We start from the raw sequence: 210185 nt of genomic DNA, 5'->3' as shown, positions 1-210185 counted from the left end.
AAGCCTCAATAATTTATTTGCTTTTACATAAGTTTGTTTTTATATATGTTTAAGCACTTATTTAAAGAAAATAGACATATTCTGGGCTTACATATTTTTATGTTGTATTTGTTTTAAATTTCACCCTTCTACAATTGTATAAATGAAAAGTCTTTCTCTTTTATTATGAACTAAATTTCGGACTTTTGCTCTCCGATTATTTTCAGATTCAGATGTTCAGATTCTTGTTAGTTGCTCTAGGGAAAATGTGGAGAGTGGCAGCTGCAAAAAGTGACAATTTGCATCAGACATTCATGGGCGCTTCATGGAAAGGAGGATTGTTATTCACTCCGTTACAGGAATGATGTAACAATAATTTTCTGTTGCTGCTGCTGCTGCTTCTACTCCGGTTATTGTTCTTGCAGGCAGGAAACTCAATTATACCGGAGCATGAGTCTGAAAAAGATGAGAAAAGAGCTGGCAGTTTATTTTGAGCTTCAGACTGTTGGCCAGCCGGATAAAATCTAGCTCTCGGTTTGTTGTGGATCCTTCCTGGCTGTCCTGTCCCCTCGTCGACCTGCTCCCAGCTCCTTCCAGCTGCTTGCTGCCTGTTGTCAATTAAAGTTTTAGCAGTTGCATGTCACAGCAAATTATCCTGCACACGCATACAGAGCCGTTGAGGCCATTGGAAACAGTGACAAGAAGCAAATGACAAAGTGTGTCGAAGGTCCTGGCCAAATCATAAAGCCAAGTACGCTCTCATCTGCAAGTGGAGAAGCAGCCAGGCAGGCACAGGAGACGGGCTCCCCTCTTAGGACTCTTTTTCCACACAAACATTGGCTGACTGTCATAACATGGCCAACACATTTAAGTGTGTGATTCACATGTGGATTGCTGCTTGGCAGACAGGACGACGGTCCTTGAAAGCCCCCGACTCACCTCAACCGCACACTTACCGATGTCTGTCTGTGTATTTGGGTCGGTCACATTTGCATACCATTCTCCCACATCAAAGTAATTGCCGCTCAAAGGAAAAATAAGGAAGAAAACATTCATTTCGAGGGACCTACTTTGTTACACTCTTCGATGGCACTAATACATGTTTAAATTAATTTGGGGATTTTGTTTGAAATTTATTATATATAAGTAGCGGCTTAAGAGCCTTAATACAGCACTCAAATTAATTATTAAAATTTGTTTAAAGACATTAGAGTTGACTACAAAGCTGGTGTTTCTTCCTTTGAAATCTTAAAGAAATCAATATAAATATAAATACATAATGTATGTGTTACTTACATTTGCTTTGTGAATAAATACAAATTGTATACATGTTTCTTAATTCTTTAGAAATCTAAAACATCTTGAAAGGAAGACAAATTTTAAAGAGATTTCTTATGCATTTTATTTAGTTTCCAATAAATCCCCTTCAAAACAGTTCGATGGCCAGCAATGGGTCTCTTGTTCAATACCCGGAAACAATTTCCTTAATTTGATCCAAACGGAATATCTAGAAATTATTTCACATTTTGCTGCTGCGACTGTCAACCCCACACAAATAATAATTTATCATCGGTCTGAGGCTGAGAAAAATGCGAGTGGAAAATGAAAAGTTGCAAATTACAATGGCTCGGATCGATAGTTGGCCAATATATATACATATATAGCGTGTGCATATGCATATTTGCATTCTATATTCCCGCATGGATATGTTCAGTATCTTGTGTGCCGCCTGCCTGCCTGGTTTATTGTTTGTTGCCATCCGATTGTGTTTGTAGTTGTTTATGGCACAAATGAATTGGCATCTTTCGAATACTTTCGGCTTGCCTGCCCTGCGGAGGATTTCCACGAGCCCTCGTTACTCGCTCCTTGTCCCTTTTCGAGCTTGTCGTCCTTTTGCCAAGCTGGGATTCCCCCGTGCCGCTGCTCTTTTTCACTGCATAATCGCCAGAGATGTTTGCCTGCTTGTTTGCCATTCTGTGTTTCGTTCTGGCAATGCATTGAACCAGAAATATGTAGATATGCCAATGAGTTTCTTTCATTTTTGGCCCTCTTTGTGTGCCATTTTGTGTGTCGATCTGTGTGTCGTTTTGTGTGTGTGTGTTGCGTCTAAAAGTGGGCCATGGCGTCCTGTCTACAGCTTTAAGTCCGTAACTTTCCCTGTTGTTAACCCGAAATTTCGCCGTATTTAATTATTCAATTTCCCCGAATCCCCGAGCTGGGGAAACCGCTTGGCTTTTATTGATTTTCTTGGGGTGATTTGGCCACTAACCTTTCCCAACATTTTGGGGGCTCCCCGATGGCGTGAATAACTGCTTAAATAGCTTGTAATAATGTTACCGAAGGTCAACTGCCTGCCTATTAAAAGGCTGCTTGTCAACTGCCAACCTGCGGGGTCGGAATTTTAAATTTCCCCCGAAAATTAATTATTTTAACAGTGGCAGAAGGGCAAACCACTAATGGGCTTCTGGGAAATGAATTTGGGAAATATATTTCCCCTAATATTATACCTCTATACATTTTTAAATAGTCAACCGTTTCGTTCCGTTTCGTGAGGCAATTACTTTAAAGGATGCCTGAAATCGATCCTTAAGTGGTGGGTAATAAGGCAAGGGAGGACCTCACCCCTGGAGGTGACAAACAAATACAAAGAAATCCAGAATCCTGATTCATTTGATGAATGCAAAGCGAAGGAATCCGCTTTCGTGGTTGCGGAATCTCATAAAAGATTAGCCACAAAAATGTGGAGGCCACAGTTGCGGCTTCTTTTAATTATGCGAACAGGGATTTCTTTATTTTCGCTTCTTTTGTGCGCCTCGTTTGCGCCGGAGATGCTGAAGTTGATGGCAGTTGGCCAAAAGGAATTCCATTTGGCCCGAATGCAATAAAACAATTTAATTAAATTTTATGTGGGCCAAGCGAAAGTAAATGAAAGCGAATAAACCACAATAAACTCGCAGCAGATGGCACATATTCCGGGTGCTCAGCCTGACCAAGGATTCGGACACATCTCCATGTGGCAATTATGAGCTTAATGGCGTGTCTGAGTCCAAGTCCAAGTTCAAGTCTCCTCTGCTTTTCTGTTCTTTTCAATTTGCCACAAAGTGTCACACATCATCGGGACAGAAAGAGAAAGGACTTCCCGGCCTGACCTGTTCATTTGGCCATTTAAAAACTTTGGCTTTAAGCAACTGTTTGCCAAATATTTCATCCAGCTTCCTTGGTCTCGGTGTGTTTGTGATTTATGCTTGTGTTTAAAATGTTTAGCCCGGGCATAAATCGTTGCCAGAGTTCCGGAGAGTGCTGCCGGCTGGCCCTCATTTTCCCTGTTCTGTTCTGTCCTGTCCTGGCCACTTTGCCTAGGTCATCCATCCGGCACTCTACCCAGATTCGGGCTCATTGACCACTCTTGTGTTTGTGTTTATGTTCTGGCCCAGAAATTTCCTTTGTTTGCTGATTGAAATTGACTTTCAAGAGGCGCCAGTTGGCCTACTATTAGGATCCGCAAAGAAATGTAGGAAATGCCGGGTCACTGGGAAGGTCAAGATATGAGGGATGTTTCGTATCCAAAATGATACATCTGATTTGAATTTGAGCATAATCCAGGCCTAAGCACACATTAAAATAAAGTGAAGAAGCTAAAAAAATGAGCTTACTTTACGCAGCATTTAATGCATTATTTTGTATAATATTAGGTCGATTTAACATTTATCCAAATGAAATTAAGCCCCAGTAAATTCAGCCAATATATGTTTATTATTAAACATATTCTTCCTTGGTAATCGCTGAAACCCAACTAATATCTAGAATAATTTGGCATTTAATTCTAATTGAATCATTTCAGTTAGAGCACCTCAAAATCATAATATTTCAGAAGGAGTGCTTTCAATAAGCACATTCTTAACTCGATTTAGCCTACGATTATGGCCCTCGCACTTGGCCAATTAATCTTTATGTCGGAAGCACTTGGGCTTGAAATCAATCCACTAGATGGAAATATATGCCCATTGGTCTGGGGAAAGCTTATGCAAATGTAAGACTTCGACCTCAATTAGTTATAAATACAAGCTCACTTGACCAATGCTTGACCATGATTATGGGAGAATAACAAGCATACGCCAGGTGGGCCAGGTGGGTCCGGGAGCAGCATTTTGTAGACGTTTTTGCCGAGGGATTGCGCATATCACAAGGGTACTCGGGGTTTTGTTCGCAAACAAAGCCAATTAACAACGGCAACAACAAGTAATCGAAGCTCAAGATGTCCAATACAAGGGGCTTAGCACCCATCTCCCAGCAACTAATCTCCGCCAGACTCTTCTCCATATTGATTGTATGGAGTTTGACAGGCACGTACGCCGAGTCTGTGAGATGAACTCTCTCCTAGGAGAAAGGAGGAATGGAATCCAAGGGTAACGGCGGCTCCACTGAATTACTCCTGATTTCGAGTCTTGTGTGGCACGTTCTACTCTCGTTCTTTTTTGTGTCTTATAGTATTTGCTTAGTTTTTCCTCTTTATTTAGTTAGACAAAGCGACGAGGCCTAAGCACATAAGCCTTGCCGTAATTGGTAGTTAGTCCCTTTTTTTCACCTTAGAGATCTAATGTAAAGCCGACAAATATGTCTTGGTAATAGGAAATGGAGAACACATCCTAACACCGTTCCCCTTAGTGGAATAGTTCATGGTTTTAATTTAATTTAAAGATCCAAGAAGATTTACCTAACTATCATTTGCATAAAGATGTAGTAAATTCAATGGTTCCAAAGAAAAAAAGGGAGAGGCATCTAAAGCTGTGTTAAGATGAAGTGTTTACAGGGCCCAATTTCTTGAAGATCCAGCATCATATGCATCCCATTGCCTATGTCCAATAAACTGAATGTAGGGAAGCTGAGAAAGTGGCTTCCACTTTCAAACTTAGCTCCGGACTTTGCTAAGGCAAGAAATTCCTACGTTCGACTGGACGATTCTCGGCGTAGCAAATTGAATAAACCCGGCCATTGGAGCTTCAAAGATGCCTTTTTCTTGATATTGCGCCATAGGAGCAATCACCGTCGTCATGTGTGGCACGCAGTGAAATAGGAATGCCAATGCAGTCGGGACTGCAATCCGTGGCTCCTTAGTTCTCCAGCTGCTTAGCTTTCTTTTGCTCCTGGCTTGGGGCATTTGTAATGATTGAATTTGAATTGCCTGCAGGGCTGGGGCAGACTCAACTGAAAATCTCTCATGTGTTTATGTGGAACTTGAGGCTTGCTCCCCGTTCGGCAAACCAATCCTGCCCGGCTTCTCCAAACTGTTTGTCTGGCTATGGCTTCCCTTTCACCGCCGGTCGAGCAGCTCAAATCCCTTTGGCTGGTTTTGGGTTTAAGGTCGAAAGGGCATTGAAGTTAAGAAAAAGAGTTTCATTGAGTTTAGAATTTAAAGCTTTATTTAGGAATTTTCTTATCAAGAAAAATATTTATTTAAACTGGCTTTTGCTTAGTCCCTCTATCCTGGCCATAGCTCTCACTGAGCTATTCAAAATTTCTGTCAAAATTTCTGTCAAAATTTCTATAACTTTATGGTTCTTTTTCTAAATTAATTTATTAATAAAATTCCCTGAAATGCATCCCATGGATCCTCACAACGAGGCGGCCTACTCGTTGGTGATCCTTGGGGCTTCGGGTGCTGTGGCCCGGCAGAAGCTATTTCCGGCGCTATGGACTCTCTTTCGGGATAATCGTTTGCCGCAAAACCTCCGGATATTCACCTTTTGCCGCTCTCCGCTGCAGACAAAGGTCTTCCGGCTGCAGGTGCTGCCCTACATGAGCCTGGACAGGTCCAAGGACCCTGATAAGTACAATCGTTTCTGGAAGACTGTGGTGTGCGTGCAGGGCGAGTATGATAAGCCGGATCACTTTGTGTCTCTGGCGGCAAAGATCCTGGAATTTGAGGCGCAACATTCTCAATCACCGGCAAATCGGATCTTCTACTTCGCTCTGCCGCTGGTGGTTTTCGATATAGTGGCCCTGAATATCAGCCGCAAGTGCGGCTCCCCAAAAGGCTGGACTCGGATAGTTTTGGAGAAGCCTTTCGCCCGCGACGATCTCACATACAAGAGCTTCCAGAATACGCTATGCACCTGCTTTAAGGAGTCGCAAATCTACCTCATGGACCACATGTTGAGCAAGAGGGTGCTTCAGAACTTTATGGCTTTGCGTTATGCCAATTACCTGTGGGCTGCCACCCTGAACAACCAACACGTGGCCGCCGTGATGATCTCGGTGAAGTGCGAGCATCCTGTGCGTGCCTCACGAGCGGAATACTTCAACCAGTTCGGCATCATCCGGGACCTGATGACCAACCACATGATCCAGATGCTGGCCATGCTCGTCATGGACCAGCCATATGGAGACACAATAGAGGATCTGCGTTCAGAGCGATTGACGGCGCTCCGTCAGGTGCTGACCCTCAGTATGAGTGATATTATTATCGGCCAGTATCGCAATAACCGACGGGAGGAGGATCCGGCCAAGTGTGGTTACACAGAGCACAGCTACATACCCAAGGACTCTTTTCAGCCCACCTTCGCCCTGGCAGTGCTCAACATCAACAACAGGCGATGGACCGGTGTGCCTTTTATCCTGCGGGCGGGAAAGGCTCTCAACGATAGTAAGTCCGAAGTGAGGATCCAATACAAACCAGTGGCGAATTGCGATATACACGATGACAGTGCAGAAGCAAGAAATGAACTGGTTATCCGCTGGCATCCCACAGAGGAGGTCTTCATGCGTGTCCGCCTCAAGCGGCCGGGCGAGGAAATGTCCCTGAGGGAAACGGAACTCAATTTGCGAGTGGACGACCGCGGCCCTGGTTCAAGAGGATTAGACCGGTACGCCAGCTCTATAATGGATGTCTTTAATGGGGATCAGACCTACTTCATGCGCACTGATGAACAATGCGAAATCTGGCGAATCTTCTCTCCGATCCTCACCACGATCGAGGAAGATCGTCCTCGGCCCCTGTCCTATGACTTTGGTTCAAGAGGTCCTCCGCAGGCTTATCAGTTTGCTACGCAGGCCGGCTTCGCCTTCTTCGCCTCCGATGAGTGGCACGAGAGCGAGGAAACGCTGGCGTATACGCTGAAGAAGAGCCGGATCCTCATCGGGCCCCACACAGCCCTAAAGCCGGAGCGGGTGAACAAAGCCAAGAAATCTCTGCCGAAGGTCTAATAAAATCAACAGCGAAAGTTTTTTAATTAAACAAGTGCTGAGGCTGGTGTGCTACTGCTGCACCAGATGGCCAGTATCCACCGCCTTCGCCTCCACCTCCAGGCTCTCCATCTTGACCGCTCCACTGGCCCTGACTTAGGCAGAGCCATCAACACTATCCATCCCGGTCAGTTTGGCTTCGTTCTGGTGTAGTTGTTGGCCATGTTGCCCTGGAAGGGAATAAATAACACGCATGATTTGGCCATTGTCCCTTGGCTGGTCTGGTGGTCGCAAGGAGCTCGTAAATAACAGGGAAGAGTTCTTCTGATGAGCAAATGAGAACTTCGAAATGCTCTAGGAAACTTCTTGTGAAATCGTATGTACAATTTTATTAGTTTGGCTAATTAAAATGTAATAATTTTGTTGTATTTCGTTTCTGTATTTGATGTTTAGGGTTTATCTTATTTTAACTTTTATATATAACTATATATGCACAGAATAATGATTTAAAATATTTTAAAACCTGTCTTAAAATCTTAAAGAAAAAAACCTCTCAAGATCTACTTAAGATCCTTTTAAGGTCGAAATAAATCTATGTATATTACCTCTTTAAAGGCTCCTTTAAATATCCTTAACGCCTCTTTGAAGCACCTTGCCATCTTCTGTACACTTATTTTGAAGATTTATTTAAAATCTTATCTCAAATAAATATATTTTACGGGTTTTTTTTATTCCTGCAGTAACTCAACTCCAACTACTTTTATTTTGAAGATATATTATCATAATAGCTTCTTAGAATATTTATGATATATGTGATAAAGTATATATTTTATGATATTTTCCAGTATGGCAATCCCAAAAACCCTTTTTAAACTTGCTAGTGTATTAACTGGTTCTGGTCGCAAGCAGTTGGCCATTTGTTGTTACTCTTTGTTGTGCTGGCAACTTGCCTGCTCCTCCGGGCTCTTGGTTTGGTAAAAGTTTCCAATAACTGTATAGCAGTTGATGAAAAAAGTACACATATACATATACTATATATATGTATAACCCAGATCACAGGAGCAGTGGATTGGAGTTTGCAATAGTGAGGAAAGTTACTTTGATTTCTTAAGCGCAACTTTGGCTAAGAAACTTTGAACTGCTCAATCACCAGTCTTTGACTTCTTGTTTACCCCGTAAACTTTGCTGTGGTCACTCCCTGCTCCTGCGTCTGCTCCATTTCCTTCTGCCGATGATGATGACGACTCCGCGCTGATTCAGCAAATATTCTAATGTAGATTGGAGACGGAAATGTCTTGGCAGCACACAGTAGGCGGAGGAAAACCCCAATAAAAATCAATATTAAATAGCAAATATAATACAAATTATAAATGGGAAATTAAAGTTGACTACATTAAATTAAGCTATTCGTAGTACCTTTTAAATGTGCCTTAAAGCGTCAGAAATATAATTTAATTAGTTAATGCACCAAGTTCCTGAACTGCATTGTTATCCTTTGCATACAATTGCTTAAGAGACGCAATTGCGGGAAATATTACTGGGGTCTTCCGGCTTCGAATCTTCAATTTTCCGCTTCCTTGTTGATTTTCCATAGTCTTTGTTGCTCCGCCCACGCATATGCTTTGTGTTATTTTCTTTTCTTTGCCGCTTGTTTTTCTCGCATTTCGCCTCGCACCCTCCGGCTGCCAAAAAGCCAAATAAAAAGATTTTCCTCCCCCGGAAAAGTAAAGATTCCACCAGGACTGCGTTGCTTTTGGGCCATGAAAATCATTAAAAACAATATTGTCGCTTTCAATTGGGATTGCCTTCGAGTTTATTTATTTTATTTGCCATCCTCATGCCTCCGGCGGCGACTCGTTCATATGGGCTTTGCTTTGGGGCCGCCACTCTGGCTGGCTTTTATTTAATTTACTATAAACATAAATGGATGATATCATAAACCGATTAAATCATTTGTCTAGAAGATCTCAAGATAGGTGAGAGGTGAAGGAAGTTTTAAAGCTTTTTAAATAGAGGTTTCAGATTAATAATGCAATGCAAATATCATACGCAATATTCTAATTAACGAAAGATCGGTAATCAATATTTTAAAATAAATCCATTTTGATTACATATTTTTATTAGGCTCAAAATTCAATCGAACAATTACTTATAAATCTATTGGAAACATTTTTTATATAATTGGTTATGTAAATATTGAATAAAAATATAATTGGTATAATTTGGGAAATAGTTTTGTCATAGACCGATTAAATTATTTAGAAAATGTTCCCAAGGATAGAATGCATTCCCAAGCAGTTTCTTTTAAGATCATTGTGGACAAACCCTAATCAAAGAGGTTTCTTACCTATTTGAGCCTTACTCGGGTCGGGTCTCCTTATACTTCCCAAGGTCACACAGTAGCAAATTATTCAATGGACACTTGCCTAAATTTATATTTATTAAATTATAATTTATTATAAATAATCTTTCATTAATCTACGGGATACATTATAATTCCATTACTCTTAATTTTAAATAATCTCAGATTTAAGTAGTTAAAGGAGTTGATTTTTTCTGTGCAGTCCCATGTCCGGTATCTGTACTTTTCTTTCCTCTTCCGCACACTCACACACATATGTATGACTGGGCATCCTTGGGTGTCGGTTTGGGGTCTCGGATTCCACCATTTCACTTTTTAATACCCCACAAACAGGGGACCCAAACAAACACCCAGGAAGGCACAAGGGCGGGGCGATAAAAAACGAGTCCTGGCTGCACACACACACACCTAGTGGCAAAAAGGATTTCGTGTTTGGAAACCGTAAAGTGAAATTAAAATGGCTGGGCCAGAAGAGCTCTGAGCTCTTGCTGGGGAGCAGTCCAAGAGGATCCTTGTTTTGTGGGTGGGTGAAGCAGTAAAGCAAATGGCCAGCGCGCTTACAAAACACGGGCAATCAAAAAATTGTAGTTAGTTGGCCATCGACTCATCCTACGACACGGTTCCTGCTGCTATCTCTACGGCTATTGCCACCGCTCCTGACCAAGTTACAGCCACATACAAGGAGCGATTACAGCCCGTGACACTCTACACAAGTTGTGGCCCAACATTTTGCGGTCCGCAGTGGACGTGAAGCGAAGTAAAGGAAAGATTCTCTGGTCAACATTTCAAATTGCTTAATTTAAAAGTGACTGGCAAAAAAAGGGGCAACAACAACTGCAAGGAGGATGAGCCGGAGCGGAAGCATGAGAGTGCAATGTAGTGAGTGTGAAAAAATAGTTAGCTAAATGTTGGCCAACTCAGTTGTTGGGTCCTGTGGCTTTGGAGGTGTTTCTGGCTTCGGTTCTGGTCCTGGTTCTGGTTGGTTGTGCTCCTGCAACAAGCTCGTAATCAAAGCAAACGAATTGGGCAGATTTTCAACGCCTGCGATGGGAAACCCCGAAATATGTTGGTCTAACATGAAATGGAAATGGAGGTGAAAGATGTTCCGGTTTGTTTGAGATCGCCCTGGAAGGGTGTGAAATGATGGGACTAGTGAGGCGAGATAGTAAACCCAATGGAGGTGTGGGTATGGTTATCTGTAGAGATGAGATTGGTTATGACTAGGAGGGTATGGGTGATGGGTTTTGTTGCAAAATCCCCCGTAACAAATCCGCAGAGGGTTGTGGTTTGGTAATAAACTATTTGAAGGGAGTCCTAATTGAAACACTCGCCTTGGTTAGTTGGTTTGAAGCCCAAAGTTTAGACATTATTGGTTAAACTGTAAATCTGTATCAGCAGAAAGAAATCAGTTGAAAGCTTTTTTGTTCATTGACAAGATATATGGTAAAATAATTGCTTGTTTGTCCCGGCCACTTTGCCATTTGCAATTTCCCGAGTTGAAAGCTCTGTGTTCACCCGAAGGCAGCTTAAAGAGTTATCACTTAGATGGGCTCTTAGAGACCCGGAGATCCTCCGTTCCTGTGGCACGTAAAATGCGGTTTATAGTCGATGTGCACTCGCGGCGGCATCCCAACTTCTCTAGCCACGCTCATCAACGTCCTGTGAATTGTAAAAGAAGGAGCTGCCAATGCAGCAGGATCACGGAGAGAAAATATATTCATTTCTTTTTAAAGAGTTTTCGTTAATATGAATTTCAATATATTTTTATTTATTACAATTTAAAGACAAATGGCATTCTAAGCTGCAAGGTCAAATGCTTGAACATATTAATAATTTAACTTGTATCAGATGAATTAACTAGTCTAATTATTATAATATTACATTTACTATAATTCATTATTAAATAATAGAAATAAGTTATTGAATTCTGTCAGTGCATCGCACAATGGTCGCATGCACGTCTCCCAACTTCCGCCGTTGCATGGCGGTGGTCATGGTGTGTGCCCCTGATCTGTGTGTGTGTTTGAAAAAGTGTGGCGCCTCCGTACTTTTGTGCTGGTGTTAAAACGTGTCATTTGATGCGTAGGATGTCGTAATATGAGCTAGGTGCTTGGCTTCTCTCCCGGCTTCCAACTCACTTTTTATGTCCTCGCTTAGCCAGCTGCTTTTACTAAAGTCTGCCATTCCTTCCTTCGGCAGAAAAAGAAAAAATAGGAGAACTTCAAATACTTGCCCTTCAATGCATACATATGCAAATTGTCTTCGCTTTACGACCAGTTCCTCATTCATGAATATTTATATGCGAAATGTTTTTCGGGATGCTTTGGTAATTTAATAATCTAGCCTAGCACAGCGGTCTAAAAAATTATTCGACCCCAGGTCTAAGGGAAATATAGAATGGTTTATGTTAAATAAATGTGAAGTAATATTTGAAAAACTGAATGGACCATTAAGTTCGCATCAACCTAAAGTGTAAATGGAGGCTGTAATTTGCGAGTGTTAAATTTAAAGCTGTTGATAAGATACCAGAACAATAGAAATAATTTAAAGCAATGTTGACTTATAAAGAAAACAGGAAATTTGACTAACTTATACTCTTGCAACGAATTGAATTGGGCCTAAAGAAGACCTGAAAAATTTGAAGTGAAATCAAAGTTGAAAAACCCATAACTAAGTTTAAAATGCACTTATTTTAACCAGAATACTATGCTGTATTAGATTAGTAAAATAGCATACTGATTTTAAAACACGTAAAGATTATTCCACTGCATTGCACGCTTCTTAAATTCTTAAATTCTTAAATTCTTAATACCCTGCAAGAGTATACAAATATCTAATACATATTTTTCCAACATTATTTGCATTATTAACTTTTCTCTGTTATTTTCGTATGTTGCAAATTGAATAAACGCTTTCATCACTTCCCTCAAAGCCTACGTAAACTAATTAAATATTTTTAATGGCACTCATTAAACGGATCCACTTTATTAGACTGAATATAAGTTGTTGCCTGTCATGTTTTCTGTGCTCTGTTTGGGAAAAAAACAAAAATCAGCAATGTAATTTTAAGGAAAGGGAAACTTGTAAGACGACGAAAAAGTTTCCCATCTCGCACTTATTTTGCTGATTTCTCGCGTTTGCTTTCGTGCAGTTTATGGCGGATTTTTATCGCACATTAACGTCATCTGCCACGCTCCAAATCCAAATCCAAATCAGAGTCCCAAAACCTCTTCCCTTTCTTTTTCTCTTTGACTTTGACATATTAGGAATGACAACCCAAGTTCCGATTGTCGAGTCATCTCCATTTCATCGTGGAGTCTGAGTAAGGTTCCGGGCCCCTATTTGATTATCTCCCTTTTTGGGGGGACAAACAAATATTATGCGACAATTTGCCATTTATTTCCGGATCGTAAATACGCTTTTATGTTGCACATTGAGTAAATTTATTTGTTATGCGCTTTTGGTTTTCATAAACAAGTTATGAAGTGCTCTTCTCAGAACCAGCTGCGTGCTCCCTCCTATTTTTTATTGACTCTTCTGAGTTATTGCCGCAATGTGAGGGGTAATTCGGTCTTAAGTTTATTTCAGCTCTGATGCCTGCTCACCTCAAGAGCATATTATAATTTGAAAATAGTTCTTCTCGCCACACTTCGCTGAGCATTTTCATAATGGCAATTTGGGGGGCATGCGGCAAATCTAGCTTGGGGTGGTCCGCGCCCACTTTAGTTATGGCAGCATTATAAATTTCAAATGCAAACCCAGACACTTGGCTGCTGAACCTGTCCGGGAACCGAGCCCCATTTGTCAGGGTTATGTGCTCCGTGCATACGTTGCGGTTTATGCACATGGCAATCTCTGTGAGCTGGGAGCTGGGAAATGGTAGCTCAGAGCTGGCGGCACCCTCATTTCCGCCCGCCATCTTAGCTCCTTGGGCGACAATCGGCGGTGCTGGCTGCATTACGCTAATAACCTGAAACCGTGTGAGTTATGCGCCGCCAACTGCAAATTTTCGTTTTGTCAGGTGGATGGGGTAACGTAACACAGACACAGAGACTTAGGCGGGATTTGCCATGGGAGGCAGGAAGGAGCCGGAGGATGAGCAGCCAGGCTAAGCTGCTAATTGACTCAATGAAATCCATGGAAAGACACCCAGACACTAGGGCCTCTTCTGGTGCATAAGATAAGCAAATAACTTTCTCTGGTACCTAGCTAGGGTGGCTCGTATTTAGTGATGATAAACGGTTTGTAATCATACTTTTAAAGATTATTTTTAAATTTAGCAGTTAAAGGCTTTAAATTTTAGTGAAACTTTGTAAGGGAAACCATTTGAGAATATTATGGGAGCTTCATCAGCATAGCTGAACAGCAAGCTATAAAATTTAAGACTTTATCTATTAGGAAACTATTAAGAAACTTTTCTTACATTTAAGAAAAGAAAACAAGTCATTATTTATATATCTTTATCCTTTATTTCTTTACCACCAAGGTCTTATTAAATTTTCCATGGACTGCATGCACATAGCGATCGAGTCGCCCTGCTGCGTTTGTATTTGTCAGGCTTTTGTTGCTGGGGGTCCATCCATGTCAGTGGAATAACTTTGATCAGGTGACACAGCGGGGGGAAAACTATATCCTCTCTCTTGGCTTTTCCCCTGGCCAGCTTTTCCCCCTTAACCCAGCTTTACTTTTCCGCTCGGCTGACAGCGTTCAACGGCGACTGTTTGGCACACTTCCGTTTGCCTTGAGGCGGAAGTTGACCAAACGCTGGAAGGTCGTCCGGTGTGTGTGTGTGCGTGTGAAAGGAGCTTCCGTGGCATATCCTGGGCCAAAGGTCGTCATTGTCATGTGCCACGCTCCAACCAACCACCCCCTGCTGCTGCCGCTCCTCAATAACCCCCTTTTGGCCCTCATGGCGCCGGCATATTTGCGTTTGACAGTTTGTTAGCATATCAATGACCTCTCCGGGTTGTCTCCTCCAAATCTCAACTCATAAAGGTGCAACCGGTACATATAGCGTATACGCCGTGTATTCTATAATCAATGTACATACATGGATTTCACTTAATAGCATATTTTAAATATTAAATGTTACATTTTAGATACATTTTTCGAAATTTGAAGGACTAGGACTTTATATTTAAAATTTAAGTAGATTAATTTTAGATAGTTTCAGATCCCTTTACATATTCTCTCCATATCCGCTGCTGACCAGTGTCACCATCAAATTTTTTACCCTTAGTTGAAGAATTTCACAGCTATCCGAGCTGAAGCAAGCCGGCCATAAAAGTTGATGATGACCACATCAATTTGGTTGCCCTCTTCGCCATCCCACTTAATTAGTGGCGGATGGTGTTCATTTTTTGTGTATACTTTGGTGAAAGCTGAAAAGTGAGCGTGGTTCGCATGCCAGGAAATACTTCAGAAGCTCTGAGTTAATACCCCGGATAATTTGTTGATCATGCTGTGCATAATAAAATAATGGGTTTGGCCCAGATATTTGAGCAGCTTAGGCGGCATATTAAATTTACACTATTCGCAATCCTTTGATTCCCACGATGAAAAGAGGAACGCAAACCCTTTCGAAAAGGGATTCCGCAGCCAAGCGCGGAGATTGAATTGACTTAATGCCGAAGATAAAATGAATTGAGGTTAATATATATGGGTCCCCATCAAATTTATGAGTGAAGGATATAACTTAAGCCCCGGCTAAGCCGAATGATTGGCCTGTAAAAAACTTGGGGGAATTATTAAAACATTTCCCGAAATGTTCTCATCTCTCCGAATGGCCGCAAAACTTAATTTAATCTACGCATAAAGTTTCGAGATTTATCTGCTTGCTGGGCTCAAATAAGTTTACATAAATCACAGCCAAATGTGCTATATATGATCCGCACATATTAACATGTCTAAGCCGTAAATTCTGGGAACAAAGCGAAATGTATGAAAATCCTGTGGATGTTCGTCTGTGGCTCGAGGCCAAAAGTCGAATGGCAAAGCCCCCGAAAGAGCAGACGGTCTGGTTCTGGACACAAAAAAGGACCCAAGAAAACCTTCCAGGCAGGACGAAGGGCGCCATTTGGATTGCGGCAGAGACTGGGCGGGAAATCATTTCAAATTTGGAACTGTCTGAGCTAAGTTCTGTTTTTTTTTTTTTGTCTAAGTGAGAGAGTGGTTCCCGTGTAAAAGCTTGCCAATTTGGTGTATTGTTGTCCAGGAAAAGTTCGCTCCCCTTTAGCTCCTCATCCTTTTCCGTTGCAGATGCCTGGAATTCGCGTCGCACATCCTTTGTTGCCTTTGTCGGCTAACTCGACTGCAGGTGCGGTCTCCATTTAATTGCATTTGACGCTGTCGGCGTTGCTGCATTCGAAATTCCTTTTACGCATTATTATTTAACTAACAAGTAACTAGAAAACTTTTTAATACTTCGGCCCAACTTTTGTCTTTAAATTGTTTGCAACGCGTAACGCGCAGCAGGCAAAGGACAAAGCTGCCGCTGACAGCCTGGAGCCTTGGCAGAAGCTGGAGCTCTAGCTGGAGTGAACTGCCGGAGGAGGACAAAAAGTATGTTTTAAATTAAATAAGATAAAATCTCATAAAAATGAAAATAGTTTGCCAGCGTGCGGTTTCGCCCTTCTCCTTTTGGCCCCGGCATAGACTTAAATCAAAAATTTATCTCATTAAATCCATGTCTCTGGCACTCTGGCCTCCTTTGACATTTGCTTAATATGCACAAATATTTTCTTAACTCAATTCTCATCTCTTCTGCATCTTGTCATGTGGCCAGAATAATAAATAAACTCGTCCATATATAAATATGAATCAAATGTGCAAACATATGAATTTTCTCAAGCATTTCCATGAGTTTGTCTCTTGTGTGTCTCGAGGTTATCTGGAGATTTCTTAATTTACTTTTGACTTGTACGAAAAATAAACATTTCAATCCGGGACAGGGCTTTAAGAAGCCTCCCCACCTCAATTGTCCTTTTTTCAAAAGCTTCTCCCTCGTCGCTTGGCTGCGTTTCAATTAATGCAACATTTGCCGCGCAAATCGCATCAGCAGAAGCATTTAGAAACAATCGCAAACGTTTTCCCGCATTTTCAAATAGGCAGCCAAACGCACACTCAAATTGGCCAACATTTTTCCGAGCATTTCCCCCCCTTATTCATTTGCTCGCAGCGAGCAAGCGAGATTCGCCGGCGGGATAAGGCCGCTAACAATTTGCTGCCACTGTTACTGCCTCTGGTTGGCAACGTTCGAAGCTAAATGGAAAAGTGCAGGATATGTGACAATTTGCATTTTTATGCAAACTATTTTAGCTCAATTATGGTGTGGAACCCACACCCCAGCCCCAACCCGGAGCTCATCAGAGCCACCTTGCCCCAAGGTGAGTCGAGAGTCCTCCGCCCCCAGGGAAATGATGTCTTTGGCAGCTGCATTTGTGTTCCGATTAGAGGTGACTGCGTGAATTATAGAGGAAATTATTGCTGCACGTACTATTTTTCTTAAAATTTTCCTATAGTTCCTATGGCAGCTATATATATGTATATAAAGTCCACCGATTCGCCATGCTCCAATTTATATAATAGTAAAATAACATAAAAGAATAACTCCATAGTTTCATCAAAATAGCTTAAATTTGCTCCAAAACAAATCTCGCACATCCGTGCATATGATTCCCAACTGGTTATAACGTCCCCGGGACGAAGTGACTTCTGCCGCCCAAGTCTCAGAAATGTGTTGTGTTACAAAAGTTGCAAGTCATTGTTTATTAGTGTTCAAAGTTAGTAACTGATCATACATACTTACTCGTCATAGATACTTACTGATTATAGTTACTTACTGGTCATAGATACTTAATGTTCAGAGTTACTTATTGCTCATTGTTGCTTACTGTTCAGAGTTACTTAATGGTCATAGATACTTAATGTTCATTGATACTTACTTGTCATAGATAATCACTGTTCAGAGTTAATTACTGCCCATAGTTAATTACTGATCATAGTTCTATAAATCGTCCGATTGTTCCTATGCCAGCTATATATATGTATATACATATATAGTACACCGATTCGCCATGATCCGATTTATATACTAGTAAAATTATATAGAAGAATAACTCCATAGTTTCATTTAAATAGCTTAAATTTGTTCCAAAACAAATTTCGCACATCCGTGCATATGATTCCCAACTGGTTATAACATCCCCGGAACGAAGTGTCTTCTGCCGCCCAAGTCTCAGAAATGTGTTGTGTTACAAAAGTTGCAAGTCATTGTTTATTAGTGTTCAAAGTTAGTAACTGATCATAAATACTTACTTGTCATAGATACTTACTGATTATAGTTACTGATCATAGATACTTCATGTTCAGAGTTACTTATTGTTCATTGTTACTTACTGGTCATAGTTTATTAATGTCCATTGATACTTACTGGTCATAGATAATCACTGTTCAGAGTTAATTACTGCCCATAGTTAATTACTGATCATAGTTCTATAAATCGTCCGATTGTTCCTATGCCAGCTATATATATGTATATACATAGTACACCGATTCGCCATGCTCCGATTTATATACTAGTAAAATTATTTAGAAGAATAACTCCATAGTTTCATCCAAATAGCTTAAATATGCTCTAAAACAAATCTCGCACATCTATGCATATGATTCCCAACTGCTTCTATCATCCCCGGAACGAAGTGACTTCTGCTGGCCAAGTCTCAGAAATGTGTTGTGTTACAAAAGTTGCAAGTCATTGTTTATTAGTGTTCAAAGTTAGTAAGTGATCATACATACTTACTTATCATAGTTACTTACTGGTCATAGATACTTACTGGTCATAGATACTTACTGTTCAGAGCTACTTACTGCACATAGTTAATAACTGATCATAGCTATTTACTGATCATACTTAATGTTCATTTATACTTATTGATCAAAGGTACTTACTGGTCATAGGTACTTACTGATTGATTTATCTCTCAATAAGCTTCGAATAAAGTGGCTGAAGCACTTTATATTTAATCAAGTGGTTACTATGAGCTAAAAATTCACTCACGATGATCACGAGGGATCTGCTCACGCATCCGCACTGGCTTACCCATCCGAGGACCTTCGTTGGGCAGGCATGCGAGAAACTCATTTTGTTTTGGCATATAAAGCACGCGCGGCTGCTCATGCAATTCACGGCGGCGGAAGACCGGCAGAAGGTTGCCGGCAAAGTCAGAGCTTGGCGCATAGGCTTGCACATAACTTTGCATACTTTGTGGCGTATGCGTATGCTTGTGTGTGTTGGGGCTCTGCATAATCTATATGTTTATAGTGAATTTATGCATTAGTCGCACCTGCCACGCCCCACACACGAGTGGAAGGAGGTAGGCGTGCGCAGCTTTATGGCCATCAGACATGTAAATTAACATAATAACCGTCATGAGCCCGAGCTGAGCCTGAGCCCGACTCAAATCCAGACGCTTGCTAGTGTGTCCCGGTGCAGGGGCTTCGGGCATGTTATCCTGTGGGTCCGTGCCTGGGTCCTGGTTGGGTGCCTGCTTGAAATGCGCTTACGGTCTGATGAGGCGACGCCGCAAATTATGCAATGTTTTTACCTCTCTTCTAACTGGATTCGCTGCCAGTTTGTTTAGCATTTCGGAATAATGCAAATCAAATTATGTTAAACTATGCAAAGTCTGTGCGGCCTGCGTCAGGATGTTTGTACGAGGGATTTAATTTTCGTCGCTGTTGGGACTTAATTAAGTGAGCTTTAAGCACATAGCGTGGTGTAATTACTCACAATTTATAAATTTATTTATCGATTTACTCGGTAATCATATCATCAATCATGGTTGGCATTTCTTGACCCAGTTGAGTATAACAAACAATTTCCACAGATTATCCGCTGAGAGCCATAATCCAGTTGCAGCAACGCTTAAAGCCTGGTTCAAGGACGACTCTTCAATCACCTCGGATTCACCCTCCTGTCCCGGCTCTCACTCTTTTGTATCACTTTATTAATCTGCATGCTTGGCATGTGTAAAAAAGCAAACAATCGCTATCCCTTGTTAATTAATAGCCATTGCATTGAGTGTGCGAAAAAAAACTGCAAGAGGCGTGTATTTTAAAATCCCACTTTACGAGCGATGCGACGGCCAGCACATGAGAGTAATAAGCACCGAGTTCAGCGTGAAAAACAACAAGAAAAAAATCAACAAACATTACCCAGGATCCACTGGCCACAGAGGAATGCAGCAAAAAACGAGCCAAGATTTAAAGTCTGCCAGCCCATTTAAGCTTTAATAAACGGTTCGGCATTATTTATGTTCGGCATGGTTGCTGCTATAGCCTGCTGCATGCAGCTTAAATATTTTTAATTGCATTTCGCGTAATCACCGACACCTACACAGCACAGCACAGCACAAGCGCCATCAGCTGCAGTAGCAGGTCGCCATCGCCATCGTCATCGCCATTGCCTCCTCTTGAAAGCAGCAGGATCAGGAGTCGCAGGAGCAGGAGTCGCAGCCAAAGTCAGGCCAAGCGATGCGAACATTTTTCCAATAGTTAATGGCAATTTGCTGTTTTGCTATTTACGCCAATTATCCAGCGTTTCACAGCAACAACATGAAAGCCAAGTCAAGTTGTGGAAGCCACCCTCTCGGGGCAGGCGAGGACTTGCCATGGAAGCCATCACCTCCACTCTCCTCCAAACTCCACTGAGTCGTGGCAAAGTGCAAGTCGCGCTGCGGTTGCACCGAGAATGGGCCAGAGTGTGCGTGCCAGGGGCTCAGCTCAGAAAAGGAGGGATCTTTGATTGAAAATAACTACGATTTTCGTGGAGAATAAGATGTCTTAATAATGATTCTTGGTAGCCAGGGCAGATTTCAACTCAATTAAATAAGTATTTCGACTTCATATCCCCCTGACATAACTTCTCTGACCTCTGTCACTGTCCCTTGTGCAGCGATACACGAACTCTGTGTAAAATCATCATAATTGAAGCCTTCAACAAGTTTCACATACAATTACGGACACCTTTTGCTGCTGGTACGGCTGGCTGGCTGCCTGGTCCCGACGAGGACGAGGAGCAGGATGTCCTGACTTGCTCTTTGTTAACGCCTTTTGTTCTACAGCCTGCGACTGCGACACAGGCGGTTAGCAGAGCGGGAATTGGTCCTTTGTCATTTGAATGGAAAGCGGTCAATTGCATTAACGATTAACCGACGAAGAATAAAGAGAGATGCTGGCCAGGCCTGGCCTGGACTGGTCAAAATCCAAACCGAGCCCCGGAGAGGCTTCATAATTATGGCTGGCTGGTGGTAGGCAGCTCGAACAAAGCCAAAGTGTCGTTAATTATGTTCAACATTTAACTGCGGCTTACGCGTAATGAGTTCACCTTTAACCTTTGTAAATGCTATTTAGCATACAGACACACTGACATGTATTAAGCCGCAAGTACAGGCAGAGGGCACATTTATTTTAATCCACTCATAATCCTCTTGGAGTTTATGCTAATTGACAATTTGCGCCGCGTCGTTGGAAAATTCATGGCAGATTTCGACAAAGTGCAAGTCCTGCCCCTAGCCCTTCCCTCTTTGCGAGTAATCTAATTAAAGCATTCAAGTTTTGTCTAATTTGTTGCGCACAGTTAGTTCTTGTTGTGGGGCTTAGTGATTTTATTAGCATTCAACACAGAGCGCCAATTAATTCCATTAGTGGTGGTGACAAGGGCAAAGGCAAAGGCAAAGTCCTTACTTCTTCTAGGACCTTTTTGCGGTCCTGGAGGCAGAATGAAACCTGAATGGCGCCCATTGAGCGCATTTGGGTTGATCAAATCAGCAGAAATAAATTCGCCCCCCACAAATCATTCCAACTTTTTAATTGCTATAATTATTTGTGCACCTACCTTCCTACCTTTCTCCCTTCCCTCTCGATGTGATTAGCAGCCTTGGGCCTTAAAAGTTGGCAGTAGCAGAAGCGGCTTATAATAGCAAATAAAATTTCGCTTTATTTCTCCCCTAATTTATGCCATAAAATAAGGCAGACGGTCAAAGCTATTTATATGTATATGCCGCATGGGTGGGATAAGAACTTATCGTACTCACCGAGTTTAAAAATAACACAAGTCTTTTCTTTAATATAGTATATAAATTCACCATTTATGAATTTATGAAGAATTATTGCCACTTTTGATGTGGTTTTCACAAAATCCCGATTGTCTTTATTTATGTCTGTCTATTTTGGTGCAATTTATCCATTCAATAGCTGCAGTGTCTCAGCTTTTGTTATCATCTGCACACAGTATTCCCTGACTTCCATAGGAAATATTATATTTATGGCTTAAAATATTAGAGAGGGAAAACTACACATCCTCCCGCCGTTCGCCACACCTTACCGCCCCTTGTGTGTTTGCCACACTGGATTTATTACTATTTGATTGGTTTTATTTATTTACTCTGGCCACAAAATGACAACTGTTGGGTATAGAGGAGCGAGCCGGCGAATGCGTCACAATCACATGTGACAGTTTGTGACTAAATACTTTTGGTCGGACATTTGCATGAATAATTCAAAGCTGTAAGCCAAAATAAACAAGCTGCAATTATCCAGGGCTCTCTCTCTCTCTCCCTCGCTCGGCACTTTGTTTATGCAATTGTGAAATTAAATTTTGATGGTTTTCTAGCACAATTTAACGTGATCATCGCCGGACAGGTTCGGACTCCACATGTCCATAATACTTGATAAATGCCTGCCGTTAGCACAATCTCATTGCAAATGCTGTCTGACATCAATTTGTGAGATTAATTCATCCACATGCATTTTGCTGTGTATATAAACATAAGTACGCACACATCCCCTGTGTGCTACGAGTAAACAGACAACAATGCCTGTTGACATTCGTGGAGCAGAGTCGGAGGGAAGTGTGGCTACTTGGCCTCGCCGTTTATCGAACTGTGTAATTTATGGCATTTGTTGTTAATTTGTCTTGCCAATTGAGCCCCTATTTCCCCATTCTGATTCTCATTCCCATCTCCGTCGATCAAATACTTTTCGGGCAAACAAAGCCAGTGTTGGGGCAAACAGTGCGTATACTTGATGTATGGCATACAATGGTCATTCAGAGCTTACCCCTGCGTTTGCCCGCTGGCAAACCTTACGCCCATTTAACCAAGCTTTGAATTATGGCCATCAAGCGTTAACCACAGTATAAACGGCTTATACAGGTCAGCTTTTTGACTGCGTAAAATATTGAAAGGGTTTTTTTGTTGGGGTAAAATTACCGAAATTTTGAAGGAAAAGCCAAAAACAAAACAAAAATTATTTGAAAAGGTTAAGCCTGATCATTAGCCTAACGAAAAAATGATGATAAATATATATATGTGGCTTTGTGATTAATATCTTTAAAGGACTATTGCTATATTTTTTACTCTTTGGGAGGATTTTAATTAGAGATGAATGTATGGCAGTCTTACAGTATTCACTTTTATGGCTAATCAATTAAAGGTAATTTATACTTCGACTTGAATTTATAATATATATTTAACTTGTTTAATTTTGTATTCATTACTACTGTCAGTGCTTCAAGAAAAATTTCCTTTGTTCACCAAGCGAGAAATAGGATGCCAAGATGGATTCCATGTGAAAAACTTAACTCATTTAAGTTTTACTCCACCTTCGGTTAACTGGAACCCATCTCTTCTTTCAAGTTACCATTGAAATACCACACGTAATTGCATTTGAGCTTTGGCAATTGATTGGCCAGAGTTTTTCGGGGAGGCCAAAGAATATAGGGGAAATCGACTGGAAATTGATTTTCAGCTGCAGCAAAGGGAACACCTGCCTTCAAGGAATTCCCTGAAACTGACTGCAGATGAAATTTAATTTAAAAAGTATATTAGCTTAAACCTGAGCGTGTAATTAGCGAGCTGGCAGGAATGGAAACTAAAGGTAAAGGTGTGTCGGTGGGGCAAACATTCTTCAAACTTTCGTTGAACAAACACACACAGGAACACTCGGGCAGAGTTTTATTTTGTTCCGCACTTGTTCCCATCGGAGGAGTGCTCTTCGTGTTGTTCTTGCCGTGAGAGGCTGCAAAGTTGCGTATTTCCACAAAAAGGAGGAGCAGCAGCAGCGAGAGAAGAAGGCTTGGGGAAATGTTTCTGTTGCATGTTAGCAGCAGTCTTCAGCCCACATATGTGGGGGAAAATATTTATAAATATGTGTAAATAATAAGCATGTTAAATAAGCTTCGAATTTACGACGGAAATAGGAGGAGTTATAGTATGTATAAAGCTTATTTTTGTTTGATATTTATAAAGTTATATATACTATTGGGATCTGCATCTCTGGCCAATGCAAATAAGGAGAGTGCATGGTCAAATTCAATATTAATGAGCCTCAAAAGAGAAAAAATTCCCAGAAAATCGGAGCACCTAAGACCAACATGCTCTGCTTTGCTGAAACTCTTCTCGGAAAACTTTTATTGGACACTTTATATGGCAGGACATATACATTTCCATACGGACTGCTCTCCGCATATTTGGTTTTCCCAGGAAAAATATACACCTCTGCCGGGAGTACAGAAAAAAATACAAAGTTATGACCAACACGGGTCTCCTGTGCTCGGTCTCAGTTCCATATATCATATGCAAGTTGCAATTAAAACGTTGTCAATGCCGCATTTTATGTGACCATATCTGCATAGTGGCAAGAAATTTTTCAATATTTATATTCCTTTGTGTCGGCCCGCAAGCAACGAAATCCTTTCACGCTGCCAGGACCACAGCGAACATGTTACTTGGGAGACAGGACAGCCACAAATGCATCCCAGTCCCATTCCCATTCCCAGCTCCTCCCCCAGTTTACACAAATTCACACAGCTCAGTTTGCTGTTTGTGTTTGCGCTTGTTGTTGATCTTCAAGCTTGATTTTACTTTAGCACTTCCCCCTAAAAAATAGTAAAACGAAAACGAAAACCATCCGAAAAAACGCGCTTTTTATGCGAGAAGGAAGACAGTTTGGGGGCGGCACTTCAGCTGCACGCGCTCCTTATATTGTTGATATTAATGCCAGCGCCAGCGTTGAGGAGAGCTCCTGGTGGGGAGAATGCATTCCGTTCATAATTGGATGGGATTTACTAGGAACTGGTGCCCCAACAATGGTTTAACATTTGCACTTATCCCTTGAGCGGGATAAGGAAAATGCCAAATAATGTCCTCGAAGATTTAGTTGCTCCTGGATAATGTCAGCTTAGAACTTTAACCTTTTTCGAAAGACTATTAGGACTTTAAATTTAGCAGAAATATTCAACAACAGCGGGGTGTAATTGCACAACAGCAGGGCGCAAAACAATGCGAGTGACAATTTAATTAACACATTTCATAGACAACACAAAAAAATGGGCAAAGGGCGGGTATAAGGTAGAGGGAAGACTCCATTTTGTGGCAGCAACAATTGGTTTCCCTTTGGCATTTTAATTATGCATTTGTTGGCCTCACTCCTCCACTCCGGGGCTGCCATTTGTGAGATTGCATGTTTAGTTAAACAATTTAATGGCTCTCCTCTTCCTCCTCCGATATGTGCTGCAATTTATGGCCGGCCAACTATGAAGTCCATAAATTAACACGCAAACGAACGCTTAAATAACATTTTGCAGGAAAATGCTATTTTTGATGTTTCTACACTAAATAAATTATTTCTCCCCCAGAGCACTTTATTTGGGGCTCGAAATTAAATCTTTAATGGATAGCATTATGGGGATAGTATAAAAATAATTATATTGTTTAGCTGCTTGGCCTATTTTTCTCCTTGAACAGGTTTAATAGAGCGCTTAATCCGCTGCTATCCATGCCCCGGGCCCATTACATTTTATTGTCAAAAAAAGAAAAAAGTAATAAAGGAAACTATCTCAACTGTGCGAACATCTTGTAAAGCATTAGTTATCATGTTCTTTGTCGGACTATCCAAATGAAAATGTTTTCGCTTTTACTTTTGTTCAATTTTATACACTAACAATGGGTTGAACCTTATTGTTCTCGAATTGATTGAATCAATAAATTAATACTGGACTCAATTTAATTAACCTTTGAATAAATGTATAATGCTTCTTTCTTTATGAATATAAAAGTAAATTAAATATGTGCAAGCCAAGCCAACAAATGAAAAGTTTATGTACTATAAGTACATCTTTACAATTTAAAGACTCAGAGTTTCTTTTATTACTATCATATTCATAAGTGTATTTAAGACTCCAGTATCAAAAGTCAACCTTCGCTCCTTGCTTTTTTATTGATTTCACATTGTTGCTGCTGTCTGCTGATAGTTCCGACTTGTTTGTTTGTTGTTCGATGTTGTTATTATCCACTGCTAACAAGGATTGCACGTCATTTGCAGTTTTTTTACTGAGCACTGGAATGTAATGTTGAAGTTGTAACTGAACGACAGGGCTGAGCACGCCTCGAAGGGTGCAGTCGAGGCAAGGACAGCTGGCATGCAACGCGAGATGAGAAGCTCGAGGAGATCCAGTTCGTCCAATATGTCGTGGCATTCCCGGGTTGAGCTCGACTGGAAGAAGCAGCGGATATTAAACTTTGGCAACGACATGTAACCAAATACCTAGTGTCCCATGGCGGGTTGTGTCCCTCACTAATGGAAGCTCCTCTCATCTATGATTGATTACTAGCAGCCAAAAGTTATACACTCACGTTGATGTATGCTAATGCTGAGCTCCCAAGTGGCTCCCGAAAGTCACATCTCAGCTTCCTATTGACAGACAATTAGTGTGTGGGTCCGTGATTGATGAATTTTAGTTTCAGTTTCCAACTAATTGCATTACCCGACTACGCAAGAAACTGTTAATATACTTCGGCCAAGAAGCTGCGAAGGCGATGCGAAAACTTTGCATATCCATGGCACGTTCTACAATTTAATTGCAAAATTGCAGGGCGAATTAGTCGACGCGCAATCATAAAACAAACTGTCTGCCAGGAGGCAACGCCTCCTCTGAGTCCTTCTCTGGGTCCTACTTCGGTAGCCCGGATGCCGGAAATGGCAGCCAGTTGAGTCAACAATAAACGACGCTGGGATTCGCGTAAAGTTTCCCTGCAACTGCAGGAGCGGGCGTGCCGGAGGAGCTGCAACGACGACAAGGAGGACGACATCCGTTGGCAACATTTCATGGCATATTTAGTTGGCGGGCTCAGTGACTTTAATTTGCCTGGCCAGCCACCTGGGGAAACGCGAAACGCGACCCGTTGCCGGTCCGACTACGGATATATCCAGCCGGCATAGAAGGCGCATTGTTTGCAGCTTGATGTCGCTTGTTTTATGGTCTCGGCACCACCAACTTGGCAATTAGAGAGGCGAGTCTGACAAGCACATGGGGCGTATGCGCAACTTTGCAGTCAGCTACTTAAGGGCCAACCAGTGGCATTAAAGACGTCGGAGAATAATATAAGAGGACGTCAATTAAATGTAATTGTTTTTAGGGATCTTAACTATATACTTTCTTCACAACTGCTAACTTTAAAAGCATATAATTTATTATTTTTCATTCATTCGTTCGTTTAATATATAAACTTAATTCTTAAGTAAAAAGTAATAAGCTCAGAGTATATTCATGACTAATTTTTGAAGCGTAAACATAAATTTCAAAGTACAAGACCCTCTGCCCCATATCACTATCATATGGCTCACATTTTAAACTTTAGCAGGGTATTATAATTGTCAAATAATCTTAAATACAATACACCTTAATTATCTACGCTATCTATAAATGGTATGTCTACGTCTTTAAATATAAATTAGTGATTTCCTGCAGTGATTCATTGTAGAAATTCAAATGTGGTGTCTTACCATGACTAGAAAACCTTGCAGTAGACTTAACAAACCGGCAAAGATAATGCCACAAAACACTTTGCTATTTAACCGGCAAACATTTCGGGTAGCAGTCAGTATTCGGCTTTCTATTCAGCGGTTAGTACCACGAAATATAACATTATGGACTTTTACTATATGCCTGGCAGCAGTGGCTGCCGTACCGTCATCATGGTGGCCAAAGCCTTGGGATTGGAGCTCAACAAGAAGCTACTGAACACCATGGAGGGCGAACAGCTAAAACCGGAGTTCTTAAAGCTAAATCCCCAGCACACCATTCCCACGCTAGTGGACAACGGATTTGCCATCTGGGAGTCCCGAGTTATCGCCATTTATCTGGTGGAGAAGTACGGCAAGGACGACTCTCTGTTCCCCAAGAATCCCAAGGAGCAGGCACTGATCAACCAGCGTCTGTACTTTGACATGGGCACCCTATACGCTGCCTTTATAAAATACTATTACCCACTTTTCCAAACTGGAAAGACAGGATCTGACGAAGACTTTAAAAAAATTGAGACTGCCTTCGACCTGCTGGAAACCTTCCTGACGGCCCAGGACTACGTGGCCGGTGGTCAGCTCACCATTGCCGATATTGCCATACTCGCCACCGTGTCCACCTATGAGATTGTGGAGTTTGATATTGCCAAATACCCGAATGTGGCCAGGTGGTATGCCAATGCCAAGAAGGTGACCCCCGGTTGGGATGAGAACTGGGAGGGCCTGATGCAGATGAAGGCCTTCTTCGAGCCCCGCTTGGCTGCGGCAGAAAAGTAATTGATCCTCAGATTATTTATTCTATTTTAAATACATAAAGTGACTGAAGCATAAAATCCATAAAGCCCAATTTAAAACCATTTTATTAATTGTTTATTACTTTCAAATTGCCAAGACAATATAAAGTGAGGTCAATAGGGCAAACTCTAATCTCTTTTGTGTGTTCAACCGATTTGAAGGGCTTCCTTTGGAGAGCTGGATAATTGCGAAATCTTTTAAGTTTTATTACCAATCAATTTGTGTTTCGCCCCTCATAACTTGACTCTGGATGGAGCTGCCCAGGGAAATCATTCGGAGCGTATCCAATCAAGGCATCGCCCACGCTTGACAACAGTCCCAGTCATGTGTACACTGGCACCACCAGCAACGCCCCTATGGCGGCACACCCCACTCCCAGCAGCAGAATCCACAACTCACACCTTATGCCACACCCAGACCCACCGATCCCCTCTAGCTTTCATCACACTTTGTTTGCCATGTTGCCACACACTCATTTAGCGCTGAGTTTGTTTTGTAATTGCTTTCCATTGTTGGACTGAAAATTGCAAAATGTTTGCACTACACTCGCAGGATTCTCACCTCCTGCAGGAGTTGTGGAGGAGGAGAGCCACTCTGTGTGTGGGAGGAGGTGGCCCTGTCCCGGGAAACCCCCTCATTTGACTACCGGTGCGCATAATTGTAGACCTGGCAACGCTAAGCGGCAATTGTCAACGTCGTTGGTCCTGTAATTGGTTCTAATAATAAGCTCCACCTCCCACGCCCCCGCTTTATTAATAAACGCCGCGACAGCTGGCCAAAGGACAAAGGGCAAACCTTTCAAATTATGCACAAAAGGTGCTTTATTATTAATAAATTTACCTGACCGGCCTGCCTCGTCCGGCCTGTGTTCAAAATCCAAATCGCGACTGTCGATGACACTTGCCAATTGTTTTGTCGAGCCTGGTGACCGGGTCAGAGTCCAGGACGAGGCTCAGGTTCAATATCCAGCCAGGTCAGAGGGCAATGTCAAAGATTTTCCTGCCGCTTAATGGGGTTTCCGGCCACTTATTGAACGGGCACCTTGAGACCATTAATTAGTGGCCGATTGTGCGTCTCGTTGGATGTTCAAGCCAAAAACCGAAACAGTTAATGAAGTCACAAAAAGCCAACAATTTGAGGTTGAATTAAATAAAGTTATTGCTTAAGGAAATGAAAGATAAATGCAGTAGTTTAGATAAGTGATTAAAGTTAAGCCTAAATGGGAAAACCATATTAGATACTTGGTTGCAAGGGCTTAAAGCTTAAAATATATTGAAATGAATGCTTAAAGTTATTAAAATTTAAAGAGTCTTAAAGATTTTACTCAAATTCTAGAAATCAACTGGTTTATAAATATATTTAAAGCATACCTACTTCGTTAACTTAACTTGCAGTCTTTTTATAGCATGAAAAAAGAGCCTGAGAAAGCCAGCTTTTAACCTGAAAGAGGCAAAGAATAGGCTGATAGAACAAAAGAAAATCCCTGGGATCGTCCTTCATTCCCTTCACCTTTCCCAATGCGTTATCCCGCATTACGTATACGTCACGTAGCTCGATGGGTTCAAGTGAACAACTCAAGCAACCTCGAGGCAATCAGGTTCTCCCTGTCGAAGGTCATGAACGTCGTCTGCATAGGAATTGCTTGTGGGACCTGGGCCAAAGGCAAATCATATTTGAAATAATCAAAGCAAATAAATACGTCTCAGACAGGTTAGAGATTCACTGCCAAGGCACTTGGGGCTGTGTATTCTGGGACAGACCACATCAAACTCAAGGATTCGCATTAATTTCCATTCATATTCATATCGAAATTTGAATTCAGAGACAGATTTATGAGTAAACAAACAAACAATGTGGAAAGAGAGAAAGCGGGCGACAAAGCAATAAAAATTAACACATGCCCATTTCCCATTTTCCCGAGCTCATTTTCCAGCCAACCAGACAGCTTTCCCCTAACAAGATATGTTGACTCGTGTAAATAAACAATATGCGCATCATACATAAACAATAAAAGGCCCATAAATAATGCAGTTTGGCAATTAGAGGAACAAAAAGTGATGTTGAATTTCTAAAATATATATAAAAGTTAAATCGAATATGGTGTGAATGGAATTTCAATTGCCATATTCCGTGTTTGTGTAACAAAAATGCAGGAAAAACGCAGTAAAACAATTTTGAAAGCAAACAAACTGCTGCTATGCATTTCAAATGAATTTCGAAATTAAAAATCACGCAAATGCAATGGAGATTTCGTTCCCCAACCTTGGGGGAAGTTGCTAACTTTGTGAACTTTTGATGGGCCATCATTTGGGCAACTCGATAAATAGCTGCCACGTGGAGCACTTGATTCAGCTTCAGTCCTAGGTCCGTCTTGTCTGATGAAACTCTTCTTATTCCGCGTCCCATAACTCATATCTCGACGCAATCAATCTTGGCAGACTTGCTCTCTATTTGGCTGGTCATTCATTTGCATGCGACCGCCGTTTGTTTGCTCATTTATATTGGTCAACGGCACTGGCCTTGATGCTAGCTTTTCCTCTCAGTTGGCCCAAACAAATCCAGAGCCATTTGTAAACAGTGTATCAAATTTTAGCTGCAATGTTGCAGAATATTTATAAATATTTCGTGTGCGCTCGTCTCGCCAATACATCATCCATACAGCATTTCCCTACCTCGTTCGGCATTTTCCCTCGGATATATTTATAGACTGAATGACAGTTTTTTCCTCTCTCTCACCGTGGACACATGTACGCAGTTTGTTGACTTTTGATATGGGTCAAGGAAAAGCGGGAAAACTTTTTCTTTCCTTCAGAGACCGAAGACCCGAGACCTGGGCAACCGGAGACTGACTAATGTGGCATACACGTGCTGGCAATTAGTCTGCGATGGGCTGCCCAACGTGACTGGGAGCTGAGGGGGCAGCGATTAAATGGCAAAGGCGAATGAATTCGAACTTAGTGGATTAATTTGGCCCCTTTCGGAACATTTGCGTAATTAATTTGATTAAATGCTGCGTGCATTCCCCAACAGATTGTGACATAATACTCGCTTGCTCCATTGGCGTCGAAGATCACGCCCGTGAGCCATTAAGCTCATGGCACCTTTTCCCCGATTTGATGCCCTTTTGAGAGGGCTCTGTAAATATTTGACAAACGTAAACATTTACGCTCCATTCGGTCCACAAGCCAGTGACGTTGCGCATACGCCACGTGGGCCCGGGCTGCTGGCTGCCGCTCAGGAATAAAATTTATGAGCTGCAGCTTAACTTTCAGCCACACAAAAAATTCAGCTACTTAGGGTGGCCAAAAAAAAACAAGGAAAGACGAGCCACAAGAAAAACACTAACACAAGCGAGGGAAATGGCAAAATAAAAACTTCCACTGAACGCCGAGGGGAAGCCTAATTTTAGAAGCGGCAGCCACTTGAGAGCGGAGCACTTGGACTGCACACTTTTAATTTCCACGCTGCAGTCTCCTCCGGGTGTGCTTACCTCGGATACGGATAAGCTAACCCGGATGGAGCTGACCTGCCCCGAAGCGGCATCCACCTGCCAACACACACACAAACACACATACACACACACACACACCTTCCCTCCACCTGCTGCCTAGGCAACAGTTTAACCCTGCCGGCAGGGTGCAGCCTTTTATTTCTGGTATAAACCACTTCTTGACCCTTGACCGAGTGCCTTGGCCGAGCTTAATTAGTTGGCCAATAAGCCGAGTTGCATTGCCGAAAACTTTTCAAGCCGTTCTCACTGCCATTTCTATAGCGAATTAAAGCCACATTAATTGCCAAATTGTTGCCATATTGTTTATGCCAAGCCAAAAAGGAAGAAGAGAAATTATTTTTAGCTGTAGCCGAAAATATTTTAATTAATTAAGAGTATGCAGTGAAAAGAAACCCTTTTTTCAACCCCTTTTCATAGACAAAGATGAAAAATGGCCGCTAAGTAGCGCAAAGTATTTGCAATGAAATTGTAAAGAAAAAGAGAGCCAGCGCGGGCAGGGAGCCATAGATAACGTTTCAAGGATGTCTGCTCGGAACATTAGACTGGCTCTTTCTTGAATTTGTGGAATTTTAATTGGGTTGCCTGAACCGTGGACTGGACCTCGTTCTCCTGGCCCACAAGGTGGAAGAGCACAGACAGAAGAAACCCCTTGAGGAAAGGGCGTTCTGGGATATTTAATGGCTGGCCGCAGAATTGTGTGACTATTGAGGGCGGGCTTACCGCGTGGGAAATGAGAAACCCTGGTCATACTTTACTCTATATCCGAGTCTTAGGCCGGCGACTTATCGGCCCAGCCATCTAAGCCTGGCCCTGGGCTCAATCTCCACGCTCTCCTCCTCGGGAAGCTGGCAGCTGGAAGCTGGAAGCTGAAAGCTGGATGAACATGAAACGCATTTGGCAGGACAAATGGTTAGATGGACAGGCAAATGTTTGAACTTGTCCAGCCATAATTTGTGCTGCCAAAAACAAACAAACAAACAAACGAACGAACGAACCGAACTGGCAGCCGGAAAGAACTTTGACCGAAAGCAGTGAGAGATGTCTAATAAGGCGGCCTTGCCTGGGCTTTTGATTGATTAAGTGCCTGCATTTGACATGGCCCTTGATGAGGCCAAGAGTGAGCTAGCTGATGGCCGAGGCTGTTGCTGGAATAAAGTTGTAAAAATCTATAAAAGCGTGCCCCGTTCGGAGGCCTAAACACATTGTAAACATTCTCGCTTTACGAGCGCCTGCCGTGTGGACACTTTTATGCACATTACATTTATTACTAATACGCCACGTAAACACTTAAAGCCAGGCCCACACTGTGCGAGGACTGAAGAGAGCAGCGGAGCAAACAAGCGACTTCCGTGCCATCAAAATGAGCCACACCAACACCAACACCAACACCACCACCAACACCGGCACTAACAGACAGACAAACAAACAAGGCCGAAGGCAAATGGCGGCGAGTGGGTCAGCTTGTGTGTGTGTGTTTCTGTGTGTGTACAGGAAGTGGCACAAAGCCCGGCTCATAACACGGTAGCGACCGATGTCGGCTCTTTATTTAGATTATGCTCAGCTGCCGCACATTCCGGCGGGAGCATTCGCGAATGGAGCTAATGCTTAGAGGAGTCTGACATTAGTTAGGGTATTAATCGGGGTCTGGATAGTCCGCTATATATACTTTAAGATCGGGAAGAGTATCCGATTCTGTGCAACCCCTTATAATAGCCACCTGGATTTTATGTAATGATCCCCCTTCCTTGCTCACTTCGATGGATTCCTCTTTTCGGTATAACTTCAAGGCTTCACTTCTCGTTCCCTGGCTATATTTTATATTTATCCTAAATTTATATGCAGGCAATGCTCGACCGCAACGTGACACTGTCAAATGTGTCTGTCTCGGAGCCGTGTAATGTTTAATATGTGTATGTGTGTTGGTGACGGGAACAGGACCGGGACTAAGACCGGGAAAAAGCATTTCCGGGATCAGCGGTGTCTGTGTCACACACACGACAAGCCAAACCAAACCAAACCAAACCAAGCTGAGGCAGTCAAGCGGCGTTTCCGAAAAAAAAGGCAACCCATAAACTGCGACGGCGACCTGCTGGGCTCGTTATTATGCAGCAGAAAATAATAACAATTCTCGGCGACCTACTACTGGCGGAGGAGATGGTGAATAGTGGAGCGGAGGAGAGGAGGAGGAGGAGCGGGTGGACAGGTAAGGCGGTGGACTGACAAATAGCAGGTGTTGCCAAAACACAAGAAGAGCAGAGTCAACATGAAAGGATTTCAAGTTTTGCCTGGCTCTTGATACCCGCTACTTGAGTACCTCAAAGGTGTGTGTAATTTCTGAAAATTTAAGTATTTCTGGATAGTTTAAATAACTAGGAATAATTTAAGAACATTTTATTTATACTTGATGTTTATAATTTTAATAAGAAATAGTTTTTCAAGAGGCTTAAGCTTCTAGTTACGAGATATTCTTCAGTCGAAGCTCTGGAATGAGAAACTCGTCCTTGTTTTTCTTCGAAGAAAAGCGTAGCAGGCCGGAAAGAAAACTCCTTTGACGTGACGCCTGTCTAAGCAAAGTCAGTGCCGTGCAGTGAGTCCTAGTCCCTTCAGTTTACCAGCTCGTTTTGCATGCCACCCGTAACCGTAGAGGTATCCTTGCCGCATCCATACCCCTTCCCAGTCTGTCCATCTGTTTGTCCGTCTGTTGTTGGTGTGTTTGCTGAAGGCAGTACATCAGCCGGATGCAAGCAGAGCCAGGAGGAGGAGGCAGGAACAGGCTGTGCATTTTTGCCAGCACTCATCGCTCGAGGATTCTGGGATACGGATTCCCCGCATCGTCGGGGACGGTCTGGTAAATATTTGGGAAACCGAGGGAAAGTGGCCGAGGGAAATCGTTTGGGGGAATGCGCCTTCGTCGGATGCCGTATTTCCATTTCTCGGCCATTTGCTGCATGTCTAAGCTGTTGCCGCTGTCGCAGAGAGCTCTCCATTTCGGTTACGGGCACGGGAACTGGGATCCGGGTTCCGGGTTCCGGATAAGTGTGTGTTAATTTTACGCCTGTGCGGGGCATGTCCTCTTTAGGGGTGGTCCTTCGCACATGTTGAGGCTAAGTTTTCGCAATTTGAATTAAGTACACGCCCCCAAACCAGCCCCTGTGATGTTTTTATTGCGCCTAATTGCTCATTTACAGCCACTGTCAGCTGGATGCTGATAGCTGTGGCCTCCGGTCCTCTTCGGCTTAAAGACAAACGCCTTTTGGGATGTAATTATTGGATCCGGGAATCGGAGATTTATGCTGGTGGCCCAAGAAAGACGTCCGGCCATCCGACTATCAAATGCCCACACGTGGCCGAATCTTGATAGCGGACAACGGAACTTAATGCGTTTTTAATTTGCAGCGTTTTTATGGCCCAGACTCCCACTGGGTGTAGCCGGAAAAGCTAAATAAAATGGCAAACCGCTGACTCGGCGAGGCTGCCTGCTGTAAACACTTAATGTGCAGGTCGCGTCCAAATACTCGCTCTGGAACTCGGACCGAGTTCTGATGCTGCTCCAGGGGCTGAGCTAAGGGGGATTGCTGGATTTATGAATGGGAAATGGAATATACAATATTTTTGAAGAAGATAGAGCAGCTAAGGGGATAAACTTCTAATTACTTATAAGTAATAATTACTTATAATAATCGTAGATATATTCTTATTACTTTGTTTACATTGAATGCGAAAATTGTAAGCTAAGTTATTACCGATTTCTGATTTGATCATATAATGCAATTACAAGATGCATAGACATATAAACTTAAGCTTCTTGAAGTTAGTTTCCTTTCCTAAAATAAATATATATTTTCACCTGGTTTAAGGTGTACCCTCCATAACTCCGCTACTGTCTTTTCGCGATTGCCATCCACACCCACCTTTTGCCCGACCTCTCGTCCTGTTTACAGTTGTGTATTTTTCGGACAACGACAGCACCAACAATAACAAGGACAACAAATTTGCACACAACGTTTATGTAAAATAGGCGACATTTGTTTTATTGCCATGAGCCGCCTCATGTCATGGCATCTCTAGCATCCCAAAAACCCCATTCCCAGCCCACAGGCTCTGCTGGAGAGCAGCGAGCACGCTTTCATTTTAATTGCACACATGCTTATCATTTCAACAACAGTGCAGCCCCAACATTGGACAACGCTTACACCCGTGGCAGTACCAGTACCCACTATATATATGTACATATATACATATATATAAAGCCAACCACCGCGGCAGCTCGTTAGCTTTCAAGCGGAGTGCGAAAGCCAACCAAAAAAACAAAAAAAATTGTTGCCAGGCTATTTCTGCCATCCAATTCACTTGTGCCGCCGCTTTCTCCCCGAAATTTGCAAATGGCAACAACGCCGAGAACAAGGGCCGACAACAACTGTTGAATATATATTTATTCCCAAAAAAAGTAAGAGACTCTTTGTCAGTAGGGTCGAAGAAGAGAATACCCTAGCTATGTAACATATTCATAATTCATTGTAAATTGTCATCTTTCAAGTGTTCTTTAATTATCATTTCAAACGGAAATATTCTTCCAAGTTCTATAATATTTTATATTCCATCTTTCGACTTGAAAGATTTCTAAATTATAACAAAATATCACTAAGGAAAGCGACTTTAAGCTGGAACTTAAAGCTAAAGCTTTGGTCCCCATAACATCTCATAAGAATCTCCTGCGGAATTGCTAAATTATATGGCCCTCTGCAAGGGTATAAATATGCATATATACATGCTTTATATAGACCGGAAAAGACTGCAGGCAAAGCCATAAAAGTCAGCTACTTAAACGCAATTGAGCTTTAATATGGCGGCGAGGAGCAGGAGCGTTTCTGGTGCCCATCAGCAAATAAACACCCAGCACGGACAGATTTTTTCTGAGGGGGTGAAGTAGGAGAAGACAGTGCTCCCTCTCGCCGCTCGACTATAAAAAAGATTTACTGTCTACAAATTTATGACCCCCACCGCAAATCTCCGGCACCGAATCCGCAGCATCCGCATCACGGGCGGAGAAATAGAAACAAGGTTAAGCTCAAGCGGGTACAAATTTCGCTCTGTCCTGGCATTTTAACTCGCATTGTAAATCTCAATTAAAGTTATCCCCTTGCCCCAAGGCATTGGTTCTTGTCTCCTGTCTGATGTCTGTGGCTGTTGGGGAATGTTTGGCATGCGATGGCCACTCAATATAATTGAAATCTAAACGCCTAGCGCACAAACCAAAGCAAACAATGTATACGTACACGATGAGCAGCGTTCATCCCGAACAAAGGCGGCAGGTGACTGGCATTTTCATTAAACCTGCTGCAGAATTGGGAAGGATTTTGACAAACTATTATGAGGATAAATTTCTATCTATGATATACCTAATTTTAGTTTCTTTTATAATATTCCTTTCCTAAATATCATTTTAAATTACACGCTAGTCGCCGGAATATATACATAATTCCCAACCTGAGTTTCAGCTTAGCGTAATAGTTCCCCAGCGAAAATGTGGCCCAGCCAAGTTGAAGAATTATTTGCATGGAAGGACACTTATAAAACGCTTCTGTCCATTCCCGTCTTTGCAGCTAGGATTCCCATTGTCCGGTAATGGCAAGAGATCCACCCCAGTCTCCAGTTAAGGATTCTCTGAAAGGAGCTCAAATTGCGTATTCCATTTCCAGATTTCATCCTCCTTTCTCCCTCTCTCTGTGGCCTGTAGTCTGTCCAAGTTTACTTTTCCGCACCCCGAGATCCCATTCTTAAAACCCAACGCCGCCACTGCTTCCTGCCCAATGCCTCTTGGCGCAAATCGTTTTAATTTCTTGCACATTTTACGCGCTACTCATCTTACCCCGCTCACTCACTCACTCACTCAGTCACAGGAGTGCCGGATAGAAAGGAAATTCAGAGAAATCGAGTGTCCCGAATCTAGGATACCCATCCTTAAAACACAGTTATCTATACACAAAACAAATCTGACTTTATGCCTCGATGGTTAAATTACATGTTCTATATAACTTTTTGAATATATTATTTAAACCATAGTTCTTTATATCTGCAAGTCTACTTTACCCGGGGAGTAGAGGTATACCTTTAACACTGCATTCCTGTTTAAAGGGGATCCCCTAGGTGTCCTGCGAGAGGCAATGGGCGATGGACTGTGACTTGAGGGCAGGCCAAAAGTGTTTGGTTCTTCGGTACTTGGCGGCGTGGTGTCCGTGTCAACGTAACTTTTATTTCCCCTGGCGGCAGAACAGAAAAAGCGAGTGGGAGTGGGAGTGGGAACGGGAGAACTCAAGCACCCTCACCTGCCTCCCAACATACGCCATTCCGAAGGACCACTATTCCCCCAACGACCACCCAACACCCCTCATTGTTGTCGGTTTTTTATGACAAAGAGGCGCAGGCGTTGGCCCACCGTGAAAACTGAAACAGTCAAATGGCGTGGGCCCCTCCACACAGTGAAAAAAAGGAACAGCATTAAGCTGGACCTGACTCTTTAAAAAGAAGTGTTACTAGTGATAGTATATTTTAGCAACTTTCTGTATTAAATATGTTAATCAAATTTAAAGGGCGTGAAATCATGATTAATTCGTCCAACATTAACACAATCGATAATGTCAAACAATATATTGAAATCTTGGTCTATTTGTTATTGTTGTAATGATTGCAATACAATCACAAGCATTATCGATAATGGGGAAAGATAACCAATATGAGTATTTTAAGCAAACTTTAGTAAAATAATAATAAAATAGTGTCATCTTTGTTAGTATCAAAGTTATCTACATTTTCACAGCTCTATTTAGAAGGTTTCACGTTGCCTGTCGACAGAATATACTCTGTATCTATATACTTTACTATTATTTTAAAATAAAAAATCTGATGTAAAATAAACCGTTTTCGGTGCAAGCAAGCCAACTGAAAATGGGCGTGGAAAAAAGAACGTGTTTGCTAAAACGGAACTAGCCTCCGATGGTGGCCACTGCCTGCCCCTCCATACATATGTGGGGTAATGGTTCGGTGGGGTTCCGGATAGGCGAGAGATATGCACGGCAGGGGCTGAGCCCACGTAACCAAATTTATGATGTCGTTATTTACATGGCATAAACTTTGCTTCCTCGCTCCGCCAGCTGCAAATAGATTTCACGCTTTGTTTTATTTTCCAACTCGACACCCAGTTCCTCGACCAGAGGTCTATAAAGGTGCCAGATAGAGGGTCTCAATGGAAGACATTTCGCATATAAGTACCTCCTAGAATGGACTCAGGCAGGGCATTTGCTAGTCTGCCACTGCCACCTACCCATAGTCATCATCTTGTTCTACTATTTTTTATAAATTCCGAAAGATTTTAATTGGATTTTATCGTCCCGCTGCCATTTTCAGAGCTCCGATTCGCGGATCGCTATTCGCGCTCCCTTGACTGCTCCTGTGTGTTGTCGTTTTCATGCAACGTTGATTTAAGCTTGAGGGAAATTGGCGAATGAAATGCTTCGTGTAAATAACTGACATCGAGGGTGGTGGCAGCCACCGCCCCTCCAAATACCGAAATACTGTTTGTTGGGCGCTTTGACATGTTGCGGCGGGCCGCAGGGTTCGTGGGGTCGACCGTCGAATGGCTGCCACAGAGCCACAAACACGCACGAGTTCTCCGGATGCCATTGAAGTTTGGCCCAAATCAATTGGCCAAATATCGATGGAGCCAACTCCAACTTTCTTGGCAGCCGCCATATGTTGCGTGGAGCATACTTTTTCTGCCAAATATTTTTGCAATTTGCTTAATAAGTTTGTATATCCAAAAAAAGGGGAAAACCTGATGGATTATTGACGGATCTATGAGTATCCCTTTACACATTCAAAGGAAAGTTCCTGAGCCTTTATAAGAGTTAGCCAATACACATTAAGTTATTAAGATATGCAATATCCAACACTATATTTTCCCAATATCTTTTTACAGAAATTTTCTTCTCCATATACCTCAGAGCTACTGCTACCCCGGAATCCTGTCAAAGGTAAGCAATTAATTCATTTGGGCCACAACATACGGGTACGCGCCAATGGGAAAGCCATTTTTCATTTAAAGTGTCGCTACGAAATTCATAGTCCTGGCCAAACGACAATTCGATTGAGGCACATAATAGATGGCAGATGATAACTACAGTCATTTGCACAGAGGGATGGGCCGCCAGTCCACTTAAATTCATACAATTTGTTTTATTTCGACAACAGAGAAAAATTGTTCAAAGCAAGACAAATGTTCCCTTTGTGCGTCGAAGGCATTTCCGAAATGAAAATGAAAATGAAAACGAAAATGATAATGACAATGTCGGGCTATGACGATGACGATGACGACAAAGATGATGATGGCTGGGAGAGTAAGGGGCTGGGCGGCTTTCCCCATAAGAAGGATAAAGAAGCAGACGGAACACAGTGGGAAAATGTGTTTTGCTAACATTTCAACACGGCGTCTTAGGCTTCGGGGAGGGCTTCCTTAATGGACAAACAAGAAGAATTTAAGTGCTGGCTTCCTCGGATAGGGGGAGAGTTTAGGAATGATGTCTGTTGACCATCAGTCAAACCATGGACCAGGATGTCCAAGGTTGTGTACCCAAAGTTCTTTGCTCTTTTTTTTCGATGCTCTTTTTTATGAGAGTTGTAACGATAAAATAATTTGAGACAGAGCCAAAAAGGACATTAATAAATAAAATAAATACAAGAAAATGTATTTTAGTTGTTAAATAATTTCTGATAAATATGAAAAAGTGCTTCCATATTTTCTACCCAATTATTGATTATTATATTAAGAAATATTTTTATCGAAAGAGGAAGAGCAAAACATCAGCCTCTTGAAAATTTGCATTTCTGTAGATTGTTTTGTTTTGGCACTTTTTACGTATTATTTATTTGCCTCAAGCTGTTGCCCCTGGCAACCACAATTTAAAGTCAATTTGTTTGTCATCATTTAATTGAACCGCGCCTGACCGAGTTTTTGCTTGTGATTTGCATTTTCCCAGCTTCCCATTCGAGTGGCCCTCCTTGGCAATGCTTTTGGCCATCAATTTATTTACAAATTGTCCTCCCAGAACTGGGCTGGGCAGTTCAATTCAATTGAGTATATTTATGTGTACTGAAGTTTCCGCATTTCTTGGCCAATTCGCCTTGGACTTAAAGTCATGTCAGATGATGCTTAAGCATATTACGTATACGCAACGTTTGCATTTCATTAAGAGCGGAAAACGCTTCATACTGGTAGGAGAAAGTCAAAAGCAGTATTATATTTTCGACACTGAGACTGGAAAAGCAGACCCCGCGGCCGATACTGTTTACCTGGAAAATCCTCGGGAATTTACCCTTGCGGACTTAACGCTTCATATATCATCGGATGCCATTTGCCAACAGTCGCCGGCTCAGGCTCTAGCGGGGCTCATCGCCCGATGAGTTCTCTCAGTCATGCAACATTAAGCATTTGTCTTTACCACTGCCTCTGGCACAGACTCCTGATCCTTTTGCGGGAGTCTCCTCGTCCTCCATTATTGCAGTTTAATCTGCCCGAACCATTGCATACTTCCCGGCGAACTCGCATGAAAAACTCTCCGACATAAATTTTTACGCATTTTCGCGGTATACATACTTAATGCTACTATTAATTTATTGTTTCAACTGGCGAGGGTTGTCTGACAAGTTCTGCGGTTGCGAAATGGAGATGGGATCTGGGTAGTTTAATGGGAAATATCAATTTTCTGGACAATAAATATACCTAATGAAAACCTAATGCATTCATTACCATAAGTAAATAATTAGAATCCTTCTTTTCCTCAAATTAAGGAATATTGAATAAATATATAATGTAATATCTAGATTTTAAATGAAAGCATAAATAACTACAGAAGTTCTTTACATCTTATTTACTAACAAATATTGATTTCCCCTAAGAATACTTATATATATCTATCATTAGGCTTACATATTGACTTGAAACACCTCACGCAACTTGGGCTGGCAGTGCACATCTGTGTGTAATTCATACACACACTCGCGGGAAGGAGTGTGTGTGTGTGTGCCAGACCCTTAATTCCAACCCGCACCGTCGTCGTGCCCACGCATGTAATGCGAATGATTAAACTGTTACGGCAAACAAAGTGCGAGGCAAGACAATGACGAAATGAACAGGGCTGTAAGGGGAGTCCCCGAAACCCCTCAGGTCTTGTGTGAGTTAATGCCGAAATTTCTGGCAATCAGGGGTGCGAGTGTCATGAAATATGCAAAGCAACTTTTCACAGGCTGCATCAGCAGCTGGGACAGATCGAGACACGAGATACGGATGCAGTTGCTGCCGCAAGTGTTGTCGGAGATGGTAGCACTTCATCATCAATGCGGACAAGTTTTCTTGGTCTGTTTGTTCCGAGTGCAAGGAGACAGTAGTATTTGCCCATTCCCGGTCCGGAAGAATCAGTATAATTGCATCAAATTTGATATGTACACTTTCCACCTCGGGCTCTTAAATTTCGACTTTTTGCGTGCAGAAGGTCTGCAGCAGAAGTTATTATTTAGCGTTGCTCTCTGTTGTTTTTTTGTGTGCTTGTGCTTGTGTTAATATTTGCACTTCCTTCCCCAGGACGGCAATGTCCTTCTGTCCCAAGAACTGTAGTTTTGTCGCCTGCAGTCGTTACTACGGTCGCTGTTGTTGTCTTTCTCCATCCACTTGAATGAAATTTCCGGCGACAGCACTAAACAATCATAATAACAGATACTTTTTCCTCGGCACACAGCACAATGCCGCCTCGCTTTCTGTCAGCCTTCCTTCCGCCTTCCGTCTTCCTCTGGAACGCTGAAACTGCTGAAATGGAGGGGAAACTGAGCAGTGCCTGTCAGTCAGTGAAGCGTTCAGGGGCGGACAGGCAGCTGTCTGAGTCCGCTTTCTTCTTTAAAGAACATTCATGGAAAGCCGAAAAAACCCGGTGTGCAATTAGTATGGGAAAAACCAAAGCGGAGAAAAACTGAAAATTCGATCAGCGAACGAGTACGAGTACGAGCAAGAACGGCAATTAAGATGGATTTGCAAAAAGGGAAACTCTGAGCAGATATCTGATACCCAACCATTTGTAAATGCATGACATCCGGCTTGTTGTAATGAATAATTGAAACGAATCGAGAATGTAAATTTAAGAGCCTTTTGCATAGTAATTTCAATGTAGAGTTCTTATAAACGTTTTAAATTCAATGCAAGGCAAGTCCTATTAATCCAGAAACAGAAAATATTTATCAACTAGCTGTACCCTGCCACGTTTCTCTGTGGCATATTATGGTTAAGAGGGCACTTCTGAATACATCAAGGTTCTGGCAAAATCATCTTTCTGGCATAAGGTGAAGAAGGCAGTCAGAGTTGTCGCTGGCCGATTCAGGACTCTTTCTTGCACATTTTTTTCTGTGAAATAGACACGTTGACCATTCTCCAAATGGACTGCCACGTTTCTCTGTGGCATATTGTGGTTGAACGCATAAGAAATAAGTCAAACAAAAAATAATCATTTTCAAATTAATTTAATTCTGTAATACTTGTTGGTATACAATATTCTTTGTTTCTCCATTCTCCGCGTAAATATAAAGACTTTTTGGTTTTCCGACTCGTGAACACGCAACATATAATTGTCCGTGTGAAAAACAATCTTCATCCAAATCCAGACCACACAACTCCAGAGATTGACCTTGAGCTTTATTTATGGTCATTGCAAACGCCAAACGAATGGGAAACTGCAATCTCTTGAACTGCAACGGTGTATCTGTCGGGATCATAGGAATCCTAGGAATGAGGACATCTTCACCTTTGAAAGGACCAGTTATGATCGTTGCTTCTACTATGTTGTTCATCAATTTCTTGACTGCGAGTCGCGTACCGTTGCAGAGTTTCGGCTGATTTATATTCCGGAGCATGTAATCGGCACACCTATTTTTAATTTCAATATGTGTGGTGGCATTCCAGGCAGATCAAGTGAGTTTAGAAATTCGGTAGGGTAATTAACTGCTTCCTCTGCTTCCACAACGGTATCTATCGACTTATATGTAATTTCGTCAGTTTCTATGCTTTTTTGGATTACATGATTGAGCTGGTAGACATCTTTGTTCTTGGCAGCGAGAATCGCTCGGCCACTGAGCCAATCGTGATTCCTATAATTTATTCGGATATTGGGGAACACTTTTTGGATAAGTTCTTCCTTCGATGTAACTAAATTACAGAAATTCCCGGGCAATACTATTTTTCTCGACGTCTCATTGACTGGCAGCTTTCCGTTCCCAATGTCCAGTAGCTGTCGTGAGAATACGTCGGCTGAGTCATTGTTCTGTAACTGGACACGCATATTCGTCTTCAACTGTAATGTACGTACATGTTTCCACAATATAGCTGGTCAGCTGGTGTCGATCGGGAAATCACAGGCAACGTTTGTCTGAAATCCCCTGCGAGCAATATTAACGCGTTCCCATGCATTGCTCTCAGCCGCTCAGTCTCTCGGAAGGAGGCCCGTTCTTCGTCAGTCATATTCGTAATCTTACGTCTTTTTGCTTCTGTATTGCGAATACAACGACCCAATCTCGACTTTTTTGGTGGCATGACTTCGTTTCTTACTGAACCTGAACAAAAAATAAAATTTTTATCTCCAATTTCTTCTTTCAATATGTTTTTAATGTTTGACAGGAAATGCTTTGATTTGCCTGTAGAGCGCGCAGTAGTAGGGGCACGGGGAAACGCTAAAAAAATAGATATATTCGCAACCGCAGATAAGCTATCAACATCAAAAGTAGTCAATAACCGAGCTGGAACCTCAACGCATGTTGTGTAAAAATTTGGGCTTAAACGGTTCAGAACTTTTCGAGTCTATGAAGGATGTAGACACGAACAGAGCATTTTTATATATATAGATTAACATTTATTCTTATTTTAATCAATAGAAACTATTCTCCTTTTTAAGGAGAAAATATGAATCTATAAAATATAAGCTATACCATTTGATTTATTATACTAAATATGCTTTTTATTTATTTTAAAATCCATTTGTTTTTTATTAAATAATATCCTAAGACAGTTTTACGCATTCCTTTCCATGTAGTGTACATGATATGATAGCCAAGAAAACCCCCCATAAATATAAAAACAAATATCCTGCAAGTCAAAGCTCTGGGCCATAATGTACCCTCAGTATAACTTACCCACTGTATCTCCGGACTTGCTGGATTCCTGCCCGACTGCAGCTGGGCGATAACTTTTTGCTTAGAAAACAAATTGAGTTAGTGTCTTGACCTACTCAACGGGCCGATTTTGTTTGTGATTTGTGCCTAGAGGCGGGCAACAGCAGGCACCAAAAGCAACAGCAGCAAAAGCAAAGGAAAACTTTTGTTTTCATTTCAAAGGCGAGAGAAAATGAGAGGAAAGGCGAAAGAGAAAACTAAGAGCGGCGGCAGTGGTAGCTAAGAGAAACTACAAGTCGGTAAGGCAGTGTCTGCCTGCCGGTCAGAGAAATCTAAGAAAATTCGCTATATGTTTGCAAGAGATAAAAAATAAAGGTAATTAGCTTCAGATTTTATAAATCTTATATTTTGTATATAAAAAATAGAAAATCCTACATAAAGGGGTATTGTTTAAGTTTCAGACCGCTCTGTTTCGAGTTTATTGCACTTTGCCGTCCAACTAGGCGGATACGTAATATTGCGCATACGCCACGCCTGCCGGTGCTTCTACGCTCACTTACTTGCAACATTTTTCCCAATTTCATATAACAATTAAAAGCCATTAGGGCCTCACAATAAAGTATTCGTGGCAACAGCATCTTCAACACGTTCCCCCAGTGTTTCACTATATATTTCCCCCAAACGCATCTGATGTTGCTGATGTTGTTGTTCTGAGGTAATGGCGTGTCATTTGCATTTTGCATGATGGTAACAAAACAACAACTGCTCCGCCCGGCTGTGTGTGTGCTGTGTGTGGCAAATGATTTTTGCGTGTGTTGTTTCGCACAGCGAATGCGAATGAGAAAGCTATGTTGCACAGATCCGTATAGCACTTCGTAGGGGAAAAAGTTGGAGAGCGCCCAGCAACAACGACGACGATGATGATGATGATGCTGATGGTGATGGGGATGAGAAGTTGGTTGGCCAGCGCGGCAGATGCATTTATGAATATGATGTGCTAATGCGGTAAAGTTTTTTCGGTTGAGAAAGCCGAACAACAACTGGCTGGAAACCCTTTCAAAAACAACAACAGCACAAGTCATAACTCGAGTTCCTTTTCCCCCGCAGATGCCATTAAATCTTAATTAGTCACGCTCATTTGGCCACTCATTACGAGCAATTAAACATTTTTAATCTTCCGGGCCGTGTGTTAAGCCAAAGGTAAATCAAACATCGAGTGTCGCTGTCGGGTACAAATATTTTCCAAAAGGAACCCTTCATTAATTCCCCTGAAATGCAATTAATTTCGCAGCATACTCTAGCAATTTGATTTACAATTTTATTTACCACTGGCCATTAATAATAGTTTTTAACACAGGCATTTCCGCTGCGTTTCAGCCAATCCGCCATCCGATAGTTAAAAAGCGGATCGAAAAAAAAGTCAACCAATTCAAACTGAATTCAAATGCCATAGTATGCTACGTATTTTTTTTTCCAGAAATTTGATTGTGGTTTTACACATTTTATAGCCATGATATTCTGCGTCAATAACAAAGTGCCAGGCGATTGGCGTTATTGCGATGTTTTGCACGTATTTTGTACCCTTTGCAGAGTATTATAATTTTATAATCAATACGAACTTGAAACTAGACTAGAACTGTCTTATTTTCAATTCGAAAACCTTTTTTGTGCTAGTGTTTTCTCAGCTAATCTAGTTAGATAGATTCTCAATAATCCAATTGCAAACTCCAAGAGTATACAAACTTCAGTGTGCCGAAAACAGCTTCCTTTCTTGTTATTATAAAAACAGTGTTTTCTGGCTGCTGTCCCCAAATGGCTGTTGTTTTGACACCCGCCCCCTTTTTGCGGCCTGGATAATACAATTTTCAATTTTCGATGTCACCGCACTTCGATATTTATTTATCATTGGCAATTTCAATTGCCATCAAAGTTTCGCTATTTGCATTTAAGTGGCAAGGCGTTTTGATTGCATTGCTAAAATATTTTTTAATTAGCAATTAAGAGTTGAGTTGGTCAAACAAGTGCCAGCTGAGGGGGCTTTGAACGAATTGATTTTAAATTTCATTTCTTCACGTAAATATCTAATTAAAAAGAGCTTCATTTGTAGATGAGTATTTAGTTAAGTGTTAAAATAAAACCCAATCAAAAGAAATAATTGTAATAATTCCAAAAAGGGGCAGAGTGTAAAGAATAATAATACTTAAACTATTGTTTTATACGAGAAAGACCATGGAAATGTATGCTTTATGATAACAATACCAGAACGGATATTAATGAATTTTCCCTATAAATTTCTATTGAAACGAAAGAGCTTCCTTATATTTTCTACAATAGAGAGAGAGCATTTAATGCAATAAAAAATTTCCTTGCTGACATTTAATGTCAATTTCCATCAAGCTCAGGTTGACCATTTCAATATCCTGGCTGGCGACCACCTATGGCTTAACTGGAGTTCCATCTCCTGTCCATGTCCGTGTCTATCTGGTTTCCCTTCTGGGCCAGGACCTACACCTTTTTTCAGAGCACATAAATTATGGCCGACATTACCAACTCGTTTAGCTAAACTCGCACAATAACTGCAAAAAGCCACTGGAACAGTTGCCATATTCTGCTCGACCTTTTCACTTTTCCTTGCTCACTTTTCTTATTTTTCCACCATTTTCCCTTCTCCCAGACCCCTTTCAAACAGCCCACCCTCTACCACCTTCTGCATATTGTGTGCAATATTAAAAGAAAGCCGAGGGCAGAGCCAACAACAATGGGACTGCAAACAAACCGAGACCGCGTCTGGAATTTCAATATCCGACCGAAGGCTTTGGTAATATGAAAATATTGAATTTTAAATTTAGCCATATTATTGTTATTCTTATTATTAAAAGCAAACTCGGGCCAAGGAGAGGGGCAATGGCCCCGGCTAATGCAAATTTATTAAATTACAGCCAGCCAAATAAGGAACACGCACAAAAGAAAGGCATTAGCGAGAGATTTTCATGCTTATGGCTCAATCTCTCATCGCCTGATTGGATTTCCCGACCCAATTCGCAACTTTTCCCTTTTTTCCGACCGCAATTAAGCGATAGATGGAAAGAGTGCGATAGAGAGTGAGTTCGGTGCAATTAAAAGGCGCCAAAAGGGAAGCCCAAACTGCAATTGTTTCAACTTTGGCCCAAACCAAAATTCGCTTTTAAATAGTTTTTCGGCCCGACATTTGTTGCGATCTCTTGGAGCGGCCGCCTTTTTCAATTCAATTGGATTTGATTTGGTCAATATTCATAAAATCAAGAGCAAACTTTTCAACTTTTCTGCGGTTTTAAGCCCGAAAGTTTTTATTGGCGCTGGCACTACGCTGGTGGTCTTGGTCTCGGTGCTGGCGATGCCCTTTCAGCCCATTCAGCCCATTCACCCTTTCCCGCTCGTTTGCGGCTTTGTTCGACTGGCAAATGAAAATAGTTTGCTGCCTGCGAATGAAACCGAAGAACTGAGCAGCGTTCAGGGTCAAATATTTAGCATGTTGTTCAAGAAAATTAAGGTCAGCCCACGCCCGAGGCGCTCTGTTTCCGAACTTTTGTCCATTCTTCCGGCTCATATGACAAAACACAACAAGAAGCTCATAATGGGGAACAAATTAAATATGCCACAAGCTCTCTAAACTTTTCTTTTTTATATGGCAAGATTTTCTAGCTTTAAGAATGCCGAGCAATTTGTGAAGCATTTTCAAGGACCGAAAGTCACTCCCCCAGCTTTCAACTTTATTGAGTTTTTATCGAGACACTTTTTGTAAGGAGCTCGCTCCCGTCTGTGTCCCCACTGAATTACAATCCCATAAATAGCAGCTGCTTAGTATGAACTCCCCCTCGATATACGGGTCCATCTGTCTCACCTGCATATGGGAGCAGCATTATTGGTGGATTGGTGGATTGGAGCTTGAGCTATGGAAATGGTTCAACCCTAAGCCCCAGGTAAGCCCCAGGCGCCTGCTCCCTTATGCAAATTGTTTCGGCTCAAGACGGGGCAGATGTTGACAGCCGGAAACCAGGAGCCACACTGACTTATGTGGAAGACAAAATTTCCTTTTACGATTTTGATGCTCTAGCATAATATATAGGTAACAAGAAAGGAAACTAACTTTGGGAAGCCAAAGTTTATATACGCTTTCAGCTTGCAATTTAATTATAGAATCGAATCGGAATTAGATCATTAGTGATTATAGCTCACTAATGTTCCCAATTATTGAATAGATATTTATCGATAATTTTATATGGCAATTTTTTGTCAGATAATAAAAAACTCATAGCTCAGCCAAAAATTCACTAATTTTAATTCGGAAATCATTATTATGCTAACTTTTATTAGTTTAACAAATCCGCATACTCAATATTAGCTTATGAAAATTGAAAATTTTAATGATGACCTAAAAAGAATTGCCTGTCGATTCTGATCAAGAATCTAGAACTATAGGGTCGGAAATGCCTCCTTCACTTCGTAACAAGCTTCTGAATAAAATAAGAACACCAAGCAAGACTTTCATAATGCAAAACTCTGATAAATAAGAATATCTTTTGAAATAAAGATCTTTGTGTATTTCAGGCTAAAGTCAAGCCTATACTAAAGATATTAAATCTCAGAAAGTGGAAACCGCAAAAATCTCCATCTAAAATGCAAACTTTATGGTAATTAAAGTGAGAGTTTTGGTTGTTAAAAAAAACTACTTCCCTTGCACATTCTGTGTGTCTGTCCCTCGTTCTGTTAATTATGTGTGCTCAGGCACTTGGATTGCACTCATCACATCATCACATTCCATAGGATTGCATCGCAGAAGCTTTGGCTTCATCCCGGCGGAAACCTCGCAATCGGCATTAAGCTGATGGGCATTAAAAAAAAGTGCTCCACATACTCGCAATGGCTTTCTCCTCAGCTTTTCCTACTTCCCTTGCACTTTCTCCGTCCCTGGGCTTAAACTCGGCTGGCTGTCTGTGCATCTTGGGGGGCGGATCTATATCTCTATCCATCCAAACTGAATGGCATTCATTGTAATGCCTTCTTTTCCTCTTTTTCAATAATCACTGCACTTAATTGCGAGTAACTATTAATTGAATTAGGAGTACGTTCTCGCAACGGGGGGCAGACAGACGGAGCGATGCTGGAATGTTGTCAAGGGAAAAGGGGATTTCCACGTTGCCAGGCAAACCAAGGTGGACTAGAATGGCAGCCATCATTTGGCCCCAGAGTGATGTTTATGAAACCCTTGCCACTGTCTAATTACAGTGATGAGAAGGGTACAATATAGATGGATTTTTGGTAACTAAAAGGTATTCTCAAGAAATCATTTGAATAGAGCTACTTAATTTTATATTAATAAGCTTTTGTATTGTACAACTTTAACATTTCTGAAGAATTCGTATCTGATCCGTACAGGTACCATATCGAGTTGAGTTCCATCTCTATCAGAAACCTTTATAAAGAGCAAGAAAGAGGGGTCCCCTCTTTTGGGGTTTGTTTTGCACGATGCCAGCCTTGGCTGCCTTCCCTTGTGTTGATGCTGCCGACAAAGATGCGATAATCGCTTCATTCATGGAGCTTAAGCCCAAAAGCAGCCCACGCAGAAGGGATAAAGGGTGCAGAGTCCTGGAGGACACGTCACGGGGCGCAATGAGTGATGTGTGTATTCGCTAGACTGTGTGTGTGTGGGCGCCACGGCATGTCAATAACTTCCCTAGAATGGAAGAACTCATGCTGCCAAAGTTTACACCTGATTTGGTAGGCCCATATCGATTAAATAGCCAGGAAACATGTATAAGGATGCTACACACGTAACTAAAGGAAAACATTTGGAAAAAGCAGCTTAACTGGCGACAGGTTTAAATTTTAAGGAAATTACATTAGAAATAAAAAGCTTTCATTTAATTTTCGACATGCGCCATTTGACATTCGAGGTTACTCATTCATCTGTCAATCGTTGTGGATTCTTTTTAATAAAAAAAAGCGGCAAACATTTGTCAGTTTTTGCAGATATATGTGTTATGTACATGTAGTAATCGCGACCTTTAAAAGCAATGCATCAATGTCGATTCTTTGGCTGCCTGCAATCTTTCAACTTTGACATTTCGCCAACCATTTTCCATTAATTTCAGAGTTCCTCTCATTTCAGGGGTAAAACCACCTGCACCTGCTGTGCATTAATTGAATTTAAGTTTAAATTGCTAAGAACAAAAAGGAAGGTGAACTGAAAGAGCCGCATGTGCGTGGGCTGAAGTTGCCTCCGGTTTTTCGGGCGAAAGGCGAATGTCAGTTACAGTTGGCCATATACTCGTAAATTTAAATTTGCAGCACTTCGGGCAAATTGATGGCGATGATGGCTAAGATGCTGATAGACTCGGTCCCAATGGCCCGGCCTGCTGTGGTCAGTTGAGCCCAAGGAGGACCAGGACGTGAGGGACATCCGCCGCCGCCGCCTGGGCTGATGAAGATTGAGGGGTCTGGTATCATGGTGGAGCCCTTTTCTTTATTAATTTCCTGTCCGCATGTGGTGCACCTCCAGCTAGGGGAAAACAATTTGTTTGCTTGTCAAAACCATCGACCATCAAGTCTAAGTTTTGGCCGACCGGAAGTGAGCTCGTCCCACCATTTTCCCCTTTAACTCTACGCCTTTGCCTTCAGCCAGATAACTCGTTAACTTTGGGCTTTAATTCCCGACTTGTTTGCGTTGCGCCTGCCCAAATCTGCATAATGAATACGGCAAATACGCTGAAGTATTTGCCTTCGGAATTAACACCAAATTATAATGGTATCAATGAGGGCGTTCGGTAGGGGCGAGTGCATTAAATTAGCATAAAATAAACAAGCCGCACACAGCACTTGCAGATTGCCGTCATTGTTGTTATCGTTGCTGTTGCTGTTGCAAATTCAAAACAATTTCCGCAAACTGAAAGCGACAAACAGACAAGCAATCTGGGAGAATTGCCCGACGGAATGGTATGGACAGGGAATCGAGACTCTGACTCTGCTGGAGTACGGGCACCCTGGCCTGACTGCAATTAAATTCAATTTGATGTGCGGACAAGTGCTGCAAACATAACCGAACGATACAAGGAGTGTCTATGTGCAGGACACTCGTCTTTTGGTATACCCTGGATGGAGATTGAGACACGAGGATCTTACTTAGATAGACTTAATATTACTATACAATCTAGTATAGTTTTTAAAAGATTGTAAGAAATAGTTGATATTAACGAAAGCCGACTCAAAAAAGATATATTTGTCTAATATGTCATTGAGAAATTTATGTTTCATGATCGAGGCCATATAGTTCCAGCCACCTATAACTCTTGAAAATAACTTCCGAGGGTAAAGCTATTTATAAAATGATTCCAACCAATAAACTCCGCCAAGGCCCACTTATTTAATTATAATTTTCGTGTGTACATTTCCCTTTGAGTGTAACCCAACAGGAAATCGGCAGTCCTCGGTATCCTTCCTCGTCCATACTCGCCATTGAAAGGATGCCCCTTTATGGACTATTTCGGCTCTCCCGCTGTGTCCACTGATTGATTGAGTGGCGATTGCCACCCAACCCTTACCAATCATTTCGGTCCCGCCAAACATTTAGTTGTATACCAACTGTCGGCACTAATTTCTCCGATTCTGTTTCTGTTTTCCCGCCCAGCCTGGCTGGATAGCGCCCAATAATGAACCGCACTTGGACCTCTTGGGGCCTGATTCCCGATGACATTAGGGCGGGTACTGTACTCTAAAAGCGTAATTCCGAACATGGCAGGCATAGAATTGGTTGACATGTATATGTTGGCACTGAAATGATTCCCTCAAATTGAAATTGTCAGAAAAACAATTGGTTTCCCACTCGTAAGATCATGATTATTAGAAAGAATCATCACATCAAGTGTAGAATTAATGGGTACGAGGATCCTTTCAATTGCTAAAGTGCGGCCAACCGGTCATTAAAAGAGTTTAGAGTTTCCCTGTTGATGGCGTCTTAGCAAGCCGGATTCCAATAAACTCTCCTTTGAAGACTGCTGCAAAGTTTCGCTATAACTAATTAAGCAACAGTTTTTGGCACCTGGTTTATGCATAGTTTCCCCAAAAACCTGAAAAGTTTGCAGCCAAAAGTTGTGCCCAAACATTTATGTTGGGTGAGCAACCAGAGCTTGAGCAAACTTGCTCTGCGAGCAGGTTTCGGGTAACTTGAGACTGTCACCTCGAACATGATGTCGTTGCCTCACCCAGAAGTCATCCTTCAGCCTCTCCGATGGGCTGGAAATCCATCTCCGGCAGGCGTCACAGAATGTGACAGACGAGCCGGGTCACAGATACAGATACGGACAAGATATAGATGCGGATACCAAGATTGCCTTCCAAGCTGTCCAAGGAGAAAAGTTTCGATGCCCCAGCGATGATTGCCTGATTGACATTCGGCCAAGTCGAGGCCTAATTAGAAAAGTTTCCCCAGCACGCATTCCTCGGAGACTCGAGTTCGATTCACATGGGTTATTGGTTTTTATTGTACGCTACAGCCGATTGTTTTGGCGATTTACTCGCCGCGAGGCGAATCAAGCAATAGGAATTCCGAGTCAAATCAAATCAAAATAGTAAGGATAATAAAAAAAGAAGGCGTCGCCCGCTCGTTTCCGGTCTTTTTCTCTTGTTCTCTTTTCTTGTTCTCTCTCTCTCTCTCTATCTATCTTCATCTATGTTAAAAACTTCTTCATCAACTAAATGTAATTTTAAAGATACTTTTCACTGAACTGCGACCTCATCCTCGTCCTCGTCCTGGACGGATGTCTTTGCAAGTAGACAAACACCAGGCCCGTGCTTGAGGAGATGGTGATGGTGAGGGTGCTGACCCAGTGCTTAGAAGCACTTGCGGTGGACGATTCCGGGGCCGGACTCGTCGTACTCCTGCTTCGAGATCCACATCTGCTGGAAGGTGGACAGCGAGGCCAGGATGGAGCCACCGATCCAGACGGAGTACTTGCGCTCTGGTGGGGCAATGATCTTGATCTTGATGGTGGATGGAGCCAGGGCAGTGATCTCCTTCTGCATACGATCAGCAATACCTGGGGGAATATAAATATATTGAAAGTGTTATGTGATTCTATTTAGAAATATTTCAATTTGTTACAAGTGTGAATATCATCACGAATCTTTTCTTTTAGGTAATACAAATCACTGCTATCATTACCCACCTGGATACATGGTGGTGCCGCCGGACAGCACATTGTTGGCATACAGATCCTTGCGGATGTCGACATCGCACTTCATGATCGACTGGTAGACGGTCTCGTGGATGCCGCAGGACTCCATGCCCAGGAACGAGGGCTGGAAGAGGGCCTCCGGGGTGCGGAAACGCTCGTTGCCGATGGTGATCACCTGGCCATCGGGCAACTCATAGGACTTCTCCAGCGAGGTGGAGGCGGCAGCGGTGGCCATCTCCTGCTCGAAGTCCAGGGCGACGTAGCAGAGCTTCTCCTTGATGTCGCGCACGATCTCACGCTCGGCGGTGGTGGTGAAGGAGTAGCCGCGCTCGGTCAGGATCTTCATGAGGTAGTCGGTCAAGTCGCGACCAGCCAGATCCAGACGCAGGATGGCATGGGGCAAGGCATAACCTTCATAGATGGGCACGGTGTGCGAGACACCGTCACCGGAGTCCAGGACAATGCCGGTGGTACGGCCGGAGGCGTACAGGGAGAGCACGGCCTGGATGGCCACGTACATGGCCGGTGAGTTGAAGGTCTCGAACATGATCTGGGTCATCTTCTCGCGATTGGCCTTGGGGTTCAGGGGAGCCTCAGTCAGCAGGACGGGGTGCTCCTCGGGGGCCACACGCAGCTCATTGTAGAAGGTGTGATGCCAGACCTTCTCCATGTCGTCCCAGTTGGTGATGATGCCGTGCTCAATGGGGTACTTCAGGGAGAGGATACCGCGCTTGCTCTGCGCCTCATCACCCACATAGCAGTCCTTCTGACCCATGCCCACCATGACGCCCTGGTGACGGGGACGGCCCACGATCGAGGGGAATACGGCACGGGGCGCATCGTCTCCGGCGAATCCGGCCTTGCACATGCCGGAGCCATTGTCCACCACCAAGGCTGATGCTTCCTCGTCACACATTTTGGGTTAGTTTTTGATCGGAGCGGGCACTGCAATTAATTAAGGTAGAGGAATCCAAGTGTTATCCTTTGGTTACACGTAACATAAAACTTGAGCTGTTGTATTTATTTTTAAACGTTCTAATTTAAAATAGAATTAATAGGTAATTTGATCTGCAAAGATATCCTTCTGATTTCAGACAAATCGAATGTATAGTGATATCAAATTTGATCAAATTGACCCTCTTTTCAAGTCCATTTATAGTATATGTATATCCTTGGGTTATCCTGCTCCTAATAATGACGACACTCACGACGTGTAAATCCAACAACGACAGCAATCAGAGTGATTCGTTCTGCGCTCCGACAGCCGCATTTAAATAAGTTCTGTCCGAGATCTCAAGTCCCCCCATGCTTCCCTGATATCCCTGTCATCTTGGCCAATTGTTCATCTAGTAACATGTTGATGAATTTCGCGATATGCTACGCTAGCTGGGGATCAGCCGTTCACGGAGGCAGTGGCGGGGTGGCGAACCGGAGGGTCGGCTACACATCATTTCAATTGCACCAAAGAGTGTTCCGATTACGGGTACTCCGCCTTAGCTAATGGGTTTGATAATGATCTGATCCGATGGGGGATAGGGAGATATGGGAATCAGATCTCGTAATGAATATAGATTTACATTCAAAGTACATTAGGAATATTTATAACAAGGTAGTTATAGGAAATCAAATACGCATAGATGAAAGCACTTCACAATTCAAGAATTTACTATTACTAATTATATCTTAATTTTCAATCTATATAAATCATTAGGCCACACGGAGAGGATAATGCAGTTTAGAGTTTTGTTAGATGTACTATCTTCATTATGATTTATTTGTATTCAATACAAACTTAGTTTTATTAAATTATAATTAAACTATATTGTGTTCTTCTTACCTTTTGGTCTCATGTCCTTTTCCATGAACATATATTACCATATATATCCCCAAATTACAATTAGGAATAAAATGAAAGTTATTTAAACATTAATTTAGCTTAAAACTGTAATAAAATTCTATAAATTGTGGCAAGCCCTATCCACCAAACTGCAAACAATTTGTAAGGATTACAGCCTTTATTAAAGTGTCAAAGACATTACTTTTTTTTTGTAATCAAAAGAACGAATAATTGTTAATCCGTAGCTTTAAATAATTAATCAAAGGAGATCCATTAAACTAATGCATTCTTGCGAGCCATGTTATTCCATTGATATAGTTATTTGTATTCATTAGTCTTCAGTCGGAATTAACCAGAGATTAATCTGTTTTATTTCTGTTTCCATTTGAGGGTATTCAATTTTCTCCATTCGTGCGGGCCATTTATCATTCAGTTTCATTTCATTTTCGCTAAATTATGTCTGGCTGCCAACTTTGCTATGACTTCGACATAGAACAGCGTAGAGAGAGCGTAGGGAAATATGCGCCAGGACTTGTATAGGCATCTGTTGATGTATTTTTAAGTTTTTATATAAATAAACCCCCGCGGAACAGCGTTCGCGAGACAACCCCGCGAACAATGCAATGCAGTTGCCAGCTTGTACTTGCAAGAATCTTTTAAAAGTCCGCCGGATTTGTGCCAACGCTCTTTTGGGTCCCCCACTCAGTCCATAGATGGTGTGGCCCACACGCTGTCCCACCACACACCACACACCGCTCGCACACCCTCTGCACACACACCCCGCACAGCCCTGACAGCAAACAAAAATGCAGGCAAAGCGTTTGCACATATTATAAATGTTGACGACGTCGTGTGGATTTCATTGAAATCAAATTGAAATAAAATAAAATTGTTTTGCATATAGTCGTCTGCACGGAAAGGAAGGCAGCTCTTAGCGCGGAATGGGTGTCTTTGGCCAACGGCAATTTTGCGCCTGTCTTCCGATATCGGCCCGATCTCAACGTGGCATTAGCCACAAGATTAATGCCCGCCATTCTAATTAAGTGCACCCCAAGGCGAGAACCTGCCGCGGCACTGCACTCCAACTGTAAAGTGCATATCGGGGGCATTCCCCAAATGGCCAAACTTCACAACTCGCGGAGTAACTTCCGCTCCGGTAACTTCCGCAAAGTGCTTGGCAACTGCAGAGCACTACGTGACCACCATGCGGATCAGGTACGGATACGGACAGCGTTCACGTATCATTGTCCGTACGCGTCTCGAGCAGTTGAAAGAGGTAAAAAATTATGCTCTCCTTTGAATGCATTTAAGAGCTCATAAATAGCAATAGGGAAGCTTCAGAAGTCCGAAAGGAAGAATAATTTATTTCATATATTATATCTTTGAATTGATATTTGTCGATAGTATTATATGACAATTTTTCCGACAAATCAAAGTTTAAAAAACTTATAACTCAGCCAAAAATGCATTAATTTCAATTCTGGAATCATTATTAGGTTAATAAATCTGCATACTCAATATTAAATTTAAAAAAAAAAGTGAAATTTTTGCCAATTTTTAAAAATTTTAATGATGTAACCCCTTTGCTTTTTTTGCACCGGAGATACCTAAAAAGAATCGCCTGTTGATGCTGATTAAGAAAATATGACTCCTTCACTTCGTAATATGCTTCTGATCAAGATTATAATACCCTGCAAGTGTATATTAAGTTTTAGATTTTTAAATGAAATTTCAAGGTATGCAATGCTAGACGAATTAAATCTTAAATAAAAAATAGGTCACCTAAATTCACTTCGTGGTTTCCCTCGCATTGCCGGATTGCAATAGCTTGAATTTTAATCAAATTTTTCCTACTTTTGTAAAGCGAATTGTGAGGGAAATTTAAATTTTACAAGTATTTAGTTAAATATATTACTAGGCCACTTAACAAAGCTATTTAAAATTACAATTTCAACAGTTTTTGAATTTTTCTTTAGGCATTTAATTATAAATCTTTTTTAGGAAAGAACTCTTAACAATATCAATTCTCATACAATAAAATGCGAACTATATATTGAAAATGTACAAAAATGATCACAAAATATTTGCTTTTAAGTAATCACACTCTACCTATGTTTTTGTTTTAAGATGGTTCCTTCACAGACAATGTTTCTATAAAGCCAAATATTGTGTTCTCTCTTTTGATGTTCATAGCAAAAAGTAGAAACTTTTAAATTAAATTACACAAATTGCATGGCTGACTGCCAGTTTATTTTGATATGAAAAATTCCTAAGAAATCGCACAAGACTAATGCATTTTTTCTCAGGGATTTGCTGTGCGGCTGTCCGTCACTTGGGCAATTAGAATTAGAATTACACTTGTTTTTCCTTTTGTTTTCCAATACTATTCAATCCTCCCCAGAACCTGGCTCACCCCAACTTCAATTCAGCATGAAGTTTCTGGGGGGAAAATTCCTTCAAAAAAGTTAGCGCGTTGACAGGAGGAACCACCATCACCTTGCCCACTCCCGTACCCGTTCCCGGCTCCACCTGCGGCTTCTCCTACGGCTGCCTTTCGGGCCAGCACGCAGTGCGGAAACTTTGGCCAAAGTGAAAGAGAGCGAAAGAAAGCCGAGCTGGTCGGGCCTGAGGAACCGGGAAAGCCGGCAAACTTAACTTGGCCCAGTGCACATAAAAATTAAAATACTTGCCACGCGGCTGCCTGCTACCAAGTTGCAGATCCCGAGGCGAGCGAGCTGGCTGCATTTCACGTTCCATGGCTAATTTATGATTTGTAATATGAATATGCGCATATACATAATACTTGCAGAGGATTGAAACTTTAAGAGCAGTTCTTTCGGCGCCTTTCGGCGTTACTTTATTTTCCATTCTCCCGTCTTGTAAGGCGACGCAACGCAACTTTCGCTGAAAACTTTGCCCAAGACAAGGGCTGACAGTCTTAACTACCCCCGAAAACACTCCCTCCCGCTCACTTTATTAATTACACAAGTTGTCTCGCCAAATATTTTTCACTCAAATTAATTTCTCCCATGTGGCCGCGACGGCAGCTGTCATCGGGGATTCCCCGTCCTGCACCGCCCATTTAATTACCCTTCGCTCAAAATGCACTCTCCACGCATCGGTGAAGGTGATGGAAAAACAATCTACACACTGGGATCCTACAACTAAGTATGCCCCGGATTACTTCTAGTCCAGCGGCAGGGTCTCGTGCAGCCACGTTCGCTCCCCGCCCTCGGCGAAGTCGGCGGCGGCGTGGTCCTGTCCGTTGAGTATCCACTTGGTGGTCAGCAGCCCCTCCACGCCCACGGGTCCGCGGGCATGGATCCGGGCCGTAGAGATGCCCACCTCGGCGCCAAGGCCAAAACGGAAGCCATCAGCGAACCGCGAGCTGGCATTGTGGAACACACAGGCGCTGTCCACGCTGCCCAGGAAATGCTTTGCAGCGGCATCTGCACGGAAAGAAATGGTAATAAATAATATTTGTAGTAATAATAAATGCAAAATTTAATATTTAAATAAGCAAAGGAATATTATAAGAATTATATTTACTAAGCTTTGATTTCTATACTTCTAGGGATGACCCTTTTCTAATATCGTTGCTGTCATTGTTTCATGTGTGCCTTGGAATTGGAATAGCAAATGTGGAAATGCAAACACGGACTGCAGGAAAGTGTTGAATAAAATTAATTTCCCAAATGATTTAAATTTGTTGTGGCAAGAGCTGCATGCATGCTAAAGTTTAGCGTGCCACTTGCCCGACTTGAATTAGGATTCGGGTTTGGTTTCGGTTTCAAGTTGGACTGCCTGAATGGCTGAAGAAGTGAGTGTCGAGTGCGCAGTGCTGAGTACTGGCATTGAGGGCGCCAAATTGAATTACATGTGGGTGGGGGGTGGCAGGCAGGGGGTCCTGAGGTGGGGCAGTCATGCCATCCAGTGCACGACACACTCGTGCTAAATGCATGTACACGTGCCATTGTGCTCGGAATAATGGCAGAGGAATGCACACAAAACAAAAAACCAACATCTTGAAAAGTAATTGCAAAAAACACGAGCCTCGGAATAGGTTCAACAATTTGCTAGGCAATAATACATAATGTTTGTTCAAGGCACGATAACTATGCATTATAAACATAACTTCATTTTTAAGACTTATAATTTTAAAATCACAAAACACCTTCACATTTACTTGGGCTCAAAATCATCAAGAAAAATTAATAGAAAAACTAAGGTACTTAACAAATAATTTCTTTTCACTTCCCGGATTTTGTTATATAGAAAAATGCTATATAGTTTTATCAGTTTCCCCTGCTTCAAGATTAAACTTAAATTATATCAAAGAAATTTCTCATTTTCCTTTTGCTAATAGTGCAATGTGAAAAGGTCACGCTATTCCCTGATTAATTTTGCTAATATTTCAGCCAACCCTGTGGATTTCAGAAACGAGAAACAAACATTTAATTCATTAGAAAAGGACCCTGCCTTAACTTACCAATTTTCCTACACTCCCTATATTATTTGCCTTGAAAATTTAATTATAGTTTTGGGACACACTGCACTGTAATATTCTAATTCTCTCTTTGTACCTGTTTCCCTAGCATCCTTCGAGAGCAACCATCCGCAGCAATAACCATTATGAGGGCACCCCGGCCTCTGCACTATTCCCATTTTCCCCGCATAAACCAAATCAATTGAGAGGGAATAAGGATCCGGACGTTCAGGAGAAAGAGAGCAGGAGGAAAACCTGACCATTTTTCAGCTACGACTGCTGGCAATCGAAATTAATTTTCAATTTTGCAACATTTCGTTACCGTTTTCCGTGACAATGACATCGGTGTGGCCACTGCCGAACGTATGGATGTGATTAATGGCCTCGTCCAGGCTGGGCACCACCTCGATGCAGCACTCCAGGGCCCCGTACTCGTGCTTCAGGCTCTTGGCCGCCGGCGGACCAAATGTCAACTGCTGGTTCAGCCGGGGACCGGCGTAGATCTTGACGCCCTCCCGCTTCAACATGTTGCACACGTCGCTGAAGATGTCGCCACTCATGAGGTCCTCGTGGATGAGCAGGGTCTCCATGGCGTTGCAGGCTGTAATGATGGATGGGTTAATTGGGTTGGGTTTTCAGGGATTGTGCCAGTGATTGGACTCCTCCTACCCGCCGGATAGTCGCACTTGGCATCACGGGCAATGTGCAGGGCCTTCTTCAGATCCGCATCCCGATCGATATACACGTGACAGACCCCCTCGGCATGACCCAGGACGGGAATGTGGAGGGACTGCTGCTGGATGCTGCGCACCAGCTCCGAGGAGCCTCGTGGAATGATCAGGTCAATGTGGTTCTCCATGGACAGCAGGTCGCTGATCTCCTCGCGGGTGGATACCTTCACAGGAAATATCTCAGCTTAGTAAGTTCTATGAAAACAGGCACAGGACACTCACCAGAGACACGGCATGCTCGGCTCCCACGGTGGCCAGCGCCTCCTTGACCAGCTCCATCAGTGCCTTGTTGCTGTGCGCCGCCTCCTTGCCACCCTTGAGTAGTAAACCATTGGCCGAGGCCATTGCCAGGGCGGCCACCTGGGGCAGCGAGTCTGGGCGGGATTCAAAGATGACCAGCAAGACGCCAATGGGGACGGTAACCTGCTTCAGTTCCAGCTGATCGGCGAGGCGGGTACGTCTCAGAACGCGACCCACATTCTACAAAAGAGAAAGGGAAAGAATCGAGATGAGATAATACAGACGGGATTGAGAGATGGGAAGGGTATAAAAATAACAGTCGCAGAGTCAATTCACAAGTCAGCATAAATCGCATAACGCATACGCCATGTGGGACCGGGTCATAAAAATAACTCGATATTTATGCGACACTGTGGACGGTGTCCCGCCACGCCCACTACTCCTACTACTCTCCTTCCTGGAGTCCGCATTTCGATTCCCTGGCGTCTATTTTGAGGCGTTACATAAATCAAGTCGCTCATCGCGTCGTAATCTTTATTTATTTTTAATGGCCAGCCGTCCCACGCCACCGCATTTGGAAGTGCTCTGCCCTCCAGTGGGTTTCTCTTTGGTTCTGCTGCTGCAGCTCCTGCTGGTACCCTGCTCCTGCCCCTCTGCTGCTCCTGCTCTTGTGAGAAATCTCTAGAAAATTGGCTGCAGATAACATAAAGAGATTGCGGGTAGGTCTGGGCTGGACGGCTGCTGACAGCAGTTGGCTGGCACTGGCCTTGTTTGCATAGAGTGGACCACCGCCCCCCGGGCCAAGCTGGAGGAGGAGGAGCACTCCTTGCTCCTTGCTCCCTTTTCCCGGTCCCTGCTGGGTCCGCTTAACCATTAAACTCGACTTGGGCGCTGGGTAAATTTGGTTATATGGTCATTATTATTGACTTTGGCATTGTAGGACGTCAAACTTTAAATTATATTTGCAAAGGACAATTGGATAAGTCGGTGCGGGGTTGATATAGTGGCGACTTGGTTCAGTTGAAGGATGCTGGCAAGGTTATAAGGGGTCATGAAATATGCAGGGTTTCGCAGGATTCGAGCAGGAAATTGAAAAATCCACCTCCACTACTATTGTGCAGGATTCCATCCATCTTTGCAGCAACGTTTTTGGCCTAATTCAATTATTATCTCATCTTATTCAGTACTTGTTTCGCAATAAAACTTTCCTTTGGGGTAATTGAAAACTGAAACTGGACAGTGACCCCTGACCCCGGCCACCTCTATCAAACTTTCGAGTGGTTCAGCGGCCCCGAGGCCAAGCTGGGCCCGCGGCATTTGTTTGTCGCACGGAAATAAAATAATAAACGAACAACAAAAAATGACAGAAAAGTGGGTCGAAACACTTTCCGCCATCGGAGCGACATTTATTGAGTGCGTTATGGTTTTTGCCGTATTCCCAGCCAGCTTCCAGCTCTATAAAGTATGTGTGCGTGTTCGTTTTTTATGATTTTTCACGCTGCCGCCATTTTGTGTCACAATTTCGCTTGCCATTTTTACAATAAACTCATGTCCCAGACCCCATCCCTCGCTCGATGGAAAAACTTTGTGCCGAGAAAAAAACATGAAGGAAAACTTTTTACGTTTCCGCACAATCACATCCAATAAAACGGTTGGCTGGGGAGGATGAAGCTCCCCAAACCCTTCCTCACCCGGGCGATATTCGATCAACTCTGTCTGGTGCTGAAAGGAGGGGACAAGGACTGGGGCCAGGGCCAGGACCCCAGCCGGGATGCGGGCTAATGTCACTGCCAAGACACCAAATACACGAAGCGCATACAAGAGAGAGTCTGTCCTTTATCTTCCACTTGCTTAGCTGCCTCGCACCCTGCTCAGCTCCGGGTCTGCCAGACACCGGCGAAGTCTGCTCCCTGGGTGAAGGGATTTGGTCACCAGGACGTCGAGTTGGGCTCCCCCAGTAGGGGTGTCAATTTTTGTTCAAGTGTAAAATTGCTTGGAGATTTCATAATGCTGTTAAAGCTTCGGAAACTGCATATGGCTCTCGAGGAGCGAGCGTCTTTGTGGAGAGCTCATGAAATGGCCATTTTGCCAGTCAGACAAATCCCAGTGCAGCAGTTCCCCGTCGGACTAACTCAATTTGGGGCTGACTTTTCGACACTGCAACAAATGCAATTTGGCCGGGACCTTTTAGGGGTCAGCTATAGCTGCCTGGAGCAAAGTGTCCTCCTGTAATTAAGTTCCCTGCCACACTCACCTTGTGACTGTCCTCGGCGATTTGCTTGAGGCCCACGGACAGGTTCTTCAATTTGGCTGCGTTCAGTGAGAGTCGCGAAAGCAGCGGCTTGGCCAGTCCATTCTTCTGGGCCTCGGCCAAGTCCTTGGCGTTTGCATCCAGGATGAACTTCTCGCGGCTCACCAGCAGGTCAGCCAGGGTGTTGACGGCACTGGCTCTCTGGGCTGGACTAAGGGCCTGCATCTGGCGACTTCCGGTGCGAGCTAAAGGATAAAATGGGTTAAGTTACACTGGATAACAGGATTTCGGGAGGGCTGTCTATTGGAAATCAATAGTTGCTCTTAAGAACTTGGTCTAAAGTAAATATAGCTAATATTATCACATAATAAAATAAAGGTAATACGGTTGAAAAGCTCAAAAACTTGCAACACAGTGTAAGTCAGGGCCAAAACAAAGTTGCTTTTGCCTAATTAACAGGCACTTTCGGCCAGCTGCTGCTGCAGTTTGCCATAATAACAATTAAATTAAATTTGCGCGACTAAAAATAGCAACGTCGCTCCGCCTCAAGGTTTCCAGGAACCCGACAGACTCCCAACTGACCCACTTTGGTGGAGCCTCCTCCTTGGACTTGCTGCTTGCTTAGCTGGTGTAAGCCCTAATGGCCATTAGCCCGGCCAACAGCCACTTGTCATTCGCTGTTAGCATCTTGCAACTTTCCCGTTTCTCGTGTCGAAACACTACTACAAGTGCTATCTGGAATGAGCCGGAACCGGCTTAGACTTCGCACCGGATAATTGGCAATCGATGTGGCTGGATGAGACTCCAGGCGAAACCGCTAATTATGCGAGCTCAGCTCTTTCCCTTGTTCAGCCACATCATTCTCCGTTATTATCCTTTCATCCTGGCCACTCATCCACGTCCACTACTCACCATTCTCGGCCATCACCTCGACGGGCACCGTGTTGGCACTCTCGGTGGACTCAGTGAAGAAGGTTCCCACCTTCCGGCCGCCAATTATGGTCTTAATGGCCTTCTCCTGCATCCCGTTGCAGATAACCACGCTGACGCCACGGTCCAGGGCCCAGGTGGCTGCCTTCACCTTGGAGTCCATGCCACCGGTGCCCACCTGGAAGTACGGTGCACAGAAAGAAATTTGTCATAGGAAGTAAAATGAAGTTATACTCGTATTTTAGACAACCAATTTTATATACTCTTTATAATTTGTTTGTATCCTAGAATTAGGGTTTAGTCAATGAAGGAGTAAACTTACCTTTGACTTTTTCCCAAACTCTATGGTGTTGGTATCATCGCTGGTGTAGGTGTGCATCAGCTTGGCTCCGTCCTCCCAGGGCGGCTTATTGTAGATGCCGTCGACATCGGACATCAGGATTAGCAGATCCGCTTGCACCTCGGCGGCCAGCATGGCCGACAGGCTGTCGTTGTCCTTAATGGGAATGCCCTGGCCGAAGGAAGAGAGACCTGGTCACGTGCCTGCCCAGAGATAGATAATCTAGAATTCTGAGCTCCAGAACTCACCCTCCTGGCTCCGCCGGCTGGCTCATCGTCACGTATAAACATCGGCGGTGAGACGGCGTCGTTGGTATTTATGATTGGCACAATATTCAGGCTAATTAATTCGGAGAGCGTGCAGAAGAGATTGTTGCGCGTCTCCTCGTTGTAGAAGTCCGGCTTGGTCACCAGCACCTGCAAGGAGCAACAGCTCACTCCAGTCACTCCAGAGTGTGTCTAATTAGAGGTCAGTACTAACCTGGGCTATCTTGACGCCATACTGGGCGAACATCGCATCGTAGAGAGACATTAGACCAGACTGACCCACCGCAGCCGCTGCTCGCGGTTCCAGGGTGGCGCCATCGAACTAATTTCGGAGAGTGGAAGATTCGGTTTAAAGATTCGAGTCACACATTCCGCCACTTCCGGCTACTAATCTGGGCTACCTCTTTGCTGTCCTTGGGATTGAGGGTCTCGCGCATCGAAAGAGACATAAGCAGCTCCTGGGCGAGCTTCTGTTTGCCAAAGGCCACGGCTCCACTGGTGACCATCATTACCTCACGCCCCTCCAAATGGCACTCGGCAACCTGAAGGGTAAGAAATTTGTATATAGTAATAATTATAATGTTTATTTTATATATATTATAAACCTGCTCCACTATAGAGGCCAGTCGTCCAAGGGCCAGGCCATGGTTATCCTCTCGCGTGATGACCGCACTGCCCAGCTTGACCACCAATCGCCGGGCATACTTCAGCTGACTCCTCTCCGTGAAGGTGGGATGCGCCTTCTCCAGTCGCCGCTCCGGGGACACAAGCTGGAAGGGATCATAAATCGTTAGATCGTGGGGCTTCTTCTGGGCCAAGTACGCGCCGTTTATGTTATCGCCATGTTATAAACTGTGAAGTGAGGTCATAAATTGCGACAGCAATACGGCGTAAGCCGTAAAAACAACAAATCGAGGCATAAATGGCAATCCAATTAATTAACCAGTCCCGTCCCCGTCGCATGCAGCTAATCAGTTTGTAATCAGCAAAACTGCAACAACATGGCCCCTATCTCGCTCTATGTCTCTTTATTCGCATTTCTAATAATCGTTATTTGTGTTAATTGGCTTTTTAGCCAGCGGCTCGTGGTCAAAAAGTCAGTTAGTGGCGCCCGCAAATGCATAATCAATTTGAAATTATGGCTAATTGAATTTTACAACTCCGACATCACATATCGCTTTAATTAGAATGGCTTTAAAGCCTTGAATACAAATGTTTACAACTGGCTAGCACTTCCGGGAATCGAGAGCCAAGCCACAGACCAACATCAGATTGATTCGCGGAAACTGTGGCTTTGAGGGGCTTCCAGGAAGCCAAGTCCTAATGCAATGTTTATAGAAACAAAATAGTTTCAACACAAACTAGGCTATTTACCAGCAAGGACGGAAAATACTCCACCTTCAAGTTGTAACCATTGGAAACATTAAGCTAAATTAGATAAGATTAACGGAGGGGCCAGATAAGGACTAAGAAAACAAGCGAGCAAATAGCAAAAAAAGGTGTTTTCCCTAACCAAACAGCTGCAGCTCATCGTCCATCAATCAAATGGTATTTCTGTATGCTTTTTCTTCGCTTTTCTTTCTCTTTTTTTTTACCGCGCCAGGCTATGTGGCCCCATTGGGTCACGGATTTGATTGGCTTTCAGGCGCAATAACATCAAATCAGCGGCTTTGATTATTCATATAACTCGCCCCATTTCGAAAAAAAATCAACTCGAATTGAGGCGTAAATATTTTGATTTCGTTGCGATGGCAAGTGTCAAGTGCAATTCAATGCGAGAACGCTTGTCGGCAATCAGAAATGCTCTGTTTGTTTACTTTATTTAATTGTTTGGCCGCCCGAAGCTTGTTATCGCAAAGAAGCGTTTTTTTATCGCCATCGCAAAGGCACACGAATTGTGTGTTTTACGGCCGTGTCTGCGCTGTTAAACTATACTTGTCCATCACGGCGTATGCGTGATACCACTAATGCAATTAGTCGAAGGTCAGGACTAAGCTTGGAAACTTCGATTATTTTCTAATCAAACGCCAGATAGCTCTCGCTCCCGCTTCGATAACAGCCTCTAATGTCTGCCCAATGTCTGGGGCCTGTCAAACGCGATGAAATGCCGTGTAATTGCTGAGCAATTAATGCTCCCTCCGCTGACAGCCGCCGATGGAGCATAGAGCCAGGTTCCACTCTCTTATCTCCAGTCCAGCCCAATCTCAATGAAGTTCTCCTGTCCCCGCCGCCGACCTCTCAACAGATGTTCGTGTGAGCACTCGTGACACAATGTCGCCAGCCACCTTTTGTGCTCTGTTCCAGGCCTATTTTCCTGGGATGCTTTCTATCCCACCAACCCAAATTGACCCTATTTTATACCCTTTGGAGGGTATTATAATTTCAGTCAGAAGCATGCAACACAGTAAAGGAGTCACTTCCGACCCCATAAATAATATATATTTTTGATCAAAATCAACAGGCTAATCTTACTAGATATCTCCGACATATTTTCAAAAAATTTCAAAAATGTATTTTTTGACCGGACATGGCCAGAACGACTGGGCTGTTGCTGCTGATCAAGAATATATATGGTTTATAGGGTCGGAAATGACTCCTTCATTAAGTTTCAAGCTTCTGACTTAAATTATATCCAGCAAAAAGGTATAAAAACAGACCATTTTTGTGAAAAATCAAAGATTTCCGAACATCATATTTACGCCAAAATTGAATTAATTTTAATTCGGAAAGCTTTTCTGCGCTACTTTTTATTGCACTAACAAATCTGCATACTGCGTTTGTTGATGCTGTTGTCAGTTTTTGACTAAAATTATAAAAACCCGCAAAAAGGTATAAAAACGGACAATTTTTTCCGAAAATCATAGTTTTAAAAACTCATAACTAAGACAAAAAATCATTAGTTTTAATTCGGAAAGCTGTTCTATGCTAATTTTTAATAGGTTAACAAATCTGCATACTCAGTTTTCAAATTAAAAAAAATCAATTTATTGTCAAATTTTGACAATTTTAATGATGTAACCCCTTATAAAATTTTCAATTTTCGGAAAAATGTGAAAAATTTATTTTTTGACCGGACATGGCCAGAACGACTGGGCTGTTGATGCTGATCAAGAATATATATGGTTTATAGGGTCGGAAATGACTCCTTCATTAAGTTTCAAGCTTCTGACTTAAATTATATCCAGCAAAAAGGTATAAAAACAGACCATTTTTGTGAAAAATCAAAGATTTCCGAACATCATATTTACGCCAAAATTGAATTAATTTTAATTCGGAAAGCTTTTCTGCGCTACTTTTTATTGCACTAACAAATCTGCATACTGCGTTTTTAGATGCTGTTGTCAGTTTTTGACTAAAATAATAAAAACCCGCAAAAAGGTATAAAAACGGACAATTTTTTCCAAAAATCATAGTTTTAAAAACTCATAACTAAGACAAAAAATCATTAGTTTTAATTCGGAAAGCTGTTCTATGCTAATTTTTAATAGGTTAACAAATCTGCATACTCAGTTTTCAAATTAAAAAAAATCAATTTATTGTCAAATTTTGACAATTTTAATGATGTAACCCCTTATAAAATTTTCAATTTTCGGAAAAATGTGAAAAATTTATTTTTTGACCGGACATGGCCAGAACGACTGGGCTGTTGATGCTGATCAAGAATATATATGGTTTATAGGGTCGGAAATGACTCCTTCATTAAGTTTCAAGCTTCTGACTTAAATTATATCCAGCAAAAAGGTATAAAAACAGACCATTTTTGTGAAAAATCAAAGATTTCCGAACATCATATTTACGCCAAAATTGCATTAATTTTAATTCGGAAAGCTTTTCTGCGCTAGTTTTTATTGCACTAACAAATCTGCATACTGCGTTTGTTGATGCTGTTGTCAGTTTTTGACTAAAATTATAAAAACCCGCAAAAAGGTATAAAAACGGACAATTTTTTCCGAAAATCATAGTTTTAAAAACTCATAACTAAGACAAAAAATCATTAGTTTTAATTCGGAAAGCTGTTCTATGCTAATTTTTAATAGGTTAACAAATCTGCATACTCAGTTTTCAAATTTTTGACCGGACATGGCCAGAACGACTGGGCTGTTGATGCTGATCAAGAATATATATGGTTTATAGGGTCGGAAATGACTCCTTCATTAAGTTTCAAGCTTCTGACTTACATTATATCCAGCAAAAAGGTATATAAACAGACCATTTTTGTGAAAAATCAAAGATTTCCGAACATCATATTTACGCCAAAATTGCATTAATTTTAATTCGGAAAGCTTTTCTGCGCTACTTTTTATTGCACTAACAAATCTGCATACTGCGTTTTTTGATGCTGTTGTCAGTTTTTGACTAAAATTATAAAAACCCGCAAAAAGGTATAAAAACGGACAATGTTTTCCGAAAATCATAGTTTTAAAAACTCATAACTAAGACAAAAAATCATTAGTTTTAATTCGGAAAGCTGTTCTATGCTAATTTTTAATAGGTTAACAAATCTGCATACTCAGTTTTCAAATTAAAAAAAATCAATTTATTGTCAAATTTTGACAATTTTAATGATGTAATTGGCGTAAATATGATGTTCGGAAATCTTTGATTTTTCACAAAAATGGTCTGTTTTTATACCTTTTTGCTGGATATAATTTAAGTCAGAAGCTTGAAACTTAATGAAGGAGTCATTTCCGACCCTATAAACCATATATATTCTTGATCAGCATCAACAGCCCAGTCGATCTGGCCATGTCCGGTCAAAAAATAATTTTTTGGCATTTTTCCGAAAATTGAAAATTTTATAAGGGGTTACATCATTAAAATTGTCAAAATTTGACAATAAATTGATTTTTTTAAATTTGAAAACTGAGTATGCAGATTTGTTAACCTATTAAAAATTAGCATAGAACAGCTTTCCGAATTAAAACTAATGATTTTTTGTCTTAGTTATGAGTTTTTAAAACTATGATTTTCGGGAAAAATTGTCCGTTTTTATACCTTTTTGCGGGTTTTTATAATTTTAGTCAAAAACTGACAACAGCATCAACAAACGCAGTATGCAGATTTGTTAGTGCAATAAAAAGTAGCGCAGAAAAGCTTTCCGAATTAAAATTAATGCAATTTTGGCGTAAATATGATGTTCGGAAATCTTTGATTTTTCACAAAAATGGTCGGTTTTTATACCTTTTTGCTGGATATAATTTAAGTCAGAAGCTTGAAACTTAATGAAGGAGTCATTTCCGACCCTATAAACCATATATATTCTTGATCAGCATCAACAGCCCAGTCGTTCTGGCCATGTCCGGTCAAAAAATAAATTTTTGACATTTTTCCGAAAACTGAAAATTTTATAAGGGGTTACATCATTAAAATTGTCAAAATTTGACAATAAATTGATTTTTTTTAATTTTAAAACTGAGTATGCAGATCTGTTAACCTATTAAAAATTAGCATAGAACAGCTTTCCGAATTAAAACTAATGTTTTTTTGTCTTAGTTATGAGTTTTTAAAACTATGATTTTCGGGAAAAATTGTCCGTTTTTATACCTTTTTGCGGGTTTTTATAATTTTAGTCAAAAACTGACAACAGCATCAACAAACGCAGTATGCAGATTTGTTAGTGCAATAAAAACTAGCGCAGAAAAGCTTTCCGAATTAAAATTAATGCAATTTTGGCGTAAATATGATGTTCGGAAATCTTTGATTTTTCACAAAAATGGTCGGTTTTTATACCTTTTTGCTGGATATAATTTAAGTCAGAAGCTTGAAACTTAATGAAGGAGTCATTTCCGACCCTATAAACCATATATATTCTTGATTAGCATCAACAGCCCAGTCGTTCTGGCCATGTCCGGTCAAAAAATAAATTTTTGACATTTTTCCGAAAACTGAAAATTTTATAAGGGGTTACATCATTAAAATTGTCAAAATTTGACAATAAATTGATTTTTTTTAATTTGAAAACTGAGTATGCAGATCTGTTAACCTATTAAAAATTAGCATAGAACAGCTTTCCGAATTAAAACTAATGATTTTTTGTCTTAGTTATGAGTTTTTAAAACTATGATTTTCGGGAAAAATTGTCCGTTTTTATACCTTTTTGCGGGTTTTTATAATTTTAGTCAAAAACTGACAACAGCATCAACAAACGCAGTATGCAGATTTGTTAGTGCAATAAAAACTAGCGCAGAAAAGCTTTCCGAATTAAAATTAATGCAATTTTGGCGTAAATATGATGTTCGGAAATCTTTGATTTTTCACAAAAATGGTCGGTTTTTATACCTTTTTGCTGGATATAATTTAAGTCAGAAGCTTGAAACTTAATGAAGGAGTCATTTCCGACCCTATAAACCATATATATTCTTGATCAGCATCAACAGCCCAGTCGTTCTGGCCATGTCCGGTCAAAAAATAAATTTTTGACATTTTTCCGAAAACTGAAAATTTTATAAGGGGTTACATCATTAAAATTGTCAAAATTTGACAATAAATTGATTTTTTTTAATTTGAAAACTGAGTATGCAGATCTGTTAACCTATTAAAAATTAGCATAGAACAGCTTTCCGAATTAAAACTAATGATTTTTTGTCTTAGTTATGAGTTTTTAAAACTATGATTTTCGGGAAAAATTGTCCGTTTTTATACCTTTTTGCGGGTTTTTATAATTTTAGTCAAAAACTGACAACAGCATCAACAAACGCAGTATGCAGATTTGTTAGTGCAATAAAAACTAGCGCAGAAAAGCTTTCCGAATTAAAATTAATGCAATTTTGGCGTAAATATGATGTTCGGAAATCTTTGATTTTTCACAAAAATGGTCGGTTTTTATACCTTTTTGCTGGATATAATTTAAGTCCGAAGCTTGAAACTTAATGAAGGAGTCATTTCCGACCCTATAAACCATATATATTCTTGATCAGCATCAACAGCCCAGTCGTTCTGGCCATGTCCGGTCAAAAAATAAATTTTTGACATTTTTCCGAAAACTGAAAATTTTATAAGGGGTTACATCATTAAAATTGTCAAAATTTGACAATAAATTGATTTTTTTTAATTTGAAAACTGAGTATGCAGATCTGTTAACCTATTAAAAATTAGCATAGAACAGCTTTCCGAATTAAAACTAATGTTTTTTTGTCTTAGTTATGAGTTTTTAAAACTATGATTTTCGGGAAAAATTGTCCGTTTTTATACCTTTTTGCGGGTTTTTATAATTTTAGTCAAAAACTGACAACAGCATCAACAAACGCAGTATGCAGATTTGTTAGTGCAATAAAAACTAGCGCAGAAAAGCTTTCCGAATTAAAATTAATGCAATTTTGGCGTAAATATGATGTTCGGAAATCTTTGATTTTTCACAAAAATGGTCGGTTTTTATACCTTTTTGCTGGATATAATTTAAGTCAGAAGCTTGAAACTTAATGAAGGAGTCATTTCCGACCCTATAAACCATATATATTCTTGATCAGCATCAACAGCCCAGTCGTTCTGGCCATGTCCGGTCAAAAAATAAATTTTTGACATTTTTCCGAAAACTGAAAATTTTATAAGGGGTTACATCATTAAAATTGTCAAAATTTGACAATAAATTGATTTTTTTTAATTTGAAAACTGAGTATGCAGATCTGTTAACCTATTAAAAATTAGCATAGAACAGCTTTCCGAATTAAAACTAATGATTTTTTGTCTTAGTTATGAGTTTTTAAAACTATGATTTTCGGGAAAAATTGTCCGTTTTTATACCTTTTAGCGGGTTTTTATAATTTTAGTCAAAAACTGACAACAGCATCAACAAACGCAGTATGCAGATTTGTTAGTGCAATAAAAACTAGCGCAGAAAAGCTTTCCGAATTAAAATTAATGCAATTTTGGCGTAAATATGATGTTCGGAAATCTTTGATTTTTCACAAAAATGGTCGGTTTTTATACCTTTTTGCTGGATATAATTTAAGTCAGAAGCTTGAAACTTAATGAAGGAGTCATTTCCGACCCTATAAACCATATATATTCTTGATCAGCATCAACAGCCCAGTCGTTCTGGCCATGTCCGGTCAAAAAATAAATTTTTGACATTTTTCCGAAAACTGAAAATTTTATAAGGGGTTACATCATTAAAATTGTCAAAATTTGACAATAAATTGATTTTTTTTAATTTGAAAACTGAGTATGCAGATCTGTTAACCTATTAAAAATTAGCATAGAACAGCTTTCCGAATTAAAACTAATGATTTTTTGTCTTAGTTATGAGTTTTTAAAACTATGATTTTCGGGAAAAATTGTCCGTTTTTATACCTTTTTGCGGGTTTTTATAATTTTAGTCAAAAACTGACAACAGCATCAACAAACGCAGTATGCAGATTTGTTAGTGCAATAAAAACTAGCGCAGAAAAGCTTTCCGAATTAAAATTAATGCAATTTTGGCGTAAATATGATGTTCGGAAATCTTTGATTTTTCACAAAAATGGTCGGTTTTTATACCTTTTTGCTGGATATAATTTAAGTCAGAAGCTTGAAACTTAATGAAGGAGTCATTTCCGACCCTATAAACCATATATATTCTTGATCAGCATCAACAGCCCAGTCGTTCTGGCCATGTCCGGTCAAAAAATAAATTTTTGACATTTTTCCGAAAACTGAAAATTTTATAAGGGGTTACATCATTAAAATTGTCAAAATTTGACAATAAATTGATTTTTTTTAATTTGAAAACTGAGTATGCAGATCTGTTAACCTATTAAAAATTAGCATAGAACAGCTTTCCGAATTAAAACTAATGTTTTTTTGTCTTAGTTATGAGTTTTTAAAACTATGATTTTCGGGAAAAATTGTCCGTTTTTATACCTTTTTGCGGGTTTTTATAATTTTAGTCAAAAACTGACAACAGCATCAACAAACGCAGTATGCAGATTTGTTAGTGCAATAAAAACTAGCGCAGAAAAGCTTTCCGAATTAAAATTAATGCAATTTTGGCGTAAATATGATGTTCGGAAATCTTTGATTTTTCACAAAAATGGTCGGTTTTTATACCTTTTTGCTGGATATAATTTAAGTCAGAAGCTTGAAACTTAATGAAGGAGTCATTTCCGACCCTATAAACCATATATATTCTTGATCAGCATCAACAGCCCAGTCGTTCTGGCCATGTCCGGTCAAAAAATAAATTTTTGACATTTTTCCGAAAACTGAAAATTTTATAAGGGGTTACATCATTAAAATTGTCAAAATTTGACAATAAATTGATTTTTTTTAATTTGAAAACTGAGTATGCAGATCTGTTAACCTATTAAAAATTAGCATAGAACAGCTTTCCGAATTAAAACTAATGATTTTTTGTCTTAGTTATGAGTTTTTAAAACTATGATTTTCGGGAAAAATTGTCCGTTTTTATACCTTTTAGCGGGTTTTTATAATTTTAGTCAAAAACTGACAACAGCATCAACAAACGCAGTATGCAGATTTGTTAGTGCAATAAAAACTAGCGCAGAAAAGCTTTCCGAATTAAAATTAATGCAATTTTGGCGTAAATATGATGTTCGGAAATCTTTGATTTTTCACAAAAATGGTCGGTTTTTATACCTTTTTGCTGGATATAATTTAAGTCAGAAGCTTGAAACTTAATGAAGGAGTCATTTCCGACCCTATAAACCATATATATTCTTGATCAGCATCAACAGCCCAGTCGTTCTGGCCATGTCCGGTCAAAAAATAAATTTTTGACATTTTTCCGAAAACTGAAAATTTTATAAGGGGTTACATCATTAAAATTGTCAAAATTTGACAATAAATTGATTTTTTTTAATTTGAAAACTGAGTATGCAGATCTGTTAACCTATTAAAAATTAGCATAGAACAGCTTTCCGAATTAAAACTAATGATTTTTTGTCTTAGTTATGAGTTTTTATAATTTTAGTCAAAAACTGACAACAGCATCAACAAACGCAGTATGCAGATTTGTTAGTGCAATAAAAACTAGCGCAGAAAAGCTTTCCGAATTAAAATTAATGCAATTTTGGCGTAAATATGATGTTCGGAAATCTTTGATTTTTCACAAAAATGGTCGGTTTTTATACCTTTTTGCTGGATATAATTTAAGTCCGAAGCTTGAAACTTAATGAAGGAGTCATTTCCGACCCTATAAACCATATATATTCTTGATCAGCATCAACAGCCCAGTCGTTCTGGCCATGTCCGGTCAAAAAATAAATTTTTGACATTTTTCCGAAAACTGAAAATTTTATAAGGGGTTACATCATTAAAATTGTCAAAATTTGACAATAAATTGATTTTTTTTAATTTGAAAACTGAGTATGCAGATCTGTTAACCTATTAAAAATTAGCATGGAACAGCTTTCCGAATTAAAACTAATGTTTTTTTGTCTTAGTTATGAGTTTTTAAAACTATGATTTTCGGGAAAAATTGTCCGTTTTTATACCTTTTTGCGGGTTTTTATAATTTTAGTCAAAAACTGACAACAGCATCAACAAACGCAGTATGCAGATTTGTTAGTGCAATAAAAAGTAGCGCAGAAAAGCTTTCCGAATTAAAATTAATGCAATTTCGGCTTAATTATGATGTCCGAAAAACTTAGATTTTTCACAAAAAGGGTGTGTTTTTATACCTTTTTGCTGGATATAATTTAAGTCAGAAGCTTGAAACTTAATGAAGGAGTCATTTCCGACCCTATAAACCATATATATTCTTGATCAGCATCAACAGCCCAGTCGTTCTGGCCATGTCCGGTCAAAAAATAAATTTTTAAGATTTTTCCGAAAATTGAAAATTTCATAAGGGGTTACATCATTAAAATTGTCAAAATTTGACAATAAATTGATTTTTTTAAATTTGAAAACTGAGTATGCAGATTTGTTAACCTATTAAAAATTAGCATAGAACAGCTTTCCGAATTAAAACTAATGATTTTTTGTTTTAGTTATGAGTTTTTAAAACTATGATTTTCGGAAAAAATTGTCCGTTTTTATACCTTTTTGCGGGTTTTTATAATTTTAGTCAAAAACTGACAACAGCATCAACAAACGCAGTATGCAGATTTGTTAGTGCAATAAAAAGTAGCGCAGAAAAGCTTTCCGAATTAAAATTAATGCAATTTCGGCTTAATTATGATGTCCGAAAAACTTAGATTTTTCACAAAAATGGTGTGTTTTTATACCTTTTTGCTGGATATAATTTAAGTCAGAAGCTTGAAACTTAATGAAGGAGTCATTTCCGACCCTATAAACCATATATATTCTTGATCAGCATCAACAGCCCAGTCGTTCTGGCCATGTCTGGTCAAAAAATAAATTTTTAAGATTTTTCCGAAATTTGAAAATTTCATAAGGGGTTACATCATTAAAATTGTCAAAATTTGACAATAAATTGATTTTTTTAAATTTGAAAACTGAGTATGCAGATTTATTAACCTATTAAAAATTAGCATAGAACAGCTTTCCGAATTAAAACTAATGATTTTTTGTCTTAGTTCTGAATTTTTAAAACTATGATTTTCGGAAAAAATTGTCCGTTTTTATACCTTTTTGTGGGTTTTTATAATTTTAGTCAAAAACTGCAGATTTGTTAGTGCAATAAAAAGTAGCGTAGAAAAGCTTTCCGAATTAAAATTAATGCAATTTTGGCGTAAATATGATGTTCGGAAATCTTTGATTTTTCACAAAAATGGTCGGTTTTTATACCTTTTTGCTGGATATAATTTAAGTCCGAAGCTTGAAACTTAATGAAGGAGTCATTTCCGACCCTATAAACCATATATATTCTTGATCAGCATCAACAGCCCAGTCGTTCTGGCCATGTCCGGTCAAAAAATAAATTTTTGACATTTTTCCGAAAACTGAAAATTTTATAAGGGGTTACATCATTAAAATTGTCAAAATTTGACAATAAATTGATTTTTTTTAATTTGAAAACTGAGTATGCAGATCTGTTAACCTATTAAAAATTAGCATAGAACAGCTTTCCGAATTAAAACTAATGATTTTTTGTCTTAGTTATGAGTTTTTAAAACTATGATTTTCGGGAAAAATTGTCAGTTTTTATACCTTTTTGCGGGTTTTTATAATTTTAGTCAAAAACTGACAACAGCATCAACAAACGCAGTATGCAGATTTGTTAGTGCAATAAAAACTAGCGCAGAAAAGCTTTCCGAATTAAAATTAATGCAATTTTGGCGTAAATATGATGTTCGGAAATCTTTGATTTTTCACAAAAATGGTCGGTTTTTATACCTTTTTGCTGGATATAATTTAAGTCAGAAGCTTAAAACTTAATGAAGGAGTCATTTCCGACCCTATAAACCATATATATTCTTGATCAGCATCAACAGCCCAGTCGTTCTGGCCATGTCCGGTCAAAAAATAAATTTTTGACATTTTTCCGAAAACTGAAAATTTTATAAGGGGTTACATCATTAAAATTGTCAAAATTTGACAATAAATTGATTTTTTTTAATTTGAAAACTGAGTATGCAGATCTGTTAACCTATTAAAAATTAGCATAGAACAGCTTTCCGAATTAAAACTAATGTTTTTTTGTCTTAGTTATGAGTTTTTAAAACTATGATTTTCGGGAAAAATTGTCCGTTTTTATACCTTTTTGCGGGTTTTTATAATTTTAGTCAAAAACTGAAAACAGCATCAACAAACGCAGTATGCAGATTTGTTAGTGCAATAAAAACTAGCGCAGAAAAGCTTTCCGAATTAAAATTAATGCAATTTCGGCTTAATTATGATGTTCGGAAATCTTTGATTTTTCACAAAAATGGTCTGTTTTTATACCTTTTAGCTGGATATAATTTAAGTCAGAAGCTTGAAACTTAATGAAGGAGTCATTTCCGAACCTATAAACCATATATATTCTTGATCAGCATCAACAGCCCAGTCGTTCTGGCCATGTCCGGTCAAAAAATAAAATTTTCACATTTTTCCGAAAATTGAAAATTTTATAAGGGGTTACATCATTAAAATTGTCAAAATTTGACAATAAATTGATTTTTTTTAATTTGAAAACTGAGTATGCAGATCTGTTAACCTATTAAAAATTAGCATAGAACAGCTTTCCGAATTAAAACTAATGTTTTTTTGTCTTAGTTATGAGTTTTTAAAACTATGATTTTCGGGAAAAATTGTCCGTTTTTATACCTTTTTGCGGGTTTTTATAATTTTAGTCAAAAACTGACAACAGCATCAACAAACGCAGTATGCAGATTTGTTAGTGCAATAAAAAGTAGCGCAGAAAAGCTTTCCGAATTAAAATTAATGCAATTTTGGCGTAAATATGATGTTCGGAAATCTTTGATTTTTCACAAAAATGGTCGGTTTTTATACCTTTTTGCTGGATATAATTTAAGTCCGAAGCTTGAAACTTAATGAAGGAGTCATTTCCGACCCTATAAACCATATATATTCTTGATCAGCATCAACAGCCCAGTCGTTCTGGCCATGTCCGGTCAAAAAATAAATTTTTGACATTTTTCCGAAAACTGAAAATTTTATAAGGGGTTACATCATTAAAATTGTCAAAATTTGACAATAAATTGATTTTTTTTAATTTGAAAACTGAGTATGCAGATCTGTTAACCTATTAAAAATTAGCATGGAACAGCTTTCCGAATTAAAACTAATGTTTTTTTGTCTTAGTTATGAGTTTTTAAAACTATGATTTTCGGGAAAAATTGTCCGTTTTTATACCTTTTTGCGGGTTTTTATAATTTTAGTCAAAAACTGACAACAGCATCAACAAACGCAGTATGCAGATTTGTTAGTGCAATAAAAAGTAGCGCAGAAAAGCTTTCCGAATTAAAATTAATGCAATTTCGGCTTAATTATGATGTCCGAAAAACTTAGATTTTTCACAAAAAGGGTGTGTTTTTATACCTTTTTGCTGGATATAATTTTAGTCAGAAGCTTGAAACTTAATGAAGGAGTCATTTCCGACCCTATAAACCATATATATTCTTGATCAGCATCAACAGCCCAGTCGTTCTGGCCATGTCCGGTCAAAAAATAAATTTTTAAGATTTTTCCGAAAATTGAAAATTTCATAAGGGGTTACATCATTAAAATTGTCAAAATTTGACAATAAATTGATTTTTTTAAATTTGAAAACTGAGTATGCAGATTTGTTAACCTATTAAAAATTAGCATAGAACAGCTTTCCGAATTAAAACTAATGATTTTTTGTTTTAGTTATGAGTTTTTAAAACTATGATTTTCGGAAAAAATTGTCCGTTTTTATACCTTTTTGCGGGTTTTTATAATTTTAGTCAAAAACTGACAACAGCATCAACAAACGCAGTATGCAGATTTGTTAGTGCAATAAAAAGTAGCGCAGAAAAGCTTTCCGAATTAAAATTAATGCAATTTCGGCTTAATTATGATGTCCGAAAAACTTAGATTTTTCACAAAAATGGTGTGTTTTTATACCTTTTTGCTGGATATAATTTAAGTCAGAAGCTTGAAACTTAATGAAGGAGTCATTTCCGACCCTATAAACCATATATATTCTTGATCAGCATCAACAGCCCAGTCGTTCTGGCCATGTCTGGTCAAAAAATAAATTTTTAAGATTTTTCCGAAATTTGAAAATTTCATAAGGGGTTACATCATTAAAATTGTCAAAATTTGACAATAAATTGATTTTTTTAAATTTGAAAACTGAGTATGCAGATTTATTAACCTATTAAAAATTAGCATAGAACAGCTTTCCGAATTAAAACTAATGATTTTTTGTCTTAGTTCTGAGTTTTTAAAACTATGATTTTCGGAAAAAATTGTCCGTTTTTATACCTTTTTGTGGGTTTTTATAATTTTAGTCAAAAACTGCAGATTTGTTAGTGCAATAAAAAGTAGCGTAGAAAAGCTTTCCGAATTAAAATTAATGCAATTTTGGCGTAAATATGATGTTCGGAAATCTTTGATTTTTCACAAAAATGGTCGGTTTTTATACCTTTTTGCTGGATATAATTTAAGTCCGAAGCTTGAAACTTAATGAAGGAGTCATTTCCGACCCTATAAACCATATATATTCTTGATCAGCATCAACAGCCCAGTCGTTCTGGCCATGTCCGGTCAAAAAATAAATTTTTGACATTTTTCCGAAAACTGAAAATTTTATAAGGGGTTACATCATTAAAATTGTCAAAATTTGACAATAAATTGATTTTTTTTTAATTTGAAAACTGAGTATGCAGATCTGTTAACCTATTAAAAATTAGCATAGAACAGCTTTCCGAATTAAAACTAATGATTTTTTGTCTTAGTTATGAGTTTTTAAAACTATGATTTTCGGGAAAAATTGTCAGTTTTTATACCTTTTTGCGGGTTTTTATAATTTTAGTCAAAAACTGACAACAGCATCAACAAACGCAGTATGCAGATTTGTTAGTGCAATAAAAACTAGCGCAGAAAAGCTTTCCGAATTAAAATTAATGCAATTTTGGCGTAAATATGATGTTCGGAAATCTTTGATTTTTCACAAAAATGGTCGGTTTTTATACCTTTTTGCTGGATATAATTTAAGTCAGAAGCTTGAAACTTAATGAAGGAGTCATTTCCGACCCTATAAACCATATATATTCTTGATCAGCATCAACAGCCCAGTCGTTCTGGCCATGTCCGGTCAAAAAATAAATTTTTGACATTTTTCCGAAAACTGAAAATTTTATAAGGGGTTACATCATTAAAATTGTCAAAATTTGACAATAAATTGATTTTTTTTAATTTGAAAACTGAGTATGCAGATCTGTTAACCTATTAAAAATTAGCATAGAACAGCTTTCCGAATTAAAACTAATGTTTTTTTGTCTTAGTTATGAGTTTTTAAAACTATGATTTTCGGGAAAAATTGTCCGTTTTTATACCTTTTTGCGGGTTTTTATAATTTTAGTCAAAAACTGAAAACAGCATCAAAAAACGCAGTATGCAGATTTGTTAGTGCAATAAAAACTAGCGCAGAAAAGCTTTCCGAATTAAAATTAATGCAATTTCGGCTTAATTATGATGTTCGGAAATCTTTGATTTTTCACAAAAATGGTCTGTTTTTATACCTTTTAGCTGGATATAATTTAAGTCAGAAGCTTGAAACTTAATGAAGGAGTCATTTCCGAACCTATAAACCATATATATTCTTGATCAGCATCAACAGCCCAGTCGTTCTGGCCATGTCCGGTCAAAAAATAAAATTTTCACATTTTTCCGAAAATTGAAAATTTTATAAGGGGTTACATCATTAAAATTGTCAAAATTTGACAATAAATTGAATTTTTTAAATTTGAAAACTGAGTATGCAGATTTGTTAACCTATTAAGAATTAGCATAGAACAGCTTTCCGAATTAAAACTAATGATTTTTTGTCTTAGTTATGAGTTTTTAAAACTATGATTTTCGGAAAAAATTGTCCGTTTTTATACCTTTTTGCGGGTTTTTATAATTTTAGTCAAAAACTGACAACAGCATCAACAAACGCAGTATGCAGATTTGTTAGTGCAATAAAAAGTAGCGCAGAAAAGCTTTCCGAATTAAAATTAATGCAATTTCGGCTTAATTATGATGTCCGAAAAACTTAGATTTTTCACAAAAATGGTGTGTTTTTATACCTTTTTGCTGGATATAATTTAAGTCAGAAGCTTGAAACTTAATGAAGGAGTCATTTCCGACCCTATAAACCATATATATTCTTGATCAGCATCAACAGCCCAGTCGTTCTGGCCATGTCTGGTCAAAAAATAAATTTTTAAGATTTTTCCGAAAATTGAAAATTTCATAAGGGGTTACATCATTAAAATTGTCAAAATTTGACAATAAATTGATTTTTTTAAATTTGAAAACTGAGTATGCAGATCTGTTAACCTATTAAAAATTAGCATAGAACAGCTTTCCGAATTAAAACTAATGATTTTTTGTCTTAGTTATGAGTTTTTAAAACTATGATTTTCGGAAAAAATTGTCCGTTTTTATACCTTTTTGTGGGTTTTTATAATTTTAGTCAAAAACTGCAGATTTGTTAGTGCAATAAAAAGTAGCGTAGAAAAGCTTTCCGAATTAAAACTAATGCAATTTTGGCGTAAATATGATGTTCGGAAATCTTTGATTTTTCACAAAAATGGTCGGTTTTTATACCTTTTTGCTGGATATAATTTAAGTCAGAAGCTTGAAACTTAATGAAGGAGTCATTTCCGACCCTATAAACCATATATATTCTTGATCAGCATCAACAGCCCAGTCGTTCTGGCCATGTCCGGTCAAAAAATAAATTTTTGACATTTTTCCGAAAACTGAAAATTTTATAAGGGGTTACATCATTAAAATTGTCAAAATTTGACAATAAATTGATTTTTTTTAATTTGAAAACTGAGTATGCAGATCTGTTAACCTATTAAAAATTAGCATAGAACAGCTTTCCGAATTAAAACTAATGTTTTTTTGACTTAGTTATGAGTTTTTAAAACTATGATTTTCGGGAAAAATTGTCCGTTTTTATACCTTTTTGCGGGTTTTTATAATTTTAGTCAAAAACTGACAACAGCATCAACAAACGCAGTATGCAGATTTGTTAGTGCAATAAAAACTAGCGCAGAAAAGCTTTCCGAATTAAAATTAATGCAATTTTGGCGTAAATATGATGTTCGGAAATCTTTGATTTTTCACAAAAATGGTCGGTTTTTATACCTTTTTGCTGGATATAATTTAAGTCAGAAGCTTGAAACTTAATGAAGGAGTCATTTCCGACCCTATAAACCATATATATTCTTGATCAGCATCAACAGCCCAGTCGTTCTGGCCATGTCCGGTCAAAAAATAAATTTTTGACATTTTTCCGAAAACTGAAAATTTTATAAGGGGTTACATCATTAAAATTGTCAAAATTTGACAATAAATTGATTTTTTTTAATTTGAAAACTGAGTATGCAGATCTGTTAACCTATTAAAAATTAGCATAGAACAGCTTTCCGAATTAAAACTAATGATTTTTTGTCTTAGTTATGAGTTTTTAAAACTATGATTTTCGGGAAAAATTGTCCGTTTTTATACCTTTTTGCGGGTTTTTATAATTTTAGTCAAAAACTGACAACAGCATCAACAAACGCAGTATGCAGATTTGTTAGTGCAATAAAAACTAGCGCAGAAAAGCTTTCCGAATTAAAATTAATGCAATTTTGGCGTAAATATGATGTTCGGAAATCTTTGATTTTTCACAAAAATGGTCGGTTTTTATACCTTTTTGCTGGATATAATTTAAGTCAGAAGCTTGAAACTTAATGAAGGAGTCATTTCCGACCCTATAAACCATATATATTCTTGATCAGCATCAACAGCCCAGTCGTTCTGGCCATGTCCGGTCAAAAAATAAATTTTTCACATTTTTCCGAAAACTGAAAATTTTATAAGGGGTTACATCATTAAAATTGTCAAAATTTGACAATAAATTGATTTTTTTTAATTTGAAAACTGAGTATGCAGATCTGTTAACCTATTAAAAATTAGCATAGAACAGCTTTCCGAATTAAAACTAATGATTTTTTGTCTTAGTTATGAGTTTTAAAAACTATGATTTTCGGGAAAAATTGTCAGTTTTTATACCTTTTTGCGGGTTTTTATAATTTTAGTCAAAAACTGACAACAGCATCAACAAACGCAGTATGCAGATTTGTTAGTGCAATAAAAACTAGCGCAGAAAAGCTTTCCGAATTAAAATTAATGCAATTTTGGCGTAAATATGATGTTCGGAAATCTTTGATTTTTCACAAAAATGGTCGGTTTTTATACCTTTTTGCTGGATATAATTTAAGTCAGAAGCTTGAAACTTAATGAAGGAGTCATTTCCGACCCTATAAACCATATATATTCTTGATCAGCATCAACAGCCCAGTCGTTCTGGCCATGTCCGGTCAAAAAATAAATTTTTGACATTTTTCCGAAAACTGAAAATTTTATAAGGGGTTACATCATTAAAATTGTCAAAATTTGACAATAAATTGAATTTTTTAAATTTGAAAACTGAGTATGCAGATTTGTTAACCTATTAAGAATTAGCATAGAACAGCTTTCCGAATTAAAACTAATGATTTTTTGTCCTAGTTATGAGTTTTTAAAACTATGATTTTCGGAAAAAATTGTCCGTTTTTATACCTTTTTGCGGGTTTTTATAATTTTAGTCAAAAACTGACAACAGCATCAACAAACGCAGTATGCAGATTTGTTAGTGCAATAAAAAGTAGCGCAGAAAAGCTTTCCGAATTAAAATTAATGCAATTTCGGCTTAATTATGATGTCCGAAAAACTTAGATTTTTCACAAAAATGGTGTGTTTTTATACCTTTTTGCTGGATATAATTTAAGTCAGAAGCTTGAAACTTAATGAAGGAGTCATTTCCGACCCTATAAACCATATATATTCTTGATCAGCATCAACAGCCCAGTCGTTCTGGCCATGTCTGGTCAAAAAATAAATTTTTAAGATTTTTCCGAAAATTGAAAATTTCATAAGGGGTTACATCATTAAAATTGTCAAAATTTGACAATAAATTGATTTTTTTAAATTTGAAAACTGAGTATGCAGATCTGTTAACCTATTAAAAATTAGCATAGAACAGCTTTCCGAATTAAAACTAATGATTTTTTGTCTTAGTTATGAGTTTTTAAAACTATGATTTTCGGAAAAAATTGTCCGTTTTTATACCTTTTTGTGGGTTTTTATAATTTTAGTCAAAAACTGCAGATTTGTTAGTGCAATAAAAAGTAGCGTAGAAAAGCTTTCCGAATTAAAACTAATGCAATTTTGGCGTAAATATGATGTTCGGAAATCTTTGATTTTTCACAAAAATGGTCGGTTTTTATACCTTTTTGCTGGATATAATTTAAGTCAGAAGCTTGAAACTTAATGAAGGAGTCATTTCCGACCCTATAAACCATATATATTCTTGATCAGCATCAACAGCCCAGTCGTTCTGGCCATGTCCGGTCAAAAAATAAATTTTTGACATTTTTCCGAAAACTGAAAATTTTATAAGGGGTTACATCATTAAAATTGTCAAAATTTGACAATAAATTGATTTTTTTTAATTTGAAAACTGAGTATGCAGATCTGTTAACCTATTAAAAATTAGCATAGAACAGCTTTCCGAATTAAAACTAATGATTTTTTGTCTTAGTTATGAGTTTTTAAAACTATGATTTTCGGGAAAAATTGTCCGTTTTTATACCTTTTTGCGGGTTTTTATAATTTTAGTCAAAAACTGACAACAGCATCAACAAACGCAGTATGCAGATTTGTTAGTGCAATAAAAACTAGCGCAGAAAAGCTTTCCGAATTAAAATTAATGCAATTTTGGCGTAAATATGATGTTCGGAAATCTTTGATTTTTCACAAAAATGGTCGGTTTTTATACCTTTTTGCTGGATATAATTTAAGTCAGAAGCTTGAAACTTAATGAAGGAGTCATTTCCGACCCTATAAACCATATATATTCTTGATCAGCATCAACAGCCCAGTCGTTCTGGCCATGTCCGGTCAAAAAATAAATTTTTGACATTTTTCCGAAAACTGAAAATTTTATAAGGGGTTACATCATTAAAATTGTCAAAATTTGACAATAAATTGATTTTTTTTAATTTGAAAACTGAGTATGCAGATCTGTTAACCTATTAAAAATTAGCATAGAACAGCTTTCCGAATTAAAACTAATGATTTTTTGTCTTAGTTATGAGTTTTTAAAACTATGATTTTCGGGAAAAATTGTCCGTTTTTATACCTTTTTGCGGGTTTTTATAATTTTAGTCAAAAACTGACAACAGCATCAACAAACGCAGTATGCAGATTTGTTAGTGCAATAAAAACTAGCGCAGAAAAGCTTTCCGAATTAAAATTAATGCAATTTTGGCGTAAATATGATGTTCGGAAATCTTTGATTTTTCACAAAAATGGTCGGTTTTTATACCTTTTTGCTGGATATAATTTAAGTCCGAAGCTTGAAACTTAATGAAGGAGTCATTTCCGACCCTATAAACCATATATATTCTTGATCAGCATCAACAGCCCAGTCGTTCTGGCCATGTCCGGTCAAAAAATAAATTTTTCACATTTTTCCGAAAACTGAAAATTTTATTAGGGGTTACATCATTAAAATTGTCAAAATTTGACAATAAATTGATTTTTTTTAATTTGAAAACTGAGTATGCAGATCTGTTAACCTATTAAAAATTAGCATAGAACAGCTTTCCGAATTAAAACTAATGATTTTTTGTCTTAGTTATGAGTTTTAAAAACTATGATTTTCGGGAAAAATTGTCAGTTTTTATACCTTTTTGCGGGTTTTTATAATTTTAGTCAAAAACTGACAACAGCATCAACAAACGCAGTATGCAGATTTGTTAGTGCAATAAAAACTAGCGCAGAAAAGCTTTCCGAATTAAAATTAATGCAATTTTGGCGTAAATATGATGTTCGGAAATCTTTGATTTTTCACAAAAATGGTCGGTTTTTATACCTTTTTGCTGGATATAATTTAAGTCAGAAGCTTAAAACTTAATGAAGGAGTCATTTCCGACCCTATAAACCATATATATTCTTGATCAGCATCAACAGCCCAGTCGTTCTGGCCATGTCCGGTCAAAAAATAAATTTTTGACATTTTTCCGAAAACTGAAAATTTTATAAGGGGTTACATCATTAAAATTGTCAAAATTTGACAATAAATTGATTTTTTTTAATTTGAAAACTGAGTATGCAGATCTGTTAACCTATTAAAAATTAGCATAGAACAGCTTTCCGAATTAAAACTAATGTTTTTTTGTCTTAGTTATGAGTTTTTAAAACTATGATTTTCGGGAAAAATTGTCCGTTTTTATACCTTTTTGCGGGTTTTTATAATTTTAGTCAAAAACTGACAACAGCATCAACAAACGCAGTATGCAGATTTGTTATTGCAATAAAAACTAGCGCAGAAAAGCTTTCCGAATTAAAATTAATGCAATTTTGGCGTAAATATGATGTTCGGAAATCTTTGATTTTTCACAAAAATGGTCGGTTTTTATACCTTTTTGCTGGATATAATTTAAGTCCGAAGCTTGAAACTTAATGAAGGAGTCATTTCCGACCCTATAAACCATATATATTCTTGATCAGCATCAACAGCCCAGTCGTTCTGGCCATGTCCGGTCAAAAAATAAATTTTTGACATTTTTCCGAAAACTGAAAATTTTATAAGGGGTTACATCATTAAAATTGTCAAAATTTGACAATAAATTGATTTTTTTTTAATTTGAAAACTGAGTATGCAGATCTGTTAACCTATTAAAAATTAGCATAGAACAGCTTTCCGAATTAAAACTAATGTTTTTTTGTCTTAGTTATGAGTTTTTAAAACTATGATTTTCGGGAAAAATTGTCCGTTTTTATACCTTTTTGCGGGTTTTTATAATTTTAGTCAAAAACTGACAACAGCATCAACAAACGCAGTATGCAGATTTGTTAGTGCAATAAAAAGTAGCGCAGAAAAGCTTTCCGAATTAAAATTAATGCAATTTCGGCTTAATTATGATGTCCGAAAAACTTAGATTTTTCACAAAAATGGTGTGTTTTTATACCTTTTTGCTGGATATAATTTAAGTCAGAAGCTTGAAACTTAATGAAGGAGTCATTTCCGACCCTATAAACCATATATATTCTTGATCAGCATCAACAGCCCAGTCGTTCTGGCCATGTCCGGTCAAAAAATAAATTTTTAAGATTTTTCCGAAAATTGAAAATTTCATAAGGGGTTACATCATTAAAATTGTCAAAATTTGACAATAAATTGATTTTTTTAAATTTGAAAACTGAGTATGCAGATTTATTAACCTATTAAAAATTAGCATAGAACAGCTTTCCGAATTAAAACTAATGATTTTTTGTCTTAGTTATGAGTTTTTAAAACTATGATTTTCGGAAAAAATTGTCCGTTTTTATACCTTTTTGTGGGTTTTTATAATTTTAGTCAAAAACTGCAGATTTGTTAGTGCAATAAAAAGTAGCGTAGAAAAGCTTTCCGAATTAAAATTAATGCAATTTTGGCGTAAATATGATGTCCGTAAAACTTGGATTTTTCACAAAAATGGTCGGTTTTTATACCTTTTTTGCTGCATATAATTTAAGTCAGAAGCTTGAAACTGAAGGAAGGAGTCAGAGCTTTATTAGAGTACCTTATAGATATAAACCTTTATTTTAGAACTTCTGTATGAGCTAGATGTTATATATATGTATAGAAGCTAGAAGCTAATAAACACACTCCCTTCTAGACTGCCAGGTATCTTCTAGTCGGGACTGACAACTGTGTCACTGGCACTTGTTTTGTTGTACATTTTTTTTGTATTTTTTTATGATGTGCCTCGCACACGCACAGCTCGAAAAGAGAGTCGAGCGTCGGGACCGAGACCGAAGGCGCCATAACTGCCAACACGTGTCAAAATGAAGTGAGTCGATGGGCGATGGCGCCGCTTGGGAAAAGGGGTGGCATGGCAGGGCAGGCCTGCCTGCCTGGGGTAATGGGTTGAAGGGCATCCCAACGACCCTGACCTAGGCAAATCGTTTTGAGTGTCAAAGGCTGGGCCCGATGTCGGACATATGCAAATGCGAGAGGGGCAGCGAACGAAGAGCGGAGTCCTTGTCCGAGGCCCCACAAATGTTGCTGCATATTTAAAGGGGTTTTAAGTTTATTGTAATTCCATCTCCTTCTCCCCATCGCTTTGTCGGGGAAATACAATATTTACACTTTTAGAATTTATTTGAACACGTTCCTGCACTTGCCTGACCCAGAAGTCCTGCAGGCAGCCGTCATGCTGTGACAACATTTTATCAGCTTGTCGGCGCAGGCCGGGCAGGGGTGGAACGTTTGCATGTTAGTGGAAATCAAACCCAGACTGTAAATGATTTACAGCCCCGGCCGAGAGTTGAGTCCTTCGATCGATGCCCATTCAATTAGCCGGAGCCCGTTTTTGATGGCCCATTTGGCCCCGTTTATGGCCGACTGTTGCCTAGAACCGAAACCCTTTTCCGTCCATAAAGGAAATAAATGGAAATCTTTATGCGGGGCCGTACTAACGATACCAAACGATAGTGTTTTGGCTGCTTCGATTGCCTCTGATTAGGCCCAAGGGTTAGGGGAAAAGTTTCAAGCTACATCGGCAGTTGTTGTTCGATAAGGTTGCGTAATCAAAACAAAACACTAGACACTAAAGGACCCCTCCCGACGGTGGCTCATCGGTCTCTGGACCTTGGTATCAGCATGTCACGATGTCAGGGGACCCAGAAACCCCCAGACAATAGCTCTTCACGCCTCGACGTCATGGCACCTCATAAGTGCTATAATTTTCCCCTTCGCTGAAATCAGCATTAATCGCCGCTTATCGGTCAATAGACTGTCGATTTTTTAATAGCACTTTGAATATATATTTTTCTTTGTGAATATGTTAAAATATAGTTGTAGAAGTAAATAAGTATTTACATATGCCTAATGACAAAGATGTACTCTATAAGAAGACTCTTTTGTGCACTGAAAAAAGAATCCACAAAGCCTTATATCCCATTAAAATATATATTTTCTCTTCACATACGATATATCTAGATATCTAGGACCTCCTACATTATAGTCTCTCCACTATGAACCAGTTTGAAACCAGTTCAATCACTGCTCAATTGATTCTCCTGACCTGAACACAAAGAACTGATAACGTTTGTTCACCGAAGCAAAGGTCCGTTTGCACTGGCGCTCCGCCAAAGCGGACTTTGCATTCAAGAATTTTTCCACTAATGGCGATGTATTAGACGTTATGCTAGGTCCAGACGGTCGTTAAAAATACCCTCCAACACATCACTCATTAACCGATTATATAAGCCCCGACGGAACACTCACTGGCTGCCGGGGACCGTGGGAGCTGACCGCTCGCCAGGCATTGCTCGAGAAGCCGGTGCGCAGGCTCTGCGCCAAATGGAGACTGTTGCGCAGCATCTCGCTTAAGGATCGGATCGGATTTTAACACGGAGGGAATAGGTGACTACGGATGAACTGCGAATCACGGAACTCGAAGGGAACCGCACCGCGAAGCCCGACAAGTTATACTGAGGCGAAACAGCGGACTGCCACTGGTCGGTGGTCTCTGGTCTATGGTCGCTGGTCGACATGATAACATGTGTAATTGTAAGTGCTCATTGCGATTGCGATTATAATTCGACTCTCTCTCCGAAAGCCTTATCAATCCGGGCAGCTCGTAGGCGCTGTGCAACTGAGATTGCGCCAAACATTTGACCGGCGTGAGTAGGGAGCTATGGAGGCTCGGAGGCGGGAGCGGTGCCTTATCAAGTGGGGCAAGCGACGGGAAGAAGTGCTTATCTGGCTCTCTATTTCGGTGTTTGCTAGGCCGCCGGATCACTCGACCAGGGGTAGCGACCAATTACAGGGTATCTTCAATAATAATAAAGAAATTAACGAGTTTATTAATAAATATTCATATACGAATGCATACGAATAATAAAGTTTACCTTAAATATGGTTCAATTGAAACCAATATTTATGCATATCAGCACTGTGCAGCCCCTTAATGATGCAATCAAACACTGATGGCCCTCCACTGAACACTCGAACCCAAGCACAATTCAATATTTTGCACAGTGAATTACCCATCAAATATCATTGGCACTCAGCCGTCGTTGAAGCATTGAAAAAATACTCATAAACAACATGCAGTTGCAAATATTAATTAACTGCTGAAAATGCCAACTTGTTTATTTCAATGGAGGTGGAATCCCTGCCCCCTCAGGCCCCTCCCAAAGTGCGCATAATCAGTGCATATTGTGCTCTCAAATATCCTGCAGCCTTTCATTTAATTACTTTCACAAAGCAGCAGCGGTAGCAACAGGAGTCGCGGAAACGACTGCCGGATGACCTGTAGAGTGGAAACTTTTAGCTCAAAAATGCTTCAGTGCATCCCGGACATTGAATTATTTTCATAATTAAATGACATTAGAAAGTTCTGTTGCAGCTTTTGTGGCGCTGTTGCCACAACAATCCCCACCTTGCCGCTCATCCTGTCCGGGCCTCATCCTGGGCATTGTCCTCGATTGCCATTGCAATGCATAGAAAAGCCATAAAATACAATACCAAATGGCAACAGGCCCCGGGAGAGGCGGGGTCTGGCACAGCCTGTCCTGTCCTGGCCTGGCCTGGTCTGGTTTGGTTTGGTTTTAGTGGGTCTCTGGGCGGGGCTGTCCGGGGTCAGATAAGTGCAAAATTATGTGCCAAAAAACTGGCACAAGTTTTTCAATCGAATTGCGCTCTTGTTTATTGCTGGCTTTTTCCAGTTTTCCGAATTCCCGGTTTCCGCGGTGCTTTGTTTTGTTCGAATTCGAACACACCAGTGACCAGCAGGTTGCAAGTGGTAAGTTCGCAAAATACGCATACGCCGTGCGGGCCGTCAGTGGCACAAATAGTTGTCAAGTAACCCGGCCAGCAAACTGTAGTTCCCAGGGTTTCTTGCTAGCAATTGAAAATCGTTATAAATTCTTTCCCCTGCTGCCTTTGTTTTCCATAGTTTTTCCCTCGAACTGGAACTCGAACTGTTCCTTGCACAAAGGCAAAAACCCATTCAAGTCTGAAATTGTTTGCATTTTGTGCTGGAAAATATATGTACTTATATATATCTCTTAGTTTTTGTTATTGTTTCTTCTGGCTGACTGCATTACGGGTTGGGGCATCAAAAGGGTTTTGCCAATTAATTGATATCGGAATTCCGATTGGACAGGATTTGGTAACGGCAAAGTAAGTGCCATAACTCTTGGATAGGACTGAGCTGGCCTCGACTGGGGTCCCCTTGAATCGATACGACTTTCCTTGGCCTTCTCTTTGAGCAGGTGAATTCATTACTTAGTCGTGTTCTTACATTCGTCCCTTTTAATCCGTCGCTTCGGCACTTTGCAAACCAAAGACAATCCACATCCTGCGGCCAGAAGTTCGTCCTAGCTTCTACTCTGGCTCCCCCTTAATGTATGCACGCTGCCAAAGTAAGTCCTGCCCCGTCCTTGCCTGTCACTCGGCTCGCTTTTTGCCCGGTCGGTGAAAAATTCACTTACAAAACACTTACGCCGACACCTTGCCACGCCCACGAAGGGGGGAAGCAGGAGGCAGGAATGGGCGTGGCAAAGGAAACTTGTGCATTGCTGCAGAAACTTCATCAAATCCAAGCTAATCACACTTTGATTTGCATTTTGTAACGAAGAGCAGGAGCAGGAGCAGGAGCAGGAGACCTGGGCGAGCAAAAAGCGCATCGCTACCACGAGCAGCAGCACTTAAATCTAAGCGCTGCCCCGACATTGATGAATGAAGTATCTAGCACCCAACTCCCACTACCACCCACTACTTACCGCCACCCACACTGCATCTGGTAATTATGCTAATGAGATGTCTTCAGTTAGAAGGGAAGTAAACTTGGCTGCCTTTGCCACTTGAGTTAAATGCAATTAATTATATTTTTTATGCCACCAAGACAAGGCCCTGGGGGATTCGATTATAAAAACGCATAAAGATATTGTGGATACATAATGGGTAGATCCGAAGGGCTCTAGATATTTTAAAGAAGTAATTAAGGTATAACGTGTCATCGTTTACTTTGAGCATGGGAGTTAATTACCCATTAAAAAGGGTTAAATATGTAAAATTATAATATATATATCCATTAAACATCAAATAAGGATTATATTAAAGTTTAGAAGATTCTCTGGGTAATACTTGGAGGAAGCTCTAAATCACTTTTAGAACTCTGTGTGCTCGTAGCCACCATTGTCATAGCTCTGCATGCTGTTCCTATTCAAGGTATTGAAGCTGACCTTCTTGGGAACCAGCGGAGGTCGCTTGCCAGCCTTGGGAGTGGGCGTACCGCCGGGCGTGGTGGCAGCATTGACCTTGGCCTCGGAACGGCGCTTTTGGAATAGCTTCACGGACTTGCGATTTAGGGCCAGATTCTTGAGGTTGAGGTCGTCATCGCCAAAGAATCGCCTCTCAAAGTTGAACACCAAGTTGCTGTAGTCGCTGTGCTGCTTATTTCTGTTCTCATGCAGCCTGAAGATCGTCTGGCGACGCACCATGCTCTCGCGATGCTCTCCGGAGCCAGATCTCGAGGCCTCCAGCATCAGCTCATCATAGTGGTGCTCCTCCTCGTCCTCGTCGAACAGTCTCTTTGGGCGTTGCAGCTTCCTGGCGATATTCACCGCGCTGCCCTTCAGCTCATGGGCTGCGTCCTCGTCGGTGAACTGACCCCCGGAGCGGAACCAGTCCACCCGCGTGGTGGCCAGTAGCTGACACATGGTGGCAAAGCGGTGGAAAAACATTGCAATAAACTGAATAATCAGGATCAGACCGAAGAAGATCACGAAGCACAGGCCGATGGGGTCCAGTTCCTTGTACTGCCGGTATATACCCACGGTCAAGTTGTCCCTGTCAAAGGACACAAAGTCCGTGGGATCGATGGGCCACTTTAGATGTAAAAACTCCTTCTTCAACTGCAGCAGGAACACAATCAGCACAAAGATGGCGTTCACCATCACAAAGGCAAAGGCTATCATGTTGCGCAACTCCTTCAGTCCGTCGGCCATTGCCTGCTTCTGTTCACGACTCAGCTCCAGAGGCTTCAGGTACTGCTTGATCATGTCCTTCCAGAAACGCTGCTCCGCTAGCGGGATTTCTCCCAGCTCCGAGTCGATCAACAGTGGATCGTTCAGCCAACCGGGTAGATGGTGCTCCTCATTCCCAGGCTCATCCTTGTCGTCGTCCTTGAGCACGGGTGCTTCCCGAGTACCCCAGGAGACATCGTTCATATTAAAAACCGAGAAGATCATGAGCAGCATGTACATCGAAGGTATGGTAATGTAGTAGATGACGCCGCACAGCAGTGCCCAGAATTCCTGCGGGTGCATGAAGCCTGCAAGGAAATAGAATGGAAATTTAGCTTCAAGAAGGAACTACCATGTCATAACCCAATACTCACCCGCTATTGTGATCTGAACCGCCACAAGGAGGAAGAAAAGCGAGGCAGGAGCCAGCGGTCCGTCCTCCAGTATCTGCACGGTGATACCGACGAGCACGGCCATCATGACCAGGCAGTATAGCGAGCTCACCACGAAGGCAATGAGCAACTGAAGCTTCTGCTTCAGGTAGACACACGCCAGGATGAAGAATAGAATGGGGAAGAAGTTCCACAAGAAGGCTGTCCAAATGTCGATAGTAAACACAGCCACCAGAGCGCCGACCATCATAAGGAAGATAGTGCCGGGACCAAGCACAGTGCCGATCATGAGCATGCCCTGGTACCAAATATACATGGTCGATATGGAATTGTTCTTCTTGACCACCGTATCCGCGTCGGCCAGGATATCGAAGATATTGGCAATGGTGGAGGGCACCCAGCGACGACGCTGATTATAGAACTCATTGAAACTCTCCGGCGCATGCGTGTAGGCATCGGAGGCGGCACAGTACTCCACCCGGGAGCCGGCCTTCAGGATCAGAGTGCAGAGCCAACGATCCTCGCCCTGATCGTACTGCACCATCTTCATGGCTTCCGAGCTGACCATGGTATAGCGCTTCATCACACTGTTCTCCATGAGAGCGCTGGCCCGGAACAGGCTGAAGCACCCGGGGCTGCACAGCACACAGCCGATCACGTGCTCCGTGGCCTTCTGCAGCCAATGTCCGATGGCGTACTCGAAGCGCTGGTACCAAACCATTGGACCCCGGCCCACCGGATGAATCCTTCCGCAGGCGGCGCCCAGCTCATCCACGGCCTTCATCCGATCGATCAGCAGCTGGACAGCCCGCGGCTGGAAGTCAATGTCTCCGTCCAGGGCCAGGATAAAGGTGTTCTCAGCAATGACCGCCTTCCGGCGCGGCGACAGCTGCTCCGTCTCCATGATCCGGTATCCGAGCAGATAGTACATGTACATGACCTGCGACCAGCGCTTCTTGTGCCGGATCTTGTCCTTGTTCTTCAGATGAGCCACCATCTTGGTGCGTCCAGGCAGAGTCCACACCAGGCGTCCCCCGTACGGCGTCTCGATCTTCAGTGGTGGCTTCAACCTGATATTTACGCCATAAACCTCGAAGGCCGCTTTGTCGATGGTTCGGGTGAGGGTCTTTACGTACTCGTTGACCGGTGGATTCCTCTTGTTCTGGCACTGTCGTGGGTCCAGCACGAAGGCGTCGTCGAAGAAGATGTTGGCTGGGAAAGCAGAAATAAGGAATTATTATATCTATAAGCTATTTGTATACCCTTTGCGAGGCATTATATTTTCAATAGAAGCATAGAAATAAGTGAAGGAGTCATTTCCGACCCTACAAATCATATAAATTCTTAATCAAGATCAACATTCGAATCTTTCTAGGCATCTTTGACAGAAAAATAAAATTTTTGCAAAAAAGCAAAGGGGTTACATCATTAAAATTTTCAAAAATTGACAAAAATCCTAATAGTTTAGATCAGCTGATATAGGAATTAATTTAAATATACGTAAGGTTTATGGAAATCGAAGAGAATGAATATTAATAAGTTATGAATAAAGTCTGTAAGGTAAGATGCTATCGTGTCACAATTTATATCATAGTTTAGGAGGTATTTCGAAGATTTTAATAATAAAGAATGAAATTACTGAATCACAAAATGTAGTTTATATTTTTGGAAGGACAATAATATTCTAGCAATATTCTACTTTGTTTTCCAGAAATAAAATCAAGAATATGGAATTGTTTGGCAGCCTTGGCGATCATTTTCATTCGCTGTGTAGGAACCTGAACCCGTATTAGTGGGATCGTAAAGTTGTCGCCGGCAAGTGCCGACTTGGCCGGTTGGTTGGCTTGGTGCCATTTTGGCAAGCGCGGAAATGAAGTCGCCAAATGTTATAAATAGAGAGCTGCGAACAGCATCCCGAGCTCGCATAAATTTCCACTTTGACACATTTTAAATGCGCAATGCAAATGCAGGAGGACTGCGGACGACAGCAGCTGTATCTGTATCTGCATCTCCAGCTGCTGCTGCTGCAGCCGCATCTGCATCTGCATCTGCCTGGGAATATCTTGGCACATTTACATACTTTCCAATTCATAGTACTCGTCGTCCGCCTTGCCGCCATTTAGGTGCGTCTTAGCCATACGACGGGCGCATTGATCCTCGTCCAGGCGCACAATTGACTTGAGGAACTCCATCATCTCGTCCTCGGTCTCGTGCCACATGGTGGCGCAGACAATCAGCTGCGGCACCTTGTCCTCCTCCAGGATGTCCCGGCTGGCATTGATGTCGGCAGCCAGTGCCACCACCGGATCCCGTGGCGCGGTTAAGTCGCTCTGGAAATAGTTGGGTTTAGTTCAAGCTCCGAATGATTGCGGTGCGGATTTCGACAAATCAAATGCGGTATTTGCGGTGCATCAAGTGGGGGAAAATTGTTGCATTTTTCTCTACCTATTTTTGCGGTTTATCAATCGTTAAATCTATAAGAAGGTGGGGTCTTTAAAATAGGTTAAATATGCATTTCTTTCTATATCTTAAAGAGCTTTTAAATTCTATTGAAAAACAAGGCATGAGTTCCTGAATAATGAAAAGCTTTTTCCCTTCTTTGGGGTAAATATTTGAGACCACACTCTGACCTAAATGTAGCCCTTTTCGAGGTTATCTCATTACGGGTAGCTTAACTTGTTCACGCTACCTAATGACGCGACGGCATTACGAATGCACATAATTCGCCGGGGCTCTAATTTATGCCCTTAAAATCAACTCATATGCCCTGATTTTAATTACTTTAATGTCTTTATGCCGGGTAGGCCCTCCGAAAACATGCGAGTGGAGCTCTGAAGCACTTTTAATTAAGTTTACACCCACCGAAAAGCGACGAGCGAACAGCCTCTCATCCCGGCCATTCCCGATCCGCCGCAATGCGGGGGAAACGCAAACATTTCCTGAACTTTGCAGTTTCCCCGTCATTTAACTTAATTACATTGCCTGACATTTGAAGCGCACATCAGTAGTGCCAGCAAGGACTCTCCACTTGCCCCCACTCCCACTCCCACTCCTCCGCCGGCATAGGTCGAAAAGTCGCCCGGAATAGATGGATGTGGGTGGAAGCGAGCTGCGAACTTGGTGCGATGATTGATGCCAGGCAGGCGCCTGATTACAATAATTCATTAACATGAACTTGGCTCCTCCGGCGCAATCTGATTTTCCGCACACAATTAAGGCGACCGGAGCCGGGAGCCAGTTTTCTCACTTCCCAGTTACCCCACTCACCTTGATGGCCAGATACTCCTCGCTCCAGTCCACAATCCGGCGGTTCATCATCGAGCACTGGTCCACCAGCAGACCGCAGTACCAGGGGCACACAAATAGCTTCTCGGTCTGGGCGTTCTTGTCGTTGTGCGGCTGCCAGATGTGCAGGCAGGTCCACACCTGCCCCAGCCACCACAGAGGCCACAGCCACAGGGCCAAGTCGAGGCAGCGCTGGCCCAGCTCCTCCGCGTTCCCGGCCAGAGCCTGCAGGCCGAGATAGTCCGGCAGGAGGCCGTGCAGCGAGCACGGATCCGCAGCCCGCACCTGGGCCAGGTAAGTAACCACGCACACCGCTGTCGGTCCGGCCAGGCTGAGGGGCAGGGCGTAGCTGAACACCTGGATCTTGATTTTGCAGGCAAACTTGCCGAAAACGTGGCACAAATACGCGGCCACCACCTGCACGGCCAGGGCATAGACCACCGCATTTGGACTGGACTGCATCGTGAACTGCGTCCTGGATGGCTGGGCTCTGATTGATGAGCTGCCCAGGGTGGAATTGGACGCAATGGAATCACCGCCAGTTTGCTGAAAGTGCACAGGAAAGTTGAATCAGTAAGAATAGAAAATAAATCTAGATAGGAAAATAAAGATAAGAAACCATTAAGAAATTAGGTAATTTAATGGCCTCAGAAATAAATATTATAATTTAAGAACTATATCTAAAACTGCAGATAACAAATTATAAAAAGTGGCATGCGAATCCTTTCAATTTCTCCCAGTGCTTTGATGTAATTGGTATAGAGTCCACTCACCACAAGTGTGATGAGATGCGGCCGCCAGGCATCCAGGAACCGGCTGAAATACTCCACAAAGTCCTGGCCATGGAGCAGGAAGCTCATACCCGCGAAAACTACGACCTTTAAGGGTGCCAGGTACAGATAAGTGTGGTAACGAGAGCGGGTGCAGCGAATAGTGCGAATGATATAGGCTGTCGGTGAATAAAGATAAGGTTTAGCAAATATATATATATATGAACACTTATAAAGATTACTATAATTTAAATTTAACTGCACTTCCAACTACTGAATACTGCTTTATAATTATTTTAATCAAATTAAATAAACCAATAAATGATAAAAGATGCCCTTAAAGAGCATTTTAAACGAATTAAACATGTTGTATTAAATGAAAAACCTTCCAAGTCATCCGATTTCTATAAACCAACCCCCTTGAATCCTCTCAACACTAATTAAGCTTTCCCTGGTGCCCGAGTTAAGTCGATAGTGGACCGACAGTGAAGCTGAGCACTCACCCAGGGCCTCGTGGGTGTTGGCAAAGTTCTCCCACCAGCGGAACGAGACGAGGAGCAGCGGAAGGGTCAGCAGTTGCACCTCCAGTCGGTCGCTCATCGAGGGCCAGAGGAGGAAGGCGCTGCCCTGCGCTATCAGCGCCAGGATAGAGAGCGCCAGGACCAGGCTGTCCACCGACTTCCAGTGCAGCCGCGTGCCCGTCAGCAAATCTGAAACGTTGAGCAGCCGGAGGGCAATCAATTTAATTGTTGTCAGTCGGCACACCCGGCCACCGATAACATCTCGTAGCTGCTGTTGTTGTCGTCGGCGTCATCGTTGTCGTCGTCGTAGTCAGCAGGGGGTGTCGGGTATTGGGTGTTTGGCTCTGGGTGGTGGGCGGTGGACAGGTGCTCCGTATCCCCCTAGGTGTTGGGGAGAGAGACAGTTACTCACTGAGCAGGGCAGGCACAAAGCAGACGCAGCATCCCAGCATCGCTCCACGCGTCACATCCAGCGCCGGGAGCACGGTGAAGGTGAGCAGGGCCAGGCCAACGACGTGGAGCAGTTCAAAGAGCGTGACCTGATTAGCGGGGACTTATCAATCAATCTCTACCGGGCTTTGGTTAGGGTGACTCAAGCAATGGGAAGGATGATGCAATATGGAATAAGATTCTATGAACGATCTAACAAGCTTCTATGCGTTGCTCTTTTATATCAATTTTAAAAGTTATGCAAAAAGAGGCAACTTTTTTAATTACTTAAATAAATAATATACATGGGTTTCCTATTTAATTGAATACATGAAGAAACTAACTTGTTCTGGTTCTAACTAAATGTACAAGGTGCTACAAAAGTAAACTAGATAATTAAAAAAATAAACAAAGTAATCAAATAAAACTCTCAGTTTGCCAGGCAAATATTCGCCATGAACATGAACAACTTTTCATACATTTCTGTTATCATTACCAAGAGCTCAAACTAAAAGTTTCCGAATCCAAAGTTTTGCCAAGTAAAACCATGAAATTTCTAGAGAAATTTGTAAAGAAAATTGAGAGTCTTAAGAAATGTTTTTTAACCAATTTAAGTTGCCAGAAACCTGTATGATAGCTTATTTAATTTGAGTCACCTCCGAAGTATGTGTGTGATTCCCCCACAAAAATAAAAAGTAGTAGGTTCTGACCAGTAAACACACTCACCAGACCCACTTCCAGTGCGCTGGGTCGCTGCTCCCGCTTGAAAAGGCAGATGCGGAGCGAACGCAGGAAGGTCAGCAGCTCAGGAGCTGCAAAGGCAAAGATCAGGGCCCACACCCAGGCGATCTGGTCCAGCTTGTTGCGGGCAGCCACCACCTCGCCACCGGTGCGGAGGAGCACTTTAAACGAATAAGGAATCCAAATAAGCAAAGAGATATCGATAATCCAAACAGTGACTTTACTCACGGAACTTGCTGCACACCTGCACCCGCGGCCCTTCGCCGCCTCCAGTGTTTCCGGCCATGTAGAGATAAAGCAGCTGGGCGAGCACACTCGTGGCCAGAACCACAGCAAAGACCAGGAGGTAGACACAAAGCTTGAAGAGCTTAAGGAAGAACTGCAGCTTCTTCCAGTCAACGTCGGAGCCGCTTTTGTTCTTCGATGGCGGGTCCTGGAAAGAGTCCCATAGCGATGGCTTGTCGCGAGACTTCCTGGAAGTATACGGAATCGGAAGGCCTGGTTATCACTGACATCACACCGCGATTAGGTCCAAAACGCACCGACTGCGCATAAAGTAGTCACCACTCTCATAGTCGCCGCCGCTCATGTCTCTCCGTCCATAGACAATTGGTAACTGACTGGCTCGGTACTACTCCGAACCTGGCCATCCGATCGCGCGATCGATGGTTTGGTAGATTGGCAGATCGGCAGATAAGGTTCTTCGGGGCGATATCATCGCTGTTAGCCGGAGTCACCAAGACGGAGGAGACCTTCCGAGGCCCACGACCCGAGACCCGATGTCTCTCGCATGCAACTCGGAGATGCGTAGTATTACCATTCAAGAGTCAAGTGCATGTGTTCTTCACTCAAAGGGTCGTTGCTATCATTGCTCGATTTATTGTCTGACATGGCACCCTATGAGTACTGTTGACTTTTAGCACGAAAAAAGCTTCGAACACCTCAGATATCACCTGGAAAGGAGGAAGGAGAAAAACCACTTAAGCTGAAGATCGGATGTAACCCATACATTGGGTGTCAATGTAAAAGTTTTGTTTGCTCACTTCATAAATTTCTTTTTTTTGCGTTTAACACAAATGTATAGTACTAAAATTAATTAAAGCACTTATTTAGAAGCTTTCAATATTTGTTGACACAGAACTCTCAAAGAAAACTAATTTTGAAGCCAAATTAAAGTACTTAAATCTTGTTCCAGTTTTTAGTTCTCATGTTTATAGAGTACAAACTTAAAAGAAGGATTATTGATTAGTTAAAACTGGAATGAAAACCAAATATCCGTTAATTTGTACTGTTTAGTGTTAAATATTTACATGAGAAAGCTTCGTATTAAACGATCAAACTAAATATAGAGTTTCGAACTTAGATAGTTTGTTGCATATACAATATACAATCGGGCATTAAAAAATTAAATCAGCAGATCAAGACTATATATGTATATATTTTTGAATTATAACACAGTGGCGCTTCACAACGGAACATTTAAGAACTTGTCGAAAGTTTATATACTATTCGGAAGGTGGCGCCCTAGGAAAGTATAAGCTAGAGCAAGAAGTATGTTTCCGCCACAGTTTCCCTATATATATATTTATGATAAATTTATTGTTAAAACAAGCTTAAAACTATAAAATTTTATTTTAAAAGTTAAAAAATATAAATTTCTAAATAATTTCAATATATATTTTACAACCAAATTAATGTGAAAACATGGTTGTTTCAGGTTTCTTTTAAATAAACGCCGATTTAAAGAAATTTATTTAAACACACATTCACCCATCCAAATAATCCGTTAATAACGCTTCTTTTTAACAATTAATTGATGTATGAGTCAATTGAGTAATATTCCAAAGTTAAAAACAAGGAAGAAGTTTGTATACCATTGAAAATTAAAATTAAAATTAAGATACCGTGAAAGGATATAAAAACATAATTGCAAAAAGTCAATAAAACACAACTACTCATAGTTTATAGACAATCTTTTATATACAAAATAAAAACGAAAATTCGTAACTAAAGACAAATGTTAAAAGTATTTCAGGACAACATTTTGTATTCTTAGTCGCTGCCATTAATAGACAGAGTGGATTACGTAGATACATACTAAAGCGAACAATAAATAATGGCATAGCTGTTCCTGACATTTGCACTAAAAGAAAAAGCTCAATCGGCATATAAATATCACGTAGAAAAGTTTGTGCTTTAAAATATTTCAGTTCGGACGAATACTTAGCTTAAAAAAAACACGATAAAAAATCAACAAATGCATTGGCGCTCACTAAAACTAACACACAAGCCTCCTTGAAAGTCCCCTGTCAGAGATCATCATGGCGAGACCTTGTGGGTCGCCCCTCCTTCCGCCGCTGCCTGTCCCTGCTGCTCTTCCTGATTTCGCCGCCTGGCCAGATTCAGATCACGTGCCTCCTCCATGGTGGTGGGCAGCACCTTGTCGGCCGTCTCTGGAAAGCCAAGGGTTAGGAAGCCGCTAATCAAAGCAAATGTGGCGAACAGGATCTGCGGTGCGTATATGTAGTACTCGGCCTGGAATTAATAAATCGATTATAGTTGGTATAAGGACTTCAGTATGGGTAAGTGAACCCACCAGCAGAGGGGTTTGTGGGGCCAGCATGGAACCAATGCGGCCCACCATGGAGCACAGCGACAGCAGGCTGTTCCTCACATTCGTCGGAAAGATTTCGGAGGTGAAGAAGTAAAGGATCTGGAAGCTGCACGTAATGGCCAGCTTGCCAATTAGGAACAGGGTTAGTGAACCCGCATAGTTATCTGGAAGGGAAAAAGACATCCCGTGTTTAGTTAGCTTATCTCAGTTATAGTCACCTGCTCCTACCTTCTCCCACTCCCGCGGAGGCACCCATGCAGATGGCACAGAGCAGCATCGAGGCACAGAGGGAGTAGCGCCTGCCAATGCGATCCATGATGATCAGGGGCAGCAGCAGTCCAGGGATTTGGATGAAACCGTTCAGCATAAAGTTGGTGTACTTGTTGCCTCCCAAATTCACCGAGTTGAGGCTCAGTCCCAGGGCAATCAGGGTGTGGGTGAACCAGCAGAGGCAACAGTTGGCGATCCGCAGGGCGAAGAAGCGCACGGCCCGCATGATCGGGTACTGACTCTCGTTGGCCTGGCCAAGCTTTTGCCTGTTGCTGGCCATCAGCTCCTCCACCTGCTCCTCGGGCAACGAACGCTTGTTGATGCGGGCCGCTCGACGCAACACATCGGCTGCCTTCTCCTCAGCTCCTTGGCTGAGGAGCCAGCGAACGCTCTCTGGCAGGATCCATAGGAAAAGTATCTGCACCACTGCCGGGGTGTAAAGTACGCGAAGCAGCCAGCGCCAGTCCTGAACCTGCGAGGCCAAGAACCCAAGGAAGGCTTCACCAACCGCGTAGAATATTGTGATGATCGTGGCCGCCGCAACCCGCCGCTTGGGACCCACCAACTCGATGGCCAGCAGGAAAGCGGTGGGAAAGAGCGTGCTGCCCACGGCCATGTCTAGGAACTCGAACACCATGAACATGAAATAGTTGGACGACAATGACCGGAGTATGCCCATGAAGGCGCTCAGGGTGCCAGCAAATGCCAGCATGGTGCGACGACCGTACCTGGTCGGAGAAGAAGTTAACAATGAGAGAATCAACATAATCACAGTCCAGGTTAACTTACCGATCTGCAAAGAAACCTCCCAGGGGTATGCCTACAAACTGGCCGACATTATTAATGGTTCCCACCATCGACAGCATCCAGTTATCTTGGCAGTATATTCCAAACTGTAAGATAATAATATATCCTTATAAATATAAAACTAATTGGAGATTAGTCTATATAATATATACTCCAATAGCAATCACAATTTCGCATTTACACATTTCACACTTAAATCCAATGAACATATAACCCAAAAACAAATAGAGATAAACCTGCTTTTGGGACACAATCATAATGTTGTAAAGACTATCCAAATAGTAGAATGGAGTAGAAGATAAGATAAGGTATTTCAGGTTTTACGCATTGCTTTTGTTTTTAAACCGGTCGAGCAGCGACATTATATTTTCAATTGAAAATATTTACACGTAGATAGAACGTGCACATTTTGTTATAATTAAATATTAAACAAGACAGGAAAGTTACTTCGGGATGCCCAAGTTTATATGCGCTTGCAGTTTGCAATTGAAATGATATCCGAAATCCATCATAACTAAGCTTAAAATATTTTTATTCTTCTGTAACAATTTGTCCGAAAAATCAAAGTTTTAAAACCTCATAACTAAGCCAAAAATTAATTAATTTTAATTCGGAAAGCTTTCCTATGCTTAGTTTTATAAGGTTAATAATCTGCATACTCAATACTAAATTTAGAAAAATTTAACATTTTGTCAATTTTTGAAAATTTTAATGATACCCCTTTGCTTTTTTTGCAAAAATTTAAAATGTTTGAAAATTGTATTTCTTTTGCCAAAGATACCTAGAAAGGTTTGCCTGTTAATTCTGACCAAGAATATATATGATTTATAGGGTCGGAAATGACTCTTTCAATGTTTTTTAAGCTTCTGACCGAAATTATAATACCCTTGCAAAGCTATAAAAATATAGGAGATATCTTAATCATCTTTCCAGATCAAGTCTACAACAATTATGTTTCTGGAGACCTCAATGAATGAATATATATTTATAATTTAATGATGTTTAAAAATAGAAAACTCAAATACCTTTGCATAAGGCAGATCTAATTTAAAAGAAGAATTTAATCAGTTTAAACACAGAAATAGCTTTGATATAAACCCAAAAATAATGCCTTCGTAGATTGCTTCTAGATTACCTCTTTCCGCTAAACAATTAATTACTATATTCCCTATCTCTGACCACTCACCTCCGTGGCTATAGTCTTCTCCTTGTCCCTGAACTTGAAGTCGTGCCCGCAGCTCTCTGTGCGATTGGTGAAGTACTCCCTGGAGCAGTACTCTCCAGATGGATCCGTATATGGAAGAATGCTCACAATGGCTGTATCGTTTGCCACATAGCGATTACAGGAATCCCAGGCAGAGTTCTTGTATGGCACGGTGAAGTTCAGCCAGCTCTCCTCGTAGCCACTGCTGGGACTATCGCACTGCGGCACATTGCACCTGGGATGGATTAGATCAGATCTGGATGAGCTCACCTATTTCACAGGTAAAAGGCTCACCTCTGGACCACGGTGCTTGCCGTGAAGACATAGGAGATGGAGAAGAAGGCGTTGAAGAGCATGGGCACGCACAGCAGCACATAGTTAATGATCTGATAGCGACCGAATTGCCCGATCCTCACCAGAATCGCGTCTAGAGAGTTGTCGTCATCACCCGCCGGTGTCTGCGTTTCCTTTCCCGCCTCCGTATCCGCATGTCCATTGGTTCTGGGATTGCTCGGCGAGCCTCCGGCTCCCTCCTTCTGGCTGGTCATTGTTGTCTATGGGACGGAGCACGTGGTCGAATGCACTTTCAAATGGGGGTCTTCAGCGCTCGTTGTTTTATAACTCGCTCGCAGCGCCTCACAAAATTTCACAATACCGTTTCCGATCCGGCGGCTATTGGCTTTATTTATAGACGCTCTGGAGCGTCTGGCTGGGAGCAGTGCCACTCATTGACTGACGGAATCAAGAAGGTCGAGCGACCGAGCTCCGTGCTCTGTTGTGATTCGGCGGCTCTGCGACTCGCCTCTCTTCATGCTATTTATAATCTGTCTGCTCTTCCATGCTCCATGCTGTTGTGGTTCTTTCTCGCCGCTGCTTATCGACGGGCTCTTATCAGTCCCTAATCCCATCCGAAATTATTTGCACTTCCCAGACGACGATAACTCGTTGTGTTAACAATCCTAATTCGAGCGCGTAAAATTCTGAATGGGTTATATCAATCGATATGGGAACTGCTTTCGCAGCTCTGTATGTTTTTGTTTATCTTTTAGACAGCGAGACTTGATGTCGTCTGGGCCCGACAGCTGTTCCCGCTTGTTAGCTGATTGCTCTACTGGGTCAACAAGTGCTCCTTGGCCCCGCCGACCTTCGGCTTATCTTACGCTATTTACCCTATGCCATTGACTTTGACGCATGCCCATCATATGTGGCTTCACACTTGATTAAGTTTACCCGGACTATAAGATGATTAAAGGGGGGAAACCTCTTACTGACCGTTAACGGATCGTATTGCTTCGGTTCGGTTCGGTTCGATTCGGCTTGGTTGCCGGGCAGACTGATAAATCAATGATAACTTCCGATGGGAGCTGTAATTGAAATTTCTCGACAAATATATATGGCACTGGGCCCCACTGAGCGTCATTGACCATAAATCGCTAATATCTCGCATAAATGCTAGTCACACAAGTGATAAGCCCCGTTGACAAACGGAATTAGAGAAATAACCCAGAATAAACACACAATTGTTTGCCAGGCCACTTCATATGGATTCAATTCGCTATTTGGCATTATCTGAGATCATATTATTGGAGCAGTTCAATAATAATGATTATAGTGGAATCAAATTTGTATTTCCATTTCCAAAATTATTATGTTTTTAAGGTTGGTAAAGAATACTGAAGAAGCAAGCTGTTTAGTATAATTGGGGTTTAATATATTTTATGGTTGATTAATATTTTTAGTGTAATGTAGTCCTTGCAGGCCATTAGCCCTGTTATTTATTTAATTTTCTAAATCTTAAATTTCAAAAGTATTAATTCCTTAACATATTATTTAACTTCTTCATTGCATACAAAACTTCCCATGTAAAATATTCATATATCAAATGTCGCCTGGGGATTTCTTATACTGCAAAATTATTTATTGCTAATACTTGTACTTCTTATCATATTTTGCTGGCCATTGAAAGTCACAAGCTCCGATTTCTCAGATTTCCGATAATCACGACGCGATAATGGTTTAAATTTGATTACTCAGCACTTTTCTTTTCACTTCTTTTCTTAGCCCCGGGCATACTCCTGTCCAGAGCTTTTGCCTCCTCCAAAGTGGTGGGCAGCACCTTATTGCTGGTCTCCGGAAAGAATAGGGAGAGGCCCGAGCAGGTGAATCCAAATAGGGAGAAAAGCAAGTGGGGAGCATATTCATAGTAATCGATCTGAAAGTGGATCTTAAGGGACTGGAGCTCGGTTAGATTGGAGTAGTTACTCACCAGAAGAGTCGTTTGCGGGGCCAACATGGAACCAAAGCGACCCATGCAGGAGCAGAAGGAGAGCAGGCTATTCCTGCAGTTTGTGGGAAAAATCTCGGAGGTGAAGAAGTACACGATCATAAAGCTGCCCGTAGAGATCATCTTGGCCAGAAAGAACAGTATCGAAGAGATCTGGGGGTAATCTGTTGGTAGCGGGAAAGATTTCAGTGAGCATCTTGTCATATTTACTTCAACTTTATGCTCACCTTCATCCGTGGCCGCCACAGCTAGGATCAGTGTTGCACATGTGAACTGACAGGACGTGAGCGCCCATCGACGTCCGATCCAGTGCATCAGGAATGTGCCCAGCAGGATGCCCGGCACCTGCATGAATCCCGTCATGCTAAAGTTCTCGAATTTGCTGCCATTTAGCGCGCCAGAGTGGATACTCAATCCCAGGGCGATGAGGGTGTGTATGAACCACACAAAGCAACACAGTGCAATCCGACCTCCAAGCGCCCGGCCGATCTGGCGAGCGGTGTAGTGACCTCCGGGGGCCTGTCCTCCGTCCACGAGCATGCGATTGCTGAGGATCAGATCACTGAGCTGCCTCTCCGGCAACTCCTTCCGATTCACCTGGGCCACCTTGCGCAGTGTGGCCTTCGCCTCCAACTCTTTGGACTGGCTGAGCTGCCAGCGGACGCTCTCTGGCAGCAGACAGATGAAGAGCAAGTGCAGCAGAGCCGGCGTGTACAGCACTCTGAGGAACAAACGCCAATCACGGAGGTAGTCGGCCAGATAGCCCATAGATGCCTCCGCCAGACCATAGGTCAAACTGATCACTGTGGCCGCCACCACTCGATGCTTGGGACCCACCAGCTCAACGGCCAGCAGAAAGGCGGTGGGGAAGAGTGTGCTGCCTACGGCCATGTCCAGAAACTCCAAGCTGAGAAAGCTGTAGTACTCGGGAGCATGGGAACGGGCCAGTCCGGCGAAGGAGCTCAGAACGCCCGCCGCAACCAGTATGGATTTACGACCATATCTAGAAAGAAATACAGTTTTAAATCACTAATTATAATAATAAAGATTTTAAATCTAAATAATTTGGGTTGTAAATTTATTTAAGTTCTTTATTTGCTGTTGTAGCTTTGAACGTGTAGTAAATTATCGGAATTCACTAAAAACTTGTTTGTTTAAATGATATATACGTTGAAAACTTTTAAATGATATATTATTTCTATATTATACATTCTTATTTATTGTATTTAAATTAATATTTATGTCCTAGACTTGTGTATATCTTACAATAGCCGGGTAGGCGTGACCTAGTTTGATGTCAATTGCGACCCATTGGGGTGCTCCCTTTATAATCAATTATAACGAAAAATGGAACGCAACTGGATGCTTACTTTTTAAACTATAACGATTATATAAATACGATGTCAAAATAACTAAGTGTTATTTGTTTGAAATTGAATTGATACGTTATGATATTTTAAACTTTCGACCCCATGATTCATTGGGTAACTGCAAGGGTATACCAAGTTCAGCTTTTCGAAGTTAGGTTTCTATCTTGTTTTAAATTCAACTTGAACGCGTTTGTTGAACTTCACGTGGGACACCAGTTTGGCGAGGTCGTGAATTCCTTGGGTATTCATGTTCTGCATTCCAAATTACCTGATCTTACCTCCCAGCGACTTAGAAATCCGTCCAAATATATATAAAGGTATTTTTTTCATTCCAATGTGGAAGGTTATGGTTGCCAAGTTTATGGGAAAACTAGACAAGAGTAATTAGCTTTATAATTTATGTGAACTTTAAATACAATTTTGTTTGTTTGATTTATAGACTTAATTACTATATAGACTTAATACCTAATCAGAACGTGATTATCATTTTTTAACTTACCGATCGGCCAGATAACCGCCCAAGGGGATTCCCACAAACTGTCCGATATTGTTCACAGTGCCCACCATTGACAGCTTCCATCTTTCGCTGCAGAAGATGCCAAACTTTAGGGATAAAGAAGAGTACTGTAAAACCCAAATATCACAATCTAATTAAGGAGCTCACCTCGCTGGCTATAGTCTTTTCGTCTTGTCTCAGTATGAAGCCCGAATCGCAGCTGAGCCGCTGACCCACATCGAAGCTTCTATTGTTGCATGGATCTGCCCCCAGATAATGATACAGAACAGCCTCCAGATCGGGCCGGAATGCATAATGCTCACAGTGATCCCAGACTCCGTGGCGTTGCGGTGTAGTAAAGTTGAGGAAGGGCTCGTCGTAGCTGCTCTCCAGAGTGTCGCACTGGGTGATGTTGCACCTGTATGGGATTTTCTAAATAGATTTCCTACTCATATTAACTAACCCACCTGTAAGCCACTTCGCTGGCGGTGAAAACGTAAGAGATGGAATAAAAAGCATTGCAGATGATGGGCAGGCAGAGCAGCAGATAGTTGGTGATCTGGAAGCGACCAAACTGTCCGATTTTCACAATTATAGCATCCAGCTGACAGCCTTCTGTGGACAACGGAGGGTTTTCGTCCTCGAGTCCGGACTCTGACTTCTCCGGAACAACCTCCAGGGTGTTCTGCAGCTTGAACATGCTGCTGCTGCTGCTGCCGAGCGTCGTCAAGTGACTGAGCAGTCGGAGTCAATGCTCTTAATTGACTGAGTTATTCAAGCTGCTGAGATCTGTGCCCGCTACTTTTTGTGTTCGCACGTTCAATTACCTTGGCACGCCCACCTGCCCGAGCCAGAGTCAGTGGCCAGAATTTAATTGTTGGATTAAGTAAGCGCGACTTCTGCCGCCTTATCGCAGATTCAGACTCAAATTCAGTGGCCATTGTAATATATTTATGCTTTTATTGTTCAGATTCAATGCAAGAATTAAAAATATCACTTTATCTTGGTGTATATTCGCGTAAGAAGAGAGTGTTGGTGAGTACAGAGATAAGAGTAAACTGATGAATAAATACTATAAGGGTAGTAAAGCTTAGTTCAAAGGAAACTAGGATTGCGGGAGAAGATCTCTCCCCAAACTCTCAACTGGTTTAATATGGCCAATACCGCCTAGAAGCGCGGCGAGCGAGTTATTTTTACAACCTAAAGCCCAGAAGGGGATTTCTCTGTCATCCCGTTCTATAAATCATCCCACCCAGTAACCGAATGTTGCGTTTGTGTCAAACTAAAATGTCAATAAATAATGTTGAGGGTGTGGTGTTTCCTAAAGCTACAAAATACATATCGTAAATACAATACAGTGCCCGCTACGTGGAGTTCTGTGTTCCATAACTGCCTACCTTGGTTAATATCCAATCAATCTTATCGATTCGCAATGTGATAATTTAGTTTTGAACTAGTTCAAAGTGGAATGCCTACAGGTTGTACATGGGATTACTGGTGGCGTCAAATAACTGTGTACCCGTCGCCTCGATCATGGACCTCAGGGCGATGCTTCGCTGCTTGGCCACCGCCTTACGCAATGTCAACTCGAAGACATTATCCTCGTCTATGTTGTCCATGGGCATGTGCTCCCTCTCACCCTCCTTCCGATCGGGCGTTTTGAAGACGAGCTCCTCGTGCTCGTAGAGGACGCAGGTCTCGGCGAATTCCTTGGCGAAATATTGGGCAGTGTTCCGATTCTGAATCACCTCGCTGGGGAAGCACTGCAGTAGCTCCTCGAAGCTAAGCTCGGCCACCAGATTGTTAAGAATCTCTGAAAGTTTGCATTGTTCTTGGGATATCTTTGTGAAAAATGATTCTCTGTGTACGAACCCGTAATATGTGCCTTCCAATTGGGCAGTGCCTCCTGCTTGCTGAGTATCTTCCGCAGGAGACTTTCCCAGTGCTTGGGAGTGAAGCCGCAGGACTGCAAGAAAGAGTAGAGCTCAGTGTTTTTACGAAAAAATTTATTTTCCAAAAGTTGACTCACCTTTCCGTACTGCCATAAGTAAGCGGGACAGAAGCTTAGCAGATAGTTGATGGCCAAGTTCTTGGGCAGAACGATCACCAGGAAGCTGTCGATGCCTATCAAGTGCGGAGTCTTCTGTATGAAGGCCAGGAACTCGGAGATGATCTCGCGATCCACCTTGGCCGAGGCCAGCAAACTCTGTATCTTTAGGGTAAGCGTCAGCAGCTCATTGCTCCAGCTCAAGAAACGCACTTCGAACTCGCCATCATCCTTGTTCGGATAGCTGAAGTCGCTGCGCTCGAAGGGCGGCAGCCGGTTCAGGTACTGCGGTCGCTCCAGCAGACAGGGTATGGGCCGTATGTAGCTCTTGATGTGGCGCTCATACTCCTCTCCCTCCGGCAGCTTGTAGTCAGGCATAAAGGGTACATAGATAAGCTTACCGGCCAGCGGGTCGTTGGGATTCTTTACGATCGGCTTGGCGGTATAGTTGGGAGCCATGCCAACCATATAGGAGATGCACTCCATGCGCAGGTTCATAAAATCCTCCCGGCTCGACTCCTGCTCCACATCCGCCGACTGGAGATCAGTAATGAGATCACTGAGGGCCTTCAACCGCCCCATATACATGCGAAATAGGATCTTGAGACCCTTGAGATTCGTGGCCGCCAAGTCGTCCTCGGCCTGCGGCTGCGAGAGCGACGTGTTTGAGTTCCGCTTCTGGAAAGGTGACGACGACTGCTGTTCCTGCAGCTGATCGTAGACAATGCGCTGCTGCCTGCCGCTGACCGACAGACTCACCGAACGATCCTCGTGAGCCGAACTAGCACAGGAGCTGGACAACGACTGAGCATCTGCCTCGCTGTGCAGCGAGGGCGCACGCGAACTGCTGCACTCCTCATCGTAGTCGTCGTCCAGCTGCGGCGGCGTCTGTGAACGGATCTCGTGAGGCTGCAGCGAGGAGCTCACGTCGTAGAGATCATAGTAGTACACCTGCAGGATGTTCACGAACACCTTCTGCGAGGTCTGGTAACCCTTCTGACCGATGTGCGAGGCGATGTAGTTAAGGAACAGCAGCAGCAGCACGTCCAGCGTCAGACTGTGCTCGATACACAGGGCGTGAATGAAGGCATCACTGATGGCCTCTATCAGGGCGGGCTGCTCATTAGCCAGCAGAATAGTCTCGCAGAAGTCCGAAAAGGAGACGATAGCACTCGGAGTGGGTGTGCCCAATGTAGCGGGCTTATTCTTGCCACCGCTTACTCCCCGTCTGGACTTCTTGCCTCGCAAACTGGATGCCTGGGGCGAGTCGGCCTGCTGCTGATTCTGACGTCGCTGATAGATCACAGTACTGTCATCAAAGAGAACGTTCTTGTGCCGGATCAGGGCAGTGGCTAGGCTGCGTCTACTCGACTTGGCAATGATTTCCTGGGCCAGCAGGTAGTTCGACATGCGGCAGGCAGTCACGGCAAGCAAAAGCGACTCATCGGGGGAACTGAAAGGAGAAGATATTAGTTGGCCAAGTCCAACATTGATTGATACAAGTACTTACAGCTTGTTCAAGTACTTCAGATAGTTAATCAGCTCCCCGCTCATGGTGTCCGCCACGACTGGCGAACTTAGCATGATCTGTGGTATGTCGGCGGGAGCATGCTTTATGAACATGTTGAGAAACTCCAGGGAGAGCGGCACCTGCTTGTAGCCCTGCTGGATCACCCGAGCGGGTGTGAAGCAGGGACGCACTGTCTGGTTGAGAAAGGCGGACCGCAGACGGTCCGTTCCCAGGCCAAGTAGAAACAGCTTCACAGTGTAAATCAATCCCGCCAGCTGAGAGGTATCCAACACATTATCTCCGCTGTCCATATACTGCTCCACGTAATGGTTAAAGATGTCCACCAACTGCAGTTGGCACATTTGGTAGAAACCTGTGGCCTGCAGGTACACCTCCTGTTTGCTAGATCTGAAGAATTCATTAAAAATATTGGTCAAGTTCAAATTTCAAGGATTCCATACCTTATTGAAAAGTCCGCCAGCTTCCTGCAGTTTGAAACGAACATCTGGCGGAGCAACTGTTCCCGCTCTGTCCCCAAGCGCTCGCCCTGCAGCGTCAGACTCAAACGCAGCATGACGTGCGCCTCCTCCATGAGATCGTAAAAGTTGGAGCTACTCGCACTGCGATACGACTCCGCTATGCCCTCGAGGTCATCGATGACGCACTCCACGCGGGGCACCTCCAGGTTGTACAGCGTCCACTCGTTGGGCACCGTCGCAGATTGGGCAGCACTGCTGCTCCTCAGCAGGCTGCTGTGCTTGGCCTTCGCCTCAGCCAGGAGGCGGGCCGCAATGTTCCGCTTGACTGTCACCACTTGGCTGCCAGGCACCTCGCCCATGCTGCGTCGCTTGTGCAGCTCCAGAGCTGCATTGGTGATGAGCACCAGCTGCTCCCGGTTCACACAGACGAATTGAACATGCATAAAGGCAGCCAGACCGATGACGGCGATGGGCGAACTGACGTCCGGGGCGGATTCCTCGGGAAATAGACCGCCGATTGTGGGATACTCAAAACGATTGTGAAATAGCTTGTGGCCGATGCGCGAAGTATGCGTCTCCACCGACTCGGAGGTCACCGCGTACACCACATAGTCATTAATGTGCACCTGAATCACGGGAGCCGTGAAGCTGTAGCTTGCCACCGGCTTCTCGTTCTCGCTGTACCACTTGCCCTGAGCAGAGAACTGGTACAGATAGCCGTCTACGCTGCTGGCGACCAGTAGGGCATGGCCCACGCACCTCTGATGCTGCGAGGACTTGAGCGTGCGGCGGTTTACGTGCTTGAAAGTGGTCACTGCACTGGGTACCTGTTGGTTACCCATGTCGTACTCATCGTCCTCATTGTCGGCGTCCTGGCTGCTGCGCTGGTAAATGGCCCTGAGGTCCATGCAGCGCAGAATATCTAATACACGCGGCTGAGCCTCTGAGGTCCTCATGCAGATCTGGAGCAGCTTCCGCACATCGTACTGCACCGACGCATCCTCCAGATGGCTGCCGCCGGCGATGCCTCTCACATTCATGGCCTTAGCCTCGTTGACCAGCTTAATTTTAATATCCGAAGCTCTCTGGGGGCTAATGGTGATCTCCTGGTTATCCTCCTGTCCCCTTCCACCGCCGTTCTCTGTCTCGTCCCATTGGGAGCGCAACTCTGGCTCGAATTCCCGCCCGTAGGCATTGTTCACCAGCTTGGCCACGTTGAAATCCAGCGGGGATCGTCCAGGCAGGGCTCCATTGATAGCCAAGGGCGGCTTACCACTGCTCGTCGATTGGAGGGAGTCGCTCTCACAGCTCTGCTGACTGTGACTGGTACTCACCACGCCACCGCCTCCTCCGCTGGCACTGGCCTTGCTGCCCAGACTCAGAGACTCTGAGAGGGGCTCATCTCCGCCACCATAATCATTGTCTAAGCAGCTCACATCCTGTCCAGCACTTGCCCGGCTGGCCAAGGCATCCACCACCTTGAAAGCCACGCAGTACCGATGGCTGAGGCAGGCAATCACGTTCTCCGCCAGGCACAGACGCACGGGGACAAAGTTTAGCTGCACGAAGAACTTAAAGGGCAGGAAGTCAATGAAAGCGAACCGTGGCTGGGTGTTCTCATGGACGCACTGGGTGTACTCGTACAGATAGATCCTGTCCCGGCTGCTCACGATAATGTTTCCCGATGTCTGACAGCACTGCACTAACTCCGGCGGACTACGCAGAGGCAGCTCGATCACATCGATGCTCTCGACCAGCGGCGTCTTGGGCGTGGTCATCGAGGCTATTCGGATAGTGATGGGCAGCTCGTTGAGCCGGCTGTCCGGGAACTTCCAGAAGTTGGCGTAGATTCGCACGAACATTTTTGTGTCGTCCTCGGAGCAGACGGTGTTGCTGTTGCTGCTTGAGGTGCAGCTGATGGTGGAGGAGGAGTGAACGGGACTGCCCGCTTGCTCCTTCTCCAGGGTGAGCAGGTACTTGCCTGGATACGATTTGGGACTCATTACACTTATTCATTGACAAAATATAATAGAACTCACCCGTTTCGCAGTAGATCATTTGGACCACCTCTCCAACAGTGGCCAGAGTATTCCTGTTCGGCGTTCGTTCATCGCCTGAGGCCGGGGCAGGCTCTCCAGCCGCTTCACTGGGTAGACCCTCCTCCTGCTGACACGTTCCACTGGCATCTTCCTGCTTTCCCGCAATGTCGTAGATCTCGATGAACTGCTCCGCACTGCTGATGGCTATTCGGTTGTTGCCTATCAGACTGGCCGCCAGGATGTCGCCGTTCAGGGCATACGTCTGCTGGCGGGCAAAGTTGTAGGCCTGCAGAATCTTCACCATGGCTGGTCTCGCTGCAAAAGAGAATCGGCGATCCTTTTAGAATTCACTTTTGCTCTCCGCAACTGCAAATACAACGCCCTGCTGAACTGATGAGCAGAGTGACTTCATCGCCGGACGCACGCAGACTGATGGTCTCACGGTGAATCAGTCGCCAGAGCAGAGAATTCTCTGGGAGTGGACAGAGCGAGGCAGAATGAGAGCTCTATTGGTGAGTGGGTTGACGCAGCTCTTGACGGGGGCTCAGTCAAGTGGTTGTTGTTGTTGTTGCTTGGGCATGTGAACCATTAGCATAATTGTGCGTTTATGCTGGGTTCCGGATAAGGGCCATGACCATAGAGTGGAGCGGATAAGGGGTAGCTAGCGCTAGGGGCACAGACTAACTGAGTGAAGAGTACGGCAATTAATTTTGATTAGAGTTGTAAAATTGAAAATATGTATCTTTTGCATGCAAGTCACAGCGATAAACACAAATAGGGAGGCAGTTTACGGAATTATTATGGATAGAATGATTTTAGAAGAAGATTTATAATTAATCAGATTTTCATTGGATTTTGTTTTTGAAAACAGCTATAATTGAAAATGATTTTTAATAAGGTCTCGTATTTACGATAAAAATTGTATTGTTACTTATTACGTTACGTTAAATTTTATATTTGTTTTATCTACGTTTAATTATTTATACCATATTCAAGTTTAAATCATAATTTTGCGCCTCTAATATAATTTTATTTCAATGCTTCGATAAAGACAGGTAAACAAGTAAAGTCCATTTAACAGGGAATACTTCTAAAATATTAATTTAAGATAACTCTTTCCTACTTTACTTTAAAATCAAAGAAAACCCCTTTATGGTTATATTAATACTCACATTACCCGAATTTAATATTTAAATGGAACAACAGAAAAAACCACCTTCAAAGTAATGTAACCCGATCCCGGCCCTGTAGGGCAATCAAAAGCAGAGTGGGTCTAGTAACTCAACCGCACTTAACCACTACCTTGATATGGCATGGAATATTACAATAGGTCAGTGCTGCACCTTTCATTTCCGCTAGCATTCCTGCGGCGACCTCATCGCCCTCCTCCACCCAGAAAGCAGTCAGTCATAAAGTAAACAGACAGGAAATTAGGTCACAACAATACACACAAACACGCCCTTTCCTGTGGGTGTTCCCACTCCACCGCAGAGCCTCCGTTCACCGGGGATTTAAGAGCCACTTGACCAGGGTGGAGCCCACTACCGAATCGGACTCCTAATCCGTGCGTTTGGATAATTAAGCCGTTGGACAAACACCCACACACACACTCACACACACACACTAGGCGCATCAATCAAAACAGCCGGTAAAGAGGCGGAAATGCGCAAAGGTAGATGAGGTGGAATCGCGAACTGGAGGAAAAATGTTGAGGGGTGGCGTAGAAATGCCGGAAATAGAGCGCGGCACGATAGGGAATATTTATTTCTGGCTACCGCTTGACCAGATCAATAAATCCAGCGATAATAATCCGTGCATTAACCCAAATGAACTTGGGGCGAAGGAAAATCCAGGATAAGGGATGAGGAGGGATGAGTGTGCCTGCCCTGTTGTGTGTATGTAAATTGCATTTTGGCAGCGGCTTCTGGCAGAAAATCAATATCACAACCGCTTGCCAGGAATTTTCACCAGCTTATGCGTTCACTTGGGTAATCTCAACCCTTTCTTTTAAGCTTTAACAATGTTTTTACACCCACACAAAAAAAACAGGACTCTTTAGTTTTATTCATTTTCTTATTATGAGCACGCACATTTTAATTCCGCTTTTTACTGCTTCGTCGTATTTGTTTCGGATATGGAGACAACTTTTTTATTGGCGAATATCACGCCGGAAATTACGTTGCACCAAACATTTTAACATCCACTTGTTTGTTTATATTATTCGAAAAGTGAAGGAACACACAAGAAAATAGAGATGGGAAAAAGTCGATGTCCACATCGGTGCTATCGATTGCTTTAGTTTCGATTTTGAAAGTATCGATGTATCGTAAACCAGTTTCAAGTAGTGTTGCCAATTTAGCTATTTGCCCTCTAGGTCAGCGGAAAGCGATAATTATAGCTATTTTCCATATAATTAATTGTAATTGCTTGAATTTATCTTGAAAATGGCTATCGATCAATAGTATCGATACTGAAATCGACTCTTTACCAGCCCTATTGTGAAATTCGCGCAATTATACGAAATGAAACCATGGCCTCCGCACGCAGCCATGTTAGCATGCAGAGCAAATACGATCGTGTGGTCCTCCTGGTGGACATGGACTGCTTCTTTTGCCAGGTGGAGGAGAAGCAGCAGCCCGAGTACCGCAACCGGCCCCTGGCCGTGGTCCAGTACAATCCTTGGCGCGGGGGCGGCATCATTGCTGTGAACTATGCGGCGCGGGCCAAGGGAGTTACTCGCCACATGCGCGGCGACGAGGCGAAGGACCTCTGCCCGGAAATCGTGCTCTGCCAGGTGCCCAACATCCGGGAGAAGGCGGACACGAGCAAGTATCGCGACGCTGGCAAGGAAGTGGCCAATGTGCTGCAACGCTTTACCACGCTTCTGGAGCGCGCCTCGGTAGACGAGGCGTATCTGGATATCACGGAAACGGTGAACCTGCGCATGAAGCAAATGCAGAGTGTAAGCAGCTTAAGATTAGACGGGTGGAGCTTCTAACCACGTGGATTCCTTGCAGGGCGCCTTTGCACTGAAACCGCAGGAGCTGGTTAACACCTTTGCCGTGGGCTACAGCAATATCGGAGACTATGTCAACAAAATCACGAACCGGTTTGCCAATCCCTACATCGATGACGAACGCTTCGCGCTGTCCTATGACCAAAACGACTTGCCCGCCGTCCGACAGAGCGACATCAGGCTGCTCATCGGCGCCTCCGTGGCTGGCGAGGTGCGGGCAGCGGTCAAGAAAGAGACCGGTTACGAGTGCTCGGCGGGAATAGCGCACAACAAAATCCTAGCCAAGCTGGCTGCCGGCCTGAACAAGCCCAACAAGCAGACTGTTCTTCCGCTGGCGGAGATCCCCGGTTTCTTTGAAGCCCTGCCCGTGGGCAAGATCAAGGGTCTGGGCGGCAAATTCGGCGAGGTGGTGTGCGAAACCATGGGTATTAAATTCCTGGGCCAAATAGTCAAGTTCACAGAGGCGGAGCTGCAGCGCAAATTTGATGAGAAGAATGGGTGAGTTTTTGTTTTGCCTGCCCTTTGGAGTATCTAATTTCATTGGGCTCGGCTCTAGCTCCTGGCTGTTCAACATCTCTCGCGGCATCGACCTGGAGGCAGTGACTCCACGCTTCTATTCCAAAAGCATTGGGTGCTGCAAGAAGTTTCCGGGGCGGAACAATATCACTGGCTTGAAAACGCTCCAACACTGGCTTGGTGAACTCTCCTCTGAGATCAACGATCGACTGGAGAAGGATTTCATTGAGAACAATCGCAAGGCCAAGCAGATGGTAGTGCAGTACGTCCAGGACATTGACGGTGAGGAGGTGGCTAGCTCCCGCTCCACCGCGCTCAAAGACTACGATCAGGAATCGCTGGCAAAGTTTGCCTTGGACCTCATCAAGGCCAATACAAAGACATTCCTGCGGGCCGGTAGCGAGGCGGCTTTGAACAATGCCATCAAGTTCCTGGGCATCAGCGTCGGCAAGTTCGAGACCGTTTCCAATGCCCAGAACAAACTCCAGGAAATGTTTGCCAATCAGGCGGCCAAGAAGCGAAGGGTGAGCGGTGAGGAGCCAGTAAAATCAGTCCCTGTGGAAATAAAGCCCAAGCAGACGGAAGAGTCCAAGATGCAAAGCTTCTTTGCCAACTATCTATCCAAGAAAGAGGATAAGAAGCCGGAGGCCACAAATCCTGTGGCTGCGCCTTCTAATGAAGGTCCAAAAAAGAATTTCTTTGAGGATTACAAACAGAAGCTGAAGGCTGTCATCCAAGCGAAAGCTGAAGACGAGGGAACTGCCATTACATCAACGCCTCCAGAGCTTAAGGAGAGTTTCTTCTCAAAGTACTTGAAGCAACAAAAAGAGAACCAGGAGGAGAAGTCTGGGGCAGCTGAAGAGGATGATATGCACGGCCTGGCCGAGGAGTTGGACGCCATCGAGGCTAGCACCCAAAAGGATTTCGATGACGATACTGTAGAGGATACCGATTTAACAAGAGCAGGCCAGACATCGGTATCTGAGGATCCTGAGGCAGAGAAGCTTAATTCTATTTCGAATCCTCCCACATCAGAAATTGAATCTCGTTCGTCGTATGCAGAACAACCTCCACTTTCCGAAGAGGAACTGCAGCCATCAACCTCCTCTAAGCGTAAATTCAACGAAGTAGAGAGCACTTATAAGGAGAGTTATGCCGAGTACGCGGTTCCGGAGCTGCGCTCTGGCCTTTTGCCCACGGTGAAGTGCGATCAATGCGGAGCTAAGATCCTTGACGACATCACGGCCCTGCAAACACACCGAGACCATCATTTCGCACAGGAGCTAAGTCGCCAGCTGAAGAGTGAGCAGCGGGAGGAGCGGCAGAAGGAGTGCCGCCAGAAGGTCGCACCCAAGCCATCGCCGCCAAAAAAGGCCAAGAAGGCCATCAGTACAAACTCTGCTTCTCCCAGTACTAGCATAGCCAAGTTCTTCAGCGTTAAGGAGCCGGCGCCGCCACCACCAAGCGATGTTCCAATGCAGCAGTGCTCCGAGTGCAAGGCATACGTAAAGAGTGTAGATATGCCGGAGCACATTGACTACCATGTGGCCAGGAACCTCCAGCGCGAATTGAATCAGCAGGACTTGCGCACTCGAGCAGCGGCGCTCAGCAAGGACAAGACATCGCCGGGTCAATCTAAGAAACAAAAACAGAAGTCATTAAATGTCACAATTGGAGGTTCCTCAAGTGGAAATAAGACAATAGCTCAGTTCTTTAGTCAAAGCCATTGAGTCATTACCGCACCTTTTTTCTATCACAATTTACAAATCAAAATAAGTATGTTATGGAAAATTTTCTTAAATTCTGCTAGGATGTAACTCAAGCCAAAGCGGCTATATATATATTTTGTTTATTCACTTGTAATGTAATTAATTTCGGCGGACAGCTTGATTGATTATTGAATTGCCTTTTGTTTTGTTAATTGTAAACTTGACTTATTGAAGCTAATACTTTTTTTTATAATTGTACAAACCTGTTCCATTTTCTACTCTAATAAGATTAAGATGAACATAATTTTTAGGCTTAAGTACCAATGTTGATCATTGCCAATTGCCAGTGAATAAATCAAATTCAGTTCTTTGTTAATGCTATTAATAGAATATATATATATATAGTATAATGGCTTATTCTTAGATTATATAACACATTTGTGGAGAAATGTCTTTGTATTTGCAGGCTGCCTTAGGCTAAGATTACGGTAATGATAGCTGCGATTACTGCGGTTGACTGGCCGGAACGACTAGATCGAGATCCTTGGCCTGCGACGGTTTCTTCTTGACACCAATGGCATCCGCCTCTTGCACAGTCGTTGGCAGGACGACGTTTGTGGTCTCGGGGAAGAATAGTGTGAGAAATCCGCTCACAATGGCAGCGCCGGCGAAGATCAGAGCCGGAGCACTGGCATAATACTTGGCCTGCGGGGTAGAGGGGGAATACAGGGAACATATAACTAACCAATGAATAAAACCATTCGCTTTCAGTACCCACCAGAAGAGGCGTTTGTGGGGCCAGCATGGAGCCGAACCTGCCCATCATCGAGCAGAAGCTAAGCAGGCTGTTGCGCAGATTTGTAGGATAGATCTCCGAGGCGAAGAAGTAGAGCACCTGGAAGCTGGCAGTGATGGTCAGCTTGCCGATGAGGAACAGCACCAGCTGCAGCACCGGCTGATCCGCTCCAGCAAATATGGTTCCAATGCAGCAGAGACCACTGACCAGCATCAGACCGCAGAGGGAATAGCGGCGTCCGAAGCGGTCCATGATCAGCAGAGGCATGAAGAAACCGGGAATCTCCACCAAAGCGATGTACGCAAAATTGTTGTACTTGTCCCCGTCGAGGAGAACCACGTTCAGGCTCAGGCCGTAGTAGACCAGGACATGGACAATCCAGCAGAAGGAGCAGTTGGCAATGCGCCACTTGAAGTTCTTGAAAGCCTCGCGAATGGGGAAGCGACTCTCCGCCGACTGCTGCAGTTTGTCACGATTTCCCAGGACAAGTTTGTCCAGCATGGTCTCCGAGAGCTTTCGCTTGTTGACCTTAGCGGCACGTCGCAGGATGCCCTTGGCTCGCTCCTCCTTGCCCTGGCTGAGCAGCCAGCGCACGCTCTCCGGCAGGATCCAGAAGTATGCGAGCAGGATCAGCGAGGGCATATAGGTGATGCGCAGCAGGATGCGCCAGTCAGGGAAGGCCTTGGCGAACATGGCCAGACCCACCTCGCCGATCGCATAAAAGACCGTGATAACACTGCAGGCCAGGACCCGTCGCCTGGGACCCACCAGCTCAATGCCAATCACAAAGCAGGTTGAGTACAATGTGCTGCTGGTCATGTTATCCAGGAACTCAAAGATCAGGAACCAAACATAGCTGGGAGAGTAGGAACGTACGATACCCAGGACGGCGCCCATAATGCCACCCAGGGCAATGGAGAAGCTGCGTCCATAACTATCAATGGATCAAGGATTGGATAAGACTTGTATACAATAAGGAAGAGGTATCAGTACTCACCGATCTGCCACAAATCCGCCAATGGGAATGCCAAAGAATTGTCCCAGATTGTTAATGGTTCCCACCATTGATAGCTTCCACTCATCGTCGCAGTAAATGTCAAACTACAAAAGGAACATTTTTATTAGGCGTATATATTATTATATTAAGTAATTCATTGTGCATTAAATTAGTACAAATTGATTAAGGTTGATGCTTCATTATTCATTATTATAGTTATACGTATTTCATTAATAAAAAAAATATAAATTCACCAAATTAGCTCTTTGGGATTGGATGGACATACGGACATGGCTGAATTAATTTGACTATTAATCTTCATGAATTCTTAGTTGACATTAATGTTTAATATAAATATATTTCAAGCCTTATAATTCTTTTATCTACAAACTTAGCATAAGGTGTACCCTTGCATGGTATTATAATATTAGTCAGAAGTTTGTTAAGAAGTGAAGGAGTCATTTCCGACCCCATAAATCATTCAAAACATTTATTCTTGATCAGATTCCAATTTGATACTATAGTTCAATAGCAAACTGGAATGGTGTATAAACTTTTGGCTTCTCGTAGTTTCCTTTCTTGTTTTGCAATGAAGATTCTCTTTCTCTTCCCTTTGATCATTGCCTCCTTTATTCATGAATTGCTCATTTAATATCACAAAAAATTCTAAATTATAACAAGATTGGATGGAAATCTTTTTCCCTTCAACCATTAACGTAAATTGTAACCTCATTTACTGAGGAATATTTTAATCTCAATTTGTTTGCCTATGTTGCAATTGCTCTGCCAGCTCGTCTGGCTTCTGAGGGGGCACTTAGTCGCGTTCCAAGTACGTGTCCAATTGTCTGATAAAGAATGTTTTCCCCGAGCTCATCAGGCCACTTAGGAGACATCAGTAGCAGCTTCCGACATTATAAACGTAGGGCGCATTAAGCATGTTCTCAAAAGTTTGTCCATCATCTCAGATGTGGCCGTGAAAAGTAAATTTGTTTACCTTTCGAGTGGTAAAATTCCTCCATTATCCCCTCAATTGCTAACTAAATACTACAACGAGTTCTGTTTACCTTTGGACCTTCACAATAGTCTTTCTGTTGGTTCAGCTGGCCCACTTGACGTAATTTTATGGTTTTAAGAGGTTTACACTGCTACTCAGTGCAATCCTATCCTACCTGAACTGCATTAACCCGATTTCGGGCCCCGTCTGGCTGTGATTATAAACTACTTTAATCGGCGGCTATCAGTAAATTATTTAAGGCACACTTTAGTCATTGAACCCGTGGTGGAGTGCTTGTCTACAGTTCTGGGGGGCTAACCGCAATCTATCCTTACCTCAGTGAGCTATCTGGCTATCTTGGTTATTCCAAGTACCAATAAATATTTATAAATGCAGTAATTTGGTTTAAGTTCTTAAGATCCCTTGATTCTCAACACTTAAATGATGAAATTCGGACTATATAAATTGGCAATTATTTGGTAAGACTTTCCATTAACCCTTTAAACCGATTAACTTTTTTGTTTACTTTAAGCCAAGTCAAAACACCCCATGTGCCATGGCTGTCATGGCTCGCATATAGGCCTCTAATCAATGTCTGATATTGATTTGATAGACTGCAGATAAGATTTGAACTAACGATGGATTGATGACCAATATGGGCGATTGTTTTTTTCGACTACTGCACAACTGGTCCAGGCAGCAGCATGTGCCTCAATCGGCTGACTTATTATCAAAGTCCATGTCTGCCGGCGTGAGAGTGTCGAGAGAGCCTGGCATGCGGTGATGGTGATAACAGCACCCCCAATGTGGTAGCACTTTGATACTCACGTCATTCGAAATGGTCACTTCGTTATCGCGGAATATGAATTTATTGCCGGGACAGGCTTCCGTTTCAGCCGTGTAATGCTCGGGCAGGCAAATGTCGACCGTCTCGTTCCACTGTGGCAGATCCCGATTGGTGTAACGATTGCAGGGGTCATTGCCATTCTTGGGTATACTCCACTCAATATGCTTCTCGTAGAATCTACTTTCCGGTGTGTCGCACTCCTCAATGTTGCAACGATGCGCCACAGTGGCGGCAGTGAAGACGTAGGTGACCGAGAACATGGCATGGAACATCATTGGCAGGCAGATCAACAAGAATATGATCAGCTGGAAGCGTCCAAACTGACCCAAATGCTTCAGAATGGCATCCAGAGTGACATCCTCCGAATCCTTTGCCGGCGGCGGTGGCTGTGAAGGCAACTCCACCTCCACCGTCGCCTCTGCGGGTGGCGCTTCGCTGGCCACCATTTCCTAATCACCACTGCCTTCGATTAGCGCACACGTTTCGGTTTATTTCAGCACTCGCGCCGCGTTATTTTCATTTACGAAATCTATATATTTATTTTTACCCACAACGTCGAGCACTTGTGCGATGCGAACGGCACAGAAACGCGGCCCGAACTGCCAACAGACTTCTGCGATCTCCGGTCTCCGATCTGCGATCTCTGCGAGCAAATAACGAGCGGTCGCGATCGCAGCCCGTCGGCAAGTGAGGAAGCTCGATCCGACGACCAACTGTTGAGCGCCGCAGGGTTCCATTATAACCGAGGGGTTCCGAGTTCTGGGTAGGCTTTGCGGAGAGATTATGGCTGCGGTTCGTGTGTGTCGCAGCTGGATTGGCTGCGATGAAAGTGGATCTTGTGTAGGGTGATGGGTAGGCAAAGTCCAAGGGGTCTCCTCATCATCCATTGTCTCTGCTGGCGGACAAAAACATCACGAGATTAAGGAGTATCATTACTAGGATGAATGGAATAAAACAATAAAAACCCGTTAATAAAATATCCAAAAGTATGCAAAGAATATTGTTTTCTTTGGTATATGATTCTAAAAAATAAAAAGTTCCCTCATTTACATAGTGTAAAACTATGGTCCCAAAATATCTATAGAAAATAGATTTTATGGTTTTTTTAGACGCCACATACTAGAACACATCATAAAATAATAGAAACCATTAAAGTATTTTAAGGTTACGCTGTCGGCATATTTATAAAACTTGTGTAACAATGGCTATATAAATCTTAGTTTTTCCAATGTTTTGGTATTGGCTTACTGCTTTTGGAGATCCATCATCGATGCAGGGACTGAGCCAACATTTTTGGCCACTTTCTGGGGTCACGTGCTGCAAACGTGATTGTTCCATAATTTATAAATTTCATTTCTTGTACCCATTTGGCCAGCAGCCAAACTATTAGATGAACGCACTGACTCGCTGGCAGAATAAACATTTCTTATAGAAGTACATACATATAAACCGAAGAAGTACATATAAATAGAAGTATATACATATATGTTAGTCATGATCATGACCAGGGTTAAGTAGTTTTACGTTTATGCAATTATTATCAGCAAGTGGGCTATTTTGTTTATAATAACAGTTAATAAGAATATAGAGAACAAATTGGACGGAACTGGTATGAGCTTGATTTTTAACAATATACAGTAGAAATTCGTTTGACAATATTTCCATTCGGTGGAGTTCTTTAACCAGAGTTTTCAAATCGTTTTGTTCCATAAATGCTCACATATATTGCCTTAAACTGGTTGACTATGGCCAATCTAAATTAAAAAGGCTTACAAATAAAATAATAAATCAATAAAATCCAATATACAATGATAAAAACTACATTTACAGTCCAACAGGTCGTATACGTAATTTTTAAACCCTTGGGAAATATCACTCATACGTCCCGTTGACACAACAGTTTTCAAATAAATTCGGGGATACAAAAATAATCAAATTACTTATTTAATATATTATTATATATTAACTTTAAACACAAAAAAAAAAAAACAAAAAAAAAGATATAGTTAATAACTTCGAAAGGCATCCATAATTATGTTATCACTCATACGTCATAGCGTTCAAATAAATTCGGGTTTTTTTAAACAACTACAAAAAGAAAGAATATTATTTTTTTTCTAAATAATAATCTTAAAAAAAAATATATATATATATTCGATAATTTCGAAATGTTATCATTTGCAATGATACAAAACTTAATTTACAGAGAACTTTTCTCGAATTTTTACTGTATACAATTACTTAAAGGCAATTTTTGAGATTTAATTGTTGGCAACAAATAAAAAAAAAACATAAAAACTGATAATTGGGTTTGCGTGGTATAATTATAGGGTTCGTTTCGGAACGTGTCCAGGCCTAGACTCGTAACACCAGATTTCGATATGCCTAGTCAGGTGCTAAGCTGTTAAAATGCGACTAAATTCCGTATTTGTTTCATTTAGGTTCCGCTTATCGAGTATAATTAGAGGCCAAACAAATCGCCGCATGACGTGAGACTAAATGATATTTCTTTTAAAATTCCGTTGAGTCGAGGGGAGCTCTATCTCTTGGCTCTCCGTTTGCTCTGGTCTCTCGTCGCTAAATTGTTTATAAAAGAGAGAAAAAGAGTGTGAGCATATAAAATGAAATTGTTTATTTTTGTATGCTGCTAATAATATTTTTGATTTTATGAATGAAGTTTTGGCGGCCTTTTGGCCAACCATTGTTGAGGCCAGTTGGCCTTAAGCCATTTGCCGTTTGCATTGACTTTTTAAACCGAAACAATTGAGAAACGTGTCGCATAAGCATCTGTTTCATTATTGCGCCTCAAGCCGCCTCGAAATACCTGCTGATTATATATATATATATATATATATATATATAAATATATCATTGTAATGGGGTTACTCCCGGTCGAATCGTTGAATAAAACATCAAGACGGGGGTTTTGTTTTGAATATATCTAAACACATACCTTTATTTAATGAATTCAAAAATTGTGTTAAATTCTTGTTTTGTTTTTCCTTCTTATCTTGTTTTTTTCCCTTACTTCAAGTGGTACATTTTCATTATCAACTTTCTGCAACATTGCCACGATTTTCACACAGATACTCTGTAAGAATGTATCCCGCTTAACGCTCTTATGCTTAGGTCTGTGTGTGTCTTTTGCTTTCTATTAATTTTATTTTTATTTTTTCTTGTTTTTATTCATGTTTCTTTTTTGAGACTTTTTTTCAATCGGTTTTTGAAGTAAAAATTCGACTCAAAAACATTTATTCAAAGAACGCAACACATTTATGTAGCTTTCAAAAATCTTGATCTTTTTTCGAGTTCATACAATTACTTGTGGTTGTTGTTTGGTTTTCGGGTAAACTTGCAGTGATTTCCATTGTGTCTGATATGATGTGTGGTCTATATATGATAACTTAAATTACTTGCCTATATGGATTGTTTTGATCAACGAAAATATTCTCCAGCGATATATGCCATGTATATACTATATACTATATATATGTATATATATATATATTTATATATAGGTGTGTATATGAGTTGTGAGTAAATGCATATGCATCGTTAATAATAATCGTGATCAGTTAATCAGTTAATCAGTTAAATAATGTCACTTAATAGCTTCGTTTAACTCTATAAATTCAATTATAATGCACTTAACTTTGCGTGTGAGTGTGTGTCTCGTATTGCACATATATAGTATGTTGTGTGTGTGTGTGAGTGTGAGTGTGAGTGTAGATGTCCTGTACCAATGACTACGTATGCGTAATGTGTGTGGTTGGGGGTTCCTTTGCACTCTATGTCGGGTCGCACACACCGCTACACACCTTATGCCCCCCTTTTATATATGTAAATACTTTTAAATATAATTTATAGAATTGTAAATATGTTGTAAATAATGTTTGCTTTTCGAGTTTTCTTTCATTACATTCATCATTTTTGTGTTTTGTTTAGCTTTGTCTCTTTGTTATTTCAACTCGTGTTTACCATTTGTCCTCTTGTACATTTTGCCATTATTTAAGAATTCTTATTGTATCTGTATCTGTATCTGTATACGGTATACTGTATGCTCTTACTGCGATTAAGTGTGTGTTTGGTTTCTCTAATGTTCAATGTCTAAGTGTGGTCTACAGGGGCTGTCCGTCCCTCAGATCGGAGATCTTTTGGGACACTCCCATATACATATGATGTAGTCAGTGAGTTTTCTGTTTAGAGTCATAATACACATTTAAGAATTATTTAAATATTATTGTTGTACACAGATAAACAATAATTTAATTTCACTTATGGCTTAACTTTACTTTTTATTATTTATCATTTATCATTTACTTTTGCAAGTGTGAGTGTGTGTGTGTGTTTTTAATGTGTGTGAAAAGGACCTGTTCTCAGTGCTGTACCCATTTCCGAGTGCCGCCTCGTTCCCATTTCCATTTCCGTTTCCGTTCCCATTCCCTGTCCCCATAACTATTGATTGTGGAGTGCGAAATAAGGGTGTCGAATGCATTTTGAGCCGAGAGCTACATGTGTGTTATGTTACGTGGGTTAGTTTAGCCTCTACACTACACTACACACTTTGGTTCACATCGAAAACTAGGCGGTGCTGAGTGCTACGCTTTCCTCCTGTCCGTCCCTTTGAAAGTTTCCCAAAAATTGGTGGTTCTGAAACCAACTGTTCGTTTTTTTTTTAATAATTATTATTATTTTTGTTTCTTGTTTTCCTTTTGTTTTGTTTTGTTTACTTTGGTGTAGTTTTAATAACGTTGAAATTAAAACAATTACGCAAAAATTTGCACTAAAAATTGGCACTAACTTTTGGTTTTGTTCATTATTAACTTCCGTCTTTCCCTTTCGCCTCGCTTTAACCACAATAATAACGCAAATAGTTTTGTTTTTCATCCATTTGTGAATATGGCTTAAATATATATTTATCCAAAAACACTTTCTAGGCATTTTCAACTGGTTTTTATAGCCATAATTCCACCCTCTCTCCAGGCTTATGACACTTGTCCTTTGTTTTTTTGTTATTTATTGAAGCTCTAGTTATATGATTGCCTTGCAGTTTTCTTCAACTTGTAAATATGTTTAGTTAGCGTTCGCCTTTGTTTACATTTCATTTCATTTAGTGTTTATTTTTTGTTGTCGATTAATCGGTAATTAATTTTAGGAGCCTTTTGCCGCCTTTCGCATGTTCTTGCAACATAATCTCGGGGGCTAACCGGAAGTGCAACGCAAGTCTCTAATGCCTCAAAGATTCCGCCTAAATGTATGCAACGAAACCAATGGGGAATGAACTGCCGTGGAATACGCAGGCCTTAGCTTTAGCTTTGGTTCATCTGGGATCTTTGGCACCATCTTCTAGCAATTAAACTGCGAATACAGCCAGATTGAATATTATATATATGTATATATATATGTGGAAATGATTACACACACATCTATATGGTTTAGTATCGAGTTTTGTATTTGGTTTTGGTTTTGGTTTTGGTTTCGGTTTTCTTGGTTTTTGTTTTTTTCGTTTTTCATTAAATAAGCTCCTTTAAGTGCTTTGCCTTGAGCAAATGTGAACATTAAATACTTGTGTGAGAGGAGTAGCTGTCTGACGACTGTGAATCCATTGAAATTCGTATAATTCCTATGTGTTGTTCCCCCAAAAAAAGCAAAGAATTAACTTTGTGGTGGCTGCTGGCTGCCCTTTGTTGATCTTCTTGTGGTTGTGCTTTTTGGCCACTTGAACTTGGTATCTACTATAGTTCTCCTGCTGCTCCACCTGCTTTGTTGTTACTAATATTTCTGTTTTTATTTATTTTTTTTGGCACAAATTCATCTTCATCTTCTCGTATATTTTGTTTAGATTTCGCTAGATTTAAGTAGCTTCTACAAACTTCCGGGGGCTTAATTAAAAGGTTCGCTTAGGTTTTTCGTTTCGTTTTTGTTTTTTACAATTTAATCTTATATTTAAAATATAAGTTGATCCCAATTGTTCAGTTTTATCAATTTTATGCTGCATATTCATTCTTTTCGTCTTCTTCAAAGATGAGAGTAAGAGAGAGTCCTACACATGTTCACTAAACCACTAATCCCATTTGCTGATTAACCAGGAAAATTCACTGATCTTTCCTGTCTTGTTTTTGGATTGAGAGAGATCTTCAACTTTATTGTTACACATATACAAACACACACATATACATAAACATATACATATGCTATAATTTCATTGAAAACACCATCTTAAGTTTGCGCCAATTTACTATCTGAACCGCAGGGTTCCAATTCCGATTCTATTCCGATTCTGTTTCTGATTCTGATTCCGAGATTCCCATACGCTATATTGTCTGAAGAACGCTACGATGAGGCCCTGTTACGTGTTTCGTGTTACGTGTTATGTGATGCTGCAAGTAGTTAAGTTTGTCGCTCTACGTAGGTCTATAAGTTAATATGCCGTATGCCCGATATTTGGTTTTTTTTGCTTTGATTCGCTTTGTTATGCTGAGAAACCTTAGATGTCTCGTATATTTCTAGTGACAAGTCGCAGTCGAAGTCGAGGTTCGTCCTGGCCGGCCTAGGTGTCCTATTAATTCTTCAATTGCTTTGATGAATTGGAATACACGTAGTTATAATCTCATCTCCCCATCTTCCCATCTCGGTGTGAGTGTGATAATGTGGCAACGAAATACTCGGTATGTAAGTAACGTAACAGCGCGTAGAATCGGTAGAGAAAAGCGACCCTCTAAACAAGGACTATACATAGGAAATAAGATGCATAATGCCATACGAATATATTTTGCATTCAAATGTATGGGCGTTATGCAACTTATACCATGCATAGTCTTTGTTCTAACTCACTCTCCGTACATCTCTGATCTCGCCTTGCGCAGACTACTATAGTTTACTTAACGATTCTAACACCGATATTTAGTTAGTTAAATACACATACATTTATTTATTTTATATTCTTTTGTTCATTATCCGATGATATCCATCGATCTCTCCTTCTGCACTAAATTAAAACTCTGCTCGTATAATTTCTTGTCTTGTTTTCTGGATATTAAATAAGAATATCTAAAATACCTTAATGTAAAGTTTCCATTTTTGCTTTATATATGTATATAAATATGTTTTTTTTCCTCGTTTTCTTTTATACCCTTTTTTTGTGTTTTGTTTTGTTTCTACAGTTGCGTTTCTTTTTAACAATGATCTTGCTTCCATATCTATGTCCATATCCACCTAATGATCCTTTTCCATCGTTCATTTGAGACCGATCAAGTGCCTTAAATGCTTTTACGTTTGTTGCTTATTGTGTAGAGTTCTTCTTGTTTTCGAAATGTATTGTAAAAATGTGAGCAAATACATTCAAGTGACGTGTTGTTTTTTTTTTTTTTTAATTACACTGAGAGAAACATTAATATGGGTGTCTTCATTTTTGGTTTGCTGTGTATGTGTATAATTTGAATAATATGTTTCTTCGTGTCCCGGGTATATTCTCTCCTCTCTGTCTCGCTGTCGGGCTAATTGTTGTTGATATTCTTTTTTGGGTAAGTTCGGTATCGTATCGTATCGTAGCGGGCAACTCTCCGCAAGGACTCGGAGGATAGCTTTTTTTGAGCGATTGTGGTTCGTCGCTAAAAGGGATAAGTTCTTATGTCGAAAAACAGTAACACATCTTTAACTACATAAGTGATGCGGATCGAGTGCTTTGCCGGATCCGATCCGGGCTGAGAGCACTGAAGCCCGCGCGGGAAAATTGTTCAGAAAGGATTGTTAGAAAGGTGTGGAAACTCACATGCCATCCAGTTATTATATTTTTTCTGTTTCTTTGTTTCGTAATTACTGAGTGCGCTGAGGGGGGCGGGCAGGCAAGGCAGGCTAGAAGAAATTTGCTTGGTTTGGTTTTTAAGGCACCATTAAAATTGCTTTTCTTACACGTATTTTTCCTTTGCAAATTTACAAGTTGTCAACAAAAATGTCGTTAATAATTACATTAATTACACGCATATTAAGTAAAAATTGTTTGTGAATTCCTTTTTTGAGCTATTTCTCTTATACACACACGCATACAATACATACATAATGTAGTTATCCCTTTTCCATTTATGTACTTTGCGTTTAATTTATTTATTATTAATCCCAGTTACCCGCTGTTGACCCGTCTATCTCCGTAGCCCTCATCGTCATCGTCATCGTCTCTCTACTCTTTTTTTTAGTGTTTTCCTTTGTTATTTTTCTTGTGTAACTTGCGCAAAAAATTTACTAAATATTTCAAATACATTTAAATACAAGTGTACATAATAATAATAATAATAATTATATATATTTAATTTATGTATATTTATATAATTTATTTATATATAGATATACGGTTTCTTGACTGATTCATCCTCTGATTTCTCATATCATCTCTTTAATCATCTTAATAATTTTAATTTTTCCCTTTTCCGTTCCCCTGGGGAACTGAAGTTCTTGATTTCAAAATGATTGCTTCAAATTGTTTGTCGTCAGCGAAATATATATATATTTGTCACTAAAATCACGAAATAGTTTCGCATATGATATCATTTATCCTTCGCCGCCTGCCTGTAAGTGGAGCTAGCTACCTATCTTGGCGCCCGGCTCGTCCTTCGTCTCCTATTGCGTTTGTTATGTATGCTTGCTCATTTAATTATAGTATTACCTCTTTATGCTATTAACAATTTCCTGTAATCAAGTTTGGTTGTCTCATAAGTTTGTCTTTCTTCTTGTTTTGGTGAGAGAGCGGAAGATGCTAAGTGAGTAATGAGTAGGGATGGATATCGAGAAGAAAAGTCGTACAAATATTTGGAAACTTTGATTTAACGACAGTGTTAGATCGAAAAATATAGCTTTTAACTTTGAAGTATCAAAGAAATATATATATTTAATTTACTTGTGTCCTTATCCGCTTTAATTATGCAGATATATGAAACAGAAGATCGATTTATTGCATATGTATTGAATTTTAGTAAATATTCTCTGTCATCCCTAGTAATGAGTGATTCAACTTAAGGTTTATTTCGAGTGATGGTACAAGTGATAAAGGATATATAGATTGAAAACATAGAGATATTCCTAGATAGATACATGCATTGCGTTCTCTGGGATATGTTTGCCTTTATATGTATGCATTTGTTCGGTTTAATATTTTGTAACTTCTTTCTGTATCTCGTGTGTATGTTGGTTAATATAATATAAGTTGTGGTTAGATTGGTTTCCTTTTGCAGTGGATATGTTCTTGTTTTGTTTTGTTTCCTTTATGCTTTGATAAGTCGTCTTACTAAATAATTAATATGTAGAATAAAATTTGACACATTCTGCCACATTTGGCAAACTGATGCTCTCGCTTTCACCTTTGCCTTCGTGTTTTGACACCATTCAGAGGCCCTACTGTACAGTGAGTATTATGTGAGTTGGTGTGTATGTAACTGAACGATCTTAAAATTAATTTCCACACTTGTCATTCATGTCTTCATGTTTTGTTTTTACTGCCCAGCCTAGCAACTAAATTCGAATAAAATTAATTTAATTTTAACATTGAAAATCAGTTTATTTTTGATGTTTTCTTTTGTTGTGGTTGGTTTTTGTTTTGTTTGTTTGTTGTTGTTTTTTTTAGTTTTGTTTTGCGTATAAATTTAACAGCTAATAAATTAAAATTATACTTTAATTTAAGCATAATTGTAATATAATGTTTAAATCCATTTCTCATATTTTCCACACGCCTCCAGAAAAAGTCTTTTTAATCGCCACAAAAAATGTGCTTAAAAATTATTATTGTAATTCGAATTGATTTCGCTAATTTGTAAGTAGATTAAATATGTTTTTGTTTTGTTTATTACCATTCAGCAGTTGGCATTTTTCTTTTCGCTATTAAAAACCGAAACGATAGAAACTACAACAATTTTGATAATAGTAATTATAATTGATGTTAATTCACAATTGGAAATCCCTTTGCTAGTTCGATTTTTTGTCTCTTCAGTTGATTTTTGTTAGAATTATAACTAATTTTGAATAAATGAGTAATTTGGTTTAGAAGATGGATAGAACGAAAGTGGGGTATAACTAGTAATTATAGTCCATAATTGTTTATATATGCGTACGTCGTAGTTTACTTGTAATTAATAAACAGAATCAATTTTGCACATCAGTCTAAACATATTCAAAAATCACAAATACAATTTCGATAACAATTACCATAATAGAAATAATAAAAATAATGAATTATCGTATCAATATATCGCCGTGTCTATATATAATATATAATTATGTGTGAACATATGTGAACACAAACAACTAACAAACGCAATTATCTCAATGCAATTGGCCGTAATTATAATGTAATCATCATATCTTCTGTCTTTGATTGCTTCTTGATTTGCATGTTTGTTGGTTGTTCTGCTTGTCTGTTCAATGTCTCCTTCGTGTTCGTTTCCTTAATAACTTTAAATCCTTTTGTTTTTGTTTCATCTCTTGCTTGTTTTTTTGTTTGTTTGTTTGCTGTTTCCTTTTTTGGTCATACTCGTGTGCACAAAACGTTGGCTTAGAATTAACTGCATTATGAATTTTCCTTTCTGCCTTTCTGGGTTTTCTCTCGCTTTCATGTTTATGTTTACGTGGTTAATTGATTTTTATATATTTTTTGCTTGTTTATTTTGTCTTCATTTTGACTAATCTTACAATTAATTGCTGTTCTGTTCTTACTTGTTTGGGGGGATCGAAACCCCCCGCGAAAACGGTTTAACATAAAAGTTCTTGTTGTGGTATTCGTTTTGCCCTTTGCATTTAAAACTTAATGAAAAAGTATCATATAATTAATAAGAATCAATGAATAAATATAACGTGTATGCATTGTATGGTTCTGTCTCTCCGCGTGTGTGAGTGTGTGTTTGTGTTTTTATGAATTCAAAGTGTGATTGCTGCTGACATTGTCATCATATATGATATATGCTTTCTTCTTCTTCTGATCTCCCCTTGATGTTGCAGATGTTCTGGTTTATGTTTTATATATTGCTTATGATTTAACATTTGACGTTTCATGTTTGCTGCCTGCTCCTGCTTGGTGTTGTCCTCCAGTTGCAGTTTGTCCTCCTCCTATTCTCGTCCTGCTCCTCCTCGATTTTCAGTTGCTGTTGTTTATTGCTTGATTGTTGTTTGTTGCATTTAGTGAATGGGTGTTTTAACAATTGCACTGGGCGCAAGGTAGTGATAACCGGGTATGGGCAGACCAGCAGTCTCCATGGATATTCTGAAAAGTCGTAAATAGATTTAGAGTTGGTATTAAATGTTTCGTAAAATGAATAAATTCTTGGTAGACAACCCCAGCAATCCTTAGAAGAACAAACTTGTAATATAAAGATGGATAACGCCTATACATTTATCTGTGAAATGTCAGACATTGTGAGTGTAAGAATTTAAAAATAAATGGCATTTTTTGTGAATAAGCACATATCAAGCAAGTGAGTTTGTGGGCTTAAGGATCTAGAACGTGTGATAATTGAGGGGCGGTTACTAGAAATGTATATGGCGTTACACATCTTGTTATTACAGATTAATTGTTAATTTTGGCAGAACCCCCTTGGGAATCTTTCATTACTGAACTCTATTTTAGTATTCATTTTTCACTTTATTACAAACTCATGTATGTAGTTTCCATCATTGGTTTCTTCATTGCATATAAATATGTAGGTTTTATGTCGCTATTCTTAATGTTCCTTTCGCTTGATGTTCATTCTGTTCTTGTTGTTGTTGTTGTTCTACAGGTAAAGCCTTTTCTAGGTGTGTGTATTTTTGTCTATTTTCTGTTTGTTAATGTCAAGAAGTAGTATTACATTCAATACAATACAATACAATATATGTATTTTGAGTGTTACGTTACGTTACTTGAATTTTTAGTTTGTTCTACCTTTGTGTTATTATTTTGTGGCATAATATAAGTATGTAGGGTATGTAGGGTATGTAGGGTATGTATGTATGTAGAGATGTATGTATGAATAGTTAGGAATATAATTTGGTTATAAAATCGTAAGCCCGCTTAGCTTAGGGTGTGGTTTTACATAATGTGTGTCACTTGTCTCGCTTACAACTACAGCTAAATGTATAGTAATAATATTAATAATAATAATAATAAGAGAAATCATATCAAGTATGAGTGATACTTTATAAAGTAGCTACAATTATCTTTCCGTGTACTTTAGGTTAGAGAAATTTCAATTTCCAAATACTTTTTCAACATTATTTTCGCGTTTGTTTAAAAATAATAACAAAAATTTACAATCGCATTATAATAAATACAAATTTTGGGGATTTTTGGAAGGGGTAAATGTATAAAAAATGTAGAAACTAACAAAAAACTAAAGTTCCATAAACAATCAAAGACTTAAAGTCTAATACATGATAACGTTAATCTTCTTCCTCACCATCGGTTTTAAATTCCGCCCTTTCCCTTGGCTTTTCCATGTGCTTTTCATTACTTTTTTTTTGCTATTCAAATAGTTAGTTGGTTTTTTGTACGCTTCTCATTGCGTGGATTGCGTCAATTAGAGCGAATTGGTCCATAAAGGTCGTTGATCCCCCCGTTCGCACATCTTGTGGCGCCCCATCTTCGGCCATCGGGCGGTTCGGTTCTCAACACATTGGAATTTCTTCATTTTGTAAACTTCTTATAGAAGGTTCTTTCATATTTCACTTCATATTCTGCCTGCTTCAATACTTCACTTTAGCTTGCTGCTTTCTCCTTCTGTTTCCCTTCTCGACAAATGGCTTTTTTGGGTCTTTATGCTTAAGGTTATATCTCGTATATGTATATATATATGGGGGAAAAAATACATTTAGTGCTTAAAAGCTAAGAGAGTACACAATGGATTTATAAGATATTGGAGCGTGTGTTATATGTTACAATGAATGGTTGCTGTTCTTGTTGATCGGGGGAAAGATTGTTGGCTGCTGAGGCTAAGATTAATGCTCGGTACCTGCTCTAATATACTCGATATATTCGCGATCTAAATCTGTAATCTCTATTCTAAGAAGAACGCTACTAGGGATGCGCTAAAATTTGGCAAATTCTATATAATGTACGATACATATTCGCTTGTATGTATATATAAGTTTAGTTTAGGCGTTTATCAAAAAGTTTTTGGGGTCCAAAATCTATAGCGATCGCCCACTAGGGTCGGTCCTTGGTCACTTGGTCAAAATATCTCGACTCGGTCCTATATATATTCGATACGATACACAATATATGGTTTGATTTCTGATTCTGATGCTGACTCTGATCGGATTGATTATTAAACGATTACATCTAGCACGGTCTAAGTGTGACTGATTTATTTTAGTTATTGTAGTTTTGGTTAGTTTTCTTTCATAAATATTTTGAATGGGTTACTATTTAGTTGTAAAAATTGTCTTGAAACTTTCAATACTTTCTGCTGATCGTAGCCACACAATCTTGATTCCTTTTTTCTAAACCGAATTATTTTATACAAATATTTTGTTTTTTGCTTCTTTCTTCAAGAATATCTAAACGCTAAAGCTAAAGCTTTCGCAACGCTATCATGGAAATTCCTATAAAACTAAGCGACTATAACTTGACTCCTCTCGGGCTGCTACAGCTCCGACTCCTGGCTCCTCCTCCTCCTGCTCCTCCTCTGTGGACTCCAGCTCCTACTCCTAGTACGGATTGAACTTGTTGCGCGGCTTCTCCGCCTCGCCACCGGTCTCTGTCAGATGCTGGCGGAACCGCGAGGTGGCATAGTGTCCCTTGGCACGGTTCACCCCCGTCGTCTGCACCGGCGGTCCGCCCGGTGTGCCGGCCCCACCGTTGCTGCCCAGCGTGGTCAGATTGAGCAGATCGAGGGCACTCAGATTGGACAGAGCACTCAGCGCTTCCGGCCTTGTGAGCAGTTGCATGACCGAGGCCATTTCATTGGTTCCCTGGCTGCCATTGGCTCTGCCATAGACAGAGGCGACAGCAGCGGCAACGGTCACGGCGGAGACACTGCGGTTGGTGGTGCCACCATTGGTTGCCGTGGCAGTACCATTGCTGGCGGCATCTGCAGCTCCTGCAGCAACGGCACCACCTCCGCCAGTGCCGGTGCCAGCGCCAGTGCCTCCGTCGGTGAGGGCTACCGTTGTGATGGCTCCATTGGTGCCGGATGATGGCGGAGCTCCGGCGATCGCTGTAGTTGCTCCGGTGACGGCAGCAGCCGCTCCGGGAGCAGCTGTGGCAGCGGCGGCGGCGGCTACGGCAGCACCGCCGTTCTGCTGGGCCTGGGCCTGCTCCAGGAGATTGGCCTTCTGCAGCTCAACACTGTGGACGAGGTTCGGTTAGGGTAGATAGAAAGAGAGAGAGAAAGAAAGGAACAAATTGGGATATTGTTTGGTATTTGTTTCGGTTTCTTATTTCTTTTTTTGAGCTTTAGGCAGGTGATAGAGAAAGAGAGATAGGTATTTTCAAAACATTTGGTTCTTTTTTTCGATTTTGTGGAATTGAGTTGGTTTTTTATTGCATTTATTTTTTTCTTCTCGACTCTTTTTTCGTGTTTTGTTATATGCAAAAGGTTAAGGAGGTTTTGTGTGGAGGAACGGTTCGGAGTTTGCGGAGAAAGAGAGAGAGAGAGAGATATAGAAGAGGGGGCGGCTTTTCAGCGATTTTTTGGGGGGTATTTTTTTGGTGGAAGGAGAGCGGCGTTCAAATTTTGGATGGTAGGATTAGAAAACTTTTGGTGAGCGGTTTTTGTTGTTCTCTTTTGAAAATGGGGGGAGGCGTGGACCGAAAGAGTTTTGTTTTGTTTGTTTGTTGACTAGGTTTGATTTTATTTGGAGGATGAACGTGGTGGACGAGGTGGTGGACGTGGTGGGAGGATTCGGTTTGGTCACTGGGAGAGAGAGAGAAAGGTTTTTGGATCGATTTTTTTTTGGAGTTGAACTGCAGTTTGAAGTACCAATTGGATCAGGTCCAGCTTAGCTTAGCTTTTCTTTTCGTTTGTTGTTTGTTCCCGTTTTCGGTTCGATTTCGATATATTCTATATTCGATATTCGCTGTTCGATTTTCGATTGGTCGGTCGATTGTGTGATAAAAGTGTGCGTAGTGATGCGTTGATTAATTCGGTGCTCACAACAATCCTTCTCCATGCCTCCATGCTCATCCTGAACATCCTGCTGAACTGCTGTGGCATAATTACACAAGGATGGTTGCTTGGTTGCCTTTGGTAACACTAGATGCTAGGTTTTAATTAACAGTTAGAGATAGTTTATAGTTTCTATTAGCTAGAACACAGTTTGGTTAGCGCGATCTAGCGATGCGAACTACGATCTAGGGGTGTGAGGGTGTGAGAGAATTATAAGACAAAGAGAGATAGATGGTGCTAGTTGTAAAGGTCCTTTTGGCCTTATTTTTCTGTGACTATGGCTTTGCCGGGCTTACGACTTACAGGCTAGGACATGTTGTGTGTGTGTGTGTGACTTAAGTTAACGGATTCGTGTTAATCCCCCGGTTCACCCCCATGTCGGGGCCATCATCCATCATCCTACCCACCTCCCCGGGCCTCGTCTTAAATGGTCTTAATGGAACCACCTTATTATTATTTTTTTTTTTGATTGTTTGAACCACCGCCACCGCCACTCCGCGACTGAGAGAGAGGTGACCTACGACCGACGAAGACCTCCTTATACCTTCACTTTTATTTGCTTTTTCTTTTTTTCTTTTGTTCTTTGTCAATTAGCAAGTCAATTCGACAAAATTGATGTTAGACAACACAATTCACGCGGAGAAAACAACACTACATTTACATTTTCATTTACATTTACATAGATGTACATCAACATTTAAACATTGGCACAATATACAGATAGAACAGACAGTACAGAGGCAGAAGATCCGATCAGATCCGAGTGAAAGGGCAGAGGGATCGATCGATCGGTAGGGTGAGAACACGCCGGAAGAAGACTCACCTCATATTGATTAAGTATTGGGCCAGGGCCACCGAGTCCGGGTTGCCGCTGATGGTGATGGTGCGATCGGTGTTGCCACCCTCACGCTCCTCGCAGTTCGAGATCCGGATCATGGCGCCAGAGATCTGACGGATCTCGGCGATCTTGGTGCCGCCCTTGCCGATGATGCAACCGATCAGGTCATTGGAGACGGTCATCTCGTGCTGCTGCTGCTGGGCTCGGTTCGCTGGATTCGCTGTACGCAGTTGCGACCCGGCCAGGGCAGCCAGGGCTGCTGGGGCAGAGCCTAGATTAGATTGGAAATCTGTCTGGCATCTGGCCGCAGAAGCGCTCAACTCACCTGTGTGGTTGATGCCCCCAGTGCTGGCCGGATTCATCCCGGCCAGGCCCAAGGCAGCCAGACTGGCCAGCGGGTTCTTGGCCACCTGTTCGTCGGGGATATAAGACTTTAGTTAGTTTAGATTTAATCGCTATCAATTCAAATCGCAAGAGTCAAGGTTCAAGGGCTTCGTGGGTTAAGGTGTGTGTGTCTGTGTTTGTGTGTGTGTATGTGTTTAAATATATATATATGTATACAGGTATACAGGGGTATTATTTATCATCTAGAATTATTCATTAATAAGGGCGGGGCACAGGGGGCGGGAATGGAGAGATCGGAAGATCACAACACAACGCACAGCGCACAACTTCCAGTAACAGGAACATAACAAAAGGTAATTGGAGATTGGAACGAAAACGGAAACGGAAATGGGGAAACAGGAAACAGTAACGCAAAAGCATCAAACAAATAGTTACAAAAACAAACGGAATGCAATAAGCCAACGCAAACGGGAAGATACAAGTTTGATATTCTCTTAGTCTTCAGCTCTTTTTACAAAACACCATCAAATGGAATGTAGAGTGGACTTTGGGGGGATCGATCGTATTTCTCTTTGTACATGAAGGTAGGAGTTTTTTGACACGGTGTGTGTGTGAGTGTGTGTGGTGTGTGTGAGAGAGTTTTCTTGTGCAGTGTAAGCTGGTATGTAAGGACTCGGTTTCTGGTTTTCTCAGCTGTCTAACGTTTTATGATTACTACACAATTTACAAAAGTTGGCTTTACAAAAGATATATAGGTAAAAAGAGATATCAAGGCATAGATACAGATGGTTGGAGATAGCAAAAGAGAGCAAGAGATATAAATTTACAAAGGATACAACTAATCCTTGAGTTTCTCTCAACTAAACTTAATTTGCTAACCCGTACATTAACAAATAGTTAAAATGAAATTCAAATATACAATATTATTAATTTAGAGCTTATTTTTAAGTTCCTAAACTAGTGATTTTGAACCTCTAACCCCTTTAGGAACCATTTAAACCTTTTTCCTATGCAGACTCCTTCAAATCTATGCTTATGTTTTAGTATATTTATGATGTATTGCTTTGAAATCTGGGTTAGAATGTCCTTCCTTTGGGCAAAATGTTATACATTCTCAAGTTCTTTTGGTTTTCATCTGGTTTCCTATTTTATTTTTCTCATTTTTCACCAATGACACCTACAGCAAATAACATACACACACACACCCACCCTCTGCACACTCGCACGCAAACGTGTGAAAATATATTATATAAGGGCTCGAAACTGGGGTGGAGGGGACGGGTAGTATGCACGCGCTTTATAAATTAATCAAATCAAATGCAACACACTTGCAAATTCGTTTCGAATAAATGCATCTGAATGCAGCTAAAAGGAAAAAAGGGTGGACGCCGGGTTCTGGGAGGTGAATAAAACTAGAACAGAGCGCACACACAACAAAAAAAAACTACAAAAAATGGATAGAGGGAAAATCTCAAATATAAATCATACAATATTAAAATGCTTTGTGTACTTTTTGTGTAGTTCTGTCTGCATTTGAGTGAGTGTGTGTGTATATATATTTATCTGTGAGGGGGGAGGAGAGCTTAGGAAACAAGAACTGAAATATTTATCAAAATGCAATACGAATTTCAAATGAAACAAATAAAACATGCGCCATGGAAATATTTTATGACCCAAAAATGAATTGCAACTCAATAAAAAGTTCACAGACAGTGGCAAAGATGTACAGAGAGAGAGAAAAGGGGGGCTTCTGGATGCAAAGGCTTAGGGGGGTGACAACAATGGATTATCTGGCAAAAACTGTCATGAAAACTTCTGTGTGTATATATATGTTGGCATATTAACAAACACTTTTTGCCACACACACTCAAAGCACATACACACAGACAGAAAATCCAGATGGCAAACAAGTTGAAACAATTTTACAAAAACTACAAAAAACTTTAACAATATCAGGAAAATAGTGTCAGAGAAAAAGTGGGTGGGTTTTGTTGGGGGGTGTTTATAAGGCAACCGTAAAGTGCATTTGTTGATGACTTTTGGACTGGGATAAAGGGGCTCGCTTCCAAGTCCCATTTCAGGCTGCCTGATTTTTAGTGCGACCAATGACTTTGTGGCAGCGAACGACTTCAGGGACCTCAACTCGGACCCTGGAGTTGCATTTTGGCCCAATGCTAATGTCATTGAAAGCCGGCCAAAAACAGCAGCTCCGCCAACGGAGGGGGGATCGTAAAAGAAATGCCAGAAAAGGTAGTAAACTGGGTGGTGTACACAAAGCTACATAAAAACACACCGGAACTATAGGGGCTACTAAGGAGTTTGGCTACGGGGTAGAAATACAACAGCAAACATACGAAAACACAACTATCTACACTCGCAGGAAAAATTATGAACCCATTTGCCCTTGAAAGAGATATTTAAATAAAAGTTACATTAAGGAGAGATAATCAGAAAAGCAGAACCAGTAGATCCGCTTTCTTATTAATTACATGGTTTAGAATTCCAAATTTCCTCATTTCTTGGGCAAAACTTCAACATAATTTTCCTGCAAGTGTATTTGGTCAGGTGAAAGGGTTTGCAGGCTGGGTTCAAGGGGCAATACAGCATCATGCTCTGCCTAGCGGAGTTGGATTCCGGGGTCATGTTTGCTTTGATTATTATTGATTAGACACGAGTACGGTTTCTTTCCAGAGTCTGGTGGTGAGATTGTGTTTCTTTAATTTTTTTCTGGTATTATTTTGATATTTGTTTCATAAACCGAATTCGCATCGATAGCTAAAAAACTCACATCGGGCATTTGCTGTAGGTGATGGTGGTGTGCTGGTACCGCTCCTTGTAAATGTGCCCCCTTTAACAAAGGATCCGCCAAGCCTGAGATACCAGCATGTAGACCGCCGGTAGCCAGGGCAAGTGGAAATACTGGACAGGTCTACGTTCGATTGATCGATTGATTGATTGAATTGATTGATCGTTACCGGAATTAAGGTTTGAGTGTGTGTAGGTGTGTGTGTATATATGTTTGGAGTTACAATTTTGTTGTTGACCAAGGGAAAGAAAGAAAAGTAGAAAAACGAAAATTGTATACCACAAATAAATGTCTTTCGGAGCAAGTTGATTAAGATCTTAACATTGTAGTTTTTTGCTATGGAGAGATGTAAGCTTATCAGATACATGTTTTTTTTTTTAGATAAAGACATATTCGCTAGAGAAACGCTTCGGGAGAAAGCTTTCGAGAGGTGTGTGTGCGAGTTTCTGGTAATGGAACTAGCGGGGGAAAATCAGACGCAGAACAGAGTTATATATAAATGATATATATCAGAGGGAGGACGGGATATAACAACAAAAATATGATGACAACTAAGAGGCGGAACCGAGACAGAGGCGCAGGTGGAGAAGGTGGAGACGTGAGAGTGAGAAGACTAGCGGGGGTCCAGGGATTCAAGGGGCTTCCAACGACAGACACCATCATCATCATCATGGAGACTGGGGGGAGGACTGACTCTAAGAATGCGCAGGAACAGGAAGTACAGTTGCCTGTGAGTACCACTAATAACTGTACCCAACTGTGGTGGGGATTCACAAAACTACACGCCGAAACGTAACCAACACCGACAATAACCAGGACCAGGACCATGACCGGGACCAGGACCAGGACCAGGACCAGGACTAGGACCAGGACCAGGACCAGGAGGAGACTTAGAGTGAGAAAGAGCGAGCGATTTGTGGAAGACAGACAGAGAGAGAGAGAGATCGCAAATGGATGGTACAACTAGTTTTTGATTTATTACATTTCTCTGGACATTAATTGAATTTGATGCGACGACAACAAGAACTTTGTCTGTTTTTTAGTTTTGAGAAACTTTTATTATGTTTTTTTTTTATTTCGTTTTCGGGGGCAATGGCTGGCGAGGGGGGCTCTGAAGGGGCGGAGAGAAACTGAACTGAAACTGAAATTGAACTGAACTTTACTGTGTGCTGCTTGTTGTACCTTACTGCACGTGCCCGGACTGTACTGTGCTGCTGTACTGTACCGAGAGTTCTGAATTGAATTGAATAGAATCAAGTTTGTTGTTTGTTTTTGGCTTATGTTTTTTGTTTCCTGTTGTTTTGTGGAGCAGAAAATTCAATTTTGGTCTGGGGGTTTTTTAACAGAGTTATAAACAATATTTATTGATACGGAGAGAGAGAGATAGAGATAGATAGATAGAGATAGAGAGTTTTGTGTGAGAGATGTGAGGGCTCGGGCAGGATGGTTTTTAGAACAGTATGCCTATGTTGTTGTATGTAGTTTGCTAATTGCATTTGTTGTTGTAGTTGTTGGTGTTATTGTTGTTGAAACTCATCAGAATATGTCGGCTTAATGTTGTTGTAAATGTTGTGTGGTTGTGAGCTTTCCAGTCTCTATTATTTTTGTTAGGATTTTTACAGAGAACTAAACAATTTGAATGATTGGCGGTGAATTTACTACACAAAAACTCAAGAGAGATATATACGGAGGCAGGATGTGATAAATATATTGATTTTTAGAGTGAGACAAAAGACTGGATTTTAGGCAAATAATTATTTGTTATTTTTCTGGCTCTCATATAAGGACTTTAACTTCGATTGGACTTTGTCTTGTGTGTGTAAATGGGTTGGTATTATTTAAATAAATACGTATTTTTACTCTGGATACGGATACGATGTGATGGATGTGTGTATGTAAATGGATGTTTTGTTTTTGGTAGTTGAAATATAATTGAGAGTCTTGGGACTAGTGTAGTTTGAACATACTTCTCCACACACGCTGCCAGCGAGCCCTCTTCAGAACAGAACTTAGAGACACAGAGAGATTGAGCGGAGAGAGTGGAGAGTAGAGAGTGGAGAAAGAGAGTGAGAGAGCGGGGAAGAATAAGAGTTCTAGACCCCGTTTGTCCTTCTTTCACACGAACTCACACTCGCCTCGCCTCGCCACGCCTTGAACACTCTTCCCAGAGAATACAACGATTCTCGGTCGGGACTTGCGATTTTCTTCTCGCAGATTCTCGGAGATTCCCGGAGACTCCTGGAGACTCGCAGCGGGACAGAGACAGATACAGATGCTGCCCGCAGCAGACCGATAGTGAGACAGAGAGAGGGCGAGACACCTCGCAGCCACACGCTCTTAACCTGAGAGAAGAGAGTGCAAAAGAAACTAAAAGCAAAACAAAAATTACATATTTAAAGAATATTTTACAATTGTTTCGTTAAATTATTATCGTTATCGTTAACGTCGATTCGATGGCTGTAAAGTTTTTTGGTTAACACATTAGTTCACTGATCGGGGTCACCATTTGGACTTGAAAAAGAGATGATTCTCAAGGGTACGACGAATGGATATCGGAACGGTATCGGTAATCGGTATCGGAATTGTCAGGTTGGGTTAAGAAAAATAATCAATACGGTTCACAAATCGTGGAAGGGTCTTCTCTGGACAAATAGCTTCTAGGGTCTCCAAGTAGAGAATTAACGGAGAAAGGTGGGGAGAGAGGGGTCTCGTGGACGGTGTCGCAAATAATAATCGGGTTCCATAGAGACGAGCAATGGGGATTATCTGGATCTGGATTATATCGGCAGAAACACAATATAGAGAAATAGACAGAGAGAGATATATATATATATAGAGAGAAAGAGGTAAAGTGGAGGTCATGTAAACTAAAAGAGATATTAAGAGGCAAAACAGAAAGTGAAGACGCGCAATAACCAAAAAAGATAGTTGGACTGGATTGGGGCAATAACCAAAGAGATACAAAATTGTTTAGCTGGACATGTGGACATGTGGGGTCGGTTAAGATAGAGACAGAGAGCGAGATATAGAGAGAGATAGATATATAGCTGCAGTGGCTGGCAATAGAGTACACAACACTGTTCACTGATCTTAACAACACGTTAGCCTGGTTTTTTTTATATATTTCGGTGAGAACACACTTTCACCAGTGCATCATCATACATACCTCTTGTGTGGGCACTGCGTAGTTTCCTTGAATGGTAAAGGCCTGTCCATTGGCCAGGATGACGGGGCCGGTCACCTGCGGTTTTGGTCGATACGGGATGGTAGCACCGCGTGGCGGGGACTGTTAAAAAAGAAATAGTGATCAGTAAGGCACGCTCAAAGTTAATCTAGTAAGGTTCTTGACACATATAATATATAATTCAAGGAACCTTTTATATCATTCTATGGTGAACTCACCTCCAACATGACAAGACATATCTGATAGATACACTGGGTGATCTGCTCGGCACTGCCGCTCAAGGTAACCGACCTCTCTGTAGAATTGGGCAGCATTTCACTGGCCACCTGGATAGAGCAGCCGGTGGTCTGTCGAATTTCCTTGATCTTTGAGCCACTCTTGCCTAGGTTAGTCCCGATGCAATTGAATAAATAAATGGCATTAGTGATGATAAAACATCGAAAGAGTTAATTACTTACCAATTAACGATCCACATTGACTGGCGGGCACAATCAATCGAATGGGTATTTGAGTTTTGCCAACTTTGCCTACATCATTGAACTGCGAGCACCACTGCAACGGGTCAGAAGTTAGTAATGTGAACTGGAAATTATTTAGGCTTTCTTTTTTTGGGTACTTTTGCTAATTGTACCGCACACATACCTCTTCGAACTTCTTTGTAATGAGCGTAAATGCCGAAAAGATTGCATTAGTTGTACCAGACACAGTCACAATGCGCTCCGGGCATGAGCCATCCGAAATGTTGATTTTGGCACCAGACTGCAGGGGAAATCAGAATGGGATTAGCTTCCAAGAAGTTTTACTTCAAAGAAAAACTTACCTCTTCACGAAATCTGTTGACAATTTCACCCTTTTTACCAATAATACTACCCACTTCCTGCAAAGACACAAGAGATACAGAAAGAGAGAGAGAGAGAGTTGTTAAAATATGTATTCGAGTTGGAAAACATGTTGCAAAGTAACTTTTAAATGCTCTTAAGATGTATATTGTTTCCACCCGCCCCGAGGCTATCAACAGTCCGGACATTGAAAACACTTTATGCCAGTGTTTTCCGCCACCGTTGCCTGTCAGCGACGAAGCACAAATTTGATTAAATATTAAGTGATATTATGCCAGAGCATACACACACGAGGCAGTGGGTGGTGTATGTGTGTAACTACTTTTGCATATTTAATTGCCACAAATTCACACTCCTCCTCCTGCTGTACCCCAGTGGCAACCAGAAAACCCAATCCCAATCCAAAACTCGGTCCCAAACCCATTTCCCTTTCACAGTCAGATGTCCGTCTGTTGACGGTGGGACACTGTCGCTCGTAATGAAATTTGCGGCCAGCGCGTTTTACGCGTTTTAATTGATTGTAAATATCAGCACTGCCGCAGACAGTGCTGAGTTCCAACACGAAATAAAAAAAATGGAAAGGAAAAACCTTTGTAGAGAGGTGGAAATTTCAGCTGGCTTCTGTACAGAAATGGTTTTAAATCCTCACCCCCAAAGCCTTATGGGATAATCAATATATCAATCATTTTTAACATGCAAGTTATTCATCCATCCCTCAATGCTTTTATTTCAGATCTGATGCATTTATTGGTAAATAAATAATCATGATCAGTAAATAACTATGAGCAGTAAGTAACTTTGATCAGTAAGTATCTATGACCAGCAAGTAACTATAATCAGTAAGTATCTATGAGCAGTAAGTAACTACATATAATCAGTAAGTATCTATGACCAGTAAGTATGTATGATCAGTTACTAACTTTGAACACTGATAAACAATGACTTGCAACTTTTATAACACAACACATATCTGAGACTTGGCCGGTAGAAGTCACTTCGTTCCGGGGATGTTATAACCAGTTGGGAATCATATGCACGGATGTGCGAGATTTGTTTTGGAACAAATTTAAGCTATTTAAATGAAACTATGGAGTTATTCTTCTATATAATTTTACTAGTATATAAATCGGAGCATGGCGAATCGGTGTACTATATATGTATATACATATATATAGCAGGCATAGGAACAATCGGACGATTTATAGAACTATGATCAGTAATTAACTATGGGCAGTAATTAACTCTGAACAGTGATTATCTATGACCAGTAAGTAATTATGATCAGTAAGTATCAATGGACATTAAGTAACTATGACCAGTAAGTAACAATGAGCAATAAGTAACTCTGAACATTAAGTATCTATGACCAGTAACTACATATAATCAGTAAGTATCTATGACCAGTAAGTATGTATGATCAGTTACTAACTTTGAACACTGATAAACAATGACTTGCAACTTTTGTAACACAACACATTTCTGAGACTACGCCGGCAGAAGTCACTTCGTTCCGGGGATGTTATAACCAGTTGGGAATCATATGCACGGATGTGCGAGATTTGTTTTGGAACAAATTTAAGCTATTTAAATGAAACTATGGAGTTATTCTTCTATATAATTTTACTAGTATATAAATCGGAGCATGGCGAATCGGTGTACTATATATGTATATACATATATATAGCTGGCATAGGAACAATCGGACGATTTATAGAACTATGATCAGTAATTAACTATGGGCAGTAATTAACTCTGAACAGTGATTATCTATGACCAGTAAGTATCAATGAACATTAAGTATCTATGACCAGTAAGTAACTCTGAACCAGTAAGTATCTATGAGCAGTAAGAAACTATAATCAGTAAGTATCTATGACGAGTAAGTATGTATGATCAGTTACTAACTTTGAACACTGATAAACAATGACTTGCAACTTTTGTAACACAACACATTTCTGAGACTACGCCGGCAGAAGTCACTTCGTTCCGGGGATGTTATAACCAGTTGGGAATCATATGCACGGATGTGCGAGATTTGTTTTGGAACAAATTTAAGCTATTTAAATGAAACTATGGAGTTATTCTTCTATATAATTTTACTAGTATATAAATCGGAGCATGGCGAATCGGTGTACTATATATGTATATACATATATATAGCAGGCATAGGAACAATCGGACGATTTATAGAACTATGATCAGTAATTAACTATGGGCAGTAATTAACTCTGAACAGTGATTATCTATGACCAGTAAGTAATTATGATCAGTAAGTATCAATGGACATTAAGTAACTATGACCAGTAAGTAACAATGAGCAATAAGTAACTCTGAACATTAAGTATCTATGACCAGTAAGTAACTATAATCAGTAAGTATCTATGACCAGTAAGTATGTATGATCAGTTACTAACTTTGAACACTGATAAACAATGACTTGCAACTTTTATAACACAACACATATCTGAGACTTGGCCGGTAGAAGTCACTTCGTTCCGGGGATGTTATAACCAGTTGGGAATCATATGCACGGATGTGCGAGATTTGTTTTGGAACAAATTTAAGCTATTTAAATGAAACTATGGAGTTATTCTTCTATATAATTTTACTAGTATATAAATCGGAGCATGGCGAATCGGTGTACTATATATGTATATACATATATATATCTGGCATAGGAACAATCGGACGATTTATAGAACTATGATCAGTAATTAAATATGATAAGTAATTAACTATAAACAGTAAGTATCTATGATCAATAATTAACTATAAGTAGTAAGTACCTATGACCAGTAAGTAACTCTGAACAGTAAATATGTATGACCAGTATGTAACTATGATCAGTAAATATAAATGAACATTAAGTAACTATGATCAGTAAGTATCTATGACCAGTAAGTATGTATGATCAGTTACTAACTTTGAACACTAATAAACAATGACTTGCAATTTTTGTAACACAACACATTTCTGTGACTTGGCCGGGAACAGTCACTTCGTTCCGGGGATGTTAGAACAAGTTGGTAATCATTTTCACTATGATCAGTGAGTATCAATGAACATTAAGTAACTCTGAACAGTAAGTGTCTATGACCAGTAAGTATGTAAAGGGGACCAAAGTCTAAAGTCTATACCTAGGTCTGATACCAACAATAGCTTCTTCATACATAATATAAATGTTATGGTTAAGACATGCCGCAGTAAAGCCCACGTCATTGTTTACTTCCTTCCAGTGTAGTGACCAAGATTGGGTGACTTTATCCAAGTGAGCTTCTTCCTGGTCATCCAGATGTATTGCATTGGCCACGTATGTTTTTGGGATCTTAAGGTAATCACTATCACTATCACTTGAGATGTTAACACTAGGTACCCCTAGGACAGACTGAGGCGCGCGGGCCCTTAGCACCTCTATTTATAGTCCCCGAGAAAAGAGAGGAGCAGAGAAAGTGAGTGTGAGTGGGCGGGAGAGAAGTTGCATCTAGAGATTAACATAGAGCGACTAACACAGCGAGAGAGGGGGAGAGGCAGAGAGTAACTCTGTAACTAAGTAACTCTGATCAGTTAATATCGACAAGCATTAAGTAACTCTGAACAGTACGTATCTATGAACATTAAGTAACTATAATCAGTAAGTATCTATGACCAGTAAGTATGTATGATCAGTTACTAACTTTGAACACTGATAAACAATGACTTGCAACTTTTGTAACACAACACATTTCTGAGACTAGGCAGGCAGAAGTCACTTCGTTCCAGGGATGTTATAACCAGTTGGGAATCATATGCACGGATGTGTGGGATTTGTTTTGGATTAAATTTAAGCTATTTGAATGAAACTATGGAGTTTTTCTTCTACATAATTTTACTAGTATATAAATCGGAGCATGGCGAATCGGTGGACTTTATTTATATATATATGCATAGGAACGATCTGAAAATTTTAAGAAAAATAGTCTAACTTTTCCAGCTTTCAACAGATTTATGTCAAGTTTAATATATATCCAATATATAACAATTTAGAATTTTAAGAAAATCGGATTAATATATGTAATAGCTGCCATACAAACGATTGTTAAAAATAGAGGAATGTGCAAAACTGGGAATAAAATGAAAGCAGACAAAACCTTATTTTTTTTATCATAAATATATATAAACTATATTGTATTAATTCCTAATGGTCGAATTTCAATCTGCAGGGGTATACAAACTTCGGCGTGCCAAAGTTAGCTTCCTTTCTTGTTAAATAATTAAATTATTTTGCACCTCTATTTATTTAAAGTCTCTCGATAATTTCCATTTAAAATGTGTTTTTGCTACTCGCATTTAGGGATTCAGATACATTTTACTTGGCCATGCTAAAATGTTGCCACTTGCAGCAGCAACCATTCAATTTGTTGGCCATAAACCATAGCGAACAACCTTCACAAATCCAAAGTGCAGCAATCTATTGTGACGAAGAGAGCGCACCCAAAACCCAACAAATATGTATGTAAATATATATATATCTTTTGGGACGGCGGCAACGGGCAGTTTGCCAAACAAAATGCAAACTGGGCAAAACAATGTCCGAGAGAGGGAAATCTGTGGTGGTATCCCCCTCCGTCCTCCTCCTCCTAGGCATTATCCGGATTTTTATGCGCCGTTTGCATCTTGGCCGCTCTTTTCTTTTTTGAGGGTAGGGAGAATATTTATGCCCCACCAATCGACACAAGAACAACTACTTGAATTTATTCGCAGGCATAGATATTTATTGTACACAAATGTCAGACCGAATTGGCATAATTATTGGCGTAATTATCGTTGGTCGCCAGCGACCCGAACTCAGATGCGTTTTTACGCCTGTCTGCCTACTTGGCGGTCTGTGTGTTTGTAATTTATGGGACAAGTTTCGTGGCTGTAAAGTGTATCTGAGTATCTGTATCTGCGTATCTCTGTATTCGTATCTGTATCTACAGCAACATCTAAGTGCTCGGTGGAGGCCTAGAAGGTCCCTCATAACCATTCACACTGATGGCGGCTCATCAGCGACTCGGCAAACGGTCTCGGGGCCCCATCATCATCATTAATAATGTGGCCAAAAGCCCCGCTCTCCCGCACTGGACCGCTTTCCATTCAATTATCCCCTTGTGTGATTGCAAGCCAGTTTCCGTTCAGAAGTTTGCGCAATTTGCATAAATCGGATCTGCCGGACATCACTGGAGGACCCCCTGCTGCTCCTGCTGCCCTTATGGAGGCGTATTTTCGGGACTTTCACTTGATTGCATCGATTCCGCCTCCGCCCTATCCTGACCCTCTATAATCCCCTGCTGTTTACTTTACTCCCTCCTCCCGGCCGGCAATTAAATTCCCTGAATTCCGGCGTACATCTCCTGCAACAATGAACACAAAACGCATTTGGCATTTTCCCATTTTCCGATTTTCACATGCGTGCTATTTTGCGTATGCAAAAATCACTTTGCGGTCGAGAGCCGGCACATTTTTCCCCCCCCCACAGTTCAGTCTGTGTGTTGAATGTTTTGTTTTTTGGATCGGATCGGATTTGGAAAAGGATTGAATTGCTTCTCGTTATTCTATGTAAAATATGCATAGAAAAAGTTGACAACCACCAGACACAGGCTGTGCTGTTGTGCTCTTTCAGAATGCCAGCATTCGCTTCTGTGGTTAGAGAATATAAGATTTAGCTCCCTTTTATATAGAATTTGTTGTTGTTTTTAGTCGGAGGATTATTACAAATCTGTTGGTTGCCAGTTAACATTGATGCTGTTTCAAAGAACTACCATGTAAATGTAAGGCTTAAATAACAGCGTTACAAATGTGAGAAGATTTTGACTTAGAAACTGTTAGTGAAATCATATTTGTTGGTACATTTAACCTGTAAATATAATACTTTATTCATCTAAATTGTATGGAAAACTCATTAAAGGGATTTATATTTAACTGAAGAGCTTCTTATGGGTCTAATTTAATAATAGAAAATACATATTTCCATTAGATTTCCTCAGAAATACTAACAAAAATTGTTTTTCAATCATCTATAAAACCATAAAAACTTAGTCCCTCTTTAATTTAACAACTTTTTTGTTAACTTTATCCTAATATATAGTAGAGAGCAATCTTAGCATATTTGCACAGCAATATTTTCTAGTACTAAATATATGATAACTCTCTAATGACTTTTGCACATCTTTTGTAGTTTCCCACACAATCTCTGGCCAAGAGCAGAAATTTTAGCTAGTTCCATTTATCACCATAAGATGGGACATGAAAACATGGACTGCTCCAAAGATTATGACAAATAACAATGGCCAATGGAGAGCCAAAGCACAGACAATAACAGAAAACGCATTAAAGTTGAAGTCCAAAGAATGGACAACGCTAATTGTGGGGCACAATAAGGGCAGTAGATGAAGCTGAGGCAAGTTGGGGGGAAAATATATATATATATATAAAAAAAGAGAGGTTTTGATGTTAGTGGAGCACTAGACAGTAAAGACGGTATAAAAAATAGAGAGAAAAGAAAACAAACTTGGCTCTTAGCTTAGACAACAACCCAAGCAGCATGACTTGTTTCATGTTTTTCCCCTTTTCAGCGCTTTGTGAATTTTTGGTTTTTTAAGTACAAGAGCCGGCGTTGAAAATTTGTACAAAAATAAATAAATTGCAGATACAAAAGAAAACAACAGCAGCAGCAGCAGCAGCAAACCAACCAAAGCAACGGCAAACAATCTCTGACAGCAATTGCAAAACCGTGAGAACCATTTATGGGAGCTGCTGGCATGGCAAAGGAAAAATGCAAGAAAAACTTGCAACAAATGTTGGAAAATGCAATGTGACAAAAGGGGGAGGCGGTGGGGGTAAGGTACATACATACGTACACATATGGCCTGCTGTGGCACACATGTGCTGCTGCTACACCCCCTCTCTCTATATCCTACACCTCTTTACAATAAATCATGCAACGCATTTTGTCGCCCTGCAAACGTATTTTTTCTTCTCTTATTTTTTTTTTTTTGTGGGAGAATTGCAGCATGTTGTTGCTGTTTCTGGCAGGAAAAATGCAAAGAAAAAAATATATGTTGTACAATTAAATTATTTACAATTTGCCAGGGCCAGATGCAGGACCAGGGCCAGATGCCAGGCCACGCAGCAAGTGGCAAATTTTTAATTTAATTAAATAACGAAAACAACGCGCAGGGACGAATGAGAAATGTCTCCTGCAGGCATGTAGCTGGAAAATGTTAAAACTGCTAGTAATATTTGAATTTAAAAGCATAAGGGGATAATAAATAAATACTTTAATATCGAAAATAAGGGAAATAATCCATAAAGTCAGTTGTGCTTAAATTTTTGCTAACATAAATGTAAAGCATTTGTAGATGCATTTTACTTTTCAATCTGATATATAAACAAATCTAACTAATAGAACATTTCCCTCATTTCTAATCAATCTCTAAGGAACATTAAACAGATATCATCTTGATTACACAACTAAATGCTCATTCTCTTCGACAAAAAAAACATAGTTAATTAAAATTAGACAAGTGCTTGGGAAATGTGGCAGACCGCGTTGAAAATTCGCATAAAGGTGCCGCATCGTTGTCGACGTCGTGCAATTTCACTAATTAAAAATGCATGATTCAAAAATAAGAACAACAACTGCAAATATCTATGTCTACCGACGGATTGCTTTGGCAATTCTAGACGCGAGAGAGCAACCCACATTTACGTTTCTTTTTTCTATGCAATTTGCGGATGGCTGCCAAGAAATAAAACAAAGCAAAAAAAATAAATTCAAAAAAGTGAATAGAAAAACACAAAAGCCCAAAGCCCAGGGCGCAGTAAAAACAAAAGAAAAAGGTGTTCAGTTTTTGTATCTTTTCATTTTCCACACTCTGTCGCTCGATTGCATGGCAAATGTTGTTGCTTGTTTTCCTCGCGTTTTCCCGCTTTTCATAAATTAATTAACTGCATCACGACTTTGGAAGCGACTGCAAAATGAAAAATAAAAACTGCACACTGCAACTGTGACTCTGACTCTGACTCAGAGACCGACTGTGACTTTCCGCATGAAACTAATAATAAGCCAAAGTTAATTAGAGACGCAGGAAAAATATCAAAAATACTCGAATAACAATGGTGCTAATGGCCTTGCTCTACTCTCAGACAAAAAAGGGCGCCACACGAATTGCTTTCTGGATTGCTTTAATTGCTTCTTTGTCTATAAGGTCTGATATATGTATCTACCTCTACTAATAAGCATTTATTCCATTTGCTCATTAATAAATAATTGCATTTATGGGCGGTTTATACGAGATTTATGCGATGAGATGGATAAATTATGAATCTTTAAATTGAGTTAATGATATTGAGCAAAATAAAGAGAAAGAACAAGTTTTGAAAACATTTTTTTTAATGGCTTTACTGTGGTTTTATGTATTTAAGTCTTTAAACAAATTAATATATATACTAAGCTAATTTCACAGCCAATTTAAGACCCTTAATATATTTTCTTAATTTTTGCCCTTCCAAGGGTTTTAATCAGAAGCTTACAAAGCAGGACTCATTTCCGATCCTATAAATCATATATATTCCTGATCAGAATCAACAGCGGAGTCGATCTAGGCATGTCTGGGAAAAAAAAATACATTTTCGAAATTGTTTCTTTTTATTGGCAAGAAAAAAGATAAGGGGTAACAGCGTTAAAATGTTCAAAAGTTGACAAAAACGAGATATAAAGATTTAAATTTCTATTAAAAACTAGCATTGGAATGCTTTCCGAACTAAAATTAATGCATTTTTGGCTTAGTTATAAGTTTTTTAAACTTTAATAAATCGCAAAACTTGGTCATATAAAAATATCGATAAATATCGATTCAAAGGAATCTAATATTTTAAGCTTAGTTATGATATATTTCCTATTTGATCATTTAATTCAATTGCAAACGGCAAGGGTATAACACATAAACATCTATATGTTTTTAATATTATTCTTTAACCTATCCCAACCTCTTAAATATCTCAACCTAACACAAACTCATACCCCCTCTTTTTAGGCACAATTAAACAAATATAAGACATATGTCTATGCGACTCGTGTTCGATTCAATTTAATGCCAACTCAGTTGACATTATATCGCTGTTTATTTGCGGCTGTCGGTGATTTTTCTCTTTCTTGTATTTTTTTTGTTTTCTCTGACTTTTTTTCGCCACTTGATTTGCATTGCGCTTCAAAATTTATTCACATCTGTGCGGCAGTTGAAAAAAAATCGCATAAATCATGCTAATCTATAACTATCGATCAAGAGACTGACAATAACAAAAACGACAGCCTTAGTCTGTCGGCGCCGCACAAAAGTGTCTTGGGAATTTATTGCCCGAGTCCTTGTATTTGCTAGCAGCAAGAAAAAAATACAATTTATATATATAGGAAAATCTCAGAAAATGTGCAGAATTTACATTTACAAAGTATTTATTCGTCTCTCCATCTCATGCAGTGCTATATATATTGCGTAAAAGCCAAAAAGTGCGCAATTATTCATGGGATCCAAGGGAGAGATCGGTGAAGGGAGATGAGTTGGATTTCGACCAGGTAGCCCGGATTTTTCCCCCGTATTTTCCTCCCCGTTCAACCAGCTGTTTTCGGCTTTAATTCGATTTCTTTGTCTGGCTGCTGTTTCTGCCATAAATTGTCGCCGTCTAAACACATTTTTGGCCTTTTTGCCAATTTTCAACTACACATCGTGTAAAAGTGCCCCTTCCTTCCCAAACCATTGCACTGTCGCCTTATCTGCACCTGTCGCTGCCTTTCAAATTGCACCAGGCTCTAGAAGAGATGGGGATGAGGTACATTTATAAAAATAAAATCCAACAACGGTCGAATTTATAATTAAATCGATGCCTGGGCAAAATCCAAAGCTGAATATCAGCTTTATTTTTTTGGCTGTGTTGGGAATAAGGCTAAAGAGATAAATGACAGCTTTGCCAGTGCTCAACACGTGCTCGGGGGACCCAGTTCCTCCTCACAGCTTCTGGCCAAGATCTCTCGAGTGGCACAAACCTCTCATCGCATCTTAACTTAAAACTCAAACTCAAAACAGAAACAACAACAACAACATCCGACACTATGGATTTGCGTGACAGCCTTTTCTGGCGCTGGCGTTGTGACTGCTGTCTGGCTGGCTAATGTCGTTGAATAATAGTTTTTAATGGCTTGTTGACTGTTATTAAATAAATAAGCAGCTATTTAGTGTCGGGTTTTTTCTAACTCTTTGCTTAATGCCGCTTTTATCTTGAGTAGTTTGACTGTGACTCTCATGAATCACACGGCACATGGCAAAAGAAGCTGCAGTTTGATGGCAAACAATAAACTTTTGTTGACTTATCATCATTTTGGTTTTTTGGGAATAATAGAGAGCTTAAACCTGAGTTAAGTGGCATCTTTTTCGAGTTAGAAATAATATCTTATAAAACGCTATAGCAACTATTACAATATATAAACCATTAAACTTTTTCCCTAGCAAGCAATTAAGTTTAAACTACATCTACATAAAAATATAAATTCTATAAAAAACATTGCAAATACCTAATGAAAACTATTAACACCTGATTGAAATTAATTTAATTGAATATTCCAGTTTTTACTCTCTGTTAACAAAAGGGTTCCCCGCGGTTTGTTTATATGGGAAAAATGCCATCAAAACATTTCCCTTGATTAAAGCTTGGCCCAGATTTGCGGTAAATATATTTTTTAATATTACATTTTTTTATACTTTGTCATCATTTTTTTCCAACTGGTTAAACTCGTTAACTCCGCAGGCTATTTTGTCAACGATTTAACCCGATGCATATCCTACCTACACACCATACTATATACTATATATATCCATTTGCACATACATTATGTGTGTATTTTGAAAACAATTTATAAATTGATATATTTTATTTGCCTTTTGCTTTTTATTACTCATATCTGGAAGCCATAATGATTGTTTAATAGCCGATGTCGATGCCTTACTTCGTCTCCTCCTTTTTATGGCCTTGTATTTTTATATATCTACGAAAGTATAAACATATATTTCTCTGACTCTTTAATTTACCTTAAATTGCGATGGCATAATGCGTTACGTGGCGCTTATTTAATTTTAATTTGCATACAAAATGTACGCATTAATTTATAATTTTTGTACGTTATTGTTTGCTCCTACGGTCAGGTTGAGTTTTATTGTTTGTTTGCCCCATAGTCGCGCTCTCTGCTGCCTTTCCGATTTATTGATTTTTTTGTTGTGCGAATTGAAAAAGAGGTCCATAAATATTTAAGATGACAGAAGTCAATGGTGTGCACAAAAGCGTTCATATTTTAATAGACATTTGCACTCGATGTGAAGGAGGAGGAGGAAGAAGTCTGGATGTGGGTGGAGTCGGAAATGCGAGTTGAATACCCCACTTTGAGGTCGGGTCGAATAGGGTCGATGTCACTGCGTTGGAGTGACTCTTAGGGATTGTTTTCAATCAGATATGTCTGTTCGGCTTTCAAAAGAAATTATCCCCTATCTCTGGCAGTGACACTTTTCAAGCACTATTAAAATAAAGGATATCCTTTTTTTTGCACAGGAATCGAGAGCGTTAATCTAAGGAATTTTCAGTTTTAATGAGTTTCTGAGTTATGTTTTTAGATATAAGAGTTTCTATTGCACTCATTGGGTTTTCTATTAAAATCTCATCAATGGAAGTAAAAGCTATTTGATTTAATAAAATTATGGAACTTCTTGATTTATAAATCGTTTCTCTATGATTTTGTTGGCAGGAAATGCTCCTAAAATAAAATAAAGTACGACTTCGGTGACTTACTGCCAAGGAAAATGTTGAGATTAATCTCTTTTGGCCAAGGATTCGGAGAGAAAATCTAAGGAACTTTCAGATTAACTGAGATTTATTGGTTTTTTGTTAATATTTCCTGAATGCAGCTTAATTCTATAAAAGTGTATAAATATATGATTCATAATTCGTTTCTATATAAACTTTTCCCAGAAAATGCTCTTAAAATTTCCAATTTCGAATTCAGCAAGATACTTTCAAGGAAGATGTTGAGATTAACCTCATTGTTTCAATGAAAATCTTAGCTCTTTGTAAAAAAAAAAGAAACATTTTAAAGTCATATAATTGCAACCTAAATCTTATATGATTTTATAGTTTAACAGGAGTAAACTTGCATTTTAAAGTCTTATAAATGTATCTTAAACTCTTAATTGTTATAATATTTAATAGTTTTCATTTATGACTTACCTTTCCTTGCATAATCAGCCTTATTGTGAGTGTCACCGATGGATCCTCGTGTTTAATGGACGCACCGCCCGCACTGCTGCTCGTGTTATTGTCTTCCATGGTATCTATTTTGCTGCCTTTTGTGTTAACGCGGTTGAGATGAAAGGTATCTGGGATGTGACCGGGCTCAGAGAGAGAGTTCGGTCAGTATCTCAGGAGTATATATATATATATATCTCTCTAGTCACTTCTCTTCTGTCTTTTGAGTGTGTGTGAGTGGGTGTGGGGGTGTGTGTGTGTTTTTGGGGGGACACGGCACACCTTTGCTTTTGTTTATGTTGCGGTGATTTTGTAAATATTGATATATATATATATCTCCTTTGCTATATATCAATCATAGATGATCGATACATATACTATACATACATATATATATATAGAGAGAGATTTTGGCTATTAGTATTATTAGATCAAAACTAAATTGGTGGTGTCTTTTGCTAGTCGTACTACGTTTGTTGGCTTTAAGCTCGCTGCGTTCTTCTGGCCGCCTTTTTAAACTTTAGTGTGTTGTTTTCTTCTTCCCTTTTATATTATTTTATAAAATGCAACATATATAATATATATAATATTCCTCTTGTGTATTTATTTTGTATTTATCTTTTGCTGTGTCTTCAGAGCTTTCGCTTTATTGTTGAGCAAGAATACTGTTGCTTAGCTGATGTAGATGTAGATTTCTTGGGCTGCAATTAGAGAGATAGATATAGAAATAAATAATTACTATTGTGTGGAAGAACATAAATAAGTTGTTTTTAAAGGAATTTCATTTGCCATTTCTGACCAATAAATAACAAAATTAGCCGAATTAGTTTTATGCACAAAATGCCGGCAATGCATTTAATCACGTTCCCATACAGAGTTCACGACTTCCGGCACTTTTGGCACAACAACAACAATAATAGTGTGGGGGACACCAGACCAACCTCCTTCATCCATCATCCTATATACACATTCACATTCATATTCAACATTTTTTCTGGCAGAGAGTTGCAGTCCCCTGTCCTGGGCCTGTTTGTAATTTTGATATGAAATTTTTCCTCCTCCTTCCTTTCATTCTTTTTTTGATTTTGAACCTGCGCCAAGTTTTTCTGCATATTCCAAACGTACTGCGTATATATTTCTGTATATATAATATTGATGTACTCCTGTTGGGGCATTTCTTACGCTCGAAATCACTTCATGTGCAATTTAGTACAGATATACCCTGGTCTCCATCCATTCCCAGCCTCCTTTTTCTTTTTTTGAAGAAATTCCCAGCATAACTCGATGTATTCCGATGTTGTACATAGGCATATGTACGGGATATGTAATACAGCAGACATTCATTCCCGGGGGCCCACAAAAAAAAAAATGAAAATGAAAATATTTGCGCAGCGAGCGACCAACGCGATGACTGCGAAAAGCTTCCTGTCATTTCCCATTTTCCCCCAACAGCTCAGCTCAGCTGAGAGCTCCATGGAGCTGGGTCCTCGCAGTCGACTTGCTTATGAAATTATGCGCACTAATTCCCCATGTAACGCTGGCTCAGCTCACCTAGACAGAAAAAGCCAGAGAGACCGCGAGGAATACAACTCTGGGAGCTTTTAGTAGAGATACTATCCTTCAAGCCCTCCCCCCCGAAAAAATGCGCATAATTTGTGAGAGTCTGCTGCACTTAACATTTGACAGGATAACTACTATGGTGGGGAGAATAGAATTGAGAATAGAATAAATACATATGAAAGCTGGACAAACTATGGACATAACTAATTTAAATGTCCGAAGGAACATCTAGAAAAAGTGTTTATTAAAGGCAGACAAAACTAAGAGATCTCAATTACAAATTAAGAAAGTATTAAAACAGCATCTTCTTACTATTTTTTAATAAAACAAAACTACAAACTTTTATTGCTCGTTTTTTTTTACCACAATTTTAAGAATGCATCATCTAATATATACCCATTTAATGATCAATAAAACCCACCAATAAAGGGTTCCATAAAGAGTACAATTTGTATTTAGATTCCAGGAAAATATTATAATATTTCATAAACCTTAAAAGGGAACTGTGATCTATTGTCAGGAGACCTGACTCTCATGCATAAATGTGGGATTTACATTTCCGCTGGAACCCTTTGAAGGATCTCTATCAGTTGTCCAACGAGCCCGTCCGCCCGCATCAAAGATGAAAGTAAATTAGAAATTACAATTCCAGCAGCTCTCATGAATCGTTGCCCCATCGCTCCCTTTACTCCATGGAGACCACTTTTGCCAGGCAATATGTAAATTGCACCTACAGGTATGACAATGGGAGACGTCCTGGGAAGACTGTCTGAGTGAGGTGGAGGTGATACCTGCTCCTTCTCCATCTCCATCTCCATCTCCTCACACTGCCATTCCAACCGCCAAAGCCATGTTAATATCTATTGCTTGGCACGGGGGAACGCCCGCAGCGATGTCTTAAGGTGGCACACCGGGGAATACCACCGCAGACATAGTCGCAAGGAGAAGGTGCTGGAGCAGGAGCAGGAGCAGGAACTGAAGCCCAGCAGGAGCTGGCAGGACAACAATGACAGCCGCTCTGGCAGCTGTGGCCACAAACACAATGGAATGGTAAGGGAATGGAGATGGAAATGGGTATGGGGATGGGGATGGGATTCCAGGGGGGAATTGTGGCAGGAAAGTGTCCAAGGCAAGTGCAATGAAATAATAAGTTCCGTTTGCAAGAAATGTGCATTCTTTGCATTGCCCAGACAGGATGAGCTTGGAGAAAAATGAAGATGTCTCGGCAGCTTCTTTCTTCGTCTCTCTCTCTCAACTCATTATCAATCATACGCACTGTGTGACGGACAAACTCTGGCTTCGACTCTGACTCCAACTTTATCCTTGGTTTTTAATGACTTTTTCTTAAGTGAAGATGGAGATGGAGATGGAGTTTCGAGTGAATGAGGTACTAGCATAACTAGTTTTCTTTTAATTAACTCGACATATAAATGCCAATGTCTGTAATGGCAGAAAAACCAGTTTGCTTTCTAATTTTCTTTCTTTGCTTGGCTTTCCACACGCAGACAGCACAGCACAGTGTGTGTGTGTGTGCACAAAGATTTCTAATTTCCTGCAAGGCAGTGGATAGACAATGACACAAATCACAAAAGAATCTACACTCATCCTTTTTGCTGCTGTTTCTGTATTTTTTCCTTTGGCAACTTCATCAAAGTTGGCAAATGGGAGTTACCCCGAGTTACCCTGAACATCATCATACTCCACTTCTACTTCTCGTTTCAAAACTCATCTACATACTCACTAGGAGGAGTCACTCGTTTCAATCAAAATTTTTGTTGAAAATGGCAGAGCAACTTATGGTTTAATAAAAGGGAATACCAAACAACAACTGCAGTCTACTTTGGGACAGGCAAGCCACCTTTTTGCCAACTTTTTCAATTCAATTTTGGTCACAGAAAAAAAAAATATTGAATAAAGAAATAAGGGAGAAAAAAACAAATATACAGACACAATAAATGCTAAATGCTGAACGTGACACACACATGCCTCAAAAGTGCTGTCATGTGCTCAGAGATGAGTTGGAGAAATGGAGAATCCCTTCCCTCTCCTTTTGCAGAGACGACTTTTGTTGACGCCGTTGACTTTATACGTCAATTTCATCGCTGTCGTGAGGAGTTTTCCGTTCCGTTTATGGCAGCCCAGGGAAAATGCGAAAAGAGAGGCTGACTTCTGGCTGGCAGGCGGCTCTGTGGCATGGGGCTCAAAACAAACATCAGTGGCAGACAGAGGAGGAGTCTCGGCCCCCTGTCTTTTCTAGTCACCAGCCTCAGCCTCAGCCTCAGCCTCAGTCTCGGCCTCGGCCTCAGTATCAGCCTCAGCCTCAGCTCTAGCTCCCATGTCAAGTTGTCGTCGGTTGGCAGCGTTGTTGTGGCAAAGTCAACCGCATCATCATCATCATCATCACCAGCCACCATCAGCATCATCACCATCCCTCTCCCCATCATCAGATGCCTTCAACAACATTTTTGTTACACAGCTTCACCTTGACTGCAGGTCGATTTTTTTCGCCTCTTTGAGGAATAATTTGTGCTCAGAGCTGAGGTTCTAGCCTTTTTCCAGAGACTTTTTTAGATTTTATAAGCATTTTTAGTTAAAATGAACCCATAAACCTTTACATTCCCAAGTAATGTAGTCAAAGGATTGATTATTATGCCACAAAAGGATAGGTTTCTGAGAGTTATAAGGAAATAAAGGGAAAATCATCATAGAACTTCCTAGTTCCAATGTAAATTTGCCACAAAAATGATAGATTTCTAAAGGAATAATGGAGAAGAAATCAATGAGCTTCCTAGTTTCAAAAGTTGTTAAGATAAATAAGACTCCAAGCTTTATAAAAAGTATTCTTCAAACCTAAACAAGTTCATAAATGTCCCTGCTTTTAGCTTTTATAAAAGACTAAACACTTGACTGTACACAATCCCATGAGATATAGCTTACGGCCTTTGAAATATATCTGCGCATAACCGACAACTCCTTGATGTAGAATTAATTTTTAAAATTAATTATGCACATGTGCAGCTGCTGCTGTCCTAACAAGGGGGTTTTATGGTGAAGTTCGGTTCTCTGTGTGTATGTTGTGTGTCTCTGCAAAGGTAGAGTAGCCCGGGGGCTGCGACAGCAAAGAGAAAACTCATTAAATTGCATAATTATGTGTACACACACGGCCTGCCAGCCTTACAGACTGCCTCTGCCTTTGCCTTTGCCTGTTCCATACAAAAACTTGTGTCGTCTCTTGTAATAATATTAATATTAATAACGTAAAATACTCAAACACAACCTAGCGGGTCGAAAGTGGTCAAGGGTTTGCTCTCTGGACTGCTCAAGCTTAGGCTCCTTTTTGCGTTCAAGATGGGTCGGTCTCGTTGGTCTTGGGGGTCCCTTGACTGCACTTAATAACATTTCGGTCATGATTTCCGCTCCTCGTCAGGTCGTCATAATTTGATTTATGGTGCGGTTGATGCCACTCACAAACACACACACACACACACACTCTAAGAGAGCGAACTTTAAAAGATTTCTTCAAGGGTTTTCGGTTTCCACTCAAAGTCCTCGCCGCAGGCCCTGCTCAAACTCAAAGTTATGTTCCTGGCCATTCCCAGCAGCCGCAACTAAGTGTTGCAGAAATATTTAATTGGCCAAAAGAGAGAGAGTAAAATTATATAGCATACTTATGTGAAAAGGGTGGTGGTGGTGGTGGTGCCATATTAATTTGTGTCAAATAAGTAAAACGCAATTAAACGCACATGTCATCGCATCGGGCAAATGGCCAATAACCAAGCCGATGAAATGTGTGTGTTTGTGTGTGTGTGGGAGGGAGGAAAAGTGGGATGGAGACACAGCATCCCTGTTGCCATGAAATCGATATATACACCACCTTCTTGCAATAACAACAATAACCATAACCATAACTGAACTGGAGGGAAAAGCAGCAAACAACAAACGAATCGTTTGTCGTGGGGGGAATCCCCTAATATGATGACCTATTAAAATTACTCTGCACAAAACAATCTTTTCCATGCCTATTACAGCATTTCTATAGATGTTATTCTATAGTTTTCCATTCCAGCATGAAATTCTGTTTCCCTTTCTCCGACTCTCTCTCTCTCTCTCTCTCTCTCTATTAATGGTAAAATGATATTCCCTGGCAGTGAGTTTCGCTATGATAAAGCAATTATTGGCCATCAACAATAGGAGGAGGAACCAGGCCGGGTTAGAGGTGAGTACGTGAGCCATCGTCGTGAGTGGGTTACGTTATGGGTACGGCCTTTGATTGTCACGTGGCTGTCACTTCCACTCAAGAGAAATCCCCCAATTTAATTTCCAATTACTTTGGCTTAGGCCCAGGGCTCTAGTCATCTAAGCTCTCATTCTCTCCCCACCATCATATTGGGCAAAAGGGATTTACATATTTTTGGGAGGGACAACAGCATCATGTCATTCTGTTTTAATGACTTCAACTAAACTGATGGATTAATATCCAAGTCTTTGTAGCTAGTAAATTATAAATTTGGCTCCCAAAATGCATTCCCTTGAAAAGGTTGTCACAAGCGGCTTTCACTTGGATTTGATTAACAAAATACTCTGATTATGGTTTTTTTTTTCTGTTCTGTTCTGACCCAGTCATCAGTTTTGGGACATTCTAATTAAATGTCACTTCATATTGCCTGACATTTAAGTATCAAAATATATGTATATATTTTCATATGCGAGTGGGTTTCGCTTCTGGCTATGTCATATATATCATCATATCGTTTTGTCTTTGCCTTTGACAAAACACATGTCCACATCGCCATCGTCATCATCATCATCATCTGCAGGAGGACAGATGATAAAGGCTGATGCTGCTGGCCAGGATGAAAGATGATGGGAGAAAAAAACCTGTGCCAACATTTTTGTCACTCTTGTCATTGTTTTCTACATTGTCTCTCTGTCTCCCTGTGTATCGTCCTTTCAGTCACATATGTGTATGTGTGTGTCTGTGACATAATCCTTAATCCTTCTACTTTATTGTGCATTTACATTTCCATTCTGCCAGTCGCTCCAAATCATTTCGAGCTTCCTGTCTGCTCTTCCCCTCTCAACATTAAAACTGTCTGTCCTAGGTCCTTCGTCCTTTTTCCCCTGTTCCCTGTCGCATTTTGACTCTTTGTTGTGGCACCACACCATACGCACAGTGTCAGCAAAAAGTTTACCAACAAACAAAGTCCGCTCGCTAGTTCGCATCCTGATAATAACTTTAATGAGGCCACTGCAGCTAAATAGTCCGCAATTCATGTCTATAATTTGACTTTTTTGGACGGATTTCGGGTGCGGTATCTACATTTTAGGGATTTTTGGTGACCTGACAATATAACTAATTCCTAGTTAAAAAAGCTTATGAGCAAAAATTGTGGAATGCTTACTAAGGGAAATTGTTGTAATTGTTATAAATTATAGAAAGTAGTAATTAAAAACTTTACTAGTTTCGGGTGATTAAATATGACAAAGAATTTGTAGAGCAAATTGGAGTAGCAATTATGCTTCTTGACTGATATTAAAATACTTTTTACTGAACTTATTTAATATTATGAAATTATTTCCTTTACTGGTTAGTTATTTAGTAGAATTTGTATAATTTATTTCTTTACTTCACATTTTAAGCTTTCAACAAGACATTGTAAGTTATTTAATTAAACCACAAGCTTAAATTATATTAAATTATAGCAATAATTGTACTTTAACTTTAGTTTAAGTAACATTATTTTTTGGGTGATTAAATATTATCAACAAATTGTACAAAAGAGTAAATTGAGGTAGCAATTAAGCTTTTTTCACTGATAATAAGAAACATTTTACTAATCTAATTCCAAAATTTAGCGATTTGTATGAAAATGTGTCCTTTGTAGATTTTTTTTTTTATAGAAATCATATGCAAATATTACTTATTTTATTATCTTTCAACAATATATCCCAGGTTATTTAATAAAACTTAAACATGTATATATTTTCCGCTTCAACTCTTTATAGAATTTCCCATTTTCTCTTTAGAAATTTTCATTAAGTTCTCCTGACTCTCTCTCTCTCTCACCTTTAGACCCCGTTAAAAACTCCCTCATTTCCGGAAAAAATCTCCTTTGGTTTTTCGCCCACCAACAAATGCGGTCAATCACATGATGTTACCATGGCTTTCTGCAAATTATCTGCCCGGTTCCGCCGTACTAACTGCTGGCTGCTGTCGTCGGTTGTTGTCGCCTGCTAGGCACTAAGTATCTGCCAGATACATTTTCTTTTGGCTGCAGATTTACGCTCTGCACCCTATACACTAATTACAAATTGCAGCATGTAGTAGTAGTAGTTGCCTCCTGTGCCGCCGCCTTCTTATTCCACACAGAGCAACGAATTCTCGCGTCTCATAAATTAAGTAGGCCACCCATAGACAGGTGAATGCAGGCAGACGCCATCGCCTCCACAGGCCACCTTCTCCTCCTTCTCCTCACCTCATCTCACCTGGTGCAGCTCAGCGGGCTTAGGTCCAAGATGGAGGCGCATCTTTATTAACGCCAACAACGTCAACGGGGCGAAACATTACAAATGTTGCCACGCAAAGGAAAAGCGAGGAGAGAGAGAGAAAAAAAAAACAAACACAGACGGGTAAGAACATATGGACATGCACCTGTGTGTGGCAGGTACACCTGTCTTGAGACATCGTCATCGTCTGTGCTTGAAGAAATCTTATTAAAAACAAGAGAAGAAAAACCTACAGAGAAAACTAGAGAAGAAACTTGGAGAAAAATTTAGAGAAAAATTGTAGGAAAAAACCCAACAACTGAGTGAAAATATGGACCATGTTTGTTTGTTTTTTTTTTGTCTGTGTGTGTTTGTTGCTTCTTGTTTTTGTTGTTGCAGTAGCGGAAGACACCGTTGCAAGTCGCATAAATTACACCACCCCCTTTTAGCCGCTTCTTCAGCCCGTTTCTATGCACCTTCTCCCTTTTACCTCTTCAGGGGGCATTCGCCTTTTTAGCACCCAAAGATGATTATGCCAAAGCGTGAAATGCGATTTGCCGTGCCATCATCATCATTATCATTCATCTTCATCCTCATCATCATTATCATCATCAGACATCAGACATTCGGCATCAGCCATCAAAGGCGGCGTTAATTTCTAAAACAAGATTCTTTTGCCATTGGTTGGAAAGAACAAGAATTTCTTACTTTATCTGTATTTAGGTGAAGTATAATGGATAAAGAATTGGAGTTTGGCAAAAGAATGAAAAAAAAACTATTGAAACTATTATAAAAACTTTTAATTGACGAAAATGAGTAGAGGGTTTAATGGTTGGTGAAGAATAATTGCTAGAAGAAAGGTAAAAAGAGTATTCAACTGTTTAAGAATTTCTTTACCTAGAGTTATGATCAATCCCTATTTATTACATAAGATGAGCTTTTTTGGTGATTTTGTTCAATAAATCAAATATTCAACGATCGTTGCCGAAACCAAGCAGTAATATTTCCCTTCTGAATTCAAATTTGAGAATTTTTAGCGGTATTGTTATAGCTTATCTATGAACCCATAAATATTTCCTTAAATAAATAGTATACTCTGACTATAATTTTGTATTCAATTCATTTATTCACTATCTAAATATAATACTATATTATATACTATATCAAATACAATATTATCATATAGTCTATAGGTAATATAATGTATAGATAATATATAGATATGTATATATAAAGTAAAAAGAAGAATTTAATACAAAATTACAATCTTTTATACCATATTAAATCCATAATAAACTAACAACCTCACTAAAGTAGAAACCAGAATAAAATTCTAACTAGAACTACAACTAAATCAAGTTGCTTTGCTTGAAATGTAACACCAATCAGCACATCACAATTGACAATGCAACCACAAGTAATCTTCAATCGGTGATTGCAAAACCACAATCAATTTGAGTTAAGAGGAGAGGGGGGAGAAACCCCGCTTGAAACCCCTTTAGGGTTTACTTGGAGTCTGGTCGTTAATTAGCTAATTGCATGTAACTGACCGATCTCGTTATCGTGGCGCTAATTAGAAGCACAACTTTCGGGGCAGGAAACAGGATGTTGCATCTGAAATCCGTGTGCACAGTCTGTGCTGCCTGCAGCTGGAAATCGTTGTAACAAACACACATCGAAGGGAAGCTGCAGAGAAGTATGCTTTTTTTTGAGGGGGGCATCCAAAAAGCATCTCAATCTCCTCCTGTCCTGTTTGGACCCAATCCATCTACACACCTTTTGGTTACAAACATTTTGTCGGTCAAATGTCATCGGGATATACTACTCTCTACTGACGGGGGCGTGGTCGAAAATGTTCAACTTTTTTTGTGCTGTCCACCAGCGTTAGTTTACATGGCAACTAACGGAAAAGCTGGGACGGAATGAAGGGTTGGGGTGGGTTTGGGTCGGTGGAAATTTGAGGGGCTGCGAGGAACGGAAGCTTTTCATTCTCGGCTTTTATGCAACAGTGCACTTCGAAAAGTATCTGTCAGTACAAGTCTAACACACATACACCATATATACACACACAGGCTGTCACTCGTATGGTTTCGCAACAACAGAATCGAGAACATGAACCCAGTCAGCATATGAAAGTCGCTTTAAAAGGCATTAAAATTCATTTAGGTTGCCATCGCAAAAGCCCCCAAGGGGAATGAGGCGACGACGAAAGGATGGCATCGATATTGAAATTTATGCTACAGATTTAACTAATAATGCAGTTAAATCCTGTCAGACCAGACCTAACTTGGAAGCGGAGCTGTAAGTAAAGCAATCACACGCTTCATAAGCCAAGGCAGACGCGACTTTGTTGCCTGCGGGGGCTGTGTGGGTGTTGGGTGTGTGTAAGGCGGTGGGTGGTGAGGCCTGCTTACTGGTTTAGCACGGGTTTAGGTGTAGGTGTAGTAGCTACAGGGGGGGATGGTGTACAACAAACACAATTGAATAAGCGAGGCAATCAATCAAAATACAAAATCTATTAAGGAGCAGGAAGACGCAGACATTCGCCTCGAAGCAAGTTTCCCCCGCAATGCTGAATACAGTGGGGCTAAAATGGGAAATTTCAGGATACAAGATAAACTGGGAAAGCATCCATATCATCAAGTAATAGAATAGAAATGATATCTCTATGATATTGGAACATATTTTAGGGAAATTAAGATGCAATGTTTAACAACCGAAATCTTATTTCAAAAACTATATCTCGATTTTATATAATGTATTGATTAATAAATCAAATCAATCAGAAAATAAAATCAATTTGATAATTTCTATACCATTATTTCTTTATAAAACTATATATAGATAATATAATGTATAAGGTATTTGATTAATAAATCAAAGTTAGAAACAGAAAATTAAATAAATATTATCCTATTTATATAATTAATTTTTCCTAATTGCATTGATTAATATTCCATAGAATAGTATATAATTAATAGTTTTATAACTCGGTTTAGTTAATAAAAACTTCATTTAAAAGAAACAGAATCTATTCAACATTATTTTATGGTTTAATCTTTTATCTACCAACCCAAATCAATGAATTTATCAACACACATTTCCTCTGCAAATATATAATATATAGAATTTCAATAAATAACAATTCATCATCCATGGTATTTAATTGGACTCCCAACTAACTTTAAGCCTTAATGAGCTTTGGCACAGGGACACTCAATTCCAATTATAAAGCGTTAGAAAATCTCCTTCATTCATTTTGATTGAACGTCGGGGCTAATTTTAAAAACGTTGCAGCTCCAAACTAAATGACATAAATTAATAATTTCATCGCTTTTGTTCGCAAAGAGTGAGTGAGTGAGTCGCTCCGATATGGAGTCTGAAACAAAGTGCTTTCCATTTTAATTTATTAATTTAATGATGGGCCAAGGGCAGGGCAGGCTGCATGAAGCTGTCGAAGCTGTCGAGAGTGGGGAAAGAAATTGCCTTTTGCCAAAAGCAAATTTTGAATTTTTAATTCAATAAAGCGACAAAAATGTTTGCCCATTGCCGAAGGAGGAGCTGGCAGGAGTTGTGTGTGTGTGTGTGTGTGCCAGGAGCAAGGATATTTAGCGCGACATTCGTTGAGGCCATAAAATTTAAGGCAGCCCAAAAAGTTTTGCCTCTTGGCTATTTTTAGAGACAAAATATGGGCAGTACATTAAATTTTCCGAGGGGTTTTCCTCCCTCCCTTCCCAAAAACACGAGTGTATGAGTTGAGTTTCAGGGACTGAGGCCAGGACAAACGATGCCTTGAGGGCACAACGAAAGCGGCAAGTCATAATGCTTATTGGATTTGAGCTGGCCAGAAATATAATTATGGCTTAGTGAAATAATAATAAAAAAACTGAGGAAATCTTTGGGGAAAAAGGAACGCAATGGTGGAAAAAAGGAATTTCAATTAAAGCGGCAACAAAAAAAAAATATATATATAAAGGAGAGTATATCAGGATAAATAAATCACAGAGGAGCGCAGCAATATAAATTCGAGATTTTTGTTGTGTTGCGGCAAATAAATGTTTAAAAATTTAATTAAAAAACGCAGAGCATAAATAACAAATTGGGTTTTAATAAAGAGAGCACTTTTAGGAGCTCGGGCACGGGCTTTTTTCTGGTCTTAACATAATGGAAAGGATGGTGGTGGCCACAGCCTTTGGGGAACCTTTTGTTACCCAGCTCCTGCCCCTTTATTTATTTACTTTTTTTTATATATATAGTACTTTCCTGCGCTAAAAGTTTGCTTTGCTTAATGAAACTTGAGCGAAACGCTTAAGGAAATGCTTGAAAAATGCCTTTGTTCAAAGTTTGCTTTTATTTTTTTCTGTTTTCGTATTCTTCGGCCTGTTGAAGAGCCCATAAAGCGCCAGAGGCCGGTGAAAGATACAACATTTTTGGCCTAGCCAAATGATACTTGTGTGATTGATGGTCGAAAGAGACTCCAAGCTCTGGAGTTCCACTTGCTTGGCTCAGTTTCGTTGCAAATAGGTAAACAAACAAACAGAAAGCTGGACAAGAAGTCGCCGATGATGAAGTTGGCAGCATTTCGAGTGCCGTTCGGCGGCCTCGTTCAAAGCAGATAATCTCCAAAAGGCAAACTCAATTTTTGGGGCCAGAGAAATGACCGAAATTCCAAAAATCTTAAAGGGTTTAACTAAGGCTGCATTTAGAAATTCATTTCGAAAGCAACTACTTCAGAAATACTTTTATTTCTCTCGCTCTTTTCGGTTGGAGCTTTTCCATGAAATTCATACATTTTTCCGGGGCAAAAATAAAATCAAAACACATACCGCAAAAAGTTTGCTTACACCGGGGGAATACCCGAAAAATGTAAAAATGGAAACCCAAACCAAAGCCAAGCCCACACTCCATACAGCTTCTCTTGTCCCCCCCTGCAGCAGTTATGCAATATTTTTGTATAACAAAAATCACTTTTAGAAATAATTGCCAGAGCCAAAATGCTTGGTAATGTGTGGGTAGCTGCTGCTGGAAAATATGCCAACCCAGGCACTCCAAAGGGAGATATACTATATATATATATTGTACAGGTATATGAATATATAGTTGAGGTGGTTAGGCAGTACTAACAAGGGAACCATTTTTAGTTGGAGCATATACCCTACAAAAAGGTACTCATTGTGCAACGAGTTCCATCTACATTTAACCATAAAGTGTTCTCTCTTCAGTTTCATTTAATTTTCTAGAATTTTCAAACTATATATTTGGTTTGAAAACTCAAAATTAAATACAAAATGTACTGAAGCTGCAAAATTTCTGTTTTTTGACTGCACTCGAGAGCGTTTTTAATTCGTTTAGCCAACTTTTTAGAAATTTCTAGAATTTTAAAACTATATATTTGGTTTGAAAACTCAAAATTAAATACAAAATGTACTGAAGCTGCAAAATTTCTGTTTTTTGACTGCACTCGAGAGCGTTTTTAATTCGTTTAGCCAACTTTTTAGGAAGAGAGACACATCCCAGTACCAGGGAACTTGTGCTGCTTCACTACCAAACACACTCAGACTTGCACTCACACTCGAGTGAAATAAATAGCATTTAGTGCATATTTAGTACGAGCAACGACAACGTGAAAAGCCAGGCCAAAAAAGGCTGGAAAAGCGAAAGAAAGCAAACCAGACCAGAGACCAGAGACCAGACCTGGGCTAACAACACATACCTGCATGCTGCTGGTCAGACCTCCGCCTCTCTTGGCCACAACTGGCTGTTGTTAGCAAGAAAAATGCATCAATGCATGCTGAAGCGGGCAAAAAAAAATAAAAGAAATAAAATAAAAGACTCGAAAGAAAAGAAGCCAAAGCAGCATAGGAAAAGCATAGAAAGGCGCGGAAAGCTAGGGGGGTGCAGGGAAATGGTTAGACAGCCAGCAGAAAATGGCCAAACATGTTCTATGAATAAAATGGGAAATGGGAAACGGGGCAGGAGTGGCAGGCAGGTTGGCCAGGAAAAACTTGGCGTGCCTGTTTGCCATCAGAGCGAGTCAAAGTTGTGGAACCTGCAGGTTTTCCATCGCCTTTTTTCCTCTCCACTTCATGCCGCACTTTTCCAGCAGTTTTCATTGCCACAGAGCTGGACTGGCTGGAAGTTGCAAACATGTTTTCCTGGTTGCAGTCGCAATCTTCGGCAAAGATATCCGGATTGGTGTGCCACCGCCGCAGCACACATCAGTCGGTCATTCATTCATTTCCAACTCCCTGGGTTGTTGCCACAGAAAATCCTTCAAGGGTATTATGATGGCCACCGAACCAAGTCGAGAGAGATGGGTCTGTTTTGGGGTTTGAGTTTTTCGTTTCCCTTTTGGTTTTGTTACCGATTTGAAGCGTAGGTGCAAGTAGCTTACATGCACCAGATGAACCCGAGAACATGCAACGTGCAACAGCAATTAGAAACAGGCAACGCGGGCGGGCTGACTCCCCAAAGAAACTCAAGACTTTCCCGCAGCAATCCCAAAAAACTTCCTCAACTTAAACTTTAAGTTGCGGTTTCTTCCCAAAAACTTCTTGTCAAAGTTTTTGCAGCAGTCTTCTTGGATGGATGGTTGTGCTTGCAACTTTGAATGGGGTATGCTGCTACAACTGCTGCAACTGCTGCTGGTGGGATACAATTCTGGGGAATCTGCTGATATAATGAACTTTCAATCAATATGCAAGCAGAGCAAAAACCCATCAGAGTCAAAATCTCCCCCACAGCTATAAGTTGTAGTTCACTTCATTTGTAGCCTGCTTTGGGCCAAAGTTTGCTCATCGCGGCGGGCCTAATCTCTTGTTACCAATTTCAGCAGCTTTTTTTGCTGCACTCATGTTGAACTTACAGAAGGTAAAACCTTGGGCCAAAACTTGGGTCTTTACCTAGGGTATAGGTCGGTTTTATATAGACCTTTAGACACACTTTAGCCAATGATGAGCCTTAATGGTGAAAACTAAACAAGCAATCAGTTGCACTTATCTTCTACAAAAGCAATCTAGAAGCGATCTGATATATAATCATATATTTATGATATATGTTTCATATTTAATCAAACAAAAATTTAAGAATATGCTTATTAAATAAAGATTCTTTAATATTTAAACCTAAAGCAAGCATTAAATGCTCTTCTCGACCCTCTTTTTTTCATCTCCGCTAAATTGCAGTGCACAAAATCGCAGCGAGAAACTTTAAAGAGGAATTTAATTATAGCCAAAGCTTGCCATCTCTGTTGCTCGTTCTTTCTATCCCTTTCTCCCGGCACTGCTTATCTTGTTCCCCGCTCCGAGGGAGTATAAAAAATAAAAATTAAAATCAAGCGGATGATGGCTAGAAGACTGAACACAAGGGTCTCCCATTCGAGAGGGGTATCCCTACCTCCCCCTTTAGGGGTCCCAATAGTCCGCCTACGGTTATTCTACCCATCTCTTTCTTACCGGCTATAGCCCTCTCTGTCCTCCTGACGCTGCTTCCAGCTTCTGCTGCTGCTGTCGGGTTTAATGAACGGAAATCTCTTGCAAATATTCAATTGCTATGCTATACAACTCTGAAGCGCAGACACAGTCGCAATATATATATATATATACACCCAGATATGTACACATCAGAGTATACGGGAATGGAGTATCTCTATATATATACATATGAACGAATATATATATGTGAGTTTATATGCAGAAACACAGATACTCACTCATACTTTGGCGAGTGGCAAGTCAACAGACAAAAGAGGCGCATGTCGATGTTGCCCATGTGCAATGTGCAATGTGCAATGTGCAGTATGCAGTTTGCAGTTGGAGCATTGAGCAAAATGGCAATGTGCGATATGCCTCCTCAGCCAAGTTGATAATGAAGTTCTCATACTTGATAATGATGCTGCCCTACGGCCAAGAAAGAGAGAAGAGAGAAACGAAATGCTAAGAAAGACTGACTGCCAGAGGGGGATAGCAAGATTTGCAATTATTTCTAGCAGTCAAAAGATCATCTCTATACCATCGTGATTGCTATATATATGATATATAATACATTTTATATATATTTATGTATTACATTTTATAAATAGTTTTAATGGATTTTTGTTAAAGTTCATTTTAAAAATAGAACAAGCCCTACTTTAACTTAGAATTATCACGTTTTTTGACTTTGTTAAAGTCAGATTTGTATTATTTAATTCCAATTTTAATATTTCATTAATAAAAGAACACATTTTCAAAAGTAAATGATTCTGGTAACCTTTTCAAAGAGGAGAGATAAATGAGTACAACCTTACAACCTTATAATACCCAATACTTTCCTACTTGATTCCAACTAAATATTACTGCTATATAACTTTTATAGAGCCTCTTTTTCATATTCAATATTTATGATTATATTGCATCTAGTTAAAATGCAAGCATTTTTCTATAAACTCCACTTAAAGAGGCTCGTACTGGCTCCATAAAAATAGTATAATCCTAATATAACCAGTTCTATAGAGAATCAATGCACTCCAACTGTAAAATACTTGCCTAATCCACACAGATCTGGTGTCTTAAGGGGAGATAAACCCGTGGTACTAATGCCAAAAACACATTTATAGGCTCTCGGATGCTCTGATCCAACCACCCCCCTCAGACTCCCCCCTCTCGCACACACACACACACACAGGAACACACTCAAACATTTGCAATATTAACAATCTGCTTGCCATTGAAAGCCATACAAGGCGCGACTTCGTTCGTACGTGTCAACATTCGACGTCGACTGAGGCAGAGGCAGCGACTGCATGCGCGACGGCGCATATAAATTTTGTGCTCTTTTTTTTTATTTTATTTCTTGTATTTTTTTTATTTTGAGTGGTCTAGGAACTTTTGCGCCATTGCGAGTGGCATGCAACCTAGAAGCAGCAGCAGCAGCAACTACAAAAACTCATTTGGCAGGCCCGGCAGAGGCGGCGACGCAAGGGGGGGCGGCGGAGTTGTGTTCCAGCACAAAGAGCTGAGATCCAGAGAGAGAGAGCCCGGCACAGTGGAGGCCATAACCATAAACAATCAGGTGTGGGAAACTTTTTGTGGTCGAAACGGGAATTGCGATGTAATTCCCAATCGTAGCTAAATTATTTCTATCCACACACTCACACACACACACAAAATTGTGTCATGTCATGTGATGTGATGTGAGAAAGAAAGTTGAGAGAACTAGATCGGAATTATAAAACTTATAGTTCCGTAGAGAAAATCTGAAGACTGAAATCTATAGCTAATAAAAATGTGAGAACAGTCTGCTTAACATCTTGTATGCTTTTAGCAGGGAAACAATTGTTTAAAATTTAATGTATTCCCCAAAATATATAATTAATTTTAATTCTCTTTCAAATAGATATATATTTTTCTGTAACAACCTTAATTTAAACCTTACAGGGTATTTTAATGTTATTCAAAAGCTTGTAACGCTATGAAGCAGTCATTTCCGAACCTATATATCATTTATATTCTTGATCAGCATCAATAGCAGAATCAATTTAGGCAATTTTCGAAATTTTTTAAAATTTTATAAGGGGTAACTTCAAAATGTATCTTTTTTTTTTTTAATTGAGTATGCAGATTTACTAACCTAATAAAAACTAACATAGGAGAGCTTTCGCAATTGTAATAAATGATTTTTTGGCTAAATTATTAAGTTTTTACACTTTGATTTGTTGAAAAAGTTGTTATATAAAAATATTGATAAATATGGATTTAAAGAATCCAAATAGTTAGTTATTATAGATTTTCGATCCTATTATTTAATTGCAAACTGTAAGGGTATAGAACATCCGGCTTTTCAAAGATAGTTTTCCTTCTTATTTTTTTTTTAAATATTTTTCCCTTAGTTTTTTTTAAAGTATTTTTTAAACCCTACACCCACTGTAACCGCAAAAATGCCTAGGCTTCTTGTGTCTAGTGGCAGGAATACCGGACGGACGACTGCCTTTCCCATTGGCCTTTGTCTGCTCCCCTTCCCCCTGTCGCTTCCCTCCGCCAGTGCCAACGCCTCTGTGGATCCTGGTTACTCCACTCCTTTCCTCCGTGCTCTTCTTCCTCTTCCTCCTCCTCCCCCTCCTCCTCCTCGCTGTCGTCGGCTACTCGTTCCTCTTCTCCTGGCGGCTTTTGCGTCGAGTGCACAACAAATATTGTCGCCGGCTAGGTCGGGAAATCAACGCACTAAGCTCACCGCTCTGCTCTATTCTGGCCCCGCTTTTCTCTTTACCCCCACCCGTAATGCTCTTCCCCTCTCCGCCCCCTCCCCACCTCGTGCAAAATGCCGGCGGGAACAGTGAGCGACAACAACACAAAGTAAATAGTAAACAAAAATAGTTGGCAGGCCAAAGTAAAAATGCAAAAAAGGCAAAGCAACGGCAGAAAAAAACAAAGCGAAGCGGAGGCAAAAATGCAAAAGCAAAAAACGCATGGGCAAGTAAATAAAAATAGAATTTAAAATAAAATGCGAAACAGCTTTTATCGCCTCGTGCTTTTGTGGTTGAATTTCGATTTTGTTCAAGTTAAAATTAAAGCTGCAAATTAAATGCAGAAGGAACAAAAAGACAAGAAGTAACATGTAACTGAACAACGGTTAAAGTTTGAACTCATACGCAGTGGAGGTCTATAAATATAAAACATATAATATATGCCCCGACCATAAAATACCCGGTTATTAGTTGTTAAATAAAATTGAAGAAGAAATCTTATTTGTAAGAAGTTGAATTAAGTTATATAGAAACTGTTTTTATGTAAGCTTTGACTTGACATCTTCTACATGCTTTAGTTTTGCTATATTTATAATAATTAAATAATAATATCTTAAAATATCAGATTTGTATGACATTTACTTTTCATATCCATATTTAAACTACAATATTTTGTAATCAATAAGCAATATATATCCCCTCAAATACCCTGTATTAAAAAAAGCACATTCATATAGTGAGTTTACCAACTGATTAAATGACTGAATAACCGGCAAGTCGAACGGACAGCAAAAACAAAGGCGACTAGCCACCATAAATTGATAAGCAATCATCGGTTAGGGAGATTAATCAGCAATCAGAAAGTGGAAGAGGGAAAGGTGAACTACAATTGCGATAAATGTGTAGTAATAGTTCCCCCTAAACTGTCTCGATTATATTACACTATGCAGCCAAGAAAAACAAGGACCTAAATATATAAATAAAAGCTAAGAATAATACCAAGAATTAATTAATTAATTCAAGTACATTTTAAAATATTATTAACAAATAATTAAATAATAGAATAGTAGTTTTACTATTAAACATTTGTTGAGTGTAAGCAAACTTGGGAAGTAAACTTTTATAATCGGTCATAAAAATTACCGATAACAAGGGAACAAAAAGTCTCAATCAGAAAACGATCTTATCTCTAATACGACAAGTAATTATCTTAAATGGCTTGTTAAAAATAGAAAAATAAACAAAACATTCTTAGGACAAGAAGAACAAAACTTTAATAATATGATTATTGAAGTTTAAAGTTTTCATGTTTAACTTAAAGAAACAAAACTATTAAAAGACTTATTTTAAAGAATTTACCTCATAAATGGTATTTTCTATAGGAAGATTTATTAAGAAAACTAAATAATACCCTGAAAAAAATAATATTTACATCTCCTAACCCCTCTATAAAACATAGTTATAGCTTTTTTCATTCCATTTCTATCATTTTATTACCCGCTATTATTTAACCATAACAAAAGAATTATGCAAAAGAAGGTCAACCGGCTGTGACCTTGAGGAGAGCGATATGAACCACATGGAGTTCACAGGGCAATTGCTGAAACCATGCAACCACTTTTCCACCATTTTCCACCATTTTCACTTCGTCTTCACATCTTCACAAATGCAAAGTTATGCGAATCCAAAAAAAGAAAAGAGCAAAGAACGGAACAGACAGCAAAAAAAGGCAGATTAACAAATTGTGTGTACGTTAAAAATAAAATGAAATAAAATCAAAATGCAGCAAAGCCAAAGGCACACACACACACACACACACATGAAAAAAGCAGGCACAGCAAATCGCGGGCAATGAACGCTTGATATACGCAAAAAAAAAAAGAAGAAATAAATAAATACATATAAGAAAAAACAGCAAAGCAGCTGAAGAAGAGCAAAAGCGCCAAGTAGCCAACGGAACGAGAAGCAAAGAAAAACACATAACAGATACGATTTTCCACTGCACATGCACTGAGGAAAAATATATACATATCAGCCATGGACAAAGACAAAAGACAAGACAGCAAAAGTCTTGAGTCTGAGAACAGTGTCATTTCAAGACTTATTCGCAGTATTCTAATTTGAAAAGAAACTGTAATTGTTTTATAACATCTTAAGACATTTTACTTTAAGAATAGGTTATATAATTAAGTTTTTAATTTAAAAAACATATTTTAATTGTATGTGTGTGGAATTTAAGAGAATTTTGTTATAAAATTCACTACAGCTTCGGAATTTTGTCACATGGAACTGTATTTGTTTAAAAACTAAGTGTTTTTCACTCATAAAAACAAATCTTTTAGTGGTTTTCTTTTCAATTATCAATATTTCGATATAAAACTAACATCTATTACTTTAAACAAATGTTCTAAAAATCATAGATTTTATTTCCAGTGCATTCCGGATACGAAGAAGCCAAGTTAAACATTTGATTGAGCTTGCCATAGAGAACAATGGCAATAAAGACAAAATCCACTCAATAGAAGGAGAATGAACTTTTTTTTCCATTGCTTACACATTTGAAATGCACATAATTTAGCTAAGAACACACACAGAGAGAGAAAGATAGATAGAAAGAGAAACATAGAGGTGCTAATGTTCCACTTGGCGTATGAGTAATATCTCTTAGCGTTTGGAAAACTGGTTTGCAACTATACAACAAGAAAAAGGTTCAAATGCGGAAAATATCACAGTTCAAGCTGCAATATAGCGGCATGAGTGCCCCAAGTCTGAAGCTGAAGGTCTTTTGGGCTGCACTATTTTCATAGATATCCAATTACCTTGTCACAAAAACAACTTGGAAGACACGTAAACAGAGCCCTTAACTAATGCACATTGCACTCGTTCTCACTCTCTCTATCGCTCTCTTTCTTTGTCTATCTCTTTCCCTCTCTCCTATATCCATCTCTATCCGTGGGCTTTGCAAAAGTCAAACTATCAATTTCAATTATGTGCACAAAACGAGAGACAACAATGCACACTCACTGGCAAATAGATACTCGATACTCGCAGATACATCCACTTACTCGCCCAGATAGATAGATAGATATACAGATAGATAGATAGATAGGTACATACTGCCACCAGCAATTGCAAGGCAGCACTAACAAAAACAGCAGCACCAAACAATTAGCCAAAAGTCAGCAGAGCACAAAAGCCTTAAACTCAAAACTAAATCGAAAGAGCGTTCGAAAGGGACAGCTAAACCAGAGAGAAATAGAGAAAGATAGATATATGCAGAGAGAGAGAGAGAGAAAGATACTTTACTCATGTGCCAATTTTCGAAAAAACGAGATACTCGGCTAAAAGCAGCCAAGAGCGGAAAGAAGGTGGCTTAAGGGTTCAACACGGCCTGACTCCAAGACTCCAAATTGAGGGCTGGAAATTTAGCTTCAAGATGACTAAGCAGGTCAGCGAGGAAAGTTGATTAGCCGCCCGTCGGAGATATGAAGATACAAAGATACAAATGTAAAAAGCAAATCATTTAAATTGATCTATAACCCGAGGCTAATAAATCAATTTGAAAGCATATAAACAAAAGCTACCGTAACGATTTAGAATAGATAATGAGTCTTCAAAGCAAACTTGTTTTAAGTTTAAAATTCTACATAGAAAATCACCCTGTAACACCTTATATTCACCTGAGTATACACCCATCCCCATTCATAATAAAAGAAAAATCATTTTCTGCCGTTTACAAAGTAAAGAACATTGCCCCTTGTTTGATCCTCTATAGACTTAATACGTACATACAGTATAACCTTCGGCACAAAACCGTTTTTCTTCAATATTAACAAGCTCAGCAAGAGCAAGAGAGAGAGAGAGAAAGAGACTATTAGAGAGAGAAGGAAGCTTGGGATAGGTAACAACAATTACGCTTGAATGCATCTATAAGATATTGTATCTACAGAGTGCATGTGCCGCCTCTGTGGGCTGTATCTATATGTATGTGCAAAAGCTTTTGTGTGTGCGGCTCTCTCTCCTCGGTGTATCTATTTAGATGACTCTTTGCCAGCACAAGTATCTGCAGTTGTGGCCGTATCTGAAACCGGACGAAACGCAGATGCATCCCCGGCGCCCGGTCTATGCAAACGACAGGCAGCAGCATCGAAAGCAGCAGCAGAATGTGGCAACTTTACCTCCCTCTGTGATAAGATAAGAACGGCTGACACATCTCCACTTCCATTCCTGTCTAGCAGAAGAAAAAAAAAAACATTGACAACTTTTCTATTAACGGTTCCCGCACGACGACTGCAACTGCGAATACGAAAAAGCAAAGGCAAAGTATCTATGTATCTCGGCTCGTTTTTTGTATCTACACAAAGAAATCGCTGTGAAGAGGCTGTGTAAAATGCAATGAGGCGGCACAACGCTGCTGCAAAAGTCTGCAATTGATTGCAGCAAAAGTTAAGTAGATTATGATGGAAAAGTTTGAGAGGGGCGAAAGACGAACTCTTGGCCATGATACGAGTTTTTTTTGCTACTTTATAACCACGAGCTCTGGGAAAACTTTTCTTGAACTCAAAGACGAAAAAAAAAAGTGGGAAACTGTGACGCAGAGCTGCAGGAATAACTAGTTTTTTTTCCCCCCCGGCAGCCGTAGAAAAAATGAATTTTCAACAATTACTCTGTTACTTATTTTCCAGAGCCATCAAACTTATGCGCTCTTAAAATCTGAACTGATTGAAAGGAGCGACACAGCGAATGGAAAAGAAATACGTAGTGGAAAATAAGCGACTTCCTCTCTCTCTCTCTCTCTCTCTGGGCCGGAAATTGTTAAACCCTCTTAGAGGCACGCCTAAAGTCTGATCATCATAAACCAGATTTTTCAAATATTGATTGCGAAGTGGTTATTATTATTGCCAAATTAAGTTGTACAAAAGTTCAGTAAACCTTAGTAGCCCACAAAGAAAAAGTGTGTAAAATAAAATACATTATCTGGAACAGGGAAGTCTTATCAATTTCCTTTCACAATTACAAATTCTTTCAAGTAGAATCCTATTATTATCAATTCCCATTATCACATGCTACCTCTATTAAGATAATCCCTTGATAATTTATCTCTCTCTCTGTTCAATCCAATAACCATTATTTTCCCATGATTAATCCCAATCTGTTGATGGCTAAATCACTTCACTTGCTAGCCAACTAGACTGAATGAATGCCGTAATTACTAAAACATCTGTGCTACTGGAAAGCAGTTCATTCCTAGAAATCTATTCCCAGCCAGACGTTTTATGGTCGGGGCTAAAAATCTTACATGACACGAGATTTCAACAATATATATATTCAATGTATGGATGGACACGTACCTGAAACGAGAGAGAATACAGAAATATAGTAAATATATGTGTTTTAACGCAAGTAAAAAATACATATAAACATATATGTGTATTTAAATAAATAAATCAAAGTCTCTTCCACCGGAAACATTTGCATATGAAATGCAACGAAGCACAAAACTTCCAATTCACTAGCAACTGAAAGCCAAGTGAATAAATGCTAGTTGTAGTTTGGAGGAAGACTAAATGAGCTACGGAAAGTATCTGTAAGATAAACAAATTTGCCCGCTAAAAGACGAATTTATTAGAATTTTCTCATGCGATTCGTTGGGTTACTCAGGCATCGAACAACCAGCTGTTGGAAAACACATTTCAAATGTTTAGATTATGCCAGGAAACGGAAAATTACTCCTAGCACACTACAAAATAGTGCGTATATTAGGGCCAAAATTGTTTTACATTTTGATATGAGCCATTTGCTAATGAACTTGGTATTTTCAACTATAGTAAAAGATAGTTTAAGGTGGAAAAATATGTTTATAATATTTTTTGTTATGTAGATACATTGATAGATCACTATGAAGAGTAAAAGAACCTCCTTATATAAAAACATTATAGTTTCTTATTAAGAAACACCTTCTCAAAAGACAAAAACTAGTGTTTAAAATTATTTTAAATACCTTTGAAACTTAATATTAAAAGCCTTGACCTATCAGTTGTCCAAACGTTGTTTTCTCAGCTTTATTTAAATTAACATTGATTTAATCTTCTTAAATCAAGAAACTATGAATATCAGGTGCAGATCAAGTTCGTTTCTATACAGATTTTATGGATACCCTTGAACCGGACTGCTAAAAAACCGGGTATATGCATTTTCCCACCAGTATTCGCACTGATTATAATGCGATTTATGGCATAATCCGTTGTTGTCTCATATTCGCTTTAGTTAATTAAGCCTCACCTCTTCTGGTTCAAAACATTTTGACGTCACGGAAACGGAACTGGTACCCGATGGTAACCCCTTCAAAAAAACACACACAGATGTTAAAAACTAAAGTAAACCAGCTCAGCAGGTAAGCTAGTCATTCAGTCAGTCAGTCAGTCAGAGAGTCAGTCAGTTGGTCAGTTATTCAGTTAGTATGTCCATCATTTGGTCAAGTGGGACAACAGCAGCAGCAGCAGCTAATCAAAGACAACTCCAAAAAAATTAAAAACCGGACACAACTTTGTCTGGGGCTTCTTAATTGCTTGGGCAAACTCTCGCATGTCAAGCATAAATAGAGAATTGTGGTGGAGAAAAGGCTTCAAACGCATGTGGGTCCAAGAGAGAAATAAACAAAATGTGAACGAAATGAAATGAATGTGCACATAATTCGGAGCTATAAAAAAATAATAATTAAAAAATCGCATGTCTGACAGAATTTTTGACAAATTGTTGCCCCCGCGCACAAATCTGAAAAGTTAATGAACTTGCTCGAGAGCCGGAGTCCCGAGTCCGAAGCAGAGAGCAAAATCCCAAGAGCTAATGATAATGCCATAACACACACTCACACACGGGGGGCACACACAGCTACAGATACAAATACTGAGATACAGATACAGCGAGAGTATATTAAAAAAAATAGCGCGTGCTGCCTCTCGCATAAAAAGATTTATCATCTAAAAACTGTCTGTCCGTTCGTCCCACTGACTATGAATGAAAATGCCGACACATAAACAAAACCAAAAAACACACACACACCACATTTAGTTTACTTGATCAAAAGCAAAAAAAAAAAGCAACAGCAGAAAAACATTTAAAACCAAATAAACAGAAACAGAAGGCGTTTTTAGAGAGCCATCATAATTGTTTATCAACCTCCAGAGCTATAGAGAATATTTCCACCGACTGAGAGTAAAACAAACAAAGCCCTCTCTCTATTACTTTTTTTCAGCGATGCGTCACGTTTAAATAATTAATTGGCGAACAAAATGTTTACACAAAATCTAGCAAAAGCATCAGTTGCCAAATACAAAAAATAAAGGTAAAAGTGCAAATAAAAAAAGTACGGGAAAGAGTATGGGGAAAACATCTAAAAATACACACGGTTAGAGTAAGCTCAATTTAAGCACTCAGCTTATGTTAAATTTATCTAATCAGTTTATGATTTAAAGTTACTTAGGGTTTATTGCCTTGCCAGCACTTGCAGAAATTGATTAGTTAGGTAAAAACTAAAATAAGGTATAGAAATATGAAACAAATTTCCATATAGTTTCAAGTTAACTTAAGAAAAATGTTTATTCGACAAACATTTTCAAGTGGGGCAAGATCCATTGTAAAATAATAACGTTTAAGAGCTTTTTCCGAATATCTCCCCAGGGATTTTATAACATTATTAACCAATGGTTTCTTCTAATTTCTATCTATATAATCTAGACCTTGTTTCTTGCAAAATAAATTATAATAAATATTAGTCTTAATAATAATATACAATAATACTATTAAAACCCTTCCAAAAATATCACTTTTTATACCTAAAGAAACCTCCTGTAACTAAAATTCCATCCCAAACTCCCCGTCATTCCTGATCCGCTTTCATTATTATTACGAACTACAAGTATTAATCATCAAATTGCCTTAATAATCTTATACGCCCCGCAATTGAAAAGCCTTCCCTCTACCCTCATATCCCCTCCCTTATTCATTTCTTCTCATTTTTCTCCGCGTTGAAAACATTTTATAGGCCAGCCCACACATTGCAGGCAGTTTAACTCAATAAAAATGTTTTCATCATTTAATATTATTTATATTCACTTTTTTTTTGTTCCTCGCTTTTGTATATTTTTTGATCAACTTTATTGTATAGGAATTTGCGAACAAGATTTGCATAAACAGGTCGATGTCGACCCGTTTAGAATTGTTTAATTTGCTGACGTGCCCGAAGATTTGTTGCCATATCAGTGTATCTTTCAGATACAGATTGTTTTCGCGCGAGAAAAGTGCGAACGGAATTGATACGTTGACATTTTGGAATGAGAAATTCGAGATAAATATATAACGAGAATAGGTGCAGTTAATGCCAGGTGGAAATAAAAACTGGAACAACGGAAATAAAACATTTAATATTGTTTTATTTTCTCGAGATTACCTCACTCACTTGGCAAATAAAGCTGTTTTAAAACATAATTTATTATAATTCATGACTTAATAAGGTAAAAAGATGTATTAATACTATTTTGCATTAAATATCAAAGTATTTATGACTTTAATTTACCCTTAAAGGCTTTGGTTTTGTTATAAAAATGTTAAATGTAAGTAAAATCACCTTCCTAGCTTTAAAATTATAATATATATATTTAAGGCTATATATTTATCTCTATTAAAAATTCGGTTAAAAACAAAGATAAAGATACTATTACTTTAGGAATGTTTAAATTTCAAAGTTTTATAATATCTTTAACAATCAGGATTATGACCATTTAAATTTATTATTACACGTTACACATCTTATTTTTTATATAAACGGCTATTACTTTAATAAACCCACTGTAAAATCGATTGATTTACAATTTCGTATCGATAGTATGACAACCGGATGGTTTGCCAGATTTAATAAGCATTATGGTGCCTACGACAAATTGGGCTCTTTTTTTGCCATTTCTTGGGAATGAAAAATCTTGAGCGTTTTTTCGCTTTGGCCAAATATGGCCCATCAACGGCACCAAATTGGTAGAGTGGTTAAAAGCCACTTCGACATCTTTGGAAAAATCAATGCTTATTGCAGTTTTGCCGCTGCTGCTGTTGTGTTGCCTTTTTGCGGCTTTGCTATTTGGCTGTGTGGTAATTAGCAACAACAACGAAAGATACATAGCTGCTGCTACTGTATTGGGCTTACAAAATTCCTGGAAATGGTCGTGCCACTGATTGAGTAGATGGACCAAGAGATCAGAGATACAACATGGCAACCGAGAAGAAATGGTGGAGCTGATGGACGATGGTCCGTGTCTCCGGATGCGTTTTTGATTAGCGCAAAACGATTGCCGGCCTGCTGCTGCTGCAGTTGCATTTCTCCAGACCGAGATGCAATTTGGCCAACTTTGCAAATACATTTTCGCAACTGTCAGCAGCAGCACCAGCATTGATGAAATCTCAGCTATTTTCGGTCTTAATGTGTGCCAACCCAACTGGTTTCCCCCACTGCAGATACATTTCAAGATGCAAATCAAACTGGTTGAACTGAAACGATTGCGCATATTTTGCAGATTGACTAGATATCATTTTGAATTGATAAATACTTCCTTGACTATCAAATAAAAAGAACAAGCTATCCGGGATGTCGAACGTCAAAATCATGGAATAGTTTCTGCTTTCGAGACATTTTTTCATAATCAATTTATCGGAATTTGCAACTTTGCAACTGATATAATGTTTGTACTTTAAGACAAGTTTTTGGAGAGACTGATAAAAGCTTTCTTTTTATATACTTTTCCAACTGCCACAAATATTGCCTAAGTAAATCAACCTTGCTGCTTTGGTAGAGATACATATTTTATAATCAATTTGGAAGATTGACAGAAAGTTTTTCCTTCTAGAGCACGCTTAGTTGTTTTTCTTTCCTGAATAATGGCTGTGTACTGTTGGAAAATTCGAAAAAGTATTTTTCCATTTGCCGAGTGAAAAATACTTGCATTTTCCAGAGCTTTACCCTTCGCATGCAATTATGAAGATTGATAGATACATTCCCAACAAATCCAGATACGTTTCTTTTTTATTTTCTTGCTTGCCTCCCCGAATGAAACCTCATGCATTTCCTGTACTCCTGAGTTGCCACCGCCGCCACAGTAACTTCCTGCCACACAAGCTGCCCCAAGTCGCTCGAGTCCTTCACTCCTTTGACAAATCTGACAGCTGGCCCGAAAAAAAGAAAGAAACGAGCTCTTCTCCAACCCCCAAAAGGAGCTCAACAACATAAAGCTTATGCTGGCACAAAGGGGGTGCGAACGGTATGGGATTGGCATGAGGACCAGGACCAGGACGAAGACGAGGATGAGGATGAGGATGGGTTTTGGGGTGGTTAAAGAGGAGAGGCAGCAGTCATTATCAAAGCCCTTCAAGGTCTCTCAAGGCAAGCGTCTGTTTTACAGATTTTTATGTTCACGACACGCACACGCTCGAGTGTTTGAGTCCTGTGTAACAGGATAACAGAGTGAGGGGGGTAACGGGGGATAGCCTCATATATTTTATGAAAATTAGGAGAACCCAGCAGAGTCAGAATGTGGCCATAAATAAATGGTCTCGTTTACGACTTTGGACATTAACCTGTTAAATTTCTAATGTGTGTTTTGTGTGTGGATGTGACGGGTCCTTGGTCTCCTTAAGCACTCCCCCATCATCATCATCATCATGGCTGAATATCTACCACCCACCTCCCAAGGATCGTCAACGTTTTGCATATTTAAGCAGCCTCAGGCAGGCAACGACTTGGATAATCTAACATACTAATGTGTGTGCGAATGCCCAGTCTTCATCCTCCTGCCACCAGTAGACCCGGTTCCAGTGAGACCACAAAATCAATAATGATTACATTTGCCTTGCATATTTCACCAGCCAAGAGAGGGGACAGACGGACAACCGGACGAATGGACAAGAGTGGCCTGGTCGAGTGGGTGGCTGCACCCGGCGCGGTTGGGTTAAATGACATTTGGTGGCATACGGCAATTGGTTGGCAGGTCAGGTGGTTGCTCCTACACACCGACCTACCTCCCTCCCTCCCTCCCAGACCTCTTGGGGAGAGTGTCAAAAGACAAAAGACGGAAAAGCGGTTAAGTGGCAAGGTAGCAGCAGAAGCAGCACCAGCACCACCACCAGCCAAAAGCCCTTACAGAAAGAGCCTATGCCCACTTCTAGCCAACAGTGGAGGCTCGATATGAGAGGCCACACCACACACACGCACAAACACATCCAGGGAAATCCTTGTGGTAAAAGGAAAAACAATCAATATAATGGATGCATTTGTTAAGAACTCTTGAGGAATGATTTATTACCAGGTTTAAGGGGGGTTTTCATAGGCTTTAAATGGTTCGCTTTAACAAGAAATATATTTAGGTGTAATTTCTGCTACTTATTTCTTAAATAAATGTTTAAAAATTTATAACAAAAGCTTAAAAATTTAGTTTTTTGTAAGTATATAAACAAAAACACCTTGTCAGAGATGGGAAATTTGGAAAAGCAGCCAAAAAACTCCTCTTAAGATATGTATTATAAACAAACCTTTTCAAAAAAATATTTAATTAGTGAAGAAGGCCAGGCAAGGCTTTTAAGAATATTTATAATTAACAAAAACCTACTCAAAAAATAAATAATTGGAGATAAAACCCAGACAACTCTTTAAATAATATTTATTCTTAATAAATCCTACTCAAAAAATAGGTAATTGTCGAAGAAAGTCAGGATAACTTTTATTAAAATATTTTATATGAATAATTCTAATAACCCTACATAAAAAATAGGAAATTAGTGAAGAAAGCCACGAATTTCTTTATAAAAAAATTCTAAAAAATCTTTATAAGCTATTTAATTGAAAAAATTCTCCCAGGCTAGACTCTGTCCTCGCTAGAGGAGTACCCACTGTCCCAACACTAACACCTCTCTGAAACGGGTTGAGTACTTGGCTCTGGTGGGGCTTCGAAGCCAAAAGAAATGCAATCCACTCACACACACATACATACTTTGGCAGCACCACCATCATCATCATCATACCATTACCACCAAAGCAACCAAGTTGCAAGCACCACCAAAAGCAGGAGAAGATGCCGGTAAAGAGAAATGCAGCAAATAAGTGGCGCGCAGGGTCAACGATAAAAGGCGGGACACAAGGGGGCTGGGTGGGATGTATGGGCGTATTGCAGGGGGGGCTTTCAGAAGGCGACGCCACTCAATGCAGTCAACGGCCTACAGTCTAGGGGCTAGAGACTATATAGACTACAGGCTACATGCTACATGCTACATGCAACACCACAACCTGAGGCATAAGCAGAGGCAGAGGCAGAGGCAAAAGCATAAGCAGACTGGCGACGACGACGACGATGGGCTCCTAGACCAACCAGTTAAAAAATGCAATGGCAGAGCCAAAGGCAAAATGCAAAAGGCAAGAAAGTGCAACAAAGTACAGGCCTCAATCTGCAGCACACACACACATAATCACACATGTGGATACACCACCCACCGTCCCCCTGGCGCCCGCCTGACAGGTTGAAATCCAACGCAGCAGAACGAAAGAAACAAAAAGAAACGTAAAAGAAACGCAACGCAACGAACGAAGCAACCGAAGCAAAGTAAATGGAAAATGTGCAAGGAAAATGCACACACAACAAAGAAAGCAACGTAAATGCGGTGATGACGTTGACGAGTGTTAAAGGGGGGGGAAAAAATTGCAGATTGCAGAAAAGGTGTAAATACACAACAGGCCTAAGAGGAAAATGAAGCCAACAAGCAAAGAGAATTAAAACCAAAAGCGGCCAAAAGCCATTCAGCTAAAGAAGTCCGAACCAAAATCTGTGAAAAACTGCAGAGAATAAATCTGCAAGACTTTATAGAAAAAGTTCTATAAAATTCTATAAAGATTTTTTTGCTAATGTAACGTATTCTATAAATCGTTCTTTAAATCTATAAATAATATATTTCCATTAGTTTAGAATGCACAAAATATTTATTAAAAATGTTTTTGTAAGTATTAATCTATTATTTGATCCTTAAAATTGTTCATAATGTCAAAAAACCTTTAGAGAGTATACTTTTAAGAACATTAATATGGAAATATTCAACATTAAATACTAATTTATAATAGATTAAAATTATGATATCATAATAAATTGATCTTTAGGTTACTAATTAGTTAATTACTGATCGATCACAAAAGTGATATAATTCCACATATTGTAGATCGCGTATTCATTATATTTGACTTTATCAATAAACTAGTCATAAGTATAAATACATATATGTTCTGGTTAGTCATAAGAAGTTAAGGTTAAGTAAGTGTTATAAGTGTTATATAGAGCAAATAAATAATATATAATTAGAGGTTCTATTATTCATCTAATAGTCAATAATGACTGCGTATTTTTTTACAGATTAATGATAGATTTTTGCAATATACAAAATACAGAAATTTAAATTCATTAAAGATTTAGATTTATTCAAATTATTTTATTAATTCATCAATTAACTTGCTGAAAAAATCGTTATCTCAACCACTAAACTCATCTTAATTTTAGTTTAGTTTAGTTCACAAATAAAAGTAAGAGTTTTAAAACCTTCTCTTGTATCAGTAACTTTTCATCCCAGCATTACCAAATTCAACCTAATTCGTTCTAATATAATTAGTAACTTTCAATATAAATTTGTTAATAAAATCTAAATAATATAACTTTTACTTTCAAGTTTCTCATTTCAACATTAATTAAAATGAAATAGAAATTCTTGTGAATAATATTATGGCAAAATAATAATTACGATTTTTCAATAAACTCAAATTTAATTTCTGTTGAGTAATGGCTCAGCTGATTCCATGAAATGTCATTAATTCAGCACTAATTGGCGGCTATGAATAATCGAACGGAATAATTGGAAATGAAAAACGAAAAGCATTTGTAAATATAGTAAATGATATTCCCCAACAATAATAAATGGACAAAAAGGGGGAGAAGCGAGTGGGGTTTTTGAAGAAACTGCACTCGGAAAATAATACATAATAAAATTAAATCTTTAGCCCATTCGATAGTCTAAGAATTTTTGTTCCTATTCTAGATTCTACTATTAAAATGAATTATGATTTCTTTGGGATTATTTTTAAATTGGGCCTAGAAACAAAGTTTTTATTTCCGTGTAGGACAGCGGCGGATTCAAATCCGTCTTCGAGTGCAGCGAGCGAAAAGTAATCACTGTTGAGTTTCCCCAGCTGCAGGCAGCAACAATAACAATGGTGGGAAGTGCGGAGAAAAGCTGCAAAAAGTTTCCTTTTCTCTTTCCTTTTCATTATTATTATATATTTCTTTTATTGCTCGTAATGAATTTGTTGCCTTGCCAGGGTTTCTGATAAGACTTATATATATATATATTTGTGTGTGCGAATATGTGGCGAAAAGGAGCAATGGCAACGCCTTTTTTTTCGTTTGACGAAGCGGAAGTGATTAAACACAGCGCCGAAAAATGTGCGAAAGGGAAAAAGGTCTGATTCTTATAAGCCGAGCAGAGACTGGAGCATGGTGAAATACGCAAAACAACAAAGCCAAAGGCGATGTCCAAAAAGGAAGCAATGAAAAACGCGCGCTTTGTCGAATTAGAAATTATAAATCCAACTGGACCTCGCTTTGCAACACTGCACGGCGACGCCACACATACACGCATACTAGTGCACTTAGAGCCAGTTTGTCTGGCAGCGCAATTGAACAATTGAGCGTAAAGAGCGACTTGCGCTCAGAGAGGTAGAGAGAGAGAGAGAGAGAGCGTGAGCGTGAGCGAAAGAGCGGCCGATAAAGACGCGCGTAAAACAGAGACGCGTTTTTCTTTTTTCAACCTTTTTGTATGGCCAGGGTATAGAGAGTATATCGGGACTGGTTTTCTGGCGGAACAAAAATCCAGACCTCGTTAAGGAAATGCGCATGAAACGTCCCAAACGTTCATATCCCCCATTTGGGATTTATTCCCCCCATTAAGGGTGGCAAGCTCAGACTTGGGCTTATCAGGCCGCCTCAACCTTTACAGGGTATCACAGCACGAATGCAGGCACACAAAGGGAATCGGCAATAACAACAAAGAGCAGCAAAACAACAGAGCGAGAACGCGACAAGGCGAATAAGAATAAGAATATGAATAGCAAAAGGAGGCGGGCGAGAAGGTGAAGGGATGCAGCGGGAAGGAGAGCGGAGGACAAGAGAACAAAAATCAATTTGAGTGGAGGTTGTTATTGTTGGGATGCTGGCTTCTACTGCTGCTGCTGCTGCTCTGGAGATTCTGGATTCTCGACTTATTTCGTTCCTCTTTTCGCACAAAGTGTAAAAAAAGCTGTATACAATACACATACACACACACACACACACTCAGGCACTCTCACACCCTCGCACAAACACAGGCAAACACGAAACACAGACAGACAGCAACACGCGACGGCTTTTTGCCGGTTGGGGTAAAATACACAGAAAATACAGAGAAACGGGGAAACAGAGCGAAAGAGCGATACAGAGATAGAGAGAGAGAGGAAGGTAGGGGAAGAGAACGCTTTAATTATGCTTAATTTGTTATTAATCAAACACAAAACACCGTTTTGAAAAACTCAAAAAATTAAGGGAAGCTCACGTTTTTTTCGCCGTTGATCGGAATTCGTACGGTTACGTTTTTTTTTTCCTTTTTTGTTTTATATTCTTTGCTTTCTGTGTTCCTTATTCACACTTCTCCGCTGGGTTCTCGCCTGCTTTTACTTCGTTCGCCTTTGCACACTTTTCAGATTTGCATATGCAATTTGCCAATTGCCAATTTGCTTTAATTCGGATTGGGATATTTGCGTATATATTCAGCGGCTTCACTCTGCTTTAGTTAGGCTTTATGTCGTTTCGAATACTAAACACACCGAGAACTGATTGATCTTGCTTCCGGAATCCGGATAGAAAATATACTTCACTGGCGAGCGTACACCACCATTAATTTTTCAAGATTCCTGTTAATACATCCGCGACACAACCGACTTCGCTGAAATTTTTTTTCGAATTTTCGAACGGTTTCTGTTTTCAGCTATAGAACACGTTTCCACTCACGCAGTCAGTTTCACTCGAGAGCGGCAGATCGACCATCTCTGCCTCTCTCTCTCGCACATTACATCCCTTTCTCGCAAACGGTGGTGCCTGAAGCAGTGGTGCCGTTTTCGGAGCAGAAAAAGCGGACTCAACTAAAGAGAAGCTACAATTTGTATTCGGGAACTGTTAATTTGTGATCAAATTAAATTGCTTATTACTTTATATAATTAATTATAAACAAATATGTTAACAAGTAAATATATATTAAACGCTTTGTGCTAGTTGCTACTTTTATCAGTTTTACCTTTGCTGGACTTGGGTGAGCTGCCAACACTGATGCACTTAAAAGTGAGCAAAATTATTTCTCTCTCTCTCATTTACTCTCTCTAAAAGGTTGCTCTCTCATTTGCGCAAAATCAACGTCGTTTTTGTGCTCTCTAAAAGTGTTCTCTCATTTGCGCCAAATTTACCTCACTGCGCATGATCGTTTTTGAGCGCATTTGCCAGAGAGCGAAGTCGAGTGAGTACAAAATTGAGTCGGTAAAATTCAGGAAATAAGTTCGAGTCGGTAAGGCAGTTGAAAGCAGTGTTCAATTTCAATTTGAGATTTCAATTTAGTCGCAATGTTGTTCAATGTCACAATTACTGAGAAAGCATGCGAAATAATTATTTAATAGAGAATTCAAAGGTTTTAGCTATTAAAATAGTTAAACATACATGTATTAATTTTTATTTTTTTTAATTATGAAGTTTTTGGCTAGCTATAAACCGAGTTAAAAGAGGTTTGAATTGGGAAAACAGAAATTTTACGATCGCTGCCGGTTTCCAATTTGATATTTTTAATGGGAGTAAGGAAAACTAATAAAGTGAATTATGGGTCAAACTGGGCATACAGTTGTGGCCAAAATAATAGGCATTTTAGCAGTTTTGGAAAATAACATTAATTATATATTATAAATTATATATATTTATAAAAAATTTTATATATATTTTTAACTAAGAACCAATTTATAAAGAAACAAAATAAAAATATAAACCTTTTTTTTCGATTATTTTTTAAAATAAAAATTGCACACAAGATATTTTTAAATTCCATTCTTCTTCCCTATTTTCCCTATTTTCTTGGCGATAACTGTTGCATATTAATTTGTTCTCCATTTTCCACCTCGTCATTTCGGATGCAAATTAATGAAAAGGGATTAAAATAGTATAACGCGCTGAAATCGAAGGCAACAACAAATAAATAATTGCTGGATGTAATGAATTGCTTTTAAATTAAATTATGCAATTAATATTATGCCAAACAGCGACAAAAACAACACAGGATTACACAAATATTTTCAGTTCATTATACATATTTGAGCCACGATTATAAAAAAATAACAACAAAAACACCATCTGCGGGGGAAAATCAACATTTTCAATTAGATCCAAATGCGATGGGATTTCTAGTGTTTCTGGTCGGAGAAACATTTTCCCCATTTCCCAATTGCTTTGCCCCAAAAATGACCTTCAGAACAGCAATGAAAATTAGTGGAAAATTGCAGCGGCAAATGAAAGTTTTCCCTTGCAAAGGCTTCAAAATAGAACACATTTCTGTTTCACCTGTGTGGGTAGAACGGTTCAAGGGAATTTCGGGAAAATCGGGCTGAGAAAATGCAGCTTTTCCACGTTGAAATACAATTACTTGGAGTCGTTAAAAAAATTCTTAAAAGTTGGAAATTCATTATAAATTTGTTCAAAACAGGATTTTAAGTTTAAATTACTTTAAACAATATTCTGTTACATTTTTGCAAGCTTTTTTCTGTTTAATTACAATCAATCAGGATAATACGAGTAAGATTTTCTTAATGGGAATATCTATTATTACTGATTTAAAGAAATTTAAATAAAAAATGTACTTAATATAAATTATAGTAACTAAAATAATACATATAAGAGATCAGGCTTCAGGTATTTTTTTATAGATTTGAATTTAATCTAAGAAACAAAATATTATAATACATTATTTTTAAATTTGAAATGTTCTTCATAGTTTTTGTTATTAAGAAATATTATTTTTACCCAATAAGATTTAAATTATACAAACAGGACATGAAAATAATGAAACCCTTTGCTGGCAAGCATTCTGCTTTAATTTAAACACATAACATATGTATATTTAAATATTTTCTTTTGTTATATGTGAAAAGTAATACATATATAGGGCCAGCAGCTGCTGGACACAAAGGTAAAGTCAATTAATTGATTCAAAATAAAAGGAAACCGAAAGCAAAACATTCCCAGTTGAAAAATGACTGAAAAAAGCGTGAAAAAAACACACACACACATAAAACCTGCACTCACTTGGCGCAAAAATATTTGTGGGCGTTGGTTAACGTTGGTCAATGGGCGTGGGCGTGGCACTTGCATTCAAATGTGGCACTCGGCCGTAGTTCAAAAGGGTTTCTTTACTGTGTGCGAGTGTGTGTGCGATGTGTAAAAACGATAAGTGCAAAACTTAATTAAATTTCATTTCACAAACAAAAAGAGCACAAAAAAAAATATGTAAAAAAAATGCCAGGAGAAAGGACGAAAGCATCGCTCTGACTCTGAATCTCTCTCCCATTGAAGTCCGTTACAAGCGAAATGCATTAAGCCCACGAGTTTTAATTAAATTATTATTAATCTCATTTGACTGCGTGTGTGTGCTGTGTGTGTGGGCTTAATCCCCGCCCTTTTACCTGGAGAAGCCGGAATTGAGTTTTTTCATAAATAAACAAACCAAAATGAAGGAAAAATCAAGAGGAAAAACTTTGACATATAGCCACAAAATGGCTGCTTCTATCTGTGTGTCCGGAAAAGTTAACTGTCAGCTGCGGTTGGCTTAAAAAAGAGGCCAATGGATTCGCTCTACACACACACACACACACACACACACACACACACACACACACCGCCAACGAACGAGCGAGTTTGACAGGGGAAATTAGGTCGACTGAATTTTGAATGAACTCTAATTGTCATGAAAATGCGGCTAAAATTGTCAATATATCTGGATTCGATTGCCACCGATTCAGAGTCCTGCCAGAAGCCCCCTCACACTTATCAGCCACACAATCCACACTCATTATCGATTCAGATTATGCAAATCGACATACTGGTCCAGTTCATAATCAATTTGCATTTACATTGACACAATTTTCGGGCTGTTGATAAACTTTGTTTCTTTTTTGGTTTAAGGAAAATGCTGAGATAATATTGGGGAAGTTGGATGATGATGAGGGGGAGATGACAGTCAAAACATTAAGTTATTAAATAAATAATCAAGTAAGCTTTAAAGCCAGTATTTCAATTAAGTTCATTACGGTTTAAAAATTGAGTATGAATTGTATACGAATAGGGAGATATTTGAAGTACTTTTTATATAGTATTTGCATATATATAGTTACGTATTTACATTCCAGATCAACATGAATAGACAAACCATATTATATATATTCAGTTAATGAGAAATAATGGTTTTATAGAAACAGCTAACATATCTCTCTCAATAATCTAGTATCGATTTATATGAATTAAATCAAGCTGATTGGAGTTCGATTATTTAAAATATCTTTATATAATAGTAAAGCTTAAAATATATTGCAAAATATTTAAATCCTTCCTATTCTAAAAGTATAATTTCCTGTGGCTATATAAATTTTGTAATTGCATAAAAAATTGAATAACAAAAGTGTTATGTGAACAAAGGAATTGTTGTACGTACAAAAAGTGTTGATGGGAGAATATTATATATAAAAAAAGGACAACTAAGTCTAGAAACATTAATTGCATAAAAAGCTCATAAATTTAAATAAGAAAAAAATTGTAGTATTAAGTTTAAAATTCCTTCAATTATTGTATAAGCTAAGGGAAACTAAGAATATTTATTTCATGTTGTTGAATGTTTATTTATTTCAGAAACAGCTTCAATCTCAATAGATTAAATCCTAAAGCATGAAAAATAAACCATAAACATTCTTGAATACAACTTGTGGTCATAGAGGAGCTTCCTTATTAGACACACTTGTTGAACCAAACTACTGAAATGACCATAATCCTTTTCCTTGGTCTCGTCTACTTCCTCTCCAGATTTCAATTTATCTCCTTGACGGCTCTCTCTCTCTCTTGAAATCATTCACCTTTCATAAGCTTTAAGTTCTTAGGAAACATTTAAATGCAAATCTATTTGAGTTGGCCTCTTTCAGTGGCTTAGTGGTTGCTAACTGAAATGGCCAAAGCTGTGCTTGGCCAAGAAAGCGGCAAGTTCATTTAACTAATAGCCAACAATTTATAACTAGCTCGAACTCCGCCATCTGCCCTGTGTCCCCGGGTATCCCTGTACATCCCTGTATCCCTCTGTATATTCCTGTGTATCCTTGTGAGGACACACAAACTAATGGCCTGACCCACCTGAACCGCTGTCTCGCCCAGGAGGAGACCTCCTGCCTGTGCTTTCCTGCTTTTCTTGCTTTTCCTGCCAGCAAAACTAATCCGCTTAATGTTTTGCCTATCTGCTAAAATATGACCAGCACTGGCCAAGGACCCCAGGTAGGACTGCAGGACCAGCAGGATACGACAGCTTCCTTATGTGATGCTGGAACTTGCTTACACTATTTGATAAGGCGCAAGGAGTCTGGAAAGGCAAGGACTTAAAATCTCCGCCTTGGCACACATATATAAAAAAAATAAGCGCTGTCTAAAAATTGAAATAAAATTTTGTGGAGCAATGTGCGTGAGGGAAACTTTCCCAAAAAAGTATAACTTAAATGGCCCCCATAGACGGCTGCAACTACAGATGATAATGCGATAAGCAGTTCGTGATGGAAAATGAGGGAAAACGGGGAGCAGGGACCATGTGAGCCTGCTAATTAACTAAATTGAAGGCAAAACTTTCGCCTTTTCTGTGACTCGAAAGACAAAAGGGGTTCCTCCTGAAGACGCAGCTATGAATTCCCAATACAAAAGAAGAGTCTGAGTTCTTGAAGCTCAGTCAGCTTCATACCCTCGAGAGAGGTTTTTCCCGGGAAGTTTTTCAATGGTAAATGATAAATACTAAAGATTAAAATAGTTTTATATGACGATTATGAATTTAAGTAGAAAATAATGGATATTTTGGTGACAAAACTTACTTGTTATTTTACTTTATTGAGCCTTTTTGTATCTGAAATGATTGAATAAGAAAAAATATATAAAATAATATGTGAGAGAATATAAAAAATGAGTTTCTTAGACATACAATAATTAATTAAACATCTTAAAAATAATTCGGAAATGTGTTCATAAGCATTTATGCAAGAATGTATTACTATTTATATTGTAATAATATTCCTAGGAACGCCAAAGTTCCATTTAAATAGCTTCTTAATATATGTATATTGCACACTATAATATATGTATATGATATGCTTTATACTTTTATGTAATCCTATTTGTTACATATGCATTAATAAATTTTTTAACTTTTCTCATACTTCCATTATCGTTTTCAATATATATTTAAAGAAATGTATCTAATCATTTTCTTGATTGACTGCTAAGACCGTACAGCCGCTAAGCCGACGCAATTTTTGGCACAGAGTGTGTTCAGCAAACTGCGAAAGCCACTATATACCAACCCTGATACCCGAACACTCGCACACACACACACACACGACACACACTCGCACACACACACACAGCGCGTTAAAGGCGAGCAGCTGTGACCGCTTATGAAGCTTTAAATGTGGCACGCAAAGCGCGACCCCGAAATTTGCGTTGCATACTTTGCTGCGCCCAGACTCTCAGCGAGGTGTGCCACATTAACAGCTGCGGGCAAGATAATAGCAACGATAAATTAAAATATTTTTAATAGGAAAATATTAGGAAATCCTAAAGCCTAAAACGAAATAGTTTGTTTTGATTTTTATCATCTCTAAAAGCGGTATTTTAAATGTTAAAAAGTGCAATTACTTCGTAGATAACTTAAGCACTGTTTTAAGACTTTTTAAATATATTTTAATATGTTTTTAAAGAGATGTAAATTCTAGCATTATTATGGATGAAAATTAATACATTTTTAAAAAAGTCTGCACTTTAAAATGCATTGTTATTGAGCTATTATTATCATTGCATTATTATAGTAATTAATACAAAAATATACTATAGCAATGTCCCCTAATTCCCATTAAAGATTTCTTAAATGAAATGAAATATTACATTTTAGTAAGTTTAATATTTTCTTCATGTAAATATAAATAATAATTAATTTATAGACTTTGTTGCTTTATCAAACTTATTATTTTTTTTATCATAACTGTATAGTCCCGAGTTTGTTTTATTGTGTGCGTTTTGGACGCCGCTCAGCTTGTGTATTTAATTTGCCACAAAATTGTATACACACAGCAGAGAAGCAAAAAAAAAATGTATATAAAACCTAACCAAAAAGTTGAAAAGGCTATGAAAGCAAATTAAAAACTTATTTTTTTGGCACGGAACTGGGCAAAGTCAAAACCAAAAGTGAAATAATATCAGTTGTAGTTTGTTTTTTGTGTGCGAATAAAGCTTAACTGCATTTACGATAGTTTAATTTATTTTATTTTTTGCTGCCGGTTAATGGAAATTGGTTGACTTAACAAAATGGCTTTGAGTGAGTAAAAGCATAACAAATATTGTTTTATATTCTATTTATTTAAATATATGCAGGCTGTTTGCTTTTAGAAAATAAAACTATATTTTTAAGAGGAAAAAAATTAAAAAGACTACTTTTTAGGGCAGTAAAAAAGATCATTTGTTTTGAGATAGGAAACATTTAATTAAAATAGGATTAATTGGTTGGTTAATTGATTATTAATTTCTTTAAGGTCACTTTTTTAGATAAGATTATTAGTAAAAGATGGCTTATACCTTTCTGAAAGCTATTAAGGTTCTTAATTTATATTTATAACGTTTCTCTATTTTTATAAGTTTCTCTTTTATTTGAAATCCTTTTAACCTGAAGATCTTTTTCTAAATGCCTTAAAACGATAAAGAAACTCCTAAAAATGTAGTTACTATATTCATCTTGCAAAAAAAAAAAGAAAAGAAAAGAAAACTGTATTTGTATAATTTTGCAGGTATTTCAAAGAATCCCTTCTTATCAATATTTCCCAGCTTCACATACGGAACAATCGATTGAATTTTGGGGGTCAATTCATGAATATTTATAAATCAGTTGTAGTCCTGTGTGTGTGTGGTCTCAAAAATTGAAGTAATTCAACCCACCTTGCCCTAAAACAGGGTGTTTTTTTGCCTGATAAAAAGGAACCTCAAAAGCAAATTCAATTAACCCTACAGACCGTAGAGAGCATAAGCAAATACACTCAACCAATACAAATACTCTGACCGAGAGGCAGTCAGACAGACACAGCTCCTGCTCCTGCTCCTCGTCCTCGTCCTCGTCCTTCCACTCCTGCGAACTCCATTTCGTTTCGGAATCCGGGCATTCGTTGGGCTAAGGCACGCGCCAAACTACTGCAAATCTGCCTCCCAGACACACAAGTGGACATGGGACTGGGACTGGGAAGTGAGACTTGGAATGGGAATGGTGAGTAACTGGGAGCCTGGCCGACCGCAAGGACACAAAGTAACTAATTATATCGCCTTAACCCCTTGCCAACAGCTTCCTGCTGTGTTTACTTAGCACTCCCTCAGCTCATCCCAAAACCAACTCACCCCAGGAGCAACCTCCTCCTCCTGCCTTCGCACGTGTCTGGGAAATCGACCCGAAAAAAACTAAACGGCTATGGGAGGAAAATTGAATACAAACCCGATATGTTTTTCACATTTGAATGGACAATGGGCAGCGGCAGCAGACAAAGCTGGGAAAACTGGAAAAGGGGAAACCAGGCACAAAATTTAAATGAAATGTGTCAAATACTGACACATGCCGCGCCTCAAAACTGGAACTCTCTCCTTCTCTTTTATTTTTTTGGGTTAGGTGAAAAGGGGTTCGAGGTGCTAAAGGGTTGCCCGGGGAAACAGCACAAAGATCTTCCTTTTTTCTGTTGAGAAGGACTCTTCCCGGCAATCACCGTCTGAATGAATATTTATCGATAACAAACTGGCTAACATCTAACCCCCAGACATCGCCCCCCCCCCAAAACATCAATTCCATTTCCACTCAACACAACGCCAAACAAGCAACGGAATTGGAAGTGGACCCGCCATGGACCCATCCCTGGATGCTGCCCAGACCTTCCTTCCATCTGGAAATCTCTAGCTGGTTAGATGGATGGATGGATGGATGGATGGATGTATGAATGGATGCCAAGCTATTATTTGGACAGCACTCGTGGCGCGTACGTTAAATGAACATGGCCAACTACAACTACGCCAAGGAAAGGGCCTGATTTAGGAGGATTTGCACGTTGGCAAATGGTACGAGCCATTGAGCTAACGATCGAAATTGTATCTCTCACGCATCTTTCTGTGCGCGTATCTGCAGCTATAAGCGAACACTGAAAGAAGTCGGGGTTATAAAGGGAAATTTAAGGTATATTATATATATTTTATAAATAGAAAACAGTCAGAGAACATAAAGATATTATACTCGGAAAACAAGGATCTTTTCAGGTCTCTTAAGTAATATTTATTATTATGTTGAGTGACCGAATTTATACTTGGGAATTTTAGGAACACTATTAGGAAGCATTATGATTGGGAGGAAGGTATAATAAGGATTTAGTAAATAACTTTTAAGGAAGTTAATAATATCTGAGAGGAAGTTGAATATTACTAGAGATTGGTAATTATATATTTCACAAGTAACTAAAAGCAATCCCGTTTTATCCCTACTTTCTCTCAGTGCCTCTCAATGCACACTTCGACAATCGAAGCTAAAGTCTCGAACGTTTAACGTCAAATAAAAACCAAGTAAATAATTTAGCAGCCAAAGGCAGCGAGGACGAAGTGCTCCTTGTCGAAGACGTAGGAAAAACTTTAGCGTATTTATTTGCAATTTTCGCATTTTAAGCCGATAAAAGGGGGACACAGCACAGCACAGCATGGCTCAATGTGTGTGTGTGTTGTGTGTTTGCTATGGTTCTATAAGGATGAGGTCCTTTTTAAGGGGGGAGGTGTGCTGTCGGACTGTGACGGTGACTGTAACTGTAACTGTAACTGTGACTGGGTAAAATGACAAGCGTTTGACACAAGCACCGGAATATCCGTCAGTGTGGCGACGAAGCGGACGACAACACGGCGTCCTGCCAGGAGACGGATCCCCCCGGATTCCCGGGCCCCGGGCACAGGATGATGGCGTTGGCGATGGAGAAAAGTGTGTGTCCTGCGTGTGCAGTGTTTGGTAGCGTGTTACGGCCACATCCATAATACAAAAGGATGCCTCGGCCAAACCGAGCGAGCATCATTTCCCGATGCCATTTTTAGTGTGTGTCTCTTTCTCTTTCTTCTCTTTTTCTCTCTCTCTCTGTGTCAACTATTCTAATAGTTCTCGCTCGACTGCAGAGCTATAGTTCTGTATGAGTGTATAGTGTGTGTGTGATTTACAGTTACGCTGATTGCAAGGATAATGCCAAAGTACTCTTCTCTCCTGTGCAGGAAGTCTATCTGACTCACTCTCGCACTCTTTGCGCTAAAGGAAGTGCCTGCCAAAGCGGATGTTAACTTAAAGGTATTAAGAAATTGAATCAAAGTGGAAATATTATAAGAAAAAATACGTACTTGCACAGTAAATAGAAGAAGAAAAGACATCTACACGGTAAGAAAATTATACTCCGGATATTTGTAAAGTTTTAATAAGTTAAGTGTATGAAATAAATAAATAAACTAAATAAAATATAATTCCAACAATTTTTGTACATTTTTTCAAATATAAATGTCAAATTAATTAAGAAATGCCACCAATTGGAGGTTCAAGATTAAGAAATGAAATTAAATATATAATATATAAATTTTAATTAAGGTTATGGCAACATAGCATTCTTTTAGTCATAATTTTTTTAAACTTTTGGCAAAGTTATATAAAAACTTTTATAAGAGTTTTTTAAACAGTTGTTCAAGATCCTTCAAGAAGTGATTGGAATTTTTAAATAGTCAGAACACTTGACCAGAGTTCAAAATGGCCCTGAAAATTGATAACACATAAATCTTTTAGGACTTACAAATAATAAAATAAAACACCTGATAAAAAATCGTAAAAATTATACAGACAAAAATCCTGAAGCGTACTTTAAGATACCTTTTTTATTGATTTCAAATCCTTATCGATTATTGACACTTCCCCCAGTGTATATTGAAGAGCGAACAGGAAGGTGGAAAGGACGAAGGACTGGCGGATCCTACAACTGCATTTGCCGTGGCCTAAGTGCCGCTCCGACTTTGAACTATGACGTTGGCTTTTAGTGTATTAAGAAAATGTCAAAGGAGCTGGCAGCTCAGGCTCCACTCGAAGATGTAGCAGGTGCCTGCCAGGCTGTGAATTTTGGGGGGACGAACTCGGGGGAACTAATACATAATAATGCAATTTTGCCAAGGACAACGACAATGAGCAAGGCGGATTCATTTGGCTTAGGCCAAATGCCAGGTAAGAATTTAAAATAAGAGAACAGAGTAATTGAGGAAAGTATAAAAAAGTCGGCTTTGGTAAAGAAGCTGAAAGAGGGGGCGAGGCGCGGGGAATGCTTACGGGATTATAATTTCCAGCAGTCAGTTGCTCTTACGGGGAAAATTTATATGCAGCAGCATCGCTGGCACTCAATAAACAGAATACACAAAAAAGGCGAGTGTACCCAGTAAATTCCATAAGCCCAACATAACAATTACAGCCATGTTGGCATACACATAAATGTTGTATGAGGCTCGATTCCCAGGGAGTCCCGTACCGAAATTTACCTTCATGTTCATGCATTTATGTACTCCCACCTATGCTATGTATATCCTGTACAATATATACATATATATGTATGTATCTGTGTATATAAACACCAGGCAGTCCCAAGTGTCCTGGCCTGCACTTAATCTCAATTTGATGCCTATGTGGCATACCCTGTACTTGTCAGTGTTTGAAGAGTACAAGGATTTGGTTTTAGTATACAACAAAGGAATTATCATAAATGCTTTTATAACAGCTGCCAAATATTTAATTTTTTACGGAAAATATATAAAGGAATTGCCACAACTCCAAAATTTAGCATGATGCATGTTTATATATTTCCCTGTAACTAACAATTTCCACCTTTGCATATTAATTTCCAAATCAACTAATTAAACAACACATTGATAACCCTCTAAATAATTGATTTGTAAATCGAATAAACCTCATCATCAGCTCATAATAAATTTGGCTTTTGCATTGTTAATAACTTATGAACCTTTTTGGGGAGGAAATAAAACAATGGAATTATTTAATACAATTAATTATGTGAGCCTAAAGTGCGGGCGTGTCAAGTGGCAGAACAATGATTTTAATCAATTTTCTATGCATTGAAATCAATTTCGTATAGATATTCTATAATCTACCTAGCATAAAAGGTATTATTGTATTCGAAAAAAGTTCGATTTCTCCTGCTTGTTTTATCATAGATTTTCATATGCATTTTTATTTCGGCCATTTATTACAGAGCCGCAGCAACCGCTGCCTATATCCTTTGGTCTCCATTCTCCATAATCGTATATGCCATAAGCGTATTAACGCAATTCAATTTCGGGCCTGGCCACCACCCTAAAGGACACCAACAACAATAACAACAGAAACAAATAAAAGCAACAACGAGCCAGGATAACTACGAGCAATTCGAGTTGGCCAAAACAATGTAGACGGCGTTCACCCGCGCGACAGGAGAGAGGGAATGGGCAATGGATTCGGCTTAACTGAATCCTTGATGTCCTTTTTTAATAGAAAAATTAGATTAGGAGAAATGTAATACATTGGTTATGAATAGGATAACCTTGATAGGATTATTTAAATGAATTTAAGAGAGTTAACAATTTAAATTACACATTTTGAAGTATATTTTTAAAGAAGTATTTTTATTGATTTAAAAACTGTAGCAACTTCCAAGGCATTTCTTCGACAGTGGCTAAGATTAAAATAAAGCAAAATCAAGAGTTTCCTTAGCTAAATAAATAAGTGTTAAGCAACAAGTTAAGGCTTTGAAATGTATTCAAAAAATGTGCCTATTACTATACTAATAAAATTGTCTCAAGGAATATGTCTTTGTTTTCTCAAAAGCAAACCTGATTTTAGCATATTCCTAGACATCGCTACGAATTTTTAAAAGAAAGCCAAAAAATTAATTTCCAAAGCAAATAGTAATTAAAACTAAAATGTAAAATTTCTAAAAATTATCCCCCGGAAACGGATATATCTTTTGGCATTCCTGGTAGCGCATCAAACGGTAAACGTATTAACTTCCGTTCACTTTTATAGGCACAAGCAAACACACCTACACCTACACTCACACCCACATACATATGCCAAACTCGGCTCGATGATGACCAAAGGACACGTATGTATGGGCACCGCCTCCTGCAACAAAAAAAAAAGTCAGGCAAAGGACAGGGGAGAGCTGGGTGTAGATCCGGTCCTGGGAGACCGGAGACCAAGGACCCAAAACAGGACAGGACTACACATCGCGCGTTTGCCCCATCTCATGCATATGCAGAGGAACCAAAGAGTGGCAAAGGAGGAGCGAACAATTGGATGCTGGCGATGGCGTTTGCCGTTGGTGTTGTTGCCATACCCATTCGTATTTTGTGTAGCACAGTGTACCAAAGTGTTGTATAACGACTTTGCATTTTGTAACTGTGAGAAAATGGGATTTTTAGTTAATAATTTTAGATAAGTTGGGGAGTCACACCAAGCAAGTCCTTTCTTTGTTTAAAAATTAATAAGAAATATGAATATTAATCAGAAAATAAGAGCTAAATTTAGTTATAAATCTTCAGAAAGTAAGCTCAGAAATATTAAACAAAATATTTGTATTCATATCTTACTCTAAGTAATATTTTATAGCATACTTTTCAGCACAAACCTAAGGTAATTCGAAAGCAAAAGAATTTCTAAGACATCTTTGAAGTAATTTTAAGTATGTAAGTATGCCCTAACCTACTTTAGACATTCTATAATATTTATTTGAAATATCTATAAATTTTCCTCAAATCCTCCCCTATTTTTCTCACTGCATTTGAGGTTGTTGTGCCTGACACTGACAGCCAAGAAGAGCCTGTTCAATTTTGCATGGCTACCTTCTTGGTCAACAGATGGATGCCGACCTGTACGTGCACTGGCTCTTTTCCACTTTAGCTTTTCATTTTTTTTTTGTCGTTGTTGTTGTTGCTTTTTTGTTTTCCATTTAACGTTTACGAATTCCCTTGTTCCCGGCCACCGTCCGTTTTTTATGGGTCACCGGAGCGAACGCTCACGAACAAAACGAAATGAAAATATTTGTCTGTTGTGCGTTAGACGTGTTCGATTGTGTAAGAATCGGATTGGACCATTTGGAATGATGCCGATTTTGAATATGTGCTTGGAAAGGGTTAAGCGAGGAGTGGCGACATTGGTTTGTCTTGACAGCAAAACGGATTAGGTTAGGCAATAGGGACAGGTGTCACAGGACACCTGGATCAGAATACATAAAATCATTGAAAATTATTATAAATAGATAAATAAAAATAAATAAAATAAGAATAAAAAAGGATTAAATTGAATTTACAAAGTTCAGAGATAACTTCGTCGGGGTCATAATAAACCCAGGAATCACTGAAATAGGTAACTTAAATAAACCTATTCTGAGTTATGTTCAATTTCAGGAAAATTACTCTATAAACTATATGTTTCTTAAGCGTTTATCTAAATATATAAATAATTTATTAAGCCCAACTAATCTTTGCTCAATTTTCTAGGAAACTCATGAATATTTCTACCCCTAATTTCGCTTTTATTTTCTTCAAAAACACCTAAATGTATCTCCATTTTCCCCAGTAAATTTAGACTTAACTTTAATGCTTTTAGTCAGATGAAAAGGAGATCTAATTGAATTTACACAGATACTAAACAACCACAAATTTTCCTCAAACTTTTGTATTCAATAAGTACTCCAAAAACAATGTAATTAAAATGCACTCACTATATATCTTCAGTTTGGATTATTCACAGCTCTGTGTGTGTGTAAATAGAGTCATAATGCTGCTGAAAACTTGAGCGATAAAAGTTTATTGAACCAACTCAAAGGCAAAAGGAAAGACTCAGTGAAGAAGTTAAGATTTAAATCAACTTATGAAAGCTTTCAGCTGGTTAATCTTGAGACACCAGGGGGGGAAGGAGGCGACAAGGATGCGGCGAGGACATGCCAACTAAACTTATCAGTCGACTTCCGGTGCGAGAGTCTCTGCTTGTGTGTGTGCCACAACAAGACAGGAGAACAGAACCACAGTGACAACGAGGCACCCACATGGTTGTGCATACTGAGACACCCACAGCCATACCCACATCCTCATCCACATCCACATTCACATCCACAGAGAATGCCAGCCAATATCCTGGACAACATGGCGATACAGTACAAACAGTGCCCACACGATCCCCTTAGACCCACTCCCTTTTGGCCATGTAAACCAACTAATGAAACTGTCAACTGGCCACAACAGGCCGGGACAAGGGAAAAAGGAAGCGGAAGGTGGATTGAGTCCACTGCTGGTCGCTTTATCGTCCTGCCTTTCACTTTTTCACTTGTCCTTAAACCAAAACCACCCATCACACTCGTTGACGAGCAACAGGCTGAGCCTAGCGATGGCTGCCACATATCGATATATCGAAATTGGGGCAATAAACGAAGCGGTAATCGATTATTTAAGGATTTCTTTTGTTGGTAAAATCGATTTATCGCTTTGGGATTAATAAGAAAGGTATAATTTAATATAAACATTGATAGAAGTCATCACTAATTGATATATGTTATCCGATTTTTGGTAAAAATGAAAGGGAACTATTAAAGTTTTTGATGATAGTATCATTATAACATTGTAAATGAAGCTTTTTGATTTTTAATACTTTAAAGTAGTTTCTATACATTCTATATTATTATTACATTCCCAATATACATCTCTAAGTAGTCTGGCTTCATTAAAAGTGAGCTCACCACCAAATTGATTGTCCGGTCCTTCTTTGATTAGTTCACTCGAAGGCTTAAAACTTATCAGCTGCCGGCCACGAAGAGCAAAGTATGTGGCCAAGACAGAGGAGTACCCACCATGGTCACCATTTTTCTACTTTTACTTCCTCTGCCTTATTCGAATTCCCAATGAAAATCCAATTTGGCCCGGACAATGCCTGATGGCCAGTGTGGGCTGATTGAAATTTCCATGTGCCCGCGGTATTTTTAGCCCGGTCATAATCGCCGCTCAAGTCCCTCCCTGGCTGAGTCCGTGAGTCCCGGAGTCGGTTATGAAAATGGATTTTCCAGCCATTCACACACATATGTCTATTATGCATAAGCCCTCCGTCTGCCGTCGTCTCCTCCTCGTGCTCATCCCACTTGGTCGCAAAAACGGAACAGCTGCTTTTATGCGATATGTAGTGCCGCTGCCTATCCGAAATGTTCCAGTCACTGCCTTAACCAGATGAGGCTACTTGGATTCACTCACTCCCTTTGCCAGGCAAGGCGATGAAGCAGCAGAAACTGTTCAGTATTTTCAGCTTTGAAAAATCCTTTTACCCCCGCAGATTTTTTTATTATATGGAAGCATCCTGAATCCTATCCCTCTAGCTTTTCCTGTTTTCTTGTGAACTTACATTTTTATTGGCTAAGACCAATTGATGGTGTGAATAGACTTGTTATTGGGTATATACAGCTAATAACGTTGTAGATAGGATTGTGGTAATAGAGAAATATATTTTATAGCTTAATATATCTTTGAATATTTAGTATCCATGTATTCTTGTAATATATTGTATTTAAATGCTAATAATATCTATCTTTATTTGTGTTTTAGTATGTCATTAAATAGTACAGAGTTGGCGGAATGTTTTTACTATCTTCATAGTCTATATAGAAATAGTCTCATTTTGTGATCTCTAAACATTGAATAAAATAAAGAAGTCCTATAGAACAAAGGATAATTTTATAGCTTTTTCATGACTTCTGAGTAGTTTCAACTTTGGAAATATTTAATAAATGCTTTTTATATTATTAAAAGAATTAAGTTTTATTTTAATGATTCTATAGAAATTAGAATAATCGGGTTTTGCTTTGTGATTGATTAAAAAGAAAAACTGGCATAAGGGTAATAATAGTGTTTCTTTCTTATTTAAAACAAGTAAGCCTCTGTGATATAATCGTAACTGGAAACAAGTATATGAATATATACTATTTAAAGGCCTGAAATCTTGTCAAAGGACATTGATATTTCGACTCAAAAATCCTGCAATTATTA

General features: G+C 39.9%; 10 protein-coding genes, 1 long non-coding RNA gene and 2 pseudogenes across 60 annotated transcripts; 5 read left to right on the top strand and 8 right to left on the bottom strand.

Annotated features, from left to right (window-relative positions):
• The first annotated feature begins 5440 nt into the window (after positions 1-5440).
• LOC110179843 (glucose-6-phosphate 1-dehydrogenase) lies at positions 5441-64048 on the top strand. The gene is made up of 4 exons (XM_086834413.1): positions 5441-7537; positions 39667-39721; positions 54062-59403; positions 59512-64048. The coding sequence occupies exon 1, from the start codon at positions 5575-5577 to the stop codon at positions 7180-7182; it is 1608 nt and encodes a 535-aa protein (XP_086690539.1). The 5' UTR covers positions 5441-5574; the 3' UTR covers positions 7183-7537; positions 39667-39721; positions 54062-59403; positions 59512-64048.
• Positions 27512-28162, top strand: LOC110179845 (glutathione S-transferase D2 pseudogene; annotated as a pseudogene).
• Act79B (Actin 79B) lies at positions 53384-55347 on the bottom strand. Its single transcript, XM_020947451.2, has 3 exons — positions 55309-55347; positions 54092-55045; positions 53384-53962 (listed from the first exon to the last, which is right to left on the bottom strand). The coding sequence occupies exons 2-3, from the start codon at positions 55014-55016 to the stop codon at positions 53757-53759; spliced, it is 1131 nt and encodes a 376-aa protein (XP_020803110.1). The 5' UTR covers positions 55017-55045; positions 55309-55347; the 3' UTR covers positions 53384-53756.
• P5CS (Delta[1]-pyrroline-5-carboxylate synthase) lies at positions 58772-92026 on the bottom strand. Its single transcript, XM_086834412.1, has 12 exons — positions 90077-92026; positions 65787-65951; positions 65583-65723; positions 65396-65503; positions 65164-65331; positions 64898-65086; positions 64558-64753; positions 63649-63890; positions 61377-61634; positions 61093-61318; positions 60746-61024; positions 58772-59386 (listed from the first exon to the last, which is right to left on the bottom strand). Exons 1-12 carry the CDS (start codon positions 90170-90172, stop codon positions 59124-59126), a joined length of 2331 nt encoding a protein of 776 aa, XP_086690538.1. The 5' UTR covers positions 90173-92026; the 3' UTR covers positions 58772-59123.
• Positions 81820-90728, top strand: LOC147643498 (uncharacterized). Its single transcript, XR_015272010.1, has 2 exons — positions 81820-88637; positions 89789-90728. It is a non-coding gene; the product is annotated as an uncharacterized LOC147643498 (long non-coding RNA).
• A 635-nt stretch (positions 92027-92661) lies between the features above and the next one.
• On the bottom strand, positions 92662-101250 carry Chs2 (Chitin synthase 2). Its single transcript, XM_020961952.2, has 10 exons — positions 100506-101250; positions 100192-100436; positions 99949-100124; positions 99206-99332; positions 98776-98982; positions 98276-98451; positions 97485-98048; positions 96298-96547; positions 94200-95429; positions 92662-94133 (listed from the first exon to the last, which is right to left on the bottom strand). Exons 1-10 carry the CDS (start codon positions 100550-100552, stop codon positions 92968-92970), a joined length of 4188 nt encoding a protein of 1395 aa, XP_020817611.2. The 5' UTR covers positions 100553-101250; the 3' UTR covers positions 92662-92967.
• Positions 101251-101918: 668 nt separating this feature from the next.
• On the bottom strand, positions 101919-105593 carry LOC110191217 (organic cation transporter protein). Its single transcript, XM_020961984.2, has 6 exons — positions 105153-105593; positions 104841-105093; positions 103637-103740; positions 102806-103575; positions 102560-102741; positions 101919-102498 (listed from the first exon to the last, which is right to left on the bottom strand). Exons 1-6 carry the CDS (start codon positions 105404-105406, stop codon positions 102283-102285), a joined length of 1779 nt encoding a protein of 592 aa, XP_020817643.2. The 5' UTR covers positions 105407-105593; the 3' UTR covers positions 101919-102282.
• A 954-nt stretch (positions 105594-106547) lies between these two features.
• On the bottom strand, positions 106548-109815 carry LOC110191041 (solute carrier family 22 member 3-like). Its single transcript, XM_020961764.2, has 6 exons — positions 109476-109815; positions 109177-109426; positions 109012-109115; positions 107370-108145; positions 107125-107306; positions 106548-107070 (listed from the first exon to the last, which is right to left on the bottom strand). Exons 1-6 carry the CDS (start codon positions 109706-109708, stop codon positions 106885-106887), a joined length of 1731 nt encoding a protein of 576 aa, XP_020817423.2. The 5' UTR covers positions 109709-109815; the 3' UTR covers positions 106548-106884.
• Positions 109816-109948: 133 nt separating this feature from the next.
• On the bottom strand, positions 109949-117386 carry LOC110191346 (uncharacterized). The gene is made up of 7 exons (XM_020962193.2): positions 117174-117386; positions 115084-115398; positions 113027-115025; positions 112566-112973; positions 111038-112508; positions 110881-110974; positions 109949-110821 (listed from the first exon to the last, which is right to left on the bottom strand). Exons 2-7 carry the CDS (start codon positions 115385-115387, stop codon positions 110481-110483), a joined length of 4617 nt encoding a protein of 1538 aa, XP_020817852.2. The 5' UTR covers positions 115388-115398; positions 117174-117386; the 3' UTR covers positions 109949-110480.
• Positions 117387-117508: 122 nt separating this feature from the next.
• PolH (DNA polymerase eta) lies at positions 117509-120714 on the top strand. Its single transcript, XM_020962195.2, has 3 exons — positions 117509-118045; positions 118101-118597; positions 118656-120714. Exons 1-3 carry the CDS (start codon positions 117614-117616, stop codon positions 120343-120345), a joined length of 2619 nt encoding a protein of 872 aa, XP_020817854.2. The 5' UTR covers positions 117509-117613; the 3' UTR covers positions 120346-120714.
• Positions 120693-126375, bottom strand: SLC22A (SLC22A family member). The gene is made up of 5 exons (XM_086834408.1): positions 125207-126375; positions 123940-124850; positions 122118-122221; positions 121103-122054; positions 120693-121029 (listed from the first exon to the last, which is right to left on the bottom strand). Exons 2-5 carry the CDS (start codon positions 124402-124404, stop codon positions 120829-120831), a joined length of 1722 nt encoding a protein of 573 aa, XP_086690534.1. The 5' UTR covers positions 124405-124850; positions 125207-126375; the 3' UTR covers positions 120693-120828.
• A 507-nt stretch (positions 126376-126882) lies between these two features.
• mub (poly(rC)-binding protein mub) lies at positions 126883-193797 on the bottom strand. Of its 50 annotated transcripts, none has more exons than XM_020957904.2 (11): positions 193321-193797; positions 159378-160096; positions 147074-147130; positions 146896-147012; positions 146712-146805; positions 146472-146635; positions 146236-146355; positions 143052-143192; positions 140244-140328; positions 139904-140189; positions 132637-135200 (listed from the first exon to the last, which is right to left on the bottom strand). In XM_020957904.2, the coding sequence occupies exons 2-11, from the start codon at positions 159474-159476 to the stop codon at positions 135116-135118; spliced, it is 1248 nt and encodes a 415-aa protein (XP_020813563.1). In that variant the 5' UTR covers positions 159477-160096; positions 193321-193797; the 3' UTR covers positions 132637-135115. The 50 variants fall into 50 exon arrangements, with proteins under 50 accessions (XP_086690519.1, XP_086690520.1, XP_020813563.1 ...); XM_086834377.1 differs by having other exon boundaries at positions 139904-140177; XM_086834378.1 differs by having other exon boundaries at positions 139904-140174.
• Positions 193798-201583: 7786 nt separating this feature from the next.
• On the top strand, positions 201584-202271 carry LOC147643497 (uncharacterized; annotated as a pseudogene).
• Positions 202272-210185: the final 7914 nt, after the last annotated feature.

Source organism: Drosophila serrata, unplaced genomic scaffold (assembly GCF_035046125.1).
Source record: "Drosophila serrata isolate PLE 108 unplaced genomic scaffold, ASM3504612v1 contig_272, whole genome shotgun sequence".
NCBI lineage: Eukaryota > Metazoa > Arthropoda > Insecta > Diptera > Drosophilidae > Drosophila > Drosophila serrata.
This window is presented reverse-complemented; position numbering and strand designations above follow the sequence as displayed.

Bases quoted from the DNA above. Each gene is read 5' to 3' on its own strand.
- LOC110179843 (XM_086834413.1), top strand. From the start codon at position 5,575: ATGCATCCCATGGATCCTCACAACGAGGCGGCCTACTCGTTGGTGATC.
- Act79B (XM_020947451.2), bottom strand. From the start codon at position 55,016: ATGTGTGACGAGGAAGCATCAGCCTTGGTGGTGGACAATGGCTCCGGC. The intron at 53,963-54,091 runs GTGGGTAATGAT...ATATTCCCCCAG, and splicing joins CGGCACCACCATGTATCCAG to GTATTGCTGATCGTATGCAG.
- P5CS (XM_086834412.1), bottom strand. From the start codon at position 90,172: ATGCTGCGCAACAGTCTCCATTTGGCGCAGAGCCTGCGCACCGGCTTC. The intron at 65,332-65,395 runs GTTAGTACTGAC...TGCTCCTTGCAG, and splicing joins ATGGCGTCAAGATAGCCCAG to GTGCTGGTGACCAAGCCGGA. The intron at 59,387-60,745 runs GTAACGAAATGT...CTTTCCGTGCAG, and splicing joins TGTCATTGTCACGGAAAACG to ATGCCGCTGCAAAGCATTTC.
- Chs2 (XM_020961952.2), bottom strand. From the start codon at position 100,552: ATGAGCGGCGGCGACTATGAGAGTGGTGACTACTTTATGCGCAGTCG. The intron at 100,437-100,505 runs GTGCGTTTTGGA...GTATACTTCCAG, and splicing joins GACTACTTTATGCGCAGTCG to GAAGTCTCGCGACAAGCCAT. The intron at 96,548-97,484 runs GTGAGTGGGGTA...AACTATTTCCAG, and splicing joins AGGAGTATCTGGCCATCAAG to AGCGACTTAACCGCGCCACG.
- LOC110191217 (XM_020961984.2), bottom strand. From the start codon at position 105,406: ATGACCAGCCAGAAGGAGGGAGCCGGAGGCTCGCCGAGCAATCCCAGA. The intron at 105,094-105,152 runs GTGAGCCTTTTA...AATCCATCCCAG, and splicing joins GCAAGCACCGTGGTCCAGAG to GTGCAATGTGCCGCAGTGCG. The intron at 103,741-104,840 runs GTGAGTGGTCAG...ATTATCTTACAG, and splicing joins AGAAGACTATAGCCACGGAG to TTTGGAATATACTGCCAAGA.
- LOC110191041 (XM_020961764.2), bottom strand. From the start codon at position 109,708: ATGTTCAAGCTGCAGAACACCCTGGAGGTTGTTCCGGAGAAGTCAGAG. The intron at 108,146-109,011 runs GTAAGTTAAAAA...ATTTCTTTCTAG, and splicing joins GGCGGTTATCTGGCCGATCG to ATATGGTCGTAAATCCATAC. The intron at 107,307-107,369 runs GTGAGCATAAAG...CGCTACCAACAG, and splicing joins TGTGGCGGCCACGGATGAAG to ATTACCCCCAGATCTCTTCG.
- LOC110191346 (XM_020962193.2), bottom strand. From the start codon at position 115,387: ATGGTGAAGATTCTGCAGGCCTACAACTTTGCCCGCCAGCAGACGTAT. The intron at 115,026-115,083 runs GTGAGTTCTATT...AATCGTATCCAG, and splicing joins AATGATCTACTGCGAAACGG to GCAAGTACCTGCTCACCCTG. The intron at 110,975-111,037 runs GTGAGTCAACTT...TCTTTCTTGCAG, and splicing joins ACTTATGGCAGTACGGAAAG to TCCTGCGGCTTCACTCCCAA.
- PolH (XM_020962195.2), top strand. From the start codon at position 117,614: ATGGCCTCCGCACGCAGCCATGTTAGCATGCAGAGCAAATACGATCGT. The intron at 118,046-118,100 runs GTAAGCAGCTTA...GATTCCTTGCAG, and splicing joins GCATGAAGCAAATGCAGAGT to GGCGCCTTTGCACTGAAACC. The intron at 118,598-118,655 runs GTGAGTTTTTGT...GCTCGGCTCTAG, and splicing joins AAATTTGATGAGAAGAATGG to CTCCTGGCTGTTCAACATCT.
- SLC22A (XM_086834408.1), bottom strand. From the start codon at position 124,404: ATGGTGGCCAGCGAAGCGCCACCCGCAGAGGCGACGGTGGAGGTGGAG. The intron at 122,222-123,939 runs GTGAGTATCAAA...TTCCTTTTGTAG, and splicing joins AAGTGACCATTTCGAATGAC to TTTGACATTTACTGCGACGA. The intron at 121,030-121,102 runs GTGGGTACTGAA...TCTACCCCGCAG, and splicing joins CCCCACAAACGCCTCTTCTG to GCCAAGTATTATGCCAGTGC.
- mub (XM_086834354.1), bottom strand. From the start codon at position 159,476: ATGGAAGACAATAACACGAGCAGCAGTGCGGGCGGTGCGTCCATTAAA. The intron at 147,131-159,377 runs GTAAGTCATAAA...GTGTCTTTGCAG, and splicing joins GGCTGATTATGCAAGGAAAG to GAAGTGGGTAGTATTATTGG. The intron at 146,356-146,471 runs GTGAGTTCACCA...CTTTTTTAACAG, and splicing joins TATGTCTTGTCATGTTGGAG to TCCCCGCCACGCGGTGCTAC.